At 45.9% G+C, this 288,358-nt stretch overlaps 1 protein-coding gene, 1 long non-coding RNA gene and 2 pseudogenes across 2 annotated transcripts; all 4 read right to left on the minus strand.

The window, feature by feature from the left end:
- Window positions 1-4,262: 4,262 nt before the first annotated feature.
- LOC120850413 lies at window positions 4,263-115,054 on the minus strand (annotated as a pseudogene).
- Window positions 115,055-212,026: 96,972 nt separating this feature from the next.
- Window positions 212,027-220,081, minus strand: LOC115308868 (annotated as a pseudogene).
- Window positions 220,082-240,860: 20,779 nt separating this feature from the next.
- Window positions 240,861-241,439, minus strand: LOC115308869. Its single transcript, XM_029966972.3, has one exon. The coding sequence runs from the start codon at window positions 241,437-241,439 to the stop codon at window positions 240,903-240,905; it is 537 nt and encodes a 178-aa protein (XP_029822832.2). The 3' UTR covers window positions 240,861-240,902.
- A 1,704-nt stretch (window positions 241,440-243,143) lies between these two features.
- On the minus strand, window positions 243,144-243,840 carry LOC120850402. Its single transcript, XR_005718137.1, has 3 exons — window positions 243,758-243,840; window positions 243,303-243,368; window positions 243,144-243,167 (listed from the first exon to the last, which is right to left on the minus strand). It is a non-coding gene; the product is annotated as an uncharacterized LOC120850402 (long non-coding RNA).
- Between the last annotated feature and the right edge of the window lie 44,518 nt (window positions 243,841-288,358).

Below are 288,358 nucleotides of genomic sequence, written 5' to 3' on the forward strand. Positions count from 1 at the left end.
TCGGCATCTATACATTCGCTGAGCTGCCTCCGAGAGTTATGGTGAATGTCTTTCCAAGTGTTGTGCGGGAAAGTAGACGCACGGGCTTTTTTTAGAATGTACTTATTTTTTGTGTTATCCGCTAAAAAAAAAAAGATTTTTTTTTTCAGCACGATTGTATTGTTATTGTTTATGATAGGCAAAAGGAGTCACTTTGCAGCACGAACTATTTTGTGTGATTGTTTCCAAGAAACGCCAATTTCTGGCGTCGTTCTAACGTCTTTTTTATCCGTAAACGCTACCAGAACATCGTTATAAAATTACTATTTTGATAAAGACATTTTAAAATATTTTCTTGTGTCATACAAATAAAACACGTGCTTACTCTTAAAGCTTGTTACTGTTTTATTTAACACAGTGATTCCGCTTATCAAACATAATATACAGATCAAATTTCAATTCTGTTACGCAGCACAGAATAACTTTGGTTAAACAATATCAGCGAAAGTGCGAGAACTGCATCACTGCAGTGCAGCATGTCAGCTGACAGTCCAAACACGAAGGAGCAGAAATTCTACGATACAATAAAAGAGATAACCTAAAGTCGGGGTCACGCTGCTTATACGTCATACAAAATACATTCTGCAGACATGTTCCGGAACGAGTCACCGCGACATCCGTGCGTTGTATGCCACGTGACAAAGCAACCTCTTGATTTGGTTGCCTCGTGGCGTACGAGGCTCGCATGTCGCGGCGACTCGTTCCGGAACATGTCTGCAGAATGTATTTTGTATGATGTATAAGCAGCGTGACCCCGACTTAAGGGGGACTATACCCCTGCATTTTAAGCGGGCCACCGTCCCTCCAAATTTAAGGGGGAAAATATCTAAAAAATGTCCCTCTTACGAAGAGACTCTGACGTCAAATTTAAGGGAGACGCCGTATCGCCTACTTTAAGAGGGCTGGTGTCTCACTTAATTAAGAGGGAGAATCTCCATGTAATATTAAGAGGTCTGTCGCCCCCCTTAAAGTTAAGTGGGAAAAAATCGAAGAAATGTCCCTCTTACTAAGTGGGACAGGGCTTAGAGTGTAGCGTTCGCACCTGATCCCACTACCCCTTTCTAGTATGCGCCGCCTTTTTCACCGCCTGGTGCCAGGTATGTCGAGGGGTCATTTCTTTCTGTACTTCATAAACTGCACATTTCTTTTCTGATCTAAAATACTGAACAAAAACTACTTTCATAAATATTTGAAACGTTTCGCGACACTTTTATTTTTTATGTCAACTAGAAAAATGCTTTTAGCGGCTGTGATCAGTCGTAAGGCGGGAGCTGGCCAGGACCAACAACGTCACAAAGTTGTCGCATCGCGTGCCGCGCGCGTTCGGCACCACGGGGCCTCCCAGTAAATGGAAGATGCTTCCGCGTCGTCTGGTTAAAATGTAACACACTAAGGTTAAGTTACTTTCTCCGTGCCCGCTGGGTTGCCCGAACTACAAGAGATGTGAAAACCGCAAAAAAGGTGGACTCTTAAATGGGATTGTGGGTCCCTTCAACTCACGCCCCCATTATTCGCTAAGACGTCATTCGCTCAAACGTCGCTGTTCCCTAAAACGTCCATTTCTCGTGATATGAACCCAGTGTCTGGCACGTTAAACTTCTGTTAGCTCGGTACGTTCCGATTTAGTGGAACATTGCCCTATTCGAAAGACAATTTTGAAAATCTAACTGGTCAGACTGGTATTTGAACTAATCAGACTGGTATAACGGGAAAATAAACGGGTGCAGCTGGTAGCCAGACTGGTCTAACTGGTAACAATATTGATCTAACTGGTAACCCGATTGGCCTGACTGGTCACCATATTGACCTAACTGGTCACCAGATTGGCCGAACTGGTCACCAGATTGGCCGAACTGGTCACTAGATTGGCCGAACTGGTCACCAGTCGCCGAACTGGTCACCAGACTGGCCAAACTGGTCCAACTGGTAACCAGATTGACCAAACTGATCACCAGATTGACCTACCTGATCTAACTGGTTACCAGTTTGACCCCCCTTTCTCACTTTACTTATTGGCTTTCTCACTTTGATTTATTGGCTCTCAGATAATAACGGCATCATCGAGCGTTTACGTTTTACTAAGAGATTCATCCCCTCAGCCGTTCAGAATACTCTCGAAGGTATGACATTGCTGGAAAAAATCAACATGCTGGGAATATGCTTTATTCCTTGGAAGGTCACCGCGAAATTCCGTACGTTCAAAATGACCAGTACAAAAGACGTAAACGCGGAGCTCGAAAGTAGTGACCGAGTTTGTGTGCTGTTGTATTGATGTTTGTATGCGCCATGTATGTTCAGCTGATGCTCGTAGTAGGCATATTGTGTCTACATTTGTGTATAATAAAGAGTTGCGAAGCGCAGTGGTGGCACGAACAAATTAAAATATTTTTTGTCGAACCAGCGTGACAATTCAACCAGTGTGACCAGTTCAACCATCATGACCAGACAACCAGTATGACCAGTTCAACCGCCATGACCAGCCAACCAGTGCGACTAGTTCAAACCACCTTGACCAGTTCAACCATTATGAAACTGGTCAAGCTGGAGCAATAACCAAGTTTCAAACTGGTACCAGTTTGAGCTGGTCTTTTCAAAAGGGTGGTATGCCACACAAATGGCATTTGATGAAAATCATTGTGTGCTTTGAATTTGATTCAAGCCTAAAATGCTCCATTTGCCTATGCCAACATGCAAGAAGTTAGTCTGCCTCGAATGGGTGCCATGTCTCCAGAGTAGATGAGAAAATTTGCCTCTCCAGTACAGCTAGTCTGCGATTGCATGTAACTTGTCAGGTACGATGCTCATGATCAAAGCACGGGCTTATCCAGTAAGCTTTCCCTACATGTGATCTAAGCTGCGACATACTAGACTAGAGTAAGGTACAGCTCAAGAAAGTAGGGCGAGGAAAAGGAAGGCTGGGAGGAAGAACCAGACGAAACGCTGGAGGGGAGAGGGGGAACATCCTCCGCTCTCCAGCGTTTGGTCTGCTTCCTTCTCCTCGGCCTTTTTTCCTCGCCATACATTCTTGGGTTTCAATGGACTATAGCACACTCGGCCAACTCTGCAGGTGTTGGTGGGTAGTTGAAGGAACTTTGCACGCTGCTTGGACAGTCTTTTACGGATACGCGACCCACAGTGGTACACCTATAAACTAAAATATTAACTTTCTTTTCAGATGAAAGCATCAAAGCTCACTTTAAGAAAAAAGGGAGTAGTACTTCCTCCCTTAAGGGACAAACTGGCATGTCCAATATGTTACCACCCTAAAGGAGGAAAAATTTTCCCACAGTGAAGGAGGAAACTTGTTCCCCTCAGAAGGGAGAAACATTGCCACCTCTCTGAGGAATGGAGGGAATTTCCTCCCCCTTGAGAGGAGGAAAATTCCCCCCTCTGTCCTGGGCATGGAGGAAATTTTCTCCCTCTTGGAAGGAGCAAAATTCCCACCTCTGATACGCATGGAGAAAATTTCCTCTCCCTTGAAAGGAGGAACATTCCCACCTCTATCATAGACATGTAGAAAATTTGCTCCTCCTTGAAAGGAGAAAAATTCCCACCTCTACCTTAGGCATGGAGGAAAGTTTCTCCCTCTTGAAAGGAGAAAAATTCCCACCTCTACCATAGACATGGAGAAAATTTGCTCTCTATTAAGAGGAGGAATATTTCCACTGATGAAATTTCCTCCCCTCTAAAAGGTGGAAAATTGCCACTTCTATGTTAGGCACGGATTAAATTTCCCCCCCTCTGAAAAGAGGAAAATTCCCGCCAACATCTTCCCACAAAAGGAGGAAATTTGCTGCCCATATTTGTGAATGGAGAAAAACTTAGTCCTCTCTAAAAAGAAGAAATGTAACACCTATTTTCTTCCGGGCAAACATTTGCTCGCCCTTTTGAGGAAGAAATTTACCACAAACTTTTGCTAGAGGAGACAAGCATGCTCCACTTGCATAGGACGAAAATTGCCACCTAATCCCAATGCTGAAGAAATATTTCTCCCGCTACACAATAGAAAATGTCCTACAACTTTCACCTGCAAGAGAAAAATTGCTACCTCTATGGAGGAGAGAATTTCCCACTAGTTTCTGCTACTAAGTATTTCTGCCCTCTTTCAGAATATGCTTCGAGGGCATATGGGATAGAGGTATCACATGTTGCCACCATATATCATCCTAAATTAAACAGACAATGTTAGTTCAAGTGTGCACTTTCCCTCAGTCAAAGAGATTTTACTTTTTTCTGAAGGTTTCCCTCATTGCCGACAGTGCCGTTACGACCATTGTGGTTGGTTTAGTGGCCTGCGGCCCCACAGGTGCTCTCGGAGAGCATAAAATTCTCTGGCTCCCGGTTGGTGGAAAATATCGGCCACCCAGTGCAGGCAGAATGCGACCAGGATCGCATGCACTGGGTGGTCAGCCTTGATGAGTTGGTCCTCCACTTGGACCATAAAGAGGCCAACATCATCTGGATCTCCATTCCATATTACGGAGGGGTATTTGGAGAATCATGGTGCCTGAAACCAGATAAGCAAACATCTGTTAGTCCAAAAACGTATCCATGTCGACCTGTTTGCATAGTTCAGTTACAATTTCAATTGCTTGCCCACATCTAGCCCTACCGCTTTAATAAGTCCCATATCATCTACCTCGACTACCAAAGTAGGCTCAGCTCTATGTATAAGGAGTATACTGTTTGTCCCTTCTATACTGAGAAACTGAACTTCCCCAAGATCGCTGCTGGCAAACTGCAAGGTGCCATGCATTACGATACTGGGGAGTGTGACAACTAATTTCCCTACAGTCATAGAAATCTGCCTTTGGGGGTGGGATATTTGTTAGAAATTTTTCAATTTAAATGACAAGCTGCAGCTGAACAATGTGGTAGTGAGGACTGCATAGCAAAGCAGCCATCCTATACACATGCATGGTATGCCTGTGAAGGGTCAGCTTGAACACGAAGACACAAACGGAGAAAGGACAGGACAGAACATACAGCTGAGCTGAATACCGACTACGCTTTAGTAAACTTCTTTGCATGTTTTTGACGTAGCATTCTTTTTCTGAGTATCAGATTGAATGGTGGAATTGGAATTGCAATACGTGGGTCCACAGATCCGTCCATAGATCCACAGTACAAAAAAAAAACAGGTAGCTGTTAGACTAGCATTGCACAAGTTTCCATTGCCACGTCCTTGACGAATGAGGACGTCTGTTCACTTAGAGTTCTTGGCAGAGTCACCAAGAAGGCCAGGGTGGTCATCGCTGCAATGAAAACAAAGCAGAAAAGAACATTATAAAAAGCAATGGAATGATGAATACTTTGTTATTGAGTCAACGTGAGAAGTGCTCTCACAATGTTTATCCTCCGTGCTGCAGGTATCCACCCTTTCCAGATGTCCCAGGTGGCCTTCTCCACCCTCTTTGCAGCCACGTCTAATACAGTGGCCATCTGTAACTGCGCCACCGCAGTCACAGTCTAGATTGGCGCGTCACCACCAAACCTTTCGAATTCCCGAAAGATCTGAAATACATAAAACAAAGAGAATAGTGCCAAAAATCTGCGTAGAGAAGCAAGCACACATCCCTGTAGTCTCAGCTAGGTCAAAACGCCTCACATTGGTCATAAGTACATTATGAGGTGTGATCAAAAAATTCTGAGACTGATTTTCTGGCTTAAAAGGAGAGGACAGCACAGTGATGTGCATGCAGCAGTCGAAGGCAGGAGCTTTCTGTGCCGTTATGCCAAAGGGTGTCGCTCTGAACATTTGGAACCAAGCTACATGCGTTTGTTTGACCACATGCACGAGCATATTGGCGATCTCTTCATAGACTGCAAACCAAAGCGAAAGCGAACATCAATTTTATGTCTAACTTGGCACATCTAAAACAGAGACCTCTGAAAGCATTTGGCAGTGACTATTTTGACGTCCACCTTCCAAATCTCAAAAATCATTTCGACATCTGTGACGTCACTTTTGTAAAATGTAAAAATAGTGGCTCTATTATTTCAACGTCCCCTTTCAATGTAGCAGCCGTAGCAAAAGTTTTGTGGCTTCTTTCTGTTTAGTCTCTGATGGCATCGTTGGTGTTGTGCTGGCGTTTTCACGGATAGATTCGGTCCTTGTTGGCAGTGGACATGTCTTGGTCAGCTTGTGTGTGTGTGAGACTGGCTCGACAGTTTACCCTTTCGGGTGTGACACGCCCGTTGTCACGTCTTCAGGAAGTGGCGTCACTGATGTCAAAGTAATATAAAAAAATTTGAAAGTGGATGTTGAAATAGTCACTGCCAAGTAAATTAGAAGGCTTATGTCGAAAAGCAGTGAGGTGTGCAAGGTGTTTTGAGTGGAACTCGTGCCTCAAGAATTTCAGAATTTTACTGAAGTCAAGGCGAGGTCGGATAAGGTCGCCCTACCACCACTCGTCTACCACCGATGCTCTGCCGTTCCTGGAGCACGAGTGCCACTTCAAACACTTTGCACATTCACTGCTTTTTGACACAAGCCTGATAAACCATTTGAAAGGTCTCCGTTTTATATTTGCCAAGTTTGATAAAGAAGAGATGCTCGCTCTCGCTCTGGTTTGCAGTCTATGGTGAAATCGCCATTGTGCCCATGCACGTGGTTACAAATACTCGTGAAGCACAGCTCCAAATACTCACAGAGCGACGCCCATTGGTGTAACGAGACACGAAAGTCCCCGCCTTCGACTGCTGCATGCGCATTACTCTGCTGCCGTCTCTTCTTACGCTACAAATTCAGTCGCGGAACGTTTTGATCACACCTCATGCAAACAATAATTTGCACATAATGCAGGTCGGTGCGAGCTGGGTCCTGCAATATCTCACGCTCATACAAAAAGAATGCCGAAAGAAATCTACAACAGAAATGTTGCAGCTTCGCAATAGCCAACCCTGATGACTTTTTTGATTGCCTGATCACAATACATGAGTGCAGAGGGTACCATTACGATGAAAGCACGTCGGTTCATCACCACCACAAAAAAGTGAAGATGCAGTTACCTTGAGGGAAGCAAATGATGATCGTTTTCTTGGACTCCTCTGGTGTGCCCCTGATAAATTGTGTCCCTAAGGACCAAACAGTCACCTGGAAATAGTACTTGGACCTCTTGACGAGGTTACAGGAAATCATCCTCACTGTAAAGAGCAGACCAAAGAGTGTGTCTGCTCCAAGGCAATGCCTCAAATATTTCAGTGGAGAAGGTCGACACATGACGCAGATTTTGGCAATTAAATTCTGCCTCAGCCTTCATATTCACCTGAACTGGCACCCAGTGCCTTTCATATCAATTTGAGTGTTCACTGCGGGACAGGCATTTACAGGACTGTGACAAGATGCTTGTCGAGCTGACAGAGTTGATCTTCAACACCAAAAACAATATAAAAGCAAACAAAGTAAGCTGCCTAAATGGGTCAAGACACTAATAAAATTTGTTTTTAACCACACGGTTCCAAGATATTTATCAGAACCAAAAATATGAATGTGAAGCGAAATGCCTGCACTGACCTGTGTTATTGTGACATGACATGTTCCTCAAAGGTGTTGGAAGTAATGAATCAGAACGATGTTGATAATAGTCTAAGTCAAATGGGTTGTTTTTCTACTCCTCATGCAATGCTCCCCGAGACCTCGCATGCTTATTTTTAAACTTATGTTCGATCATTTCTACTTTAAGTGCAATCCTATCAGTCAAAGTTTTTTTCCATTCACTTCGCAACACTGTAACAGTCGTTGAAGAAAAAGATTTCCGGCTTCTGCCCCCCGACATCCCCCACGAACATGTCAAGTCACTCTGCACAGCATGGGCACTTTGAATTCGATTAGACTGCGTGGTGAGACGATTTGTGGGTGCTGTCTTGGCATCCCATTCATTCATGTGGCATAAAAAAAAATATTTTCTTTCAGCTGTGTGCAGGACGTCCTTTAAGTAGGGGTGTGTGAATACCGAATAGTAGTTATCGAATCGAATACCGAATCAAATTAAGAAAAAAAAGCCGAATATCGATTACTGATTTTATTTGTAGGAATTTTTCAAAGTGTGCTGTGAATGAGATGATTATATGTGCAGAGTATGCGCCTGGTGCAGAATATGCATCTAGTACAGAACAAAAGCTCAAATGTATAAAAATCCGGGTGAAAAAAAGCAGCTGTTGATGGATATTGGACTCTAAAGATCCAATCTTATGGCACAAACATGATCTCTCTACCCAAAGCGTCACAATAACCCACAGTTACAGCCACGCGTACCTTCTTCTCTCGTTAAAAGCACGACCTAACACCCCGACATGTCCTTTTTTTATATTTTTATATTTCAGAAAAAGGGCATATTGCGATATTTGGTCTCAATTTTAAGGGAGAAAAAGGGCACCCAGGATTTCATTTTATTTAATAAACAAATCGCTGTTAAATCTGAGTAAACAGGCTTAAACAATCTAATCTGAAGTAAGAAGAAAAAAAATCTGGCTAGGTGGCGCAAGCCACCGTCTAACTGCCTCTACGCATCCATTCCTCCGTCCATCTATCCTGTTTTGGAGAGCCTAGATTTAAAAGAGGGAGCAAGCGAAACTGAAACCACGGAGACGGCTCCTCCGTAGACTGGTCGTAAGTGCGCAGTGCGCATGTGCTGTGTAGCCACGTGGAAAGAAGGCGAGCAAACTAAAGAGTGAGAGCGAAACACATGTACGACGAAACCGTCCGATCCGACGTCCGACCACGCAATACGACAGTCGGAGGCAAGGGCTTTCAACGCTCTCCGGTGCTACGAAAACCCTCACCCCAAGGTCATTCCGGCAGTCCGCACGTCGGATGGGACGGTTTTGTCGTACATGTGTTTCGCGCTTGACGACGCCTGCCGGAACGGCGCCTTTCGCCTTTTCGTCACCCTCTCGCAGTTCGTAATACAAACGCGGCTATCGAACGGTTGGAAACCCTCTCAAATCCAGGCACACTATTTTTCTGTTCAGTTTCGTTCTCAATCAGAATTTGCGGCTTGCGGTTCCGAAAGAACGACGACGACAACTCGCCTGTTTCATCGGCGCGGTTAACATGGTTTTCTTTTTGTGATTCTGCAGTCGCCAATTACTGTCTGTGTGGCAAGTGTTTCACATCGGCGCTTCAATTTGAAACGAAGAGCTTTACTCGTGAAATGAATTAGGCATTACGCGGAATTCCGGCCCCCCAACATTTCCTCTCTGGAAGCGGCGCAAGCGGGATGTTTCGGTTGTGATTCAAGGTTAGATTGCTTCACGATCATGAGTGAATCTGCGTGCTATAAAGTTTGTGGCGTTCGTTGCTTCTCTTTTTTCTTACCTGTGCGTTAGATTTTTGTGGAATTTTAGAACCAAGAGGTGTTTCTCGCATGGTCTGTCGAACATCACGGCTCTAACATCGGGAGAAAAAACAAATCTGTTGTCAGCTCCGCGCCGACCGCGCGTCTTTGGTCGAATATATCGAATATTCCAGTGACCGAATACTAGGAACTAGATTCGCGAATCGAATTATTTGGGGACTTTCTATTCGATGGAATTCGTATATTCAAGTATTCGCACACCCCTACTTTTAAGAGTCAAAATGAGCACATCCACAACCAGCATATCTGCTAGATCGTCAATCCGCGGCGATATGCACACCCTTGTGAGGTGGATACGCATAGGGAGAACTAACCTCACCCCCAATGCTCATAATCGTAGCTATCTTTGTTCATGGCAATAGTACAAGCTCTATGACCAATCCTCGTACATGTCAGGGATTATGATGACACTGAAAGGCACGGCAAGCTGGAAAAGACCACTTACTTCTTCTGTTCTCTCCAGGGCGTGGTAGCAACGAAGAATGTCCTGAACAGACGGATGCTCTGCCGCAACCCACCGCCGCCGTGAAGCAAAAGTGCGAGACATACTGTCTTCAATCCTCTCCATATCTGGGATGTATTTTTTGCAGCTCCCGTTTCGTCGATTTTATATGTCCCTCAATGCTGAAATCGTCCTCTCCAGCACCAAGCAGCAGCTTGTCAGGCTGGTCCAGAACAAATGAAAGGCATAAAATGATTAGACACTATGTTGCAGTAGTTCTTTGAATTAGGCTCAGAAGTTAACATACTCGTGCACCTTTGCTAATATTTGACCACCACCTACGGCATCTTGACCCCGACACTTTGACCTCGATGTACTAGATCATCGCTCCTAGAAATCATTGAAGGCTCTCGTGGTTCTTTCGTAGAGATGAACTCTAGGCTGCGCTTCTTAACTGTTAGTTGTACTGGCAATTTTTGTTTCCTTAAAAAGTTTTGTTGGTAGTTGAGTTGGCAGCTTTTTGTATTGTCCTTCGTTCCGTAACAAGGCTTCGGGGAAAACCCAGGGGAACTGATGAGGGGATAAGGTTAAAGCGGGTTTTGAAAGCTGAGTATTTTGAGGAGGGGGAATTCGCAGCGGGCATTTTGACACTGGTGTTTCGCCATTGGGTTATTTCATGCACTACCCGTGGCGAGCATGACATCAAGCTCTTCTGCCATGGGCAACACCAAAGGATGTTGGCTTTTCACGAGAGTCGTGGTAGCGTCGACTTTTGTTAGGCTGGTGAAGGTTTCCTTGGGAGAACGCGAGAAAAATGATTGTGTCGCTGTGACACCGTCAGCAGGGCCAGTGGGAATGCTTCACTACTAGACTGGACGAGTGCGTCGGGTAGGTCTATAGGGACCGTTAAATCACCCCCCCCCCCCCCCCCCCCGCGAGAAGGGCTTCATTTGAGCGGACAACTTCTGTTCGTCTACTTCTCATCCATGGCGGACTCAAGTTACCTCACAGAATCACGACGATAACAGCATTTCTTTTGTGGTGGTTTCCGTGGGACAACCTAAGAGTCCAGCGGTTGTGTCCCCGTCGACCATTATGGGTAGGCCCAGTAACTGTCGGGCCCTCCAGGAATAAGCTTCGTTGGCATCGATGACTGTCCTTCATTCACAATTCGCAATTAACATGCGAATTGTGAATGTAACAGCATTTTTTGCGGTCTTTGTGCGGTGGCATGAATGATGCGGCCACCACTACCGATACCCTTTACTGCACGAGAAGCTGAGGGGACTCAACTGCCATGCTGCCTCAGCAGATTCAAAGACTGCCCGTGCAATTCTGTTGATTTTAAAAATGAACTACTCCTACTAAAAAGGATGCCCTCTATATTTGTTACCATTCGCGAAAAACCGCATATTTCGAATATATTTATGAGGAACTTAATATCAATATTTTTCACAAATTTTGTTGAAATATAATTGGCCGCACTTGAGTATACTAGAAATGTACTTTTACTGCATTGTTGACGAAATATTGTCATATTTCTCATGAACTCCAAAACGTTGGGCTGGCACTTTGAATGTGCTTAATTGTATTCTTCACGCAATTTTGGCATACTTCTCGCGAACTCTAAAATGTAGGGCTGGCACTTCGAATGTACTTTTAGCTTCCTTCAAGTTGCTTAGGAATTCGTAAAAAGAATGTATTAAAAGTGTATTTAAAAGTACCAGCAAACTTATTATAAACAGAAACATCTTTAAAAAAGTTTCAGCAAAATTTAAGTTTTGAAGCTTATTCAAAACATGTCTCAAGCAGTGGAACAAAACAATGCGATTACAGCAATAATGGAAGGTTTGTAAGTGGCGGCACTTAGTTTTACAACCTTTTTATTTTAATTTTTGACCTAATATGGTTAATATACCGATAAAGTTGCACTAAATGCTGCATTCGGTGCAATTTTATCGGTATTGGAACCATATTAGGTAAAACATTAAAAATAGGAAGCTTTTAAAACCAACTGCCGGCACTAACAAACCTTCCATAATTGCAGTAATCGAAGGATTTTGTTCCACTGCTTGCGATTAGTTTCGCATAAGCTTCAAAATTTAATTTTTGCTTAAACTTAATTTTTTAAAGATATTACTGTTTTTAATAAATTTACTTTTAAAGTATCCTTGGCACAGGGAGAGACGTATATGTGCCACTTTACAGATGCAGTTCTACGAAATGCAAGGAAGAATGACAAAAGAAAAAAAACTTTATTCAAGAACACATATATGAAAGAGAAAATCTATACGAAATGTCAGGTTGCAGAATAAGCATTGATCTTTATACAGGGCGTAAAAATAGTGGAAAAGGAAATTCATAAAAAAAAAGGTGTGATTTTATTTTTTCTTCGAGAAAATAAAACATAAACGTAGGCTAGCTACACTGTGACCCTTCAAGGGGCACTGACAGAGTATTGATGTTAGCCAAGGTTTCTATTTGTACACGAAAGCCTACCCCGAAGACGATTCGCAGCTCGAAATTCGTTTTCTTTCCGCCCGAAATCCGACGATCAAGCGATCGAGAACTGGACGGTTTGAGTCGCGCTCACTCTTGTTGATAATGATAATAGTAATGATAAACGAAATTAAATGCTCACTTGATGTTTAGGTGAGGCTAGGATTTATCGAGGACTCCACTGCACGGCGCTTGCACACTAGAAGCTGGCAACAGGGCGAACGTCCGTTGAGAAACTTCGGGCAGGTATAATGTACTCACCATGAAGGCAGGAAGCCTGAACATGTAATCCGAGATCACGGGTCACAAGAGATCACCCCAATCACAAGTGAAGCTGTCTTAAACACTCAACGTCGCGCGCACAAACATTGTATAAACCTCCGTCAACTTCAAAGTCAGCACAGAATCCATACACTTCGTGCGGGCACCGGCGAGGGGGTGCCCAACCACTTCGAAGGGGTGCCCAACCACTGCGGCACCACTGGGAAGCAGGAGGCCGACCAACTGGCCAAGCTTGAACACGACGACGCTGAATTCTGGTTGTCCAGCGTGGGGCTCTTCGAGGACACCAAGCTTCTGGTGGCCCGGGGAAGCCCAAGCCAAGCACCCCGACGCGAGGTACGCGGCGGAAGACCGCCTCGCTAGGCAACGGCAGGCCGTCATCCACCGCCTCCTAACAAGCAGTGCCTCGTCCCCAGTGATGCTGCAGTGGCACGGGCCGAGCGCTGACCCGGAGTGCGGGACCTGTGGAGAGTGGGCGGGCACCAGCCGCCTGCCCGAATTCGCGGATCATACCAACCGAGGAGGCACTACACCGACGATCGCGGAGAGTTAATGGCGGCGCTCGGCATGACTCACAGGCCACGCCAGCGGCAAACAAGCGGCATCAATGGCGGCCTTTCCTGCACAAGAGAACAGATCATGCGTCCGCATGAGACGGCGCAAGCAAAAGAAAAGGCCCTCGAGGCTCTACTCCCCTTCTTCGGTAACAGTGGACTGCCACTATCCATGTGAGAGCCCTGAAATCGCAAAATTCCGAACAAAGAATCCAGGCCTTCCGCGCGTGGCTACATAAATAAGCAGGAGGCGCAAAATGGCGCGGCCGTCGTCCCCAGCCGTTGGATGGATGGATGGAAAGATGGATATTGGCTGTTCCCTTTATACCGGAGGGTAGCTTGCGCAACCTAGCCTTGAATTATTCAATTCTAAACTTTCTTTCCTTTTTCTTTTTTTTTCTCCCCACGGTTAATATTCTTCTCCATTTTCCTCCCTGCAACTATCACCGGACAGGTAGAGGAATTTCCAGGAAAACTTTAAAAAATCGGGCAAAAAAAAAAAAAAAATTGAACACCGCCCCCCGCCTCCTTTCCCGGGCGAGGGAGTCGCCGATTTTCCTCTGGTCAACCTCGTTCGTCTTCAAGGACGAGGAGTGTCGCCTACAGCGTGTCGCCACCCGCTTTTAAAAGAGCACCCGGGTTCGACTTCGATCCGCAGTGTGGGCTTGCTTTTTTATTTTTTTTCTCGATCATTTTGTTTTGTCGAGGGATTTAGCGATATTTACGACATTTCTTTTTTACGATTAACTAAAAAAAACACGAATGTTGTCCACGAAACTTCGCTGAACGAAATGGGCCGGAATGTTTGGCTCATACGCAAGCGGACGCGAATTCGATCCCCAATGTATTTTCGTCTTTTTTTTTTTACTTTTTGTTTTGTCGAGGCATTTGGCGACATTTACGACATTTCGTCGACGAACGAAAGTTGTCGACGAAACGCGCTAGAAATCCACCTCCCACACGAAGCCATCCTCCAATCAGAGCATGGCGAAGTAACGTCATGGCCCCGACCTGCGCGGAAGAGCAAACGGCTCCCCCCCCCCCCCCCCTCCCCCCGTATTAATTATGCTATGGTGCCGTAACTCGCCTGCAAGGTTGTTCTTTTTTATTTTTATCACACCTCAAGCGTGACGGTATTCGCGTAAAAGCCAACCCATAAATAGATTCTGTGCGAAAATAAACTCGTACAATGGTTTTCTTGTGTTAAAGTTAGCATTCAAGACGCCGATTTCCTGCCATAACTCACAACCGATGAAACACTCGATCATACATGCGTTGCACCAAATATCCCCGCGGTTGAATCAACTAGCACGCCCAGTCACCTTGCCAGTTCAAAACACAGATTACGACACCTCCATGGCTGCGCGTTCACAGTGCGGTCGTTATAAAAACCGAGCTCTTTCAAAAAAAGCTGGCGGCACAAACAAAACGCGCCGACCAAGTAGCTTCAGCACACTGAGCGCGGCCATCGACGATACGCCCATCTGCACGGCTAGACTTCTAGTTGAACGTCGAGCTGGTCAAATTGATGGGCTAATGCCTGTTCACTTTTTAATGGGCGGTAGCTTCCGCCATCTATCCGAGAAACTATAAACCACAATTATTATTTGTTCCTTCGCCCGTCTAACCCTATTTCTTTTCCGCCCAAGGTTAACCTTTGTGTATGCTTAAAAGCATCGAGTGCACTCTTAGTAGAGGCTCCGCGCTCTTCAAATATATTCTTGAGGAACTTTCGCCGCATACTTAAAGTACCCAATAAATGCGTTTCTGATTACTGCTAACAACGTACTTTAAATACTCTAAAACTATGTACACATATTTTGAGTGCAATTAATATACACTAATACCGAACATACTTCGAGCATATTCCCAAAATATATTCCGATTAAGAAGGGGCTGATATTATTATTGTACTTTTATGGAATTTTGATTACTCTCGCTTGCTTATAGTGCACAAAAAATATACGAAGTATATTTTAATATGCTGTTTTTCGCTAAGGGGAACTCAGCTGGAAAGAGATATTAATATCTTCGCTCTATTCCCGCATGCAGTACGTCAAGGCTTTGACTCTTTGGAACCATTCTTTTCTTGGAGTCTACTAACCACTCGGAAGTCCGACAAACTCCGAATACACCGGGTCAAATCCCCTCACTTGAAAAAATCGAACACTTCAGGAGGATGGCATGGGAAGATTGCAGGGGCTATGCAATTAAAAATTCACCCTTTTAAGTGCTGGAGTCTTCTGTTGCCATTGGTTTATGGTCGTTGTCCTACTAGACCTCGTTCTGAAGTCCCTTCAATGATGACCGCAGAAACCAGCCACCTCCACCATGTCGTTTTATACGGCGTACAATAAAAAGACTTATCTTTCGAGCATAAACAAAAGAGTTTTTATTCGTTGTGTTTATTGAGCCCTCATTCCAGCCACGCGATGATTCGCGCATCATATACCTCATAGGACACCCGGCTGTGCCTCTTGAAGGATGCCATTGTTTCAGTGTAGATAAACTTTTAAATCGACAGCATATTTAGCGAGTTCATGCAAGAATTGAGTACCTGGAGAAATTCACTGCTGGGCTATGAGGCTGCGCGGTTTCATACGCGTTAGGGCTGTCCGAAGGTTTGTTTGTGCAAACGCATTCGATAAAAGTTCGTGCACACTTTTTTACGCAGGCTGCTATGAACGCTGAAACAAAAATGTATAAATCCTTTGACGAGAAATGAAAGCACTTAATATATTACGTCGATGTCGCAATGTGTGTAAGTGAATATCCTGCAGATAATTTTAATGATTTTCGTCCTCTCAACAGTAGCCACCAAGATGATTTTTTTTTTTTTTATTTTGACAGAAAGAGCTTTATTCTTTGTATGGTCAGATCTTTTTGTCTGAATTAAACGAAAAAATGCTCAGAACAAAAGTCGTTCGAGTTTTTCTTTGAGTTTAAATCTTATGATTCGTGATTTTCTAATTGTTCTGTGCTTTACTTGGATAGTTAATAAAGGGGCCTCGAAAAGAAAATGCATCCACCTCGTCCTAACATCATTATACTCATTATTGCCTAAAAATGTTCGTTTATAAATTTTTTCGGCGAAATATTCAGTGTGGGTGTTAGAAACCACGTTTAAAATTACTGTTTTTAATATTCTGAAACAACAATATCACACTACGTGGGAACCAGTGGCAAACAAATGTCATTATAAGAAATATATAAAATGGAACCTTTATTAAACTTTATTTAATCTTCAAACAACAAATTGAACATGCTAAAACAAGTAATAGTTTTATTTGCACTCTAACATTATTGACATGATACTGCATCACGTGATTGCGATTCAGTTTCAGTTTCAAATACATCCTGGTATCCTGCCCCTTGGTAACCCTAGCAACGGTGACTCTGTTGGCTGCTCGGTTGCCGGTCGTCTCTCGGCTCGTCATACTCTGGTAGTGGAAGGTTTAGGTTGTGGGTCGTGTTTATTCTCGTTCGCGTGTGCTGTGTGCAGACTTGCGCACGTTACTAAAAAAAAGTAAGGAATTACATTTAGAATCACACGAGGCTAAATTGTTTGTAATTGCAGTTACAATTAATCTTCCTTAAAAGTAAGTGACCGTTGCCAGGAAACGTAATCCGTTACTTTCGCGGCGTTATTTCCTACCTTGCTGTTCTAGGGTGAACCATAGAAGAGAAGTGTGTTATGGAATTCTTTATGCTTGCCAACAGCTGGCTGTCGAAAGACTTGTCTACCTTTTTCTTCCTCGTTTCTAAGTGAAGATTTCGTCCGAATATATGACGCACTGCATAGCGTGCGTCTTGAGAGATGGACAGGCCTTTGCCCTAGTGAAAGAGCAACGCTTCATTCCTAGATCAGAAGTTGGACGCTGCTCGAATCACAAAGCTATAAAAAACGTAATACAAATAATTAAACATCGAATTAAATCAATGTATGCGTATATATTATATAAACATATTTTAGTTGCCAAATTTATTTAACTGGCAAATATCGCCATGCAGTGATACATGAAAATAACAAGAGACTGCAATTACAAAACAAATAAACTATATATTATATATTTATTTTAATCGTTCATTAGCTCTGGGCACATGTCGCGCATTGGTTGCGACGACACTAAATAAGAGGATGGAGCCTTTTTGATATATAACCAGCAAAAACATCAGGGGAATAATAAAAAAAAATATTGTTTGTTAAAAATATATATGTAGGCACACCTACGCCTTGCTTTCCGTTTCTTGATGCCGTCCAAAACGTATGTAGCACGGGTCGGCCGTACCACAGCTCAGTCTCCTACAGCTAATTGGTAGGTGAGGCAACGGGAGCATCCCTCCACAGCAACAGAAGTAACTCTAGTTTTGTGGACTACGAGCGATATAAGAGTCTCACCTCATACTTCCGCGTTTGGGAGGTGTAAGCCAGTCTCATCATTTTGAGGCCGAGGAGCTACGGAGAGTCTCACACCGTGGTACTACCATCGTTGAAAGTAGCCTAATATTACTAACAACGTGCCCAGATATTGTAAAAAAAAAAATACACTTAACGCGCGAAGAGGGTCACAGGAATGTGTGCAACCTGAGGCATTTGGAAGATTGGGTGAAAACCAGCACAAACTAAAATAAACATTCGTATCCTTCAAAGATGACAAGTGTTCTACTATGGTGGGAGCAGCATGCCAGTTAATGTCACATCCTTCTCAGTCAATTTCTGTGTTTAACATTATTAAGCGGACAGCGGAGCGTCCCCTCCTGTTGTGACATTATGCAAACTGTCGTAGTCACTATAACTGAGGATAGCATTGTTGTATCGAGCTTCTTGAAGGTGTGCAGTCAACGATCATTGCGTGTCCTCTCCGCTTCTCCGAGAGCAAAGGCGTGAGGGCACAAAATGAGAATGCGTGCTTCGATCCGCTACCCCAACTCGCGTGCGCTTTTACTCTTTTTTTCTTTTTTTTTTTTTAACTATTTGACCTCGGGTTTTGCTTAATTTTGTTATGGAACGAGAAGTTGTTGTTTTTTTTTTGTTTTTTTGTTTCGTTGGGCGAACAAGCTGACGAGTTTAAAATTGCAAATACCCAAAGCACACAAAAAAAATTTGGTACGAGGTGAATGGAAAGAAATGTTATCAGCATCTGACGCCTTGCGCGTGTGCAGGTGACAGCGATCATCATTCTTCTAAAACTTACCCTTACAAAGAAAACAGTTTTTTTTTAACATTTTTTTTTGTTGTTGGTTTTCAATATTCCCGCTTTTTTCCGTGAATAAAAACGAAAATGTAACGGATTGGAATCATTACCTTAAGTAAATAAGTAAGGGAATTACTTTACAGTTACTTTGTGAAATACGTAAATATTTCCTTACCAAATTACTAATGCATGTAAGGGACTACAAGTACTATAATTAATTGTAACATATTACGTACAAGTCTGGTTGTGTGTGCGTCTTAGCGCACGCCATGCCAACAGTGTGTTATGAGACACTGTATCGAGCCGGACAGTAGCGCACACGACCTACAATCTACGAAGTGACAAATGCGATAACACTTAAAAAATGCTTTTTCTTAGTTTCATCGCATTTGTCACTTCGTTTACCTCTTTCGCGATACATACAGTAAATATATAGTTGTGAGGATGCAAAATAAGGGGAACAAGGGTGACGAAGGACAAACACACATCTCCAAACACAGCTAAGTGACTCGTGTGAGACGGAAAAAAATCCGCCTGGTCCTGGTATCGAATCAAAGAACCTCTCCATTTCCAGTGGAGCGCTCTACCAACTCAGCTAACAAGCAGTCAGAGGTCAGCAAAGCAAACGGATTTTATCAGCTGCCACCTGTCTAACACCAACAAGGGTGAACGACTTGTATTTTTAAGTTTCTGACTGATAATGAAAGCGAGATGGACAAGAATGACGAAAATAATCCCTGAAGGAACCCAGGCAGCACACAGCATTGGGCCAACATTGGATTTGAGGTGGCAAAGAATGGCCCAACAATGGCCTAACTGAGCCATATGTTTCCCAATATTGGAAACACATTGGACAATAGTGGACTATCAAAGCCAATGGTTTTCCAACATTGGTGATACGTTGGCTTAGGCTAGTCAACATTGGACTTTCAAAGCCAATAGCTTTCCAATATTGGATATATGCTGGCATAAGTTGTCCAATATTGGACTGTCGGAGCCACTAGCTTTCTGATATTGGCTATACGCCGGCATAAGCTGTCCAATATTGGACTGTCTAAGCCAATAGCTTTCCTATATTGGATATACGCCGGCATAACCTGTACAATATTGGACTGTCAGAGCCAATGGTTTTCCGATATTGAATATACGCTGGCTTAAGCTGGGTAATATTAATCTGTCAAAGCCAAGAGTTTTCCAATATTGGTGATGTCCTGGTATAGGCTGGTCAATATTGTACTGCCATAGCCAATGGCTTATCGATATTTGTGTCGCCTAGGCTGTAAACCCGCGACCCTCTTTTTTGCATTGCAGAGGTAGGAAATTGGAAAAGAGTCATTCATGAGCTCGCTCGGGCGAGAATTTTATTTAGCCAACTTCATGGGGCGTGCGTCGCCGGGGCTTTATAACCGCTATCACAAATACGTCCTTAGCTGCCTATAGGACTATTGCAGTTTTTTGCCGGCTGCTCTCTCTTCGCATTGCCTTACCTCGGCGGTGACAACTTAATTCCGTTTTTTAGATTTAAGTATTTTTGTCTTTTCTCATGTATTTTGTATGTATACGTAGCGTTAACGTCTTCTCTTTGTCCGTGCCCCTGCCATGTTTGTATTTCTTTGTGCGTGCTCCATTTTTATATTTAATGTTTCTGTGCATATTTAGTCATTGTCGACGCAGGTGTCAACAAACATAAAGCCACCGCTTAGGTCGCAGCCGAAGTGACTTCTACTTTTAGTTTTACGAGAGTCTATCGCGCTATAAAGTCATATATTAAACTCGAGTGAAGTCTCAAGAGGGTTGCTTCGACTGCCAGTGCACATGTCATCAGTGTAGGCAGAGCAACGACGTAGCAATCGCGACGCCAGAGCATACTGCGCCTCGATCTGGCCGGCCGCGCTCGCTCTGCGGAAATATGAGCGTGGGACTCTCGAGCCCCGTTAACTTACAGAAGTTGGAAGACGCTACTTTGTCGTCGCGAATCCTTTGCCCTTCGAACGGTCGCGAAGCAGTTGCGCCCGGCGTACCCTACGCAGCATATTTCAGAAACCGTTCGCGCAGCATCGCAACCTTCTTACTGCGAGCGGCGGTGATTCATCGTGTGTTGAAAGTCGGACGATGTGCTGTTCGAGGCGTCTTTTATGTGCAACTCTTTCGTAAAAAAACGTGACGACGCAAAACATACTGTCGTCACACTTCCCCCGTTTAGAACAACTTTCGGACTGGACAGTTTCTTTAGAAGTTCGAAAGCTGACCTTCAAAGAGCTGTCCTGTTAAATCGGCAATGACAGCAAGGTAGACGCTATGCGTGTTTAAGGCCAATCCTGTCTCCGGTTAGGGTCACATGACTACTGTCTCAAAGCAGAGCACGGAACCTGCCTAATGCACAAGGTCACGCATAACTTCTACTGCACTATCAACCTTGGGTAGAAGTGACAAATTCTCTCGCTCCGTTCTTTGTTGAGATGCCCCTGAAGATAAGCCTTTGTAAGCGCACCCCACCCCCGTTCTTGCCTGCTTGCTTTGTACTCCTCTCTTTTTTCTCTCTCTCCCTAAGCTGAAGGCGCGGTTGCTGTGCGTACTCGCCGGACTTGAATCCGCTCTCTGTGCGCGGGTAACGGCAGAAGTGTGATCATGTGGTTTGACGGATGACACGTTACCCGTTGACAAACTCGGAATGCCTGCGTCGCAAGGACCGGACCTAGTTTCGCGCGTAATGCGGCCTGCGGGATGCAGGCCCGCTGTGGATTTCGCTTCTGTGGTAAATATTATCTCGTTCGAAAAGTCCTACCCGTGTCGATTTCTTCAAAGAGGCCCGAGACATTCTTGTGAACAGTTTAGTGTCCGGTTCGGCAAATGGCAGCGTGTGCTACATTGTGTTGAATCTTCACGGATCACTTCCTTGTAGTTTTTTTGTATGAGTGGTTGTTCTGCAGTGCCCGTGTTGACATATAAGTCGGATTACATCTTTCAAGTCCAGTATTTTCAACGTAAGTGTGCTGCAACCTACTTGATGATCATTGTCCGTTCTTGTATGGGTAGTCTTTCGGAGAACCTCTAGAATTGGGCATTGCCTATCTCCTGGCAGCTGGGAGAATAATTTTCCCGCAATCTTACCGACAGTCGCCTGCCATTATCTGTCTGAAATAATGTCACAACCGCAGGTAGAATACTGACTTTTTTATTCAACCTGCGTTTCGCAAAAACACGTTTCGTTGCCACCTTTCTGGTCGACATTTACGTTTCATCGACATTCGTTACGCGAATTGCTCGCTGTAGGGGCATTTCGTCGTGCGTGTATTCCTGAAGCGCGTGCTCACCGAACCAGCCCACCCTTTGGTGGGCTGGTTCGGTGAAGCGGTTCATTGCATTGCAACTGAAGCGGTTCATTGCAACAAAAAAAGAAGAAAAGAAAACATATTTTGAGTTTTTTTATGAAACATCGCGTGTAGATGAAACGATCTGTCTATGAAATGTAGTTCTATGAACTGATTGCACCGCCAATGAGAGGCGACTAGTGGTAGAATTTTGGCGAAACAATTCTGTCAGCTGCCGGGAGACTGGACACTACCCAAGAATTACCCCGGTTGTTGCTTGCCTTGCAGTCTTTTTAATTGTATCACAGCTGAGTAGTATCTCCTCACATATTACGAATTGCTGAGATTGTGCTTGTCTACAGAATAAGCTGTGTGTAATAAACTGTTAGGAGATTTCAAAACAATCCCTTGTGTCTGTTTACCTTCCTTTTTGCAAACAACTTGGCGAGGGCACTTGCAAAGAGCTGGGCGAGTGCAACGATGGCCAAAAATCAGCATGACGGCCAACATTGGATCGGGTCGCGCTTCCAGTGTTGTCCAATATTACGCCGGTCTTCGCCAATGTGGGAGCACCTCGGATGGTATAGCGATGGCCCAACATTGGCACAAATGATGGGGCCGACAACGGCTGGAACGATGGCTGAACATTGGCCCAACATTGGCACCGATCACTGGGACAACATTGGAAAGGGTCCCAGGCAGCACACAGTATTGGGCCAACATTGAATTTGATGTGGCAAAGAATGGCCCAACAATGGCCCAACTGAGCGATATGTTTTCCAATATTGGAAACACATTGGACAATAATGACTATCAAAGCCAATGGTTTTCCAATATTGGTGATACGTTGGCATGGGCTGTTCAACATTGGACTGTCAAAGCCAATAGCTTTCCAATATTGGATATATGCCGGCATAAGTTGTCCAATATTGGACTGTCGGAGCCACTGGCATTCTGATATGGGCTGTACGCCGGCATAAGATGTCCAATATTAGACTGTCAAAGCCAATAGCTTTCCTATATTGGATATACGCCGGCATAACCTGTACAATATTGGACTGTCAGAGCCAATGGTTTTCCGAGATTGAATATACGTTGGCTTAAGCTGGTTAATATTAAACTGTCAAACCTAAGAGTTTTCCAATATAGGTGATGTCTTGGTATAGGCTGGTCAATATCGTACTGCCATAGCCAATGGCTTATCGATATTTGTGTCGCCTAGGATATAGACCCGCGACCCTCCTTTTGTATTGCAGAGGTAGGAAATTGGAAAAGAGTCATTCATGAGCTCGAACGGGCGATAATTTTATTTAGCCAACAATTCATGGGGTGTACGTCGCCGGCGCTTTATAAACGCGATCACAAATACGTCCTTAGCTGCCTATAGGACTATTGCAGTTTTTTTGCCGGCTGCTCTCCAATCGCATTGCCTCACCTCGGCATTGACAACTTAATTCCGTTTTTTTTTTTTTTTAATTTACGTATTTTTGTCCTTCCCAGTATATTTGGTATGTATACGTAGCGTTAACGTCTTCTCTTTGTCCGTGCCCCTGCCATGTTTGTATTTCTTTGTGCGTGCTCTATTTTTTTTTATATTTAATGTTTCCGTGCATATTTAGTCATTGTCGACGCAGGTGTCAACAAACAAAAAGCCGCCGCTTACGCCGCAACCGAAGTGACTCTCAGTTTTACGAGAGTATATCGTGCTATAAAGTCATATATTAAACTCGAGTGAAGTCTCGAGAGGGTTGCTTCGACTGCCAGTGCACATGTCCTCAGTGTAGGCAGAGCAACGATGTAGCAATCGCGACGCGAGAGCACACTGCGTCTCGATCTGGCCGGCCGCCCTCGCTCTGCGGATATGTCACCGTGGGACTTCGAGCCCCGTCAGCTTACTGAAGCTGCTAGACGCTACTTTGTTGTCGCGAATCATTTGCCCTTCGAACAATCGCGAAGCCGTTGCGCTCGGAGTGCCCTACCCAGCATCTTTCAGAAACCGTTCGCGCAGCATCGCAACCTTCTGTCGGCGAGTGTCGGCGATTCATCCTGTGTTGGAATGCGGACGATGTGCTGTTTGGGGTGTCTTTTATGTGTAACTCTTTCGTAAAAAAATTTGCAGTTTAAAAACGCGAACCTTATCAGAGTACAAACAGTTTTAAATTTATTGATAAAAATATATATTTATGTATTTATAGATATATTTGTGTTCATCGTGCGCAAAAAATAGTCGCGCTTAGTTCTTCATTCTAAATTATAATGGGGGTCATACGACGTAAAACATACTGTCTTCAAACCACTTTTGGGCTGGAGAGCTTCTTTAGAAGTTCAAAAGCTGACCTTCAAAGAGCTGTCCTGTTAAATCGGTATTGACAGCAGGGTAGACGTTATGCGTGTTTAAGGCCAATCGTGTCTCCGGTTAGGGTCACGTGACTACAGTCTCGAAGCTGGTGATAAGGCAGAGCACGGAACCTGCCTAAAGCCCAAGGTCACGCATAACATCTACTGCACTATCAACCTTGGGTAGAAGTGACAAATTCTCTCGATGCGTTCATTGTTGAGATGCCCTTGAAATTTAGCCTTTGTAGGCGCACCCCACCCCCGTTCTGGCCTGCTTGTACTCCTTCTCTCTTTTTTTCTCTCTCCCTAAGTTGAAGGCGCGGTAGACGTTGCGTACTCGCCGGACCAATGAATCGTACACGTTTTATTGCTTGAATCCGCTCTCTGTGCGCGGGTAACAGCAGCAGCGTGATCACGTGGTTTGACGGGTGACGCATTAGCCGTTGACAAACTCGGAATGCCTGCGTCGCGAAGACCGGACCTAGTTTCGGGTGTGATGCGGCCTGCGGGGTGCGGGCCCGCTGTGGGTTTCGCTTCTGTGGTAAATGGTATCTCGTTCGGAAAGTCTTACCCGTGTCGATTTCTTCAAAGAAGCCCAAGGCATTCTTGTGAATCGTTTAGTGTTCGGTTCGGCAAATGGCAGCGTGTGCTACATCGTGTCGAATCTTCACGGATCACTGCCTTCTGGTTTTTGTGTTTGAGTGGTTTTTCTGCAGTGCCCGTGTTGACATATATGTCGGATTACATCTTTCAAGTCCGGTATTTTCAAAGTAAGTGCGCTGCAACCTACTTGGTGATCATTGCCCATTTTTGTATGGGTAATCTTCTGTATAACCTCTAGAATTGGGCAGGGCCTATCTCCTGACAGCCGGGAGAATAATTTTCCCGCAATCTTACCGACAGTCGCCTGCCATTATCTGTCTGAAATAATGTCACAAATGCAGGTAGAATACCGATTCTTATTCTCCCTGCGTTTTGCAAAAACAAGTTACGTGGCCACCTTTTCGTCGACATTTACGTTTCATAGGCATGCTTTACGCGAACTGCGCTCTGTAGGGGCATTTCGTCGCGCGTGTATTCCTGAGGCGAAACACTTCCTCGACATGCGTTACGCGAATTGCCCGCTGTAGGGGCATTTCAACGCACGTGTATTCCTGAGGCGCGTGCTCATCGAACCAGCCCACCCTTTCACGCCGCTTCATGCTAAGTCTGAAGCGATTCATCGCAAAAAATAAAAGAAAAAAAAAATAAGAAAGAGGGGAAAAAAGTATTTTGAGTTTTTTGATGAAACATCGCGTGTTGATGAAACGATCTGTCTATGAAATGTCGTTCGATGAACTGATATCACCGCCTATGAGGGGCGACTAGCGGTAGTATTTTGGGGAAAAAATTCTTCAAGCTGCCGGGAGACTGGACACTACCCAAGAATTACCCCGGTTGTTGTTTGCTTTGCATTATTCTTAGTTTTATCACAGTTGAATAGTACCTCTTCACCTATTACAAATTGCTGAGTTTGTACTTGTCTATAGAATAAGCTGTGTGTAATAAACTTTTAGGAGATCTTAAAACAATTCCTTGTGTCAAAAAGGAAGGTTTTAAAACTTTCCTTTTTGCAAACAACTTGGCGAATGCACTTGCAAAGAGCTGGGCGAGTGCAACGATGGCCAAAAATCAGCATGACGGCCAACATTGCGTTGGGTCGCGCTTTCAGTGTTGTCCAATATTACGCCGGTCTTTGCCAATGTGGGACCACCTTGGCTGGAACCATGGTTTAGCAATGGCCCAACATTGACACCAATGATGGGGCCGACATTGGCTGGAACGATGGCTGAATAGTGGCCCAACATTGGCACCAATCACTGGGCCAACGTTGGAAAGGGTGGCGCTTCCAATATTGTCCAATATTGAGGCCAGTCTTTGCCAATGTTAGGCCAATGTCGGACCGACATTGGTGTGCCGACTGGGGTAGCGCTTCCAATATTGTCCAATATTGTGGCCGGTCTTTGCCAATGTTAGGCCAATGTCGGACCGCCATTGGTGTGCTGCCTGGGAAAGGAACAACGGGAACAGAGGACAAACTAAAATTTCTAAACGTACTTAGGTGACTGGTGTACGACCGAAAAAATCCGCCTGGAGCTGGTATCGAACCGGGACCAGGCGGATTTTTATCGGTCGCGCACCAGTCACCTAGTTGTGTGTGGATAGTTGTGTTTGTCCCTTGTCCCCTTTGTTCCTCTTCTCCAGGGTTTATTTTCGTCATTCTTGTCGAGCTCGCTTGCAGCTTTACATTTATTTGCATTGCCAATCAGTGCCAAAGAAGGCGCTCCTTCTTTTAATGGGTTTCACTTAGCACGCCGGTGGAAAACCGTGAAGCTTGACGCACGTGCTGGTGTGAAACGGTGAAGCTTCACTACTTGACAATGGGGCGAAACAATGAAGCTTCACATTGAAAACTAGGTTATCGTGAAGACATTATATTCTTCGAATGTTCAAAATTCTCTGATACAGCAAAAAATAAATGCTTGCTCTAAATTAAATCAAATAGGTAACACTAATCAGCAATATTTCATTTTACATGTTCGTGCACCTATAGTAAAGACTGGTTACCACTAGCCCTTTACATTGCTAATAATATAGGACATACTTTTGTTCTCATTGTGTGCTATTGCAGATAACGCAAAAGCAGCTTGAACAGCAGCAACCTTCGCAATTCGCAAGCAGAAAGTGGTATCTCTTTTTTTTTTGAACTAAAGCCACAATATTTGGCTCGCAATACCCAGAAGATGTATTGTTCCACAAATACTGTTCAAGTTTTCTACGACTGCGCTGACTGGTCCTTAATCTGGGAACCTGCCAGTGCATGCCTTAAGCAAACGCTGCTATTTTAATGCTGTCATGTTTGTCCCATGCTGCGTTAATAGAAATAATAATCTGTCTGTTTTTGTCATATTATAACTAGAACAAAAAAAAGAATTAGCCTCTCCTTGTTCTTGTGAAATTATAGTTTTTTCAATCAAGATGAAGTGAATTTTCTCTATAGCACAGAACCGGTCGCTGCGTTCAGCCAAAAACATTTGCATTTGTCAGGAGCCAATATGGTTTAGCAATGAACACAATTATTTTTTCCGGCTTTATATGCATGCATCAGTGCCTGAAACCAATGGTTCATATTGTCACGAATGGCAAGTGATGAGGCGATGATAACTGAAGAAACCAAACACTTAATAGGGCGAACTTTTGCCCAAAACAAAAAGGGAACAGAAGAAAACAGCAGAGCGTCGCGGGTGTCGATCTCGGCGAAACCGCAGGATCGAGCGCTGGGGCGAGACTGACTGCAGATCGCCACGCGGAGCCCTTTATGTACACGTGTGGGCTTCTGGAATAATCAGCGTAGAAGGTTAGGCGTGTAGAGCATTCTAACCTCGGACGAACAACATGGTTCTCGAATTTACCAGAACATTACGTTAGAGTCAACAAAAATTTACCAGAACATTACGTTAGAGTCAACTCGGCCAGGGATCGAACCCTGGCCTTTTGCGTGGGACGCACGCGCGATAACCGTTAGGCCACGAGCGCGCTGCCGGGTTCGTCAGCTGCGCTGGCGGCATTATTCTCCCCTTTAAAAAAGTGCATCGTCCCGATGCAGCACAAAACAAAAACCCAGATCTACAGCATAAGATTAGCAGAGTCGCGAGCCAAAGTCCACAGTTCACAGAACTTTCAGTCTTTGACGAGAGTACAAAGTTCTATCGTTCGTAATTCGGCTTGAGCCGGACGACGTGCACCACCTGGGGTCGTGGCTGGTGTCTTGCAGATGGGCGCGTTCCGTCGGGTAGAACTTCGTAGTTCAGATCGTCGAGGCGTCGAATGATTTTGTAGGGTCCGAAATAGCGTTTGAGAAGCTTCTCGCTTAGACCGCGCTCCCGTATCGGTGTCCACACCCACACCTGGTCTCCGGGTTGAAAGTGGACGTCCCGGCGACGAAGATTATACCGGCGTGCGTTGACTCGCTGTTGATCGTGGATTCGAAGGCGAGCTCGTTGCCGAGCCTCTTCTGCTCTCTGACTGACCGCATGGGCATCGTCGCATCCGTCATCCACTGGCTCATGTGGCAGCATCGCGTCAGCATGACCGCCACTTTTCTGCCATGCACCAGCTCGAATGGTGTAAACCCGGTTGTTTCTTGAGCTGCGGTGTTGTAGGCGAACGGGACGTATGGCAACACCTCGTCCCACGTCTTGTGCTCTATGTCGACGTACATGGAGATCATGTCGGCGATTGTCTTCTTGAGCCACTCCGTCAGTCCGTTGGTCTGCGTATGGTACGCGGTGGGGCGATGATGGCTGGTGTGGCTCAGCCAAAGGATCTCTTGCGTGAGCTGAGCCAAGAACGATGATCCTCGGTCGGTTATCAAGGCTTCGGGGGCGCCATGTCGAAGGAGAATAAATTCGACGAAACACTTGGCGACTTCCACCGCTCTTCCCAACGGAAGAGCTTTCGTCTCGGCGTATCGTGTAAGATAATCGGTCGCGACGATGATCTAACGGTTTGCTTGCGTCGATGTTGTTAACGGCCCAAATAAATCCATTCCGACCTGCTGGAAGGGAGTAGTCGGGGCAGATATCGGCTGCAGGAGTCCTGTTGGCTTCGTCGGAGGCTTCTTACGACGTTGGCACTCATGACACGACCGTGTATACAAATGGACGGTTTTCGGGAGTCTCGACCAATAGTACTTCTCACAAACCCGAGCGAGCGTCCTGCTGTAGCCAAGGTGTCCAGCCGTCGGGGCGTCGTGGCATGCTTCAAAGATGTCTTCTCGCAGGCTGGCAGGAAGAACCAGCAGCCAGGCAGGGTTGCAGGTTCCGATGTTCTTCTTGAAGAGCACGCCTCGTCCCAGAACGAAGCTAGACAAGTCTCGGGCCAAGAATCGCTAAACGGAATTTCCTTGTCTTTCGAGGTGGTCGATCACAGCACGAAGTTCAGGGTCGTCTCGTAAAAGTGCTCCCATGTCGAAATCTGTAAATCCTTCGAGAAAACGGGCGTCATCGTCGTCGTGAGTGCTGTCGGGAGGAGCTTCGAGTGGGGCCCTAGAAAAGCAATCGGCGTAATAATGCTTGCGGTCAGACTTGTGCACATGGTCACATCGAATTCTTGCAGTCGAACGCTCCAGCGAGCAAGGCGTAATGACGGGTCCTTGAGGTTGGCGAGCCAATAGAGAGCGTGGTGGTCCATGACTACGCCGAACGGGATCCCGTACAGGTACGGGCGGAACTTTGTTAAGGCCCAGACGACATCGAAACATTCCTTGTCGGTTGTTGAGTAATTTTTTTCTGTTTTGGACAGTGCCCGACTTGCGTAAGCAATCACCCTCTCTGCTCCGTCTTGTCGCTCGACGAGCACCGCGCCTAGCCCGATGTTGCTGGCGTCTGTGTGAACTTCCGTTTCTGCTGATGGATCGAAGTGTCTGAGGATCGGGGGCGACTGTAGTCTTTCCTTCAGTACGTTGAACGCTTGTTCTTGCTCCGCTCCCACTGAAAGTTCATGTTGTCCTTCGTCAGATGCGTGAGCGGTGTAGAAATCTTGGCAAAATCGGGAACGAAACGTCTGTAGTAAGCGCACTGCCCAAGACATCTTCGTACGGCTTTCTGTCTGATGCCATAGGAAATTCGGCGACAGCGGATGTCTTTGCAGGGTCAGGACTTACACCTTGAGCACTCACGGCATGACCCAGGAATTTGAGCTCGGAGTAAGCGACACGACATTTCGACGGCTTCAGTGGCAGTCCGGCATTATGGATAGCCTGTAACACGGCTCGCAAACGTCTCAGGTGCCCGTCGAAGTTGCTTGCGAATACCACGACGTCGTCGAGCTACACGAGACAACGTTGTCATTGCAAGCCGGAAAGAACGGTGTCCATTGCGCACTGGAACGTCGGCGGTGCTGTGCACGGTCCGAACGGCATGACTTTGAATTCGTACAGGTCGTCCGGCGTGACAAAGGCAGTCTTTTCAAGATCTTGTCCGTCGACCTGAATCTGCCAGTACCCACCCTTCTGGTCCATAGACAAAAAGTATCGGACGTGGCGCAGCCGGTCCAGAGTGTCATCGATCCGTGGCGGCGGTTAGACGTCCTTTTTTCTTACGGCGTTCAGTCGGCAATAGTCCACGCAGAACCGAAGAGTTCCGTCTTTCTTTTTCACCAGGACTTCCGGTGAAGCCCACGAACTGCTTGAGGGATGGAGGATGTCGTCGTCGAGCATTTCTTGGACCTGCGTCTGGATGACTTCTCTCTCTTTCACAGAAACGCGGTACGGCGACCGATGAACAGAAAGCGCGTTGTCTTCAATGACAATTCAGTGTTTCGGAACGGTGGTTTGGCGCACATTTGACGACTTTCAGAAGCACACATTGAACTCAGCGGGAAGGTCACTGAGTTGTCGTCGTTGTGGGGGAGGCAGGTTTGGGTCGATGTCAAACTGCGAAGGCGGCGTTGTCTTGGCCGGCTACGAAGAGAGGTCTTCTGATATTCCGGCGATTGCGGCTGAGTCCGGGAGTTCCTCGGCGTGACCCACGGCGGTGCCTTTCGTCGGGTGCTGGGCCTCCTGACGGAAGTTCGTTACGAGTGCGACAGTGTGTCCGTTTTCGAGCTCGGCGATGCCTCTTGCGATGCCGATCCTTCTTCCTAGAAGCAACCGGAGGCTTCCTTCGAACAGAACATCGCCGCACAAAGTCTCATCGACCCCGAAGGGTACGAAAACACTAAACCGCGGCGGAAAGTTCACGTTGTTTGCGAGGACTCGTACCGTGGATGACGTTGTTTTGGGTTCCACCGGTGTTGGAGCACGTTTTCATAGCGTCAGGCGGTTTGCTCCGAGGTCGATGACGGCGCCATACTCGCAGAGAAAGTCCTTTCCGAGGATAAAGTCCCTCGAACAGTCTCGCAAAATGACGAACTTGACAGGGCACGTCTCACCGTGGATTTCGACTTGAGCAGTGCACCCCCCGACAGGCGTAATGAGGTGTCCTCCAGCAGTTCGTATCTGCGGCCCCTCCCACGGCGTCGTCACTTTTCGAAGGCGGCGACAGAGCCATTCAAGACTGAGTAGTCTGCTCCTGTGTCCATGAGCGCCGATGCGTCGTGGCCATCGATAATAACGTTCAGGTTATTGGACACCGATACAAACGCGTCGTTGTGATGCGGGGCGTCGGGATAGTGGGAGCGCGCCGTCATTCTTCGAGGCTCTTTGCTTCGGTCGTCTTCGGCAACGCCACCTCCAGGCGTTGCCGCCCTTAGTTTTCTCGTCAAGATAGGGGCGACAGGCTGTCCCGGCGAGAGCGGTGGAAGGGCGAAAGCGCACGTCGAGGCTAAGGCGAACGGGAACCTCGCTGTGGAGTGGGCACCGGAGACAGGGGTCGTCGGAGGTACTCCTTGATGTCCCTTGGTCGCTCCCCAAGGCGGGGTCGCGGGTCGCCCGGCGCAAAGCCTCGCAGGCCCATTTGTCGGTACGGGCACCTCCGGTAGATGTGATCGGCCTCGCCGCAGTGATAACACAGCGGTCGTCGATCGGCCATGCGCTACAGATCCGCCTTCCTTGGCGCCGGTTGGTCAGTGCGGACGAACTGGGGTTGCCCTTCCCGACGTCGGAAAGTCTGTGGCTCAGTTAGGACACGTCGAGGTGGCGTCAAAAATTGGTGGGCAGCTGGCACTGCTCTCCGAGCTACCGCGGCGTAGGTCAAACAGTGCTCCTTGGGTGCTGCTGCGCTGGCAGGAGCCTCAGGTTGGAATGCCCGCTGGACCTCCTTGCGGACAACTTCGGCTATTGACACCGAAGCCGGCTGGTGGGTAGCTGGCAGGAGCTTCTTGATTTTACGCCGGACGACGTCCCGGATGATCTCGCGTATGTCCGGGGTATTGCTGCGAGAGGGCAGCGAAGCCAGGAAGTCTCTGATAGTGGAAGGCGCGTGCTTGAAGGGCATGTTCGATATTTGTTGCCTCGGTGATGAAGTCTTGGACGGTGATAGACGGGTTCCGCACGAGGCCTTCGAAGATGGTTGCTTTCACTCCTCGCATTAGGAACCGCAGCTCCTTCTCTTCAGGATTGTTTGGGTCGGCGCGGTTATTGAGGCGAACGTCCCCGACAAAACTTGTGACGCTCTCGTTTGGCCCTTGGCTTCTTACTTGAAGAGGTTGTTCGGCCCGCTGACGTCCCTGCTGGCTGGCAAACGTGCGTCGAAGTTCCGCCTGGAAGTCTTGCCACGACAAAATTGACGCTTCGTGGTTCTTGAACTAGGTGCGTGCAGTGCCTTCCAGAGTGAAGTAAACATTTCGCCGGCTCTGCTCAGGACCCCGTCCGTTGAACCGTGCGATGCGTTCCTTACTGGCCCAACCAGTCGTCCATATCTTCAGAAAGATTGCCACTGAAATTCGTTGGCATCCTTGGTGGGGCCTGCACGTAGACAATGGACGTCGGTGGCGTTCCGGCTGGCTGCGACGTGGTGTTCATCGTCGGCTTCGATAGCTTTTTTGTCCTGTCCGGCAGTGGTCCAAGTTCCGGGGGGAGGCCGAGGTTGCGGCTACTTGATCGGGTCTCAGTCCTCTCTTCTTTGGGTCCTCGGATGCTTGGGGTCGGACTTGCCCATACAAAAATGGTCTATGGTTGTCTATGGAAAATTATATGGCTGGCTATCACCCCTTATGGCCCTCTATCGTCGACCATAGAAATTCATAAAGCCAGTTATAGAAAAATCTATGGCCCTGTGTCTAAAGACTGGGAACCAATACATTTTCTTTACCCGCTTATAGATAGTTCTATGGCCACAAGCCTAAAGACTGGGAACCAATAAATTGTCTTTAACCGTCTATAGAAAATTTTATGGCCCAGAGTCTAAAGATAGGGAACCAATAAAATTGCTTTAGACGCCTATAGGAAATTATATGGCCCCATTTCTAAAGACAGCGAACCAAGAAATGTTTTTTACCCGCTTATAAAAAATTCTTCGGCCCCGAGTTTAAATACTGGAAACCAATTATTTGTCTTTACTCGTCTATAGAAAAATTTATGGCCCCGAGTCTAAGGGCCAAGAACCAATAAATTTTCTTTCCACGCCTATAGAAAATCACTACCGGCGCTTACGTTTTAGTAAAAACACTCCACGTTAGAAAATTAAGTCAATACTAAATTTTTGTAATGCAGGTGACAAACCATGACCCAAGATATGTTCTCTGCTGTTGCAATGAGTCGTGAAAACCAGTAATACTGTTTGTATGAAAAATCCATTAATATATTTGTGCCACAATTAAAATTAATTATTACCCCCCAAAAGTAAAAATAAATTACAATGGCGCCGAACACTGCAACCAAGCAATAGCTTGATTGCGATCTTCAGCACCAGTGTACTGTATGTCATCACTGCATTGTCAACGTGATTCATCAAACTTATTAAAAAGATAATGAATAAATTTTAGTTAATTAGCCTAATGATCTACATTTGCTTTTTTCAGGGTGTTGAATTAAGAGATGGGGGCTATTCCAAGAGACAATTCAAATAATGTATTAAGTACGAGCTATATTTGCTCCGCCTCTCCGTGTTTTTGAGACAAATGATGGGTCACCGGAAAAGTCGGATTCAAAAATTAGACTGCCATATATACAGCTTGTGCGAACATAGCATTCGTTCGCACTAAATGAATAAATGGCAGTCGGGTGTTGCTGCGTTGTTGCTGTTGTGTGGGGTAGTGTTCTGGTTGTGTTGCGTGTATTCTGTGTGTTCAGAGATGTATGTATATCTACCATGTAGCGTTCACAAGTTTGGGGAACTTGAAGTAAAATTGTTTAGAGTTTGCTGGCTAAAGAGAGCCATAGGATGAGCCATAGAAAAGTCTTTAGCCAATCAATAGACAAGGTAAAGAGCGCTATGGCTGGACAGCGATAGGGCCATAGACAAAGCTAAAGAGCCCCATAAAGGCGACCATAAAAAATGCTAAAGACAGCCACAGAAAATTTTTTAGCTAATTGGGCCAAATAGCTAAAGCCGACCATACAAAGAATTTTCTATAGCCGACCATAGGACATTTTTGTATGGGTGCACTGTGGGCCCTCGTGGGGGTGCGCTGAAGGACATCCGTACAGCGCACCTCCACCAAAATGTCACGAATGAAAATTGATGAGGCAATGATGACTGAAGAAACTAAACTTTTGATGGGGCGTACTTGTGCCCAAAACAAAAAGGGAACAGAAGAAAACAACAGAGCGTCGCGGGCGTCGATGTCGGCGAAGCCGCAGGATCGAGCGCTGGGGCGAGACAGACTTTGATCGCCTTACGAAGCCGTTTATGTACACGCGTGGGCTTCTGGAATGTTCGGCGTAGAAGGTTCGACGCGTAGAACATTCTAACCTCAAATTAGCCAACACGGTTCTCTAATTTCCCAGAACATTACATTATATACAACCAAATATGCGCACCCACGGCCAGAAACCTAACCCTGGCTTCCTGCGTGGAACACACGCGCGATAACTGTTAGGCTACGAGCGCGCTGCCTACTTGGTCAGCTGCGCTTGCGGCTATACAGTGTTGGAGCCGAAGTTGACGGAGCGCGCCGGTTAGACTATCACGACGATGACTTCGCGTTTGTCGCGCGCTCCGCGAACTTCCGGCTCCAACTCTGTATTTGACGAGAGTTTAGGGCCGCTGAAGTGAAATTTTAATCGAGCGGAAAACGTGTGTCACGTTCTTCATGTGCTTCCATTTCGATATGACGCAAAATGTGCGCGAAATAGTAGCAGGTAAGGAAGCAAAATTTAGGTGTTGGGTCTGGAACACCGCCAGACTCAGCCGTGTTGGAGGAATCTCTCACGAGCCAATACGTCAAAGGTATTGCGCGTCGAACTGTATGTGTAAGTTATCCATTTGAGATAAACCTTCATTTCGCAATACTATTGTGCGTTAGAAATGTGCATCGTGTTGATCAGCTACAACTATACCTTATCTCACTAGTTGCGCAAAAAACTTGCGAGCCAGGGCTAGAAATAAGCGTAAGTTGTTTGTACGACAAACGCGACGTGTAGACCCATAAATGAGACTCCCGCTAAGCAGAGAACTCCCCCTTACCCTTCTCTTCAAGTGCTTGGGGTACACTATCGATCCTGCACATATGTTAACACTGCACGCACCCAAAATCACCCTTTTCCCGAAAAATACGGTGGCCTTCAGAGTATAAGGTTGCTACAAGGAAACGAGCGACATGCCACTGGAACGAAGGTGAGGTGTTCCGGGCTTTGAAAACGCTCCTAATCGAAAAGCAAAACACCTTTTTTTTTTGGCAATGCACATTAATTTTTTTGTGTTTTTTTTTGTTACCTATGTATTTTATACGCGCAACTAACGTGCACTAAAAAAATGAAAGATCTTTAAAATCCCCTGTAGTGGCGAATTAGAGAGCAGCTCTTTAGGAGGAGGACGGGAAGGTACGAAGAGTAGGGCATGCCCTCCTCTTCACCCGTACCCTCCTCTCCTGCTCCTATTCCATTTACCTGGAAATTTTCACTAAACTTTTCCAGCGGAGAATTTCTTTCCCTAATTTTTTTCGGTAAATTTTACGGGGAATTTTTTTACGTTAAATTTAGCGGGAATTTTTATCGCTAAACTTAGCGGCGAAACCTTCCCGCTAAACCTAGCGGGAAAAAAGTTTCCGATAGATTTAGCGGAGAAATTTTCCTGTTAAATTTAGTAGGGAAAATTTTCCGCTAAATTAAGCGCGGACGCCGAAACGGTCAGCCGCCCGTTTGCGGCAACGGCGGTGTCGGCGTCGCCACTCAAGCCGGAAACGGGAGCCTAAAAGCTGCGCTCTAAAATAGTACACGTACAACGACAACGTGCCCACTGAGACTGGAGTCAAGTCAAGAACCACCAACTACAAAGAGGAAAAAAAGGGATCAGACCGCATACATACACAGAACGTATCCACCAAGAGAAACGAATCGTGCGCTTGTTCTGCTAGTCTCTCGTTGTGCTCCTGTCACACGCCCCAAGAAAGGAAGACAATCAGCTCCTGCACCCCCCACCCCTCCCCCCCCCCAAAAAAAAAATAAATAAATAAATAAAAAAATACAAAAGAAAGACAGGCTAGTAACTTGTATCAGCTCCGAAGGGTCGCTCCCTGTTTTTCGATGATCGTTTCTAAAGCTTGGGTTTTTATCTCAAGTGACGTATATAACCGCCTTTTTGAAATCGTTATTTGCGGCGAAAAATTGAGAGTCAGGTTAGCATTTTATTTTGGTCAGCACGACACGTTGAATGAAGACCTCGAGCGGAAACCTAAATATGTGTTGCTCGCGAAAATGTGTCCTAGGTTCGCAGTGAGAATTAGAAATCGTACTGAAGGCGGGAGACCGTTGGTTGGTTCGTGCGTTAGATTCATTTATTCAGTCTAATTATTTTTGCCAATATATTTTATCTGTTACCACATGTGACACGCTCGAATCTATTGATAACCTTAGTTGGAATGAACGTACGAAGTGTGCGGGATTTATGTAATATACGAGTATTTAGGCTTGCGCGGCCATCGATCATCTTATATTTTATGCATAAATTTCACGCTGGAATCCAGTAGCGGGTGTCTGGTGTTCGTACTAATATATGGCGCTACCTCCTTTCGCGACGCCTCGCGACCACCATGTTTTTTTTTTGTTTTTTTTTTAAATGAACATAATTCTTTTGAAATGTACCTTCGGTTAAGAAATAAATGCGGACAATTAAAGCAAAACTTAATATAAAAAACGCTTCTGCATAACAACGGCGCTTTTGCTGCCAACGGATTTCGTCTGCATGTCGTCTGCTTTCTTTCGCTGGTCGGCTGCACCTGCAGACGCTGCTTCTGACGCCATCTATCAATACGAACGCCAAACACACCCTTCTACTGAAATCCTGTCGTCTGCGTCGCTGCCCGCCGTAGACCCTGGCAAGTTTATTGGCCTTATTTTTTACGGAAAGAGAGGTACGCTTTGTAATTTTGCAAGAAAAAACCGACCTGTGAAATACATCTTTGGCGAAACGTTTAGATAGCCACGTGCAGGCGTCGATTTTTAAGGTCCATTTTAGATCGAGCCTGATGACTTGAACCACCATATATATATATATATATATATATATATATATATATATTCAATAAACGTCATGCTTTCTACCTTTAGCTTTCAGTCCCCACCACTAGCGTAACATTCACCTGGAGTTTCACGTTTGTTGTGATATAATTTGGGTTAAATTTTTTCGATCAGACCCTGTAGTTCACCGGCGGCTAGGTGAAAGGTTTCAGACGAAAAGTTTCCACTAATTTTAGTTAGAAGCATGAAATATATCCTCTGCAGCCGTACTAAATACGTAAAGGGACACGGGTGTTTTGCTAACTTTCTTTTTACTTTTTCTACTTCCACATGCTGACATCGTCCAACCAAATATTTTATGCTTCCTCAGAGTTGCCCCTATAAAATTATGTTTCAAAGACGAAGTAAATAAAAATTGCTGCCCACCGACGCCTCGGTATATATGTAGTAACTTCATTGTTCGGTGGCTAACTTATGAACATTTCAATTATTCAGCGTTTTGACGTTTGACATTTTTATAATTCAAAGTTCGGAACACCACAAGTCAGTACTAATCACAGCGAAACATCATTTTCAGGACGCACCTCATTAAACTGACCGATAACCCACCACACTTTTTGGGCAATATAACAATTTCTCAAAAAACAGGGAGCTACCGCCCTCACCTACAAATAAACAAACTACGGAGCTCACGACCCAATCCTCCCCGTGTCAAATTGTGGCGACCTCGGACCGTACAAAGGTCAGAAGACATCCGTGGCAAGAGTAGGAGGGAAAGAAAAGCTACTTTGTTCACGTTTCATCCTCGATTTCTGCGATTTTAACGCCGAAGTACGTTTGTGTGAAAGATAACGAAAGATTTGTGAGAAAGATCTTTGTAGAAGCACACCTTCTTTTATCCTCTTTATTACCTGTTCCTTTTTTGTTCGTTTTATTAACTGTTTTTTTCGTCTACCATGCTGCCCCATGAGCGTATAAACCACCACCTCCTAAAAGAAAAAAAAAGAAAGAAATACGTGCATATAGACAGAACGCATCCATCGAGAGAAATGAATAATGCGCCTGTTCTGTTAGTCTCTCACTGTGTTTCTATCAAGAGCCTGTCACAGGTTAACAAAAGCTTCAAAAAGAATTTCAGGCACCGGATTGTTGGGCATGCACTTTCGGATTTTCGGAAGTTACAGTTTTGCTTTTTAGGTTTTAGGCAGACATTATTAAACTTTCGAACTTCTTCTTGTTCTTCAAGTTTATAAAGTTTTCAGTTATGCTTTCGTTGCCTAGAGAGTAATTCACAGAAAACATTAGCCCGTAATATTTAAGTTGGGAGCAATGTACACAATAACCGAGGTAGCACACCATGTCGGCCGACGCTGGGATAACGTCGGCCAGTACCGGGAGCTGTACGGCAGCTCCCGGTCAAGGACGCCGGTAAGAAACCGGCACCGTCCGATATCGGGGACTTCTTGTCTAAACTGGCCAGTACCAGCCGGAAAGTTCCCGATAACGGTCAACCTCAATTTCTTGCTGTAGTCACCGGCCAGTCTAGCCATGGAGCTTCCGGTGACTGGCCGATATCGTTTGCTTGCTGCAGTCACTGGCCACTCTAGCCATGAATTTTCCGGTGACTGGACGACATCATTTTCTTGCTGTAGTCCCCGGCCAGACTAGCCATGGAGTTTCCGCTGACTGGCCGACATCGTGTTCTTTCTGTAATCACGGGTCAGTTCAGCCACGGAGTTCCCGGTTACTGGTCAACATCCTTTTCTCGCTGCTTTCACAGGCCATTTGAGCAATGCAAGTTTTGATATGTAACCGACATAGCTTTTTCACTGATATAGAAACTATATGATGTTAGTTACATATATACCGTTAGGTTGGACATGTCTTTAATATGCTAAAGGTGACACCTAATATTATGCTTAGACTAATAGTCACGCCGCGTTATCCTTAAACCAGATAACAAAGGCTTATTTCAGTTTTCTTAAATAGGACGGGAGCAAACATGGCTGTGGAATTAAAATTTAATTTGGTTAACACTTAATAATTTTTTAGAGCGCAGCTCTTAGGCGCCCGTTTCCGGCTTGAGCGGCATCGCCGTCGCAGTCGCCGTCGGTGAAACCGCGCGTTGCATTATGGGAAACTTCCCATAATGCAACACGCGGGTCTCACTCGTGACCCCCGCAGTGCATTATGGGACGGTTCCCATATTGGCGGCCTGTGTGACGTCCCAAGGGTCCCGTGCGTTGCATTACGGGATGCGTCCCATGATGCAACGCGCGGTCGGCGACGGCGACGCCAACGTCGCCGTCGGCGTAACCGCGCGTTGCATTATAGGAAAAGTCCCACGATGCAACGCACGCGTCACTCGTCACCTGCGCGTTGCATCGTGGCGGCGAAACTTGCTTTCGATGAGTGGGGCATTTTTACTGCGGCACTGCGCTTCCGTAAAATTTCCACGTGTTCTCATCGGCAAGTCTCACGGCTTACACAGCCGTTTTAAAGAGGTTCTTCGGCGAATGACTACAAACGAGTAGAAAGCGTGTTGTCAGTATGTTGCCGCCAGCCTCCGCAACGCTCCAAAAACGCGATTTTTCAACATGCAAGATGGCCGACCGGTGGCTTCAGTCTCGCGCTGCAGCTGCAGCGACCAAGCGGGGATGCGCGATGGAGCCCTTTCCCCAGGCAGATGCCGAGCACCCCGCGCTAGCGGTCATTGAGCGGTTGGCCTCAGTGAGTGATGGGTCACGTGATCCACCCCAGTGGCACGCGCTGCCACCGCTTTCGTAGCGTCTGCCCTCGCTTTTTAACAGTTTTGGCTCCCATTGGTATCTTGCTGAAAGCATAAAGTTCTGATCGCAACTTCATGCTTTGACAAAAATTTAATTGTTACTACTTGACTAACGGTGACCCCGATGTTGAAACGGTATTTATTTTTTCTTACTGTTATCCGATGAACACAACTACAAGTACATTCGCACGAGCCGTAGGATGCAATAGACCCTTTGCAAAACTCCCCAAAGCCCGCGCGGGCCGCGCGACAAATAATGTGAGTCCTCGGTACGCCCTTCCTCCCGCTACCATGTGGCATACGCGAAGAGGCACTGGTTAGCACGGAAACAGATCAGCCTAGTTGGGCGAGCGACGAGCCAACGGCTGTCCCTTTCTCATCCGTCTCCTTTGTACCGGCTCCGTCGTCTGCTGCACCAACGCTTTGTTGAACCTGGTCGAAACCTGCCACGGTTGCGGGGCAAACTAAATGGATTCGGTGACACTTCAATACGTGAAAGTAAGTTACTACGAATAACGTATTTAAATGATTTCACCTGTCGCGATGCCTTTATGCTGCCACAGATACGGTACGCTGCCGACGATGTTCGACTCTGCGGATGGGCGGAATAGCGCATGGCTGCAACGGCTGCTGGTAGTATATAGCTGCCTGGACGCGCGCGCAGTCGCGGAGGCACAACGAGAAAGGGCGTGTGCGTGATCTGTACCGAGGGTTCCCGAAATTCCCTGCCGTCCTGGCGCTGTACGTTTTGCAAAGGGTCTATGAAGCAATACCAAACACGTATGCCGTAAAGCGACTGTCATCTCTGAAGGCGAGTTCCATCTGCGGAGTATTTGGCGTATTGTCTTCTAGCACACGACATACCTAGCTTTTCATTCGAACGGGCGCACACAACGTCTTCGACGTAACGCCATATCTTGGGCCTCTTCGCTGGCAAGGCGAATGATTCGGAAAAGACTTTACCGAGAACGGCTGCCTCGTCGCCACTCGAGCTGGAGCTAAACTGGTATCTTCGTCGCTGTCGCTGATTTTGCTTCTACGGCGTTTTATTAGACCTCCTGAAATTAACTGCAACGATATCATCGCCGTAGTATGCTCGGGCGAGTCGGTCATGACAAGGGAAACGAAAGCAAGCACAGCAAGAGAGCCCACCCAGCAATCGAAAGAAAAAAAGCAGCAAACCCCTTCATTCCCCAGTGGCAACGTTGATAAGGAAACTGAAATGTTGCGAGTGACTACAGATCGTACTCCTCCGAAAAAGGCTGCGCGGAGAACTACTCCGGGTCCCAGCGGTCTGTCCGAGGAAGACACAGTTTGGGCGGCACATTCGTTTCTTAGATCTTACTGCGTGATCAAAATCGAGCACGCTATTTTCAACCACAAACGGTGTGCGGCGCTCGGCCCGCCACGCGGCGGCCAGTCGGCGACTAGCGGGGGGGGGGGGGGGGGGGGGGGGGGGAGCGGGTCCGGTTCTTACAGTCTTAAGGGCAACCGTCTTAAAGGGATACGAAAACAAAAATTGAAATATTCAAATTTCTTTTGGAAATGAGTCAAGCATGACGGATAATAACCGTAAATGATAATCGCACATTTGTATTTTGAGCGACTGGCTATATTTTTCATTCCAAACGGTGCACTCGAGCAAGCGCTCAAAGAGAAGCGAACGGGGAGCGCGATGCGTCATGGGATATCCGGCGCAAACAAAAACAGACAGAAAAGATTCGCCGCATTCGTGACGTAGCAAGGCAAGCGTGGTTATGAGCTTTGCCCTTGGTGGCGTTGTCAGCATTGTGATGGTGTCAATTACGTCAGCGCGTTACAACCGAGCCGTTCGAAGTACCCGTGGGGTGACGAGCGTGTGGCTGGCCCAAGAAGCACGTAGCTTCCACAGCACTGTCAGGTTAGGGCTGAACGGGGTGGAGAAAGCAACTTTTGTTCGAGTTTTCAGCGACGTGCTAATCTTCTAGGGGGAGAATGGCTGTGTCCGGTTGCACAAACGAGGGTCCGAGAAAGAGGGGAGTCCTTCTTACCGTCTTCTTGGACCGATAGGTATAGTGTGCGCAATTTGTGAGTTGAGCTAGGAGGAAAGCTAAGAAGGAAAATATTGAAATTCCAAAGGGCGGCGCTGCTCCGAAGGAATCTACTACCTCACGATTACGTAGCAAGTTCCCAACGTTGCTAGATTACCTCCAAAATAGGTTCCGCATGCATCCACCAGGTGCACATTGAAAGTTCGTTTATTTAGCTTTAAAATTAGTTTTATTGTGCCTTTCAAAGGAAGACTGGTGTTTTTCAGATTGGGGTGCAACATGCAACACATTCAAGCTAGAAAATGAGCGCTGTAATTTCGTTTCCCTGCCCCTTTAATGGCAACAACTACCGTCGGCCTGAGCGGCAAACGGTAGTTGTTGCCCGGAGCGGTTGGCCAGAACTGTGCTGGAGCATCATGGTAATAAACCCTGCTTGACCCTGAGCAACGAGTCGTCTGCTTGATTACCTGCGGCGAACGGCGGAAGTCGAACGCCACAAGGGTTACTACATTTAACTCTTACGCGCTTATTAAAACAAGATCTGCTTCACGCTACCACTGCTAGGGGATTTTATTCAGCTTCTGCTTGGCCAAAAGAGCATGTCAAGCCCTCTTTCTTCGTTGAAACGTCGTGTATTCTTTCCTGTCCAAGTTTTTTTTTTTTTTTTTTTTTTTTTTTTTTTTTTTTTTTTTTAGGGTTGCACGGTAGCACAACCATATATTTGCGACTTCGTGTTTAGGCTACAACAGACCTCATCCAGCATCGGGTGGTTCCCGTTTCGACCCCCATTCCCAATTCAATCTTCCCGTTTGTACCTTCCCATTTCGACCCGGCTCAAAACGACCTTCTCGTTTCATCCTTTCCCATTTCGTCCTAACCCGAAACAATCTTCCCGATTCGGCCATCGTTTGTTATCAGTTGGGTGTCGGCCAGGGGGTATAGGTGGGTGAGCAAGCACCGCAAACTAGGGGAACTAGAGCGTCCCCTTCGTGATGGTACGATTTTCCTGCTCGACTTTCTCAACAAGGCGAAGGCGTTTTCTGGAATATGATGTTTTCCTGTGTGCGCGAGTGTTGCGTGTTTGAAATGGTAAAATAAAATAAAGTCGCAACCATGGGCCTGTCACCCTGTCTGATTTATCGCTCTCCAAAATATCAAGATCACTAATGCGAAGTTTTAGGATAACGCACGCAATCACTTTGCTAATTTTAGCTTACCGAATGTGCTTGTATACTTGAGACTTCATTACTGCACGTAGCGCGACACTGTTAGCGCGAAAAAGCGATCGGCGGTATTGCTGCTTATCTCATAGAATCAAAAGGCTCCCATAAAAACTACTACTGTCTTTGAAAGTGCTCATCTGAGCCAATACCCCAAGCCCGAAAATTTGGTGCCTGCTAATACCATTTCGAAGTAAAATTTCTAAAAAAGCGACAAGGTCTTTGCATGCAGTAACGTTGTTGCAACGTCTTCGCAGTAAGGTGTCGCAGAGTGTACATAGGCCGTTTCGCGGTTGCACGTTGTGGGGATCATCTTAAAGTAACAACAAAACAAAAACACTAAGTGGTTGAAGTAAGAATAGTATTTTATTTCGAAGCTTGCCTGAAAGAGGTACATCTTTTTATAATACATTATGGGCATGCAAATATATTTCAGAACATATATTCTTAAAGACATACTTCAATAAAATTTGAAACATGCCCGTCGTGTTCACAAATATGCTGAATATGATCCACAATATCCGTTAAATGGCAATCGCTCGCTTGTATCTTGAGCCTGATGGCTATTTTTCGCTATAAACGGCCCATACTGGCAAATGCACGGAGAGCAGCCAGCGGAGAGCACTTCACATCCGCCGGATCCGTGACGTGGTTTCTCATGGGACCTTACGTCAGGACGCACCGGACGCCCTCCGAGCAATCCCAGCCAATCCCGCTGTGTGGTCGTAGCCCGTGATACGCTTTCCGCGCGTCGCTGCGCACCCTCTCCAAGGTCACGGGACATTTGCATTGCCTTGGATAGGGCGTGATGGCGCGTAGCATCCGCTGAAAGCAGCCAAAGCACATCTGCGATCGGGCCACCGGAAGTAACTCCAAAGATGCCTCTGTGTAATTTTTTGAGTGACGGGTTAATCTTTTATAATCTTGTAGAGGGATGTAGAGGGACAATAGTGACTTCTGGGACACACACAAGTGAGTCTGGTCGAGAGGGGAGTTCCTCCTTTAGCCGTTCTCTCGTCGTGGCCGGAGGCAACACAGTTATCGTCACTACCTGTCGATGTTTCTAGACGGACATTACAAACGAGGCGTTAGCTTCATCCAACAGGTTCTCTTTGCCAATCGCTTAAATCATTTCAAAATCCTTTTCATGTTTTTTTCAACGAGAGATTGGTGTATCTGATGTGATAATGCCCCCTAGTATACGAATAGGCCTAGAAATAAGCGTCGATACTTCATTGTGGTATCCCTTAAGCAGAAAAGGTGCGCACACCAGAGTTAGAACGATTAGACTTTTCGAGAAGAGGTTGCGATGCGCAGGGTCTTTCTTATACAAATGGATTGAAAAAGGGCAAGTTCAAACGCAAAGGGTCTTTCGGGTATCGGTTGAAACGGGACGGGTTGAAATGAGAAGCTCGTTTCGAGAATGGGCCGAAGCGGGACGGGTTCAAACGGGAAGGTCGATTTGGGAATGGGTCGAAATGGGACGGGTTCAAACGGGAATGGGTTGTTTCGGGCTACACCCCCAGCATCCAGCCAGTGTTGATAGACTTTGCTAAAAAGCCGATCCAGCATCCAATCCAAAGCCGGATAAGGTAAGCAAACTAAGGGTGTCGCGAACCCGCCGAGGGTCAAGCTCAACCAGGTTTAACTTTTTCGAACTTTTTGTGGAGAATGGTTCTCGTTTCGACCCTTTCCCATTTCAACCTTCCCGTTTGTACCTTCCCGTTTCGACTCGGTCCAAAACGACCTTCTCGTTTCATCCTTTCCCATTTCGCCCTGTCCCGAAACAACCTTCCCACTTCGGCCATCGTTTGTTATCAGTTAGGTCGGTTGGTTTGTATTGTTCATTAAGAGTTCATTAGGTTCAAGTGTCCAATGTCTGTTTTCCTTGCTGACCTCACCTCTCCCTCTCCCGAAACAGCAATGGAGACCTGGCACCGTAAGATAAAACACGGCGTCAGGGAGGGCTCACCCAAACATTAACAGCTTCGTTGTTTTGATCAAACGGGATGAGGCTTTGGCAAGCGTATCTTTGGAGCAGCTTGCAAAGGGTGGTGCCGTGCGGGCCAGGGGGCTCAAGTGGGTCAGCAAGGACCATAAACGATCAGAACTGGAGTGTCGCCTTTCTGATGGCACGATTTCCCTGTTGGACTTTCCCTGAGAAAGCCCAACAGGGAAATCGTGCCATTTTCTTTATAAAGCTAATTTTATAGTGTGCTTTTTCCTCCATTGTAAAATCTTCGCTCATGCATTGCATCCGTAAGGTTGTTTTGGAGCTAAATAAATGAAATGAAAATGAAATGAAATATGCCTGTCGCCCTCCTTGATTTGTCGCTCCCCAGAATATCAATATCACTATTATGAGGTTTTAGAATAGTCGCAAGCACTTTGGGTACCCTAAAAATAGCGTCACCATGGCGACGCTATTTTAGCTTACCCAATGTGCTTGTGTATGCAAGACGTCATTATTGAACGTAGCGCGAACAAGCGATCGGCAATGTTGCTATTAAATCTCATAGAATTAAGAGGCGGGCATAAAGACTATTACTGTCTTTGGAAGTGCTCATCTGAACCAGTACCCTAAGCCAGTGGTTCTCAACCATCGATGTTTCGCGGACCCCTTGTGGATCGGCAAAGATGATGGAGGACCCCGTTCAGGTTAAGAGAAGGTAGAGGGTAAATATAATAATAATTGAATAAATGGATTTAAGTAAGGGCTAGTGTAGAGTAGACCTTTCTTATTGACATGCACACGAGGAAACTCGCCCAAAGATTGAAACATTTCTTCTCGACCTGGGAAAAGAAAAACTTTTATTGCCGGGCTTGACTGATGAACGCGGACCCCTAGAACGCCTTGGCGGGCCCCGAAGGGTCCGCGAACCCCCTTTGACAACCACTGCCCTAAGCCAAAAAAATTTGGTGCTTGCTTAAGGAAAAATTTAAAAAAAAGCGGCAAGGTCGTCTTTCCAGTAACGGCGTCGCAGAGAGTACATAGACAGTTTCCAGGTTGCGCGTTATGGGGATCGTCTTGAGGTAAAACAAGCAAAAGCACTTTAAGTGCTTGAAGTAAGAATAATACATTGCTTCCAAGCTTGCTTGAAATAGGTGCATATTTTGAGAATACATTGGCATGCAATGATATTTCAGAACATACTTTCTCAAGCAAAAAAGGTGCGCAGACCAGGGTTAGAACGATTAGACTTTTCGCGAAGAGGTTGCGATGCCCAGGGTCTTATGCAAATCGGTTGAACAGGGACGGGTTCAGACGCAAAAGGTCTTTCGAGTATCGGTTAAAACGGGACGAGTTCAAATGATAAGGGCGTTTCGGAAATGGGACGAAACGGGACGGGTTCAAACGGGAAGGTCGATTCGGGAATGGGTCAAAACGGGACGGGTTCAAACGGGAAGGTCGATTCGGGAATGGGTCGAAATAGGACGCGTTCAAACCGGAATGGGTTGTTTCGGGCTACACCCTTAGAGGTAAGTTCGACGATTTTTGTATTGAGGTTCGATTCGTGTTCGCATGCGCGACAGTCTGGCCAGTTGGCTTCGGATCGGATGGCGATGGCTAAGGAATGAATTATGGGCAGCGCTGATTGGTTATTACAGTTAATACAGTAAAACAATTAATTTATTAGCTTTTTCAGTGACTAGAATTGGATTCTTTTAATTGAAATTGATCATAACATAAAAAAAAAACTTTTTCATAAATAAAAAAAAAATTCTCCAAACCTAGATATGCTTGTATCAAGGTCTGACCACACTGCCCACAAAGTCGAACCGGTCGAATGTGGTGAAAAGTTTGAAGGTTCCTCGAACCCCGAAAGTTCGACGTATAAATCTGGTTTGACAAAAGTTCGCGACACCCCTAAAGCAAACGAAATTGGCGAGCGAGACAACGTACGCGTCGGCGTGGGTAGCAGCATGGTTCAGGTACTTGCGGTGGCTCCAGGGTTAAAAAATTGTATGCGACCGTGCTGGCGAGTGAAAGCGCTGCACGTAAATCTATGCGGGTCAAAAATAGCTCGAAGTTACCCACCCGTACATTGATTTTGATGTTTGTGTTTTGTCGGTTTGGTCGTGCATAGGCCTACTGAACCAACTTCCGCTCAACAACGCCAGTAAGCAGCATGCTGGTGGTTGTCTTGACCAGCGCCTCCTCTACTCGACGGCCCTTCGCCGTATCCCGACGACCGTTTCGTCGGCTTGTCCCGCGAGAGGGAGTAGCCGTCAAGAGAAAGTACGAACAGCAAGAAAGGAATGCGGCCGCGGATGATTTCATCGCGGTGAGCGACGGAACGTTTTAACCGTTTACGTTCGCGCACGCCTTTGCATCGGCTTTTGCCAGTTCGTGGTGTAGATGCCCTTTGCCTTTCGTTGCATCGCGCCGTTTCTACGGTTCGAGCGCACCTTCGGAGCTCCAGGCCGAGTACGGAGGAGTGTCGCGCCACGAGGCCGGCGAGACGGCGATCCGTCGGCGGCGGCCTCCGTGTGCAAGCTCGCCGAGACGCCGCTGCCGGGGCATCGGTTTGAGCCGTCCGCGAGACGCTTGTCTGTTATTTTAATTATCCTTGCATCAGGCTTTAGCTTATGACGGAAACCTTGCGTTGTTTACTATACTTCGCAAAGTCATAACAATTTTTCTACAGGCGACTCCTCGAGCCGCTCGTCAAATTTTGCGGCGCGCAATACAACTTTTTTTTTTTTTGCGACACGACATTTTTTTGCATTATAACTTAGCGGCATATCGAAACTTTCTGCTCCTAGCGCAGTCGCACCAATGCCGAAAAATTCCGCACGTACTGGCTAAACGTCATCATCGAAAGCTCGGCTCGTTTTCCCAAGTTCACATCAAACGAAACTAAGTACCTTCGATGAAAATACGGTCTATGTCCATGCAGTTAGTGGCATCCTACACATCGGTAAGCGCATCCGCGCGTTGTGAAGTCCACCACCAGCATGGCACAGGGCGCCGTCCCTACCTAGCGTGTCGTCATATGCATGGAATGCTTACCAGGGTGTCGAACCGGAACCGAACCGAACCGAAAACCGGAACAGAACCGTTATTTTTAGCCGAACCGGAACTGAACCGAACCGAAATCTTCGCCGCCATCTTGGAACTGAACCGGAACCGAACCGAAAAAAAATATAACGGTAACCGGTTCAAAACGGTTCAAGACAATATTTCTTTTTTTTTTCTTTTTTGTTAGTATCACAAAATCAACATATGGGAATAAAAAATTGGCGGCTGTATCTCTATTTATGGATCAAATTGTCATATACAGATTTGAAAAGTATGGTAAGTTGTGGGTTTTCATGGCACTTTGATTAACCATGTGTCACGTGGTCACGTGACGTCATGGTGTCAATACATGTTGTCACGTGACCTCGTGACGTCACGTGACTCATTGCGTCAACTCGATTTGAGGACGTCACTAGATGTATTAACATTGTTGGCAGCATGACTTAACATGACATCACGATTTCGCACCGAGAGTCACGTGACACCCTGGCGTAAGCGATTTTCATAACCCCTAGTCGAGTGCTCAAGTTTATGACAATGAGAACCGCCAAACATTCGGGTAACGGCTCATGTTCAATCAAATATGATAGTAGCCCAACTGTAACAATATATGAAGCTCAGCCAAAGCTTTTGCTTTTCAAACCCTAGCCGCCTAGAGCATGACTGTGATGAACACTGGCGGTATCAGATCACGTGGCCGCTTGTTTAAATTGCGAGTTGAGGAAATATCGACAGCTGTCTCTTTCCCTTCTTTTTTCTGCATCTGCTATTAGGGGAAAACTAATGGATGTTTCCGCAAGCTATCAACGTTAGGGGTTACTTCTTCACACTATTTATTGAAAGTACAAGAAAAAATGTTGCGACCCATTTTACATTATTGAGGCACCCAAATATTTTTTTCGTTTTTAGTGAACTACATTCGAAAGATGTGCCTGAGAATAGAAGTACTGAAATTACTAAATGCGACTTATTAATATGACGTTTTGAAAACATACTGTGTTGTAAAGGTTCCTCTTCCCTGCATCTTTGGCGCAGACCAAAAAGCGTGACTCCGGAAACTACTTTGCTTGAAAAACGCTCTTACAAAAAAGCACGTTTTTGTCGTGCCAGACGCTCGCGCCGTTCCTAGTGAAAAGCGTCTGACGACTCGCAACTAAAGGGTCGTGGGTTCGAATCCCGCCTAAAATTATTAATTGTTTTCTTTAAGGCAAAATAATTAGTTTTAAAAAGTCCCCGCGTGATGTCACGTTTCCCGTCAGTATTGTGGGTTGCTTGAAATTCTTGCGCGAGGGTATGTAGCTCTGACGTCATGAACCCATCGACCAATCAGGATTTTCCAGTCACGCCACCGACATCGGCTTTTCTGCGACATGAGCTCCTTAACGCCATCGAGTTAAAATCATCAGTTAGCAAAGGTGATGCTCATTTGCAAATTAAATTGACCGGCATCTTGTCGAGAACAAACCTTAACAGCCAGGCAATGCCAGCTTATTCTGCATAAGAAAATGTTCACTTGGGCAAGCGCTATTTTGAGCCAGATTCGATCTGAGTGCGAAGGTGCGTATAGATTAGAGTGAAAAATTGCGATTACTTCTTGCTCCATGATTAGTGGCATGCATGCAGTGCTGAGTGTAAACAATGTTTGGTTAGAACAACAAGCATTTGGATTGCTGCTCGGTGTTTGTATAAAAAAATAGACTGAAAGGAATTATCCTAAAGCTTTGGTTACATTCTGAAAATTTCATTGCTTTTAGCTCAGTTGGGTCGTCATCATATACATATATATTGTGAAGTGTATTTCGTTAACCTTATTTCATAATTAGCATGAGCACCGAGGTGCTCATTTCATAATTTTATGTGATGTAATTAATTCTTTAGTTCAAGGATACAATAACAATTCTAGCTTTTAATACTGCGACACAAAGTTGTACCAATCACGGGTATTTTAGGCGACCTACCACACTTTGCGACAACATTTTATACCGTGTAAATAGATCAGCTTGTACATTCGAATTTTACTTAAACACGAAGAAAGCACAATAAAATGCAGTATAGTTCTAAATTTGAAGCTGATCTATTTACAGGTATGTACCAACCAGCTGAACTCTTTGCTCTTGTGACTCAAACATTTTGATTCAGGTAAAATATATGTTACTGGTAAACAAAAGGATGTGGAGTTGTATGAACACGACGTTATGTATGTTAATGCAGATTTTTTCCGGCTCGCGTCGAAATCAAATAGCTGAATTTAATATTTAGTACCTAAAAACAAAAGTAAATTGCACGGACGATCGAAGAAACTATATAGTTAATCGTTTCGCGGCGTAAATAGTGTATATTGCCAGAACAACGCGAAAAATATATTCTCAATTTAGCGGTTCAAACCGGTTCGAACCGGTTTGAACCGGTTTGAACCGTTATTTTTTGCTCCCCGGAACTGAACCGGAACCGAACCGAAAGCCGTGAACTCGAACCGGAACCGAACCGATAAAAATTTCGGTTCGACACTCTGATGCTTACTCCGTTCGCCCTTAAGCTGAGACTAGAATTTCCGCCTTTAGCGCGAGCTCGCTGGCTTCTGCAGTGCTTTGGTTGCGCGTGCCTGCGCGTTCGCACTTGTGTTAGCAAGGGCAGAAAACTCGAGTTGAAGGTGGAGCTTGTAGTCTCAGCTTAAGGGTGAACGGAGTATAGTCGAAATGCCATTGCCGTTGCTTGAAAAACTGGATGCAAATAGGCTACTTGCGCGAAACCTCGGTGTCACAAAACCGTTGCAAGTAAAAAGCTACAAAGCATGGTGTAAACAGCAGACCTTTAAGAGAAACAAAACCTTTCTCCTTTGCCGCTACTTCTATTACGTGGCGTATACCGGAATGCGACGTCGTCGTGTTTCATTGTTGCCGTGCATGGGAACCTAGCCATGGAGTTACTATGATGTACGCTAAAGGTTGCGAAAACGTGGCAGTGTGAAGTAACTTGAATGAACATCATATCTCACCACGCCTTTCATTCTGGTGACGAGGACTACAATTCATCGAAGAGAATGACGAAATCACGGTGGCGCCCGTCCCTCTGTTGTCATTTGACGTGAGTATAAAACAACGGCGTGTGGCCAAGCAAAATGTCTGGGGCAGACATATTGTCTCATGTGCAAGCGGGCCAAGCACCAGACCCTGACTGGCCTTCGTTCTGGGCATCAAGTTTGCAGAAATGCAGTAAGTATTATTTTGTGCTGTTTCTTTTCATCCAAACTCCAGATAATGTGCTAGCACATGTTTTTGATCTGCTCTCTGTTAGCATGCTTGACCACGTTAGCTTGCGTGCAGTTGCTCAATTTAGCTAGCTCCATAATCTTCGTAGTGACACATGCACATTTACAGTAGTGGCCGAGTCCTTCAATATGCTACTGGTCACAAAAATTTCTCGTAATGCTGTGGCAAAGCATTACATGCTGCCAAGAACGGCCGTGGTGCTGTCCTACTCTGGAGAGCTTCGACGAGCAGCTTAGAGGCTTGTTTTTATGTGCAGCCAGTTTGCTTCGGCGCCGAGCTGTGCAGCTTTTGTTTGTACATTGAAATATTGTAGAAATGTCCAGATTTTGGTGTTTGGTGAGATTGAGACCTTGGCAGGCTTGTACTGACATTCCTTTAGCAGACACATCGCCTGCCAACGCGAGAAAACAGGGAGGGTTTGCCTGCCCCAAAGTGTCCTTTCCTGCGGGAAACAATTCGCCGTCGCGTCGTCTGCTACCAGAACTGAAGAAAGCTGGATTGTCTGCAACGCGCTCTATGCTGCGAGTGAAACGCTAGAAAACAAAGTTGCATTGGGGACTTCTGTATTTAACAAAGGACGCAATTGACGGCCCGTGCTTTACTTGGAAGTTCCAATTAATTCTAAAGCGTCATATGCCTAGGCGCGAGGTATTATGTGAACACAGAGCAGCCGCTTGCGGCCCTAATTTCAGTTTTCTATCCCAAGGCAAGTGTTCTTTACGGGATTCTCTCCCATTGTTAGACGGTTGATAGCTAAAAAAAAAAGGCCGTCCCGAAAGCCCAGGAAATGGCAGTTCCAACAAGGGTCCAGCCGCCGTGCTAGGCCTAATAGCCAGGGTCGTATATTTCAGATTTTAATATGGTGCTTACCGCAGCCAAGCGTCTCGCGTGCATCGCCGACGAATCGTAATTGTTTTTATTTGCTTTGATTGTCAAAAAAATTCACACAACTTTGTGGGAGCATTCATGATTGACCATAAAATCCAATACTGCGAAGTTACGGAAATTGGGGCCGTGACTCCCTTTCAGAAAGGTTTTTTGATTAACACACATGTTTTTTTATTAAATATATAAATATTACGTACAAATTATAACGTCCCTTAAGTTTTAGAAAAATTTGAAACACTCTCACAGTGTCTGGCGACCGTTCCAAAGGTACCCAAACCCATCCGAAACACCTGAAGGTTCGGGCGTTCTCCTGAAACTTCCCGAAACCCATGTTTCTGAAAAACGTTTCTCCCCATTATCAGTGCGTAATGTTCATCAGCAAAATTGGTAACGCTTTCTTATGCCTTGCTTATCTTGCAGCCTTCGACGCTCAGCTGCTAAGGTCGTGAGAGACCTGCACATCCAGAATGGGCACCTACAGCAGCAGAACAGGGAACTGCAAGTCTGTTGGGTAGATGCTCAGGCGCGTGGTGTCTTTCAAGCACCAGGGAGAGCAGGCCAGGCCCAGGGAACAGACGACAACCCCAAGAACTGGCCAGGCTTGAACCACCCGAGCTGCTCCTGATGCCTCTCAGCAACATGAAACAGTTTTGTGTTGCAGAAGCGCAGCTGAAGAACTTCACCAACAGGACACTGCCGGTATTTATGTGTCCTATTTTTCACAATATTGAGAGGTATAGGGCTGTGATTCTTTGTGGTTTAACTTGGGTTATCTGAAGATTTATGCATATGGGTTGAAATATGGGCTGAAGCATTTTACTGTAATAATTCAAATGGACGCCCAACCAAACTGTGTGTTTTAAGCACAGTCGGTGGCAAACAAATAAAAGATGAGTAAGATACCCCACCTTTATCACGGGCCTTCTGTTATTTATAACAGCAGAGTTCACGCACAGCCAATGCACGATGGAAGGGACATCCTTAAACTGAACCCTGCGATAGAATTGTGTAAAGGAGATGCAACGCAAGTTGCACGATTGGGAAGTCAGCTTTAGCAGCCTCCGAATATTTTCTGCAATTGTTAAACTGCGTTTCACAGAGTCTACTGAAGGGAGAAGTGCTGGACGGTGGCCACCAAAAATTAAGTATTTGTGCGTCGTTACATTTTTGAACAGTTTTTTCCGCCCGAAGGTCGTGTAGACGAGAGGTTTTCTTGTGCATCCTCATTGAACGCCATTTACGAATTTTTCAACAGCCGCTTCTTGAAATTTTTTTTGTAAGACTTTTCACAACGGGGGAAGTGAAATAGCCCAAGACAGTTGCCTTTGGGTGCTTACAATATGTCGACCTGCCAATGATCGTAAATCATGCTGATTTGCTACGACACCTCAGCCCATTTTATCCTTAGAAGTTAAATTCCGCACCTGCAACAACTCTCGCCGAGAGTATCTGTGCGGAGCACGCACAAACTCGCCTGCGTGCTTTTTGTGTTTAACACTTGCTTGGTAGAAGGATCGAGAAGCTGTAGTATATATTGGCCTTCTTTTTGTTTTATTACTGTTGTCACTTAAGGCTACAGTCAAGAGATCTATATCTTTAAGGCGATAACTTAATTTGTGCTTTCGGCATCTGCTACAGAAGTAAAGGTACATGCTTGAAAATAACTTTTAGCCTGGTCTAAAGTCGCTTTCGAGCGTTCCCACCATATCCGTATGCCCAGACAAATTTTTGAAGAGTTGCCGGATAAATTTTTATTAATTCTACCTTTACTTTACATAAGTAGTGCATTTTCAAATGAGATGTTAACCTGACCTAACCGAAGGTCACCCTATGAGAGCAAATACATTTTTCAATGCAAAAAGGGTAGCTCTCATTGCATCCGGCACTTCATTCAGGGGGTGTGAGTACATGCATAGCTGCGTCTCCAGGCATAGCATGCGATAGTCACACAAGCGATTATTACATGTGGCGGGCTTGAGGTGAGTAAGTTGGTTCATTGGCCTACGGGGCCACCACTGAGTGAGCACTAAACAAATATATGCAAAGAAAATTACTCACACTGTGCTGCTGTTGCCATTTTGTCCCACTATTAAAACGGTTTTGGTCAATTCCTGCTTTTTATGCCTTTTTCTATTTCAGTCTTCGTAAAGTCGCAAAATAGGCGATAAATTTGCAGGGTGACTAGCCGGCAGACTAAGCTTTAACAAATTCAAGATGCGCAGGGTCTTGAATGCACTGTTTTGAGAACCACATACATTATTAAAATTACTGAGTGGATGCTGATGAGCAAAGATTATCCTTCAAAACGTTTGCACATATTGAGCGATGCAACGAATGTGACTGACTAATTAGATTGAGCGGGGTATGAGGGAAATATTTTAATCATTCTGGTCCCGTCTAAGACAGGTCGGGTTGCTACATATTTAAATGTTTTTATTCTCTCTCTAGTAAATATTGTAACATGTCGATGCATGCGTAATGTGGCTTGCTGCAATTACCTGGGTATTCACACCCTCATACTTATGACATGTTCACACCATTGTATCTGCATGTCAATAACTTTGCTGAGATGTTAAGAACACAATTTGTCTTTCTAGGAGGAGCAGCTCGTGTCTTTAGGAGACAGCAAAAACCTGCAAAAGGTGGTGCGAGAGATGGTGAAACGCCTGCTCTCAAAGCAAGTCTAGGAGCAGTTCTCCCTCCTGGGCTACCGAGTAAAGTCAAGGTTCAAGGACGCCATGATGTGCAAGGTGGTCATTGGTAATGCATATTCAATACTAGCTATTAAATTGATGGTATACCTATTGGAGCTCAATAGAAAAGCAAAATCTTTGAAATATGTTGACAATTAAAGAAAAGCTGGAACAGTTCTTGAAAAAAAACGAGTTAGAGGTGACTTCTGGCGTATTTGTGTCTTGTGAATCTCAATATCGCTTTCGTTTTCCCCAAAGGTGTAACTTTACGCGAGAAAACACGAATAGCCTCAGACTAGTCGTGACGTCGTACTAGGATATTTGGGGTGCCAAGCAGGTGTCGCTCGTGTGGGCAGCGAGTGCAATTGCAAGCTTGCCAATATACCGAACTCACCAGTTAATTTGAGAACGCCACCGCTGCCCCCATGCATCGTGGGAGCTGTAGTCTTTCTGCACGCACGACAACTCCGCTGGAGGTCTGCGCGAGCAGAGTACGAGGCGGCATGACGTGTCTGTTGATCTGGCATGTGCCTCCTATGAACTACAGTTATGGCGGCGTCACGCATTCGTGGAACGCTTGGTGAGATCGGTCTATTGTATATTTCCACACTGACGCCAGTCGTGACGTCTATTTCTGAGCTTTTTAAAAATAGCAAGAGTTCACGTGCATAGGTTTGACAGGCGCTGAAGATGCGCAAGAGCAGGGATTCTGAAAACGCCCAGTATGACGTCCACCCCGGGAAGGAGGGGCTTCACCCAATACCACCTCAGCTGTACTTTGGAAATTAATTTCTCCAGCCTCCGTGCACCAGACTGAAAAATAAACTCGATATTCGTGATCCTGGAGGCCTAACGAAGACGATTTTTGTGTTCTTCCTCAAATACAGAACCGCTTCTGTTTCCCTTTAAGTCTTGCAGTATGCGAAATATAAGTCGTCAGTTCCTGTCGTTTTTTTTTTTTTTTCTACTTGCATTTTTTATTATTAATAACTCCTGTGTTAGCATTCTTGATACCTTCATACTCAAAAGCAGCGTTTTGAAGTAACTGTGACAAAAAAGATTTTTTTCGTCTTGTCTTGTTATCCTGTTAGCTGCAGGTTGAAAATCTAATGAAGACCATTTAGAGGCCTTGGTCTGTAGAGTGTCAGTTGGGGAAGTTTTGCTCTCTTTTGAGCCAGTCATTCCTGCGCCCCGTCCCCTCTCGCCCCCCCCCCCCCCCCCCCCCCGTCTCGCCCCCCATTTCAGATTAATAGGATGTTGCATGAACTAGCCATATGCTTCAATAGAATCTGCACCTTAGCGTGGTAGCCAAACCCAGAATATCCACCTCTGTGGTGCTCTCTTCCTGTCACCTTCGAATTGCAGGCTTGGTGAGGGAACTATATTTACACAAAGGAAAGCCTCACAAACTGCAGTGTGTGAACAGCACATTGTGTGTAGCTAGTATGCAAGATATTGGCTTCCCTTATCCCTCAACTAATCTGTGTGATTTGACGATTCACTTTACAGGTACCATACAAAGTCGTGCTCATGCAGCGTGGACGCGGTGCAGAAGTGGCTGACGGGCAGGGAGGTACATGTCGTCTCAACAAGTACACAATAATTGCCATGAGCACACTGTATACATGGAGAAAGTCAATTGTCCACACAGCATTGTTTCTTAAAATTGCACTAATACTAAACCGGCTTGTTTCGGGTTAAGTCCGAAAACGTATTAAGAACGGTCAGCACCTATAAAAGTTATGAAAACCAATAAGATAGTTCGAACTGAGAATTCTAGCATGTCCCCATTTAAGGGAATTTGATCTACTGATAAGCTAGATCTTCAAAATTGTAATGCAGTAGGATGTCCTACTTGGGTTTTAAAGCCTGACACAGCTTGCATTCTAGTGGTTCTATGCTGGGTACACTGAATCACAAATACGCTGGCGCTGATCCGCAATTACGCTGGCACTGACCAGCAATTACGCTGGCACTGATCTGTTATTACGCTGGGACTAATCCGCAATTGGACTGGCTCTGACCCGGAAATACGCTGGCACACGGATCGTTTCCTATCGTACCACCGGTTCCATGCCGTGGGCCGTGTCGGGAGCTCACTGGGAACATCCCGTATTCCCGACATCTCGGTTTCCCATTAAGTTTCCGGTACCGGCCGGATTCTGGCATTGGGCCCGGCCGATGTCACCCCTTGGGGCGTTTCCGGTACTGGCCGGTATTAGCATACCGACAGGCCAATACCGCCCCATATCCAACCCGAAGTGGTGTACTACTTGGGAAGCTTAATAAATAATACAAAAGGAACATTTTCTTTTTTTACCAAAGCTAACAAATCTTAATAAACATATATTTATATTTGTTACGCATGATCCAATAACCTTCATATAGAAGAAGAACAAAAAATCGGTTAGCTTTTCTCCAGATACGCTCAATGGCCTCTGGGCTTTGCTCCGCATCCCCCAGTTTCGCGGGGAGCTTTCCCCTGGTGAACTTTTCTCAGGTGAGCTTTTCTCCGGGATTCGGTGACCGGACAGGTCTTAATTATTGGTTGATTAAAATATTATTTTACATTCACAGCCGTATCATAAACGGTACGACATTTTCTCCTCACTTCTTCTAAGAACAGTGTCGCTCTATTCGTAACACACGCAGACGGAAACGGTTGAGACACCGCTCAAATATCTTGGCTAAACCAGCTGAAAAAAGGAAGGAAGATGACAGGAGAAAAGAATGACGAACAGACCGCTGGACTACCAACTGTTTTTTATTAAATCTTCCTCTTCTTCTATTAAGTTATCTCCAATCATCATTTTTCTTTTTCTTTCCCATTGCTCTTAGTTTTGCTCTTATTATTTCTCTTATTTTTTCTCCTGATTTTTACAATTACCCACGAAGGGTGCCGTGTAGAAAGAGTTTTCTTTGGCTTGCAAGGTAATTGAAGGGATGTTCATGCACTTGTCTTTTTCGTCGATAGCAAGGGCCTCTAAAACCTCCCTTGCAACCCGGTTTCTATGGTGTCCCGTTATGTGAAGATGGTCGAGCTCTGCTGTACACAGGCATGTCCGACAATGGGCAGCTAAATGTCCTGGTCCCGCAAGATTCCTAAGGTTTGCTGCATGTTAACGTGCTCGGTTGTTAATACATCCACCGGTCTGTCCGATATAGCAGCGGCCACATGTTAGCGGTATGTTATATATGACTTCCCTTTCATATGGAGCGTATTGTGTTCGGGGCCTGGTGTTACACTTTTCCTTGGTGTTGATTGGTGCTTGATTGATTTTGCGGCACATTGAATAGGCCAGGCCTTTTTAGGTGACGAGCAGATGACTTGCACGTTTTGCCGGTTCGCTATCTTTTTTAACTTATGGGTAACCCCGTGAATATATGGAATCACTACAAAGGGTGGTCTGGGTTATTTTGTTTGTTGACTCATAGCATTATTCGTCTTGATGGTGCGGCATATTTTTTCACAGATGGAGGCCATCATGGGTTTCGGGTATCCCGCGTTATTAAGTCGAGACATTTGGGTGTCAACACTTCGTTGCACTTGATGTGGACATGATTTCTTTAGACTTGCTGTAAGAGCTGAGATGACCACCGCTTGTTTTACGTTCTTAGAATGTTCCGATTTATAAGGAAGAAATGCCTTACCCGATCGTGCTTGATATTTCCAACATACATGTTCTGCTTTGAATGTCAAAGCTAAATCCAGAAACCGAATGGAATCGTCCACAGGGGTCTCATAGGTGAAGGTTAGACCTAAACAGCTTTGTTGGAATAGTGTCATGGTGGTATTGAGGCATCCGTCTTCTTTTCCGTTAATTTTTGTGGTGAATAAAAAAAGAAAATCGTCCACATATCTAAAGATACCCGCTATGCGTATATCTTTTAGTACCTTCTGGATGGCTCGTCCACACATGCCAAGAAAAATATCACATAAAAGAGGAGCCACTGGTGAACCGATACACACTCCACTCTTTTGCACGTACTGGTGTTCTTGATGACCTACTACAGTCGCTGACAGGTAACATTGTAGGATTTCCAAGAAATGACCTACGCTCATCCCTGCAATATTTTGGAAATTAAGGGGCCTCTTTCTTCGATGGTGGTTTGAATGACTTGTAGGAGGCTTGTGTGGGGAATAGAATAGTACACGTCTTGTACATCTATGGAGAACCCGGAGGCTATGAGGTGTCCCTGTTCTTGAAGGAAGGATATTACGTGTTCTGAATTTTGTATTTGGAAAGGGTCATCAACTTGTACATTAGACAGTTGTTGGGTCAGGAATTTGGACACGCAGGCCTGCCAGGTGGTTCGTTCCGAGACAATGTCCCGAAAGGGAATTCCCTCCTTATGAGTCTTGGCTGAAAAAAACACTGATGGTAAATCTTTTTTTGCCGCTTTGATCTTGGTCATGAGACCCGCCTGTTGAGTGTCACCGAGCAGTCTGAGGATGGCTTGTTTTGCTGCTTTGGTACCGTGATTATCAACTTGAATGAAGTTCTTGGCTATGGCCTGGTGAGCTTTTTTCCTTGTATATGTCGGCTGGTAGAACGACGAAGCCACCTTGCTTGTCTGAAACGCATATGTTAAGTGGTTTGCTCCTTAGCTCTTGTATAACGTAACCAAAGTTTCCCTTGACCTGGGCCTGGTGGTTTAGGCTAGCAAGAACCTGAAGACCATCTTCAATGATCTGTGGACCTCTGTCTTGTGGGGCTTTGGCGGCTATTTGGCGTATAGTGAGTACCTTATCAACAGCCTCAAGCTTCGGCGCTTCATGAAGAACACCAGTACGTGCAAAAAAGTGGAGTGTGTATCGGCTCACCAGTGACTCCTATTTTATGTGATATTTTACTTGCCATGTGTGGACGAGCCATCCAGAAGGTACTAAAAGATACACGCATAGCGGGTATCTTTAGATATGTGGAAGATTTTCTTATTTTATCTATCACAAAAATTAACGGAAAAGAAGACGGATGCTTCAACACCACCATGACACTATTCCAACAAAGCTGTTTAAGTCTAACCTTCACCTATGAGACCCCTGTGGACGATTCCAATCGGTTTCTGGATTTAGCTTTGACATTCAAAACAGGACATGTATGTTGGAAATAACAAGCACGATCGGGTAAGGCATTTCTTCCTTATGAATCGGAACATTCTAAGAACGTAAAACAAGCTGTGACCATCTCAGCTTTTACAGCAAGCCTAAAGAAATCATGTCCACATCAAGTAAAACAAAGTTTTGACACCCAAATGTCTCGACTTCATAACGCGGGATACCCGAAACCCATAATGGCCTCCACCTGTGAAATAATATGCCGCGCCATCAAGACGAATAATGCTACGAGTCAACAAACAAAAAAACCCAGACCACCCTTTGTAGTGATACCATATGTTCACGGGGTTACCCATAAGTTAAAAAAGATAGCGAACCGGCAAAATGTGCAAGTCATCTGCTCAGCACCTAACAAGGCCTATTCAATGTGCCGCAAAATCAATCATGCACCAATCAACACCAAGGAAAAGTTCAACACCAGGCACCGAACACAATACGCTCCTTGTGAAAAGCAAGTTATATATAACATACTGCTAACATGCTAACAACACGCTGCGACATCGGACTGACCGGTCGATGTATTAACGACCGAGCACCAGAACATGCAGCAAACCTTAGGAACCTTGCGGGACCAGGACATTTAGCTGCCCATTGTCGGACATGCTTGTCTACAGCAGAGCTCGACCATCTTCACATAATTGGACATCATAGAAACCGCATCCATAATAACCCTGAGACGAAGGAAAAATAAAAGAAAAACGGACAGTACAACGAAGTCTCTATAATGCCATTCACCAGCTCGCCTGTGTTTTTTACCTTTCTTCAATAAAAACCGCGTTGCAAGGGAGGTTTTAGAGGCCCTTGCTATCGACGTAGAAGACGACAAGTGCGTGACCATCCCTTCAATTACCTTGCAAGCCAAAGAAAACTCATTCTACACGGCACCCTTCGAGGGTAATTGATAAAAATCAGGAGAAAAAATAAGAGAAAAAATAAGAGCAAAAATAAGAGCAATGGGAAAGAAAAAGGAAAAGGATGATTGGAGATAAATTAATAGAAGAAGAGGAAGATTTAATAAAAAAACAGTTGGTAGTCCAGCGGTCGGTTCGCCATTCTTTTCTCCTGTCATCGTCCTTCCTTTGTTCAGCTGATTTTACCCAAGATGTTGCAGTACCAACTAGCTCAGCTTTTCCCCTTAGTGTGCTCAAATATTATCTTCTTTTGGCCGGTACTGCGCAGCGATTACACACAATGTTTCTAACTTAAACATGCTGCTCCGCATATGTATTCACAAGACTCAATTCGCCGTTGTTCCAACATCGTTGAAATGGCAAGGAAAGCGCGTAGTCGTCAAATGGTTGAAGTGCTGCTTTGATGTAAAATTTTTCTATGCAAAAAAAAAAAAGAACAAAAAAAACGTTAATTATTTTTTTTCCAATTCACTACAGGACTCGGTTCACTTCAAGGGGTACTCCACCGATTTTTTAAGCTACCTTAACTAACTATATTTTCTTACTCCCCGGCCTTTACTCCCTCCGGTATGCTATTTAGAATCGCGAAATTCATAATAGGTATTGTGAAATCGGCAAATGAAAATGATGCAAAAACCAACATTCAAATATACGTGCACTTCTCAGTGCCGTGACGTCAGTGGCAGGCAGGCTTGCCAGTCGAGGAAGCCGCAAAAAAATAGAATATGCCAATGATTTGTTCCGTGCTGGAGCGCGGGTACTGCAGCGAGTTTCCCAAGCATTCATTTGACACCATGGAACTGCTTCGAATCAGTTTAAAACAAAATCTACAGTTCAAAGAGTGAACCCCTGACTTCCACTGACGTCACTTTTTCATTGTTGCCAGTAGAGACTTCGAGCTTGAAAAACACGGTAAGGACCAAAACTGTAAATTCAATAACTTTGCAAAAAAAGAATATTTTGACCCAATATTTGGGATACTATTTTCACGATGTTTGTTGGTTAGTTTAGCAAAATTTCAAGCAAATCGGAGACAATGAAAAAACCAGTAGAGTACCCTTTTCAAAACTATTTTTTTCGTGGCGCGTCCACAGCGCTTTTACACCGGTACTTTCGCGTCAGAGGACATCACATAATGTGCGAAAGCAAACGGTGCGTTTGATGCTGCATAGCCTTTTTTGTGTTTGTGTGTGGACATCAAAAAAAGTATTTGTCTTCCCTTCGCACTGTACGTCTCAGCACGACAGTTTCTGTTTAACTATAATGTCTTTACTTTCTTAAAAAAAAGGAAAAACATACAGTTATTTAAATTACCGAATTACAAAAAAAAAATGTCGAAATCGCATAATTGCTTTCAGTGCTTGCATCGACTTTTGCTCGCGTAGTGAGTAAGTTCTGTTCAAAACATGCCCGAAACGTAAAGCTGGTATATGTATTTTCTGAGGTATTACTTTTTTAGCGGTCTAACCTTCAGGAAGTTCTATTTTCATGGGATATGCACTCGTAATTTTGAGCTACAGGGCATTTTAAAGCGGATATAAAGAAGGTGCTAAAACAGCATGTTCCCCTGAGCGTTGCTAAACCAGATTGGCCGCACCTTCTGGCAGCAATATGCCTTTCGCGGTGCCATCCACTACCGGGCGTAAGGGACGGAGCTTGTGAACTCCCTCGGGAGCTGAAACAAATATGGCGTCAACCAAAAATAGGAACGAATATAAGGAAACAAATAAAATATCTTGTGATCGCAATGCCTTTCAGACTATTTTTGTTCGCCTTTCATAATACATTTATTTCTTTGGTGCTTGAGCTTTTCGCTGTTTCGTGGAAAGCCATGATCGGGATATTACCGCTTTTCTTTTTTTGGTAGTTTTCACGTGCCTTATATCCCCATCACGGCATTTTTCGAAACTACTGGATGTCCTCGTCCCCTCCTCGTCGAGGACGTCGCCTTCTCTTTGGCCTAGCCAGCGTGCCTCATGCTGCCGAAAAGCTAAAAATCGCCGTCCTACGGATAGAGGAACGAACAAATAAACAGCGTCCGGATTACAATCCCTCAAATACGGTGGTCGCGCATGCGAAGAAGCTTGCTGGATAAAAAAGTATTCCAGGAGCTATGACACATATAGCGGAATCGAAAAAAAAAAAGAAAATAGGCTCGAAGCCCGCCCGAGCAGATTCCTGAATCATTCTTCTAGAAAGTGTCATCGCATCCTGCTTTCTTCTTTTTTTTTTTTTGGGGGGGGGGGGGGGGGGGGGGTGGGTGTATTAGCTTTTTCTATTCGGCTCACTCGAAGAATGCGGCGAAGGGGTCTAGGGCTGAGTCAAGCGCATCGAATCCAGTCCGATCCGATCCGTTTGAACAGGATGGTTTGAGATTTTCAAGCCGAAAAGAGAGCTCCATGGAAACTCTAAGTGGATGAGTGGGGCGTCTGTACGATGGGGGAAGGTGAAGAAGGAAGAAGGGGAGGGAGGCTAAGACGACCTTGAAGCTTTGCTCCCCTCCCCCTCTCCGTTTTGTGCCACCGTCCAGACCGTGTACTTACCGACAGACTCCACTAACCCCCCCCCCTTTTCCCCGACAGGTCACGTGGGGTGCGCTGTAATCACTCGACGGGAGGTGTCGCCACCTGTCAATTCGAATTCATGTAACCGCAGTGGTTAGAGTGAATTTAAAACGCCAACTCAATTCGATACGCTACGGTCGCATCCATGTAAACGTAGCCTCGGAAAATTCATCGAAAGCCCTGTCGTCACACGACAACTGGTCATAGGTGAACTTGTCAAGGAGGCCAACTTGTCACAGGGCATCATTTTCTCTTTTCTTTCGATTCGGGGAAAAGGTCTACAGGCTTAACATTAACAAACTAGCATGTTGGTGAATATATTTAAACAACCGGAAACAATAAACACGAAAACAGGAAGAAAACTGACTCATAAAACTCTTTCAGCTATCAGACATTACGGCTGCGTTCCAACGACGGCCTTCCAGCAAGTTAAGGGGAAGGAGTAGAGAAGGGAAAGAGGGGGGAGGGTTGAAGAAGGAGGAGGGGAAAAAACTGGCTATTCGGCGGCCTTCCCTCAAGGCCTCTGGTCCCTTCTGCCCAGTTCGGGACTGGGGAATGATATCTCCCTGTCGGAGAGGGTTAGAGAAGTCGAAACAACGTTAGTCACCGAGCTCTTAATGGCGTACGACTTGGCGACTTCCCTGCCAAATCTCTGCCAGTGGCCACCCCATGCGCGCGCACCTTTGTATCTGGGCGCACAACTGCCGCACGTCTTAAAGTGTGTGACTACTGGAGCCATGGAGTCGTCGGGGAGTTCGTTCACCTCCCGCGAGCGTTCCCTCAGGCGGTCATATAGGCAGTACACACCTGCCGGTCTGCCCTATCTATCCCCCCCCCCCCACACACACACACGAAAGAGGTATGGATACACTACCTCCTTCCTACAGTTGACAAACCGCTGACCGTGCTTTTTGTTTCATTGGGTCGTGGTAGGTGGGGTATAGACCTTTTGCGAAATCCCCCCAGTGCCTCGGCCTACGCGCGAGGAATTGTGGGAGACACTGTCTCTCGCCTGGCCGCTCTTCCTTGAGATCGCATTGCCTTGTCGCTTGCCTCCTCTTAATACTCTGTGTTTCTATTTCATTCCCTATATTTATCTATTCCAGTGTATTTTTTATTGCTTGTAAGTGTTTCTATATTCTTCTACGCCCGATATTTCTTGTATATATATAGTATTTGTGTCTTTATTTTACCTTCTTCGACGGGATTGCCGAAAGGACAACACGCCGCTTCGCGCTTCGTTCCCCGGGTGAGTACTACAGTTGCTACCGATTTCTATCTTGCTGTTAGCTGTTCATATTGGGTCAATTTGACCCGCGTGCAGTCGAGAGGAGCCGTTTATGAATACCCGCGCTCATGTCATAAAGGTAGGCAGAGCTCTAAATCAACAATCGCGACGCGAGAGCCGAGTGCGCTGTGATTGGGCCGCTCGCACTCGCTCCGTTGACTCCCATTGTAGCGTATGTCTTCGAGTGCCGCTTACTTGACCAACATACAGCACGCCGCTTTGTCGCCGCGAATCATTTGTCCGAATGTCTGCGAAGCTGATTCATATCTAACGCTGTGGCGCCTGATAACTGCGCGTTGCTGCGCGAGCCCTTCGCAAGCGCCGGTGGCCCAACGTCGCGGCTTGTATGCTCTTATGGTATGCCTTATTAATCTATCTGCTACGTGGTTGTCAGTTGCAAACACCCTTTTTCAAGTGTTGGATATGCTGAACGGTGTTACAGTTTCGCATGCGTCAGTTTTCGTCCCGTTATCGTGTTTAGTCTTTCCGGTATTTATAAACAGGCTATTTTCATTTCTCTCTCATTTTTTTTCTTTCTGTGTGCACGTGTGGGTCCATAGCGCGGCATATAGTTCCCACATAAAAATTCAAAAAAAAAAAAAAAAACGAACGAGAAGAAATAATATAACGCATTTAGACTCTGTTATGTAAATGCTCGATTGGATTTTATGAACCACCTCCTTCTCCTGAGAGCTCTAGCGTAATCTGCCATTCTTGCGGAGAAATCCCTTTCGTAGGAATACACTATTGCTTCACCGAAAGTCAAAAGATGCAGAGGTTCGACAAAGCGCGCTCTAACACATCGTTTGCCCAAAAAGGCGCAGTCGTCATATGGGTTCCCCAATAGAGGGGGCGAACTGTCGTGTTAGTCGTTCATGACAACGTCCATTGGGACGCTATCGCTTTGAAACATCTTTTCATTTGTGTAAACCACAACCTGCATACGCGCAACAAAAAGGGGCCTTCCCCTCGCTTCTGCCCCTATCTCCAGATCTCACCTCTCCTGAAGCGGTCACCTCGGCGGAGGCGTCGGGCGATCCGAGAGTATGTTTAGCCCTGTGGTAAACTGCTCCTAGGTCCCGCACAGGGACGGCCCCAGGAATACTGGTATGACAGAGAGGCCAGGCGCCCCCCTCCCCTTTGTTTTCACCTTCCATTTTTTTTTTGTGGTTGCACCTCAAATTAGTTTTTTTTATATATTTTTGTGTATACGTTTCTCAAGAATGGCTTTCTATCTCAGCGATCGTCAAACAAGACGCAACTAAGTCAAAAACCGGATCCACTCTCGTGGGCACGTAAGCAACAATACGTTTCTCAATCCAATGTCCTTTCAAGCGTTTCGCCTGTGTGCTCTGCGAACAAACGCAGACAAGTTAGACGCCGTTTCCCCATAACTTGGCAAATGGAGAATGCTAAAGCTCCCGTGAGCCACTGAGAGTGTTGGAGCGAGCCTCAGCGAGGCACGTGACAAAGTACGGTGGTGGGTGCTGCCTTAGCCTCCTCTATACTGGCAAACTATGGGAGATCACTTTCGGCGGCCGCCGAAAGTGAAAAGGTGGAGTGGCAGACAACGGATGAGAGGCGCGTGTTTGTGGTTTCTACAAGGTTCTGCAACCAAAAAAACAAAAACAAAAAACAGCGTTTTTTTTTTTTAATTGGGAAGTCACTCCGAGGAGGTACTGATAATCGGCGAGCCACGAACATAAAGGAGTCGCTAACATCCGGGAGGAGCACGAACGGTAAATTGTCACGCAAACATATTCTCACAAGCTGCAAATATCAAATATTTATTTGGCATATCAAGTAAAATATACTAACGACATGTGATTATTATAGATCCCAATATACCATTTCCCGGTTCTTCAAGACCATTTTCCTAGTCCTGAACGGTCGCACTACTGGCCGTGGCTGTACGCCTACGCCTCTGCCCTCACCTACGGAGCTGAGTGGGCGAGGGCAAAAAGCCGTGCCCTCGCTCAGGGAGCTACGTTGTGTCGTCTGCTACTGTACCGCCAAAAGGAGAGCGATCGCTCTGTGTTCCACAGGCGCGTGTAGCCGCCTCGGTGGCTCCGAGGCGAGAGCGCTGGTCTACGGATCCCCATGTGGCTGGTTGGAATCCCTGCCGAGGTGCCCGCAATCTGACGGAGGCTTATTGCGGAGAAGGCGCCATGTAACCGAGCTTTCGGTTGGATGTCAAAAGATCCCCAGGTGGTCAAAATTAATGCTCAGTTCTCCGCTGGGGCGTGCCAGATGCCCGTCGTTGGTTTGGCACGTAAAAAACCCCAAAATTTGACTTTCCACAGATGCGTGTGGCGGTATAACCCTGTGCGTCTGTCCTGCAGCAAGATAACAAGATAGGCTCTGTGACCCCTCCTAAGCTAGCAAGAACAAACAGAAGTATATTCGTTTGGACTGAAAGGTTTATGAAATAGTGGCCAGTCAGAGGAAAAGCATGTCACAGAACTTAGTTTGTGAAATTATATTATTTCTTCGTGCAAGAAATTACCTGCTCACCACTGGGACGACGAAATCATCACAATTTATTGCGTCAGGTGTGTTCGCGCTCATGAAGAAAAATCTGAACACATCCTTCTCCCAACGGCTTTTGTCGAATAACAATACATTTTTTAAACATGCATGCACAAATAACTCATTTGCTGCTACACTTGTATATACACTTGTATTAACCGAAGTCAAACTGAATTTGTGATTAGATATTCACGTCTATACAAACTGCATTGAAATTTATTTAGGGCTTCATTGAACGATAACTTCAACAATAGTTAACGGAACACGATGGCTCGATCTCACCTGAAACCTCAACGGGCGAAGCTTCCACGGACGGTCGCTTACGAGTATTCTCAGAGTGCGACTTCAGAAGCTTTCTTTTGCCGTAGAAAGCTTGCCTTCGACTAAAGCACTGCACGGGCCCGGCCCAGCCCAAAGGCCCGAGCCGGGCCCGGCGAGCGGGCCGGGCTCGGGCCGAGTAACACGCATTTTCTCGAGCCCCGTTCTGGCTTGGGCTTGAATAAAACATTTTTCGGGCAGACCCGGGCCGGCCAGGGCAGTCGTGTGCTGGAAATTCTAAATTGTTGATAACAAAAAGGGTGTTCATTGATCTTTTAGGCCCAATGAAAAACAAGCGAAATGCAAAGTCACTACGGGGACGTTCAAAATGTTTAATAAAAATACGTCGTGCACTTGGAAAGCTTTCGAGTCGATGAAAGATAAAGTATATACTCTACCAGCACGGTGGGAGAGCGCATGCATTATGCTTAGACAGCTTTTAGATTCAAGCCTGCAAACGTATTGGGGCTCATGTTTATAATCTGTCGGGTTGGGGTCGGGCTCAGGCTCACATTTAAAGGGACCATGAAACAATTTCGAAATCGAATTTCATTCACCGGACGTCCTAAAAAGTGTAAAAAAAACACAAAAAACGCAAAAATAGAGAGCCAAAAAAATTCTTCGCTATAGAACTTTTAGAAGAAAACCGGACTCGTTTGGAACTTCTTTCCTTCGTAAGCTCTCTGCCTTTTCACAGCGATGCATCCGCGGAACCGCAGCTCGTCAGCCGAACCCACGGAACCTATTGGGTAAGAGCCTACCTCACCAGCACAGAGATCATAAACAATAAATAGCCGGCAAGTGTTTCCTAAAAGTTTTGTTCAAGAATATTCAGATCCACATTTTGTAGCATAATTAGAGATGTGACGAAAATTGCCGGATTTGATAATGCTCAAAGCGAAGCGCAATCTATCGTGTGGTAAACGAAGCAAGAGAAAGACCCTACTGCGCCTGCGCAGTCAATCCCCGAGCGTCTTCTGCTGAACGGGTTTGCTCCTGGTCGCGCTTTCTTAGCGGAGCGGACTTCCGTTTCCTGGCTGCTGGAGTAGTGTTTATACGTTGTTTGTGATCGATCGATCGATGGCTATGCCGAAAGGCTGCAGTGTACCGAAGTGCCCGAATTACAGTTTCTGCAGTCCGGTGGTTAAAAAGAAACAGTTGCAGCTTCACCGCTTGCCACTCGATGAACCACGTTGTAACAGAATTCGACTGTTTTTTGCTATCATTGGAGTTTTCGCGAGGGAACGCATGCGGCTGTCGGTCGCCCCTTGCATCGCAGGTTGAGCGGGAGAGCTGGGGCCATCGGCTTGTGCTGTTTCGCGGCCCTCGCTAATTAGGAACCGCGGGAGAGGTCCCCTGTCGAGGAGGGTGCGGCGGAATGTTTTGTCGCCAACTCGGGCAGTTTCTTCTTTTTTGTTGTTGTTGTTGTTTTAACAAGGAAAGAGATGGGAAAGCTAGGAGCTCGGCTTGGTCCCGAACCAAGTCGAGGCAGTGTATGCCGAGACTCGAGCGGTGGGTGGACGCGACGTGAATGTTGAGAGCCACAGCGGGTGCGGCGGAAGGCGGAACGCGGGAGGATCTCGGAGCGGCGTTGAAGGCCCCGAAGTGTGCGTGCTCGTGGAGGAGTGTGGTGCCGAGGAGCATCGCACGGAGCATCCAAGCACACACAGACTTTCCCGTTTCAACCAGCGTCGCAACGGGCCCGCGTCACCCACACCCGCAACATATCTAGTTGAAATTCACTCAGCTGCGATGTATCCATGGCTATCGCGGCGATGAGAGGCGCCAATTCAGAAAATACGTCGGTGACAGATCAGCGCCACCAGCGCAGTAAAACCTACCGGCACGCCCTTAACTCGCCGCCGCCATTCTCCAACTGCCGAGAGAAGTTTCGGTTCCCGTGCCAGAGTACGTCACGACCGTCACAATTACGCCGCAGCTTGTTTTGCGGTCAGTCGGAGATAAAGAAAAAGTCGATATTTGATTAATGGTTTGTGTAGAAGTTAATAAACTGAAACGGAAACGGATGCCTTTTGGGCATTCAGTGAACATTGAAGGTTTTATGTAAAAGTTACCTGGCAATAGTGAAAACGTCATTTCATGGTCCCTTTAAAATTTTCGACGTGTTCGGGTGCATGTCCAAAAGTTCTGTCGAGCTCGGACCGGGCCCGGACAGTGTCTCTACCGGGCCGGGTGGGGCCGGGCCTAGAAATTCCGGTCCGTGCAGTGCCCTACTTTCGACCTACGACGCCAGAGGCGAACGCAACACTTTGGAGCGACACAACTTCGAAAGCACCAAACGCGAAGCGCAGCTGCGTTGAACTGACCCGTCACCCACTCTCGCTTTCGCCCGCGCGAAAGAAACTCGCTTATGAATACTAGACAAATGTGTGCACCAAGCTATACGGCGAAACTGCTTGATCTCCCGTCCTTCCGGACTGAGACCTCCATATAGCGGGAGGAGAACAAAATACAAAACACACCAAAAACAGTTAAACACTTGCTTCTCGAAATATCGCTGTAGTTCCAAAGCGGCTTAACTTACACTAATTATGTTTATATGAATCGATTCGGTATAAGTATTAGATGCATTAGTGCGAACACAAATTTTATATATATATATATATACATATTAGTGGAGTATGTAATACGGTGTCCAACCCAAAAGTGTCAAAACAACTATTTTCAATGGATTTCACGATCTAGAATATATATATATACTTGATGTTTTTTTTATCCGTAGACATTTGTTTGGCAAAACCGTGAAAGCTACACTAATGCGGTTTGTGCAGGTGGGTGATACGGCCAGGCGGACATTATGTGGGTGGCTAATCTTTGCGATAAGTCGGCTAATTAATCAAAATTTGTTATTTAACTTTTTAATTCGTGGAAATAGACATATGGTTCCAATTAGAAACTTGCTGAGCGTCATCCAAAACCCCTAAATCAGTCATATTTAGAAACACTTTCAGCGTGTGAGAAGCGCAGTAGTGCGCTGAAGTTACCACTCGTTGAGCAGGTACAAGGCTCTGGCTAGATAAGAGACGGAAAAACTGCGCGGGCGCCTAACCGAAACCGCTAATCTTCTACCTGCTCCGCGAGTGGTAACTTTAGTGCACTACTCCGCTTCTCACGCGCTGAAAGTTTTTTCTGAAAATGACTGATTTAGGGGTTTTGGATGACGCTCAGCATGTTTATAATTGGAACCATATATCAATTTCCACCGATTAAAAAGTTAATTACCGAATTTTAATTAATTAGCTGAGTTGCCCCAAAGATTAGCCACCCACAAAATGTCCGCCTGGGCGTATAACCCACCTGCACAAACCGCATTAGTGTAGCTTTCACTTTTTTTTTAAACAAATGTTTAAGAATAAAAAAAAAAAAACTCTATATACACTAAGTACTGAGAGATATGATCTGCACCAATGCATCAGTTAAGTATTATTCTCTTTATCGTATAATTTTCAAGCAATGGTGGATACATCTCAGGCATAACATTTCTTGAATTCGTCAAAAATATTTATGTATTCTTTGTGGCGTTAGAAGGTACTATGCCCTCTTAAGCTTGCTTTGCCGAGTTGAGTGTTGGAGAACGTGTTCGTAAAACCTCGTCATCTGCTGTTGGCTTTAGGCGAAGCATTCACCCGTGTGTCCATTCAGCAGACGCCTTGTTTCATGGTCACAAATACCATGACAGGCGGAGGTTATCGTGAAGAACGAGACGGAGTTGTGTTCGGATCACGTGCGTGATTCGACTCTTTTGCAGTGCCTTTTTGGTTGAAGGAGCGTGTGAAAAGACTGCGAAACAAATATCTGACGAATATTGGTCATTTTTTTCCAGTGCCTAATACTTTCAGTCTTTTAGAAAACGCTCATTCTTTTGCCCATCCTGCGGCCGGTTTTCTTTGCTCCTGGAACATATGTCTGATGTAACCAACTGACGTGCACCTAAAATTAGATCATTAAAACAAAACAAAAATACAAGGAGATCTACCTGATTTGATACGTTGTTTTTAAAAACAAACAATTTACTGCCGGAAGATTTTAGCATAAACAAAGGACACATTTCCTTTTCCCACGATGATTTTATCCCGAACTGCGGCAGGAGGAGGAACGGTTCTTTAAAGTATAAAGAAAGTAACGGGGCCAAACAGCGTTTTGTTTCTCAGATAATCAAATAAAGTTTTTGTTGTTGTCGTCAAATACGGGAGCTAGGCTTTCGATAATGCAATCTACGCAAGTAAAATTTGAGACCTGTCAAGCTTTTCAAGATAAAACTAAGTCTCGCATCGATCCTGTCGCTCTGCATTGGTATTTCCTAACTTTCCCGAGCGAGGGAAAAAACAATTATAAAGGTATATGTGAAAAAAAAAATAAATAAAAGATTGAAAATGTGTGAACCAATTGCACGGTTCTAAACGAGTTGGTAAATGCTAAGCATGACAACAACAACAAAAACACGAGGTTGCGGGTAAAACGACACATACACTGAACGTTCCTAGGCAGAGCTCCAACCGAAACCGCCTGGTTCTTATAAAACCCAAAATGTAATTCCGAACACTTCCGTTAGGTAAGAAGAGGTTGGTAAGTATGTAGACAGTACAATAATCTTTCCTCTTTTTTTTTGCGAATATGGTGCGTAAATAACCTGAGAAAAAAAAAAAAAAAAAACAGCACTGGAGCGAATCTGTTTGCGGAAGACTGAGTTGGAACCTCGCATCATAAAATCTATATTTACAGACCGCTTAAGAAACAGGGCATCAAAAGTTCTGGTCATATTATTATCGCTCTGCAGCGAACGAGATTCTGGCATAGCCCGATAAGGACGAAAGCAGAACGAATCGCAATGCAAGGAAAAAGAACACAACAAGTGACGACCAGGGTTGCTTCAGCTCACAGAAATTATAGACCTTTCCAAATATCCCCTTCTTCGTGCTGCCATCGTTAACTGCTGGACTGTGAAACGCCTTCTGAGCATGCGTTGTACCTCTGTTGTGCTTTATTTCAGACGCAGCGCATTCGTCGAAAAGCTCAGTGACCCAGCATTTTTTACCTTCGTAATAAGCGATGAAAAGCTATATTTGCAACTTCCATTGGCCGCTCGCCCTCTACTGGACGAACGAAGAACCAGAGGAGCGGGAACGCCGGAGCAGACGGTGGCATGGACTGAAGGCCCTCATCCTGCTGTTACCTTATGGCTTCGGTCGGCGTGTTCATGCATCGTGCAATTTTAACGCAAGAAAGCGAGTGCGAGTAATTGTTGTGTTCGGCGCTTCGGATCAGCGTTGTGCGAAAAGACCGGGATGTATCATTTCTTTGAGGACTTTTCGTACATCGAATACGTTGCGGATTTAGGGTCCTGTTGTCGCCAGCTCAATATGTGCTCAACGTGACGGCAAAAGCTCCGGCTAGTAGTGCAAGGCTTTTGTGTACACTTTACGAAAAATATATTCTCTCTTTGAAATAGGAGATAACTGCTTGCACACCGGTGTGTCGAGCGACAGACATCGGGGATGGGTTCGCCTTTAACGCGTTGAAGGGCCTTGACAAGGAACATGACCGTTTGCTCTATGCTCTTTTAGAAGTTCAACTACGCTTAGTTTCTTTTGGGTAATTACAAAGGCAAATAAACAGATGTGCGCCGTGTTTTCAAGCGCGTCTGTGTTAGCCAGATATTTCGTACGTGTGCTTAGGACTGGCTTTATGGGCGAGGCGGATTGTTACGCTGCGAATTGCACGGTACGCAGGTGTAGTGCACCGGATATTCAAATATTTCTTTTTGACAGACCTACTATAATAAAAACTCTAAACCACGGCGATGTCTTCAAGCAGTTTTAGTATAGCGTTACGGACCGCAGGTATACCGTGGGCACGGCAACGCTTCTGACGCTCGCTGAAAATTATGCTTCAAAGGTGCAGCCTGAGCCTAAGGTTCCGATGCCTCATCGTAGGTATAGCCTACGGTCACGCTATGCTAAGACTGCCCATTTCTAACCATGGCGCAAGTTTATCACGCGTGGTGTAGTACTAAAAGCGCGACGGTGTGCAGTGAGTTGTAAGCCTATGAACACATATGAACGCTGCTCCTCCGGAGCTTGGCGGTAACCCGCGGCTCGTACTTAGAGCTGGTGGCGAGGTATAACGCGAATACCAAAATATGGTCATCCCCCTCGAAAATCTTTTTCTACACACAATGACCAGGTTAACGCTCAAAGAGCTCTGGCCCTTTTCAAAACTTCGTGACTCATGTTGTGTTTACGCAAATTCTAGAAATCCACGAGCACTCTTTTAACGCACCCACATCACCAACACCTAGGACATGCTCCAGTCCTGACCGCTTCAAATTTGTAGCCAGGGGTAAATTTCGGAACACTGACTACCGTCAGCCAGTAAGCGCAAAATTAATCCAGAAAATCTATCCCCGTCTCTTTTGCCATCTTGGAACTACCGCCCCACCATCTATAGGGCGTTGGAGTTGCGAATAGCCCTACTCATCGCGGCTCGACAACTTGGTTTAGCGGGAAAACCTGAATTACTTGATCTACCAAACACATTTTACGGCTGGATAAAGCGGGAATTGTTTCGCGTTCAATGTAATGTGTGAACCTAAAATGTATATTTAGGCACCCATTCAATTTATAATATGGTCGCGAAAAGGGCGCCGTGCTGAGGCAGGTCTATTGGATTCCAAGCTCAACCACTAACACATATACCCGTAGTTGACTATAAAACCTCAGTAAAAAAACCCGAAAGTTCAAATCTTTCAACGTTCCGTTATGATATATCTGGTCGCATCTTGTATTAGATTTATGTTATTCTATCGGAATCTACACGTTTTAAACGCTGAAAACATTGTTTCTTCCTTCAACAACCCAAAATTTCGCATGAACTACCTAGCGGAGCGCCTGATTAATGCCCGAAACTTTACTTTTATTATTCTTGTGACACCCAGTATTGGACACAAAAATTGCTCGTGACGTCATTGTTCCTGTTAGCTCTACAATTAAAGCACACACTTCGAAGCAGACCACTGCAAAGAAATTTCATGAATATCGTATGACAAAAATAACACAACCGACTCGAACGCGACATGCTGTGCATAACCTCATCATTCTTCAATACTCGAGTAATAGTACATCGTACAAAAAAAAAATGAATCTAACACATTGAACGGAAAAAGGTACTTACAAACAGTGAGAGTCAATATTGCATGTATCGTAATTAGAGTGTCTCAAATTTTAAGGTAATATTCACATATCATTCATGTCTTGTTTATATAGGACAGATCTGTTTCCCCCAAAATCGTCCATAATGTGAGTCGCGTCATGATTAAAAAACCAGAATCCATCTATTCATCCAGTTGGTTTCCAAAAGCTTTGCATTCGTAGACGGGTATTCATCGAACGAGGTACGTATTAACGATTCGTCACTATATTTAGTTCGCAGGTTTTGGTACTCGCAGACTTCGTGCATCAAGCGGAAGTAAACTTTCCAAAGCATCACGAACGTTTAATCTGCGCCCAAAAGGGGAACCTCATTATCATCAGTCACTCACATTTGGCCTCGCTGTAGTTTCACCAGGAAACAACAAATCTGCACAAATGAACCTGGGATGAAAATCTGATCCTCCATCAGAATTGCCTTCTTTTATGTTCATTTTTTGTTTCTTACCTTGCATATGTTGTGTGCTTGGGTGGAGTAAATAAAAGCGCCTGCAGCACACACAGGGCTTGATTTTATACACGAGCCTACCGTGTCGTTCGAGTTTGCGTTCTCTGATGATACCACGGTACTTTGCAGCCGAATGACTAAGTTGTTTACTGGGTCTCCAGGAGATTGGTGCTGGAGAATATTGGAAAAAAGTAATGAGGCTATCTCTTTGATTTGTTTTTACTACTTTTAACGTGCAACGAAAACTTGCGCTACAGAGTACAGGAACGGCGGGTTTGATAACAGCACCTGCTGGTTTCTCTTTTGATGAGCATCCCAGCCGTGTGCGGTCGTGCATCAATACTGCGTGATGCAGTTTAAACTCCGGTGAGATATTAACATTCACTGAATTCCTTAAAATTGGCTGCACACATTAGTAGACGCATCTGAATGTAATCCAAATTACATGTCTCCATAATTGTTTTCTCACGCTGTTATCTGATTTTTAAATTTTTGTCTGAGAGGCTGAGGGACTTTTCTGGTAACACTAAAATAGTGGCGGAAAATGCTGCAATATATGGGCACAGCTAGTTTTATATTGGTTTCAAGGAGTTTTATGGTGTGAAAATAATGCGGGAAAAAGTCAAACCAGCGAAACAAAAAACAACAACAAAGGCGTAAGGTACTTTTTTTAAAGTGCCCACTCGACATGCATGTTATACAACATGTGGCGTCACTCAATACCACTTTGAAGGAAATGTTATTAGGTTAGCTCAGTTACAGAACTGCCTATTGACGCTGCTTCCCACAAGCGAAGGAAGACAAAAGAAGACGAAAAAGAGAACAGGTAAAGTCTACGTTTGAGGCGCTGCCTGTTGTTGTAGTTGTTGCTGTTGTTGTTTTTGCCGTTGTTGTTTTTGTATTCCTTCGCGTTTTCTCCATTTTTTACCCCATTCTCAGTTTTACCATCATGGCCAACTTACAATAGCGCACCTGCATTGAGTTTTTTTTTTTTTTTTTTTTTTTTGTGGGAGGTTTGTGACAAAATTTTAAGTCCGCGGCTCGCATGTGGAATTTGACATGTCTTTCAACTTTTGTTAAAGTCGCAGTGTGCAAAAATTTCTTGTTGCCAAAACTAACGCAGCATCTGCACGTTATGCATTTCCCAAGAGTAACAGTGAAAGTATTTAACAGAATATTTGCACCATTCATCTGGAGATCATCCCATGAACCAATGAGAAGATCTAACTTGTTTCGAGGAAATAATGACGAGGGACTAGGCATGAGAAACCTCTTTGTGAGACAGGTAATTTCCAGGTGGAAATTTATTAGACAGGAGCAACATCATTTTCTGGAGCTGTGTAAAAAAATCTATCATTAGCTTGTACATGAAACATCCTGGATATAACGCAATAACTATTTGTAAACGCGTTTCGAGACTTCTACAAAGACGTCGCGGACGCCTTAGAATTTTTGGAAAACTAGGCTTGACCAATCCTTTTTAGACACTTCGCTGAAAAAAAGCTACTTAAGCATCTTCTACGCCAATGATAAGATTATCATCGCGTTCCGCCAATGCTAGCTTTGCGCCTGTTGCACAAGTGGTTACTTTGGTGAGGCCCCGAGTTTCGCACGAGCTTCAAGTCGTTCTAATATTGACTTGTATAGTGGTTTTCGATTGCGCTCAGCAAGTTTCTAATGAAAACTTTGTTTATTTTTAGTAATATAGAGGTAATGAAGAAAGGTTGGTTAATTATCTGACTTCATGCGAAGCCTCCACATGTATGATCTCCCCCTGACCATATAACTCACCTGCCCAAACTGTATTAGTGCATCTTTTACAAATTTGTTTTGTAACGAATCTGTTCGAATTAATATGGAACACCCGGTTTATTTTCATTATTAACACCGAATCTCTTTTATCAGCCGTCTTCCACTTTGTTCTTTGACGTTTGGCTGTTGCGGCCGGCTGTAACAGCCCCCTGTAACGATAGAAAGAAAGCGTAACGCCACATATAAAAACTTTAGTTACCCGTCAGCTGTTGATCTCACCACCTTCAGATTTTGGGACAAGTTCTTTGCCGACTGAGCTATCATGGATCTTTTTTATATCTTCATTCAAGGTATCCAGAGTCGGGGACCCTAGCATTTAAATGAGGCCCTTTTCTTCTTCCCTAGAAGGCCTATCGCACATTATGTGCTTACCAGTCTCTGCTACTATGATCAAGCTTGTATTTATATGAAGGTGACCGTAAATTAATTTCCTTGAATGAATGCCAGATGAGTCTTAAAGCCAGCAAATACTTAAGAGGTCGCGGAACCTTTCTTTTTTTGCTCGTTTCAGAAAACAGATGGCGCGCTAAACAGGCCCTCCTGCGCGCCATTTAGATGATAAAAAGGGAGACAAAATATAGTTTGAACGCGCTACCTCTACATGGCGCCAGCATCGGAGAAAGGATGTAGGGAGGTCAAGAAAATAGACACCGAAACGCGGTCACGTTCTGTCGGTAAGAGGAACTTTATCCATTCTCTGGTACGATTGCTGTTGCTTTTTTGTGGTGCATTAGCCCGGTCAGTGGCGCTCGTAGCTGCTCGGGGGCAGGTAGGATGCCTGGATCTCTGCCTAGTGCTGTCTTTTCTTTGTGTGTAGCGCCCCTTAGCAGATACAAAGATAATGGAGATGTAAAATGTTGCTACTCAAGACGAAGTCGGGTGTGCATGAGGACGCTACTTGAGGGCTTTGTTGTTTACCGATTGATCGTAGACGACGTGTGTGAATTTTAAATGTTATTGGTTTGAGGGTAGGCTTTGCCGCTTTTGAGTTGCAGGATAACCGCCGCATGATCTTTCTGAACAGTGAAATCAAAATGTCGCTCCATCTTTGTGACGTTTTTTTTTTTCTATAGTTTCGATCTTTACTTCAAATAACGTACAGTAGCGCCGTTTTTAAATCGAACTTTGCCTCGAGCAATTGAGAGTCCATTTGGCACCTTAATATCGTCACTATCTAACGATCATTCAAGATTTCGGACAGCGACATAAATATCTGTTGGTCCCCAAAGTGTGTCTAAGAGGCGGAGTAGGAATTTAATTGAAAATCTTTTCAAAGGCGCGCGAACGTCGGTTGGTAAAATACCCACGTTAGACTCCCTTTTAGTCTAATAATTTTTGCCAATGACTTTTATTTGTTTCAACAAATGACATGGTCGACATGTCAGCGGTAGCCGGGTGCTGACGTTTCGCTAATTGGAAGTGCAACATTACTCTGTGAAGGAATAAGATATCGTATATTTTACTGGATCAACCTTGATTACATAAATTACCTCTTTCGCATCCGTTGTATCCGGTCGTTCTATCCAGGGCGGTTTCTTGTTCTCGGGCAGACGCTATGGACGAAGTTCAGTACTCACAATCGCGCTCGCGGAGCGTCACGTGTTGAGGGTGCACATTAAACATCACAGGATATGCATTACAAATTACAGCAACGCGTAATCCGCAAGGAAGGCCGGAGGTCTGAGCGCCCTTGAATAGAGATGCCGCGAATTTTTTGCGAACCTGAGATTCAAAGATCAAATCAAGGCGTTCGAAAGGTTCGCAAGATTTCAAAACGTCGACTTTTATACGCAATAAATTCGACGCTTTTTGAACATCCGAATTTTCAGTGCTGAGAAATTTGATTGTTTTCCAACTTTCTATTTTTCGTGCTATGAAATTCGAAATTTTCGAACTTATCACGCTATAATATTTGACGATTTTCAAACTTTCAAACGTCTAAGTTTTTAAAAGCTCGACGAACTGTGAACTTCTGAAAAAAGTTCGACGAAGTTCGTACCAAGTTTACTCCCATGGGCTCAAGCGGTTCAAGGCATCATATATAAATATAGATGTCATTGTGTAAAGTGGAGTTGATATTCTACTAGTGTGTTACTTAGCCCTCAAACCTTTTTCTATCGACTTCCGCACATAGCCTCTCGCGCGTGCAGCTTCCCGAGGTAACCTGTGGGCCAACAGATCACTGATGTGCAAGCTTGCAATTCAACCGGGGCGCGTCGCTAGGAGCGTCCTTGATATAATTTGTTGTTTGAAAACGCCAGTCCCCCGATTTTCTGAAATATAGAAAATCGCCGCTTGCTCCATTATAATTAGTAACCTGCTCCATTTTAGAGCGGCCAATATCTCCATCCATCAAAGAAGTTCCAGGAAGCGGCAATATAGTTAGCCCGATGACATGTCGTGACCTCCCAGTCCCACGGGCCATCCCCCCGATAATGAACGCCCAGAGCAACTAAAAATTTTAGGGAAGCCTGGATGCCTGTATGTGCATGCGTAGTCCTCTATATTTAGTTGCGTTATGCCAGAACTGCATCTAGGCGACATTTGATCTGGTTGCTACTAGTTCGCAGATAAGTAGAAAGTACGTTCACCTAACCGCCTCAGGATTTTTTGATGAACCGTTCAACCAGTTCAACGCTTGTTTTGTAAGTTATGTCAAATAACGTGTAATATTGGTAGTACCGTCAGTATCACAGCACAGAAGGAAGAAGTATATTTAGGCACAAGAGAAATAGGCAATGTTTTTAGCAAAATTCGCAGCACATACCGCGTTTTTTTTTTTAGAATTAATGAAAACTTTGTGCTAGCGTTTGATAGTGAACCAATGAACGATGCGGCTGAATAAAACTTTTTACTTAATTAAACTTTGAGGGTTACACTAACTGAGGGATAATATAAAGGTTGCTGCGTCTTGCTCCGTGTTGTCAAATGGTAAGTGTGCCTCCTCTCCGTATCCGTACCCAAAGTTCTGCCTGGGAACAGCTGGGGTCGGGGGCCACCGACGCGTTTTTGACTTGTTTTCTGACTTCAAGCTCCTGATCGCTAACACTGGGCCATCCTACTGCACAACCGCCCCTGGTTGGAATCTTGTCGGAATGTGTCCCCAAATTGGCCCTCCGAATCTCAAGTGGCGTTTTGCATATCTTCATCGTACTGCGAGTCAGGTCTGAAACAGCAGCTTTTTTAATCGCGTCCTGTTTGACTGCGTATACCCCATCGAGGTTTCTTCTGAGGCTTGCGGCGTGCAGCAGAATAATGCCCGCATGTATATGAATTGAAGCAGAGGGGTTCACCTTTTTCGTTCAATTTACGTAGGGCATTGTTTCTGCCATGGAGTTGACGCACTGTTCACAGGCTTCGTGTCACGAGATATGGTTGTTAAGAGTTTGGTGATCTTTGGCTGCTTCTGGTCTGAAAGTGTCAACCCATTCATCCAGTTTCTTCATACAACGCAGGAGGTGTTCGGGGCTGTCGTACTCGCGGACATTCAGCGATCGCACCCTTGCCCTCGGCGTGTAATCCTGTCACGATGTATTCCATGCAAGCCTCGTCGCCCAAGTTGCATCGTCGTGCCTGGCTGGCTTGTCATCAAAGTAGATATCCATGCTTTCGTCTCTTTGTTTGTGACGCCACTTCATCTCTCGAAAAAGATGCTGGAGTTCTTCACTCGATGGAAACGCTCTATTCAGTTTGATTTTCCACTCCTCCCACGATAGCTGTGAGGTCGTGAGTCCATGGTACCACGTTTTCGCCACTTCTTGTATCTGCCTACAGGTGGAAACCTGTAGGCAGCCGCCAAGTTATTCATTCTGCTGGTTCTGATGGGCTGTGTCTTGGTCGAGGGGTTGTACACTAGCGCAAGCCGGACGCTCGCCATGGCCAGCCGACCGTCCGTTGAACTTGTAACGTCCGTCTCGGCTTGTCGTTGTTGCGTTTGCCAGAGTTGTGGACCACGGTTCGTCGCCTCACGCACCACCATCTGGATGGTCGCTTGCATCAATGCATGGAAGTCGAATAAGCCACCACTGGCGTTCCGGGGCTGTCCATTCGCGTTCGAAATTCCTGCGTTTCCTCCATCAGGCTGTGTTCCGTTATTCACCTCCGGCAGCGGAGTCAAGACGACTGGTACGCCCGGCAGGCTCATTGCAGTCACTTGGCTCACTTATTTGCTTTTGTTGGTTTTGTAACCGCCAACGAAGCTGCTCGTTGAAGTGGCCTCGCTGCTTGCCTGCTGCACGTCCTTAGTTCCCTTCCGTTTCATGATGATGACCTTGGTGGCCGATTGACCATTTGTCCAGCTTGGAGTTTTATCCCACTTCTGAAACGTTAGCGTTCGGTGGTGAATCATTTAACGATGAGGTTGGATCAATCTGTTTAATTAAACTTTGGGGGCAACACTAAATGAAGGGATAACATAAAGGTTGCTTTCGCGTCGTCAGATGGAGCGTGTGCCTCCTCTCGTCTATGGGGGAGGGCGGTCGGCTCCGAAGCTCTTGCGGTTGGCTCGAAAAGTATAGAATTTCTCGACCTTGATTCCTAAATAAATTCAAAATCTTTGAAGTTTTCGAACGATCTGTCTCAAAAATTTGAAATCAGAAACAATGAATTTTTTTCAGTATTCAATTTCGAACCTCGAGGGGTTCTGAAAGTGTAAAATTTTCAAATTCGAACTTCTCAAAGTCGACTTCGGGGAGGTTCGCGGCATCCCTATCTTTACTTTTGCTGACCTGCAGCGTCATCCTCGACGTTGATGACTGCTCCCATAGCTTTCTTTATCGCGCGTTGGGGCATTGGATGCGTCCTCGTCGTCACGTTCGTCGCTTTCAAGGCGAGTTCAGGCCCTTGCGTTCGACTGCGGTGCGTTCGGCTGCGGAAGCGCGACTGCGGAACGATGCGGAGTACCCTTGCAGAAAGCTCGTACACACAGTTGCGTCGAAGCGACGTCCACCGCAGTCACGAATCAATAGGAGCTTGCTATCGGCTCTTGCGGTGCACCAATCAAATCCACGACTCACAACGAATCTATTCAAGCACCTATGATCACAACAAACATGGCGGCGTTCAGCGGTAGCGTCGGTATGACCGTGCCTTCTCCGTGTTCGCGGGGTTCTCGAGAATGGAAGATACACAAAACAAAAGGTATTTGTTCCTAGACTGCGTGCGGGGCTACATCGCATAGGCGGGCAGTGAGGCGAACTGGCCCCTGGTTGTGCGGGCTACCACTGCAATGATCCTGCTTCAGCGACGACGCCACCCCGGCCGCGAGGAGGTTCGATCACTCGTGCGCTCCCGCGAAACTTTCGGGGAGTATCACTATTTAATGCGCGACATGCGCTTGGACAACGGCTGGGACTTATTTCAGTACCTCCGAATGACGAAACAGAGGTGAGTATGTAGAAGAAGGTTTGGTAAGAGAGGTTTGTCCAAGTTCTTTATGTAGACGTTTGCGGTGCATGGAGGTGTCGAATTTGCCTCGCAAATTTACTGCCGCCACGGTGTCACGGAAATTTGTAGGGTTTGGCACTATCCTTGTGGCTACCACTAGAATTAGAGCTGGATTACTATCTGCCTCGTAGGAGGTGACAGGAATTATTTGCTGGTCGCATACCATTACTGAGTATTTTGTTTTGGCTTTTCTCAACCACGCGCTTTTCTGTTTCAGGTTGCCGGCAATTACTCGGCAGTTTGACTGTGGTCGCTGGAAATTAGTCAGTGACGGCGTTACGTTTCAGAACACTTCAGAAATGCTCATGTATAAGACAAAAGAGGACGTTCGTCTCACGCACGAGCGTATCTGACATGAAATAATTTATGCAATAGAAGTGCATGTCATTAATGTGGTTTCAAAATGTTGTATCTGGGATGACTGTACATGGTTTTGATCCTTAGAAGTATTAAGTGTTAGGCAGACCTATTGAGAACATTTCAACACTATAACTGGGAATGCACTCCCTCAGGTGTTATTTGTGTTTCAATTTTACTTAGCACACTTTCACCAGTTCGGAGAACCAAAATGTTAGTTTAGCGTGCCTGCAAACCTCGATTTTCTTCCGCCTAGTTCTGCTCGAGGAATTATTGCATTACTTTCTACAGACTGCATAATTCACTCACCGTGTAAGAGTAATGCAAGATTACAAATTGCGAAGTTAGCTACGTTGTACATTGTGTGCCTGCACCATTGTACGAATAGCACAAACAAGCAGTCTGTATTTTATATCTTTAAAAAAATGTAAGGTTATTGGTCATCTAATTAATGTGGTGTAGAGCGGGAAACCCCCCCCCCCCCCCCCCCCGGTTTCCCGCTCTTTTTCCTACACACACACACGCGAGCGCGCGCTCACACCGCACAAGAAAAGCAAATAGCACAATAAAACGTTCTCGATGACCGAAGCCATGAAGGCTGGAGGCTTCGAATGCTTCGAAGTACTAGGTGTCTAGAAATGGTGAGGAGGCTTTTCGTTTTTTTTTTTTTTTTTTTATTTGTTAATCTTGCAAAGGACTTACAGGTTTTCTGACATGCAGCAGTGCTAGTATACCTCCTGCCACAAGATTCGTCCGGATGAGTGGGGCGCTTGTCGCAGTGCACACTTTTCTTCGTGGGAGCTCGACGGAAGGGTAAGTTTTCAGAGAAGCGGTAAGTGGTTTCCTATTCGCAAATCCAAACGAGTCGACGCTATCTAGTGGTTGATACATGACGCGTTGAAACGGGGAGCTCGCGGCGATTGAAATGCGCAGCGAAAGCTGGCGCGGCCTAGGGAACGAAACTTTAAACAGAGGAGCGAGTATAAAAGAGCACGTGGTTGGAGTTGCGAATATCGTATCTCGCGAATTCATTGCTTTTTCAAATTGTAGACATTTCGCAAAGATTTGTACAGCTATAATGCATGACATTCGTAGAAACCCAAGTCCTAGTAGTTACCCTTTCCCTCTGAAGGTCTGCCGGCCTCTACGCCTCGGTAAAATACGCCGCGGTAAAAAATGTTCCCTTACCAACGTTACTAAAACACGCAGTTAGGGAACTCGCCGTCGAAACCTGGGCCGCTGGCGTCCACCGAGACCGAGCTAAATACGACAAAAGCGCCACTCTTTATCATTTGTCCTTACTGTGGTCACCCTGAGCTTTTAGAAAGCCTCTTTTTGCGTATAAACGAACGGTAAAGACTCGTTTGTATGAAATTTATTGGAGTTTAGTACAAAATGAAGGGCACGTGATGTTTTTTAAAACTTGAGTTTGCTAGGTTACGCGGCACGATTAATATTGTTTTTATACAGCCATGCCTCACAGGTGCTTTCAGGTAGCGCGTCCCGATCTAGGTGCATTTTAACTTCGGTAGTAAGACGCGGCGCGTCCACTAGGGAGACGGGGGTGGCACCCCTGTAACCTCTTCCGCTGTATTTGTTTCGGCGCCTAAATGGCCGATTAAAGCCAAAAGAGACGTCACGTGCAGTTCCTCGAGTGGCCGCTGCGAGAGAAATGGCGGCGTTTGGTGCGCCATTAGCTCGGTTCTCGAGGACACATCGGGGCCACCTTTTCAGAGCACTTTTTATGGCAGTTTCCCAACTGAGTGGTTTAGTAACGTTGTCCCGTACTGACCATTTGCATGATTGCGGATTGGCTGCTGATAACTTCGAAACTACATTTGGCTTGTGTTTCATTTCATTTTAGTTTTATTTCCGCAATCTTAATATCTTGTGAGCCAAATTGATGCATTTGAGCCAAATTGATGTACTATAGCGAAAGTATTGACAACATCACGCGAGCCTGCCTTTTTTTCACGAGGAGCGCTTGATTACGGACTTGCAAAAGGACTAGAGCTGATGTGACGGCCAGTCCATGTGGGCCGCACGGGGGGCAGCCCGTCGACGCAAGCGAAATGCCGTTAACATCTCCCTGGGTGACAGCGTGGTTTGGGCGAAAGGAGAGAGATGATTTCGCAAAAAAGAAAAAAAGATCGCAGATCAATACATCGCTTCTTTTGACAGCGTTCGGCGGCGTCCGTCTTTCGACTTCGTTTTTCTGTTAGTGTTTTTTTTTAGTCAACCCGCGCCATTCGCCTCGAGATTTAGTTTCAAAAGCAGGGACACGTGCTTTTGTTTATCCATGGTTTGCTATGGGCCATTCTCTCGTGAACGCAGAGGAGATGACCACAACCGTCTCCGCTTTCAACATCAACCACAAGCAACGCTAGAGGCGCGAGATCTTGGCTTGAGACGGTGCTTCTAGCTAGACGCTAAATTAGCGCCTTTTAGAGCTTCGACCACGCGTCTGTAGCCTTCACTGTGCTCAAAGTGAGTGCAAATTGAGGCATAGTTGCGCCTTTTGCCACCGTGCGCGTGACGGTTCGATCTCGAGGCGAACACTGCGTTTTCATCTTCGGTTGGAGCGCAGCGGAACTACGGGCCATCCCAGCCAATCCAGCGTTGAGAGCACGTGGCGAGGCCTTGAGCTCCGCGTGTCGCTCCTCCCAACCGGAAGGTCACGTGATACACTCCCGGCGCCGGGTTAGCTGGGATGGCACGCAGCGTTCGATACGCTCTGACTGAACGTGAAAGAAGAGACTACCACGCGGGGAGATGATAACGGCGCTTAGCTTGCGTTTACGGGCTGACCCCGTGCGTTTTACATGAGCTGGCCCTGACGTCACCTGCAGTTCTTTTGCAAGTCACCAGAAAAGCGCTCTTCAGAAAGAGCGCACGCTAGCGTGATGTTGTTACATCCTTTTCCGATAGTACCTTTGCCGTGACAAGAGAAACAAACATAGTCCAATCAGTTAGCTGGAAAAATGGCGACGCTTGTGTTCGTTCTCTGTGTTAATACCGGACTGACAGTTCGTCAGCAGAGGTAAAAGCGATACCATATGACGTTCTGTTGTTTTTGAAAGACCGCCCCATGTTAGTTTTATAGTTTTGTACGTGAAGGGCATTTTTCTACACATACAGGGAGTCAACTTTCCGTGGGGAGAGGGGGCCGGTCAGGATGGTGACGACCGATGATGATGTTCGCCCGACGCAAGTCCCCCGGGAAGTCTAATAAGAAAAACAAAAATACTAAAATTTGTTCGATCGCGCTGGACACATTACGACGTTGGTTGGTTCACGCTGGCCAGTATGGCCAGGTTTATTTCAAAACAAAACGACAACAAGTGAACAGTAATTTACATGACAAAACTCCCAACATGAATCCCATACTTTAGTCCCCCAGTCTCAAGAGCCGAATCTGCCTGATCTCAAAAGCCGAATCCCCGAGAATCGTCTCGGCAGCCCTTTTCTAGACTCGTAGGGGCCTCCTTTTTCTCCAAAGAGGGAAAGGAGGCCCCTACGAGTCTAGGGGCCTCCTAGACTCGTAGGGGGCCCCTAGACACTTCAAATTTGCCCATTGTCACATGGTACACTCTTACCCAATGATCAGAGAGCTGTCAACGTGACCCCCTCCGACACCTCAATGGTCAAAGCCAAATTCTTTGTAGAGTCACTACATGCTTTCTTCGCCGTCTGACTGGCGCCACCAGGTTAAGTTATTGCGGTGATTAAAAGCGAAGTTTCTACACTAAGCGGCGAAATACGCAGGACACAAGCACACTCGCTTAAAAGCCACAAATGCGGACAGAAGCCCAAGACAGGGGTGTTCTGGCGCCACAAATTGAAACCCAATCTGTTTGTTAACAACCGGGGTCCGACCCTTCGCCACCGAGCCCCGCGGCTGCTCGAAGCCCCCCGCGGGTGTGGGCGGAAGACGCTCAAAAATGTGGAAACAAACATAGGGAGATAAAAAAAAAAAACTATGCCGACGCAACTGTAGAAAAATAGACTTCTCTAAAACAAATCTTTCTTATTTCTAACAAAAGCCTTCGTTACTTAACACAGGGGCAGGGCATGGCTGATTTATCGTCAACATCTTCAGAGGCAAAAAATTCGAAAATCTTTGATGAAAATTTTTTTTAAAGTCCTTGCGAAAGAAGACAAGCACGTGAAGGCCATCTGCCAGTCATGCCAAAAGACTATTTGAGGGTCATGGTCGGCAACTTCCAACTTTAGGGCACACTTGAAGGTATCCTAATTTTCGTTTAGATCTTGAGCTTTTCATTTTGGGTCGCTGTTTTTACCATATCATTATTATAATTCTGTTTATTTGGCGTAGCGTATTCATCCTCTCGTTCTTGTCGAGTACGATGAGCACGTGCGGCGTGATCCGAACCAAAAAAAAAAAAAAAAAAGACAATGCACCGCTGGCCCCGAATCAGCCCTCAAACAAACGAGATTACTGCTTACGACTGTCCCAATTGCTCCCGTGGTCAGGCACACCAAGTTCGACAGTTTATTGACGGATCTGATTGTGAAAGGGTTGCTTCCTTTGACCCTCGTCGAGCAACCGGAGTTTTTGGCCTTCGTTAAAGTTGTGTTTTTATTGCCTTCAGTTTGGCTTTTGTATTTTTTTGTTATTGTGGACTGATTATGGCCATCGTATTTTAGTCTTGTTTGGCATGTTTCAGTTCTTGTAGACTGATTATATCATCAGATTTTAGTTTGACATATTTTTATGCTTTTTTTTAGGTACTTGCCCAGCAACCATAAATGTAATGTCGAGAAAAACCCTGGGTCGCAGAGTCGACTCTGACTACGATGCCCATCTCGAGAGAGTTAGGGCGGAACTTAAAATGCCGCTGTACGTGTGCCTTACGGCCGATATGTGGTCAACGTCGACTAAGAGCTACCTAGGTGTGACAGCCCATTGGCTATTCATTATTTATCTTGTCATATTTTTTCTTAAATATGCGGCCACCTGACCCGTCTTCTGTACAAATAATTTATGTACCGCATTATTATAGCAGCCTCGACCGGATTTGGTTGCAGATATCGGAAGCGACACTAGAACGACAATCCGCCGCACTTGCCTGGAGGAGATTTACTGGCACCCTCTCCTACGACAGAGTGGCCGAGTTGCTCTCGGACGTTTGCACAGACTACTGGCCGCCTACAGAAAAGATTACTGGCACGGTCACGGATGACGCAACAAATTTTGTGAAGGCATTCAAGGAATTTGGCGTAACCTCCTTCGACGATGCGTGTGCAGCAGGTATGGGCAAGCTCTATGAGTTGAGAGTTTAGACCTTTTACAGACAAACTATATTGTGCCTGGATTTTTTTTTTACAAATTCCGAGAATTTCGAGCACGTCACGTTTGAGGATATTGAGCCCCCAGGCCCGCTTTTGTCAACGCACCTGCGGTGCGCCTGTAACACGCTCAGTTTAATCGCAACGGCGGCCGACAAGAAAGCTATCAGCGCGAACCGTGCTTTGGACCGCATCCATTCCAGCGTCATGAGCAAGTGCTCAAAATACTGGGGCGCCTCGGGTCGGCCCAAATCAGCGGAAGTCGTTACATCTATTCTTGGCAAGCAACTACCAGCCCCTTGCATCACTCGCTGGAACTCTCTGTACCACGCCTTGGACGTCCTCACCCAGAACAACAAGAAACTACAAGACCTCTCGAACGAGCTCCAGCTATCCTCATTGAAGTCCTCGGAGATTGAGTTTATTCAGGAATATTGTACCATTCTCAAGCCAATTGCTACAGGTAGATAGTGAGTAATATTAAACAACCTAATTAGCTCGAAATTTATGATATGAATAATAGCCTTCCACGAAGTGAAATAAAGTAGTGACGCAGGCGAGTTGGTTTATGACCTAATAAAATAAAAGCAGTGCGCAAAAACGAAAGGACTGAAAAAAGAAGCACACAGGACGAGTGCGTCCTGTCTGCTTCTATCTTCGTCCCTGTCATATTTGCGCGCTGCTTTAATCTCATATGCCACAAAGTAGTATACATAACGTGGACAATAATTACTTTATAACGTGCGTGCCTTCGCCTCTTTTATTTTATGTCACGCATACTGGTTCTTTGTACTCACAGTTCACTAACTAATTTCAGCGCTTGATCGCTTGCAAGGAAGCAGCAACAGCGGTTACTACGGCGAGTTGCTTCCGGTGTTGTTCACGGTCCGAGCGAAACTGGAAGAAGTTCGGGAAAATTTACAAAGTCCGCACACTGAAAACATCGAACAGGTTGCCCTGGACAGTTTGGAGAGACGTTTCCAGAGATGGTTATGCCTGGGTGACAAGCCAGCCATTATCGCTTCTTGCAGTCGCCCGTATTTCAAGACCCGTTGGATGCCACGCGATGGTACGCATGACATCAGCGATCTCCTTGTGCAAGCTGCGCAGGATCTGTCGACAGGGTCTACTGCGAACTGTGCGCCGCAACCAGATGAATGCGACGCATGCTTTAAAGGGGCGATGCAAAATTTTTTGTACTTTGCGCAAATACCGCTTGGAACGGATCCCTGACATTAATGACCTATGAAACACGCGTTCGTTTTTCACCCCACGCATTAGAAGTCCCAGAAAAAAATTAAAGAAAAACGACCAGCGTTCGCCCCCTCAACTCGCCGTCAGAACAATTGGCCACGTGATCTGGAGCCGATTATATGCTGCCAATGTAGATCATAGCCACGCGCTGGGGTTGGCAAAGCACAGGGCACGCGCTGAGTTCGAGATATTGTTATGGCTCGGCAATTGTCGTCGTTGCAGCCATTGGACACGGGCCACTACCCGAATGCTTCTCGAGCTAGTAATCATCACGAGCCCAAATCGAGTGCCCACGCAATGCTCGGGTCCAATCTATGATCATCATTCAAATATCGTCATACGGGTGTACTGTGATACCCACGTTACGTCATGAAATTTTGCAAAGGAGAGACTGAATGAAAATGATCGCTTTTGTCCTTGAAACTACACCGCAACAAAGGAGTTTCTTGGCCAGCGGCGTTGCGTGCGAGTATCCTTGACTCCCACTAGTGCCAGTAAGCTCGTGTATAGTGAAAACATTCCAACTGAATATCGTTGCACAGCACCTTTAAAGGAGCGATGTAACAATTTTTGTACTTTGCGCAAATACCGCTTAAAACGGATCCCTAACGTTAATGACCTATTAAACACGCGTTCGTTTTTCACCCTACGCAAAGAAGTTCGAGAAAAAAATTAAAGAAAAATGAGCAGCGGTCACCCCCTCAACTCGCAGCCAGAACAAGCGGCCACGCGATCTGGAGACGATTATATGCCGCCAATGTTGATCATAGCCACGCGCTGGGGTTGGCATAGCACAGGACACGCGCTGAGTTCCAGACATTGTTATGGCTCGGCTATTGTCGTCGTTGCAGCGATTGGACGCGGGCGACTACCCGAATGCTTCTCGAGCTAGTAATTATCACGAGCCCAAATCGAGTGCACACGCAGGGCTCGGGTCCAATCTTTGAACCGCATTCAAATATCGTCACTTGGGTGTTCTGCGATCCCCACCCAGGCAGCACACAGTATTGGGCCAACATTGGATTTGATGTGGCAAAGAACGGCCCAACAATGGCCCAACTGAGCCATATGTTTCCCAATATTGGAAACACATTGGACAATAAGGACTATCGAAGCCGATGGTTTTCCAATATTGGTGATACGTTGGCATAGGCTGTTCAACATTGGACTGTCAAAGCCAATAGCTTTTCAATATTGGATATATGCCGGCATAAGTTGTCCAATATTGGACTGTCGGAGCCACTGGCTTTCTGATATTGGCTATACGCCGGCATAAGCTGTCCAATATTGGACTGTCAAAGCCAATAGCTTTCCTATATTGGATATACGCCGGCAAAACCTGTACAATATTGGACTGTCAGAGCCAATGGTTTTCCGATATTGAATATACGTTGGCTTAAGCTGGGTAATATTAATCTGTCAAAGCCAAGAGTTTTCCAATATTGGTGATGTCTTGGTATAGGCTGGTCAATATTGTACTGCCGTAGCCAATAGCTTATCGATATTTTTGTCGCCTAGGATACCCGCGACCCTCTTTTTGTATTCCAGAGGTAGGAAATCGGAAAAGAGCCATTCATGAGCTCGAACGGGCGAGAATTTTATTTAGCCAAAAATTCATGGGGCGTACGTCGCCGGCGCTTTATAACCGCGATCACAAATAGGTCCTTAGCTGCCTATAGGACTATTGCAGTTTTTTTTGCCGGCTGCTCTCCATTCGCATTGCCTCACCTCGGCGTTGACAACTTAATTCCGTTTTTTTAGATTTAAGTATTTTTGTCTTTCCCAATGTATTTTGAATGTATACGTAGCTTTAACGTCTTCTCTTTGTCCGTGCCCCTGCCATGTTTGTATTTCTTACTGCGTGCTCTATTTTTTATATGTAAGGCTTCTGTGCATATTTAGTCGTTGTCGACGCAGGTGTCAACAAACATAAAGCCGCCGCTTACGCCGCAACCGAAGTTACTCTCAGTTTTACGAGAGTATATCGCGCTATAAAGTCATATATTAAGCTCGAGTGAAGTCTCGAGAGGGTTGCTTCGACGGCCAGTGCACATGTCATCAGTGTAGGCAGAGCAACCGCGTAGCAATCGCGACGCGAGAGCACACTGCGCCTCGATCTGGCCGGCCGCAATCGCTCTGCGGAAATGTGAGCGTGGGACTCTCGAGCCCCGTTAGCTTACTGAAGCTGCTAGACGCTACTTTGTTGTCGCGAATCATTTGCCATTCGAACAATCGCGAAGCCGTTGCGCTGGGAGTACCCTAGCCAGCGTCTTTCAGAAACCGTTCGCGCAGCATCGCAACCTTCTGTCGGCGAGCGTCGGCGATTCATCCTGTGTTGCAATTCGGACGATGTGCTGTTCGGGGTGTCTTTTATGTGTAACTCTTTCGTAAAAAAATTCGGAGTTTCAAAACGCGAACCTAACAGTGTACAAACAGTTTTAAATTTATTGATAAAAAATATAGTTATGTATTTATAGATAAATTTGTGTACATCGTGCACAAAAAATAGTCGCGCTTAGTTTTTTATTCTAAATTATAATGTGGGTCATACGACGTAAAACATACTGTCTTCAAACCTGCCCCGTTAGAACCACTTTTGGGCTGGAGAGTTTCTTTAGAAGTTCAAAAGCTGACCTTCAAAGAGCTGTCCTGTTAAATCGGTATTGACAGCAGGGTAGACGTTATGCGTGTTTAAGGCCAATCGTGTCTCCGGTTAGGGTCACGTGACTACAGTCTCGAAGCTGGTGATAAGGCAGAGCACGGAACCTGCCTAAAGCCCAAGGTCACGCATAACATCTACTGCACTATCAACCTTGGGTAGAAGTGACAAATTCTCTCGCTGCGTTCATTATTGAGATGCCCCTGAAGATTAGCCTTTGTAAGCGCACCCCACCCCCGTTCTGGCCTGCTTGCTTCGTACTCCTTCTCTCTTTTTTTCTCTCACCCTAAGCTGAAGGCGCGGTAGACGTTGCGTACTCGCCGGACCAATGAATCGTACACGTTTTATCGCTTGAATCCGCTCTCTGTGCGCGGCTAACGGCAGAAGCGTGATCACGTGGTTTGACGGGTGACGCATTAGCCGTTGACAAACTCGGAATGCCTGCGCCGCGAAGACCGGGCAGCCGGGAGAATAATTTTCCCCCAATCTTACCGACAGTTGCCTGCCATTATCGGTCTGAAATAATGTCACAACAACAGGTAGGGGATACGGTCTATTTGTCACATGCACCCTCGTCACAGGATGAGTGGCCACAGGACGATTCGTCACACAGGAACATTCGTCATAGGATGACTCGTCACGCGGCCGACCAGTCCCAGAATAGTTCGTCCCCCCAAAAATGTATTGCTCAATTTGGTTCGGGCGGACAAAGTGGCTCACCTCATATCTTAGTATGTGTTTGGCTTCTGAAAGGTGAAGAATTTGTAACAAACGTTTTAGCTTCTGGTTCGGTCCCGAACATTGAATGTTGGTTCGGCCTCAGAAAGTGGGTCACCTCTTATCTTAGCATGTCTTTCGCTTTTCAACGTCAAATAATTTGTGACAGACGTTTTAGCTTCTGGGTCCGTCCCGAACGGTGAATGCGGAGGCCATATAAGCGCGACAATTTTTGAACTCGGACTACATTCAAAAGGATGGAGGTGATCGCAACAGAGAGAGGTGGAGCCATGCAGCTGCACGAGGGGTACCTGTACACATGCACCAGAAAGAATTCCGATACTTGTTGATTTTGTCGAATAGGGGTATGCAAGGCAAAAGTAAAAACTGATTTGGCTGCCAGTCGAATTATTGCTCGTTCAAGCCAGCAACTGAGATCAACCTGCTGAAGACTCGTAATATAATGAAAGTAAAAGCGGAGGAGTATTGTAAGATTAGTTTTCCTAACCATTGGTTTATGTGACAGTGGGAAGTCGTGAAACTCCGCATCAGTGAATGTGGGCAGTTGTTGAAATTTGTGATTTACTATCGTCCCCCGCCCGATCAATGTGACCAGTTGCCCGCATGACGAGTCATCCTGTGACGAATGTTCCTACGTGACGAATCGTCCTCTGACCAATCGTCCTGTGACGAGTGAGCATGTGACGAATCGTCCTCATCCCTGCAGGTAGAATACCGATTTTTTATTCTCCCTGCGTTTCGCGAAAACACGTTTCGTGGCCACCTTTTCGTCGACATTTACGTTTCATCGACATGCTTTACGCGAATTGCGCTCTGTTGGGGCATTTCGTCGCGCGTGTATTCCTGAGGCGCAACGTTTCCTCGACATGCGTTACGCGAATTGCACGCTGTAGGGGCATTTCAACGCACGTGTATTCCTGAGGCGCGTGCTCATTGAACCAGCCCACCCTTTCACGCCGCTTCAGGCTAAGTCTGAAGCGGTTCATTGCAAAGAAAAAAAAAAAGAGAGGGGAAAAAACGTATTTTGAGTTTTTTTATGAAACATCCCATGTTGATGAAACGATCTGTCTATGAAATGTCGTTTGATGAACTGATTGCAGCGCCTATGAGGGGCGACTAGCGGTAGTATTTTGGGGAAAAAAATCTTCCAGCTGCCGGGAGACTGGACACTACCCAAGAATTACCCCAGTTCTTGTTTGCTTTGGAATATTCTTAGTTTTATCACAGTTGAATAGTACCTCTTCACCTATTACAAATTGCTGAGTTTGTGCTTGTCTACAGAATAAGCTGCGTGTAATAAACTTTTAGGAAATTTTAAAACAATCCCTTGTGTCTGTTTACCTTCCCTTTTGCAAACAACTTGGCGAATGCACTTGCAAAGAGCTGGGCGAGTGCAACGATGGCCAAAAATCAGCATGACGGCCAACATTGCATCGGGTCGCGCTTCCAGTGTTGTCCAATATTACGCCGGTCTTTGCCAATGTGGGACCACCTTGGCTGGAACCATGGTTTAGCAATGGCCCAACATTGGCACCAATGACGGGGCCGACATTGGCTGGAACGATGGCGGAACAGTGGCCCAACATTGGCACCAATCACTGGGCCAACGTTGGAAAGGGTAGCGCTTCCAATATTGTCCGATATTCAGGCCGGTCTTTCCCGATGTTAGGCCAATGTCGGACCTACATTGGTGTCCTGCCTGGGCACGTTACGTCATCAAATTTTGCAAAGGAGAGATTGAACGAAAATAATTCATTTTGTCCTTGAAATTTCACCGCAACAAAGGAGTTTCTTGGCTAGTGGCGTTGCGTGCGGATATCCTTGAGTCCCACTAGTCCCAGTAAGCTCGTGCATAGTGAAAACATTCCAACTGAATATCGTTGCACAGTTCCTTTAAGTTCCTCTGCCCCCGTAGAGCGCCCATTTTCCCTTGGCAGCCTTATTCTGTGCCCCAACAGGCGTCGTCTTAGCGACAGGTTGTTCAAAAAGCTTCTGCTGCTGAAGCCGTACTAGTCGAAACTTCAAAAATTATCAGGCACCAAAATTGCACTCTACTCAAAATGTCTCCTCTTTGATGTTGCACTTGCCTCTATTATGTAAATAAATGTTATTGCCAAAGTTACAATTCTTGTTTTTATGCACGTTGTTGTAACATATAGTCTCTATCCTTTATTCGGCCATGAAGCTTTTTTTCTTTTTCTCCTCCGGCTTCATTTTAAAGGCACCGTGCAGAGCAGGAAGAAAACTACGCTCTGCACCGAATGCAGTGTTTCTCAATCAAGCACAAGCGTTTAGTGACTTTGTGCTTACGGTGCTAGTCCAGGGCAAGAATAGTGACGAAATCGACGTTCACAGGCAGACGGGCCAAACAAGTGCCTGTGACAACTTGCGATGCTTTCGAGCCTAATTTCCATCCATATTTTTGCCCCCAACATTCTAAATGCGCGGGTCGTCCAGCTTTTCGTAACTGGTGCGAGTTGTAACAATAAAAAAATTCTCTAGCTAGTGCTGCGCGTCTTGGTCGTCGCGGTTCTTCGTTGGTTTATACCAAAATGTAATCGACAAAAAAAGCTGCTTTAAGCTCTGTACTTTTTTCATCTATTACGTCAAGGTTGATTACATTTTTTTTGTGCTTATATTTCTATTACTTTAGTAGAGCCTCGCACACTAACTCCCGAATGTGCGATGCAAAATTAAAATGAGATACCCAGAAACCCGTCGCAGGTGCCCCGAAGTAGCTGACGCTAATTTTGAGGAATGTATTTGGAAAGTATTTGGCGGACACCAAATATATGGTTGTATTTGTATCTTGTACTAAAATGCTTTTTTGGAAATAAAATTAGATTTGTATTTAAATACATTTTTGCCGAAGTCTTTTGTATTTGTATTTCGATACATATTTGCATGTATTTTGCCCATCCTCAGGTCACTTTAGTTAATTTGTTAGGAAGTGTTTCTAGTTTATTCGAGAAGCTTCTCGATTATTCTAAACTGTTCTGGTTCACTATGTTCAACGGCCGAACATCCTAGTTCGAATGCTCGCGAAAGCCCACCGCCAACAAAACGCTGCGCGCAGTCAGTCTTTCGCCAGCGTTTGATCCTGCCACTTCGCCGTTATCGACGCCTGTTATTACACTTTTTCTTTTGGCACAAGTTCGCCTTATTAAACGTTCAGTTTCTTCGTCACTCAACATCTCGTCAATTCACCGGTGTCAATATGAATATATCAAAATATCAAGAATTAGGCACCCAACCAAGCTATACATTTCGGGTAGTGAGCATTTCGAGGCCTATTAGGTGTCTTCTTTAGAGGCCGCTACGGCTATGGCCGCTGAGAAGCAGTATTTCTGTATTTTTTGGTACAGTTGCTGTTGTTTTTTTAAGTATTGGTCAAAAGGCAGTGTCTACTGAAACGTGCGGATGTTTAAGTACCAAATGAGATATTCATCTTCCCTGACATACCCTGAACGTGCCATGGCCTATGGTTCTAACAAAAGCCTATGTTGGGAGTTGGCTTCAGCACAAATAAAAGAAACGATTTGACCCAAGCACTAATGTATACCCAAATGTACGTCAGCTTGCCACCACATTTCTCTTGGCCACACCATTAAATGGGGAACACATTTGTTGCTCATTTTACAAGTACTCATATCAAATTTTCTACACATTACTACTTTGTAATATTATGTTCTAGCCACATTTTAGTGTATCCTCTTTCAAATGATGATGACCCAGGTAGCACCGAGTTCTGGGCCCAAACTTGGCTTTTGTCTGGGAGTTTAGGGCATTGAAAAGCCCGAAGAAGCCAAAGTAGAGCCAAACCGGACCTCCCCTGTCAACAGTCTCGGTATTTCGGCCCTAATTCGCAAAACAAGAACCAAACTTTCGCTTCACTGCCTGGTAATTCGGCTGTCATCTGGCACCTTTGGGCCTAAATCGCCTAACAAATGCAAGAGTTAGGCTTACTACCCGGTAGTTCGGCCGATATTTGGCATTTTTGGGCCAAAATCGCCTAACTAATGCCAAAGTTAGTCTTCACTTTGCGATAGTTCGGCTGTCATCTGGCACCTTTGGGCCACAATCGCCACAGATGTGCCAGAGTTAGGCTTTCTACCTTGTAGTTTGGTGGACATCTCGCACTTTGGACCCAAGTCGCCAAACGAGTGCCAAAGTTAGGTTTCTCTTCCCGATAGTTCGGCTGTCATCTGGCAGCTACGGGCCAAAGTAGCCAAACAAGTGCCAAAGTTAGGCTTCGCTTCCCAATAGTTCGGCTGTCATCTCACAGCTACGGGCCAAAGTCGTCAAACAAGTGCCAAAGTTAGGCGTCGCTTCCCGATAGTTCGGCTGTCATCTGGCAGCTACGGGCCAAAGTCGCCAAACGAGTGCCAAAGTTAGGCTTCGCTTCCCGATAGTTCGGCTTTCATCTGGCAGCTACGGGCCAAAGTAGCCAAACAAGTGCCAAAGTTAGGCTTCGCTTCCCGATAGTTCGGCTGTCATCTCACAGCTACGGGCCAAAGTAGCGAAACAAGTGCCAAAGTTAGCCTTCGCTTCCCGATAGTTCGGCTGTCATCTCACAGCTACGGGCCAAAGTCGCCAAACAAGTGCCAAAGTTAGGCTTCGCTTCCCGATAGTTCGGCTTTCATCTGGCAGCTACGGGCAAAAGTAGCCGAACAAGTGCCAAAGTTAGCCTTCGCTTCCCGATAGTTCGGCTGTCATCTCACAGCTACGGGCCAAAGTCGCCAAACAAGTGCCAAAGTTAGGCTTCGCTTCCCGATAGTTCGGCTTTCATCTGGCAGCTACGGGCCAAAGTAGCCAAACAAGTGCCAAAGTTAGGCTTCGCTTCCCGATAGTTCGGCTTTCATCTGGCAGCTACGGGCCAAAGTAGCCAAACAAGTGCCAAAGTTAGCCTTCGCTTCCCGATAGTTCGGCTGTCATCTCACAGCTACGGGCCAAAGTCGCCAAACAAGTGCCAAAGTTAGGCTTCGCTTCCCGATAGTTCGGCTTTCATCCGGCAGCTACGGGCCAAAGTAGCCAAACAAGTGCCAAAGTTAGGCTTCGCTTCCCGATAGTTCGGCTTTCATCTGGCAGCTACGGGCCAAAGTAGCCAAACAAGTGCCAAAGTTAGCCTTCGCTTCCCGATAGTTCGGCTGTCATCTCACAGCTACGGGCCAAAGTCGCCAAACAAGTGCCAAAGTTAGGCTTCCCCTATTGAAAATAATTCTAAAGGGCCCATCAGCCTTGAAGGATTATGGGACCGCACAGGCCTTCAAAACCCTTCAGATATACCCCTCAGAAAAAAACCCTCCAGCCCCACAGCCCTTCAACCCCAACCCCTTAGCCCATCAACCCTTTAGGCGCCCAAATGACTGTGAACCATTGACAAAAATTCAGTTCAAACGTTATTGAAAATTTATTGCGGACATTGAGTTTTACATGCGTATTAACACTCAAAAAGACAATAAAAACCAACGCTTGTTCAAACCCGGGCGCAAGCAGCTGTCGACGAAAGAGATCATATAAAATAGGAACAACTAACTTCTTTATCACAACGAAAAATATTTTTCAAAGGACTCACAATGCCGTTGGGTAAATTCCTGGTGTACGGTAGTTCAGCTAATAAAACGGAGCAGGTGCACCTCACGTACACATACACAGTCCCAGTGAGCACGTTTAGCGAAAACCACGAACTCGCAAGCAGATCCCGTCACCGTTGAGAAATTCCGAGCACAGTCACGGTTTCGTCCACGATGTCGTCGGGGCGGCGTCTTCGGCGTATTTTTCGCTCGCTGGATTCTTCTGAGGCCGGTCGGACGAAGAGCCGCAAAGAACAAGGCGGGACAGCGGCCGTCATCCGCCGTCTCAGGACCCACAGTGCCATGATCCCGGTGCGTAGGCACTACATGCGGTTGAACGCTGATCCCGGCTGCCAGGCTTGCTGCGAGTAGGCCGATACCGGCCACCATCTCCTTGAATGCGCTGAACACGATGGTGCTCGAGCGGTGCTGAAGGCGGCCAACGCCGAACGGGGGTTTACCTGCGGAACCAAGGAAGAAACGGCACGGATTAAAACAGACCAAGGGGCGAGCCCTCAAAGCAGCGCTTACCTTTCTGGATGTAGGAAACGGTGCGTTCCAGATCTCCATGGCGGTGAGAAACAAACCGCCCACGAGCGGAAAGAAAATGGCTATAGCGGCCTCCTGACTTCTTCGGCTTCCTCACACCACTCTCTCCCGCCGACCATTGGAGAAGCGTGCTGTCCGGAACTGGCGGTATTGCACCCTCTCCCCATTGCCGGGGGGAGAGAAGCGCAGTGTGTGTGAGTAGGCATTGTAAAAAGGGGGGGGGGGGATTTGAGTTGCCTGTTCGTGTTTTTGGCGACGGCGAAAAAGAGGGGACTTCCGACTTTGGTGAAAAGCAAAATAGTTTTGTTTATTTCCTTTTTTTCTTTTTGGGGACAGTCCCCCGCGGGGAAACCGGTTCCCGGCACGAGTCGCTGCCGCTTCGCCCTCGGAACCTCCCCAGCGCAGCGTCCCTGAATTTGGGCAACGCGCTGCTCTCGGCTTGCCCTTTTTATTATTATTAGTGCAACAAGTAAAGCTTGTTCTCCTCAAAACGCCGCTCGGCCAACAACACTCGGCCCGCGCCTTGTCAATTCTCCACATGGGGCGATCGAACCCGTAGCCCCCTTGGCGACCGAACACCCGGCCACTGACAGACGGGTCGAGGAGCCCAGTTGTGTTTGATAGAAGAGCAGTAATAAAAAACTGACCGTACAGACATACGATCGACATTCTCCATATAATTATTTGTTTTCCCTTTGTGAACAATACGTAGCTATGTTCTAATTCTGCGACATGTATTTTCTCCACCTAGGCCGTGTCCCCACAGAGATCTCAAGAAGCCTGAAGGTTTTCCCGACCCCATTAGAAAAGTTCTTGACAGGGTTTCAGACATTTCAAGGCATTGTAAAGGGGACTTCAGACATTTCAGGAGAGCCTCTGACGGGGCGACGAACCCACCAGGAAATATAGGTTCACCTTTCAAACATCACAAGAATTCCTGAAGTCCCTTTCACACCCTTTAAAGAATTCCTGAAGTCCCTCAGCGATTTTCAATAGGGTCGCTTCCCGATAGTTCGGCTTTCATCTGGCAGCTACGAGCCAAAGTAGCCAAACAAGTGCCAAAGTTAGCCTTCGCTTCCCGATAGTTCGGCTTTCATCTGGCAGCTACGGGCCAAAGTCGCCAAACAAGTGCCAAAGTTAGGCTTCGCTTCCCGATAGTTCGGCTTTCATCTGGCAGCTACGGGCCAAAGTAGCCAAACAAGTGCCAAAGTTAGGCTTCGCTTCCCGATAGTTCGGCTTTCATCTGGCAGCTACGGGCCAAAGTAGCCAAACAAGTGCCAAAGTTAGCCTTCGCTTCCCGATAGTTCGGCTGTCATCTCACAGCTACGGGCCAAAGTCGCCAAACAAGTGCCAAAGTTAGGCTTCGCTTCCCGATAGTTCGGCTTTCATCTGGCAGCTACGGGCCAAAGTAGCCAAACAAGTGCCAAAGTTAGGCTTCGCTTCCCGATTGTTCGGCTGTCATCTCACAGATACGGGCCAAAGTCGCCAAACAAGTGCCAAAGTTAGGCTTCGCTTCCCGATAGTTCGGCTTTCATCTGGCAGCTACGGGCCAAAGTAGCCAAACAAGTGCCAAAGTTAGGCTTCGCTTCCCGATAGTTCGGCTGTCATCTGGCAGCTACGGGCCAAAGTCGCCAAACAAGTGCCAAAGTTAGGCTTCGCTTCCCGATAGTTCGGCTTTCATCTGGCAGCTACGGGCCAAAGTAGCCAAACAAGTGCCAAAGTTAGGCTTCGCTTCCCGATAGTTCGGCTTTCACCTGGCAGCTACGGGCCAAAGTAGCCAAACAAGTGCCAAAGTTAGCCTTCGCTTCCCGATAGTTCGGCTGTCATCTCACAGCTACGGGCCAAAGTCGCCAAGCAAGCGCCAAAGTTAGGCTTCGCTTCCGGATAGTTCGGCTGTCATCTGGCAGCTACCGGCCAAAGTCGCCAAACAAGTGCCAAAGTTAGGCTTCGCTTCCCGATAGTTCGGCTGTCATCTGGCAGCTACGGGCCAAAGTAGCCAAACAAGTGCCAAAGTTAGGCTTCGCTTCCCGATAGTTCGGCTTTCATCTGGCAGCTACGGGCCAAAGTAGCCAAACAAGTGCAAAAGTTAGCCTTCGCTTCCCGATAGTTCGGCTGTCATCTCACAGCTACGGGCCAAAGTCGCCAAACAAGTGCCTAAGTTAGGCTTCGCTTCCCGATAGTTTGGCTTTCATCTGGCAGCTACGGGCCAAAGTAGCCAAACAAGTGCCAAAGTTAGGCTTCGCTTCCCGATAGTTCGGCTTTCATCTGGCACCTACGGGCCAAAGTCGCCAAACAAGTGCCAAAGTTAGCCTTCGCTTCCCGATAGTTCGGCTGTCATCTCACAGCTACGGGCCAAAGTCGCCAAACAAGTGCCAAAGTTAGGCTTCGCTTCCGGATAGTTCGGCTGTCATCTGGCAGCTTCCGGCCAAAGTCGCCAAACAAGTGCCAAAGTTAGGCTTCGCTTTCCGATAGTTCGGCTTTCATCTGGCAGCTACGGGCCAAAGTAGCCAAACAAGTGCCAAAGTTAGGCTTCGCTTCCCGATAGTTCGGCTTTCATCTGGCAGCTACCGGCCAAAGTAGCCAAACAAGTGCCAAAGTTAGGCTTCGCTTCCCGATAGTTCGGCTTTCATCTGGCAGCTACGGGCCAAAGTAGCCAAACAAGTGCCAAAGTTAGGCTTCGCTTCCGGATAGTTCGGCTGTCATCTGGCAGCTACCGGCCAAAATCGCCAAACAAGTGCCAAAGTTAGGCTTCGCTTCCCGATAGTTCGGCTTTCATCTGGCAGCTACGGGCCAAAGTAGCCAAACAAGTGCCAAAGTTAGCCTTCGCTTCCCGATAGTTCGGCTGTCATCTCACAGCTACGGGCCAAAGTCGCCAAACAAGTGCCAAAGTTAGGCTTCGCTTCCCGATAGTTCGGCTTTTATCTGGCAGCTACCGGCCAAAGTCGCCAAACAAGTGCCAAAGTTAGGCTTCGCTTCCCGATAGTTTGGCTGTCATCTGGCAGCTACGGGCCGAAGTTGCCAAAGAAACTAGGCTTGGAGTTCGGCTGATGAGGTATTTGTTGTACGCGGGTGGTCTTCATCTTAATAAAATAGAAATCAAGTTCTATTCGGCTGGCCACTTTATCTTATTTTGGGTGTCTCTTAATTGGTTCGACTGGTTCGACATTATTTGCGCGTTCAGACTGGTTCGACATTATAGGCGCGTTCACACCGGCCATGCGATCTAGTCACGCGGTAACTTTTATCGCAAAAGCGACCATCGCGGGAAAAGCGACGGGATTTAAGCAGTCGCTTTCTGACCCGACTTTTTGCGATGCGATCTAGTCGCGAAGAGGCTGAGCCAGTCAACGGGGTTCAGAGCGAGAGTTTTTGAGAAGCGACTCGCCAACGAAGGCGTTGGACTCACTCATCGCGCATGTCAAATTAACCATCTAATTACTTTTTTTTTTTGCGATGCGATTTAGTCGCACCGGGCGACTGCTTACATCAGTCTCGCGCATTACTGCGCGAGGCTGATGTGCGCACGTCTCCTCAACAGATATCATTATTAGGCGCCGCATTGCAAAAGCAATCGTGGCTCTGTGTGTGTCTTGCATTGTGATTGAGCACCGTCAAATCCTAGCGATAACAAAGAGCGGAAACAACCGGTGCTCCGTGGCGCGGCTCCCGCATTACACTTGGGGAGTGAAAATGAAATCCCGGAACTTGTACTATTTTAGCGTGTTGATACTTTTTAAACATTTAGAAATTGGAGACACAAAAGAGACGATACAAACAGGACAATCATTCAACTTCAAAGACATTTATTTTAGGCTTTAAGCTCAAAGCCCGCCTGCTGCTTTGGAGTACCGGAAAGGGAAATCTTAGGGAAAGAAGAGGAAGTGGAGGAAGTGTACGCGACCCCCCTGTCCTGCGGGGCCACGTACATCGGGAGAATGGGGCGATGCCTCAACGACCGACTCCGAGAACACCAAATGGACGCCGAAAGAGCGGCTTCGGATTCTCAGTACCCGATCGTCATTCACGGGAGAAAATGTCCGGGATGTGCTCCTAATTTCGGCGGCAGGGCAGCCATGGGAGGCCGCTGCGAGCGAGTCGGGAGAGAAATAATCGAGGCCTATCGGATGGCGACAAGAGCGCAAAACATAAGCAGCCCTTCCATTTCTCTCTCAAGAAAGGAAACTATCTTTCTGAGGCCCACAATGGAAGCCGAACGCTGAAGGCAAGGCGACAAGGTCACCGGCAGAAGCGGTCTTAGTTTTCATGCGTTGTTGATGCCCCTTCGATCTCGCCTTTTGCAAATCCTCCCCACCTGCTTTTGTGTCTTCGTGTGGCTGTCAGCGAGCGCCACAGCCGCTTTAAGCAAATCAAAAGGGTGGAGCGAAATGCGTGACCCGGCGTGACCTGTCTAAGTAGAACGAGTAGGACAAAAATGTTTGGACGAAAATTTGTCACGTGACTCTCTCTGTCACGCTGATAGGATCACTGCGGCTGCTGTTTTCGCCGTTTGCCTAGTTATAGAAACAGGCGGGCCACGTAGGTCCGGTTTTCGAAATGCGCTCTTCAGTGTCTGTTCCTTTCGTGCGTTGCAGACGCTGCCGTGTTTTTTCGTCGTAAACGGCCGGAATACGTCCTTGCCAATATTTCGGTGTCAGCCATTTTGTTTCACCGAAGTTCGTGGAATTCTTGTGATGTGTTTGTTGGACACGCTTCGACAAAAACTGCTCTTCGCCGATGACGAGGCGTCAGTTGAATGTGCGCAACATTCTTTCTTAAGTGTGTTTGTGGGGTGCCTGAGTTGGATTATGCGTCTATCAAGGATTACATGATATCGCTATTTTATTAGTAAGTACACTGCAAGCATACTTCTGATAGTAGTCCTGCTTTCCTCTCAATCTTCGTGGTTTTTTTGTGTGATGGGTTTTGCTTGGCACGAGGACAGTGTTAACTCTATTTTATAATTTGCTTTTCGTTTACAAAGAAGTGTGGCCTTTGTAAATATGCCGAGAATACACTGTGTGTAATGATAGTGGTTTAATAAACTTCTTGGAGCGATCGGAAAAATTTTGTTTGTCCGTATATGTGATTGGATATGTTACAAATGATATGCAACATACATATACTTGCACGACGTTTGGCCAATACGGAGCAGGCGTATCGTAGAGTATTCGCACAGTATTGCGAGAATGCTAGGCCGGAGAAAAACGCCTGTACGGCATTACCTGCCGGATATCAAACGGTGGTGCAATACTGGACATTTGAGCTATATTGGAACCGACATTCGGCCGGTACTGGCATGGTCCTGCAAAGTATTGCCGTGCTGCTTGGGAACGGAGATGATGACATCTGACAATCGTGTTTCCAACCTTATTTAATTTTATTCTCTTCTGGAGCACGTGAAAGAGCACTTCTGTGACACATCAGAGATATTCCAAAGTTGGGCAGTCCTCTCGGCTTTCTTTGCCACTTTTGGCACTTATTTGGCACTTCTGTGGGTTGCCATAGAACAGCCAAACTTCTCCATGCCCCGAATCGCCAAATTAAGATTTACTGCGGCAGTTATGCTTCAAGTATGGCACTTACTTTGGCAGAACTGTGGCGGACCAGAGAAAAACCAAACTTGGCACGTCTGAAATACCCCAATTAGGCGCTGCTTTGGCAGTTATGGCTCAAGTCTGGCACTTACTTTGGCACAACTGTGGCGGACCAGAGAAAAGCCAAACTCGGCGTGGCCAAAATACCCAAATTAGGCGTTGCATTGGTAGTTATGACTGAAGTCTGGCATTTACTTTGGCACAACTGTGGCAGACCAGAGAAATGCCAAAATTGGTGTGGCCGAAATACCCGAATTGGGCGTTGCTTTGGCAGTTAGGGTTCAAGTCTGGCACTTACTTTAGCAGAACTGTGGGGGACCAGAGAAAGGCCAATCTTGGCATGTCCAAAATATCCAAATTAGGCGTTGCTTTGGTAGTTACCCAGGCAGCACAAGGTGTTGGGCCAATATTGAAAAAGCATTGTCAAAAAAAGGTCCAATGATGGTCCACTTTAGCCAATCTGCTCCCAATATTTTCTATGCCATTATATAGAATCTTCAGTGATGGCCCAGCTTCTCCAATGACCAACCAATATTGGAAGCACATTGGCATAAAATGGGAACCTCGGCATGTCAGTTCCATTCGCTTGCAAGTATTAGACGAACACTGGGAAAACATGGACAATGTTGGCCAGACACTTTCATTGGCTTGCGAATATTGGATGAACACTGGCATAAATTGGGCAATGTTGGCCTGTCTTTTCCATTGGCTTGCGAATATTGGATGAACACTGGCATAAATTGGGCAATGTTGGCCTGTCATTTCCATTGGCTTGCGAATATTGGATGAACACTGGTATAAAATGGGCAATCTTGGCCTGCGAGTTTCATTTGCTTGCGAATATTGGAAAAGTAATGCGTAAACCAGACAATGTTGGCCTTTGAGTACGTTGGCTCGCTAACATTGGATGAACACTGGAATAAAATGGTCAAGGTTGGCTTGTCCGTGCCGTTGGCATTCCAATATTTGATGGGGACTGGCATAAAATGGGCACTGTTGACTTGGCAATGTTAGATAAACACGAGCTTATAATAGTCACTGTTGTCCTGTTGGTACCATTGGCTCATCGTCATTTCAAGGACACAGTGGCCTATAATGGTCAGTGTGTGTTAGTCTGACAATACCATTGGCTTAGTAGTGGAAGCATGTTGGAATAGGCTGGTTTAGGCTTGTTCAATTCACCTCAACAAGTTGAAATTGCTCTAGCGCTTGTAAAGTTTATGTTATTTTTCCAAAGCGCGATTCAGGTGCTTTTCTGCCAAGTTAACGAGACAATGACAAGGTACAGAACTTATTGGCGAAGTTTTGCTCCTTCACTGTGCATATTAAGGAGTCGCCAGCGATATGGGCTCATCTGGACCGCCAACTCGAAAAAAAGAAAAAAGAAACGATGTCCGGGTTATAGAGTCAACATAATAGATTCTTATGTTGACTCTATGATCTCGACAGCAAAGCTTCGTACCCTAACTACGGGCTTGTGGACTACACCTCGTGTCAGGTGAAAAACTTCTTTGCTATTGACTCGAACGAGACACTATTCCGAAATGTGGTTATACAATGACGGCTCTATGACTTTATGGCACTACTGGTGCCACAATAAAAGCCCGAATGCCTCCTACATGGCGCAAAGGCGCTGATAGCAGACGACAATATTGGTCTTGATTTAGAGTCTAGCCGGATGTTGGATGTTGGTCTAGCCCCTTTTTTCCGCATTTGATTTATTATTCTTGTTAGTGAGCGCGTTGGTAATGATATAAGTTTAGAAAGAGCTATTTACGTAAAGACAGGGTACGGACAGCAAAAGGCATCCCGTCCCCCGTCTTTACGTTTCTAACTCTTTCTAAACTGATAGATTTATTATTGTCCCTTTTTAATTTTGACATTACGCTCCGAGCTGATTTTGGAGCTTCGTTTCTGTCAGCCCCTTTTCTTCCTCTTGCTGTTGGGTTATCATGTCGAAGCAATCTCTACTACATTGGTTTTTTGGAAACCCGGATGGAAAATACCAGCAGAAACAAACGAAAGAATTCGAGAGAGAGAAGTGTGCATGGGAGGGTTTCGCCGACGGCCTCGGAACGGCTTGGGAAAGGGCGAGAGAGGGTGATAAAAAAAGAGTCCCCCCCCCCCCCCTTCCCCCCGCCCGCCCGGTTTCCCCACGTCGTCACTAATCGGTCTAAATCTCTGCTTTGTGAGTGAAGAAGGCTCGGCGTCCTTGAGGGAGGAGGACAGTCCGCATTCCTAAGCCTGACAGTGCCGTGGAAGCTACGCGCCGGCCGGACGAGTCATCACTTGCACCGCTCTCTGCGCGTGGTTACGGGAGAGAGCGTGATCACGTGATTAAAAATAGACCTAGGAGTAGTCCACCGAGCTTCTTAGCTTCCTCTACACTCTCAGCTTAGGGGTGATGGAGTCCAGACCGCGAAACACACGCACACACGCACACCCACGCACACAGAAAGTGGGATCGCGTGCACCAAGGCCACACGATAAGGTAGCGACTGGAAGGCGGTGGGGACGGTCTCCTCAATTTCCAACACCCGCATCCGTGAACTACAAGTTGGCAAATGCGCTTCGCAATTTATGCGTGATTTTTTTGTTTATTGTGGCAGAAATAGTTCTTTTCTCGAAGGAACAACAATGGAAAGATTATTATCCGGATATCAGGACACGGTGGTGTCCGTTTCTAAGTTGTCTGCGTCCATTTGATTGCTTGGCAGACTGTTCTTATCAGGCGAAGCGGCTGGGCATTTGCGCCATCCACGATCTTCAACATGCGCATTGCCAGGACCATGGATATTCTTTCGACAGCGCCTACACATCGGTGATCTTCCTTTCTTGTGAGCATACATGTGACCACTAGCTTCGACGGACCGAAGCCACGACGGACCGCCTTCTCTCCCATGTGAGTGACAAGGTGAGGTCCTCCTGACCATGGGGAGCGGTATTCTTGCTACGCAATGTACAGTCGGGAGCAAAAGTTTGCGGGGCACGGGAGCGCGTGCCGAAATGCATCGCCGCGCCGTGCAACGGCGCGCCACCGTATCAAAAAGCGCTTTGCGCATTCGCGCCCTTCGCGCTATCAGTCATGTCTCTTTCGCTCGTTTCTGTCAGACTCACTCCTGATAACCGGAATCGGCGCCAGGGGCGCGAGTTGCCGTTTCGCTGGCTGTCATGCCCCGAGTCCTCTTCAGCTGCCTCAGCAGGCGCTCTGGGTGACAAGGCGCCTGGCTACCCTCCCCCGCCCCCCCCCCCCCCCCCCCCCCGCTACACACACACACACACACGAGCTCCGTGACAAAGCGCGGTGACTGAGACGGCTGAAGCAGACGCGCAGCAAACAGCCAGCGAAGCGCTAACTCACGCCCCTGGCGCCCACTCCTGTTATCAGGAGCGCGTCGAAAAGAAACGAGCGAAAGAGACATGATTGCGAGCACGAAAGGCGCGCATGCGCAAACTGTCTCTCCTTAATGCGGCGGCGCGCCGTCGTACGGCGCGGCGATGCACTTCGGCACGCGCTCCCGTGCCCCGCAAACGTTTGCTCCCGACTGTACGTTTTGTCACTATCCGATGAGTTTGAACCGTGTCGAACTCTGTGCCAGGAGTCTCCGACGAGTTCAACGTGTAATTCACAGCGATCGGCCCGAAAGGCCCTGTAGAGCGCTATTTGTAAGTGCTTTTTATTCTAATAGACCGTGAGAGACATTTTGATTGGTTATTTCTGTGTTCGAAGTCAATTTTATTTCACTTTTCTTGTTAAAATATGGCTGTCGTCTGGGTGGTAGATGTGTAATGTAGTAAAAAGTCCTCCCGGTATCTTCAAAGCCGAATACCACAGAGCGTTGAATAGTCCTTATTTGCAGTGTTGTACACGTTCCTCCAAAAAAGGAACGAAAGCTCGTTCCCCGTTCCTTCTGATGTTTGAAACGCGTTCCCGTTACAAGTTCCATATGTGAAAAAGGAACTCGTTCCCGTTACAGTTAAATAAATAGAACGTATCGTTACATATACGTTACATTTGTATTTTGACGGTTATCATATACAATTAGGTCAAACAAAGTGGGTTTTGTTGTTTTTTATCTATCCCATCAAATGGCAACATACAAATTTGAATGCAGTGATGGAAATGCACCAAGAGAAGAAGACAAGCGGACGGAGTGTTTCATTTGTTGATATATTCACCTTTAAAAATCTCAGCTTTTAACGATATTTTGTGGTGGGCGATTCAGACGAGCCAAATGTACTGTTACCCCACATTGCACGAGCGTTTCACAACAACCTCACGGGTTTCAATCTAACGAAGTCACTTGTTCGAACATAACAACAGTTTCTTCTCGATGTTGCTGTCCGCAAGACGAGCAAGTGAAGAAGGTAGGGCTGTTGGAAAGTCAGTCTTGAAAAGTACAAGTCCTTCTTCGTGAAGGTTGGATTCGTTGTTCAGTTAGAAGATAGGGAACAAGGGGAGAAGAAGTAAAAATTAATTTTTGTGTATATTTTATGTCACCAATAATCGGGATACAAGGGTGCGTTCGATATCGGGTAACCTGCTCTTTTGTTGTAACTGTAGGTCTATTTGTGGATGTTCAGTGATGGTGCGGTCGGTCTTAGATTTCTGGGTGTACGAGGATTCGTGGAAGCAAAGAAAGCAGAGTTTGAAACGCCTTTCTTTCTATGTCTTTTCCTTCGAGTAAAAGTTTGGCTTTCTGTACCGCAGTCTCGGACACTGAAAAAAGAATCGATGTCCACTAGCTCTCCTGCACCCGACTGTCACCGAGCGAGTGTCACACAAAATTAACCACATGGTATGTAACCAAAAAGTTAACGAAATCCTGCTCTTCGTATAGATGGATATTGTTTTTATGCTTTTAGAGTTTCCCTTTCAGAAATAAAATACAAAATACTCCACTGGACGAAAAAAAGGAACGCCGTTCCTTTTTCCGTTTCAATAAAACTGTAACGGGTTCCCGTTCCAGTTCCACCAATGCAAAATGGAACGGCGGCGTTCCTTCGTTCCTCCTGAAAGGAACGCGTTCCAGGAACGCCGTTCCTTGGAACGCCGTTCCGTACAACACTGCTTATTTGACAAGGTTCGGCTTGTTGGGTGCGAGTGGAGTGTCAGTTATGTCACCGCGCTCGGCGAGTGTAATTGTCTTTAAACGACAAGCTATTTTATGTGCGTGATTTATTTTAAATTCTTGATTGATTCAAGCATCCAGTTCTGTTCAACTGTCAGGTTCTTACGCATAACGGGGTATTTATCGAACTGTTAATTTAGTAGTGCGTTTGACACTGGTGAGTTGAAGAGGGAGGCCAGCAGTTGAATTTATATATTGTAAATATTATGGAGGCAATATGGGTACATTCATAACTACATACTTCCGTGCCGCAAAAACCGTAAATCTTAAAGTCGTTTTTTTTTCTTTTTCAAATCAACGTAGAAATATCGGTGTGAACTTAAATAGCGAGATTGTAATTCTTAAGACTTCTTAAAGCTAGATGAAAGGTTAAGGCACGCCATGATGAAGCAAGAGTAGAGCTGAGCAATTTATGAAATAACCTTTAAACTACTTGATTAATTTTTTTTTTAAATCACTATGAATATATTAATCTAGATCGATCGAGCTCAGAGTAAGGACAAGTCGGACGAACAAAATAATAGTAAACGCCTGAGCCGTCTTGCTAGGAACAGCGTCTCAGCTGAGACGGGGGAAAAGAAAGCACTGCCAAAGCCAGCGTACAAGCTGAGCGGGACTAAACCTCGACTCAAGACGCTAGCGCGTTCCAGCCTTTACAGTGCTTTCTTTCACCGAGTCCCAGCTGAGACATTGATTCCAGCAAGCCGGCCCCGGAGTCTTACCTGCGCATCTGTTTATTTTAGAAGGCAGTACTCAGTTTTTTACATACAAAATAACGAAAAATAATTCACTGGAAAAGAAAGTTTATAATGTGGAAAACTAAAGATAAAAAAGTCGGTAAGCCTTTCGAGATTTTAAACTTGAAGAGTAACTGAACCGATTAATTGATTAGTTAATTAAAGGGCGGCGAATTATAATGAAGCTATGTTTTATTTTGATATTCATTATTAACAAGCGTAAGGGAGAACTGAGAGCCTCTGGAACTCTTCACCTGAATCCAAACCCAGGCTTCTGTCTCGTTCAGAATCCTGTGGCCAGGCCCCTGCGTGGAATCCCTTTGCCCAGCCCTTCGCCCAGCCCTCTGCCCTGTCCACTACCGAGTCTGCCTAGACCTCCCTGATTGCACAATGTTTTAAATATTTTTATTCGGCTTAAATAAATTATAAACTGTCAAACGTTATAAACAATTCATGACATGCTTCAATGATTTCTAAAGTGTCCAAATACGGTAGAATTGCTGCATTTATTAGATTTTTGTATCAGAAAGAAAACAGTGCTCGAGGAAAAAGGGCAAGATACTTGCTTGGTTTCCTGCACTGTTCTTGTGACGCTGGTTAGACCACTGGCTGAAAAATGGCATCCAATAATTGCATAGAGAATGGATGCAAAAAATAGCCAGTGTATTAAACTGGATGCCAATATTGGAATAGCCAATATTTAAGCCAATGTTGGAAGAGCCAGTGTGTAGGGCGCTGTGTGCCAATGTTGGTTCAGCCAACGGTGAAACCTCTATGCCAATATTGGATAAAATATCGCAAACCACGTTGGTCCAACGTGGGCTGGAACGTTGGCAAACCAGTGGTCCAACATTGGCCCCAATGTTGGACCACCATTGGATTGGGTGGCGCTTTCGAAAATTCCAACGTCAGACTAATATTGGAACCATGTTTTGCCAACATTGGGCCAACGGGGGTCCAACAATGGTGTGCTGCCTGGGTATCTCAAGTCTGGAACTTACGTTGGCACAACTGTGTCGGACCAGAGAAAATCCAAACTTGGTGTGGCCGAAATGCCCAAATTAGTCGTTGCCCTGGAAGTTATGGCTCAAGTCTGGCACTTATTTGGGTACAACTGTGATCAACCAGAGAAAGGCCATACTTGGTGTGGCTGAAATACCCGAATTAGGCGGTGCTTTGGCAGTTATGGCTCAAGTTTGGCACATATTTTGGCACAGCTCTGGCGGACCAGAGAAAGGCCAAACTTGGCATGTCCGAAAAGCCTAAATTAGGCGTTGCTTTCGCAGTTATGGCGCAAGTCTGGCACTCACTTTGGCACAACTGTGTTGGACCAGAGAAAAGCCAAACTTGGTGTGGCCGAAATACCCGAATTAGGCGTTGCTCTGGCAGTTATGGTTCAACTGTAGCACTTACTTTGGCAGAAATGTGGCATTCCAGAAAAGGGCCAAACTTGGCATGTCCGAAATACCCAAATTCGGCATTTCTTTGGCAGTTATGGCTCAAGCATGGCACCAACTTTGGCGCTCCTCTGGCGTACCAGAGAACAGCCAAACTTTGGCGTGCCCTAGGATCACCCAACTAAGGCTATAGTTAGGCACCGTACTTTGGCACTGATGATTGCCATGGTGCAAAAACCTAAAGCCGCCAAAGTTGGGCCCTTATGTTTGCCAGACTTTTGCCCAAGTTGGGCGTTCGTCTGTCGTGCTACCTGGGGAAGATGCAGTCAGGAACATTCATGTACACCTGTGTCCTGCTTGCCCCCTTGTTAATGTGCCTGACGGCAGTACTCTATCACAGAGCCATGGGTGCAAGAGTGCAGCTCTACACAGTTTTTTTTTGAGCTAGTGATGGTACACAGCAGGTGCTTCCCGAAGCCACATGCGCATTCCTCTGCCCGCATCGCATACAACTTGCGACATGTAGTATATTGCTTATAATCTGACCATTCTCTCTTCAGTTGCAACCAAACATTTTGCATTTTTATAGGCTACAGTTGCTTGGTAACATTTCAGGTACCTTGCTCACGGACCAGTCCAGGTCGACTGTGCAGTTACCTTTCGGGTAGGGCGGTCTCCCGCAAGTGGGATTATCCAGGAGACCTGCGAGGCCCTATGTATAGTTTCGGAATCCCTCTACCACCCTGTAAGTGCCCCATTTTCACCCCTTTTAAGGTAGGAAAACTTTAATGCCAGAAGACATTCTTATTTTCTAAATCATTCTGTGGTTTTGAGTTAACGAACAAAATATATGACACCGTATAACCTTTTTAACCAGCACTTTCACCACCTGCCTTGCCTTCGATGTCAAAAGCTCTGCTGGAAACCACAGATAATTTTTTTCAATAAACTTTTATTTAATTTACAATATGAAACTCCCTCTAAAATCAAAATTGCTCAGGGTCAAAGACTAAAGACGTCCGCCATCTTCAGTCGCCACGATCTGACATTATATGTAGATGCACAGCGAAAGAAAAAAAAAGTAAAATGCAGGTGCACAGCAAAACGCGTACAATGTAGGGGCACACTGCCACTCGACCACTCAGCTATGGCGGGCAAGCGCTATCATCCACTCTGTCACTCCAGCGTGCTATGCAGCCAAAGCCACAATGTTTTAATTCAATTAGGAGGATAAACGTCGTATGTGTCTTCCTCATAATAGCAGAATCTGTTAGTTTAGATCTACACGCTGCAGCGTTACGGTGCAGAGTGGCGTTCACCCTCCTGGGTGGTGCAAGAACGCCTCAGCTCTGCCTGTACTGCTCGTTGTTAGTGCGCCAGAGTATAGAGCAGTTACCGTTCCAACTACTCACTCATGTGACGGGATATATCCACTTTTTCAAGTGGTCTAGGAAGTGGCAGTTAGATTCCGCTGGCCACCACATAATTGCCTACAGTGTGTCGGCTTCCTTCTGACACAATATCAATAGGGATGCTGTAAATTGCAAATTCATTTTGTTGGAGCTGCATTGGGTTAACACTTTTATCGCATTTGTGCAGTATTGATTGACTCAGTATAAGCACAAGGTTCGTCATGTACGAACAGGCTCTTTCAAGAAATCTGCACAGCAGAATATTGTTTCCCACAGTTTTTAAAACAACTGTGCCGTTTCATAATTTCCCTTGGGCCCCCATCTTCAAGGCATCTCGGCCGCAGCATGGCCAGCCACCGTTATTCAGCTGTGATTAAATGCTTGCGTCAATGTGAACTGAGAGAACTGAATGGACTCTTCACCTTAGCGTACAAGCCCGGACCAGAGGTTAGTGATAACCCGTCATGTGACAAATAGATTACACGAAAGTCACCGCCAATGGGGTCCCTCTATAAAAGTTGGCTGCTTGCATGGCGGCATTAAACTCTTATGGAACAAATTATAATTATGCTCTTGGCATATTTCCTTTCCGTTTCTATATGCCGTGCATAGTTCGGTGCCAGCACCGAAATATCTGTTTCATTTGTCTCCCATAACATCCATGGTGCGCCAGCCTAGTTGTGTAGTAAACATTCCCAAGGAACGATTTGTGCACTCAAGGTTTAGACGAGTGTGGTTGTGGTTGTGGTTGTTAAAAACCTCCCTCATTGAATTCAATAAGAATAGAAAAATAGGGAAAACGATAAGTTGCTGCCCTATTCCGGAGCTTTACCGGCCTTGGACGCTATCGCCACTCTCGTTGCCAGCAGTAGCTGTCGGCTCAGGTCCTCGCTGCGTAACGCGGCCTCCCATTGTACCGCCTCCGGGTTCGTGAATGGCGATAGGCATGGGATCTTCTGACAGGCCCACACGACGTGATACTCATCGATCCTTCGCATCCGCAGAGCGTGCATGCGGGAGACGGGTGGGACGAGGGGTGCCACGCGTTCGTTGAGTCTGTCTGGCGTTGGCAGTGAATCCGTCTGGAGTCTTCCTATAAGGTGTTCTTCTCTCGAGAGATTCTTATGCGGCAGAAAGAACCGCTGCCTGGCGAGCCGCGTGGCATTTAGTCGTTCGGAGTATGATATGCCTCTACGTCAGCGTCATCGCCGGGGGTAGGGGTGGCCCAGTTGGCAAGTAAACTTCGGACCGTGGTGTGAGCCGCCTCATTCCCCCTCTGTCCCCCGTGACTTGGCGGCCACACGACATGTACCGACTGCAGTGAGTGCTTTCAAACCAGTCTTGCTGCTACGGGTCCGACGGAGCCCACCTCAAAGTTTTGACACGTTGCCTGCGAGTCTGTAAGCACGGTGGCCTTCGGGTTCCAAGCGATGCGCAGCGCTATGGCCACCATCTCAACGTGGGTTACCGAATGATATTCATCACCGACGCTGCACTCATCGTCTTCTTTTTTGCCAAAGGACATCATGGACATCATGGCGATTTCGTCGTGTTCCCGGGCCGCGCCCACGTACACGGTTCCGCTCCTGCGATTCCACGTGCGCCCCAGGGCCTCGGATCTTGCTCTTCTGTCGGCGGCGCTCTCCGGATGCATGTTTTTCGGTACTCTGCTGATCTTGAGCTTTGCTCTGACTTTTTGAGGAAGGTCCTCGAATGGAGGGGCTCGGTTCCCCTCAGCTTCCAGGTTCAGCTTCCCAAGCAGCCACCTGCTGTTGGCCGTCAAGTCCGTCCACTTGATTTGCGCGGTAGTCTGTGTGTCTCTCAGTTCCTCCAAAATGTTGTGTTCACCCACCTCCACGATCGGCTTGGAAGGTGTACCCTCTGGCAATTCCAGTTCCCACTTAAAGGCCTCCTTCGTCATGACGTTCAGCTTTCCCTGTTCAGTCATCGTGAGCTGAAGGTAGGCCGTCCCGTACGTAATACGGGAGATCGCGAACGCCTGCACCAGCCGGACCGCTTCTTTCTCCTTAAGTTCGTGCCCCTTGTTACATATCCTTCACAACACACCAGGCACTCGTTCGTTTGAGGCGGCCAGCTTCCGAATCCTCACCATTGTTATCTCTGTCTTGGGTATATTCTGCCCTAGGATCCGGACCATGCTAGGCTTCGGTATTGGTTGGTCGTCGAGTTTGACTTTGATGCTCCTAATGACTCTTTCCCAGGGATTGCGGAACATAAGCAGCTCCGATTTCTCCGGAGCGCGTTCGAGCAGGAGGCTCAAACGCGCTCCATACACCACCATAACGTCCAATGGCCTCTGCAGCCATTCCTCGACTTCAGTGTCGCTGCCCATCTTGCAGCAGATGGAAACGTCGTCGGCGTAGATGGCTTGTTCGATGCCTGGTTTCTCGTTTAGCTTTGCCGGGAGGTCCCGCATGGCCAGGTTGAACAGAAGTGGGTACAGCACGGCGCCTTGAGGCGCTTCCCTCGGGCGCAAGGTGATTGGCTGGGAAGTGATGATGCCGAGAGTTAGAGTGGCATGTCTCCCCGTCACAAAGCTTCTCACGCGGTCGTAAAATCTCTTGCCGCACTGCACACCATTCAGACCCTCGAGGACGCTGGCGTGCGTGACGTTGTCAAAGGCCCCCCGGGCCCAACGCGAGCATGCAACGCGCCTGGCCCTTTGGGGGTTCTCTAGTAGGTCCTTATTATCCACTGGAGGACGTCCTGCGTAAACGTGTGTGGCCAGAAGCTGAACAGAGTGCTGGCGAGGAGGGAGTGCTTCTCGGTATACTTGGTGAGTCGGGTGTTGATCACCGTCTAAAAGGCGGTTCTCGCTTGAAAATATTTGAATTTCTCTAGATTTCACTTTCCTCTGGCGTTTACACACAACACAGCAACGCACAGATGCTGAACAGAAATGTAATGCGAAGCGATCAGAGCTGTGCACTCTCAGAAAAAAAAAGCATATCCTTACTCCTCTTGTCCCATATATAATATCCCAAAACTTCAGTTCGACGTACTTCGCGCTGACGTCGAACCGACGTTGACCTGTTGACGTCGGACCGTGTTCTGTCAATGCTGCAAAACATCAGTGGTTTTTTTTTTTGTAGCCTTTGATACGTTCTTTAGCCCTTTAATGAGGTATATTTCACCGTTGTCAAGCACCTCGTAAAAGTTGAGGCCGTCTGTTCAACGTCAGCGCGCTGTAGGTCGAATTCAAGTATTGGGATGTCGTATATAGAACACGGGGGAACAGTATACCCTTTTTATTTCTGAGAGTATGGCACAGCTTGGTTTGGGAGGTGGCACTCACAGCGCACTGCCTTGTCTCACCGATTTTGCAGGAGGAGTAAGATTTCGTCGGTCTTGTTCCTTGAAACTGGCAGCTTGGCAGGGACTAACGAAGAAGGTGGGTTTAGGGGAGAATCCGTAATAGAATACTATTTATTTCACTTTACATATTACATACACATTCAGCCGTATTCACTAGTCGTGACTATCTAGCGCTGTTTTAAAGTTAGCATTGCAACTAAGTAGTCGCGAAGTACGAGAAAAAATCAGCGACTAAGAATCCACTAGTTCTGCGGTATTCACGAGCAAAAAGCGATCGGGTGACTATCTAGTCCGAACTTAAAACCGGAACTGACACAAAAAGCTAGGTCACGCGCACGCGTACTTAAACGCCGCTGCGTAAATGGGTAGTTTATCGTATAAAAACTAATATTTAGATGTTTATCAGGAAGAAAACGTTACAATGAGAGACTAATTGCCCGAGACAGAGTTTTGCAAAGAAAAATTAAAAGAAAGGTAGGGAAGAAATACGGAAGTCGCAGTGCCAGTGACATAAACAAAAATGGAAGCGCCCGTAAATGCGTTTTTTCTCGCCGTCCAGCGCCGTGCTGAAATCGCTTTAAAGGTATCTCTGGCTGTCGAACATGGCTATATTTTCTACAATATTTGCTCCTCCGACTCTTGCTATATGTGTCCCCCAGTGTTCCGAGACAGTAAGTGCTCCGTTAGCGCTGGCGGTCAGCGGTGATACGAGTCGGCCATGGCGCTGAGCCGCTAGTCACCCGCTAAACACCGGCTAAACTAGTCCTACCCCATGACTAAGATTTGTTAGTCAACTTCTTAGTCGCGCGAGGCGACTAAGCCCTAAATACGACCGGTGAATACCAAGAGCTCACGTAGTGGCGACCATCGCTCGCCACTTGATCTTTTTATTTGACGACGTCGCTTTTCGGTGGTCAAACAGGCGCTACTCGCGCCTTGTGCGCCTGGTGAATACGGGTAATTATGTACACAGTAGGGAACAGTTGTCTTTTCAATCAAATTCCGAAGAAGTCAAAGGTCTCAACCCGTCGCCTGTCATGTTCTTTTGAGCCCTACGTCCTCCTGACCCCTGGGAAAGGGCCGGCAAATAATTTTGAAATCTGTCGAAGCCACGTGCTGTTTCTCGTCCCACAGTTGAGTGGAGTAAGACGCGCACATTTGTCAAGTCCCCAACGGTCCGGAGGTGACAGCCACATAGCCTCAACAATGGTCTCGGTCCCCGCGAGCGGGGCTGGGCAGAGATGCTCAAAAAAGTATTCCAGAATAATGATACTGAAATGTGGTGTGTTCTTTCTGGGCATGCAGCCGCTCATGAGACAGATACTGAGACCAATCAAATTGAACAATATTTCGATATTTGATGTGCTGGGGACCAAAGGAAATCGATTTACAAAGTTATTTTAGAGCGCAGCTCTTAGGCGCCCATTCCCGCATTTCGTGATGTGGCCAATGCAATCGGTGTCAGCATAACCGCAGGAGGAGGAAGAAGAAAAAAAAAATAATATTCTATATTATCCACAGGAGGAGGGGAGGGTACGGAAGAAGAGGGGATGGTCGAGGAGGAGGGGAGAGAAAAGGAGGAGATGATGAGAGTCTGGAGGGGGAGGTGAGTCTACAGAGGAGGAGGCGGGCATAGAGGAATACGGAGGTGGTATAGAAAACACGTGATTACCTATATTAAGTAATTGGTGTATACTTATGCACTATTTAGAGGCAGAGCAAAAATACCTGTTCAAACTGTGTACACACAGTATATAAAAAATCGCAGCACCTCAAGAACTCCCTCTTTTATGTATACGTTTTTTTTTCATGCCCCAGTCCCGAGTTAGGTTACATTGTAGCAGAGCTGACAGGTGCCACAACCACAGATGTAGTAGAAAACACCCGAGTTAGAGTCTACCCGAGTGAATGTACTTCCAGACTAAACAACCCAGGCTCCACTGCGCCGAGCGCGGTGCCGGTGAGCTCGCCAGCTTAGGCTACCGCGTGGCCTCGGGAGCCCCGAGAAGTAAGAGAATATATGCCTTTTGTCTAAGCTCTGAGCCTGACGTTTCTTTTCTTCTCCGGCGCTTTCGAACACACCGCCGACAAACTGGTGACCCGGACGTCCGACTACAATGTACCAGAGCGCGGGCAACTCCTCCGACGACGCAAGCTTGACCACCACCGTCCAGCTCCGCCTTCCAGTCTTCTGGGCGAAAAATCCACGGGCCTTGTTTTCCTAAGTGGAAGCACAGTTCCACTTGCGGCACATCACCACCCAGTTATCACGCTACTATCATGTCGGGTCGGCCTTCCCCCCAAAGCTAGCTGATGAGCTAGTTCCGAGACAAAATCGGGGGTCGTGTGAAGCACCTGACAACATTGTACAATCTCTGACGGCCCACCACGTCGGTGATCAAGTCGGCGTCAGAGATGGCTGCTCCATTGAACACTAAACTGCCGAACGTGAAACTAATTCACTTCCCGAAAGCTGACGTAAAAGTGCTCAGGGACATAAAAGCAAACGAGTGGGTACCTGTTTCTGTTTTGCGGGGAATCCAGTCCTCTCACTTGTGGCAGTGGACGCGGTCCGACACTTCGTAACCACAGCTGTTTTAGCAAGAACAGTAGACGCGCAAAAATATATATCTTTGAAAGTAATCCTCGTCTATGGCGGCGAAAAGCAGATCGAGGTCGCAAACTTGCGGTGCCACTGAGAATAAACGAACAGTGATTGCTACAGGCGAAATAGGAAAATAATGTTCCTCCTCGGAGTTCCGGGAGAGCTCCATGACCGACTGAGGTCAGCGTCCGGCCGAAAGAATGCACGCGACAAGCGCCGAATGTGCGCACGGAATCTTGATTCGTTAAACTCGTTTCTATTGTACCACTTTAAACCTGTGCTCTTTCTTATCACTATTTATACCTGGTCGTCAGCCGCCCAGCCTCCCTACGAAGGGCAGGCACTGAAATTCACTGATCCGAAAAATCTGTCTTTAAATTGTCGACTTGTTCTTCAAACTTACCTATATTCTTTTGTGTGAATTCTTACTTCTCACGAAATCCTGCCACAGTGCTTTTCCTTCACTGATTTTTATACTTTTCGGCCCTCTTTCTTGCCCTTGTTTAAAAAAACGGCAACGTCTTTTTTTTCATCTATTCCCGTTACGGCAATTTCGTCTATTTAGCGCTCTGTAAAATCGGAAATACAAAAATATTGCAAATAACTTTTGAAGGGTATGATAGGAAAGGTAATAAGCCTTGATCTGTGAAAAGTACAAGACAAATTTAGGGTACCTTCATTTTAAACTGATTTTCCAATTATTGCAAAATCGGTAACCTGGGTACATTTAAGTGTATTTTTTTTAGAAATGTTATCGGTTTTAATTGCAATAAAAATGTATGCGAATATTCAACAGACGTGTCCAAATCTTGTCAAAAAAATTGAATTTCCAGTCTTTTATGGTCCGGATTCATAAAACTCTGATTTGCTTCGTATTCGATAATAAATGTTTACCTCATTTTATTTTATGTACAGGCTCTGCACAAAAAATATTAAACCGAAGGCGACAACAGTTTTCTTTTATAAATATCCATAGGCACGGTTCCGTATATCGAAAGCGACGTCGTGATTTTTGTTCCTCAAGAAAATTTTATTTTCCGCAAAAATGTTCGAATGTTTTTTTGGTTGCACAAAAAACAAAACACAAAGTATACCTTTTGAAAAAAAAAAGAGAAAAATATCGACCGGACATGGTTGTTTGATTTTACCTGAAAACGCACAGTAAATCTCAGTCAATTGGAACTCTTTCTCTTTTTTTTAAGTATATTTAATTGCTACGCGTTGGTGCGGCCCTCCACGGCGGCGGATCTATTGGCGCTTACAGGCTTGGCATGTTGAGGTTCTGCCACGCGCCACCTCCCATATCATCTTACTGCCAAGGTTATGGGCTGATCCTTTCGCAAGCTCGCTCCGTTTGCTTCCTTGAAGACACGTACACGGGGAACCTACACACCGGCTCTTGAAACAGGCAGCGCGAAGAATGTTACAGGGTGGCGTCTCACGATCGCTCCGGCCCATGGGCATTCTGGGTCGGTTGCACAAAAATGTATTAGAAATTTTCCTTTCAAAACCACCGTCCATTTCTGTGCTGTCAATTTGACTTTTCCTGACCACCCCATAGAATTTTTACGCGCTTTAATTATAATGAAATTGTTAAGAGCATGTATGTGCACTTCTTACTGATGGCCATAGTGTTAGCGTCAACTTGGCCATATATCTCGCTTTATAACTTCAAAGCCCCACAAATATTGCATTATGTTTCGAAGGCTCTGTTAGTAGATATCATAAGCGTTAATTTTTTAGAGTTCAAAGAATATCAATGCTTTCCTTTTTCTAAATAATTTTCAAAATAATGCATATTTAGTTAAATGCCCCTGTGTGAGCAATTCATGCAAATTTCTCATGGTAACCAGGACAACAATATTTATTGCACAGATGCACAATATACAGGGCAATACACTGGAAAGGTTTGAAGATCTTAGCATATACATACGGAGAAAAAAAATCTTTATACCAGAGCGTTATTTTTCAATGTGCAGTGTTTTGTGATTGTGTTTCTCAAAATAACGGCCATAATACTCGGTGATTAATACTCTTTGGTAACTTTTCTTATGCCTAATTTATTAGTATTTATTTCTAGAAACGTATCTACAAAAATATTTCGGTGAAGCCGCCCAAAATGCCAGCATCTCGATGATACGCCAAACGCGCACGTGACTGAAAGTGTGCTTACCAATTTATTTTGCAAAGACAAATTCTTTTCTTTTTCCAAAGCAAGCATTGGTTTTATTTGTCTGGGCATAAAGTCAGCTAAGAATTTTTTTATCAAAATCGAAATGGTCACCGGACACGGTTCTTTTGAACTTATCTGAAAACGCCCTCTGACTTTGGCAAACCATTCCAAGCTCCCGGTTGTCTTCGACCTGTCGTATGATGGATTCCCGGTCGGCTGGGGGGGGGGGGGGAGGGGGGGGGGGAGGGGGGGGGGGCCTCGGAAGGGCCGCGACGCCACGGGGATCCCGTCGCGTAGCTCGATGGCATGCTGGGCGTGTGGGTGTGGGCAGGTGCCCGCTTTTTCCTCCACCGTCGTAAAAGCAACGTGGTGTTTTGTAAGGATTTCAAAGAGCCTTTCGCGTTGTTCCGGCGAAGCGTCTTGGGTAACACTGTCCACAGCTGTGTGGAATTGTTGCTTTAATGCTGCTTCAGTATCATTTCCTGCTGACTCCAATTTCAGAGAAATGGCGAGGCATTTGGCTTGGGGCAGTTTCTCATCAAAGTTTGGCCAGGTGCCCGTCCCTTTCGCGCCGAAGGGCAAAGGGACCTGCGCCGACCCGCATAAAGCGTTCTTGTGGCGACGCGTCTAGGCGTCTCCTCCGCGTTTTGCGCAGTGTAGTCAAACTCTCCTTTATAAACAGGGTTACAAAGAAATCCGTAAAAAGCTCAAAGCACCACGTCGCCCGCTATGTTACCTCGATCTGTAAGGTTAGAGAAATGTCAGAGTGTTGATATGTGTTTGTAAACCAGGTTTTTGTTTTGCAATCTCGAAAACATATTTTACGTTTACCAAATTGCTGTCGAGTTCCAACAGCTGGAGAGTCACAATATTTTATTAAAGCATTTGTTTAATTTTACTATTCACAAGTGTGGTCTAATTTTTCGGCCTCGGTTTTTAATCGCTAGTTCAAAAGAGATACGTCGATTCCGAGCAAAACGCGCTGACTTAGTGAATGCACAAATTGAATTCCATCATCGGTGTCCATGTAGGGTCCGAAGCCAAGCCACCTTTTTAGAAATAACTGCTGCTCCTGAAGAAAGCCTAAATCGGAATGTATTGGTATGAAAATGTAAAGGGCCACAAGGAGGGATGGGAAACCACGCATCTTTGTGCAAGCTTAAGAGGGAAAGGTAAGTTGCAGATAAGCCACAACGTGTACAAAGAGGACGGTGGGGGAACAAGCACTCACAGGCCACTGCATCCAGGAAACAGAAACAATCTTCCCTTCACGGGAGGCAATGGCGTATTTCGCTCGAGCGCCCAATCACGCGTTTGTATCCCCAAAACTTTGGAACCAGAGGTCTCTCGGCTCTACGCATGCGCAGACGATATTTTCTAAAACGCTGTACGGCATGTGCTCACATGGAATGTTCCAAGTAGCGTTTCTGATCGATACAATACGTTGAGTTTGCTACCGTGTTAATTATATTTTTTTCTTATCTCAATTGGTTCGTCGTCGATGTGAGTCTACGTTCAAATTCGAGACTGCAGTCGGTGTGAGCACCGTAAAAACTTAATGCGCTGAAAAACGTATACACAAGGAAAGAGTAGGGTACCTTGTCTCAGGACCTCATTAAGAAACGAATGAACAAAAAAGGTCATCGTTTATTTTAAAATATTTTCACTTGTTGGATATCTTGAACCGGGAGACGTCGTGACATGTTTATACAATGTCTAAACTCATACTATAATCTAGACAATATGCTTCCAAATCTATTGGGAGCCTTTGCAGACGGAGCGATGCTGCCGCAAAAGGGTGGACGCTCCCCTTTGTGATTATTTTGACGGAGCTCATAGCCCTACGAAAGCCAAGTGAGAGAAAAAGGTAGAGATTGGGGTGATGGATCCTACGAGCATCGATATGGACTAACTATAACTAGACACAGTAACGAAATTCGCCTTTTTCTTGAAACACACAGCAGCTTTCCATTTACGTCACGGCTAGAAAAATTCAATTAGGTGTTCCGGACTTCGAAAGGATTCGCCATTGTCGAGGCGGTTGCTATGCGTCGCGCGCACGCACGCACGGGGAGGCTGGCCTTGGGTAACCTGGGGTATCTGGCAGTCGGCCAAGCAAGCCAGCGCTCGCGCAGGGGGAGAGGCAGCAAGCGGACTACGGAAGAATCCATTACAAGTACCGAATTACTTGTAATCTATTACTTTTTCAAATACTTTTTCAACTGGCGCATAACATTTTCGCGGAAGTAATTTTTAACGCAATCCGTTAGAAAATGTTTGTAGCAAATTACTTTTGTTACGTGTGTGGTCACGGACACGCTGACTTCCGGTGGCTCCGGGAGAACATTTCTCCGCTCGACTCGATCGCCTCCGGATATGCTTGGGTTGTAATTCAATTATGGTAATTAAATTACTGTAACTTAGTTACTTTAAGGTAATTTGTAATTCTAATTAGTTACCTTCGGCTAAAAAAATTGTAATTGTGATTTAATTACTTTCTGCCGTCAAAAATTGCAAAATTTCAGGCACAATTAGAATTACTTTTTAAGACTTTGCGGCGCCGACGGAACCTCTCTGAAAGCTTTAGCGCTCGCACAAGCGGCCTAGCTCTCTCTGATACACTCGCACACAGACACGTATTCACACACACGTAAAACACAACTAGCGTCGCATGGTTTGTTGTTTTGTTGCTTGCACTACGGGCTGAGAGACAATCCTCAATAGAGCCTACCCAACGAGGCCGTCTAGCGCCGTGTGCGGTGCGAGCAGAAAACAATAGCGTAAACATGCCAAAATATTGAAAGAAAAATATGTAGCTTCAGATTTCAGACGAGGTTTGAATTTTAATTGTCTATAAAGTTTTTTTTTACTTTCTTTTTTGCATTTTTTTACATCCCTCTTCTAGTACTGTCACATACTTCTCTCTTTGTGTTATTTTCAAGTTTATTTCCTCTTGGTTTTACGTCAAATATTATTACCATAAGAAATTTGGAAACTGACCTCGCAGCTGTGAATATTTCATCAATGATTCGCGAGCACCGATTCGGTTCTTATATATTTCTGAGCCATTATAGGTTCAACTCGATGTAATTAAATTGCAATAACTTGATGTTTGTATCTGAATGCGGTCGTATTAGCGCGCGTGGATTTTAGTTCTATATATTGACACTTGTGAAATATTCATATGCGACTAATTGTCGCATTTTCATTTGCCTAGTTAACAAAAGTCTGTCAATCCGATTCTTTACAAGGGAGCTGTTAAGGGCTAGTTTCCCCAGTATCGTCTCCGTGGGAGAACAAATGACAACACGAAACTCCGGACAGCTACCGCCATCTATGAGCGACGGCGGCAACCACAAAACCGGCTTGTCGGTTGTCTGGTTGCCGCTGTCGATCATATATGGCGCCAACCTTTCCAGCCTTCCTACTTTGGCTTGCCGACTAGCGGCCGGATATTAATTCATTCCCCCAATAGTACAGATTCGCAGGCCTTCCTTCTTCATCCAAGTGGAAGGGCTGAGAGTTTGCTTGTAAGCAGCGAGAACTATTGTTGCGCCAATACGCGAGACCACGGGCGTGTGCTGATCCGCTCTTTTCTACAGATCTGGCGTTTCTTAGGATATGAACTAATTTATCAAAAAAATTTATAAATGTAAGAACGCAGTGCTTAATTGCACAGAATTGTCGAGTTATATCATGAATGTAACCAACTTCAGAAAAGGATAGTAAAATACGTGACTTTTATGTAGCGGTGCTAAATCCTCCTAAAACATTCGGGTAACCCGACTAAAAAAAAACATTTGAAATTCAAACGTAGATTCGATAAGCGCCAGAAAACAAGGACAACAGAAGGAATAGACGAAACAATGCGCTACTTTCAACTGAATTCTTATTCGGAAAAACAAACATATATATACACAATCAAGTAACCATTTGCCTGTAATCAAACTTCTCGCGAGATTAATTGAAATTCCTTATCTGATAAAAGGAGTGATGAAGTGCTGATACATGCATCGCCCTTCACCCCAATTTTCAAAGCCCCGAAAATTTCTCTTTTTCTTCTTGTCTTATATCGTCCCAAAATGTGTGTTTCATCGAGTGCAGGAGAACATGGGCACCGATCACAATGAACGTCCAAGTTTCCCGAGGGTGACCGCCTAACAGAACGGTCATGCTCCCTGGACCTCTCGTTCACGCACCTCCCCGTCTGCCCTATATACGTTCTCCCGCATGACGTTGGTATCTCGAAAACCACCGCTGTTTCGCAATCTACATATTTGTTGGCATGCTTTTTTGTTTATGCTTCCGCCTTGCGTGACTTGTTATTCACCCTTGGACATAATCTGGATAACTTCGACGGGGCTGTAAACACTACAGGAACGCCGAAACGTCCGGCTATCTTTTGAGATTGTGGGACAATCTGTGAATGTACGGCAAAACCACCACTTTCTGTTTATTCTGCGTGATGCGTTCCGATTCACTTTCTCTTTTTTTCAACTTTGAGACGAGGCTTTCGGCAATTTCCACAAGATGTCCTTCTGAATACCCCGCGTTTTGTAGGCGGCAGACTTGGGCGAGGAAGCTTGAACCAACAACGTGTTCACATGATTTTTCTAGCGCTGCGAGCATCAATGAAGTTGCCATTCCTCTCTTTACCAGCTTCGAAAGTGCAGAATCGAAGGGAAGCACAGCTCTTTTTGATCTTCGCTCATAATTCCAGCAGACATGATTTTCCTCAAACTTCAAATTTAAATCCAAAAACTGGAGGTGCCGATTTTTCATTTCTTCATGCGTGAAAGTCAACCCATTGACATTATTCGAGAACATTTCTAACACGCGTTTTATGGACTCTTCATTTACACTCATAAGCCGATTCACTAAAACCAAGAATCGTCCACATACCTGAAGATTCTAAAGCCCCCAGTTTCCACTAACTCCCTGCTGATCCCTCTGTCACATTCCGCCAAAAATATGTCACACAAGAGCGGGGAAACCCGGGACCAAATATATATCCCTCGTTTTTGTACAAAGAACTCATTGCTAAATGAAACCACCGTAGACTCAAGGTACAAGGCAAGCAATTCACAGAAAGACTCAACACTTGTTCCACATGAACTCCTAAACGCGGTTCCTCCCGAACTCTCAATGCACTATTTTACAGTGGGAAATAGTAGTTCGTGCGGAATGGAGTAGAAGAGATCTTCTACGTCGATGGACAAGGCAGGAATATAGCCGAACCCTCTTTCCCTCAGATGTTCTATGACCTCCTGTGAGTTCCGGACAAAGAAGGAATCCCTGAGCACAAGGCCTGACAAATGTAGGCTGTGAAAACCAGTCCCCTCCTTCTGCCATGATACACTCTCTGTCACTATGGTCCTGAGCGGGCACTCGACTTTGTGGGTCCTAGCTGTAAAAAACACATCTAAATTCAGCTTTTTTGAAACCCTTCACTCCCCTGGCCAAGTAGGATAGTTTCAGCCGTTCACACATCTCCACTGCCTTTTTCTTGATCTTTTCAAGAGAGACATCCACTTGCCTGAAGTTCTTTGTGATGGCTTTCGATGACTTCTCATCGTAGAGTCCCTGAGGGAGTACCACGAACCCCCCCCCCCCCCCTTCTTTGTCACCCGTGAGAAGTTTCAGGTTGTTCTCCTGAAGATACGACACGACGCGGCTGATCCTCGGTTCACTTCTCTGCACTGTCGTCCGGAGCCGGAGTGCGTCCACCGCTTCGGAGAGACACCTTTTTTTTTTCTTCTCGCACAACGTGATCTGCAAGACTCCTAACAAGGGCAATCTCCTCGATGGGATTCAGTCTTGGTTGCGTGCCAATGTTCAATTTGAGACAATGTTCAAATACCTTCTTCACCTCAGGTGGAACTGTGGCATCCCCCAGCAGCATGAGCTCGCATGGGGCAGGAGCGCACTGTTTCTTCTTTTTGGGGAGCGTGATCCTAAACCTTTCCCCCAGGAAATTCCCCGTCTGGAAGGCCAACCGGAGGGGTTCCTCGTACATCCTTTCGGACGCTCTTTTGCTGGAACTCGTGCGAAAACACCACACCTTCAAGGAGTCTCTGAGTCTGCTTACTTGCTTCCACATATCTGTTCTTAGAATCCTGCACACCCTCTTGTCATGCCTGGGCGAAGGGGGAAACTTCCAAAGAGCGCGTTCACTTCCTGCGGACAGCATTTAACGCGCAAGGCGTACGTGTACTGATGAGCACGATAGTTACAAACTGCGATGCAGTTTACCAAGAAAACCCTTAAAACGGGAGCGTTGTTAGTCGACACAATAGAGCCCGATGTAGAGGAAATAAATTGTAGAAGAATCTGGAGTTGGGCAAGTTGGTACATCTTAGATTTGAAAAGCGCCAGAAAACAAGGACAACAGAAGAAATAGACGAAACTATGCACTACTTTCAACTGAATTTTTATTCGAAAAAACAAGCACAATCAAGCAACCATTTGCTTGTAATCAAACTTCTCGTGAGATGAATTGAAATTCATTATCTGATAAAAGGAGTGAGGAAGTGCTGAAACATGCATCGCCCTTAACCCTGATTTTAAAAGCCTTGAAGTTTTCTCTTTCTGGTCTTGTTTTATATCGTCCCAAAATCTGCGTTTCATCGAGTGCAGGAGAACATAGGCACCGATCACAATGAACGGCCAAGTTTCCCCAGGGTGACCGCCTAACAGAAAAGTCATGCTTCCTGGCCCTCTCGTTGACGCACCTTCCCGTCTGCCCTATAGACGTTCTCCCGCATGACGTTGGTATCTTGTGAACTACCGCTGTTTCGCATTCTACATATTTCTTGGCATGCTTTTTCGTGCATGCTTCCGCCTTGCGTGACTTGTTATTCACCCATGGATATATTGTGGATAACTTCGACGGGCTGTAAACACTACAGGAACGCCGAAATGTCCGGCTATCTTTTTGAGAGTTTGGGACAATCTGGGAATGTACGGCGAAACCGCCACTTTCTGTTTATACTGCGTGATGCCCTCCGATTCACTTTTTTTTTTTTTTTTCAAGTTTGACACGAGGCTTTCGGCGATTTCCACAACATGTCCTTCTGAATACCCCGCGTTTTGTAGGCGGCAGACTTGGGTGAGAAAGCTTGAACCAACAACGTGTTCACGTGATTTTTCTAGCGCTGCGAGCATCAATGAAGTTGCCACTCCTCTCTTTACCAGCTTCGAGTGTGCAGAATCGAAGGGAAGCACACCTCTTTTTGATCTTGGCTCAAAATTCCAGCAGACGTGATTTTCCTCAAACTTAAAATTTAAATCCAAAAACTAGAGGTGCCCATTTTTCATTTCTTCATGCTTGAAACTCAACCCATTGGCATTATTCGAGAACACTTCTAACATGCGTTTTATGGACTCTTCATTCGCACTCATGGGCCGATTCACTAAAACCAAGAAATCGTCCAGATACCTGAAGATTCTAAAGCCCCATGGTTCCACTAACTCCCTGCTGATCCCTCTGTCACACTCCGCCCAAAATATGTCACACAAGACCGCGGGGTATTCAGAAGGACATCTTGCGGAAATCGCCGAAAGCCTCGTGTCAAAGTTGGAAAAAAAGAGAAAGTGAATCGGAAGGCATCACGCAGAATAAACAGAAAGTGGCGGTTTTGCAGTGCATTCACAGATTGTCCCACAATCTCAAAAAGATAGCCGGACGTTTCGGCGTTCCTATAGTGTTTACAGCCCCGTCGAAGTTATCAAGATTATGCCCAAGGGTGAATAACAAGTCACGCAAGGCGAAAGCATGCACAAAAAGGCATCCCTACTGAAAAAAACCATTTGGCGCCTATATGAAAATAAACGGGTCCATACAGGTAACAGCTTAACCATACCGGTCACCAGTTTGTTAAAGGGGTCGCCCGTATGGCTCAAAGGGGTCCCCCGTATGAGCCATAACGGTCACCTATTTGGACAAACAGGTCACTCCTTTGGCAAACGGGTCGCTCGTCTGGGCAAATGGGCGACTCGTTTGGGCAAAGTTGTCGCACGTTTGCTCAAACCGGTAACCATGTTGCAAACTGCACCGGTTTAATCAAACGGCTCTCCGGAGCCCGTTTGATATTGAACGTACAGATCGGCGGCGTGGGCACGCCTAGCGTTTCAGCAGTGGCAGCCAATGTTTCCGGAAGGCTGAGTGCGCCGGTTCATCGATTTCAGATCGTCCGCGCAATGCAAGTAATTATATTTATATTGCAATTGCGCTGATGTTCGCTTATACTGCAACTAAAACTAACACCTTTTTTTTGTTGTTGTTTTACGTAAACGCGGCGTTGGTGAGCCAATATTTTTTACATAACTTTAGAACTTTGTCCATCTTTGTTGCCTCAATTTACTTATTCAGCTCGAATCTCTCTCGCAGAAGACGCGACCTCGTGAAAGAATGTACGTCTAGACTCCGTTTCACTTTAATTCAAGACGCAGCGAAGGTAGCACGCGTACACGTGGCTGCATGAACATCGAGCATTGCGAGAGCACGCCCGCCGTTGCAGTAGTCAAACTACGAGCTCGCGCTAAGTACTTTCTTCGCTCGGGCGCAAGCCGAGCTTCTGGCCGCCCCGCCGCCATTTCCAAGGTTCAAACGTGCTAAAATGCCCGCGCGCGCGCGATTTTTTTTTTTTTTTTTTTTTTTTTTGAGTTTACAAAAATTCATCTCTCTGGAATGCCTGGGAAGAGGGGCTGTCCCTGCGGTCCTCGCCCCCTCACTCCTCTCTTGTCACCCGTCACGTGACCCGCACCCCCGCGCGAGCTACACGCTGATAAGCATCGAGGTCCGGAAGGGTGCGCCTAGCAGCCGCTTTTTTTTTTTGTCTGCTTGTTGTCAGTTCCAGCTCGAACTTCGCGCGTCCACCTGCTTCGATCTGTCGCCTAACCCTGCGGTCTTATTAGAATGTCTCTCGACAACGTATTGGACGTGCACCAAAGCTATCAGTGTTCGAAAAGTCCTACGTCTATATCGGCAACAAGCGATTCTTCAAAGAAGTCGGGAACTCTTGCGGTTTGGTTGGGTTCGGCAACTGGCAGCTTGTGCGCCACGTCGTGTTGAAACTTCCAAGAAGCCGTTCCCTCTCATTTGTGTTTGTGTGGTTGTCCTGCTTTGACCGTGTCGACAAATATCACGGATTACATCTTTCAAGTCCGCTATTTTTATGGTAAGTGCACTGCAACCTACTTCTTGGCAACGATTGACCGTTCTTCTACTCGTACTCTTCCAGATTATCTATATAATTATGCAGTCACTATTCTCGCGGCAGCCGGGCGAATAATTTCCCGAAAGTCTACTTTCATAGTGTATAATTACCTCGGTTTCTGTTTGGTTTGCTATCTTCTCAGTTGTATAAAAGCTTAGAGTGCCTCTCACATTTGACAGATCGCTTGCACGTTTGTACTTGTCTACAGAAGACGTAATAAACTTTGAGGAGAATTGAAAAGAATCTTTTGTGCCTGTTTTCCTGTTCATTTGCAAGCACCTACGTGAGCACATTTGTTCTACGTGTTTCCTCCATGTTATAAATAGGTTTACGAGTTTCGGAACGTCTTAAACAAGTTTCAGATAACCAACCTACCAGACGATCCCCGTTTAGGGCTAGCGCATAATTTCCCGATTCGAATGGCACGTTCAAACGTGTGGTCACGTGCAAGGTCGAACGGGCACCTGTATCAAATGGGTACCGTTTCGAGCGGGTACCGATTCAAACGGCTACCCGTATCCCATAATCACGTTTGATTCAAACGGGTCGACAAGTTTGCACCCGTTTGATATGCCAGTTTGCCACCCGTTTGAATTTCAAATGGTTTTTTTCAGTAGGGCTACGCGAGCGCATTTGTTCTACGTGTTTTCTCCATGTTATAAATACGTATATGAGTCTCGGGACGTCTTAAATAAGTTTAAAATAACCAACCTCCCAGACGATACCCATTTAGGGCTAGCGAATCCGAATAACACGTTCAAACGTGTGGTCACGTGCCAGGTCGAACGGGCACCCGTATCAAACGGGCACCTGTATCAAAAGGCCATCCGTATCAAATGGGTACCCCCGTACGAAAATGTAAGATATGGCCCTGATATATTTTATATACGTTCAGATATGATAATATAAGCAGTCAAATAGGGCTGTATTTCGCCAGATATGGGAGCTAATACGGCCGTATTTCGACATATAGGTGGGCAAATACTGCCAGATCCGGCCGTATAAGTGCGTAAATACGTCCATATATCACCATATACGCGTGCAAATATAGCGCCCCTGATAATGATATATGGGCCCGTTTCAGTGGTGCAAGCAACAAGTTATATGTACTCGCTAAGACACAAGTTGATTGATCCATTCGCGACTCCAGCAAAACGGACGCCGCCAAGCGGGAAAACCGGGAACCAGCCGGTCCAGGTCGCTCCGCGCCCCTCCCCGTCTCTGGTGGCTTTCGCGGAGACGTGTTGTCGGCGCGGTGGTGAACAATGTAATTTGACGAAGGTCCGAATATTTCTTACTTTCGCCTGAGTGATCATTAGTGTGGTGAAACCTCAGTAGATTGTTTTCTTCTATTACGTGTTTGAAAGCCCGTTTACTCCACAGCACACGGTCGCGTGCTTTCGATTTCTTGAATGGGGAGGAATCACGGAAAAACTTTTTGATTTCTTGTCTGTCTCGAATCACATTCAAAGTGACGACTGCTTGGTAACTGATACTGGAGGGAACATCAATGTTCCAGTCAAGTGAATGGGGAGGTGCGATAGCTGCTTTTCTTGAGTTTCGTAGTGTTCGGTTAGCTTCAAGTTTGAGCCACCCACGCCAGTCGGTGCGTTGGCTATTCATCTTGGCTGCTTTTCGCCGAAAAAGCCTCTGGACCACACTGAAGGAGTTGGGCTGATTTCACAATTTCTTGATTCAGGAAAACTTGCTCGCGGCAAATGATGAATGAGGGAAATTATCTGTTTTCAAAAGGCGGGAGACAAGTCTCGCAACGTTAGACGCTGTCACGGCATTTTGACCTATCGCGCCTCCAATATTTATATTACGAGGACGTCGAAGCAAGCAGCAATATACGTCTACATTGGTCAGGTTGACCGGCCATAAAAAAAATGCTAAATTTCTCCGTTCAGGATTCGAAGCAAAGTTCAATGCAGAGAGGTTCTGCGTGGATCTTCAATGAAGACTCTCTTCAGTTTGTCTGCGTGCTGCCGGCTATAGAACCATTTGGCTAAGTTTAAGTAGTATGTCTTCGTCTGTCAAATATACTTTTATTCAGCAGCTCACCTAATAGCTAGTCAACTAAGCTCATATTTCAACCCGAAGGATATACTAATATCGGTTTAGTGGGCCCCTCCCCCCCCCCCCCCCCCCCCCCATAGTACGTAATATAATGCATAACCCGCTCGGGCAAAATGACTTCTCGATTGCTACTAAAACCTGAATTGAAATACGAGTATCAGCTGCTTAGTGGGGCGCCGGCGGGTTAACATGGTCCTTGGCTCAAGAAGCGGTTGCTTAATTTTCGTAATTTTTCTGCAGCCTGTGTTGTTGGCCGAGCAGACGACTGGAGTTGTTTTGTAATGCGGATACGCACAAAAGCTCGATTTCGCGGACAGGTAAGTCGCATGGTCGAGGCATGCGAGTTAGCTGAAAAGTTACTCTCTGTGGAACAATTCTATAGTCATCGCCGCTTTCCTTAGATGATCAAAACTGATTAGTATATTACCGTCTCTCCGGAGCCCATAGTTTCGGTTTTGAACGAAATCTCCGAAACGAAAGTTTGACACGAAAAGAACAAAAATACACCGGCAAAACAAAACTATGCTTTGCAAGTTTATCTGCACCGGCTACACTTAACCGTCTCAGCTCAAATACCTATAAAATTGGGCATTAAACAAAAGAAATTCTGTTAAATTGAACGCGCCACCTGTTCAGGCGGCCCGGCCGAGCCCCCGCGACCTGGACTCAGCCGCCATGTTTGTTTGGTGGTGGCGCCCCCTATAGGTCGCTGGAGTCGCGAATATTGCATGAGTCTCATGTAATTGGTTAACTATTGTCAACATCCTGAAAGTGAAGTTATTCCAAGGTATTTGGACCAATTAATCAATTGCGCAATTTGAAGATTGAAAGATAAATGAAATTTGGTTGTATGTTTGATGTGTAACAATATGACGAAGTGCGATCGGAGCGTGAGTTAATCAAATAATGGATTTTAGTCGCAGCTCTTAGGCACCCGTTTCCGAGTTAAGCGGTGTTGGCGTCGCCATCGGTGTAACCGTCCCGCTAAATTTAGCGAGAAATTGAATTGGTATGTATGTCACGTGACGTCAATTTTCCCGCAAAATCTGGCAGGGAAACTATTTGTTTGTTTTTTTCATGTTTCCCCGCTAAATTGAGCGGGTAAACACGAACCGTTAGCTTGCTCAAGATGCAAGACGCTACTTCGCCGTCCCGAATCCTTTTCCCTTCGAACGGAAGCCGTTGCGCCCGGAGTACAATACGCAGCTCTTTCAAAACCGTTCGCGCAGCATCGCATCCGTTCGTTTGCGAGCGACGGCGATTCATCGTGTGTTGAAAGTCGGAAGATGTGCTGTCCGTGGTGTCTTTTATGTATAACTCGTTCGTAAAAAAATCTGAAACAGTGTACACGTGATTTTAAATTTATTGGTAGAAATATATATATATATATATAAAGTAATAAAGTCGCACTTCGAAACGTTGTTGGAGTTTAAAAGCATTTAGTGAGTCGAAGTTTCGGCCTGAGACAGGCCTTCTTCAAGTCTGGTTGCCAGAGTCGGTTACAGGGTTGTTTTCGGTATCCCCACCCGGGCCACGTCACCTGTCAGATCACGTGTAAAAATGCCCAAGTAAAAGAGCCCAAGTGAAAAAAACGCTGCTGTACTCCCCCCACTCCACGCACGGCCGCAGCAGACGCCGCCAGCCATCGGAGCAAACCAAAGGCCACGTCAGACTTCGTGACCCCAGGAACGTCACGTGCGGAAGGCGCAGTAACGTTCACATAGTTGGATCGGCCCAGATGGCCAGCAACGCACGCCGCGGAAAGACGCAAAGTCAACCAAAGCAAAAAAAAAAAAAGGGGGGGGGGGGGGGGGGGAACGTAACAAGCGCACACAGTAAATAACGCCAAACGCATAGAAAAAAACCCTACATAGAGAAAGAAAAGGTGAAATAAGCACACAGAGTAAATCAATGCCAACGCGCATAAACAAAACCTCTGCAATAAAAAAAAAAAAAGGCGTACGCATTAAGTTAGGCAAACGCTTCGCCGAAGAACAAAAACAAATATACTGCAAAAAAAAAAAAAAGAAAGCGTAAATATAACAGTGTTAACCACAGTCCCAGAACTTTCAACAAGCAGCAACAGGTGGAAGAAGCCTGTTGAAGGTCATGACCCGTTGACTCATCGACAGGTTATACAGAAAGGTACACGGAAAAATTAAAGGGTTGAACGAATGGGATTGAATTAGCTACAGTCACTCCGCTACAGGGGGATCAAGGTAGATTGCATGCATAGATGACATTATACCTGGATCTTCATTAATACCGGCCCGGATTGAATTGAATTTGTAAATAAGATACGATTCTCTCTGCTCGCGATCACGGTTGCTTTTGAAATTGGATTGTAAAAATGTAACGTCCAGTTTGTCGAACGTGTGTTTGGGTAAAGCCATATGTTTTGAAAGGGGGAGTTTGGGAAATGAATTTACATGCGCCCTGTGGTTGTTAAACCTCAATCGGAAAGGTGTGCTGGTTTGGCCCACGTACTGCTTTCCTCAGGTGCCACATGTGAGGAGGTATATTACATTACTTGTGCTGCAGTTTAAGTTTCCGTGGATTATGTAGGTGAAATTGGAATTCGTACTCTCTACCGTGGTTTTAGGTGTCACGTGTTGACAGACGTCGCAATTTGCTCTTCCACAAGGGCGACTGCCAGTGCTTTTAGTGTAGGTTGTCTTAGACCTAACTATGGCGTCCCTAAGATTGCGTGAGCGTCTGTAGACCACTCGGGGAACGGAGGGGATAATCCTTGCGAGGCGTTCACTTTGTTGTAAAATGTTAAAATGTTTTCTTAATATGGGTGCGACGTTCGGAGTCTTATTGTTGAAAGTTAGTACGAGGTTCGCCCGACGCTTCTCTGTCTGAGGGCTCCGCTCACTCAACAAGAGGCCACGATCAAGGACCTGTGCCTTATTGATTGCATCGTCTATGATTTTTTCCGCGTACTTCTGTTCTTTCAGGACTTGGCGTAATTGATCGGTGCTTGTTTTAAAACCGTCGTCGTTTGAACATATACGTTTAAACCTATGAGCCTGATTATAAGGTATGCTATTTTTGCAGTGCCGTGGGTGGCAGCTGTCGTAGTGCAAGTATTTCTGACGATCCGTAGGTTTTCGGTACAGTTGAGTGGCCAATTTAGAGTCATTAATTAGCACTCTTGTGTCTAGAAAGGTAATTTCAGATTTTGAGTAACTATGTGTAAAAGAAATGGAGGGGTGCGCATAATTAAAATCTCTAATGAACTCGAGAAGCTCTTCTTCCGAATGCGACCAGATAAGAAATATATCGTCAATGTATCTTTTATAGAAAAGTGGTTTGAGTGAACGCGTTGCCAAAAATTTATTTATTTATTTATTTATTTATCTCTTTATTTGTCGACATCATGCACAAAAAAAATAGTCGCGTTTTTTTTTTTCATTTAAAATTATATTGTGGTTTATACAGCGTAAAACATAGTATCTTGAAACTTGCATCGTTTTGAGTTCAAAAGCTAGACTTCACAGAGCTGTATGTTCACTCGGTATTGACAGCAGGGTAGACGCTACGCGTGTTTTAGGCAAATCGTGTCTCCGGTTAGGGTCACGTGGCTGCAGTCTAGAATCTGGTGACAAAGCAGGACATCGCACCTGCCTAGCGCCCAAGGCCACACATAGCACTCACAGCACTGTCAACCTTCGTTACTAGTGACACATCTCCTGGTTGTGGCCCCAAAAGATAAGCCTTTTGTTCGAAAAACCCCGTTTTGGCCGCTCCTTCGATCCTTTTCTCTCTCCCTAAGCTGAAAGCGGTGTAAATGGTGAGTGGTCACGTGGTTTGACGGATGACGCGTCAGCCGTTGCCGATCTCGGAATGCGTTTAGCCGGACCTAGTTTGGCGTGTGAATTGTCCCTCTGTGGCAGATGCGTATGTCTGCTTCTGCAAGCGATTTCTTCAAAGAAGCCCAAGAATTTTTTGTGATGCGTTTAGTGTTCGGTTCTACAAACGACAGCTTGTGTTACATCGTGTTGAATCTTCATGGGCACCTTCTCGTTTCTGTGTTCGAGTGGTGGTTTTGCCGTGACCGTGTCGAGGTCTCCCTCGTACAACACCTTTCAAGTCGCATCTCGTCAACGTAAGTGCGCTGCAACCTACTTCGTGACAATTGATCGTTTTTCCTAAATGTATTCTTCCGGATTACCTCTAGATTTAGGCCGTGTCTATCTCCTGGCAGCCTGGAGAATCATTGTGCAGAATGTTTCGGCATTGGTGCGATTGCGCTACAAGCAGAAAGTTTCGACATGCCGCCGACAAAGTTTTGACGTGTCGCCAAAAAACAACAGCAGCACAGACTCTTAATTACGCGTTCCAAAATTTGACGAGCGGCTTTACGAGTCGCTTGTAGAAAGATTGGTACGATTTTGCGAAATACTGGTAAACAATGCTAGGTCATCCGCGGACGTATCCCTCTCCGCCCGCTTGTACTTTCTCTAACTCGACGGACGCTCTGTCTCGCGGTTCATGCTGACGAAACGATCGTCGGGATACCGGGTAATTGCTACAGCCGAGCGCGGCACAGTGTACCATTGCTTGCGCTGTGGAGGTTCGAAGAGTCAACTACCAGCACGGTAAATACCGTTTTTTTTTTGTTTTTTTTTTTTGCAGATTTGTTTTAAAAGAAGCCGTGAACGCTACACTTATGCGGTTTGTGCGAGAGTGATACGCCCAGGGGGACGTTATGTAGTTTGCTAATTTTTACGATAAGTCGGCTAATTAAATAAAATTCATTAATTAACTTTTAATTAGTGAAAATAGACATATGGTTTCAATTAGAAACTTGCTGAGCGTCGTCCAAAACCCCTAAACCAGTAATTTTTAGAAACACTGAGCGCGTGTGAAGCGCAGTAGTGCGCTGAAGTTACCACTTGTGGACCAGGTACAAGGCTGGGGCTAGATAAGAGACAGAAAAATTGCGCGGGCGCCTTACCGAAACCGCTTGCCTTGTACCTGCTCCACGAGTGGTGGCTTTAGTGCGCTTCTCACGCGCTGAAAGACTTTCTGAAAATGACTGATTTAGGGATTTTGGACGACGCCCCGCTAGCTGCTTATTGGAACCGTATGTCTATTTTTACTAATTGAAAAGTTCATTAGTGAATTTTAATTAATTAGCCGAGTAATCGCAAAGCTTAGCGCCCACGTAATGTCCCCCTGGGCGTATAACTCAGTCGCAGAAACCGCAAAAGTGTGGCTTTCATGACTTTTTTTAAGAACAAATCTGCAAGAATAAAAAAAAAAGTACCCTGATATGGGAGGCAGATATACCGATATTTGGCAGACCCAGATATGGATGTATAAAAAATTGGGCAGATCTGGTTATATAAGGCTTATATAAACTGATCTGCTTGTTATGGCCAGATCTGCCCAATTTTTTATATATCTATATTTGTTTTTTTTATATATAAGTCCAGATCTGCCATTTTCGTAAGGGCCGTTTCAAACGGGTAACCGTATCCCATAATCACGTTTGATTCAAACGGATCGACAGGTTTGATTCAAACGGGTCGACCAGTTTGAATTTCAAATGGTTTTTTTCAGTAGGGATGCCAACAAATATGTAGAATGCGAAACAGCGGTGGTTTACGAGATACCAACGTCATGTGGGAGAACGTATATATGGCAGACGGGGAGGTGCGTGAACGAGAGGGCCAGGGAGCATGATCTTTCTGTTAGGCGGTCACCCTCGGGAAACTTGGCCGTTCATTGTGATCGGTGCCCATGTTCTCCTGCACTCGATGAAACTCAGATTTTTGGACGATACAAAACAAGAACAGAAAGAGAAATCTTCGAGGCTTTTAAAATCAAGGTGAAGGGCGATGCATGTACCAGCACTTCCTCACTCTTTTTATCATATAAGGAATTTCAATATATCTCACGAGAAGCTTGATTACAAGCAAATGGTTGCTTGATTGTGTATATATATGTTTGTTTTTCCGAATAAACTTTCAGTTGAAAGTAGCGCATCATTTCGCCTATTCCTTCTGTTGTGCTTGTTTTCTGGCGCTTTTCATTTCATTTCATTTCATTACTTTAAGGGCCTCTACGTGAGGCATTACATAAGGGGGGTACATCAAATTCACAAAAATGGGGGAAACATTGAATGAGAACAATGACAAAGCATCATTACACAGAGATTACTCAAACAACCTAACAAGCTCCTGCGTAAAATGTTTATGGTCACATATCGTGACCAGGCTTGAGGGCATGCTATTCCATTCAGAAATGCATAGAGAGGGAGGTGAGTATTTGTAGGCGTTAGTTCTAGAAAAAATGGGTTCGACTTTACATGAATGATCTAGGCGAGATGAAGTATGATGCGCCGGGAAAATAAATGTTTTTGGTGACCATGGGTTGTAGTATAGTCTGTGCATAAAAGAGAGCCGTTCGTTTTTTCTACGAGTTTCGAGTGTATGGAGAGATATGGACTGTTTTAAACAGGAAATGCTTTTTCGAGAATAATCGCGAGCAATGAAACGAGTGGCGCGATTTTGGACAGCTTCGAGTTGGTTAATGAGATACAATTGATGAGGATTCCATATGATGGACGCGTATTCCAGTTTCGTCCGAACTAACGTAGTGTATGCTAAACGTTTGACATACGGGTCTGCGAGATAAAGATGTCGTCTTAAAAATTCTAATGTTCTATTTGCTTTAGAGCAGATATAGTCAACGTGGCACTTCCATGACAAGTCTGCAGAAAGGAACACTCCTAGGTATTTAATCTAAGATGCACCAACTTGCCCAACTCCAGATTCTTCTGAAATTCAAACGGTTGGCAAACTGGTCGACCCGTTTGAATCAAATGAATGGCAAACCTGTCGATCCGTTTGAATGACACGTGATTATGGGATATGGGTACCCGTTTGAAACTGTACCCGTTTGATACGGGTATTATTTCAGACGACCCGTTTGAATAAAATGGATGGCGAACCTGTCGATCCGTTTGGATCACACGTGATTATGGGATACGGGTACCCGTTTCGATACGGGTGCCCGTTCAACCAGGCACGTGACCACTTATTTGAACGCGCCATTCGGATAGGCAAATTATTCGCTAGCCCTAAATGGGTATCGTCTGGAAGGTTGTTTATCTTAAACCTATTTAAGACGTCTCGAATCTCATAGGCCTATTTCTTACATAGAGGAAACACGCGGAAAAAATCGTGCTCGCGCAGGTGTTTGCAAATGAGCAGGAAAACAGACGTAAAAGATCGCTTTCAATTCAACTAGAAGTTTATTAAAACTTATTCCGTAGACAAGTACAAACGTGACAGCGATCTGTGAAATGTGAAGTGGCACTCTAAGCTTTTATACAGCCGAGGTACTTTCAGACTGTATGGCAGACTTTGGGCGAAATTATTCTCCCAGCTTCCGCGAGATTAGAGCTGCATAATTCTATTAATAATCTGGAAGAGTACGCGTAGAAGAACGGTCAAGCGTTGTGAAGAAGTAGGTTGCAGCGCGCATACCATAATAATAGCTGACTTGAACGGTGTAATCCAAAATATATGTCTACGCGGTCAAAGCACGACAACCACACAAACACAAGAACGAAGGAAGGCTCCTTGAAGTTTCAACTCGATGCGGCGCACAAGCTGTCATTTGCCGGACCCAACCAAACCGCAAGAATTCCTGACTTCTTTCAAGAATCGCAGTGGCCGATATACGCGTACGACTTTTCGAACGCCGTTAGCTTTGGTGCACATCCAATACGTTGTCGAGAGACATATGGTACCACATACCTACGGGTACGGGCCACTAGCCTTTTGAGGTGTCCAAACACTCAAGTGTTAAATAAAGAAATATCAATATCAAATATCATGCTAATAAGACCGCAGTGTTAGACGACAGATCGAATCAGGTAGGACGAGCGAAGTTGAACTGCAGCTGAAAACAAGCAGAAAAAAAAGCGGCTGCCAGGCGCGCTTTTCCGGATGTCAATGCTTATCAGCGTTTAGCTTGTGCGCTGCTGCGGGTCACGTGACAGAGCTGACCAGAGAGGAGGGGGGGGGGGGGTTGAGGTCAAGGCGCAGGACACCGTGACCACGGTGTAAGATAAAAGGGAGTTTTCGTAGATCGTTTTCGCCGTCCCGCAAGGCCCTCCGCAACCCGCTACGATAGCGGGAACTCCACAGTTAAGGCTATCGGCGCGCAGGCGCAGTAGCAACTTCTTCGTTGCGGAACGCTTAGCGGAGGGGGCAGCGCGGTCTACGAAAACTCCCTAATAGGGAGTTGTAGTAGATCGTTTTTCTCCTCCGCTACGGTATCCCCAAAGAAAACGCCGCAGCTGCGCATGCGCGCCGCCAGCCTTCTCTGCATAGTTCAAGGTCTTGTGGCGGATTACGGAGCGCTATCTGGGTGCTTAGCGGGCTGCGGGAACGGTCTACTACAATTCCCTATCACTCTTCAGGTGAGGACAGCGCGCTCCTCGCGACGTACCCGATAAAGTTTGCTCTTCACTCTCTGTCACTGTGGTTTGAAGCGGCGCCGGCAGGTGACTCGTCGACCCGTGGGCACACACGAGAGGGCTCGTGCCGCCTGATTTACCACACGCGCAGAGCTCCAGCGAGGTGGTCGCACGAGCAGAAAGACCACGGTGTACCGGAGTGTCATGGCAACGAGATAATTTTTTTTTGCTCTCACACAGCTTCGCCGTTTGGCCGCCGGCGACACTGTCAGCCGCGGGCACGGTGGCAGCGGATGATGCAGCCTTTCGGATGCCCGTCGAACGAACTCTATCTGATTCCTCGCGCCGCGCGTTCAGCCCCGCCGTGTCCTCACCTAAAGAGTGTATCTTACACCGTGACCGTGACACACCCCACCCTACTACAAAATAAAAAAAAAAACGCGTCATTATTTTTTTTTTTTTATTGCAGTCAATGCTAGGGGAGAGGGTGCACCAACCGTTGTACCGCTGTACACGCGCTTTCCTCTTCTCTTCGAATTGCCACACAAAGTTGACTACGTCGCGTTTGCACCCTCGGAAAGCAGGCTAAATTTTCAGCATTCTTGAACGCCCGAGGGAAAAAAACACCCAGCGCGAGCTCGTGATTTGACTACTGCAACAGCGGGTCTGCTCTCGCAATTCTCGACATTTGTGCAGCCACGTGTTCGCGCGTTACCTTCGCTGAGTCTTAAATTGAGGCGAAACGGTGTCAAGAAGTATATTCTTTCACGCGCTCAGGTCCTCTGCGAGAGTGATTCGAACTGAATAATTAAATTGAGCCAACAAAGAACGCGAAAGTTTTAAAATTCTGCCAAAAAATATCGGCTCGGCAGCGTCGCATGTTTACGTAAAAAAAATGTTTCTTGTTGTTGAAGTATAAGCGAACATCAGCGCAATCAAAATATAAGTATAAATACTTGCATTACGCGGACGATTGTAAATCGATGAACCGGCTCTCCCGGCTTTCCCGAAACAGGCTGCCACTGCTGAAACTCGCGTGCCCATGCCCCCGATCTATACGTTCAGTATTAAACGGGCTCCGGACAGCCGTTTAATTAAACCGGTACAGCTTGCCGGTCACCGGTCACCCGTCTGTGGAACATGGTCACCGATTTGAGCAAACGTACGACAACTTCTCCCAAACCTACGACAACTTCTCCCAAACGAGTGACCCGTTTACCCAGACAACTGACCCGTTTGCCAAAGAAGTGACCTGTTTGCCCGAATAGTGGACCGTTATGCCTCATACGGGGGTCCCCTATCAGTCATACGGGCGACCCTTTGACATACTAGTGGCCGGTATGGCTAAACTGTTAACGGTATAAACCCTTTTACACTCAGGTAGGCGCCAAATGTTTTTTTTTTTTTTTTCAGTAGAGAAGGAATGAGCAAATACGTGGCATTCGATACAACTCGTTTAAAGTTATATGGCGTCGGGTCGTTCTCAGAAATAGGTAATTGTAAAATAATTGCCGTATTTTTAGAAGTAATTTGTAATTTTAATTAATTACTCTGCACGTAATAGTAATTGTGACTGTACTTAAACTACTTTTGAAGCAAAGTAATTGTAATTGTAATCACATTGTGGAAGTAATTTATCCATGAATGCCTCCGGAAGCGTCGGGTTACGTTACCCGGCTCAAGTGCAGCGTCGTCAGCAGCCCTTGCCCCACGGTTACATCGGCTCCGGCAATATTGATTGCATAACGTTGGATAATATCCAAGCAATCTCACCATCTACAGCGCACACTACTCTCTCGTCCGGCTGCCGTGTTGCCTCGCGATTGTACCACTTCATGCCACCGCGGGGTAACCCTCGCCATGAGGGTAGAAAAGAATGCGGCGCAGGACGACGAAGGGAGACGACACGAATCGAGACGACATTGGAATAGCGGCCTGTACAGACGCCCGACACCAGGTCTTCATCATTATTCTGAATTCGGCCATATATTAACTAATAAAACGTTAGTGTTCTTACCAAAGGTTCCAGACCAGTTTAACTCGCTGCCTCGTGTACACCGGGCGGAGGTTAGAGTCGTCCCCGCAACCATACAAGGTCGCCGGCACCCCATTATGTCGCAACTTCGTGCCGTAAACAACTCGGCCATTTCGACGTACTTTCCCTGACGCTCAATCTTGGACTGCGGCGCACTTTTTGCTGGGGTTTCATCTGCGCGGTCATTCAGCACGCAATTCGCTTCCTGATGCGTTTAGGGCTGCTCGTGGACGTCAAGGGGCGACGTCTTCGAGACGGGACGACAAAATTCACCGTCCAAGACATCGCCTCGTCTGTGCAGTCTATCAGCCCCAGATTCGCGTTTACAGCTGAGGAATCCCCGTACCCGCGGCTGCTCGGTAAGTGTCCACAACTGACGCGCGTTAGCCAGGACGAGTGCCCTATCCAACACTACGTAGACGCTGCATTGGTGACCCGGACGTGATAAGCAACATGCGTCGTCACACTACACTGGTGACCCGGACGAACAAGAAAGAAGCCCTCTTCAGCAAGCAGGGACATCATCACACTGGCCCCCTCATCCCCGCACCGAATGGAAACTCCCGACCAGCTCATCTCCCTTGTCTCCCGGAGGCTTCTTCCACTGCCTGGCCCGCCGACTCCCGGACGACGGCTGAACCGAACAGCATCACCGACACGGTTCCTGTCACACATGACACACGACAAGGCGGTGGTGGTTCCACTCGACACAAATGCGAAGCTCGATGAGCGCTCCGCGACGACGGTCTCCGCCTCCGCCACTGTCCCCGCCACTCCAGCCACCATCTTGTCTGCGGGGCGCGTCACCCCGTTTCCTGCCAGACTTTCGACATCACGGCCCACGGCCCGCGACTCCACCATCGCGCCTACCGTCTCCGTCACCATCACCGCCGGTGGGCTCCACCTACCTGCTTTCACCACGCAAGGTAAAGAAAGCTAGCTACCCGTATCCTTATTGCCTGCAACGCTGCGCCCCTCAGCGTGCAGTTTGCCGCGAGGCACCCACAGCGACGGAACTCAGCGTGTGCCACTTAACCAAGCAAATTACTGCGCGCAACCAAACGCAACTTTCTGCGAGCACCCCAGTGTGGCAGCACCACGCAACGCACCGCGTGCCCCTCAATCAATCAAGCAAATCTCTGCGTGCGACCCAAAGCGTCAAGACCACACAACTCACAGCGTGCCACTCAATCAAGAAAATCACCGCGGGCAACTCAACACAACTCAATGTGTTCAACCCAATGCAGCAACACCGCGCAATGCACCGCATGCCACGCAACCATGCAACTCACGGCGTGCAACCCTACGTGGTAACACCACGCAACTCACCGCTCGGCACTCAACCATCCAAGCCAATTACCATGCAACAAAATGCGGCAACACGACGCAACTCACTACGAGTCACTTTCTGCACTCAGCTCACCGCGGACACCTCAACACAAATACGTCCACACGGTATTCTCAGTGCAAGTCAGATCACCGCAAGCGCCCCAGCTCCGATCACCCAACGCCACGTCCCGCCGCCTGCTGCTCCACGTGAGTACCACGCGGCTGACTGATGCAGGGCCTCGGCATGGGCACGCTACTGCGGGCCACTCTCTGCGCCCCTTCTGATGGGCCTGGTTCACACGGCAAATCACGCACGCATCTCACCAAGACTGCAACACGTGACGCACGGGCTACACCCTCAACTTTTCACGTCTGCCCACACAAGGTTCTAAATCACCGACCGACGCCACTCACGGTCGGCGCTTCCGGAAAAAACTAAGTGATCGCCGCTTATCATCGATACCGTTATTTTTCGCATCAACTCTTTTCGCCGTCGTCCCCGAACGATCATATCCCGAACGTCCAGCAACCAGAGATGTATACACGCTCCGGCCCTCACATGCAACAGCGTCTGGGCATCGCATCTCCCCCGACAGCTGCTGCACGCCTCCCTCGCTTCCTCGCGGCGAGGCGAAAGCCTAGGCTCGGATACATTTTTCAGAGGAGAAGGGAGGCGGAGGGGAGGATTAGGATGAAGGTAGACGAGGAGGAACGACGGCTCATAAGGCAACGCGTCGGTCACTCGTGACCCGCGCTTTACGTATTGGTGAGCGCCAAATCTCACCGCCTTAATTAGTGCCCCAAATTAGCACTTCCCACCGCACTGGCAGTTTTGGTGGCAACATTACGATTAAAAAAAAAAGGAAAAAACTTGTCATGCTTATTTGCGCTAAGTGTCGCGCGGTGTACATTCACTGCGCGACAGTTAGCGAGAGTTTTTCGCATTTTGCTTCGATAGGGTACTGGTGGGCATGAAATTTCCTGCTTAGGTCAGTGCGCCGGATGGGCAATTTCTATCAGCCTAACAGTTTTGATAACCCTCAAAACAGAGGAAAAAAGAAAACGGAAGAAATCTGTCGACTATTTTTTTGCGCCACCACTGTCGCGTAATATACATCAGCTTCTTGTTCAAAACTTATATACAATATACATTTATATATATATATATGAATTGGTGCAGATGAATGAACCGTACTTAATCCAATGATTTAAAGAATCCAAGTTTTCAGGAACCCGCCGAAAGCCAAAAAACGGCGGAGCCAGGATTTGAACTCTGGGCCTCCCATTGTCCGGTCGGGTGTGCTAACCACTACACTACTACACCTTGGCTTTCTGGCGTTTCCTACCTGTCTTATTAATGCGCAAGAAACGAAATGTATCCAATTGGAGGTGTTCTGGAAACACACTCCGCCGCGTGGAACGCGGTACGACGCTTAGTGTCACGTGGTACGTGCTCGTTTGTGCTCCAGAGATCCTCCCACTGTTTGTCTCGCCCCGTGTACATGTAGTAGTATTCTTTGTTTTATGAGCTTTAGAGACACGGTATCATCATCATCTGCGAGAATCAAGAGCCACGTTATTGAATATACAACACGGGCACTTCACACCATCGTACGTGGTCTCCGAGGAGGATATAAATGAATTTGTGCAGATGAATGAACCGTACTTAATCCAATGAATTAAAGAATCCAAGTTTTCAGGAACCCGCCGAAAGCCAAAAAACGGCGGAGCCAAGATTTGAACTCTGGGCCTCCCAATGTCCGGTCGGGTGTGCTATATATATATATATATATATATATATAATCAGTCTGGTAAACATATATAATCAAACAAATATAATAAAACTAAAAAAAACAAAAGCATTTCTTTTTCATCGATTCGGGTTGGAACTTTTTCCGCAGCAGTAAGGTGCTTCGCTTCCTCTTGAAAGCGGCTTTCAAAAAGCAAGAGGCGAAGGCGTCTCTCTTCTATTGAAAACAGGAAATTTCTCTTTAAAAAAATAAAAATAAAAGTCATGGACGCTTTCCTATTCTGTCCTATTCAGACTCGTGTCTACTATACTCCATTCACCCCATAAGGTATAAATGCGGTCGAGCTACGTGCTCGCCGTACCAGTCCAGCATAGACGTTTCACTAAAGTATGTCTTCTGCTTTACTGAAATTTTTCATCTTTGGCCAATATTATCATCTTCATTTTTGTCATTATCACCATGATCACCATCATAAGGGCCTCAGATTTTAAGGCTCTAGGCAGCGTGTGACCGAAATTATACTTGAATTTTTATCCTTATTTTATTAGGGCAGTTTTATACCCACTTCCCGAAATTGCCAATAGCGTACATAAACAAGCTGTGAATGAGATGGTTGTCTTCGCAGCAGGAGTCTCACGCTCCAAAAAAATGTCTACGAACGAAGAAAATTATTCGATATATTTTACGAGCGAAAATTCACTGACTACCATATCACACGGAATGGTGAGAAACGAACAAAACAAAAATGAAGCAAGTATTAATTTTGTAAAAAGAATTATTTTTCAATAACCATTTTCGAAATACATTAAAAAAACAGAAAAAGCTTTAAAAACAATATATAACGAACCTCATTGTACGCACAAGTTTCCAGTTAATCTACCTAAGATACAGTCGTCATGAAGCTCTGTAGTACTTACATATTTTACAATGACTAAATTGTGTGGCGAAAGAACAAATTTAAATTTAGGTACAATGCTACTCTATAAATAAGCACCATAACAGTTTTCTTACAAGGCATATGGGGATACTGTTATCTAAATACAACATATACTATTTTCACGTCTAAGTGAACTTTTTCACTCTCGCTATTAGGCTTGAAGGCATATAAACTTCAACTGAACGGAGCATCACAGCACTCACTTCAGTAGCTTCAGTGTCTTCTTACCTCACAAAGTATGTTTTCATTTTTCAGTGACGCCATTATTTGCATAAATTAGATTCAGTCTTTTAGAACCAAATACGCGGTATATAGGTACGTCAATACAATGTACCATTTACATATTTAATATTTTTATAAACTCTAACAAAAACTGCATGGTCAACGAGGGACTCATGATTGTTTTTGAACATATCATAACGGGTGTAGAAAGATACATATTATCCTCTTCAGATACCTTCTCTGGCAAAGCTTGAAGCATGTCTACCCAGCTTGTCCCCGAGTACCGCGTCAGTTGTACCTGAAGAACAGAAAATAATACTAAAACAGGCTGAGCTGCATTTAGTAAGAAAGATTGCGTAGAGTAACTTATAGTAATTTAGGTAAAAGCAGCAGGAGTACACAAACCCAAATAACGTTACCTGTTGCCCTGTACTGATATCTACGGGCTCTACGATGAGATCTTTGTTTGGTTGGAATTCACTCCGATTTGGATCTAACAAGAGAACAGAGATGCACAGCATTAGTCCTTGTTTCGATTGTAAAAAGTTAGGCTGAGGTTCGAAGCGAATATTCAGAATATGATACGCAACTTTTTTTCTCGAGAATTATTTCATTTCCACTTCAAGATGTCCTGGAGGTTGTATGCAGGAGAGGCAACGATGTCAGGAAACATTCATCGTAAATATGCAAAAAGAAAAAAAAAAGGAAAGTAATATTTGCTCTGACGGAATACAAAACATAAATACTTACGTTCAAACAATGAGTACCATGATGTCGACGAGTAGATATGGTACCATTTAGTTAAAGGGACTCATGCCCCTAAAACACTGTAAATGCATCAGTTCGAAAATACGGCGCGTCAAATCGAATAGGTGATGCGGAGTATGCAACCTTAGCTTGGACGGTATCATCTAACGACACAGCCAACGAATGGAGAGAGCATACGTATGCAAGCTCTGTGTCGTTCCCATACCAGTTCAGAAAGGAAAAGCAGATGTAGGGGAAGGCAAAAGTGAAGCAGCTGACGAATGGAGACATCATACACATGCAAGAACCGTGTTATTCTCATACAACTTCAGAATGGATAAGTAGATATAAAGGAAGACAATCGCAGCTTAAACGACATCTTACGAAGCAGCTAATGAATGGATAGAACCAGTGTTGTGCCCGTTACCGAAAAAAAGTAACGAAATAGCATTACTCGTTAGCTTGGTAAAAATTAACGCGTCATTGAGCTATGTTACTTTTTTACAACCGTAACAATATACCGCTACCGTTATTTTCCAAACATAACGAACCTTAATTTTGCGTTACTTTTGTGTTCGAGTACATATGTTTGGCAGAGATGTTTGATAAATTGATAAGTCTCCTTAAAAAGCTTCGATAAAGATCGACATTTACAGAGTGGTTTCATAGTGTTTAATATTCGCTCCATAAAAAGTGTTTCGGATATTCACGTGCCATTGACTTTAAGGAGCCACTGCTTTTCAAAGTTCTCGTCCGACATCTTCCCTCGTTTTTTGGCGAAAACGTCTGTGGCGACGCTGAACAACCGTTCTACAGAAGCACTAGACGGGACCGCCGTAATCATTTTAATGAAAAGGGTGGTGCACTCACGGGAAACTCTCCTTGATCTTTTCGAGGGGGAAGTCACTCGCAAGGGGGAAGTCACTCGCAAGGGGGAAGTCATTCGCAACGGACAGGAACCTTGTTAGCTCTTCTTCGTGGGGCAGCGGAGCTTGGGCTGTGGCACCGCTCCCGAAAGAGAAGAAACCCTCTTCGTCCCTTCTGCGTTGTTCTTGGGAACCGAATACTTCTCCCATGTCGTTGTCTCCAGGAACGCTGCAGCACATGAGCTCGTCCTTCATGTACCCGAGGACCTCGTTCCGCTTTGTTTCATCGTAAAGCCATCGAGAAACGTATTGACTTTCATGTGCTTTTTCAAGTTAGAACTGCATGTCTTTGATACGCGAAGCAGCTTAATTTTCGGCATGCAGAGTAGGCATTGAAACTGTAAATTATATGGTTCCCTCTCCTTTAGTTGATACATTTCATTCAGTCCTGGCCATGGCGACACAGTTTCGTTATTCCTGTCCATCTCACTAGCAGAATGAGTCGGAGGTGGTAGTCAATCGGGTCTTATAAACTACAGCATGCGAACAAGGACTGCTGGAACAAGCCAGCCAACCAACACCCCTCATCTTGACGCCGGTTTTAGTAACAGTCCGGTTCATGTTATTACCAGAGACTGATTTACATTCCTATGTGGAACAGGACACCTGTTACCAGCACACTGGTTATAATCACTTGCTGCCTCTTACCAGGAATAGTTCGTCGTTTTTCTGCGAAAAAAAGAAGTTTCGTGTTTGTAAGCTATATTTCCAGGTTTAATACTTTTTTTTTTAATTTTTTTATTGTCACCTTAAAGGGCAACTCCGCTCAATTCCGAAAAATTTAGGCTTCCATGTGATTCACATTCACAAAGCACTACTACACAACTCTACGTCTTCCGATCCGCGAAATGTGGAATATTATTTGTGTAATCGTAATTCAGACATCAGCAGATACCGAAACCGAAAGTTCGGTTGCGTCAGGCAACATCGGTCTCGGGTCGTCAGAGGCATGGCCACGCCCCGTCGAACCACGTGGTCTTGTGACATTTGGGAGGGAGCGAGAAACAAGACACGCGACGCGGGCAGGTTTTTTTTTTATTTTTTTATTGGACGCGTGCAGGTCGCTTCGCGTGGCGTGGACGGTGATGGCCCTGGGGAGAGGGGGAAGGGGAGAAGACGAAAGAGAAGGGGAGCGGAGAAACCGACCGATAAGCGCGCAGGGCAGCGCAAACTAGCGCATCCGTGTTACGGTGATCACGTAGACGCCCGGTCAGCCAACACCGGGAGGAGAAACTTATGACGTGATCGTTCAATTTCGCTCTGAGAAGTAAAAACAAGCAAAACGTGAGAATGACCTACACATGCCTCTGACGTAGTGGTTTAACGTTGGCCGCTCCAACTCCATGGCTTTGACTGCGCTGATGATTGCGCCTCGCGCCGCACGCTAGAGTTGGCAGATTTCGGCGACTTGGCTCGCTTGAAGGTTTGCTGGCCAGTTTATTAAATATATAAACGGAATTAGATCGTACTATTTGACGTGGGGTCTTCCTATATGATACTGAAGAGGGCTACATAGTTTTCTAACTATCGAAAATGAAGCGGAGTTGCCCTTTAAGGAAGTAAAGACTAATCAAGCGAGAGATTCTTCTGTGTACAAAAGTGGGTCAGGAACTTTCAGGCAGCGAGGGAGTGAGCGAAGGTAAAAAATTCCACAAAGGGTGTTTCTTTTTTTGTAACTAGAGAACGAGCAAATCGCTTCGCTACTAGCTGTCCACTCTTGTAAACGGATGTGCGTCTCCCCCCCCCCCCCCCCCCCCCCCCCCCCCCGCCTCCACTGTCCGCTTTGTGCAGCGGAGCAGAGGGGAAAGAGGAGGGAGGATAGGGGGCTGTAAAGCGCGATCCAAACCAACGCTTCTTTTTGCGCCTGTAGGTCGTGCGGCTGCGGATGTGACGTATTTTCGTGACGTCGCGCCGCTTCTTCGCTCCTTCCGGGCGCGCACAAGAAAGTTGGATAATTTCAACTTCTTCTCAACGCGCACAAAAACGCGCGGTTTTAGTAGGGCGCTCCTGTGTCCCGGCCAATCGGTGGAGGGCAAGCTAGTTCCGGCTCCGCGTTTCTCGCCGTCTGGCTGCCCTCTCCTCCCCCCCTTTTATTCTCTTCCAACATGACAACGCGATCTCTCTCTCTTTCTCTCGCCGTCTGGCCGGTCAGTCTGTCGCAGTTGCACCTTGCTTGTGCGCTCGTGCCTGCGTGCGCGCGTGCGCGCTCGCCCGAAGTTTCGCCCGTCCAAACCAAAGCGCACGGTTCTGACTCAGAAAGCGCGCCCGGAAACAGCAAAAACGCCACGAAATGCGTCACATCCGGAGCCGCACGACATACAGGCGCAAAAAGAAGCGTTGGTTTGGATCGCGCTTAACGCAGTCGTTCGTTCAAGCCTCGTGGGTAATGACACAATGAAAAAATAAGGAGTAAGCCGAAGGTTTTCTTTCGCCTTCAAGAAACGAGATAGTGTTGCCTTTTAAGGGATGTCTCTTCTAGTCAATAAGGTTTTTTGTTTTTGTTTTTTGAAAAGTTTACTGTGACAGATGCTGGTTCCGTGCAGCGATAAGCTTGCTCAGTATTTTGAGATGGATAGGTGAATAGATCGACTGATAAGTAGAAACCCCACCGTTTTAGGAAATCCAAGGTTCAGAAGTCTCAGCAGCAGGATACGGCAATGCCTGCGTGTTGCGTGCTCGCGCGCAAGTAGTTGCCTCTTGAGCAGAGAAGCTGGATCCTGCATTGAGGTTAGTAAATTAAATTTAGTTCCCGTAACGTCTCCAGTTTTATGCACAAGATTGCTATTCTAAACGTTAGATCAGCCGTCGTGACGCTTTCCCAAATACCTAATGTATTTCACCAGTTTTGGTCAAATGTAACGAGTAACGTAATTTGATAGCCGATACGTAAAAAAAAAAAAAATACTTTACTCGTCGGTCATTCAGAATACTAGCGAGCACACTCTTAGAAAAAAGGGTCAGTATAGTCCTCCCTAAAGGGAGGAACGCTCTTGACACATATGTTCCTTCAGAAAGGGAGAAACTTTCGTCCCTTAAGCAGGGGAGGAAAAGTTCCTCCGTCGACTGCATCTCATTATGGCGGCCACGAATCGAGCAAATCGAGCTCGGTAAGGCTTAACGAGAACACTAAGTCTATTGCACGAAGCGAGAGGAGCAGGAAATAAAAACGTAACACGAGCTTTCCGCGAACTGTATTTATTTCCGAAGTTTCTTTACCCCTGCAGGTAAAGAAACTTACGTTTCGAAAGCATGCAGTCACTCAGTCTTCTCATCGTCAGCACTGCGATGTTCAACGGAGACAATCGGCACTCAGTTCGCGCACTTTATGTCCTACCTTTGCTATTCCTCGAGCCGCAATTCCTTCGTCAACCGTTGCGTCAACCGCACATCACGGAGGAGTGAAAATCATTCGCCCGCAAAACCAAAAGCCGCTCTCAAAAAAAAAGCAAATCCGAAGCAACCCCTTGGCTTATCTCAGCAGGGTAACACGAAATTATGGCGTAGCCGCGTAGCGTAAAAGGATGTTAAATCGCTTGCCACCAGATGGCAGGGTCAAGCAGAGTAATCGCACGTAGCTAGGCTAGGTGGCGCTAGGTACCGCCCAATTCATGTTTTACAAAAAATATTTTTATTTCTTTACGCCACAATTGCGTTTCCTTTTCTTCGGAATCTCTAACACATGTAGACACGTTGTGCACACTACAAACCCTACAAACATCAGGTCAACATATATTGAGCGCATACACAGGCATCGCCATGGCACATACAAACATCAATACAACAGCACACTACCCCGATCACTACTACCGAGCGCTGCGTTTCCGTCTTTTATAGTGGTCGTTTTGAACGTACGGAATTTTTCGGTGACTCCCTAAGCAAACAAAAATATTCCGAACATGTTCATTTTTTTCCAGCAATGTTATACATCTGAGGCTATTTTTAATGGCTCAGGGGATGAATCTCTTATTAAAAAGAAGACGCTCGATCATGCCATAATTATTTGAAAGCCAATAAATCGAGCCGCTCCAATGTGGTTCCAAGCCATGAGTTTGTTTTCCCTCATGGCCCTTCGTAGCCAGTATTTATATTGTAGTGTTCGTTTTTCTATTTGTGCTGTTCGCGCAAAGCTGCAATTGCCGTCTTGAATTAATCTCTTTAGAGCAGATATCCACTCAGCTGGAAGTGATGCTTTACGGGCACAGAAATCGCTTTTCGATCAACTTGAATGCAGTCAAAGCCGCGACTTGCGACAACTGTTAAGTGTACGGAGCTGCGCCGTTGCGAGCTCGAAAACTTCTAGCGCTCATCCCAGCGCGCCACTTGGAGGGCAGTTTCTACAGGAACCGTAATATATTTAAACAGTAAAATAAAGGATAGCGTTTTTTGTTTTTTTTTCGATTTTGCCGGTCTTTTTTTTTATGCTAAACTTCCATTATAAATATACGTACTTTCCGTCATACTTTCGTAGTGTTGTCTTTTCCCCAGAGCGCAATCGCTCTCGGGGACCGACAGTTACATTGGCCACTGTACGATAGGAGCTTACCGTTCAGACCAGCGTTCCAACATGACTATCCACACGTCGATCGACTGCACCTAATCCCTCAAGTGGTTTTAAACTCTTTAATGTAAAGCGGAATGTCATCCTGCGACACCCCGGCCCCTCCGATAAAGGGGTATTCACACGAGGGAGAAATCCCGGGGATTTCTCCCCGGCACGCGCTTCCCACGACGAAAACGTCAGGCTTTGCGATGTGCAAAAGCCTCGCGTTTTTATCTCGTGATGCGCGCGTGCCGGGGAGAAATCCCCGGGATTTCTCCCTCGTGTGAATACCCCTTAACGGCCCGACCAGCGGCATCAATGCCCGACAGTTTACGTCATCTCATCTTGTTGTTACAGCACTGATACGCGAACACACGGTCACATCGGCGATAATTCCAGTCTTCTGTTCACAACCCGCAACACTGCCATCACGATGTCGCTGACACGAAGAAATACAGAACCACGTTGACGATGTTGCTGACACGCAGAAGAATCACGTTGAACGCCGGTTGGCACTCGGCACGGGACAACGGAACCGAACTCAGCACGGAAGGCACCCAGGCAGCCGGCAGGAAAACCTGCCTTCCTTGGACGCAGTTACCGCGATTTCCATAACGTCGAAAACGTCGACACAGTTCCTCGTGGTTTCGCTGCTGTAGTTCCGCGTGCGTCCCGCAAATTGGAGACGGCCGTCTTACACAGTGTATGTAGCGCTGCTGGCACTGCTCCGGAACTTCGCTGTTTCTAGCGGCTTCGTTAGCTCGTTTGATAAAATTAGTGGTAAAAACGTCAAGGCAACCGAAATGTTCTGCACGTTTGCACTAGAAGACGGAATTACAGGCGGCCTTCGCTGCCGCTGAAGCTGAATCCACTCAACGTTAATTTATTAAACAACGTGCGCGATGTGCTCGAAAAACGAAACCGAAAGAAGATGGGTCGGGAGGGCGAAAGCTTTCTCCGGTCTGCCTGGAGGAGGAAAACGTCTCGGAGAATAATAAGGACTTTAATTTTCCTTTCAATTTTTGTAAAAAAAATTTACAAAAAAAAAAAAAAAAAAAAAAAAAAACCTTTTTTGGGGATCGAACCGTTGACCACTTGATCAGTAGCGCGATGTTCTACCCCTGCGCCAACTGAACAAGGAGGCACTCCCACTCCTCCTTTGATCTGAACTGCCGTTCCTCCCTTCTCTGGGCAACTTGTCCGCAACAAGGAGGAACAGTCGCTTTTGCGACCTTTCTCCTCCCTTTTTTCTTAGAGTGCACGGTACTCCGTTAGCGAAAAATGTAACGCGTTATTAGTAACGTCATTAGTAGTTACGTGTTGCCTCCACACTGCCATAAGCAAGCGATCCCGAATTCGATCCCCAGACCGGGCTTACTTTTGTTTTTGTTTTATTGAACATTTTATTTTGCCGACGCATTTGGCTATATTTACATTTATTTCTTTACAATTAACACAGAAAAAACGACTGTTGTCGCCGAAATTTCTCTGAAGAAAAGGGTACCGGACTTCGTTTCCGGAGGTGCATCGGCTGCAGCGGGGCTTGGTTTGCCGGCTCGACGCCGCAAAGCGGCGTGTACGACGGGGTCAAATGGGTCAATAGTTTTATAATTAGCAGCCGCATACTGTCACCGCGAAGCGGCGTGGATGCAGGTGGGGAGTGTGTTAACGAGCTCCCCAGTGATACAGCCTATTCTAAAACTCTTCGCCGCAATCCTCGCTATTTTGCCGTTCGTAACGCTCGGTAAAGTAGCGTCCGGTATTCGAAAACTCACTATTTTCTCGACACACGTTTGCTTCTCAAGCTAGATATTCTTTTTAAACTAGTTGTGCTTGTGTCATTTGTCCTTATGTTGGGATCTGTGCATAGCATAGTGAAAATTTACCACTCATTCTGTGTATGGTCCGAGAAAGTGTAGCTTAGTCAACAGAGCACTTATTCAATTCCCTAATGCTACTTTCAATCCGTTGCTTTAAAAAATGTCTTATTGGTCTAGCAATAGACTGACGTCGTCCAACTATAAATTGATTACATTGATCATGCTTAATTACATTTGAGAAGTTAGGCTTCCTTGGAATTCGGCTCATGCAGAGCAAATATTCCTTTGGAGCCAAAATGGTTCAAGAGGATAGCCATCTTTTGTTTTGAAGTTATGGAAGTGGACTGGGGGGGGGGGGGGTGATACTGTTAGGGCAAACTTTGGTCCCCTGACCTTCCTAAATTGAACTGGGTTTGCATTTGTCTATTGCAAGTTTTGATAAAGCAGTTGCTCCTTTTCGCTTCATCTTTTTTTTATTATTTTTATTACGCAACTGGGATGTGATCAAGCAGAGGGCCGCTGTTGTTCCCAAATGAAGTAGCAGCAGTGTGTTCCCAGCTTGCGTTACTTCGATTCATTTCAAGACATGCTACGAAATGAATGTCCTTGTTCATACACCGTTGGAAGCGGGACTGACTTCAAAATGCAGTTCGGCACTGTGTCATTGAAGTTTTATGAGCTAGTTTCTTCAAAGTTTGAACTTTCAGCGTGCCAGCTGGGTAGTGTGTAGTTGTGTTTTTATAGCGCAAGCAATATCTTAATCCTGGCGGCAGGATGTTTCGTCTAGCACTTGACATGGTTGGACAACGGTGTGCGTGCTTCCTTTCTCTTAAACGGCTACTGGAGCGAAATAACAGCATGTGCGGATTGTCCATGCATTTAATTTTTTGTTTGTTTCAGACTACATGTGCTCCCAGTACAAGGGGGTGGCCCTCCGTTCACTGACCACCAGCTTGTCTTCTCTACTGTGCTGTCAAGAGAAATTTAAAGGGTAAATATTGCAGCTGCAGTCTCTTCTATTCTGTCCCAGCTACACTTAAGTCCTGCGAATTTCTCTGGACGCTTGGTCTTCTTGTTTTCATGGTACCGTAAACTTTTGTTATATTCCATTGCAACTATAGAATAGCAGAAGCCCCTCGCATCATTCACTCTGCTCGCCATGATTGGTGGTGTCCCTCTCGGCTCTCCTCCTCTCTAATGTTTGTTTATTAAACAGAGTGAAGGGTTTTGTGGGAGAGGCCTCTTCTATTCTAGAGTTGAAACGTGGTATAGCGCAACCAGGGTTAATTCAATCATTTCGAAGAGTCCTAGCGGGCACCCATGCACTTTTATGGGAAGGACTCGGCATCATATTTTGAACCGAGAAAATGACCTGAGAACGGGAAAGCATGGTCCTTCTGCCAGAAAATTAACCGGACCAAACTTTGTTTTCAAGATCAGATCGGAAAAAGTCGACTGCCGTATTATAACGGCGAATAGCAGAAATCCCGTGCTAGACTCGCCACGTTGGGTAGCTAATGCTATGACCCCCATCTTAATTTCTCTAATGCTGGTTATGGCTGCTTTCACCTCTGATATTTTCACTGTTCTTTGGCCGAAAGTGAATGGCAGGTCACGATAGGCTTCCAAAAGAAAGCGGTCGCATATGCGGAAGGCTTTTAACAAGTTCGGAGCGCAGTGGCACCTCGTCGCAACCGAGGAAAAACGCTACTGTATTGTTGGTGCAAAATATTAAGCATCACGACTAGCAGCAACTTAATCGAGGATATACCGCACCGTAAGGCGTTTATTACAGCTCTACTCCGCACCAAAACTTACAGGGGCACTTAGGTATCCCTACGTGGATTGAACGCAAAAGCATTGTCATTCCTAACGACACTTTTTTTTGTTCTCTATTGTTAGGAATTGAAATGCTTTCGCATTCAATCCACGCAGGGATTCCTAACTGCCCTTGTAATATTTTTTTAACGTTACATCATATGACATCACACATCGTGGTACGTAATGTCGTCACGTCATGTGTGACGTCATAGATCGGAGGACATATTTTTCTGACCATCTTTCGGGCAAATCAACGCAAACGCCGTATTTTGCCATAATGGACAAGCTTTTTGTCGAGGAAAATGTAGTGCCGCATTCCGAATCGGCTGAGATATCACAGTGGCTAGCATGTGGGCTGCTTCAAGTAGGGATGCATGTGAACAGTGCGCAAGACATATGCCTCTTGCCCCCGCTCCTAACTTCATTGCTGGTTGCGATAAATTAGCCAAGTGACGTGCGGCCCATGTTTGCCCTCCACATCAAAAATCACAACTGAAATACGAGGGGGCACTACTAATCACGAAATCAGTTTCACGCTATTCGTAGGTGAAATATCCATTTGGGTGCACTGAAGATTTGTGCGGGCATTTTTCTTCGTTGATTCATTGGCGCGTTTTGCCGTTGCTCGCAGTCCTGCAACTCGTTAGCTCTAACCGGCAGAATCGACAGCTTGGCACACTCGTCGGCTGGATCCTCCCTGTGTAGTTTAGCGTTGTCCTTTTGCTACTTGTGCTGCTTGAAGTAGGAATGCATGCAAACAGTGCTCAAAAGACATGCCTCTTGCCCACGTTTCTAACTTCATTGCTGGTCGCGGTGAAATAGCCAAGAGATGTGCAGCCATGTTTGCCCTAAGAAGTTTGTGAGACACTTTGGATGATGTCGTAATATTCCGTTGTAAGTCACGCAAAAGTTGCAAGTATTATATTTCGTGAATACAGATTTCTTTTTGAAAAACAGCGCGAATACCACACGGACAAGAAGGAGGAACACACAGGACGAGGCGCTGTTCCTCCTTCTTGTCCGTGTGGTATTCGCGCTGTTTTTCAAAATGAATTCATACCAACTCGCCCAACTTTCCATTCTAGTAAACAGATTTCTTCTTGGGTTTTCTCATACATAATTTTTTATCGTAAGTTTGTATTTTTTTTATTTGGCCTCTAATGTCTCAATTCTCCCAATGATTCAAACTTGGGGTATTGCATCGATTGTAAAAGCTGCTGTTGGCACCCATTCCGACCTGTCCGTTGTGATTAAAATACTTTTTCAAACACAAAAAAAACGGCCACAAAAAGTGGACTTAAACACTGGCGCCAGCGTTTACGTCCGCTTATTGTCCCTGTGATTTTTGCGGTGCTGGTCTACGATCATCAACCAGAGTGCCCAAATTGCCATAATAATTCTTCTAGATGCTTATAAGTCATAGCTACTCTATGATCAAATTTGGTAAACTTCATAATCAACAACATCTGCTCGCTTTTTTTTTTTTTTTTGCTAGACCTTGTCAAAATCCAAATAGAAGATTGCAATGCGGCGGCAAAAACAGTGATAGATTGATTCTCACAGACTCGGGGGCAAAATATACTCTTGCACCATGGTTCCCCTGACAATGTTATTAGTGCCACTCATTAAACTAACAAGATAGTGTGTGAATTAAGCGTGTGAGTGCGCAAAAATTGTAAGAATTTTAAGTGAGTGACTTTCCAGAATTAAGGGCGTGTTTGCACCTACAGTGCTGCGCTAACTCATTATTGTTAAGGCAGCTTGTCACCGATACTTCCATGGCTTGTATCGTGTGTTCTGAGTTGCCTACTTTCATACAAAGCACCGAAGTCCCGGTTTGTAATACTGATTAAGCGCTGGGGTAGTGCTGCGCTGTGAACAGGATACCTTGCTCGGACATTAAAATTTTTGCTTACAGGTTACCGGTGCTCCCGTGGACACGAAGGCAGTACAAGGTCCCCTATGGACACGAAGGCGGGGTACCATTCACTCGAATTTCGGATTTTTATTAAACTAGTCATCACTCCTTCCCACGGTTTTATGCAGTCATTTTCTGAACCCTGCATGCCTATATAGGCATAGTAATAATTGGCACTTGAACTCACTTTCCCCTTCCCTCAAAACAGTGGTTACATCCGGACTACACGTCACGCAACCTATTGCCGTGTTCCCTCTTGGAGCTTTCTATCTAGGAACCCATGTTAGGAACCCATGTATAATCTCAAAGGAATTTCATTTGAAAGTCTAGATGCACTGCTTTGAGTCTCTGTTGAAAATCAAATGTTTTTACCGCATTGCACTTGAGGTTTCAATGTGCCATATTTTTAAGTGTATTCCGACTCGTAGGAATATACCTAATGAGATGGCACATTAAAACCTCAATTGCAACATGGTACACAGAAACTTTGGATTTTCAACAGAGACTCAAAGCAGTGGATCTGTACTTTCAAATGTAATTCCTTTGAAATATATTAGAAATTGTTATGAGGTGGCACGGCTAAACCTTAATTGAAACGTGGTGCCCAATAGTTTTGTGAACTCATTAGAGGCTCATTACAAAAATCAATTGTTTTTCAACACAGACTCGAAACGGTGTGAATAGACTTTCAAATTATATTCATATGAAATATACTAGAAACTTTATGCCGTAGCACGTCGAAACATCAATTGCATCGCGATGGCCAATAGTTTTCGTAAACTCCTTACGGATTCGTTACAAAACTCATTGGCATTTCTAATGAGACTCGAGAAGATAGGATAAGTAGACTCCATACACATTCAAATGAAATTCATTAAAGCTTTTTGTAAGGACGATCTCATATGTAATCCGTGACAGATGCATAATTCGGTTCGGGCAGCACAGAACAGTCCACAAACAGAATGGCGAGGATGAAGGCTGTCGTTTACATTCAACGGAAGTTTCGCGGTCGCCGATGAACAGCTCTCTGGCTTGATAGGTGCGTAATCCGATTCGGGCAGCACAAAACAACGCAAACACAATGTTAAGGTTGAAGGCGGTCGATCGCATTAAACGGAAGTCTCACGGCCGCCGATGAGCAGCTCTTTGTCGAAACGCGTCCAGCAAACACAGCACAATAATTGCATGAACTCCGACGAAATAAACGACCATTACCGAAACGCTGGCAAGGATATATTCTGGCCGTTTACTACAAAAAATCACGGCCGCAACTGCAACGCACGGAAAGCAGGAAAACACTGACGGGCGCTTTTTGAAAACCGGACCTGCGTGGTCCCTTCAACTTACCATAACTTGGCATACGGCAAAGACTACGGCCCCAGTGAGCCCATCAGCGCGTTAGAGCGAGTCACGTGACAAACTTTCGTTCAAGCGTTTTTATCCTACTGAGAGCGGTCATGTGTTTCGCGCCACTCCTCTGATTTGCTAGAAGTGGCCTTCGCACAAGCTCACAGCCACACGAAGACAAAAGAACGTCTGGAGGCTTATCAGAAGACGAGGTTAAAGGAGCTGTGCAATAATTTCAGGGCTTGGCTTAAATAATTCTGGAACTTGATGCCTGACATTTCTGAAGTGAACTAAAGGAAACAGATTTTGCCTGGATACCCTAGTTTTTATTTTAATAAATGAAAAAAAATCCAGGTTTTTGCCACCTCTGAGCTCGTACACCGTCTTCCGGGTCACGTGCGCAGTGATGTCGATGGGGTAAGCGCGGGGTTCCGGTAAAGTTCTCTCTCTAGAGCCGCGAGAGCAGCGAGAACTCATCCGCTTGCGACCGCGTGACCACTTGCTGGCGGCCGTAGCGCGAACAATACTGACCAAGGAGAAAAGGCTCATCCGGGTCCGGCCATACCCTTCCGGCTCTGTCCCCCTCTTTCTCCGGCTTGTCGCGGCTGTTCGCGGTAGCAAAGAGAGCTCGCGGTTTTGTGGACATACGATACATGGCGCCACTAAAACTCGGTCTAATAAAAGTTTTGTCGATGATTACCAGGTTTTTGACACATTTATATTTATGTTGGAACGACAAGATTTATAGAAATGTTGCGTTTTATCGAGCAGGTATTCGAACAACTTTCTATCTTTCTAAAAGACCCCCATTGAAGGTCACGCCGCGTGTTTCTCATGGCCGCCGCTCGCGGCTGCAGGTCGGGGAATATTCTAATTTTTGCCTCGTGATTACGTGGTGAAATCACAACATTTCGAAGGAAGGATGTTTGTTTTCTGTCCTTTGCGACAAGAAGAACGATGTCAAAAGTAAAAGATGCCAATTGTTTCAACGTTAAAATCTTTGCACAGCTCCTCTAAAGGGGGTTCGACAAAGCAGCTAATCTCCTTCCGCTATTTTGTATTGCCACCTGCACTGCCCAGGGAAGGTTGCTAAATGAGGCCCGTCAGGAATTGCTTTGCGTAGTACAACCTTGAATGCATCAAACTGCCACCCATGTAGAGGCGCATGCGCTGGTGCGGACCGCGAGATCGCAAAATAAATTTAAAAAAAATTGAAAGCCGTCGAAGCACGGGACAAAGCTAAGACGCTGAGAGCATGGAACAATAAAAAACGCAGCTTCACGTGTACAAAAAAAAAAAAAGCGTCTGGACGCTAGATATTTTGGTGTCACCACGCAGAAACAAGAGTCGCGAACCCTATCGGGGGTTTCATAAATCCGGCACTTTCGATTGTCTTGCGACATTGTTTCTTCAGAAGTGCACACAAAAACAAAATCTCAGTGAAGGTGCTAAAAGTAATGCGAAACCCAGCGAAACCCAGGCGCCACACTTCGTTTAAAGCTTCAGCGCAGGAGGTCTTCTCGAGCTAAAAGTAAGCAGATTCCGTGTTGCTTAGTTTTGCTTCGTTTTGTTTTTTAACTTCAGATTTTAGGCAGTTAAGAAATTAAAATATCTCGCCGAAATAGCCGATTCACGCAGGACACTCTTGACACTCAACCAAAAACAGCGGCCCGTACGGTATGTCAGGATGGTGTCGGCGCGACCCATCCCATTTTTCACAAATATTGGCTAGACCAAAATGGTATCGGCACAATCTTTCCAATATAATTCCATTACGGCGCAATACTGTGTGCTGCCTCGGGTGTATATTTACACGTCTTCGTTCATTTTTTGCAAGGGGAGATGATTCTTTTAAAATCAAAGCTGAACTGATAAAACTGACGCACGCGCGACACGTAATTTTTGGCTCGTGTTGGACGGAGATTTTAATCGGAGTTGCAAAAACTATCCTCTAGCACGTCCTAATCATACCCCACTTCGTGTGGCGATTAATTATACTCGATGTTTGTACCGCCGTACATTAGCAACAGTTTCACCAAAGCAATAAACATGAACGGCTATGAAACCATGTGGGTATTCAACTGCATCACCATTATGCCCCTTTCACACTGTGTGAACGAAGGGCGTAAAATTTGCACATACACCCTTTTTACACGATTTTGGACACTATCGCTACAAGTGGGGCGTAAAAAAGGCGTGTAAGGGGTATAAGACGTCAGCACACCCCCTTTTTTACCCACCGATATTAAAAAGCCTGCGAAGAGGGTGTCAAACAGGTGTTTTTCTTAACTTACACCCTTCTTACACACTTTTTACGTGATTATAGGTGTTACAATGTTTAGTGTGCAGCGTGCATTGGCTTCCACCCCGTGACTTCGCCTCCCTCTCGCCTTTGTCCTTCCCTGCTGACCTCCTGTCTACGCGGCGCGCTTCCCTTTCCACTGTTTTCTCCCCAAACGTAGTCCACTTTTTCTATCATGCGGTACTAATGTTAACAAATGAATATTGAGCGTTACGTTTCCGAAGGCTCTACGTCCAAGAAATTGTATTTTTGGGTCAGATACTTTACTAAGACTCGTTTTTTGACTCGTCATTGTTTTTTCAGAAAATTATTGGAGGCGTAGTTTGTCTGAAAGTAATACGGCGAGCATTTCTTGTTTATCTTCCCCGGTTTGAAAAGAGCGACAGACGGATTTTAATCAATTGCTTCCTTAAAAATAATGATTGTTGTCTTGAGAAGCAACAAGTAGAATTCTTCCAAACGAATTACATTTTATCCGGGCAGCTAGCTTAACAAGCTTGATGATGATGATTTCCGGCCCTACACTCTTAGAAAAAAGGGTACCAAAAGGAGGAAACAGACCGCCTTTACCACCCTCCTCCCGGCATGGGTGGGCGCGCTTTGATTGTTACCGCCTCAGACGGAGCAGACATTAGTGCCCTCTATCGAGAATGTGTGGCTACAAGGTAAAGTTCGCCGCCAGAAAGCTGCAACGATGGAAATGTTACCTCCCTGGGGGTGCACCTGTTCGGGCGCTGCGATTGGCTGTGGAAAGGCGCAAACGGGAGCGCTAGTTGGTTTCCTCGTATGACACGTCATTATTCGCGCATCCGTGGGCGAGCGCCCGCCCGGTGTTGAGCTCGTTCCCCGCCGGGCATAACGGTCTTTCAAACGTACGAAGGAGGTGTCCCAGCGCAGGAACGTTTTTATTGTTTTGTTCAGCTCAGTCTCTTACGAAGTCACCGTGAGCGCTGCATTGACTTTAGTCGAAAATCCAAGTCGTCTGCACCGTGTGCATATAGGAAAATGTTCTGCCCGGGCGAACTTGGCTTCGGTTATGACGGCCCCGGGAAAGCGACCCCAGTCTTCCGAAGACAAAGGGGGTGGCTGACATGTTTGCACGTTTGAAGGCGTCGAGCGTTCGATGAAATTAGTGTGTGGCGCGAACGCAGACATGGCTTACTCCACCGAACTTCATGAACAGTGAGAACTAGAACGAATGTCGCTTGCACTAGCGCATATTTAGAATATTGACATACGCTAACCAGTGGCGTAGCCAGGAGCGTTTCCCGGCGTATGTGTGTGCGGGTGGAGGAGGGGGTAGAGCGGCGGCCGGGCGACAAGACGCCTTACAAATCCGGGGTCGCCTACGTTTAGAGCCAAAGGGGAAGGAATTTTTCTCTTTTTGGTGCCGTTGGTGTGTCGCGTCCGACGTTAAATTAAGGATCTGATAAACTATTCGAAAATTAAGATTTTTTTTTTTTTTTTACTTTTTGCGCAGAGCAGGAGCCGATCAGACATTCATTGGCTGCACTGGCCAACCGCTGGGATGAATTCTGAACGTTGTTGATTTTTGCAAAAGTCAGTGTTACACGCTGATTTTTAATATCAAGTTTTTTTGTGTACTTTTTTTTAATTTATCGAGGTTCAATAAATATTGCCGTAAAACGTGACGTTACCTTGAAATACCGGTTATAAATGTCTGAGCTAAGTATTCGTGCCCTTCACAAATATTAATATTAGTATATTACGGAATAAGGTCAAGAAGTTGCTACCGGCAGCGAGACTAGCCACTATATTATTGTCTTGGCATTTTCTTTGCGAGTGATCAGGCATTTTTAAAATACTGATCATTAAGTAGGCGAGTTAGATGGCTCAAGTTTGCATTATTTAAAGTTGATTGAATATGTTTCTTTCGTCCAGCGTCAACGTTGTAGGTTGATTTCGTCCAGGGTACTGGTTGCCAGCTACCTTGGACTCATCTCGTGACAGTTCTTAACACTGTGTACTGCAGGTAAGCGTAGTCAGATATTTTATTTAGACTTTCAGGTTCGCACTTGGGCACTTGAAATGAGGCTCTTGATTTTTTTCCTTTCTGTTGTGTGTGGTGTTTGTTCATTTTCCAGAGAAATCGGGGGTATACTTCGAGTAAATAAATTGGAGTAAGTCGAACAAGGCGCTTGAGTGTGTCTTTTTAGTTCTGTACTTTTTCTGTGTTTTCGTCCTTGCCTGCTGTTCTTATCATGTCTAAATAAAATACACATTGAATTTAAATCTGGCAAATCACTTCGGCAAAAATATTTACATATTTGCCGAAGTTCGGCCTTTAGAGTTGGCGGTCATGGAAGGCGGCTGTGGTGGTGAGTAGCTACTTTGGTGTAGCGTCTGTGGAGTATGTTTTCCCTCTGTCCTTGTCTTAGAGCGCAATAATGTTTTCTCACGCACAATATCAACTCGCCCAACAACCAGCATTTGTCAATACTAACCTGCTACAGTAGTTGTACGACTTTGACTAAGATTTGTTACTCACCTAAGTAAATCGGGGTGACAAATTTAAAAATGACCGCTGTATACCAAGTTCTTACAGATCTACGATTACCGCCCATATGTGATAATTTTAGTCAATGACGGTTAGTGAACAGTTGAACTGGTCATGTCTGGTAAGTATTGTTGATGCTTTTCAATGCTGGAACCAGTGGTCCATCGAATGCTCCCAAATGAGTCTTAGAATAATCCAATATTCCTTGAGGGTTTCGTTAAATTTGAGATGCAAGGTTTCCATTTCATATCACATGATTTCCACATTTTTTTTCGTTCCAGGCAGGCAGTGGAATCTACCCGGTGGCTCTCACTGAAGCCTAATTAATCCTGAGGTGCCCAGCGATGTGGCAGTGGAGGGAGACCTCGAAGACCCGTCGCCTACTAAGACAGTCCTGGTTGTATTCTGCCTCTAGTTCATCTTAAATTTTGAGTACCATCACCAGTTGAGGCGCAGATTTATTTCACTGCAGTACTTAATTGCTCTGCAACAAAAAAAAATCTGGAGTCACGCGCTCCGCATTACTTTCAAACCTAAAATAAATGCCAGAAAGTATTTTCTTTATTTAACGCCCTTTTATGCAGGTTCAGGAATTTCTTTTATGACGTATGTTTAATTTTTTTTTTGTCTCACATAGGGCAGGATGGTTGATTCTGAGGGTTACAGAAGGGCAATGATTAGCCCTATAGTACATTTTTGTAACTTCCAAAATCACTGTTTTTTGCTATGTGCAGCATTGGCATACTTAATTTATTTCAGTCTACTTCATACTCCGTTCCTGAAAGCATTTGAGGGTTCTGGTTCCATGGTCACAGTGATTAGTGCTTGCAATGCATACAAGATGGTTTCTGATGCTTTGCAGGGTTTAAATACAAGATGGTCAAAACTGATTTTTGCAATTCATTTGAAATGAGTTAGCTCCATTTGGCCCTCACGGTATTTTGTTGTGGATCATCTGCAGCAGGAGATACGAGCCCTCTCTTCTTTCCACGTTAGAAGAGCGAATTCCAGAGTCTGCTTTCCTCCACTCCAGCATTCATTCTACTGCTGTGGATAGGACTTGCATAGTGTACTGCTCTCCTTGAGTTGCAACAAACAAGTCATTGCTAGTCATGTCTAGGTTTGTATTGCTTTTCGTAATATGTGTGATACTGAATTTATGTTTTATAAGAATGCGCTTATTTTTATTCTGGGCTCTACCAGACAAAGCCATTTAAGTTCACCTGAATGAGGCTTCGCTATTCCAGGCAGTGTTTTAAGCATTCACTGTTCTTTGCCGGGTAGACAGTGATTGTTTATGCACCTTTATGATAATATATTGACTGTCGCGAACTAGAGTCATGAAAGTGTGGTTCCAATTGCCTTTATTGCACTTAGTGGTTTCATCTTAGAACTTTTATAAGATGTCTAGTCATGTCATTGATTTTTATGCCATTTCGTTTTCGACAGCTGAAATAAAACATTATAATTTACTCTCAGAACTAGTGCCGTCTTCATCTATTACAGGGCCCACCTTTTAAGCATGTACTATCAAACCCTCAAAGGGCCATAGTACGTTCCTTTAGGGGGTACAAGTGATTCCATCAAGTGTACACATAACGTCTAACAAGGTGGTGATTTCGGCCAGTTGGTTGTTGTTATACATGATGAGCAAAACAGCTCAGAAAGCGCGGACTACATAGAACGAACACGACGAGACAGTGCTTTTTTCTTCGTAGGCTGTGTTTTCTTACCTGATTTTCCTATCGTGTACATTTAACCCCAAATTAGATCATAGTTCCCTTCATAAAGGGGTAAAGGTTGCAACTAGGGGTGTGTTCTATCGTCCCCCAAAATGAGGCAACTGTTCCTTCTATAAGGAGCTAAAACCAGAACCCTATAGCAGGCACTGTCTCCTCCAAAAGGAGGAATAAAAGCAGCCCCCTCAAATATGTCGTCTTACCTCTCAAGGGGATTGAAGTTTGCCCCTGAAGGAGGTAAAAGCTGCCTTTGAAAGGATACACTTTTAACCCCAAAGGAAACCAAGGTTCCCTCCAAAAGGAGACATTGTTTCACCCTAACCCAGGGGGTACGTTTGTACCCTCGTTGCAGGGGGTAACGTAACCTCCAAAAGGAGTGGCCTTGTGTGAGAGTCGGTTACCCCCTTAAAGGGGGCCCTACAAGGACTTTTTTACTGTTTTTTAATTTGCGTCGAACCTGAGCGCACTGAACGTAGTAACTTAGTGAAACCTTTTCTCGAAATTCGCCTTATTTTAAAAGTTATAGGAAAATTAAAATTACAAAAACCAGCAAAAATTAACCCCTCTCATGACGTCCTTGGTTGCTTGAGTGACTGTGAACTAGAAGAGGGGGTAGTGAGCTCATTCAGCGCTCACGGCTGTCGCACTCTGTGTCGACGGCGCGCGAGGGCGCCACTAAAGCATGTTTTGGATAGACTGTACGCAGCGGGCAGCCAGATCGGCTCTCATTGCATTTGCTGCGCGATTAAACACTAATTCGGCATGACACTTCATTGGCTACAAGCGACAGCAAACAAGGGGCAAGGATCAGTTCAGAACGGGAGCCACTTCGCGCAGCTATACCGCCTAAAGTCCAAACCGCAAGTCAAGGCTGCTCGCCGAAGGCCTTGGCAATCCTCGGAACCGGTCGGATCCTCCAGTCCATACGACCGGAGCGCCGCCGCGTACATCCGGGTCCTTTCTACACTCGCTCGTTGGGGCCTGATCCCACTACACCTTTCTAGCATGCACCGCCTTTCCCACCGATTGTTGGCGGGTATGTCGACGGGTTATTTCTTGTTTGTGTACTTTATAAACTGCATTTGTTTCTTTTCTGATCTAAAATAGTAAACAAAAACTATTTGTATAAATAATTGAAACGGTTATCGCCACTTCCATTTTGTATTTCGACTAAAAAGAAGCTTTTAGCATCTCTGACCATTAGCAAGCCGAGGACAAAAGACGCCAGTTATCGCGCGCTTTCGGCACTGTGGGCCGCACCCCGTAGGTGGAGGAAGTTTCCGCCTTATCCGGTTAAAATATGATGTACCGACATTTAGTTACTCTCTCCGTGCCCGCTGGCTTGCGCGAAACACGAGGGACGTGGAAACTGCAAAAAAAGGTAGGCGATTAAATATGATTGCAGGGCCCGTTTAAAAAGGGTACCACGGTACATTTGTTTTTAGAGTATAGCCAGTGCAAACCACATGGCAAAAACAACCTCGAGCCCGTTTTTTTTCTTTTTTTGCTTCATTGCAATTTTTTTCTTGACGAATGGAGGCAATGTCGGAGCCATATAGTTTCCAGCCATGAATGTCGAAGGAAGTTCATGGCTATACCAAAGACGCGTGCGTCATTGTCTATGCGGATACAGGTAAAGGATGTGGCAAAAGCTTCTCCCACGCCTCCAATTTCTTTACAAAAGTAATTCAAGTAAAATTGGCGGTGCTTATTTTTGGGGCGCGGCGCGTTTGCTTGCATCCTAGTCCCTGCCGAACGACGTAGCTCGAGCCCCTCTCCAATACATGCTCAAGGTTCGTGGCCACACAATTGGTGACTTGAATATTTGGCGCAGTGGCTACTAGATGGCGCAACCTTTATGATATAATCTATTACCACTAGCCACGCTTTCTCCGCATTGTGCAAAGAATCCTTTACCGAGGTTCCCGTTGCGTTGACGTCTTTGCAGATGGATCCGTGCTGCTCAATCGCAAGAAAGACAAGAAAGGCTGGACACAATAAAACAAAAAAAAAAGAAACACCATACGTTTGTTCCAAGAGGCCCAGTAATGGAGTGATTGTGCACTCGCGAGCACTGGGCCTTGTAACGTCCTTCTCTTTCTCCTTTTGCACTAGCCCATAGGCCACGTGACGCATATTGACTAGAGCTCTTCCTGGTTGGCCCGCGGAGCGATTTGATGCAGTGGCTGCTACGAGGTTGTGTTCATTTGGCGCATTATTAACTTGGAAACAGCATTGCACTCGCTGCGATACTCTATCGCGACGATGCAAATGAAAGTGCGGCTGCGCTGCGTGTTCCCACTAGATATGGCGTTCGATTAAGAAGGTGCATTTCTTGTCTTCTATAGTGATACTGAAGTCACCCGCGCGTTTTTCTTCACGAAGAGCAAGTGTATATTGTATCACTCCTTATTTGCGGAAGGCACATAATGAATATATATCAACGCCGTAAACCATTGTCTGAAAAAAAAAAAAAAAACGACTTGCGCTAGGATTTTTTGGGTGCCGTCCGCGTGTGCTAGACTTCATAACTACCTTGCTCCTCTTCATTTGTGACTTCGTAAACGAACATTATTGGTTTCCACTTTCGTGCTTCTGCCTCTCCTGCGGCGGGAGAATGCAAACGTCTGAAACCAGCGGCCTGAGTCTCCACCTCATAGTTGAGCCGCAAATACTATATAGCGGTAATTTGATATTTGTGACTCGATTATTGAAGCGGAATACAAACCACCACGTATAAAAGCAGTATATATTTTCCAACCCGTTATAATCCGCGGTATCCTACTGTTGGCCATCGATCAAGTTATCGCCGTGTTCTGCATTTCTAGAGTAAACCTGCTATGTTTTATATTGCGGCACGCGGAGCTTTATCAGATGGGTTAAATGAAGCATGACTCATGGGGTGTAGTACGCACATAACCAAACACCGGACTTTAAAGAGTCTCCTTGGTTTGTTATCACTTTATACCAGGCATTTGAGGCCAATTCACATATGCAGTTCAGCGCTAAGTCAACACTAGAAACAGTGGTGACGCAGCGCTCACAAAGTAGCACTGTATCAGCACTTTGTCACTAATATCGCGGCCAGGTCTGTACTCTATCAGCACAGTAAGGCCTACTTTCAGTGCCGACTAATAGCGCTGAGGTAGTAGAGTTTTGTATGTGTGAACAGGTCCTGAAGGTAAGTGCTGTAAATGCGATATGCTTATGCGATGTGTTCAATAAATATAAGGTTTCTAAATTATAGAGGACGTTCAGTTTGTCATTGATGTTTCATGTTCTTCATTTATAAATTTGGCTATCGATTGAAAAAAATAACCTCTGCCTGCTGCTCGGTGTTTTTGCGAAGTATTAAAGTACAGAAAGTATCAGCATTTACAAGGCGCCAAAATGAGACCGCATATTTCGCGAGGCCCAAGCATTCCCAGAATGCAACTAGAACCTTACTATCACTTGCGTCCACTCTGTCAGTTCCGTGCCGCCTTTAGGCGCATCGCGGAACTGGCTCCGACAAGATCTTTGCGCTAGGAACTGTGAACCAGAGCAGCGACGAGCTGCCTTGAAGCGAAGAGTCTCATCATCAGGCTGAAGACATCCCGTTTTCGAAGGAATCGGAAAGGGCGAGTCCGGCCTGTTTTGAACACGACCGTCGTTACCCGCAGGATTCAGAGTTATCACTTTGCCTGTCTCTAGTAAGCGATGGAGCGACGAGTGCTCTCAAGGTACTCGCGATGTCGTTGTACAAGCGCCAACTGCGTCATTCGTTCCATGTCCTCGCGGAGAAGGCGCTCTTCTTCACGCTGATGTTCTTCCTCTAGGCGTGCTTGTTCGCGGCGGCGGCATCGCTTCTCCTCCAGCATTTCTTGCTCCAGCAACATTCGGTCTTCTTGTCAGATCCTTTCGTCGTTAAATACAGCTTCTTCTCGCGGTAATCTCTCTTCGCGACAAACGCAATCCTCCTGCCTCCTGAACTCGTCCAGCCGCAAGCGTTCCGCTTGAGCCGTATTATCTGGATGCCTTCTCTCGTAGCATTCCAGGCGCTCGCAAGAGACGCTGGAAATCAGGTCCACGACCGGGTGCTGAAAGCAGGCTTCCCCTGCCATGTCAGAGCTTGATCGGAGTGCAAATATTTTGCGGGGCATATTTCAATGCCCTGAAGGTTTGGTTCAACATGCATCCAGGGCAGGATCCAAGTAAGTGCATTCCCGGTTCACATTGATTGCTGCTCGTCCATCAGCATTAACCCATCTTGATATGTCGGCTGGGGCGCACGAAGTGGTTTCCTGGATATCCTTTTTGCCACAGAGCTCGAGATGCTGTAGCAGGGGGAGCTTACGATTCGGCGATATGGTTAGGCCAACAGGAACCGCAACACGGACAACCTGATTCCTCTACTCTTGCTGACGACCTCGTTGGTTTAACGCCATGCATCAATTCTTTAAAGTCGTCCTTTAACTGCTCATCTAGAGACCGCTCTTCTCGATTCTTGTAACGATTTGACGTTGTTGGAGCTCGAAAATCAGTGTCTTCAAGACGTGCCGTTTGTTTATTCATACCACCGACATTTGCATTAGCTGCGTTTCTTTATTCGGAAAGTGATGCTTCCGTTCTGCGTTGCTGAAAGTCATATTTTTCCTCAGTGTCGGACCCTTTAGTAGACTGCCGAGTCGTCTGTTTGCGAAGCAGTCCGCACAGCTGTGTGATTCTCTTGGTCTGCTTCGTAAATAGCGTAGGGCCCATCGAGAAGGCATTTGACTTGCTCTCTGGACCTTTTAAGGCACCTTAGGAGATAACATGCCTCCTGCGGTTTTGGACGCTCCGGCTTTCGCGAATGCTGTTTAGTGTCAAACTTCGCCAACTTTCGTGATGGTTGTTTTGTGTCTTTTTTTGTTTTTTTTTGTTTATAAAAAATAGACGCGTGTACACGTCTATTTTTTGGGCGGGAGAACGCTTTCTCCAAACCAAGTCTTAGAGGATCCTCGGCGATCGAGGCGTCATTTTCATTGCGGAAAACTGTGCCCTTCTCAAAATTAGTGTTTGTTGGTTCTTTGTCGTTTATGTTGAAGTTGACTTGTTTCTTTTGTTTTTTGTTCTTTTTTTGCCAGAAGTATTTGTAAAGCAAGAATTGGATGTATCTTAACTTGTTTAATTTCATTTCATTTCATTTATTTACTCTCACGGCCCAAGCATTACAGAAAGGAGTGGTGAAGCAAAAAAAAAATACAACATGAACATAAACACAGCAGGGGGATTACAAAAAATGGTTGCAAACGGCACTTTTGAAACGGTCGGTGTCAGTGATTGAAGCGATGGAGGCGGGGAGGTGGTTCCAGTCTGTGCAGGTTTTGGGAATGAACGAGTGGAAGTGCAAATTGGTGCGGCTGCTTGGGACGCCAACCTTGAACTGATGGTCGCTGCGGGAAGAAATGTACGATGGTGGCAGAAAGAGAGAGTCACTGAGTAGAGAATTGAAATGATAAACCTTATGAAAGAGACAAAGACGAGATAGTTTACGACGCAATGAAAGATCGGGTAAGTTAAGATTAGATTTCATAGAAGTGACGCTGGCAGTTCCAAAGTAATTTGAGAAGATGAAACGCGCGGAACGGTTTTGAATGGCTTCTATTTGAAGAATAATGGAGTTAATATGAGAGTCCCAGATTGATGATGCATATTCAAGCTTTGACCTCACTAAAGTTTTATAAAGTATGAGTTTCAAGCTAGTTGGGGCTAAAGAAAAATTACGCCGTAGATAACCGAGTGCGCGATTAGCATTACTAGTGATGTAATCGACGTGATCTTGCCATGAGAGGTTAGCAGAAATGATAATGCCAAGATATTTGTAGGACGAAATTTGCGTTAGGCGAACACCCTTAAGTAGTCACACGGTAGGATGTGATTTGAATGACGTGCAATTCTCATTGACTTACATTTGGCAGGGTTAAGTTTCATTAGCCAGGTGTCACACCAAAATTAAATGTTATCGAGGTCAGACTGAAGAACATGATGATCAGCAGGTTCCAGAATTTTGCGATAAACAACAGAGTCGTCAGCAAAACGTTTTATTGATGAAGAAATGCAGATAGGTAAGTCGTTAATATAAATAAGAAAAAGCAAGGACCCTAGCACTGACCCCTGCGGGACACCGGACGTTACAGTACAGTGAGGGGAGTTATGGTCATTGGCGGTTACATATTGCGTGCGATTAGACAAGAAGCATTCTATCCATTTAAAAATATTAGGGTCCATGTTAAGTTTACTTAATTTAAAGAGGAGCAGACTATGACAGACACTATCGAATGCTTTAGAAAAGTCGATGAACATGCAGTCAACAGTGATTAAGTGATCTGCAGCAGAGAATAAGTCGTTAGTAAAGGCGAGTAGTTGAGTTTCACATGAGTAATTGTTTCTGAAGCCGTGTTGATGCATACTAAAAAAAGAATTAGTTTCGAGGAAGGACACCATATGACAGTATATGACATGTTCCATGAGTTTGCACGGTATACTGGTTAATGAAATGGGTCTATAATTATTGGGACAATGAGTGTTACCTGATTTGTGCAGAGGAACCACCTTTCCCACCTTCCAGTCGCTCGGGAGCGTACAGGATTCTAATGATTGTGCAAAAATCTTCGACAATATTATAGATGAATACACTTCGGTGTTCTTCAAAAATTTGGGGTTAATGCCATCATCAGCTGGAGAAGAGGAAAGCTTCATATTTTGAATTAATTTCATTACGCCTGCCCAGTCAATAATTATTGGATCCATCAGAATAAAATCATAAACCGGAACATCGGGAAACATACATGGCGTGCTGTTAACAAACGACGATGAGAATGCAGAGTCCAAAACAACGCAGCTGTTTTCCATAGGAACGACCGATTCGCTATCCGTAGCAAGTTCAATTGGTTTCCTTTCACTTCTCACAACGTTCCAAAACGTATGCAGATTAGTTTCCAGTAGCGATGGAAGGGTTTGAATAAAAAAATTATGTTTGGCGAGAGACAGTGCACGTGCGTACTCATCCTGTGCACAATGACAAGCTGCCCATCTCTTTGGGATCATTGATATCTTGGCTCGTCGAAAAATGCGCTTTTTTTGTTTGATAACCGTTTTAATGTTGGTGTATACCAAGGGGGGGGGGGGGACTGTGTATTTCTAATTTTACGAAGGGGTATGTAACGGCTAGTAAGCTCGGTTACTTTGGATTTAAACATACACTAATTATCTTCCAACGACTGCTCAGAAAATTTTTGAAGAAAACCTGATAAACATATCTCGAGTTCATTATTAATCCCGATGTAGTCAACCCTACTATAGTCTCTAAATACCTTTGAAGCTGCACATTTGCGAGGCGAACTGTTCGGAATATTAAAGTGAATGACGGAATGATCGCTTACACCTGGAAAAACTGAAAGTGATTGTACAGATCTGGATGGGTAGTGAATACTAGGTCAAGGACAGTGGCACTTGTCGGGGTTGTACGGGTTGGACATTTCACGAGCTGAGTCAAGCTAAAATCCGAGCATGTAGTAAGAAAGGAATTGCACTCAAGAGAGCCGAACCTTGCTACGGGAATAGGTGTGTCCCAGGAAACGCCAGGGAAATTAAAATCACCAAGAACAAAAATGGGCAATGACGGATACCTTACGTGTAATGTATTCAAAGCATCATATAGATGAGAAGAAAATCCAGAAGGTGAATTAGAGGGGCGATAACAAGCGCAAAAAATTACGTCCTTGTGGTTCAGACGAATGCGCACAGAAGTTAATTCTAGAGGCGAGGCAAGCGACACACCAAAAGAAACCAACTCGTCGCAAACCGCTATCAAAACGCCACCCCCAGACCGAGTTCTCCTGTCACATCTGTAGAACCGATACTTTTTTTGGCAATTTAAAATCTCACTATTGTCTACTTTTGCGGATAGCGAAGTTTCCGTCAAGACCACTACATCAGCAAGACATATATGAGTCAATTAAAGAAGACAAGTCGTCGCGCTTGTTGATAACGCTCCTGACGTTACAAAGCAAAAAAGAAAAATCACGTACTAAGGTGGCACTGGACATAGTAGGCGAGGGAAGATTACGCTCACGACCCCTCGCCGACCGCTAAAGTGATGTGGGTGCACTGGGCGCACCCTCAGACCTTTATGATTGTTGCACCAAATTACGGGAGGGTCTAGGTCGAGAGAGCTCTGAGATCTGGGTCTAGCTCTTGGTCATAAAAATAACACTTATCATTTACATACAACTTGTTATAAGTAAGTTTAAAGGTGGAACTCTGAGTCTTTCCAAATTCGATTAGGTTCCTTTGAGCCAAGCGTGTCGCAGGACAAAAATCTTCGCTAATGCTGATGCAGTTTAACTTTAGCTTGGCTCTGAGCTGCATCACCTGGTCCTTCGTTTTAAAAGACGAACATTTGACAATCACTGGTCTACATTTGTTTGCAAAGTACTGTCCCAATCTATGAGCACGCTCGACGTCAAATGACAGCATGTTGGCAGTCAACTCAGCTGAACCCCTGTCGAAGCAGAGCGCTAACGCGTTTTTAACATTTTCTTCCGCCTGTGACCACGTTTCAGACACACTGTCAGGAATTCCGTAGAAAAGTAGATTGTTTCGCCTGGACTGATTCTCCATTTCATTCAGTCGTGAGTGCAAGGCGGCATTAACACTCCTCTGATCTCTGTTTTCCCGTCGCAGTGCATCCAGTTCACTCTCCATTGTTCCCACTTTATTCTCAACAGACGTAAGTCTTTCCCCGATATTTGTAATTTTGTCGTCGATTGTTTTTTCGCCCTGTTTTACTTCATCAATGGAACTTTTTAACTCTGTTTGACCCGTCTAAAACCTTTGCGACCGAGAATTCAGTTCGTTCAACAGGTGAAGCATCTGCGTGAACTGGGCCAACTGCTCTGCACTCATAGGACCAGGATTTGGTTCAACGTCGCCAGAACAAAGAAGTGACCTGACTTGCCCCTTTATCAAACTCAACGTAAGAAGAACCTGTTCTGCCTCCATAAGGGTCTAGAGTCTCACTTGATTCAAATATGATTTCTTCGTCAAGTGACTATTTTCCTAAATATTAGTTTTTTTTTAAATTTTCTAAATGTCTTCAGTTGCCCGCGGTTCGTTGAAGTTTTTTGATGTCTGTACTTCTGACGCAGCTGCTTGCGTACTTGAGAGTCCCACACTGTCCCATGCTTTATTGAAACCTTGAAATTCTTTGTCCAGGCCTCCTTTGCTTGTCTTTAGTGCCATGTCCTCTTCTTCCTGGTCACCACTTAAAACCTTGTTTTCTTTTTTATGTGAACGTTTTACATGTGTATTTCTGACTGAATACAATTCCGTCTGAATTAAAACATCGCATGAAAACTTCAATTCTTTCGTCACTTTCGTGGACTTAACCGCTGCGCTGATTTTAATTACTTCGGAAGACGTAATGTAGCCCTCATTGCCAGCACCCTCCGGCTTGACTCCTAGTTCGACTGCAATAGCCTTACCTAAACTTAGATCATCTTCCTTAGCAAAAAGTAAGTTATCGGTCGTTGACTGCCGACTTGGCTTTTCGTCGGCTGTGAGGTTCTCGATATAGAAAGGCTCCCTGGAATTAAAAAATGCTGAGTCACTACTGACTGCTAAATATACGTCGCTCAAACCTTTACCTGTTGATATCATTAATGAGGGGCGTCTTATGGACGCCGCATATCTGTGGCATTCTCCTGTAGATCTTCTAACGGCTCCGAAAGTTCACGATTTATCAAGTCAGGCATCCCTGGAAAAAAAATAAGTCATAGCATACTGAGCGTCGACGATATCTATTTTGCTGGAACTGCGCAGTTTCTTTGGTGTCCTCGATGAAAGTTTGGAGCGAGGCCTGCTGGTGGGTTGACGCCTTGGTTCGGTCCATGTCGCTTCATCGGCGGCCGTACGAGCGCCGGTGGTAGAACGCCGCACTTTAGAAACTAGCGATCGGGAAGATTTTTTTTAGAGCGGCGCTTTCTGTGTTTCAGCGATTTCGATTCCTTTTCTTTTGTTATGTGCAGCATGTTTTGAGAAAGATGGGCTACGTCTGACACGCAATGCAGCCGAACTGGCGGTTTTCTGTGACCGCGTTGAGTGGGACGCCGTCTGCTTGTCACGCATCGGGGAGACCTTGCGCAGTCGATCACTTAGCTTAGCCTTCTCAGCATAGGTTTGATCGACGCATTTTGTTCATCCCCGATGTAAGCTGTCTAAATTCTATGTTGTTGCGCTTCGTCTACTTCTTCTTTTCTGCTCCGAACGTATTTTGCAGAACAAATTATCAAGACCAACGAAGAGAGGCCATGAAAAGGAGAACCGCGGCCATAATCACAAATTGGTTTAGGCTGTGGAAACACTAGGAGAATCAAAATGCATATCGCTTTATATTTAAACAAAAAAAAAAGTGACAGCCGTTTACAACTCCCTGTAACGCCGATTTGTAACGCCGAATCTTGAGGAGAAGTGAAGGGTACTGAGCGGAGGGTAAACCACTACTCCTTCTCCTCCTCCTCCCCTCATTCTTTAATATGCTCCGGGGGGGTCACGTGACTTCGGGGAGGGGGGTCACGTGACCTCGGGAAGGCGTGACCTGGGGGTCACGTGACCTTGAGGTGACCTTGGGAGGGGTCACGTGACCTTGGGGCAGACATGTACAAATTACTCGAAAAAGGTAGTTAAGTTAAGTTACTGAGTATTGACGCCAAAAGTAGTTGGAGTAGAGTAGAAATTACGCATTTGTAATAGTAATTGAGTAAACTACTAACCACTGCAAAAAAGTAGCGAGTTACTTTGAAGTTACTTTCGAAGTTACTTTTTTATTTTTTTTTTTTTTTTGACAGAAAAGAAACAGCAGTTTTGAACAGTGAAAAACCCTGCGAGCCTGAAATAAATACAGGCATTTTATGACTTCGAAAATAGTTCCCTTTCCTCCTAATGACGCACACTCTAAGAAAAAAGGGAGGAGAAAGGTAGCAACAGCGACTGTTCCTCCTTATTGCGGACAAGTTGCCCAGAAAACGGAGGAACGGCAGTTCAGATGAAAGGAGGAGGGCGTGTTCCTCCTTGTTCAGTTGGCGCAGGGGTAAAACACCGCGCTACTGACCAATTGGTCAAAGGTTCGATCCCGAAAGGAGCGGGTTTTGTTTTTGTTTTTCGTAATTTTTTTTTTTTTTTTTTTTTTATTTATCAAAACACACATAAACAAACACAAACCGATGAAAGGAAAATTAAAGTCCTTATTATTCACCGAGACGTTTTCCTCCTCCGGGCAGACCGGAGAAAGCTTTCGCCCTCCCGACTCATCTTCTTTCGGTTTCGTTTTTCGAGCACACCGCGCACGTTGTTTAATAAATTAATGTTGAGTTCATTGAGCTTCAGCGGCAGCGAAGGCTGCCTGTAATTCCGTCTTCTAGTCCAAACGTGCAGAACATTTCGGTTGCATTGACGTTTTTACCACTAATTTTATCAAACGAGCTAACGAAGCCGCTAGAAACAGCGAAGTTCCGGAGCAGTGCCAGCAGCGCTGCATACACTGGGTAAGACGGCCGTCTCCAATTTGCGGGACACACGCGGAACTACAGCAGCGAAACCACGAGGAACTGTGTCGACGTTTTCGACGTTATGGAAATCGCGGGAACTGCGTCCAAGGCAGGCAGGTTTTTCTGCCGGCTGCCTGGGTGCCTTCCGTGCTGAGTGCCAACCGGCGTTCTACGTGATTAAGTATTTCTGCGTGTCAGCAACATCGTCAACGTGGTTCTGTATTTCTACGTGTACCAGCGACATCGTGATGGCAGTGTTGTGTGTTGTGATCGGAAGACGAATTATCGCCGATGTGACCGTGTGTTCGCGTATCAGTGGTGTAACAACAAGATGAGATGACGTAAACTGTCGGGCATTGATGCCGCTGATCGGGCCGTTATCGGAGGGGGCGGGGTGTCGCAGGATGACATTCCGCTTTACATTAAAGAGTTTCAAACCACTTGAGGGATTAGGTGCAGTCGATCGACGTGTGGATAGTCATGTTGGAACGCTGGTCTGAACGGTAAGCCCCTATCGTACAGTGGCCAATGTGACTCTCGGTCCCCGAGAGCGATTGCGCTCTGGGGAAAAGACTGAACACTACGAAAGTATGACGGAAAGTACGTATATTTACAATGAAAGTTTAGCATAAAAAAAACACAAAAAAACAGGTAAAAACGAAAAAAACAAAAAAAAAAAACGTTATCCTTTATTTTACTGTTTAAATATATTGCGGTTCCTGTAGAAACTGCCCTCTAAGTGGCGCGCTGGGATGAGCGCTAGAAGTTTTCGAGCTCGCAACGGCATAGCTCCGTACTTAACAGTTGTAGCAAGTCGCGGCTTTGACTGCATTTAAGTTGATAGAAAAGCGATTTCTCTGCCCGTGAAGCATGACTTCCAGCTGAGTGAATATCTGCTCTACAAAGATTAATTAAAGACGGCAATTGCAGCCGTGCGCGAACAGCACATATAGAAAAACAAACACTACAATATAAATACTGGCTACGAAGGGCCATGCGGGAAAACAAACTCATGGCTTGGAACCACATCGGAGCGGCTCGATTTATTGGCTTTCAAATAATTATGTCATGATCGAGCGTTTTCTTTTTAATAAGAGATTCATCCCCTGAGCCATTAAATATAGCCTCAGATGTATGGCATTGCTGGAAAAAAATGAACATGTTCGGAATATTTTTATTGCTTAGGGAGTCACCGAAAAATTCCGTACGTTCAAAACGACCAGTATAAAAGACGGAAACGCAGGGCTCGGGGTTAGCGATCGGGGTAGTGTGCTGTTGTATTGATGTTAGTATGTGCGATGCCTGTGTATGCTTTCAATATATGTTCACCTGTGTGCGCAACGTGTCTACGTGCGTTAGAGATTCCCGAAGAAAAGGAAACGCAATTGTGGCGTACGGAAATATAAATATTTTTTTGTAAAACATGAATTGGGCGGTACCTAGCGCTACCTAGCCTAGCTACGTGCGATTACTCTGCTTGACCCTGCCATCTGGTGGCAAGCGATGTAACATTCTTTTACGCTACGCGGCTATGCCATAATTTCGTGTTACTGTGCTGAAATAAGCCAAGGGGTTGCTTCGGATTTGCTTATTATTGAGAGCTGCTTTTGGTTTTGCGGGCGAATGATTTTCACTCCTCCGTAATGTGCGGTTGACGCAACGGTTGACGAAGGAATTGTGGCTCGAGGAATAGCAAAGGTAAGACATAAAGTGCGCGAACTGGGTGCCGGCTGTCTCCGTTGAACATCGCAGTGCTGACGATGAGAAGACTAAGTGACTGCATGTTTTCGAAACGTAAGTTGCTTTACCTGCAGGGGTAAAGAAACTTCGGAAATAAATATACAGTTCGCGGAAAGCTCGTGTTACGTTTTTATTTCCTGCTCCTCTCGCTTCGTGCAATAGACTTAGTGTTCTCGTTAAGCCTCATCGAGCTCGATTTGCTCGATTCGTGTCCGCCATAATGAGATGCAGTCGACGGAGGAACTTTTTCTCCCCTGCTTAAGGGAGGAAAGATTCTCCTTTTCTGAAGGAACATATGTGTCAAGCGCGTTCCTCCCTTTAGGGAGGACTATACTGACCCTTTTTTCTAAGAGTGCACTCAGTCAAGCTGAAGAGACGTTCCACTGTGGCGCTGAATGGAACTGCAGCGTTGAATTTCAGAAACAGGCTGTGCAGGGTCGGGCAAGCGAGTGTCGGCATCTTTCGTGTCCATGACGAAACATGGGAGGCTTGCCTCGGCTAGAGGGTATTTTATAACAAACTCTCCTAATTCTTCCTTTTTTTATTTGGCAAGTTGTGATTGTTATGACTGGCCCCTCTTTACTCTCACGACGTTCGGTAAGTTCGCAGAGCGAGTGCACCTGACCGTCAAGGAATCAAGTCTTGCGCCACGACGATGGGACCATTAGAACGGCTGCGTGTCACGTTGCAATGTTAATTCTACGCCACTGAAAAAAAATTGCTTTTCGCCGCGGTCGTTGGGTCCAACAATAAGATGTCCCAAGGGTGACAAGTACAACGTTTTCAACAAAGTGGAGGTCTTCCTAGCGTGGAAGGTCGGAAGGACGCGAAGGATTATGTGAACAAGCGGGAAGCGGGAACGTGCTCCCATGAACGGATTATCCGTGTCTGCGTTTGTGCGCGGGGGAGTCCGGCTTGGGAAGGGAGTATGCGCTGACGACGAGGCGACCATGAAACAGGCGCCCAGCTGCGAGGTAACTCCAGTGGCCCCTACAGTGGAGCCTACCTCTTGAGTCCGAATTAACTAAAGGCACACAGCATGAAAACAGCGACAACCCTAGGAGTGTCCCCGTCTTTCATGGTTACAGCTGGAGACGCGGCTTTTGCGTGCATTACCGGATTAGGTCAATACCCGACCAAGGCTTGTTAAGCACCTCTGCCTGCCTTCGTGCGCGCCGGTGTTGCTTTGGCTGCTCGTTGCCACCTTGGCCCAAGGACGCCTGTGATGCAGTTTCTACGGCTGCCGAGTATAAGACCGAGGAACGGAAAGGGGGGGGGGGGGGGGGGCTCGTTCGGGAATGCCACTTAATCTGCCATGGCAGATTAAGTGGCATTTCCGAACGAGCCCCCTATCCTATTTTTTTTTGTAGTTAGTACTTTGAGTAGAAGTTACCTGAAAAATGTAGTTAAATTGAACTACTAATTACCCAAATAAAGTTGTAATTGAAAGTTACCAAGTTACTCGGAAAAGTAGTTAAACTACAGTACTTTGAGTAGAGTAGTTGAACTACGTCCAAGTCTGCCTTGGGGTGACCTTGGGTGGGGTCACGTGACCTCGGGTGTCACGTGACCTTGGGGGTTACGTGACCTGGGGTGACCTTGGGGGTCACGTAACCTTAGGGGTCACGTGGGGGTCACCTTGGGGGTCACGTGACCTTGAGGTGACCTTGGGAGGGGGTACGTGATCTCGGGGGGTCACGCGACCTGGAGGGGTCACGCGACCTGGAGGGGTCACGTGACTTGGAGGGGTCACCTTGGGGGTCACGTGACCTTGAGGAGACCTTGGAAGGGGTCACGTGACCTCGGGGGGTCACGCGACCTGTAGGGGTCACGTGTCAGTTCCATGTCACGTGACCTTGGGGTTACCTTGGGAGGGGTCACGTGACCTCGGGCGTCACGTGACCTTGGGGTGACCTTGGGGGTCACGTGATTTACAGGGTATCACGTGGGGTCACCTTGGGGTTCACGTGACCTTGAGGTGACCTTGGGAGTGGTCACGTGACCTCGGGGGGTCACGTGACCTTGGGGGTCTCGTGACCTTGGGACGACCTTGGTTAAGCCGACGGCGACGCCGCTCAAGCCGGAAACGGGCGCCTAAGAGCTGCGCTCTAAAATGTCGTTAGGTTAGACAGCGGCAGTTTAGTCTGCTGGATCATGGCAGTATTGTTAACCACTGGAGATGAAGGATTTTGCCTTTGTAGTGCGACTAGCCTGGGGTTATTTACGTGCCGCACGCAGTAGTAGTACACAGCAGCACGCCGCTGCGAGGCTTATCCTGATCGAAACGGGCAAGGGTGGTGTAGGGGGAGAGTGTTTGAACCACGAGTAGGTCGTGGTTTGAACCCAGAATTCCTGGTTCTTCAGCACGAGGTTTCGGTCTCCGTCCTCGGAACTGTGGTGCGGGAAAACACTCGAAAGTAGTTGTGTTGTACGTATGTTGAGACAACCCAGAGCCAGTCTGTTTCAACACGCGACTTATCTCTCAGCTGTAGATGATAAACTTAGCCAGTACGGCACAACCGCTAGCATTGGGTCTTTAATGTGCACCACGCAGTAGTGATACAGGGCCGCAGGCCAGTACAACGCTCATCCACACTGAAGCGGGTAGGGGTGTGGAATAAACCCAGGATGTCTTGGTTAGGCAGCTTTCGCTTCACGCGCTCCGAGCTACGGTAAATACCCCCCCGCCCCCCGCCTTCCCTGCAGTGGAATTTAAACGGCATCAGAATGGCATTTGCGCAGTCACACATTAAACACCAGCGCTTCGTCAGCATTCGTGCAGGCCTCCCGCCCAGTGAATGCGTCGAAGGACGCTCGGTCACCCAACGTTCGGAGCATGCATGACACCACCATACCTTCAGTTCGCAGAAAAAAAGTGGCAGTGCATGCGAAAGTTCGTATCGCCTCATGCTGCGCACGATTGAAGCTGCGGCATAGTTGTTGCACGGGTAAAAAGAATTTGCGCCAAAAAAATGAGGGAGAGGAAGAGGTGAGAGCACGCGGTGACGTAAGAAGGCCGAGCTCTGGTACGAATGATACCTGGGTCAAATGCCGTTGAGAAGAATACAGGAAACTCCGGGGTAAAATGGGAGACGGAAGTAGAAAGCGATCCTGGCGGTATGGAGTGGACAACTCGCCACTTTCCCCGGAAATGAATCAAGTGGGTCTGACTCACTAGAGAAATTGATAGTTTATGAAATATTCCTATTCTTTGGTGGAGCATAGGGAGCATAATCTCCTCATATTGGACCTCTTGGTATTTTGATATCGAAATTCAGTGTGGTGTATAGACCAGTCAATATTTGTATAGCGTTTTTTTACAATCTAAATAAATATTAACCTTTTCTGAGCTCGTTGATTTATTGTTTTATTTCTACCGAAACATGTCTTCTTAAATGCCTTTCGCCTCAAGTGACCATAATTGGCAATAGGCATCAATCTTTTAGAGACCGACTTGAAATGACTCCAAGTGACTAGAAGTGATTATTATTGATAATTATGTGATTTGTTTGTTTGCTTACTCTTATGAATGGCCTCAAGTAGTTTGTGTTGGCTTGTAACATCTTCTTTGACCAGATTGACCTTAAATGTCTGCCGATGGCTTTTAGTGAGATAATTGAAAATTATCTATTTCGGGGTTGGTGAATGCATATGGTTTCAACTGGCTATTACTGGCTATCAGCCTCCACTTTTATATACATTTGGTTGATATGGCTACAAATACTAATGAGTAATGAAAACTGAGCTATTTCTGTTTATAACTGGAAAGGACTTCAGGTGGCTATTGTTGGCGATTAGAATATATTTCGGACCAGATTGGCTTAATGGCTACTAATGGCTCTTAGTCAGTACAATAGCAATTATCTGCTCTCTGAGTGTTTATGAATGAGAATGGCTTCAAGTGGCTATTATTGCCTATAAGCACCTATTTTCGATTAGATTGACTGCAAATGGCTACAAACCACTATTAGTAGATAGCTATTGCTTGAGCTATTGATATATTTAGGAAATGGAATGGCTTCAAGTGGATAATGTTGGCTATTTGGATTCAATTTTGACCACATTGAATAGAAATGGCTGCTGATGGATATTGATGAGATCATTAAACAATTATGTGCTATTTCGGCACTTAAAAATGAGTATGGCTTCAAGCAACTAGTATTGGCTTATGCATCAAATTTTAGATAAATTCGACTGAAATGACTACAAAAGCTATTAGTGACTTGTGTTGATATTATGGGTGTTTTAGTGTTAATCAACTGGAACGACTTTAATTGTCTATTGTTGGCTATTAGCGTCTATTTCTGATTAGATTGGCTTCAAGCGGCTAGCAATGTCTATTAGTGAGTATAATGGTAAAGTATGCGCTATTTCTGTGTTTATGGATGAAAATGGCCACAAGTGGCTATAACTGGCTATAAGCATATATTTTTATTGCAATGACAAGATTTGACTACAAATGGCTATTTTTGACTAGTGTTGATAGTTATGAGCGATTTTTTTCTGTTTACCCAGTGAAATGGCTTTAACTGGCTATTGTTGGCTATTAGAATATATTTCTGACCAGATTGGCTTCAAATGGCTAGCAATGGCTATTAGTAAGTACAATTAACAATTATGGGCTATTTCAGTGTTTATGTATGAAAATAGCCACAAGCGGTTATTCTGACTATAAGCATGTATTTTTATTGCAATGGCTTGATTTGGCTACAAATGGCTATTAGTGACTAGTGTTGATAGTTATGAGCGATTTTTGTGTTTACCAACCGGAATGGCTTTAAGTGAATATTGGCATTTATCGTCTATTACTGACCAGATTGGCTGCAAATGGCTAGCAATGGCTGTTAGTGAGTATAATTGACAATTATGTGCTATTTCAGTGTCTTTGGATGAAACTGGCTACAAGTGACTATTACTGGCTATAATCATTTAGATTGGCTTAAAATTGCTACAAATGGCTAGTAGTGACTAGTGTTGATATTTACAAGCAGGTTTTATGTTTACTAACTGGAATGGCTTTGAGTGGCTACTGTTGGCTATTAGCATCTATTTCTGGCCAGATCCACCTCAAATGGCTTGCAATGGCTATTAGTGAGTATAATTGACAATTATGTGCTATTTCAGCGTTTTGGGATGAAACTGGCTACAAGTGGCTATTACTGACTATAAGCAATTAGATTGCAGATGCGTTTAACAAATATTTTACGAACTTAGTCTCAGTGGTGTCTGGAACTGATAGCAGTGGAGTAAAACGATTTCTAGGAACGCCTAATTCAAATACGGCATTTTTTGCGCCGACAACTTCTGAGGAAATCTGCTATACTTTTATGACACTCAAAAATAGCAAGGCGCGTGACATTGATGATTTAGAAATTAAACCTATAAAGTTTGTATTAGACATCTTAGCGCCTGTGCTTTGATATATTTTCAACACTTGTTTACCCACGGGGACTTTTCCGGAAAGCATGCAGCGCGCTAGAGTGAGTGTCTTGTTTAAATCTGGCGACAAAAATGACTTTTCGAATTATCGTCCGGTTTCAGTACTGCCTGTTATTTCGAAGGGTTTAGAAAAGATTATATGCAAAAGAGTCTCTTCCTTCTGCGACAAGCACTCAATACTTACGGAGCGACAATTCGGTTTCCGTCGAGGCATGTCGACTGAATTAGCTTTACTGACACAATAAGAATTCATACTAAACGGATTTGAGAACAATAAATTGACATTAGGTATTTTTATTGATTTCTCAAAAGCATTTGACAGAGTTAATCACGTAATACTATCCACTAAACTAGATCATTACGGTTTCCGAGGAATCCCTGGCGACCTTCTAAAATCATACTTAACCCATAGAAAACAATGTGTTTTAATTAACGAAAAACGCTCTCCTCTTCTAAGTGTCCATTCGGGAGTCCCACAAGGAAGTGTATTGGGACCAGTGTTGTTTAATATTTACATCAACGATATAATAAATTCCATTGAGTGCACAAATTGCTTAATTTACGCAGATGATACCAGTCTTTTTTTCCAGTCAAATAACATTAATGATCTCGTTAGTTTGGCAAATGTTACTCTGAACAAACTGCTTGAGTGGACAAGGGTAAACGTCTTAGAAATTAATGTTTCAAAAACAAAAGCCGTACTCTTTGCGCCTGTGCAAAAATTAATAACTCGCGATATTAATATACAGCTTGGATCAGAAATGATAAAAGTTACAAATGAAGCCAAAACACTGGGAATAACTTTCAATCAACATTTAAGCTGGAATGCACACGTGGACCGTGTTGCTGGGACCTTGGCAAAGGCTTGCGGTATACTTTGTAGATTCAGACAAATACTAACAACTAAAGTCAAGCTAATGCTCTACAACTCTCTTTTTGCATCCCATATAAACTACTGCAACCTTGTCTGGGGAGTGATGTCGCAAGCTAACAAAACTAAGTTGCATTTATTACAAAAAAAAAAGCTATTCGTCATATAGTAAATGCCCCATACCATGCCCACACAAAAGAAATATTTGCTTCACTCAATGTGCTTCCCTTCCAGCACTTATACAATTTTAATCTAATAATGAAATATAAATTTAGCATTAAAAATAACAATTCCACTTTTATCAAGTTGTGTAACCTTAAAAGGCCTCATGATGCATCGTATAATATTAGAAAAAAGGATTCCTGGCTGGTACCCTTTTGCCGTACTAACCATGGGTTAGACAGGCTGCAACACCGCATGCCTAGTTGTCTAAACGCTTTAGAGAAAAGGAACCTTGATATGCACACCATTTGTAAAAAAACATTGAAAGAACACTTTTTCACACAGTGAATAATTGTGCAAAATTTTTGTTGTATTTGCTTTATATTTTTCCTGTATAGTATGAACTGTCGGAATACATGTTTTAGTGTGCACGATGTCAGTATTAGTTTATATTTGATGTAAATTGATTACATGTGTATTTTTCATGGTTTGAATTTCTGTGTATATGTCTTGTCAATTTTAAACTGTCGGTTTGGTTGTTTCTTATGCCAAGGTAGGGGCAGGAACCCCGTCAAGCTACTGTATTGTAGCTTTTTGTTCCTGCCCTGCCATTTTTTGTTCGACAAGGAATGTCAAATAATGAATTTGAATTAGAATTTGAGATTGGCTTAAAATTGCTACAAATGGCTAGTAGTGACGTGTTGATATTTATAAGCAGGTTTTATGTTTACTAACCGGAGTGGCTATTATTGGCTATTGTTGGCTATTAGCATCTATTTCTAACCAGATCTGCCTCAAATGGCTTGCAATGGCTACTAATGAGTATAATTGACAATTATGTGGTATTTCACTCTTTAAGGACGAAACTGGCTTCAAATGGCTATTATTGACTATAAGCATTTATTCTTTATTCAATTGGCTTGAAATAGCTACAAATGGCTATTACTGGCTAGTCTTGATAGTTATGAGCAATTTTAGTGTTTACTAACCGGACTGGCTTTTAGTAGCTGTTGTTGGCTATTATAATTCATTTTCAACCCGAATGGCTTCAATGGGCTAGCAATGGCTATAGCAAGTATAATTGTGGATATTCATGAATAGCCATTCATAGCCATTCATTGGATACTCACGAATAGCCATTCATAGCCATTTGAAGCCGGTCTGGTAAAAAGAGATTGTAACAGCCAAAACTAGCCACATCCAGCCATTTCAGTTTGTAGAAAAAGAAATAGCTGCTAATTATGAATACTAATCAGTTTAAGCCATTTGTAGCCAATTCAAGCCACCGAGGTCAGGAACAGATGATTATAGCCAATTGTAGTCAATCCAAGCCAACCAAGTCAAGAATAGATGCCTATAGCCAATAATATCCAGTTGAAGTCATTCGAATCTATACAGACTCCAATTGCATAAATTGTAAATGATAGCTGCTATTAACCATGTATAACCACTTCAAGCCAATCTTGTAAAAATAGATGCTAATAGCCAATATTAGCCATTTGAAGTCATTTTCAATCATAATCACCGAAACAGCAAGAATTGTCAACTATATTCATGAATAGTCATTCATAGCCATTTGAAGCCAGCCTGGTAAAAAATAGGTGGTAATAGCCAAAACTAGCCACGCGAAGCCATATCAGTCTGTAAACAAAGAAATGCCTGCTAATTAGAAATACTAGTCACTTTAAGCCATTTCTAGCCAATTTAAGCCGCCTAGGTCAGGAACAGATTATTATAGCCAATAATAGCCAATCCAAGCCAACCAAGTCAAGAATAGAATAGAATAGAATAGAATAGTTTTATTTTCCAATACACACATTTTCAAAAAGTACAATGACGAGCCGGTGTAAGCCTCAGGGGCTTGTGTACCTGGCTCAGCGCAGTAGGTGACAAATTCAGTATGTGTAACATTAGTATAAAATGCTCACTCAGCATCGAAGTACTTATTCAAGGAAAAAAAAACATTTTAAGCAGGGACCAAGAAAAAATGAGCGAAAGACGGCATCACACTGCAGAACAATACGCACTGTCCTGAAAAAAAAAAAAAAAAAAACAATCAAAGGGAAAAGAGGAAACCACCATCTAGCACTCGTTCACTGGTCTAAATTCCGCAGTGCTTTTTTAAGTTTTTGTCTTGATGTGGCGACAAACAGGGACTCTGGCATGCTGTTGAATACATGGGGCACATAATAAATACGCGTACGTTCCCCATATTTAGTTCGAATTCGCGGCATGTTAAATCGAAGTGATTGTCTCATTGGTCGGCCTGGAGTGTACGGAGTTATAAAATTTGAGTTCCAAAAGTGTTGCAGTATCACTGTCTCCTTAAATAACCCCAAAAAAGACGGCAATTTTAATTCTTTAAATATACAGGGGCTAGCGACCTCGGCCCGGTCAAACGCAATACTTCTTAAAATACCCTTCAGTAAAGAATCAACTCTATCTCGCCAAAATAGAGAACACCTAGCAATGAGGGTTATACCGTATCGAATGTAACTATAAGCCAAAGCATGTGTGATTATCTTTCGTACCGTAAAAGGCATGAACATTTTAACGTTGTAAAGACAGCACGAAACACTTCTTAACCGTTTACCCAAGTGCATCATATGCGTAGACCACGATAAATCGCTATCAAAATGGATCCCTAAGTACTTTACTGAATTGACATGCTGAAGAGGAATGCAATCACATGACCTGCAACTAGAAGTGTGAAGAGCGACAGTAGTCGATAGTTCGACCTTTTTTTGTGGGTTTTTAAAACAAACTAGCTTCGTCTTTGAGGAATTCACTCGGATTAAGTTTGACTGAAACCAGTCCATTGCGAGAACAAGGTCTTTTTGTAATTTTTCAATAGCAACACCATAATTCGCATGGCTTGAAACCAGAAGCGTATCGTCCGCATATTGGAACACTCTACACTCGGAAATGGCGGAGGGAAAATCATTCACGTATAAATTAAATAATAAAGGCGACAAAACTGAGCCTTGTGGCACCCCGGCCGTAAGGCACACTCTACTGCTCTTGAGCTCTCTAAAAGTCACAACCTGGGACCGTCCTGAACAGTACCCTTTTAGAATTGAAAGAAAAGGGCCCCTGAAACCGAGTCTGTACAGTTTGTAAAAAAGAATGTCGTGATTTATGCTGTCAAAGGCTTGAGATACATCCAAAAAGACTGCACAAGATAGCATATTATTATCAAAACCTGCGTGTAAGCAGTCGCTGAGATTTTCCAAAAGTGCCCGCGTTCCTCGTTCCGCAACAAAACCGTACTGGTGAACAGACAATAAAACAAACCGTTCTACGAAACTAGTCATTATTTTTGAAAGATGTTTCTCTAGAATTTGCGAAAAGCATGATAATATTGATATTGGACGATAACTTTTAACATCATCCAGTTTCCCTCCTTTGTACAGTGGCTTAACAATGGCGGTTTTCATTGCTGTCGGCCAATCTCCAGTGTCAATGATACTGTTCAAGATTGCGAGGAGTGCAGGTTTAAGCTTTCCAAAGTTCCTTCGGAGATCGCGCATCCGGATCTCATCAAAACCTGGGGACTTCCTTTCCTTGAAAGAAAATAAATAATCGCGTAGCTCCCCTTCCGATATTGGAGGAAGAAAAGCTGAGACTTCATTATATTTGTGCAAGGTAATGTTAGTAGCGTCATCACGTGGCTGGAGTGCCCCGGATGTGCGAGAAAATGAGGCGTTGAATTCGTCAATTGTTTTCTGTGTAGCAGGCGCAAAAGATTTGTTTATCATATCGTCAATAGAACGTTTTTTAGTCCTACCTAGAACCCGATTTGCGCACTCCCATGTTTTTGCGGTATCGAAACGATGCCTTTGAAATTCTCCCTTGAAATGTCTGCGTTTAGAAGAACGGAGCAGGGCGGCCGCCTTGTTCCTGGCTATTTTGAACTCATCCTTTAAACTTAAATTACCTGGCGAACGTTTACAGCGTCTCCAGAGAAAATCTTTATACTTTATAGCACCTAAGACGTCTGACGTTATCCATTCATGATCCTCCTTGCGCCTTTTAATGATTACTTTTTTTTTGCACGAAGACGAAAATTGCGAGAATAGGCCTACTATTGTATCGTATAGACTTGGTGCTTCCACCGAAATTAAAAGACCATCCCAGTCGTAGTCATTCACTTTTTTATCGAACTGCGCTTGATCAATAATAGTTATTTCTCTTTTCGTAGTGCTCGAGCCCCTCCCCTTGATGTTAGGTTTTACCTGACAGGCTATGTAATAATGATCTGCCAATTTTTCTGATATTACAGCCGCTTTCACGGTGCTGTCAAAAATCCGGAGGTTAAGATGGTCAATACAGGAAAAAACAAAGTTGCCACCTAAAAATTCCTCCCGCGTCGGTGCCTGTATAACGCTGTCTATACCGTGGGTCGCCAATAAGTTTAGATAATCACACACTACATGACGCGAGGAATCCATTATATTTATATTAAAGTCGCCTAACAAACACAACTGCCCCGTTGGGCTGAATTCCGATAAAGTTTTAGATAGCTCTTCTAAAAACAAATTCGCGTTGCTGGACGGGGGTCGATAGATGGCAATGAAAATGAGAGAAAAATCTTGGCAGCTAATCTCCAGACCTATGTGTTCCGCATTCGCCATCGTTAACACAATATTAGTAGTGAACCAACTACTCCTTAAGTACACGCATATTCCCCCTCCCCTTCCAGACCTTCTTGTGTAGGCAAAACGATTATAACCGGGAATAGAAAACTGAGTTATCATATCCTCAGTAGCATTTATTTCCGTAAGAATAAAAGCATCGATGACAGTGTCCAAATCTTGAACAATAATCATGAAGTGGTCCCAGTATTTTCTGATACTTCTAATATTAACATGAAAAAAACTAAACGAAAACTTCGACGGCTCTTCGAAATTATTTTTAAGTAACGAACAGCTCGGAAATTGAAAAAAATCCATGGCTTGTGCTTAAACCACTGCGTCCAAATCTGCAACACGATTAATGCGCAGCACTAGCGAGTTCTCGCTCTTCTTCACAAAAATCTTCCCGTTCTTCACCCACGTGAACTTATACTGGTTTTGCTTTGCTCGTTCCCTGACCATCCAGAACAGCTCTCTGTTCTGTCTCGTGAGATTGTCGTTAAAAAAGAGCCTTGGCGCGTCTGCTGTTCGCGCGAGGTCACGCAGTTTGCCACGGGCCTGGAGCCAACAATCCTTTAGTTCACGTGAGCTGAACTTAACCAGAACTATTGGGATTGACCCCTGCTTAGCAGGAAGACGGTGGGCTGCTTGGATATCCGAGTCTTTGAAATTAGATATTCCAAGTTTGATTGCCAAATCGCTTAAAATTCGTTTCAAATTTTCTTCCGCAGTTTTTGGCAGCCCGTGAACTTCCAAGTTCACCAGGCGACCGTATTGCTCAGAATTGTTGATTTGCTCCTGCAGTGCCTGAATCGTCTCTGCTTGTCCTTTTACAGTCGCACTTAATTCCCCGTGTTGTTTTTCGAGCTCAGATATCTTAGTTTCGTTTTCTGTTGCGGTCTCTAGCACAGAGTTATAGTTTGCCGTCAGCCCGTCCACCTTGTTATCCATCTCTTGCAAGCTGACTTCTAATCTCTCCACTGTAGGTTTCAGCGTCAAGAGCTCATCCACCTTTGCCGGAAGTGAGAGAAGAGAGTCTATGCTTGTTTTCATTGCCAAGAGCAGATCAAGTTTCTGGCCAAATGCTTGCATCTGATCCTCCACGGCTGATGGGTTGGCTGGCGACGCGCTCAGCGAGGAATTTGCTCCGCTCTGAGGACCGCTCCTGTTATCTTGTATACGACAGGTCTTACATCGCCACTTATCGCGCTTTACCTGTCCCATGCCGGTATAGGAAGTTTCGGTAATACCGGCGCAAGCCTGGCCCAAGTGATAGCCATTCCTACAAACTGAGCACGACATAAACTTTTGATCGTCGGCGATACCTCCCAGACATGCTGCGCACTCCGCTCTACCAGACATACTGAACAACAATTGCAGGTACAACACTTCAGTCGGTGGCAGAAAATAACAAGCTAAAACATGGTTACGAATGCACTCTTACCTGATGAAAAAAGTACAAGAGCGTGAGATGAGCTTGTTTCAAGCGCTTCGCCACCGACTGCACGGACTGCTGGTTGAAGCCGGCTTTTAAGTCCTCTTGGGTGGCACCCCGAGCATGCGCTGTCGAAGACCCTTGTGCGGCGATGTTCAGTGGGCGTGAAAGAAGCCAGCCGATGCCCGTGCGCTGACGCCGTCCTACGTTGTCACGTTCGAAGCCAGGTCACCCCGGAGTGATGCAGCACCAAAACGAAGTGGCTGATGAAAAAAGTACAAGAGCGTGAGATGAGCTTGTTTCAAGCGCTTCGCCACCGACTGCACGGACTGCTGGTTGAAGCCGGCTTTTAAGTCCTCTTGGGTGGCACCCCGAGCATGCGCTGTCGAAGACCCTTGTGCGGCGATGTTCAGTGGGCGTGAAAGAAGCCAGCCGATGCCCGTGCGCTGACGCCGTCCTACGTTGTCACGTTCGAAGCCAGGTCACCCCGGAGTGATGCAGCACCAAAACGAAGTGGCTGATGAAAAAAGTACAAGAGCGTGAGATGAGCTTGTTTCAAGCGCTTCGCCACCGACTGCCTATAGCCAATAATATCCAGTTGAAGTCATTCCAGTCTATACAGACTCAAACTACATAAATTGCGGATAATAGCTGCTGATAGCCATGTATAGCCATTGGAAGCCAATCTAACAAAAATACATGCTGATAGCCAATAATAGCCATTTGAAGTCATTTTTCAATCATAATCACGAAAATAGCATAGAAGTGTCAACTATAATCGCTAACAGCCATTCATAGCAATTTAAAGCAGTCTGGTAAAAGTACATGGTAGTAGCCAAAACTAGCCGCATGAAGCCATTTCAGTTTGTAGACAAAGAAATCGCTGCTAACTATAAATACTTGTCACTTTAAGCCATTTGCAGCCAATTCAAGCCACCCAAGTCAGGAACAGATGATTATAGCCAATAAGAAGCCAAACCAATCCAACCAAGTCAAGAATGGATGCCTGTAGCCAATATTATCCATTTGGTCATTCAAATCTGTACACACTCCAATTGCATAAATTGCCAATAATAGTCGCTGATAGACATGTATAGCCATTTCAAGCCGATTTGACCAAGAACTGCCCATAGCCAATAATAGTAGACACTTGAATCCATTCATATTCAAAACATCATGAATACTATGTCACTAATTGTCACTAATGTTCATTCTGAAGCGATTTAAGGTGATATTTTTAAGATGATATGATATTGCAAACACTAGCCACTTGAAGCCATTTTCCTTCATAAATATAGAATAGCAGAATATTGCGACCGATAACCACTAATAGCCATTTTTTGGCAATTCGAGACAACCAGGTCAATAACAAGCGCCTATAGCCAATAATAGGCATTCGAAGCCAACTCAGCCTGCATAAAATCAAATAAGTCGAAATAGTGACTGATCATCATTGATAGTCACTAGAAGTCATTTGGGCCCCAAATCCACCATAGAATTTATAAACATGGTAATATAGCCAATAATAGCCATATGAAGCCAAATCAGTCTGCACACAATCAGGTAAGTCGAAATAGTGGCTAATAGCCATTGATAGTGTCTAGAAGTCATTTGGACCCCGAATCTGCTATATAAATAAAAAAATATGATTGTATAACCAATAGTAGCCATTGGAAGCCAACTGAGCCTGCATAAAATTATATAAGTCGAATTAGTGACTGATAGTGATTGATAGTTACTAGAAGTCATTTGGACCCCAAGCCCACCTTATAATTTATAAACATAATCATATAGCCAGTAATAGCCATATTAGGCCACCTCAGTCTGCACACAATCAGGTAAGTCGAAATAGTGACTAATAGTCACTATTTCGGCTTACCTGCACACAACAAATAAGCCGAAATAGTGACTGATAGTGATTGATAGTCACGGAAATCATTTGAACCCCAAATCTGCCATATAATTTATAAACATGATCACATAGCCAATAATAGCCATATGAAGCCAACTCAGTCTGCACGCAATCAAATAACTCAAAATAGTGGCCAAAAATCATTAAAAGTAACTAGAAGTCATTTGAACTATATATTTGTCATGTAAAATTTTGATAAAAAAGCCAAAATTAGCCATTTGGAAGCTAACTCATCCGCGCACAATCATATAACTCAAAATAGTTACAAATACTCGTTGATTGTCATTAAAAGTGATTTGGAACCGAAATCCGCCATATAATTAGAAAATAAAATCTAATATAAAATAATAGTCATTCAAACCCAATCTGAGACATAACATTACATATATCACGAAATGGTGACTAATGGTCATTAAGGTCTATCACAGGTGGAACTACATAATAAACAGCTTGTTACAGGTTTATATGTACAGAAGTATACACACAAAATGACGGAGCAAACGCGGCCCGCAGCCGAGATCGGCCTGTCAGCATTCCAACTGTCCCGTGCCCGCTGCACGCTGTCCCACGAGGCGGCCGCCCGGTACGTGGCGCAAGCTGCTGCCACAACACCCTTCCCCCACAAGTCCGTGGTTATGGCGAATAATGCTGCGGCGCCTTTCGGACTCTCGTAGATTTTCGGAGTGCTGGAGACTGTTGAGCTACTGGAACCTCTGGGCGACAGTTGCCTGCTGGGCTGACAGACAGCCCTGGTTTTTCTGTGATGCCGGACCGGAAGTCGCTCGCCAGCTCCACCTGCCCATCTGGAGCTGCCCCATCTGTCTCCTCTAGTTGCTGCCCGATGGACTGCGGCAGATGCTCTCCCGATTCGTCATCCATTAGTCCAGCCTCCGTGACCCGATGCCGCAGGTGGTCACCATGACGGTTCCAAACTGAGCCATCTGTCAGCTGAACCTCGGCCGATGATGCGCTGGTGGTCGCCTTAGCAATCGCAGGTACCCAACGAGGTCCCGGCCTGAAATTCCTGGCCCAAACAGCATCTCCCCGCCGGGGTACCGGCTCTGCTCGTGCTTACCGGTCACTGTATAGTTTTTGCTGCAACTGTCGGAACTGCACTTTGCCCCGAAGATCCGGCCGCAATAAGTCCAGTGCTGTCTTCAAGCGCCGACCCATGAGCAGCTCTGCTGGGGTGCGTCCGGTAAGACCATGTGGTGTTGTCCGGTACGTGAACAGCACTCTTGCGATCTGACACTCGAAATCCCCAGGTGCGGACTTCTTGAGTTTTTCTTTCACAGTCTGTACCACCCTTTTTGCGGCGCCGTTCGAGGCTGGATGGTATGGAGGGATAAGTATTGGCCTGACCCCGTTACGGTCCAGAAACAACTTATACTGTGCGCTTGTGAATGCGGGACCATTATCACTCACTATCACATCTGGCAACCCATGACTTGCGAAGATGGACCTCAGGCATTTCACGGTAGCCCCTGCCGACGGTGACGGCACGCGGACTACTTCCACCCACTTGGAGAACGCGTCCACCAACACCAAGAAGTAAACACCTTGAAAAGGTCCCCCGAAATCCACATGGAGACGTGACCACGGACGCTCCGGGAAGGGCCACGGTATCTGCTGCACTGCCCGTGGAGCCTTCTGATGCACTTGGCAAACCGCACATCTGCCCACTCTGGCCATGATGTCATCATTGATGCCCGGCCACCAAACGTGACTTCGTCCCACCAGCTTCATCTTCTCCACCCCCGGGTGACTCTCGTGTAACAGATCCAACACTGCCACTCGCAGCGAAGCAGGAACCACCACACGGTTCCCCTGTAGCACGCAGCCGTCCATCACCGAGAATTCCTCCATGCGGTTTACAAATGGTCGCCACTCAGCTCCGGATGGTGGAAGGCGGCCAGTCCACAACGCCGTACGTAGCGACGCAAGCACTGGGTCTCGGCCAGTCGCCGCCTCCACTACTGCGGCCGACAGAACCTTTGGGTATGTCCCCTCGAGCATGAATACATCTAGGACTCTTGACTCCTCCAACATTTTGGCTGGTAGTGGCAGTCGACTCAGGGCATCTGCATTACCCAAACTGGCACCTGGCCTGTAAGACAGCTTGTAATTGTAGCCACTCAGTGTCAACGCCCACCGAAGTATCCGCGGTGAACTCTGGAGCGGAATGCGGCAGTCCGGTCCAATCAGACCTAACAATGGCTTGTGGTCTGTAAATACTTCAAATAACCTTCCCCAGACGTATTGGTGGAGTTTCATCACCCCGAACATCACTGCCAGAGCCTCCTTGTCAAACTGGCTATAGTTCTTCTCTGCTGCTGTTAACCTCCTTGAAGCAAACGCCACAGGTCGCTCTGAACCATTTGGCATTCAATGTGTCAACACTGCTCCAACGCCGTACGGCGACGCATCGCAACATAGTAGCAACGGCAACTTGGGATCGTAATAAATGAATGAGCCCATCAGCAGACGTCAGCAACTTCTTACTGGTTCCAAATGCTGCCACTTGCTCACGACCCCACTTCCAAGATGTTCCTTTCTTGAGTAACTGGTGCAGCGGATGCAGCACAAATGACAAGTTCGGCAAAACACTTCGGTAGAAGTTAAGAAGACCCAAGTAACTTTGTAGTTCACGTACATCCGTTGGCTGGGGTGCTTGGACAATGGCCTCGACCTTCTGGGGTGCCGGATGCAGGCCATCCTTGTCGATGACGTAGCCCAGGTACTCGACGCTCGACGCCCCGAAGGTGCACTTTTGCCGCTTCAGCTTTAATCCTGTAGTGCTTAGACGCCGCAATACCTCTTCTAGGTTCCGGCGATGTTCTTCCTCCGTCACGCCCGTCACTAGAATGTCATCAAAATAGACGACCACCTTGTGACAACCTTGCAACAGGTTTTCCATCTCCCGTTGAAACACTGCAGGCGCCGAAGCCACACCAAACGGAAGCCGGTTATGCTAGAAAAGTCCTTGCTGGGTGTTAATAGTTACATACTTCTTTGATGCTTCATCCAACTCTACTTGTTGGTAGGCGTCCCGGAGATCTAATTTTGAGAACTTCATGCCTCCCGCCAACTTGGTCCAGATTTCTTCCACCCGCGGCACTGGGTACGTTTCAATGTCTGCCGCCTGGTTCACGGTAATCTTGAAGTCCCCACACAGCCGGATCTTTCCATCCTTCTTCAGAACTGGAACCAGCGGTGCTGCCCACTCTGATGTGCGCACCGGACTCAGGATGTCTTCACGCTGCAACCGCTGGAGCTCTTGCGCCACCAAATCCTGAAGTGCGAACGGCACCGCTCTTGGCCTAAAAAACCTTGGTCTGGCGTTTTCCGGCACTCTTATCTTTGTTTTGACATCACGAAGGGTACCTAGTCCCTCCGCAAACAGTTCTGGGAATTTGCCGACCCAGTCCTCCGCACTGTCGACGCGCTGGACGTCCAGCAGACTGTCGAGTGGCATGCCAAAAGCTCTCGCCCAATTCCTCCCAAGAAGAGCCCGGGACCCTCCTCTGACCACGAACAAAGGCAACTCAGCGTGCCTTCCTGCGAACTCGGCAGCCACCATGGCCTTCCCGGCAACCGCCGCCTGTTGTCCGAAATATCCTCGCAACTTGACGTCGGACGGTTGAAGAGTTACTGTCGGGAAACACCGTTTGAACTCCACCTCATCCATGACCGAGTAGACGGCCCCCGTGTCAACTTCCATAAGCACCGTCTGACCCTCAACCGTTACCATAGCACATATCGGCGGTACTCGTGGCTCCAGAACGTTCACGACTTCGGTTTGCGGAACTGCAGCAGCATCCTCCGCCGACCCGTGCTCCAGTAACCACAAGCTGTCGACGTCTGTCCCTCCAGCTTCGTCGTCGAACGCTGTCTCCACCGCCATCACGGTTCGTCGGGCGTTGTTTCCCGCCCGGTCGCCGCCATGCTGTCTGCCAGAGACCGTTGTGTCCTCCGAATTCGTTGATTTCTGCTTGGACGGGCACTTCCTAGCCGCATGTCCTTTCTTCTGGCAAGAAAAGCACTCTAACCTTCGGAATCTGCACCCTGACTCATGGTGCCGACCACCACAACGATGACAGTCGTCGGCCGCCTTCCTGGCTCTCGATACTCGACGCAGAGCCGTCCCTGCCGCCTGGCCAGTCATCAGTTCCGCTCCCTTGGCCGCTGCCTCCATGCTCGAAACAATCTGTACGGCCCGGTCCAGTGTCAATTCGGGCTCCTCCAAAAGGCGTTTTCTCATGAGGTCGTTCCGAATGCCGTGGACGAGTCTGTCTCTTAGATTGTTGTCCAGCTCCCGACCGAACTCACATGGATCCGCCAGCTTACGTAGCTCGACGACGAAATCCTTAATTGCTTCACCTTCGTTTTGCGTTCGGCAATAGAAGTGGTAGCGTTGGACAATCACGGACGGTCTTGGTGCATAATAATCCGGGAGCAGCTGTAAACTTTCGCTGAGTGGAACTTCACTTGGGCGTCTGGGTGCCGCCAACCTCCGGAGCAGGGAATAGGTCGGTCTTCCGCACGAACTCAGGAATACTGCACGGTGTTTGTCCGCCGTAACGCTGTGAGCGATGAAGTGTTGCTGCAAAACTTCAACGTACTCTTGCCACGCGTCCCCACCCTCTCCAGTAAATGCTTCCAACTTCGGCATGGCGCCGGCCCGGTACAGAACAAAACTGTTCACTCACGTTTTTCCTCGTCGCCAGTTGTTACAGGTTTATATGTACAGAAGTATACACACAAAATGACGGAGCAAACGCGGCCCGCAGCCGAGATCGGCCTGCCAGCATTCCAACTGTCCCGTGCCCGCTGCACGCTGTCCCACGAGGTGGCCGCCCGGTACGTGGCGCTAGCTGCTGCCACAACACAGCTGCTTGATCTATATGCCCCGAAATAGCTTAGGATATTGGCCCAGAGCCATTAATAGCCCTTGGAAGGCAATCTAGTTTATACTTGTCCAAATATTTCAGAAGTACAATACAATAGTCATTGCAGTCATTAGAGGTTAACCAGGCCCCCAAAACGACAGGTAGTACTGAACCGGACTCCACTTCTACTTCCTTATAAATACTGACTCTTCGTTAAAAGGCAGTGTAGCATTTACTGCCTGTAATTACTACCTCGTGTAGCATTTCCAGCCTCATTGCAAGTGAATCTCATATAATTTAAGATAATGACCCATGGAGCAATTGCATATCTTGAATGGCTCTGCTTTATTTCTATCTGCAAAGAGCCAGTCACTAGAGCTAGTAACAGCCATTGCCGTTAGAGCGGTCCATAAACATTCAACTTACTAGAAAGTGAATAATTGCCCCTAGGTCATTTGTACCAGGTGTAATACATAAATCCATATAATCTAAATGCTTACTGCTAATATGAAGCGCACCTCACTATTAGAAATACCGTGTATCAGCTCTTGCTCAATTGAAATCGGCATACCGCTTTGCAATATATTCACAACTCCAGATAGCGTGAAGATAATACATAGTGTAGTGAATGACTGTTATCCCATTAATTTCGAGCTCATAGTTTATCATCCCACACCGAGAGATGGCAGCACTTCTGTGTCTCCCGACAACCCCATGTATTTTGGCTCCAGTTTCCAGTATTGGTTTTCAATGGTATTTGCCTGTGTGTTCATTTCACCTTTGACCTGTCATGCACTACTCTCATCACCCTCTGTTATTGCCGATACTCACAGCTCTCTCGGATATTTGGGACGTGGCCTCAAACATGCCACACCCTCCGTAAAACGACTAGAAGATACTACTCTCATAAGATCCAAGTTAGAATATGCGTCATCTCTATCGTCTACGTGGCTGTCATGCCTCCAAATAGTCAAACATCCGTTCAAAGAAGAGCAGTACGTTTTATTTAAAATAACTACGTAACATATAGCAGCATATGAAGATTACGCCAATCAGCCAACCTTTATTTCCGTTCCCTTAGCCGCCGAGTCTCGCGCGTCTCGCTTTTAGCGAATTTTCTAACACAATACCCACCTCAGAATTCACTGGCAAATCCAAGGGGGGGGGGGGGGGGGGGGGCGAAGGCGTAGCACCCCCTTTCCCTTCGGAGGTGCTGCGCGATGGAATCAAAATGCTTTTAATCCGAGTACAGAAAATTCGAACTTTCAGAGTTCAGAACATTAACACTTTACAGTCGAACATTTGAGACATTTGTCCAAACCATGTATTTGTGTCGTTTCCTCCGACTTGCCCGTTAAGATGATAAGCAGGGGCCCAATCGTCAAAGCGCACCTGCACTTTGAAATTATAAAGCACGAGGGACAGACACGTACACGACGTAGACAACGCAAAGAAAATTGATGTGTTCATGTTTATTTATACAGCCGGAATTTAGTCTGCCGCAGTGGGTGTCTGGTGTCTCAGCTGTAGATGGGCGATTTAGCCAATGCGGTACAATCGCTAACCTGGGGTCTTTAACGAGCACCACGCAGAAGTGATACACGACCGCACGCCGGTACGATGGTGATCCAAATCGAAACGGGCAGTGGTAAGGATTGAGCCCAGGATTCCTGGGTTCTGCAGCGAGAGCTCTCGCTCCACGTGCTCCGAGCTGGTGTGCGCTAGCTCCGTAGGCCACCGAGTCCCCACGAAATAGACACACGGTGAAAGAAATACATTTAGGTGATGACTCTGGCCGCTCTTCCCGCGGTGAGCGAGCTACCAGATCGTGTTCGCAGCTAGCCTCGAACCACGCCTCGAACCAGGTGTAGTTAGTTCCGCGCAGCCGCGGAAAGGGCTAATGTAAGAGCATCCTGGTTATGAGCTCTCCTCGATGTCCACGGTGTCGGCGGCATAGCGTGCTCGCCTTTTTCGTGGTGTGATGTTGGTGTGCGGCCAGCGGCTGGCCTCGTATTGTGCTTTGATGCTGTGTCGACCACAGGTCGCACCATCGTGCACGAAGGTGAGCCTTAACCCGACGAAAAAGAAGACGAGGAAGAAGAAGGAAAATAGCCTAGATTTACAGACTGAAATGGTGACGGCGTGGCGGCGGTAAGGTGAGCGAGGAAATGGCGGGACCACCGCGGGAGAAACAACCGGAGCGCTCGGTTTGGGAGGTACACGATATTTGGGCGCCGTCTATGCCCGTGCGAGTAAAGCGCTCGGTGCGCCGAACATAATGTGGTCGCCGCGCCGGAGAGAGAGTCATCCCCTTAATAGGGAATTGTAGTAGACCGTTTTAGAGCGCAGCTCTTAGGGGCCCGTTCCCGGCTTGAGCGGCGTCGCCGTCGCCGTCGCCGTCGGCGTCGCCGTCGGCGTAACCAGGGTCATCCCAAGGTCACGTGACCCCCAAGGTCACGTGACCCCCAAGACCCCTCTGAGGTCACGTGACCCCCCGAGGTCACGTGAACCCCCTCCCCGAAGTCACGTGACACCCCCCCCCCCCGAGGTCACGTGACCGCCCCCCCGGAGCATATTAAAGAATGAGGGGAAGAGGAGGGGTCTACCCTCCCCTCAGTACCCTTCACTCCTCCTCCTCAAGAGCTGCGCTCCAATTCGGCGTTACAGGGATTTGTAAACGGCTTTCACTTTTTTCTCCTCCGCTACGGTAGCCTCGAAGAAAACGCCGCAGCTGCGCATGCGCACCGCCAGCCTTATCTGCATAGATGAAGGTCTTGTGGCGGATTACGGAGCGCTATCCGGGTCCTTGGCGGGCTGCGGAAACGGTCTACTACAATTCTCCAATCTTTCTTCCACCGTGAGTAGACAAGACAGCACTATACTTGCTACTGGAGTTTTAATAAAAAACTAAGAAAAAAAATAAGAAAGAAACGACGAAAATTATACGGAAGACAAAAAGGACGGAAATAAAAGAGAGAAATTGAGGGGGACCCTATGTGCGCAACTGTAACTATGTTCAATAACTACCAACTCGCCCAACTGTCTACTCTACTATAAAGAACAAATCGCGAAAAATGATTTTTTTTTCAAATTTCACGATTTTGAGGTCTATATTGTCCACAGTAAGGCCTCAGAAAATATAAATGCTCAATTCGATCTCTAAATAAGAAAATAATACAATTTGCAAGCGTTGACGGACACGACTTGAAGTATAAGCTGGTTTCCCGCGCTCCAAGTGGCGTACCCATCAAGGTCGCGGCGTCATCAATGAACAGCGCTAGAAAGGCGCTGATTGGGCAAAGCGCGCGCTCCACCGAGGCAGAGCTCTGTGATTGGCCAAGATGCGCGCCTCCTCTCCTGGCTTCCCCGGCGCGGCGTCCCAGTCGCTCCGCAGGCTCCCGAATCGTTGCTTTCGCTCGCTTTGTCGTTTGAGTCGCACGTTACATCCGCATTTTCCACTTTCTATATCGCTATTTTCAGTGTTTTCTAGTGTTTCGTATGTTCCCTAGTTGTCTTTTTCGTATCATTCGTGTAACTATTTTGATACCTTCTCTTTGTTTAGCTTTCCTTTTTCGCGTATATTTGCCTTCCTGCGTCGTTGTTCTTTGTTCCGTTCAGTGCGCTTCGAGTTTCAAAGGCTGGGGACGCCGGTTTGAAAGTCAACACGTGGAGACTAAACAGAAAGAGGGGACGTGCGTGGAACAAGAAGACTTCCGCATCGACAAAAACCATCGACTTCCTGACGCTGGATGCCGCTCTACCGCTCGTGGATGCGACTGAATGAAGTTCGTGTTCAATATCTTCGCCAATGCATAGAAAAAAAAACAAAAAAACTAAAAATCGCCTCAGGGCTTTCCAAATATTGCAGATGGGGCTGCTTTTCCTACCCGTGTCTCTCCTTTAGTATGAAATTCAAACCAAAGGCATTCTACTCATGTAAAGCTTCAAGATGGTTACGTATGCAGAGGCCTACCAACTTTTTTTAGTGTGTGTGTGTGTGGGGGGGGGGGGGGTTGCAAGACCCTTTTCCCAGGGCCCGGTGGGGAGTGCCCTTGGCCATAGCCTCCTCTATAGGCTCCTTGCATTGACGTCACATCGCACACATTTGCACACCAAGTAAAAGGAGGAGAGGGAAGCTGCTTTTGTAAGAATTTTGAGTGACGGGTTAATCTTCTATAATCTTCTGGGAGGAGAATAGCGACGCCTGTGCAAATCCGGAAGGCACAAAGGAGGGTCCTGATAAGAGGGGAGCTCCTTCTCCCCCTCTTCTCTGGAGGGTATCGGAAATGACGTCATGTGCAAGGAGCCTATAGGCTCCTTGCATTGACGTCACATCGCACACATTTGCACACCAAGTAAAAGGAGGAGAGGGAAGCTGCTTTTGTAAGAATTTTGAGTGACGGGTTAATCTTCTATAATCTTCTGGGAGGAGAATAGCGACGCCTGTGCAAATCCGGAAGGCACAAAGGAGGGTCCTGATAAGAGGGGAGCTCCTTCTCCCCCTCTTCTCTGGAGGGTATCGGAAATGACGTCATGTGCAAGGAGCCTATACGGAGAAAGCCTGGCACATCGACGACGGAGCCATAGAGCGCGCGGCCGCAGGAAAAAGGAGAGGAGGAGCGCGCCCAACGGTGACCAATATGGTAGCGCAGAGCAGAAAGGGCAGACCTGGACAGCGAGCGCTTGGGTCATGAGCGGCCGCTCCCCGAACCACGCTTGGTTTTGTGTTTTCGTCACCGTCGTTTTTGTACTCCGGGAGAAACGGGCGCGGCGATTCGAAAGGGCGCAGGGAGAAACGGGAAAGGGTGGACGTTGAGTTTCTCCTCTCCACGATAGCGACAGGAAAAGAGAGAGAGAAAAAAAAGATTGTTTCTGCGTTTGGCCGCTCGCTCTTTTGCGGCGCTAGCCGTGAAGGTTCTCTCCGCTCCCGTTTCTCCGCCCCTCCTTTCCCATTTACGGCGGCCGTCTTTTCACGCGACGCGCCAGGCTTTCTCCGTATAGAGGAGGCTATGCCTTGGCATTCCTTCTGCGTCGCCGGCCAGTGTTTGCTCTGCCCAGTGGCGACTGTTTAAGGGGGGGGGGGGGGGCAAAACATATGCTTAGCCCCTCTACTCTGAAACGGGGGGGAGAGGTAGAGGGGCACGCGCCCCCCTTGCCCCTCCCCTCCCCCCTGTTGGTACGCTTATGTACTTATGCATACCCAAATTTCGAAGTTTATTTTCCCAGCTTTGTTTTTTTCACCATAATCTCCGGACTGGTAGGCTTTTTGATTCACTTGCGCTCAACCGATTTTCATAAACGTGGTACTATTTTCTTTCGAATGAACTCCCTAATGAAAAATACACCAGGAAATCCTGGTGTGACATCAAAGAATCTTGATGTGACACCAGAATATCTGGTGTACCCACCAGCGATGCTGATGTATCGAGCACACCAGCCTGGCGTGCCCACCAGAAATGCTGGTGTACCCGCACATCAGCCTGATGGGTACACCAAGAGACTCTGGTGTCACATCACAAGGACTCATGCGCCGACCAGGCAGCCTCGTGTGCACACCACGCAGTTTGATGTGATACCAGAGTTGTGTTTTTGTTCACTTCTCCCCCCGGTCCGCGCGCGTGTTTTCTATTAGTTAGTGTGCCGCTCCGTCCCCCGACGGGGTGCCTTGTTTCCTCCCGTCTTGGTGGTCGCGGGAGACCCCGCGGCGGGCTCCCTTGTGCTCAAGAAGTGTCCCCCTCGTCCCGAGCACTTTCCCGGGCGGCCTTGAGCAGCTTGGGGCGCTCGCCGGCTTGCCTCTTCGAGGGTTTCTCTTTCCCTTTCCGCCGGTATTCTTGTTCAAGTTTGAGAAAGTAAAGAAGTCTTCTTTGTGAGTCGAAGCCGAAAAGATGTGTTGGTGCGCTTTCCTTACTTCCGACGAGCTTGGTTTGGTAGCAAAGAAACAAAGGAAGCTAGTAATTATTACGATTTTTGGGGCCGAAATGCCTACTACGAGCGAGGAGGGCGTCGACCGCCTGAAGCGAAAGAGGATTACCCTGCGAGCCGTCACAACAAAGATCATCAACGAGACTGGCGTCTGCTGGCCACGGATCCAACCGACATCGGTGAGCTCGAAGAAACATTTGATATTCTTCTACTTAAGGAGGCTTCCCTGAAAGAGCTGGACAAGGAAATCGAGCTATCTGTCGAATATGATGCCTTAGAAGAGGAAATTTCTGGTGCGGAGGGGTATGCGGAACGGATCAGCGTAACTAAGACACGAGTCAACCGCAAGCTGAAAGGCAAAGAATTTCGGAACGACAGGGCGTCCGGTTCTTCGACGCACGGCAGTGGCTCCGGACAAACTCCAGTTGATCACGGCCAACTCCCTACAACAGTAAAGCTTCAGAAGCTTTACTGTTGTGCTTTTTTGCTTTTTTGAATAAAGTAATTATGGCAGCAGCGTTGTTGTCAAACTTATCATTGTACGCTTTTTTGTGAGTAAAGCAACACCCAGTCAACAGGTGGTCTGGTATCATATTATAACAAAACCTGATGTCCCGCCAGAACATCAGATCTCTGGTGTAATATCAGAACACCAGATTTCTGGTGTCATACCCACACATCAGATTTCTGGTGACACAACAGAACACCAGGTTTCTGGTGTCACACCAGAAAACGTCCCAAATCACATCTGTGAAAAAGTCTGGTGTAACATCAAGTCACACCAGCCCTCGAGCTGGTGTATTTTTCACTAGGGCTAGACTGAAAGCTAAAGCTATCTTTATTATAATGCCTTTGGTATATAAAACTGGCATTACATGATTAGATATTCTAATAGCCTCCAATATATGTCTACTGTTCACGTTAGTTTTCTTACATGATTATGTTGAGTTGAAGAAATAAAAAGAGCTTTAGCTTGTATGGCATTTCTTTAGAAAGCAATTGATGCCTTTTTTCATTATAAATTTAATAAGAAGGTTCTGTGAAACCCATCCTAAAATTTGCTAATATTTGTTTATCTTGTTGACAACTTTTGACAAAGAAGAGATATCTGAAATCTGTTTGCAGTTATAAAATCAACATGGCAAGCTGCATGCCTGTGCGAAATTCACTGAGATATATAACTATTATAAAAATATAAATAACAATTTAAAAAAAAATATATGTATTAAAGATATTTAAAACATAACTCAACATTATTTCAACGCGGCTTTGAAAGATAAAGTTTGAGACGATCATCCACCTAGCTAGAAAGCTTACATTTCATGTAGGGTGGGGGAGGTATACGAGTTCTTTGTCTGACAAGGACACAATAGGTGCACTGACACAGACGTCACCACAAGGCTTGATTGTCTGCGCCTCGTAAAGTTCCCTTGACCTTTTACCACGGTACTGTCGAAGGACTTTTGTCATTTTGAACATCGGCGTGCAGTGGCAGTCACGGATGTGTATTGCGAAATGTCCAGCCGGTGAGGAGTTGAGAGATGTTGCATGTTCCCGCAGTCTTGTATTCACACACAGGCCAGATTGTCCCCCTTAAACTTTCCCGCAGGTGAAGGTTATTTTGCATACCGTACGGCATGGAATATATACGCGTTGTATATATACCATTTACAACGTGTATGGTATATATACACATATATATATAATTTAAAAAAAATTGTTAAGCCATGCACACTTGTTAAAATAAAACAAAAAAACAAACAAAAAAAAACGTGAAAGTACATATATGTGATTTGTGCAGGTGAGTTTTACGGCTAGAGGACATTATGTGGGTGGCTAATCTATGTGATAAGTTGGCTAATTAATTAAATACATTAATTACCTTTTTAATTAGTGAAAATATACATATGGTTTCAAAAAGAAACTTACTGAGCGTCATCAAAAACCACTAAATCAACTCTTTTTAGAACGACTTGAAGCTAGTGGGAAACTCGAGGAACTCGAGGACGCGCCAAAGTTACCGCTCTTGAAGCAGGAGCAAAGCTAGCAGTGGCTAAACGGGAGAGAGAGAGAGATTAAACTTTATTATGCTAATGGTGTCGTCCATATTCCAGCCCTGGTCCGCGCCTATGCGCTCGGGGCAGTTTCCGTCCCATCCATCCCATTGCGAATGTGGTGGGCGAGGGGGGGGGGGGGCACCCCAGACCCTGAAGTTCTGGAGGGGGAGCAGTCCATTCCTCCCAGCCGCTTGGTGTAGGTTCGAGAGAGATTGCAGTCGGATTTGATTGGATGCAATGCATTAGAAGAGCTTATGCTGATTGGATGGGTACCCTCCGCAGTGAGGGCAGGAGGGGTTGCCTGGCGTTTTGTGGATGTAGTGGATGTAGTTTTGGGTGAAAATAAGAATTCGTCTGTGCTCTACGAAGGAGGGTTGCTTCTTCTCGAATGTGAGTTCGTGAGAGCGATGGGAGGAGAGTGAAGGCCTTGTGTCTTTCCTTTAGAATTTTTGCATGGCTTTGTGAATGATATTTTTTTTCTTATTTGGGTCGTATTTCTGATCACAGGGCCAGGCGAGAGGGATACTCGGATTTGGTTCGCGGGTATGCTGATGAGTTGGTATGTTCGCTCATGATACCTGGGCCGGCTTGCTAGAAGAAGTGTCTCAGTTGAGACTGCTCAAAGAGAGCGCTGCCAAGGCTCGGGCGCGCGAGCGTCTGAGACTCGGCTTAAGCTCGAGCGCTAGCCTTGACAGCGCTTTCTTTGAGCAGTCTCAACTGAGACTCTGGTTCGAGTAAGCCGGCCCTGGTGTCCTGGGACCCATTGAAGTCCAATTCGGAGTAGTGGGTGCTTGTGTATGTGATGTCGAAGCCTGTTCTGTATTGATGTGGGATGTCTATTCTTCAGAAAAGCCCTGCATGCGTCCTGGCTCTCTGTTCTCATGATAATTTTATCGTTGTTTTGGGTGAATTCGGTAATGGCAGCAGATGTGCCTAGTAGTGCGGCGTGTCTTGGGAATGGGACATTTTGATATCTTCGCCTTAAGTTTTCCTCGATGTTCCATACAGCTATGAGGCCCTGTCGTCAGTGGTAGCTCGCATCTGTAGAATATGTTTTGGCGCTAGTATCTGCTTCGACCATTTTTAGATGCTGGAGTCTGCTGTTTCTTCTACCTGCATTGCGTCTTTTATGCATGTTCTTGGGGATTGGGTCTACATGGATTCTAGGTATTTGTTCCCATGAGGGAGTTTCCAGTGAGATAATAGGAAGGTTTATTGTTTCATAGGTTAGTTTTCTTAGTATTCTTCTGCCTCGAGAGATGTTTCCAGTTTTTGTTTTTGTCCTGGTTTGTGGATATTGACTCTGTCGTCTAGTGAACTGAAGAGACTCACGTCTTTTATTCTGTAGGTGACTCTAAAGCGGGGTACGCCCAACACTAGCTTAGAAGCTTTGCACAGAGTTGTTTCGAGTTTTGTCTGTTGTGTCTTGGTGAGGCTGATATGTGGTAAGGGATACAAGACTCTAGAGTATATTTGTGTTTCTATGACTTTCTTTAATTCATTATTTTTCATACCCCCCTTACCTGCAGTGATCCTGCGTATCATGCCAAGAATTTTTTATATTTTTGCCATGAGTTTATTTAAGCTGATGTTATGTTTACCGTCTTCTTGCAGATAGTATCCTAGGACTTTTATGTGTTTGTGTCTTGTTGGTGGTTAGTTTTTGTATTGTTAAGCTTATCATTTCTCTATATTCTGAGGTTCTGTTTTGCGGGGGATCGAATTATTAATACATACTCCGATTTCTCCGCAGAGCATGTAAGTCCAATGGAGGCCACGTACCTTCGCAGTCTACACTCCTTTGCATTGCTTCTTTTTCTCCTGCAGTTTTTTTTGGTCATCCAGAGGATGATGTCGGCGTATATGCTATGTTCGAGGTCATCCATGACGTTAAATTGTTTCGGAAGGTTTTTCATTGCTAAGTTGAAGATGGATGGTGATAGCATGGATCCCTTAAGTGCCCTACTGTCTATCGGGTGGCTGTCTGAGGTGTAGTCGTCCCGTCTTATTTTAAGTGTTCGGTCAGAGAGATAATTTGACGTAGTTCTACATCCTGTGTCCAGAGTTTATTTCTTTTAGGTTTTGTAATATAGCCGTGTGTGATATTTCGTCGAAAGCCTTAGTCATGTCGATCCCCGCGACTGCTCTAAGTTTTACCGTACTCGAGTGATCGAGTATTTGTTGTTTGATCCTGATTGCCGTGTCTTGCATGCTTAAATATTTTCTGAATCCTGTCAGTGTCTCTGGTAGTGATTCTTGACTTTCCATATGCCATTCTAGACTCGCTAGAACCATTTTTCAGTTAGCTTTCCACACAGGATGTCAAGAAAATTGGTCGCTAGTTGTCGCTGTAGTGTGGTTGTTTCCCTCGTTATGGGACTGGTATCATGATTGCCTCCTTCCACTTGGTTGGTAAGTTACCTTTGTTCCATACTCTGTTAATTTATTTAAATAAAACTGTTATATATTTGTCTGGGGGGTTTCGTAGCATTCCGTAATTACGCCTTCCTCTCCCGGGGCAGTATTTTGTTTAAATTCACTAAGTGCGCTTCTTAACTCCCCCTCACTGAATGGGCAATTGATTCCTTCCACGTCCTCGATAATATATTCTGCTTCTGTGCCAGGGAAAGTTATTGTGTCCTAGTTAGGGTGAAATTTAGACAGTAATTTTTTATATTTATTTAGGCCATGTTTGGGAATGGCGGCATAGTTTATTTGTAGTGTGTTTTGTTTTAGGTTGCCCTAATAAAGTTCGAAGGATTTGCCATACTCTCGGGGTGTTTAGTATGCCGTTTAGTTGATGAGAAGTTTGGAGCCAATTTTCTCGTGCGAAATAATTTGCGTAACTATATGCCTTCTCTGTGATTCTTTGGGTGGCTTTCTTGAGACCGTTTTTTGGATTTATTCTTTTTCCAAATTTTAACAATCCTGTTTCGCTTGTCCCATAAGCTAAGAAGATATGAGTCTGCATACGGCACTTGTTCATTGTTTTCTATTCATTTGGTGTTATTTTTGTAGCTGCCCTGTTTGTATCTAGTCCCTGCGCCCACGTCAGCTCAGGATTATTTTCTACGGTTTCTTTAACTTATTTTCTTATGTCGTTCCACTTGGTAACTTTGCGCTTTGTTCCCGTTGGTTCTTTCTTACTTTTCGTGCATGTTTTTTTATAGTAATGCTGATAATATAGTTATCATTACCTAAGATTTCTAGCCGGGTTTCCCACTGTACCAAATGTCTTTGTACCAAATTACGTACGGGCTGGTGTCCCTTTGCACGCTACTGCCTTTCTTGGTGGGCATCGTGGTGTCATTCATGAGAGTTAATAGTCTGTTAGATCATGTTTTCGTGTTTTCTGCTATTGGGTGAAGAATAGCTGTAATTGTTCTTGCATATTCTGTTGCATATTCTTGTTGCACTTTGTGTATGATCGTGTCCCTTTTGGGAATTCCTTTTTAAAGAGTTCATTTCTCTGTTGTAGTTCCCTTTGAAAGGAGTCTAGCTTTTTAAGCATTTCCATTTTGGAAATACTTAGAACGCTAGACTCCTTTCAGCATGTGTTGTGTTTGTTTCAGTCACGGGTTTGTCCAGGTTGATGCCTGCCTTCGTTGCTCTAACGATGTTGATTTCTGACGGCGTTCTTCAGTTGCGGATAGCATGGCCGCATATTGTTTCTTTGGGGTCCTCTGCGGGGGTTAATGAAAGCTGGGTAATGGTTCTGTTTGCGGCTGGTCAAAGATGATTCACTCACCCTCCGTCTTCGTCTGACCGGGAGGGGTCCCGTGGCCTTTCGTTCGTTCCGGTGTTTCGCTTTTCTTTGTCTCGGTGGTCATTGTTTTGTTCTCTTGGGTTTTCGCTCCTCTTCCTGATCTTCCGGACTGTCCTGGCATTGCGAAGCTGTTGCGTGTCGGAAGCCTGGGCCATTGCGAGCTTGAGGTGCTCCTGTCGTGGCTATACTGTGGTTTTCTCCGAGTGTCCTGCTTACTTCTTGCGTTTGTTACTTCTACTTGTGGAGGCGTAATTGTTTTAGAAAAAAACCCGAGATCGAGGGGAAAAAGAACAACAAAACACAAAGTCTTAACTTTGTGTTGTGTTGTCCTTTTTTCCCACCAGTCTCGGGGTTTTGCCTAAAATGTTGAACCTTCACCTGCTTGTTTGCGCCCTAACTTTTTGTAGGTATAATTGGCTGGTGCCAGCTTCAGGTACGCATTTCTTTTCTGCGGTTTCTGTCTGCCTCTTGGCGTAAGAGACATTGTGGGTAATCCGCCGGGTGTTCTCCGCGGGAGTTTTGGCATTGGATTTTACAGTTGTGCACTGATATCTTGTTCGGATCAGGTGGAGGTTTAGTTACGCATTGTAAGCATCTCTGGTAGTGCAGTATGTCTGGGCAGACATCTGCTCCGTGACCTATTGTGGCACAGTTGTTGCAGAAGATGCTCCTTGGGGTGTAGAGATAGAGCCTCATGAGTAATCTGCTGTAGAGAGGAAATCTAGGCAGGTGGGTTCCTTCCATGATGATTAGTACGGAGTGGGATGAGCCTACCCTCCGAGCTTGTATGACCTTGGTTCCTTGGATCTCAAGTTCGTGTTGAATTTCTTCGTCTGGAACGAACATTCCGATGCCGTGTATAACACCTTTGACTGTGTTATTTCCTCTGGTTTTGTACGCGAGGATGGGGTGTTGCTTGTAGAGGACTAGTATTTGACGTAGGTGGGGGGATTTTTCTGCTGCGCTCGTGCGGTACGTGTCTATCACAACGAGGTTCGGGATGGCTCTCACCTTCACCTAGGTGTCCCTTTTTCCTGCCGTGGTGAGTGCCGCCGTTTGTACAATGCTTCGTCCTATAGCATTAGGTGGTAATTTACTGAGGTCTGTGCCGTCTGTGAGTTCTATTATCACTGATATGTGGTCTTCGAGTCGTTGGTTTGGCGCACCTACGACCTTCCAGTCTGTTTTGTGGCGATTTCTTCCTTGTCGATGCCTGTTGGAGGTGTCACGACGTAAGTAGCCAACATGCCGCAGAACGGTAGCCGACTCCTTGTTCTTACGTTGGGTTTTAGACTTCTCTCCGCTCGGCCATGGGAGATTGAGTAAAGGTCCGGTGTCCTTTGGAACCGGGCTTGAAGGTTCCTTTACTCAGTTCTCGCGCCTGGTGTCCTTGTGCTAATTTCTCTTCGTATGGCCTTTGCTCGCGGTGATTACATAAAAAGTTTGGGTAAAATCAGGGGACCTAGCTGTTCAGCCGTGCTGCCTGATGAACGCTTCCTGAACCCGATGCTAATATTATCACCCTTGTTCCACCTCTGCTAGCTTAGCGTCTATATCAGGAGTTGTGATTTGGCGCGCCCCCGACTTCCCCACGAGCTTCAAGTCGTTCTAAAACGACTAAAGTTAGTGGTTTTTAGTGATGGTCAGTAAGTTTCTACTTGAAACCATATGTCTATTTTCATTAATCAAAAAGTTGATTAGCGAATTTTAAATAATTATTAGACTTATCGCAAAGATTAACCACCCACACAATGTCCCCCTGGCAGTATAACTCACCTGCACAAACTGCATAAGTGTGACTTCCACGGCATTTTTTACACAAATCTTTAAATCTTAAAAAAAATACCCGATATCAATATCTATCTATCTATCTATCTATATATATATATTTATATATGTATATATATCTACAGGGTGTTTCACGAAAAGTGGACGAATTCGATAGTGCGAAAACTACGCGTCGCAACAAAAAGAAAGGCTTTTGTCTTTTTGGTCCTGGGCCAGGGGCCCATTTAGGAAAATTATTAAAGTTCGGGATAATTAAGTTGTTAATCATTTTCGCTTAATTATTTTTAATACATAGTTTAAAGGCATGAGCTTACTTGGAAACTGGCTGAGCATCATTGAAAAACACTAATTAAGAAAATTGGCGTGCGACAGAAGGCACGCGCTTTGTTTTACAGCTTTCTGAAGAACAGAAAAACTTCGACGGGTGTTTAAGTTTCAGTTTGGAATTGGAGCGCTTCTTAGCACCGACGGTACCGCGCTCCGTGGAGAAATAGGGCAACCAACAAAGCTTCGCTGACCTCGCGCAACGCATCAGGGGCAGGTTGCACTATTTCTCCACGGGGCGGGGTGTCGTCGGTGCCGACAATTGCTCCGATCGCAAACCGAAACTGAAAACCCGTCGAAGTTGTGCGGTTTCTCAAGAAGCTGTAAAATGCAGCGCATCCCCTCTATCGCACTCGATATTTTTTTATTTAGTGTTTTTCAAAGATGCTCAGCAGGTTTCCAAATTAAACCGTACATTCAAACTCAATATTACAGAATAATTAGGCGAAACAAATTAACTTAATTATCCCAAACTTTAATACTTTTTTCTAGATACGCACCTGGCCTAGGACCAAAATGGCAGAAGCCTTTTTTTGTGCGATGCGAAGTTTTCGCATTATCGAAGTTGTCCACAATTCGTGAAACACGTATAGGCTGTACATACATTTACTATATTATATCTTGTCTCCAGTTTTGAAACTAAAAACAAAGTTCTTCTGGCCACGCACCTACGCATACCAGGACGCTCAGAAGAACATCTTGAGAAATACATCGGACCTTACATTCTTCTTCGTCGCCTTTCGCCTACAAATTACGAAGTTTCTCCACTATGCACCCGTCGCGATCATCGCTCCAAAAGCGCCAGCCGTCGCCTCGTTGTGGCAGTCATCCGCAGCAGCAGACCAATCAACAGCCCATGGCTCGATCCGTCGCCCGGCCCCCGCCCAGACAACATGACGAGCCGAATAAGACGAAGCCGACCGACCATCCCCGGCCCAAATCCTCAACCCCTGACGTTCCGACAGTTGACGTGAGTCCCCCTGCAGCCCGGACCGTGCCGTCGTGCAGCTGTGGCAGATGCATGGATCTGCGAGGCTGCGGATTTTTCCATCCTAGAGACCGAACCCCAACGACGTTTCCACCTTCATCGCCACTCCTGCTGTCGGCAGCTGTCCTTTGTCCTGCTATATGTGTCATTGTGAGTGTGTTCTGTCTGTTTATTCACCGGCCGGGTCGGCCGTTTTCGCCGGAGGGAGTACTGTCAGGAAGACGAAGACGACGGCGGGGCAGTAGCACGCACGGTTGTTTGTTGGGGCATCACGTTCTCTTTTTTTTATCACTGTAAGCCCTTTATGGAACAGTCTTAAAAAAGCTAGTATTATTTACTAGGTAAGAGCTAGTAACCGCTTGTCACATATGTTACTAGGTACTTAGTAACCTTAGGTAGTAACGGTCAAACTAGTAACGGTTATTCGGTCAAGAAGCTAGTAACTGTTTGTAGACTCAAGGTAGAACCCATATACTTTACTACCTCTACCTAGTAACTAGCGCTACCTACCGACGGAAGACCGGAAACGCAACTAGTCACGTGATTTCCGGTGAAACAAAAGGTGTCGAGTTTTGCCACTTACCACCAGGTGGTTGGCCCAACAAAAATTTAAATTGGAATTCAAAAAGAGTGGTTGTTTGGGCGAGTTGGTTTGACATCTTTTACAATCTTGCGCGCAGCAACGACATGAAAAAAAGAAGAGAACAGGACAAAAACAAGACGCAATTTTTAACTGAACTTTATTGAGTACGTGTTCCGGTATTTATAGTCTCTCAACCATCGTCTCAACGACAACAAACAAAACGACAAATGCAAAGGAAAACTACCATCACTGAGTATAATTGAAAAAGAACACTATCTCGTTCTCAGAAAAACAATTCCTTCTCCGATTACGGAATCGACGTTAGCAACAGACGTGACTCCTGAATAATCAATGTGCTCGGCTTCCACGATTTCACGTGTTACCGCTGACCGCTCATTTCCCAATATTTACGCGTAAAAATTGGGAAATGCCAGTCAGCGGTAACACGCGAAATCGTGGAAGCCGAGCACATTGATTATTTAGGAGTCACGTCTGTTGCTATGACGTCGATTGCGTTATCGGAGAAGGAATTGTTTTTCTGAGAACGAGATAGTGTTATTTTTCAATTATACTCTGTGATGGTCGTTCTCCTTTGCTTTTTTCGTTTTGTTTGTTGTCATTGTGACGACGGTTGAGAGACTATAAATACCGGAACCTGTATTCAATAAAATTCAGTTGAAATTGTCCTGTTCTCTTCTTTTGTCCCCGTCCTTGCTGCGCACAAGATTGCATAAGATGAAACTGGAAATGAGTAATCCAGGTGGCGCTGGTCACAAATGTTTACAAAAAAGGAAGCCGTTATTCATCATTTATTTCAATCCTTTAGCACACAATCGACACAATTCATTCAAAACAAACACACGCTTACTTAATCACTCTAATCGCAAACTTACGGGCGGGGCAGTGGGGATCGAACCCAGGAGGTTCCCAGCGCAAGCTTTCTAGCTGAGACGTGTTAGCCCACTCGGCCACTTCCTCCTTTTTTTTTTTTTTTTATTGCCGAGTTTTGACAGGTTAAAAACGCAAAAACAATTCGAAACACACAAACGAGGTGAGACAATGCTAAAATGCAAGCCTGCTTTTGGCCAGCACGATGGAGTTAAAATTTGCTCATTGTAATTAACCTTTCAATACACGGAAGCCACTCAGGCACACTCTGCTGGGCCTTATAGGTTTCAACGAATGAGATAAGGCCTTCCCGGAAATAATCCCGAGCTTCACGCGCATCCTGTTCAGCATGTCGCACAACCATCCGACACCTCCAGATGCTGTGCAGGCCCAGTAGCATAATGCAATCTACCGGGACGTCTCCATCGGTCTCTACGGGCAGGTACCTGATCCCATGCTCGTCTAGCGGGAAGTGTTTCTTCAAGGTGCGCTGGAGGACATCCCACAGAAAGACGCCATCCCAGCACTCCAGGAAGACATGTTCGATCGTCTCCGGTTTCTGACAAAGACAACAGTGTACACCCCAGGAAACAAACAGTCCCTTCTCCTCCATCCTTGTTTTGACCGGTAGGGCACCGGTGTCTAGTTTAAAGAAAAAGGTCTTCACACCGGGCGACACTAACATTCTCTTCACGCGTTTTAAGACGTCCGGTCCTGGGCCTGCACAGAACAGAGCTCTATACAAAGGAACAGGAAAAAGAGCATCACAAACATCCTTATACAATCGTTCGCGGGTTACTGTACTCAAATATTCAATTGAAAAACGAGTTAACAAAAACCGGCATGATGCAACCACTTCCTTGAGGTAACCATGAATACCACCTGACATATAAGTTGAAGAAACTACCAACTCGGGCATAACCCGACCAAATCTCGGTTGGCACACCGTGCGCAGAAAGGGATCGCTAAGGTCGCAAAAAAACAAAAAAACGGTTGACTACTTGACGCACAAACAGATGTGACAGACCTAGTCCCCCTTCGCGGACTCGCCGAAAAAGATTCATTCTGTTCGTACGCTCCCAAGAAGAGCTCCAAATAAACACTGCTAATGCTCTATGTAGCTTCTGCACATTCGCTCGAGAACAGTGCAAGACTTGAAGCACGTAACACAACTTGCTCACAAGAAACAAATTGCAAACGGTGGTATGTGCGAAAATTGAAAAATCGCTACCCCTCTATTTCTCTGCTTTATCTCTAACCTCCACCGCTTGATTACGCCAATAATGCTCGCTATCCCGATAACGCTCAAGGGGCACGCCCAAATACTTTGTTGGTGTAATTTCCCACTTAATGTCAGCAAACACTCTTGGAGTCAAATTCCAGTCACCATGCCGAAAACCCAGGCACTTATCCCCAGTTCACAGCACTTCCGCTAACGCAGCAAAACCGTTTGTCTATGTTTACGACTTGGACTATGCTCTGGTGATCCGTACAGAACACAGCAATATTGTCAGCATAAGCTAAGACACGTATCTCAGTTGAAAAAAAAATTAAACCCTCGAACACTGTAGTTTCTGACGATACTTAAACATAGTGATTCAATGTAGATGCAAAAAAGCAGCGGTGACAAAGGGCACCCCTGGCGAACGGAACGTTGCACATGGATACGCCTTCCAACGGAATATTTACTATAAGGCTCGTCCTACATCCGCTATAGGCCCCCCATACGCACCCCTTCCCAAATAACTGAGCCAACAATAACATGGTCTAAAACTGACAGCAAAACGTCATGTGGTACACGATCGAACGCCTTCTCTCGGTCTAGTTGTAGCATTGCTACGCCACTGTCCATGACGTCACAACACTCCAACACACTCCGCGCGGTATGAATATTTGTAAATATCGTTCTCCCTTTTATCCCGCATGTTTGGTGAGGGCCAACTATATCTGTTATTACTATCTGTAGCCTTTTGGCCAATATCTTCATCAGTATTTTGTAATTCACAATTTTTAAACTTATGGGACGGTAAGATGTAACACGCCGAAGTTTTACGGTGTCCTCTGTTTTCGGGATCAAAATAGTGTGAGACGACAAAAAAGATGAAGAAAGAACACCAAGGTCAAAAGCCTCATTAAAAACATTAGCTAAAACTACAAAAAATTCATGATTCAAGGCTTTATATAATGCGGCGCTGAGCCCGTCAGGTCCAGGAGATTTTCCTGGGTTCACAGCTTCAATCGCGGGCACCACATCCTCGACTGTGATCCGGGCTTCTAAAAACTCATTTTTCTCATTATTTATTCGCGGCATGAAATGTAAGAAATCATTTTTTAAACCATCGAGATCAACCGCGCTAGATGCGAATAATTTACTATAATAATCGAAAAACGCACGCTCGATTTCCGCTTTCTCGCTTGTAATCGTCCCGTCACGTTCAATCTCGGTTATCACATTTCGCCGGGCGTAGCTTTTCTCGATACTCAGTGCACGCTTAGTGGGAGCCTCCCCCAAAGTCAACCGTGCGGCTCGCGCCCTCACGAGTGCCCCACGATAACGGTTTTTATCTAGAAGCTCTATTTTTTCCTTCAAAGAATAAATGTCATCTTTAAATACTCCGGGATTTCTGCATTCCTCTTTGACCAACGTCTGCAAGTTCTAGCGCAATAACGTTTCGTTCTTTCTTTCTTCGTGTTTAATTATACCAGCTCTTTCTAACGCCCTCATTTTTAATTGCTGTTTAAAAATTTCCCAGTTAGCTCCACATTCAAATTTGTTTCCTGTACTTAACTTTTTTACAGCTTGCTTGAAAAACTCCATTAAAGCGACACCCTCCAATAGCTTACTGTTGAATTTCCATAATTCTCATTTAAAGATTTTCCTATTTTCAGTTTTGCCACCGATACAAAACTTAACCAGACAATGGTCACTGAAGGAGACAGGACTCACAAAATAATCGCGACATAACGGAATTAATTCCAGTGAGACGTACACTCTGTCTAGGCGGGCGTGGCTAGTGCCTTGAAAGTGGGTAAACTGAACACACCGACCGTTACTAACACATTCCCCAACGTCTTCTAGGTCAAAATCATTTATTATGGCCCTCAAAACCTCTGTGCTCGCGTCATTATGAGAAGAGGAGCTGGTTTTATGGTGTGCTGAACACACATAATTAAAATCGCCAACCAAAATAACGAGTCGCTGGGTGTCACAGTACTGCCGAATATTCTCAAAAAATACACGCCTCTCGTCAACTCTGGTAGGTGCGTATATGGAAATAACGCGCCATTCCAAACCAGATAAAGAAAAATCACAAACCACAAGCCTTCCCAACTTACACGTCGTTACAGTTTGAATAACTGCTCCTAAACACTGGCGAACGAAAAGAACACACCCCGCCGACGTCCCAATCGCGTGACTAACGCAAACGCCATAACGTGTTGTAAAAGGGCGCACCATACGCTCCGTACCGTCCTCACTCTCGACTTTTGTCTCCTGAACAGCGACTATGTCTAGGTCCTGCTCCGTTACAAGGAGATACAGCTGGCTTTGTCGCTTTCTGGCTGCGAGCCCTCGGATATTAAGGGTAGCAATTCGGAGTGTCCTTTCTAAAGAAACCATAGTCTAGTGTATAGGCACAGACGGAGCGCACGGCGCTTACCACTCTAGTTCTACGGCCGGTCCAGTGTGTTCCCATCCTGGATGGGAACAGTGTGTTCCCATCCAGTGTGCTCAAGGAGCCTGCTTATCGCCGCGTGGAAGCGACGACGGCCGTGGCAAGCTGGCGACTAGCATCTTCTTCTCAGAAGAACCGCTCACTTTCCACTGCTTTTCCAGCTGACTTAGCCGTCGCTCCTGCGATGCCGCGAGAAGATCGTCACAGCGGCGCTTTGACGTCGCCTCTTCGACTTCCATCCCAGAGGAGCTGCTGTTGTCTCCGTGCGCTGAAGCGCCCTCTCCAGCGGCGTCCGCATCCTTGGCGACTGCCTCCGGCGACGTCGGTTGTTGAGTCCCAGTGTCTGGAGTCGACGTTCCCTCCTCTGGCTCCCCACCACTCGCCTCGGCGGCCGGCTCGGGTTGAGTCACATCAAGCGCCGCCGCGCGTTCCGCCTCGTCCTCGTCCATAAGGAGCTCGTTCTGGTCCCCGTCCGTACCACGCCCGACTGCGCCCGCGTACGAGCGGTGCAGTCTGCCTCTACGTGTCCGTATGCGCGGCTGGAGTGGCTGGAGCGGGACGGACGGACGGACGGACGCGTGCGTGGACGGCGTGACTGCATGGTGCCTGACACCTGTCAACGCGTTTTGTGTTGAGCACATGTGAGCACAGCGAGCAGAATGTGAGCACAACGTGGATATTGTATGCGCCTAACAGGTTTCTTCAGAACGTAAGACGTTTGCTCATTTCTTTGTTATTGATTCGTCGCGAGAAAAACACAGCGTGTGCAGACAAGGGCAAGAGAAAAAAAGCGAACTGTATCGTGTCCGTTTGTTTTACCCGTTATTTGCATGCTCAGAGGTCCAACAGACGCTGCGAAATAAACCTCAGACAGCAGCCGGCTTTTCCCGTGTGTGTTATTTTTGTTACATGGGCTGCGCTATCGTACTCAGAGCTACGAATATTTGTGTTTATATCTTACATTTTTTTTTTCTCAGATGCCCTCTGGTTGCTACTACGGTAGCTACTACTGTATCGGATATTGCAAAAACAACGATAAAACGCACGAGAAACCCTGCACAAAGCTTTTCCGAATCCCACGTGACGCAAGGTAGGTTGGCGTGAGCTCCTTCTTGTCAACAGTTCCTTGGAACCATTTGCATACTTGAGGATATAAAAAATCCCAATCATTTATTTTTCTTCACAATACAATTAATTACTAGAATGCGCTTTTAAATCAAGTGCTAAAGTTGACTGGATGCCTTAACTGTAATGTGGGGATTTGGGCTAAGCGATCTCAGGTCAGTTATACTAATTTTAGTACTGAATTACCACTTTGTCTTTGAAGATAACGACTGACAAATCAATCTTATGAGACAAAATCGTTAAGGAAAAGAAGCAGCCCTTGATTTGTCTTATACATAGCTTGAATGTATCGTTTTTAATATGGCTCTAAACTGGGGTTATAAAGGTGCTGTCTCATGGTGGGGTGAATTTTTGTGTTTTTTCAATGTGGCTCTAAATTTGAGTTATAAAAGCGCTGCTTCATGGTGGGGTGAATATTGCTCTCTAGTGATACTCTCTTTTCCTAAAGAAATGTGAATGTGCACCTGCTGTTAATTAGCTACAAAATGACCTGTTGTTGGGCGAGTTGGTGAACTTTAGAAATCATGTTTTTTGTGCGAAAGGACAAACACAAAGGAGGACAACAAGCGAAAGCGCGCTTGTGCTTTTTGTACTCCCTTGTGTTCGTCCTCTCGCGCAAAAACCATGATTTCTTAGTTCAGCTACTTTTGCACTAATCTGGAGCAGGAACCCAAATTTCTCTGTGTGCGTTGAGACATCCAAAGCAAACCTGCCAAATAAAAATATGTCCCCATCGCTTGCAAGCGGAGCCAAAATGTCGCAGAGAGTGTTGCAGATTGGCATCTGACATTTTGTTCCAAACTGTACATTTAACACATTGAAAAACAATATATATTCTAGGTAAAAAGCTTGGCTCGACTATGCCAAGAGGTACGATCTTCTTGGAAAGTCTGCTTCGCAACTCTATGCCACCTAGCGCCGTCTGCAGTGATCACTTCACTGCAAAAGATTTTCTGGACACAGAGCAAACAACCCTAGTGCGATCAGCTGTGCCTACTGTTCGTCCTCCCATAAACTGGGCATCTGCAATAGGTTATTGTAATAGTGTGTTTCCCTCATATCCACAAAGGTATAAGTACCTTCTCTATGTAGGCTAATAAGCCCATTCTTCCAGGTCCCACTCAGGCAACCAGCTCATCCTGCCCTTCACTCCAGTGCTGCTCCGTCGCAGCGAGCCGTGCTGTGCTTGGTAAGAGGTTATCTCGTCATGGTGCACTTCTGTGTCTAATAATGAAACCTTTCCAGACCAGGCGGAGCCCGACAGTCTGCAGAATTCACCACTCCCATGCCGCTCCGCAGTAATGCACTCTGCTGCACTCGGTAATATTGTGTTATTTTAAAGCACCAGCCTGTACCTAATATGCGCACTTTTCCAGACCCAAGTCAGGCAACCAGCTCGTCTGGTTTTTTCGCTGGCCACTGTGGTCCAGGTCAACACTGTAAGTGTCCCATTTTGCTTTCGCCACTTTTTGAAACATATTTGTGTGAACCTCTATAGCCAGTGGATAATACCATCTGTCCCAGAAGGATCAGTTTAAAGAATTCTAGGTCTCTTTATAAGCTATGGTCTTTGCTTCGTGTGTGTGGCATACCAATCTAACCATTTGTATTACTAATGACTGGGGAGGTGTGGGAAACTGGAACACACATATCAAGCGGAGGTTTCAAGAGAATTCTTCATGGCTGTTTTGCGTTTTTCATGCTATTTCAGCCTTTCGAACTTGCAAGGTTATCAAGGATTTTACGTGAAGAGATTTAGTACAGAACATTTTACATGACTAGTAAAGGAATAGCGTAATTGGTGGTCAGAAGTTTCACTGGCTTTGACAGTGCTTAAATGGTAAAGCACAAGAAGAAAATTCAGGCTTCACTCCACACCTTACCTGGTATGCTACTGGTTAGTGGTGCCTGTACTGGTTAAATCGTATCGCGCTTATTGCAACTGTTTTCAATCTCACTGACTTGTTGCCACTTTTATAGCTGGTCCAAACTATCCTGCACCTGATTGCCGCAAGCTCACGAAAAGGCCCGAGGACGTTATCAAGCGACTCCAGGCGAGAATTTCCAGCTGCAGTAAGACGATCGACAGATTGCGGAATCAGCAGCTGAAGACGCCTCAGACAGCTTCCCAAGCTCTGGAAATAATTCGACCTCATGTTTCTGAAGAGGTATTTCACCTCATTACATCGCATATAAAGAATATGTCGAAGGGCAAGGGGAAGCGATTTCCACTGTGGCTGAAGAATTTTGCGCTCCATCTGAATTTTTATGGACTTCGGGCATACCGATTTATGTCTTCAGTGTTCACGCTACCATCTCGGCGTTCACTACGAAGGTGGCTCGCCAATGTCAAAATGACGCCAGGTACTATTCCAGGCATCATGTCATCGATTGCGTCACAAACAAAGTCATGGAATGAACGCGACCGCATTTGTTCCTTAGTGTTTGACGAGATGATATTGAAAAAGACCTTGTCATACGATGTGGCGCAGGATGTCGTCCTCGGATTTGCAGATGATGGTGTTGAGCGAACTTCCAGTATTGCTGACAGAGCCCAGGTTTTCCTCCTCTCTGGAGTTTCTAGTAGCTGGCTGCAACCTGTAGCATATACTATTGGGCATACGTCAACACCATCCTCTGTAACTCGTAACCTGCTTATGTCATTTATTGAGCAGCTGAAGGACATTGGCATTACTATCAAAGCAGTGGTTTGTGACCAGGGTGCCTCCAACGTAAGTTTGGCGCATCAACTTGGAGTGTCTGTTGAGCAGCCTTTCTTCAAAGTAAGAAATGAAAGTGTCTAACTTATTTTTGATGTCCCGCACCTGATAAAGACCAACCGTAACAACCTGCAAGCCCACAAGCTTCACATCGGGAGTGAAACTGTAGGCTGGAACTACATTGTGCAACTTTACCACTCCACGCACGAGATGCGAATACGATTAGCCCCGAAACTGACAGACCGGCATATTTACCAGAAACCTTTCAAACATGAAGGTAAAACGTGCGACTCAGATCCTCAGTTTATCAGTATGCGTTGCACTTTTAGCTGTTGTGTATGCCAGACAGCTCCCTGAGGAGGCCATGTCCACGGCATACTTTTCTGACCGCATGGACAAACTTTTTGACTGCCTTAACAGCTCGAGACCAAAAAAATCTGAACAAAAGTTACGCTATGCGATTAGAAAGGGCGACACTGAAATCGTTGATTTCCTTTGCAACCAACTTCCATGGGTGGCAGCCTGGAAGTTTGAGGGTAGACGGCAGCCACAAACAGTAACTGGGTGGCAGGTTACTATCAGGGCCGTTCTCATGCTCTGGGAGGATATTTCTGAGAAATATAACTTCAGCCTTCTATTGACACGGCGACTGCTGCAAGATGCCCTCGGAAATATTTTCGGGCAGATGAAGCAACAACACGGCTGCAACACCAATCCTAATGTGTATCAGTTTACTTGTGGATTGAAGAACATTGGGATTAGGAAGCCCCTAAAACTCTAGGAAAAGAGAAACGTTGAAGATGACAACACTAACCTCCTTCAGGAGATGTCCCCGTTTTCACTAGAGACAACCTCAATCGCTGTTGCCGTGGAATGTGCCCCCGTGGACGCCTTCCCTCCATTGGACGATATTTAGGAACTTGCATCAAGTAAAGACTCTAACATAATAGACGACTCTGCCACCTACTATGTTGCAGGATTTCTAATCAAGCTGTTCCTGGAAAAAAGTTCACAGAATTGCTTCTGTTCTGGGTCACTGAGGGAAGGGTCTGACAACTTGAACTGGCCCCACCAGTATTTTACAATGCTTAAAGCCTTTCATATTCCAAGAAAGATGTTCGGCAACTTAACTGTGCCTTTGGAGGCTACTTTCACTTACGTTCAGAGCCTGGAATCTCACTTTATGTGTGTTATAGAAAGCGTAGCACACTTGCGCAATGTTTGTGATGTTTTGTATCACAATCTGTAGCGTATTGGTTTTTTGCATTTATGCTCCGAGGAGTGTCAGCAGAGGTTTTTGAAGATGTTTTGCAGGGTGCGGTTGTGCTGGCATGTGCGCTTTATTAATCGAAACTTGGAAAAAGTTCGGTTTCATTCTTCTGTTGCTGGCGCTCAACTCTCGAGAAGTTCAAAGCTTAGTATGGTATGGTGCTTCAGGCGCTTATGAATGAATGATTTTTAATTGGGTTGTGCAGTTTGCATGCCGATTATATTTCTGGCTTTTTTGCAACTTTATAATGCAGGACATAGTTTTTTTTTTATATACGGGATGGGGACGTTCTGTAGCAAAGTGATCTTTGATAGGTGCGTGCGTGGAGTATATGCCGAACATATCCGATATATTAACGTTTTAATCAATGTGCCTTTTATATTGACCAAATTTTGTGTGATTACTTTGGTAAAAGATTTTTTGTATATTTTTATTACCTAACACTGTTAGGTGGTTTGACCTTAGCTGCCTGTTCTTGCTGTAATTTCCCACAGGCCCTGTACTACCATTGCTATATTTTCTGCTGTACACCCATTGTGCTGAATATGGATGGGAATGTTGAATTATCCCAGGCAGCACAAGATATTGTGCCGACATTGGTCTCAGCATGGTTAAGGTGGCCCCATATGGGCCCAGCTTGACCAGTCTAGAGCCAGCATTCATGATGCCGGCACTAAACTGGCTACATGACGGCAACATTGGCCGTTTCTGCCAGTGTCCAACAAATATTGCGGCATCCCGGCTACATGACGGCAACATTGGCCGTTTCTGCCAGCTTACAAAAGATATTGCTGCATCCCGGCTACATGTCGGCAACATTGGCCGTTTCTGCCAGCTTCCAAAAGATATTGCTGCATCCTGGCTATATGACGGCAACATTGGCCGTTTCTGCCAGCTTCAAAAAGATATTGCTGCATCCCGGCTACATGACGGCCACATGACGGCAACATTTTCCGTTTCTGCCAGCTTCCAAAATATATTGCTGAAAATATATGAAGTTCTATATCGGGCTCTGTTTTGCAACCACCGAATGACGGCACTGCACCAGCCAAGTCGCGGCAACATCGCCGGGATTCTTCCATATGTACTAGGAAGATTTAGACACATAAGCATTTTTGCCTATAAAACCTTAACCATCAGACTTTAAAACCTGAATTGATTGATGTTTCTTTCATCTTCGAGCGCTGCTCTTAGGCGTCCGTTTCTGGCTTGAGCGGCGTTGCCGTCGGCGTAACAGTAAAGCGTCGGCGTAACACATTTTCGTGACGCGCCACAAAAAAGCAATACGCCGACGTGTTACGTAACGCGTCACGAAAAAGTGTTACGCGACGCCAACGCGTTACGTGACGCGTCACGAAAAAGTCTTACGCGACGCGGACGCGTCACGAAAAAGCGTTACGTGGACACGTTACGCGACGCCGAGGCGTCACGAAAAAGCGTTACGCCTACGCGTTACGCGACGCCGAGGTGCCACGAAAAAGCGTTACGCCTACGCGTTACGCGACGCCGAGGCGTCATGAAAAAGCGTTACGTCTGCGCGTTACGCGACGCCAAGGCGTCACGAAAAAGCGTTACGCTGACGCCGAGGCCTCGTGGAACGCATCGTCATAACGTTTTTTTGGGACGCCTCGGCCTCGGCGTCGCGTAACGCTTTTTCGTAACACCTTGGCGTCGCGTAAGGCGTCCGCATAACGCTTTTTCGTGACGCGTCGGCGTGATGCTTCTTCGTGACGCCTCGGCGTCGCGTAACACGTTTTTGTGACGCGTCGGCGTAACGCTTGTTTGTGACACCTCAGCGTCGTGTAGCGCGTCGGCATAACGCTTTTTCGTGATACGTCGGCGTAGCGCTTTTTCGTGACACGTCAGCGTCACGTAACGCTTTTTCGTCACGCCTTTGCGTCGCGTAACGAAAAAGCGTTACGCCGACGGCGACCGTAACGGTAGCCGTAACGCGTCGGCGTGACGCGTCGCCGTCGGAGTAACCGCGCGGTGCATTATGGGAAACGTGCCATAATGCACCGCGGTGCCGCGCGTGTTGGATTATGGGACGTCTCCCACAACGCACCAAGCGAGAGGGAGGAGGAGGAGAAGGGGGAGGAGGGAGGAGGAGGAGGGACAAGGATGAAAAAGAAGCAGGAGGAAGAGGGCTCGCCCCTGACAGCTCCCCCCGCTTCCTATCTCAAAATAACCCGCTGTTACTGAGCCCCGCAACTCGACCAAAGCTTAAAAAAAAAAAAAAATAGAAATACAAATAATTTTTAAGCAAAACATAAAAACTCAAAACAAATATCCAATAATTAATTAAGATATTGCATATCCTCACATATAAAAAAATCAAGTTAAATTAAGATGTCGAACACCCTGTTCCTTTATTTTTTTTTCTTTTTTGCACATAAGTTGACGTAGATTTCAGTCAGCAAACAAAGGAGGAGAAGAAGCTGGAACATTACGTCTGCTCGCCAAAATATTGACTTCAAACTGCGTAGAGAACAAGATAACTCCAGTAATGGCTGGCCACGGTAGCGACACCGGCCACCTAAATATAAACTGCAGTAGAGTTGGGTCGAAACCGAAACTATATGCCGCAGTCGTATCCTTGTCCGATCCAAAGCCACAGCCAATCCAAAGTCTAACCCAAAGCCACAAACAGCTTCTGGAGTCTGGATTCTTTTCCGTCCCGTCCGTGCAGACAAAGGCCTGTTTGAACGTTCAACCACTTCAACGTGCGTGGGTCAAATGATTGTTTAGGTAAGTTTTCTCGATTTCATATTCATAATGCATGCCCGAAGAGTATCATCTACATGTGCTGGATGACCTTCCGAGCACCGTAGCTTACGTTGCCACCGTAATTCGGATGATATTTAACTTTTTTCGACGCTTGAGCGGTCTCCGCGATTTCGTGTCGCGTCGCAGTTCTGAGGGATGCTGGCTGCCTTCGGGAAACGATCGGTATCGCTTGTGGAGGCTGTTCGTTCAAGCCTTGCGTAAGTCCTAGCCGCTATCTTGAGAATCCCGTGAATATTCTGCGATACCGGAGCACTGCAGAGCCGCTGATCAGATTGTTTCGAAAGTTCGCGTTGCTATCGGCGAGCCCTTCGGACACGCTGTAAGTGCCAGGCGCGCTAAACTGAGTTGTGTTGTCAAACTCTTGAATACGGATCTTAGAACGAACGCCTTGAATGTGTTCGGGACGGCGACACGCGTGAAGAATTGGATGGTTTTTACTTTGACGTGTCGTCTCGTCCTTTCTCACGCTTGCGACAGCGTATCTCGGTCAGCGCGCGCTGGCTTTTTGAGCTGCGTCCAGCGGGATGGCGCGGTTGGGGTGCTGGCGTTTAGCGGGTTTCAGCGGGTTGTTAGAACACGCTCCAAGCTGGGCGTCGTCGTAGCGCTCGCGTACGGCGTGTGCCCCGCGCCGGCCTGCTCTGCGTGTCGTCGGTGTTCAGGCGCGCGGGCCTAGAGTTGCTCAAAAGTGTTGACAGGACCCTGTTAAGCTCGTCACTTCCGTTGTTTTCTCCCTTACGGGCCCTGCATATATGTCTAGTCTAGCCTTGCGAGCCACCCAGAGTACTACTACTGTAGCTAATGAAGATTATCATTGTTTGCCTTAATGGCGTTTTAGTTTACCCCGGTCATATTCGTGACTTCTAGAACCCGGGGGTCCACACATACTTTACATGGCTGAGGAAGGAGGTTATATGTAAGCTGTGATAGAGTGCAGACGAGCTGGTAATTATTCGACATCTTGTAAACCCTGAGATGTTCGTTCATTTTTTTAGCATTCCCCATATCAGGGTTTACAGGATATAGGTTATACGATTTGATTAAAATGCTCAAGAAAGTTGCAGTGTAAAAATCGCACACCTGGCAGGTGTTCTCGCTTGTGTAGTGAACAGCTCGCAATGAAAACTCGCACGGCTGTCCCTTTTCGCACTCCGAAAACGGAAGCTTTGCCATGGTCAGCACATTAACATTCTGTGGTGCTTAGCTGGTGGGGGCAGTAATGTAGGAAGGGGGAGGGGGGCGGCAAGCAAACAATTTTCAAGATGCAATTGCTTCTCCCCCCCCCCCCCCCCACGCACACACACACACAGATGTTCAAACCTTCCGCTGCTGCCGCACCCAAAACAGCCATGACATCTATCGTCTACTTACCAACGTGCACATCATTCTATTAAAAAAAAAAATCTGCAGTAACAAATGGCTGGGGACCAGTGGCGTACTAACTTGTTTTTGAGTGAGGGGGCAAACGACCCCCCCCCCCCCCCCCCCCCCCCCGAGCCGGGGTGGCGGTGCCCTTGGTATCCCTTCGGCGCCGCCGGCCAGTGTTTGCCCTGCCCAATGGCGGCTGTTTAAGGGGGGGGGGGGGGCGGCTGCAAAACACATTCCTTGCCCCCCCGGTTGGTACGCCCATGCCAGGGACTTTTCAAGCATTCCCTCATCTAGTAGTGTTGAAAATGTTCAGAAGACATGTATAGTCTCGTGCTGAGGTCATGGGGCAGTGGCATAGGAGAGGGGGGTTCTTTGTTTTAATAATATTGTTTACTGGAAATGACTGATTTTCCTGCAGCCCCCCCCCCCCTTTTCCTATGCCACTGCCCCCATCACCTAAGCACAAGATAATACACGTCAGAAATTGCACGCTGCTCTAGTTTCTTTTTTTTCTTTCGTCAATAAAAATATTTAACCCTACAAAAAAATTTATCGCCAGAACTTCTTTTCTATCCTTTTTTTTGGGGGGACGGGGGGGGGGGGGTGGGGTGATGTGTTTGGGATTCTCTAAGTTTTGGAGTGGTTACAAGATACCCACCCCTTTCCCCTAACCCCTCCCTCCCCCTGCGACAAATACATACACATACATTGATCGCCTGTGTCCGATCCCCGTGGCGTGAGTACCGCTTAATCTGAAGTGCACCACCCAATGCTAATTAATTTTGTTTTAATAGAAGCAAAAACATTTGCTTGAAATTATTATAATTCTGAAACCAGAACCACCAATATTTTTATAAACTCGTCGAGGCTCAAAGCCAGTGTCATTCACAACACAAAGTTGAGAACTTCTAAACCACTCTGTTCATAGCGCGACAAAATCGCACCGCACGCGAAGTGCAGATAAATAAAATCCAACACACTCGACGGCTTCGTGCCAATGCCTTCGTACCCTAATCTCCTAGTACCCCCGTACAGCGTCCGCGCCTCCGCACGCAATCCGCACTCACACTAGAGTCTACTCACACACTTTGAGTGCGGATAAGAATACAAAATTATTCACACTCTGAGTGCGGATTAGAATCCACCACTATCCACACTCGGTGTGCGAATAGGGACAGCCACAAGCCAACTCCCACACCTGCCAGGCACTCTCACTTGTACAGTGGAGACACATTCAAATCAAGGAGATCCAGCTTTGAATGTGAAGGCTTCCTACTTCAACTTTTAAATACTTGAGGTTCTGTTAAAGTTGAAGGGAGTCTCTTAAAGCATTTTTGGAACCATGTCCAAAACCCAGTGCTGGGCACAATTTTAGTCTAAAAGGCTGGTCCACACTGTTGCTACCCGCTAGGACTGAGTCTGACAAAACCGGTCTTCAAGCCTCTTGTGACAGCTTATGATCGTGCTGCGCAGCAGCAATGTTATTCGTAAGCAACTTAACACCCTGTTTTGTTCAACTTGGTCATAGTCGGTTGCAACAGTGTGAACCAGCTTTAACACCTTAGGTGAATGTAATCAACAGTAGCTTCAGGATAAACTTGCGCATTGTACTACCCCAAAGTATTTTGACAACATCTCCGGTGTTGATTCTTGATTTCTATCCCAGCACTACAGAACACGTCAAAAGGCTTGTTGATTGCTATGCATGTGCCTATCAAGCGAGCTGTGCTATTTCTAGGTGGTGTTTAATTTGTTTTGAAGTTCCCGGGATCTTTTAAGGCACCAGTAGGTTTCTAAGCTCCACATGCACACTGTTCTTAATACAATTACTTCATGCAGAAGTTAATTTTTCTTATTTGGTTGAGTTTAATGGTGGTGTCGTCATGGTCTTTGCACTGTCGACGACAAGAGAAGCGTCATGTTGCACTTGTTTTTTGGTGATCCGTGAAGCAAGTTCTGTTGTTTTTTTTGTTTCAGAATGTCAGTCTGAGTCTTATTCATGATGTTGCAGGAAGTCTGTATGATGACGAAAAAACTGCAGGTGACTAGAAGCTGCCGATGAGCTGCCAGTCCGGATGGCAGCTATTAACGCGGCAAGGGCCTGCAGGCGCATCAGCCCTCCCCCGTTCCTCTACTGCCATTGGAGACAGGATGCTTTGTAAAAGGTGAAACAGGGCCCTTGCACTGCTTCCACAGTGCCCTGCTGGATTTATCTCACATTTTGATTTTCAAAACAAACAACATTACAAACTGTAAAATACCGAACAAACGCCCACTCTAAATTGGAGATAATCATAGAGAGCTGGGGGTTGAGCACTTGGTAGGTACGATAGTTGGTAAGTGTTCATGGTCCCTTGCTTGGTCTGCGCACGGAATTACGAATAGCTGCATTTGCGGAGCTAGTTACTTATGCAAACACAAAAAAACAAAGCATGACCTTTTTTTTTTCTTTTTTTTACAAAGAAACATTCTGAAAAGTGTTTGATTAGCATTGGCTGTTACTAATGCCTTCAATTTACTCTTCTGAGTTAGAACAAAAGAGCAACCCATCTTATCTTGTACACCACTTTCTGTGGCAATAAAAAGAAAGCTAGGGGGGGGGGGTGGGCAGGCAGGTGCGAATGGCTCTGTGATAGTGCACCACGTAGTTCTGAACTTCTCTTAGTCTCGGTTTGAGTTTTGGCATGTCAACCACGCAGTTGCTAGAGTGCATCTTTTTTGTACGAGGATTGCAGTTGAGGGAGTTGAATTGGGATTGCCGAGCATGGCAGGCCCATTCACATCTCTTTACTTTCGGATTACCCTTCACTGCCCGAAGGCAATATTACAGGGGGGGGGGGGGGTGAGGGGAGGGGAGGTATGTAGTCAGTCGTGAAGGTAGAAATACGCCCGTGCACATGTACCAAAAAAAAATGCAGGCACACAGGTAAACACATTCAAAAACAAAAGCGAGCCCAGAATAAGATAAAAGCCACATTGGTTGCTCACATTCTATAGTCGGTGACACGTCAATAAGGAAGTGGAAGCTGCTCCCACCTTTTTCCATTATAGCAGACTGAACCCTGGAAAGGAGGGCGCCTCGCCCTCCTTTCCAGCGTTTGCTCTGCGAAAGGGGAAAGAGGTGGGCGGAGCTTTCACTTAATTCTTGACCTGTCACCGACTATAGGTACCTGCCAATGTTCCATGTTTTTTGGACGTAAGCCAACACTTTGACCAGTAGGATGAATTTGGCTGTTGTATATTGGGTGTATCAAGGAGCGGCCAGGCTATTTAAATCGACTGCAAAATTCGGTTTCTTAACCTATCGCACTACGACTTTGTGCAGCGTTGCTTAAGGATGGTGCTTTTTTTTTTGTAAAATTTGCAAAGAGCGAACTTATCTGAGGAAAAAGTAAAGAAAGAAAAAGGCTTAGCTCCTATGGAAATGCGACGAAGCCAAAACTCTTCAAACAATATGGCGCCGTTTCACTAGAGAGACAAAAGATGGCGCAAGGGGTCATGACGCCAACTGCGCCAACGTACGAGCATACGGCGCCGAAAGCTGGCGTCTTTAGCAGGCAGTCTTTTCGACTCAAAAGTGGCACGAGCTTTTTTGATGTCAGTTGCCAATGCGTTATTTTATTATCCTTACTGATGAAACATATTGAATGGACACATAATCGATTAGAAAAGTGGTTTGTCGGGATATTTTGACTGTTTTTTTCGGAGTACCGATGTCATCTGCTTTGCAGTTTCTTGTTATTACCGCGCCTGTTTTTGTTTCTGCGACTGTCGCCGCCTGCGGAATGCACTCTACTTTTGAGTTGAAAAAATTGTCTGCTAGAGACGCCAGCTTTCGGTGCCGTATGCTCGTTCGTTGGCGCAGTTGGCATTGTGGCCGCTTGCGCCATCTCTTGTCTCCCGTGCGAAATGGTGCCGTATTGTTTGAAAACCTTTGCCTTCGCCGCATTTCCATAGGAGCTAAGCCTTTTTCTTTCTTTACTTTTTCCTCAAGTAAGTTTTCTCTTTGCAAATTTTACAAAAAAGTGCACCATCTGTGGGCAGCGGTTCACAAGCCATAGCGCAATAGGTTAAGAAACCGAATTTTCCGGTCAATTTAAAGAGCCTGGCCACTCCTTGATACACCCAGTAGTTACCACATATGTGTGCAGGTCAATCATGCAGTTGTTAATGACCATTGGTACCCAACTCAACCTCGTGCAGGGTGTTTATGAACTGGAAAAATGGTAATGTTGAGGAAGTTGTCGATTGCAAAAGCCTGAATATTTCCACCCTAATCACCATCGATCAGGGATATTCAGCCTTCCTTTGTCTGAATGTCAGCAAAAGACACGTGTGGTGTGACACATAAACCTTCCTACTCAGGAACTCAGCCAGCTGCTTGGAAACTATAGTCTTGGGAGAATCCAGATATACCATTTAATATCGAAATGTATGAAAAACACAAACTTCTGTACTCTAAATGAAGTGCTGCTGCTTATGGCAGTGCTGCTTATGGCAGTGCTGCTTATGGCAGTGCTGCTTATGGCAGTGCTGCTTATAGCAGTGCTGCTTATGGCAGATTTGTGGAATGGTTTCATAGTGTGACAGGTTGTCTCTAGAGCTACCCATTTGCTCCTGAATGGACTTTCCATGGGATTTTTTTACAGGCTGTGAACATCATGGCTATTCAGGTAGTTTTTGCTGCGGGGAAGAGAATATCCCTCAGCTTGACAGTCCACAGAAGCTTTAGCAGCCAGGATTTTGGATGTTGCGAGAGCAATGAAGTTTGCCTTTAGCTCATATTTTTTGCCAGAAGTTGTACAACCAACCTCCAGGCTTGTCTCATCCGACAGCAGGACATGCCGGCTACTGTGGCGTCATTTAATGCTGTCGCTTAGAGACCACCTTTAATGAGTGGGTGGTATAGAATGCTAGAACGCAGAGGTGCATTCCAGACACCATGCTGTAGCATCTGCTGCTGTGATGTTCTGATTGGTTCTCATTGCAGTCATTACAATTTTCAAATTGTTTCTTTTCTTCAGTGGGAGCTCATGAAGGTGGCACTGTGCACAGAGGGACAGAGTGGCTGACAGTGAGCTGCCCAAGACAACCTGCTGGCTCTCGTGACCATCTCCAAAAGCCTCTGGATGGGCTAATTGACAGGCGTGCCTGGACATTTATAAACGGTAAACACAATCTAGACTACCTTTGAATTACGCCTTGGTCTAACTGCTGTTGCCAGGATACCGTGTTTGGCTGCTAGAATTGAACTGGATATGCTGAGCGGCACAAGTTGCCAAGTAGGGACACGCTGGGACGCTTATCCACAAACTGCGCTTCCCAGTCCATGAGCCACCAAAGACCCAGCCAAAGAGATCCCAAGTCAAGTCAAAGTTTTCTGTTAATCTTGCTAGTAGCAGCGTCGTAGTCGTTAATTAAAATGTCGGCGTTGCCCCGCTCATTGCGGCACACCGAGCAAAGCAGAGCGAAAGAACGGTGATAAAGACTACCAAAGGTGACGTCATTAGCAGGGTCCGACAACCCTTGCTTGCCAATAGGCTGACTTGGGGATGCCAACGATGATGTCACGAAGCTTTGGACAGGTTACAAGTGGAAGAAAGGCTCAGTGCATGCCCTGCTATAATTGCTGCACATATTCAAAATAAATGCAAGTTTACTTTGACTTTTGCCTAAGTTTAGTGCGATTACTGAATTAACGAGCCAAAATGCTATGTAAGTCTGCTCCCAACTCAGATTTCTTACAAGGTGCTTCAAGCTCCCTTTAATGCTAGTTTGACTTATTTGCACAAGCCTGTGCCTGTGCACAAACAAGAGCCTATGCATTGCTGTACTATTTTACATTTGATGCACTGCCGATGAAAAGGTTCAGATACAATTAAGCCCAAGCAGCTAAACCATTAATTTGAATGTGTCATACAGTAGACTTTCATTATTTCAAACTCCAGGAAGCCACGAAGTTTGCATGAATTATCAAAAGCTCAAATTATCAGAAGTTCATCTAAATATGTTGCAAGATAAATTGTGATTTTCTATATGGATGGCTACACATACAAAACAGATATTTCATGATTTCCTCTGCACAGGCGCATTAATCATAAGCTGGTATGCCATTCATGAAACATTGGTAAAATTTATGACACAAGTTTATTCAACCCTCAAAACTGTTGTTTATCAGGGACTGTTTAGACAGCACATGACACATCAAAACAAAATTAAGTTTGTTCAACCAGAAAAAAAGTTGTCTATTAGGGACTGTTAAGCAGGGACCCATGAGTAATGGAAACGGGCATTGTGCTGCAGTTTCTATAGCAACTTGCGTGAACACTGCGATATAAAGCCATGCCGCCACATCACAGCATCCTTGCAAATTGATATGGAAACTGCCGAGCGGCGCCCGTTTTTGCCGCTCATGTGTCCTCTGCTTCAGAGACGTATATAAAGATAGTTTAACCATTCATTTGGATGTATAGAAGGCAAATGACGAGGCGCCTTTCGCTTAAGGTAGGCTGGGCATGTTCCAGAGCATTTTCACAAATTCGTATGTGGCTAACCAGCAGCCGCGCATAATATCCTGGCAGTGGTTGTGAGAAACAAAATTAATGAGCTCGTTGGAGTAACTCTCGGTGACTGGGGTGCACTGATGTTTTGACCGTGGTCATGCAAAATCACGGTGGAAGATAAAGAAAATATAAAAATCGTGCCCAACCAGCTGAACGATTGACGTAATCCGTACACCAGGCGTCGGAGCGGTCAGACTCCATTTGAGCAAAACAGAAATCAAGCGGAACATTAGTTTCCTACGTCTACTTGCATAACCATAATCGAAACAGTCCGTGCACCATATTTTCAACCATGGAGAGTTACTAAATTTAACTCCAATGGACTTATCAAAACCGTTTCTCGCTACCATAGCTAGGGGATTATTTTCAGCTTCTGGTTGGCCAAGAGAGATTGTCGAACCCTCTATCTGCGTCTGATGCAGGCCTTGGCTCTGCTTGCTCCTTTCATATACCAAGATCTATATGTACGGCTCTGCTCTGCTTTAGCCCTGTAGAGTGTGCTTTTTACTGAGCACCAGTGCACCACAGGAAAACAAAGCCTGTGAAAGCAAGCTTCACAGGTGCTGCTTCTCCGCAGTGCACCGGTGCTCGGAAAGAAGTGAGCTCAACGGGGCCGCGAGAACAAAAGTATGAATTACACGAAAACTTCGTTCAAATTAAGCGGCTAATGAATACATTGAAAACGTAGCGGGACAGCCCAAGTTTTGAAATTTGTTTGACTTAACCAGAGTTATTAAATCTCCGAGTTTGAATTATCGCGAGCCTACTGTATACTCTAAAGGAGATATGGCTCACTTGATTGTGCTTAATATCACTGAATGGTTATGCAAATTTTAATTTGCTAGTTTTATTTCTCAAGCACTTGTTGTGTTGGGTATTCAAATCAGTGCAAATTTTTACTTTGGTCCAATTTATGGGAGGTTTGTTTTATATATCATGTGCAGTAGAAAGGTGGGGAGCTGGGCTAGGTAGTAAACACGTTGCTTGCTGATGTTAACCATGTATGTCATATACAGCTTGTTGTTATTGTGTATTGATTTCGAATCCTCTTCTGCTCTTTATTTCAGGCTGCTCTTATATGCACCATGAAGATATCCAAGAGGTCTCCAATTGAAGGAGAACTATAAGCACAAGCATGGAGGGGCATCTAGATGGCGAGCGCAAGGACAACTGTAATGTAAAATTTCTCCCAACTTAAAGCGAGGCATGCCTTCTTCCAATAAAGGCATTGTGGCAAAACTTCTTAATTGGTTCGTTTGTTCAGCTGTCATCTCTACGAACAGCTGATCTCACACAAACAAAATCCTGGATATGAGTAGTAGAGATTGTGTGCTATTTTCTTGTTGAACTCTTGTTGTTTTGTGTAAGGATAAAAAATTATACAACTTAGTATATTGCATGACAGAGTCTATGAACTCTCCATACCAATCCATACCTCAAAAGTCTCATGTGACTTCGGCTTGCTTGAACATGGAAGCTGTTTGCACTAAATAACGGAGCACTAGACCTTTCCGTCTTCTTGAAGCCCATAGCTACGAGCCATCCGCAACAATCCTGCACCTCCTATACGTCAGGTGACACCCCTGGCAATGGTATAGCCCTTCCAGGGGAGTCGCCTGATGTATGAGGTGCGGGTGGTACGGATGGCTCGTAACTTTGGCCTTATCTAAGGCCGAAAGGTATAGTGCTTCATTATTTAGTGCCGACAGCTTTCACAATTCCTACGGATAGCCCTCCGTAGTGAGCTACAGACATTCTGTCATTTTACGAAATTATATGCCTTGTTTTTACAGACTGTCCAGTTTCTAGATTACGGGAAATCTTGCCGGCAATATAAAACCAGCAACTTTTACCAATAAAATGGGAAAACGGATAACTGTCTGTTAAGCGGAATATAGACGTTCCGTCATTTTACAAAATTATATGCCTTGTTTTTAACAGACTGTTCGGTTTCTAGATTACGGGAAACCATGCTGGCACTATGGAACCCGCAACTTTTACCCATAAAATTGAGTGAAATTTTTTTGCAGTGCTCCCATACCCCTTGTCCAAGTTGAAGATGGTCGGACATCTCCGATTTTCTCTAAAATGGAGCATCCGTTTCCATTGAAAATAAAGAGTTTCACATTTGATGTCGTAGTACGTCATTCGCATTCTTACGTATTTCAAGAAATTTAAATCCGAAAATGGTTCAACGATAACGGCCACAAAACATTTTGAAAGACGGCTGTAAAACGGTTTCGAAAGGCGGCCGAAAAACGGTTGACGACATCGGTCACGAAACGGTTGGCGATATCGGTCTCAAAACTTTCCCCGTGATCGGTTCAAGTTATTGGACCGATCTGGAGCCGGGGTGCAAATCATTATTGGACCGTTATTTCCTAAAACTTTCACCGATATTTGTCCGTTATTGGTCCAATATTTTTGTGCTGCCTGGGATCCCTGGGTCTGTATGAGGTCATTTTTGTTAGCCTACGAGAGGTGTTAGGCTACTCCAAATAGTGTACTGTATATTGACTTTGAATCTGCCTCTTTGAATTCTGCGCAGTTTAGGCTGTACTCTAATAGCGTAAACGACCTAATCTTCGCGTGGACCTAATGTTCGCAAATATCGCTATTTGATCAAGTTCACAAGAAATTGGTAACGGTAATAACTTGCCCTATGGACATGAATACATGCAATGTCACTCACGGTGGTGAAAGTTTGTGTCCGCGAAATATTCCCGAAACTTGCACATCGCTAAATGTCGAGCTCACAACAATAAAGTCGCTTACAGTACTTGTTAATGATAGCTATGGCCACATGTCCACATTACTGAAACTGCTCAGCATTGTGACAACCAATGATTAATTCAATCAAACCGTTTAGCATCACTGGAATGTTCTGGTTTCGAGTGTTGGTAAATGTGGGACTCCTGTAAAGTTTCATCTTGATATAAATGTGTGTGCCCTCATGAAGAATACTTCGCGATTCTGAATTGTTCAAGTCTGTTTATGATTGACCTCAAAATAAATCATTCTGAAGCACTTTTTGTTGTTGCCTGAAAATACTTCGTAAACACGTAAACAAACGGAAGCAGTATGACAAGAATAGATATCTTAATATTTCACAGCAGTAAAGACAATAATTTTTGCTCTTTTGTGGTGTGAAGCCTCTAATCAGAAGCATTTGTGCCATCAAGTAAAGGAAGCCGCGCGACAGCAAGCTCGGCAAAAAAAGCGCCGGAAACGAAACCGAAACTGAAACCACCGGAACCGGAAATAAGAGTAAGCTTTTCCCATCGACCGTTTGACACGCTAGTTGTTATACGGGTCGGTGGGGCCTGCGGCAGTGTCCGCTCTTTACCTTGTGTAGATTACAAGGTATATGTATAGATGGTAGCGAAGCTTCCATAGAAACCCATAGGCGCAAAAGATGGCGGCTCATGGGGCTCAGCGCCATCTGTAAGTTGCGCGGCATTGTCATTAGTCATGTTCGCCCGTGACGTACAGGAAGTGACGCTTTATTAAAAAGAAACAACGAAACACGATATGATGCATTTTCCTCAAGATTGTGACGTCACAATTGTTTTCGGCGCGAAATTCAAATGATTTTCGGCGGTGGCGCGAAATTTAAAGTTTTTCAGATGTTCTACATGCCTGCTACCGTCCTTCAAACCTTGCTTCACGCCTAATAGCCTTGTTTGTATCAGTCACTCCCATGTAATCCCTCTTCCAAAAGAACCAGTTTTTTATCAGTTCTGGGAACCACCAATAAGTTAGTATCTTCTTCAACTAAGCAGTGTGTTACAGCACGCCTATGAAGGCGTACTTATTGTAACAACGGCTTGTTCGCCAAAAAGACAAAACGGCACAAGCTTGGTTTACACAGTTTATTATATACAAACTTACAACACCACCACTGAACACTTGAAGATAAATATGGCATTAAAAACGAAGTGAAATAAGGTCTGCACAACTCTATGCACGCACTTAATACTCTCAACGGGAGGCACGTTTGCGCATTTATCTTGCACTGTTCACGTTGAGAGCTTGTAACTAGATTCAACTATATCAATTACAGGTGGAGAAGCGGGGCTATGCATGTGTTTTTGCATTTGAATGTCCACATGAATTAATGCTTCAATAGACTGAAAATTGAGATGTTTCGTTATAGCACATGCGCTCGTCACACACATATTGTGCTCCGCAGTTTGGCTATTTATGTGAGGATTAGTACGCAGGAAACTGCCACAAAATGACAGGAAAGAAAGCATTAGAAAAAGGATAGTAATTCGCTTTGTGGCAAATTGTTGGCACCATACTGACTCACTGAGTTACCTTTCATCGCAGTTTGATATACTTTTGTATACCTCACACAACCAAGCATTAATCCAGGTTTATGTCTCAAGTCGTCACACTGCACAAGAAAACATCGAGGTCAACGCTTCTTCTCACGCACTCCTCAATAATGCACAAGGTGTGTAGGGTGTCTACCAACCTGGAAAACTTAAAATATTTAAGAAAGGCGGATTATGTTTAAAGAACAGGGTAATATAAAGGGAACCGTAAAAAAGTTCCTAATCAGTAAAAATGATAAGCGAAAGTGGAACGGCAGCGTGCAACGAAGCCCGATGATTGCACAAGGATTTCACGGTGGTGCCGCTGCACTGAATAACGTTGCCCGACACGTCACTAGGCAGCGCAGGCCACTAGGCACTCCCTGAACCGAAGTAACAGTCAACATTTTATCGAATTACAGAGGAAAACCTTGGGAAAATTGGGAAATTTGGAATAAGTGATTTGGTAGACACCCTGTCCCATCATTCAGTGAGCAACGTCATCTAGCACTATACAGCGAGGGTCGATTGAATCTAACATATTTTACTTAGAACGAAAAAATTAGTCTTGCATGCGTGACACTGAAATTTTGATTTTGATTCATTGAAAATTCAAGTTTATCTAGCTGAACCTATACGTTTATTGCACTGTCTGAGCATGCGAAACAAACTTTTACACTTTATTTAAAGTATGATAGATTCATTTGGTCATCGCAGTAGACAGTTTGGGCAAAGCGTGTGATAATTTAGAGGTATGTACTCGCACAATCCGGTATGCCAGCGTGATCGTTGAATGCAACACGTACGACAAACTAAAGGGACTTCCTGTGGGCATAACGCAAGTGTTGTCTCATCTGCACAGCCTCTGGACTCGTTGCTGGGTTTTGCGTCTCACAGCTGCATCAAGGAGCTCAGTATTTTTTTTTACGGGCGAACCAATGAAGCCTCACCCTTGTAAACAAAGCAAATAAATCACCATAGACATCCTCACTGCAGAGTGTCAGCAGCTTTTCGACCTTCTCATGAAGAGTGATGCAAAACGTCTTTCCAACGCCTTCTTTCAAAACAAGACTGTCAACTGACGACACAAAAACCTTCTCACAAGATTGAACGAAAGAAACAAAGCAAGGTGAGGGGACCGAGAGGCTTCCAAAGTCTCCTTCAGCCGTTCCTTTCACACTCAAATACAACAACACTTGGCTGTCATCAGAAAAAGTGGCATTCTTGATTTGTAATTTACATTGCTGAGCCACGTTTTGACATGTGTGATATTTGACAAACCTTATTACAAGCCATCCAGCAAAGTAAACCATGTTGTTAAGTGATAATAAAGTGGGAAAACTACAGGATGTGAGGTCAGCTGCACATTGTGGAAGTGAGCTTCCTAGACTAAGTGAAGCTGAGGGAGCTGAGAAACCAACTGGAAGAGCGGCTAAAAGAGTTGCCATGTCCTCTTCGCAGTTGCTCTTGTCAGACAGTTTAAACAAGTTGCTAACTAGGAGATGTCTGAAGGCTGCCTGAAACTGCCGGCAAGAGGAATTGGTGTTCTCACCAGACTTTGACCTTATTACGGAGAATGTGTTTTCGAGTGCATCTTGGTTGAGATGGCGAGTCAGAAGGTATCTGAAACCATACTCAGATGTCAGGTGCTCACAAATCAGCATAATAGACCGAATGGTCAAGGAGAAACCGCGAATGCAAGCAGGCTGCCGTGGGCACCGAAGAACGGTAAGGCTCTCGAACATATGAAGGCATTCTTTCAGAAACTCCTTGTGAACAGAGCCTTCGTGCATTGCAGACACATATGCACTCTTCCTGCGTTTCTGTGAGCCGCTCAAGCTATCAAAAAGACGAACCATTTTTTCAATAAACCGGGCCGTGTGGATAGCTTCAACTGGCAGTTGCTGGAAAGTTACCATGGCAAACATTGCAGCAGCACAGTGATTACTGAGTATTTGCGCTGCTAGTTTCACTGACATTTTGGAGGCAAAAGTGAAATTAAAATGCTTCTTACTGAGCCTTGGCATGGATCGGATTTCAAGCTGTTTGTCTTTTTCGTAAGCCTCCCTGAGGAAAGAGCTTCTCAGTGTGGTCCCCAACTACAAATGGAAAAAAAAGTGGCTTCACATTCACATTTACGTAGGGCTTCTCAGCGGTAACAAGGCCATTAAAAAGAGCAATATTTTGATTGCCTTGGTCACATACGACAGCTACTGGCTCCAGGCCGGCTTTCACAAGCAAACTGTGGCACTGTAAAAGAAGGTCACGCAAAATGTTGGCAGGTGTTCCCCCATGAGCAAACAAATAGCCAAGTGGCTGCTTCCATGGCGTGCGAATGCCTTTAGCCATAAACACAAGAGCTTTGTTTGCAAGGTTATAGCCTCTTCCAGTGTTACTTTCTTCGAGCCCTTCAAACCTGTCCACAGAGGGGTTGTACGAGAGCTCTTTCGTGACATGCATCTCGTCAAAGGCAATAATGCATGGCTTGTCTTCTGGTGAAAAAGAAGCTGCACGTCTTTTGACTAGTTCGAAAACTTCTGGGTAAAAACCAACCCTCAGAGTAACACGCTGAAGCCAAAGCTGTAGCCACCTAACAGATGGGAGCCTCAACAATTGCCCACAGTACCGGTAACTCTTAGGGCTGTGAAAGTACAAGCCCAAGGCAAAGGCTTTGTTCTGGCTGCACCGCCGCCTACCGAACCTGCTCGCATTGGTCATCTTCAGCTGAGCTTCCACAAGGGCAGCGACGGCTGGAGAGACAAGGCTACGTACACTTTCAACTATCTCAGTGACAGTCAGCATATGAGGCCGTCGCCGCAGTCGTTGCTGGAGTCTCTTGTTATGTTTCCGAAGCTGTCGAAGTCGGGCCCTCAACACGTTCATCTTCCCTTGCCCTCGGTGCGGGTGGCACAGGACATTACAAGGGGAAAGCAAAAGCAATTATGAAACATTTCGAGAAATAATGAAATAAACAATGTGCCTCACTGTAGAAAATGTGGAAGTACAAGTAAACTTTGTGCATCATGACGGACACCTATGTTGGTGAGGAACCGCAGAAGTCGAAGACACCGACGCATCATAATCGGTAGGGGAAGGTTCAGGTGCCCACACATCGTTTCCTCCAGACGGCGGGCCATGTCCATCCATCGCGCCTTGTATCGCGTATGTGTGATCCACTACAAGAAACAAAACAAAGGAAACAAAGTGACAAAGTGGTTGCAAAAACCTGAACCAGCTATGACTGGTCAAGTACTACGCAACAAAGTAATCTTCAAAGACTGCCCTAAACAACGCACACTATGAAAACTTACCATGAACTCTGGTTGGAGGGCTAGTCTTCGTGCCAGAGGTCAGAGCCGTGAGACTGCTCCCCACATCTGCAAAGCAAGGACGAGGCAATTAAAAAATCTGTCAGAAACATCAGTCATTGTATTGTTTCAGGAAATTCCTGCGGCATGTGACAAGCTGTAGCCCGTTGCAACCTAAGAACGAAGGGCGAGGGTAGGACGGGCCGGAGAGGAAGAAGCAGACGGAACGCTGGAGAAGAGAGAGGAAAACCTCCTTCTCTCTTTAGCGTTCCGTCTGCTTCCTCCTCCCCGGCCCGTCTTACCCTCGCCCTTCGTTCTCAGGTTGCAGCGGACTATAGATTAAAAACATGGTCATACATGTTTTACATGTTTCCCAAAGATGGCTACTACACGACAGGCCGAAATATATGAGAAACAAGGCCTGCAACACTTCCCCGCCAATATGCAATTGCTTTTACCTTCTTCTGTAGTGTGGTGCGTGTGACACCGTGATGATGTGGGCCCATCGGTGCTACTGCTGCTGGCCAGTGTGGGCTCGCCCTCGCTAGTCGATTGGCCAGGGCTGCTGCTCTGGACGGCATCTCCGGCACCTATGCAAAGTTAAGCACACACGTCATGTACACTAAAAAAGTTCCCTGTATCTGCATGTAAAATACTTTCTGAATAAGCTCATCTTTTCAAAGTTGGTCAAAAGACCAACTTTTCAGAGAGCTGCGTGTAGTGAAGATATCTGATCACTATGCTTTCAGACTTAGCATAAAGTATAAACAGCAATGTCGCGAGTTAAACAGTTTTTTCTTGTCATTATCATCACTTCGAAAAAAAGCTGCAACATATTGCACCCGTCACTCCGATGTTTGGGCAGTAGAAACGTGACGAACAGATTATGGCCTCCAAATGATTAAAATAACCTTGCCAACATTACTGAACACTCTTAAGGGCTCTAATTTTGATGTCGAATCTTCCAATCTGTGTGCGCTTAAGGATTATTTTCTTTCTAATTAAACAATCCTTACTGCTGTTGATTAGCTAGAAGATTTTTGCTTTTGTTTCGTTAATATTTTGTTGTTAAGTATTTTGTATTATATAAATTATTGTGTATGACTTCCCCAGTGCTGTGTACCTGTGGGGGGCTGAGGACCAGTCAAGCTGCTTGCACAGCTTTTTTCCTCAGCTCCACCATACTTGTATGGTAAAATAAAGTCATCATTATTCTCAGTAATAATGAAAACAATATTTCGTGCTCACCCTCAGTGGTCAAATATGCTGGTATTGCATCAAGACGCAGCCTTCCTCAGTAAAGAAATGCAGAGGGTTTGAAGTACCTGGAGCATACCGCCAGTTCCCGCAGCTGCTGTGGTGTCTTGTTCTGTAGGCTTGTGTTCCTGCAGAACTCAACCCAGACCGTCCGCCTGAATGTGAAGCAGTGTATTACTTTACATACCCTTGGCTAAAGTGGACATTTAAGAAAGAAAAGATTACACAATAATGTTAGCGATAAACTAGTCACATCATTGCACTTGGTCTCCCGTCTGGGTCCAGCGAACGCCATGAGCGCGGAGCACACCTCTGTGCCCGTGAGGTTAGATAGGTCCACAACGCAGACGATTACATTACTAGATTCCCGAGCACGACACCCAAGTAGACCTGATAGTCGCCAGCACGTTAGAGGGACGACACCAAACACGTTTCATGCAGAAAGGACGTTCTAGTGTTATTCACACCATAATATAAAAGTTCGTTAAAACTGAAATGTTCAGTCATTGTTTCTTGTTAGGTTTTTGGGGTCACGCAGCCGTTTAGCAGAGGTCAAGCAAAGCCGCCACTAATATCTAAGATTAGTTTCGTCTCGCGAAGCTTGGAACGGAGACTGGGCCCAAAAAAGCTCGATCAACGGGTGCTTATTACTAAATGAGCATGCATGAGGGCCCATAGAAGAGGTCAAGAGCTTACCAGACATCACCGGACAACTGACATCAGGGCATCACACATTGTTGCAGCGGACAGAGCTGCTACAAGCTTCACCTTACAGCGTCTACAGGAAAACGATGGAGTGTGATGCCAGCGGTGCAGTCATCACTTGGGCATCGCGCTACCGCGCAGCGCCTCTTTACATGGGGCAGGCGCATCGTCCCGACGACAGAGCCTTGAACGCGCCCGTCCGGCGCTCGACGACAAAAGCAACAGAACGGCGCAATAAGATCCAACTAGTAGAGACCGTTCGTGGGAAAACTTAAGACCACGAAGTTGTTTTAAACTATTGCAAAAAGTGAAAGTTCGACGGGAACTACAGAAATGTAGGCACACTGGCGAACGCAAACAATGCAAACACGAGGCGTATCAGGACTGCGAACTTCTGCCGACGGCGAAAAATAGCGACGTTGTAGATGTCGCAACAAGTATGCACAACATAATACATATTGAACATAACCTGAAAAATCCACCACTCTAAACATGTTTAAACTAAGTTATTATTAATAAATAATACTTTGATTTAAAGTCAACTATATCAGACACTGAAAGTGTGTCTTTAATATTTTATCAGCTTAGTGTTTGGCCGCGCAAAACATAGTCGCGCTGTGGTAGCGCGGCCTCCAGGGTGATGACGCTAACGATTGGTTTTGGGCCGCTTTTTTGCTCCACTTTCGCGACCTATATGAATTGACCTTGTAGATTACTCTATGGCACGGAGCCCATTCTGCGTCCGCTCCTATCGGCAGCCAGAAACAAAATGTCGGCCACTTCCTCCCTGCTAACTTCCTTGACTGCCCTTAAGTCTTTTATACTGACCATTTGAGCGCGCAAGCTTGTCGTGTATCAGCACGTCAGTTCTTCACAGTCACTGGGTCATTTGGGCGACGAGGCAAACCGCATGAAAGCGACGGGAACAAGCGGCAAAGGCGATGAGCGACGTTTCCTAGAAATTAAAAAACGCGAGCGACGCGACAGGTGGCCGTGAGAAATCGCCGTCGCCTCGCCGCTGTCTCCGCCTCTAGTCTCGTCGCTCGCTAAATCGATTACATGCTGTTCAGCCTTTATAACGAATGCGGTCGCCGTCGGCGAGAGAGTGCTTTCTTGGCGTCTTCCGCGGCGAACGAAGGCTCTAATTGACGCAGAGTACGACGGCCGCTGCTCTCCTTTCGCGTGCTCCGCTACAAAAATACACGCAAAATTAATACCGCGTGAAGCCTGCATCTTAATCTTTGTAGTACACTGACGGATGCTCGTGTTTTTGGGGAAGATATAAGCAAACTCAGAGAGACTCGTAGAATGCCAGAACAGTTTATTTTTCATTAGTCCCAAAGCTACATACACTATTTACGACGCACATAAACGGTTGTGACAGCGCACTGTAATGACCGAAGACAGCTCAATCAATATCATTCATCCACCGAGCACACGCAAACCGTGAAGAAGTTCTCAGTGTTTAGTAGGAGGAGGTGGAAAAAAGATTCTTGGACGACAAAACCCAATCCAGTTACAGCGGCACTGGCTCGTGAGAACTATCCTCGTAGTAGTCCAGGTTCATGCACACACTCGCCAGGTCGAGCGCACGAGCGTTAACTATGCACTCCAACACGGGAACACGAGAACTGCACACTACACAAGGCAAAAACGGCAGGTTCACATCGGAGAAACTAGCGTCATGCGACCTCCGACTGGCTCCAACTTGCTTGCCGTACAATGTTGCCAAGCGTTTCTTGTAAAAGAAAAACACGTTTTAAAAAAATACAAAAAAGACAAAAATATAAAAAAAAACAGAATGAACTTTTCCTCTTTTCGAAAACGTTTTTAGTATGTGCTACGTGGCTATTTTCATCCCAGTTAAACCGAAATGAAAATATAAACGCTCAGAAACAAATGCAAACGAGAAGGAATATAAGTAAGCCGCATGGCCTTTGCATCAACAATGGCTGCTGCGCTCGCTGCAGCGCTAGCTTACAAGTCGTGCTGGTACGGAGGCTGCGATCGTTATAAAGTCAGCTCCAACCCTTAAACATGTCCCTTCATACAATATTTGACGCTACGATTGCGTGTGGATACCTACCCCTGCAATTCAAAGCAGCAAGTACGTGGCTAACACTGGCAATCGGGTATGAAGCAAGTGCCGCCATTTTCTTCGCGCCCTTGCGGTAGTAAATCGCTAGTAAAAAGGTAGTAATAGTCAGAAAAAGGTAGTAATGGCTGCATTTGGTCATTTTTACTGCCTATCGCGCGTTTGAGGTAGTAAATTGTTAGTGAAAGGTAGTAACGTTAAGAAAGAGGTAGTATCTGCTGCAGTTACTAACTTTTTACTAGCTTTTTTTGAGACTGAACTCTTTGGAATCCATCTGTGTGGGCTTCCGCTTCCAGTTATGGGATTATCTTCGAAGGTGCTCGGGTCTTTGCCGCCGGGACAAGGCCGCCGGGACAAGGCCGCCAGGCAGCTCGTGTTTTTGTCGAGGCCACACGTGGGGAGTTTTTATTTTTATGCTTTGCTTGGGGGTAGCTTGGTCCAAGTAGGAAGTGACTTTCCCCGACCTCGACCACGGAGCCCTGGCAGGGGATTAGTGCTTTATACTTTGGGCATTTTTACAGGTGAAAATACATTTGTGTTCTTTGCTCTATGTTCTATGAAGGTTGGCCTGCAACGGCATGCGATGGCCGCGGCATTGTCGCTGTAAGTGGAGTGTTGTGAAATACATTGGGCGGGGGGGGGGGGGGGGGGGAGGAACCATAGGCCTAAAAAAACGGTTTCGGCGGGAGGCGGGCAGTCCACGGAAGACTTTCTTTGATTTACTTTTCTTTTAATCTCACTCACTCAGTAGGGCGGACCCCCCGGACCGGCAGTAAGGTCGGCTAGTCTCGTTAGTCGAAGATTTTGGAAAATTTTTTGGGCTGCTTTTTCGGCGTTAGCCCGTAGCGGCGTGCGTGCCTACGAGCGTCGGTCTTACTTTTTCGGGGCGTGTGTGTGTGCGTGTGCGTGTGCGTGCGTGCGTGCGTGTGTGCGTGTGTGCGTGTGTGTGTGTGTGTGTGTGTGTGTGTGTGTGTGTGTGTGTGTGTGTGTGTGTCTGTGTGTGTGTGTGTGTGTTCCGGTGCTGCACCGCAAATAAGCCACTCTTGCCAGTTTGAAGCAGGGTCAGTGACTTATCTGTGGCTTATTTGCGGTGCCCCCAAATGCTACCTTCAATGATAAATCAGTGCCGGCAAATTCAGAGCTGTTTGTTAAAAGTAAAGAAGACGTGGTAGTGTCAAACGGAAGTGTGTAAGACTTTGGACAATGAAGAAATGACCGCCACTTTAAACAGAAGCAGGAGTGTGCCGCGGTCTTCATTTGAAATGTAGTTTCTAGTAAAAGATGACAAGGTAGGGTTCCCTTTCAGTGTAGTATTTAATAAAATGGGTCTTGGCAGAAAGTACTCGCGGTCTTCATTCAAAACTGTTTGGGACATATCGCTTCGAAGGAAAGCATTGTCCTCGGAAACTCTGAGGAGTATTTGGAGAGTCTTTCTCCATTGCATCGGAGCGCTGGCACGGTAGTGTCTTTGGATATAAAGGATTTCTACTACTGTTTAGGCAGCCGCGATTTGTTTGAAAAAGTGAGGAAGCCCTTTGGAGCTTAATCTGCTTTATTTTCAAGCTAAGGCAGGTATTACGGTTGAGGGGCTACTGAAACTTCGGACGAGTTATTTGAAAGCAGCGGTAGTAAAGTTGAATGGTGAGGTTTTGATCCAACGGAAGGGTGTATGCATTGGTTCAGTAATGGCTCCATTATTGTCGGAGTTTCATCTGAACACCTTTGAAAGAAAGATAACGGATTTGTTCACTCTTTGGGGGTTAGGAACTTGTTGGCAAGGAGGTTTGTAGATGATCTTTTGATTTCCGCCTCGAACGAACATTTTGCAATGAAGGTCCAAAGCTTTATTATGAAAGTTGCGCCAGAGTTGAAATTCGTATCGACGGCGCTGAACAACGGGAAGTTACAGTTTTGGGATCTGCAGTTAATAACTGAGGATGGGCGTTCTTGGTCCTCTGGAAAGCAAGTTTCAAAACGCGTGCTGCCTGCACGGAGTGCTCATTCTAAACTCCTAAAAACAAGGGGGGGGGGGGGGAATAGTAAAATCATTATTCGGCAATAAACTGAAGAAGTCATGTTTCTATTGTGCCGGAAATGCCCTTGGGCTTCAAATCGAACATATAACTCTGCTGGTTAAAGCTTGGGGTTCATTGGTTCGAGCATGCGGGGTCAACTGGTGGGCCTTTCGAAGAGAAATGGACAGGCCCAAAATAAGAAAAATCTTGCTGCGGTTCCAAACCTTCATGGTTTCTCACATAATTTGAACGCTTTAGGTACAAAATTCAACGTGGGCGTGGTTTTTGGGACAGACTTCAAGTTGAGTAAACTCACGCTGTTGCATTTGAGCCTGAGACTTGCTGTGCAAAGAAGCACAGGGATCCTTCAATAAATTGTGTCACGGAAGTGGTTTATAAGTTGCCCTTGGACTGCGAGTTCTGTTGTGTAGGGCGGACGGAGGAGGTCAGCGTATAAACGACCGTCTTACAGAAGACAAGTGGAATGTTAGAAAAAAACTCGAAAAATTCTGAACTAGCAAAACACATTGGCTCCTGTCATTCATGTTCTCCTCTATCGGAAGGGACCTCCATCCTGTGTAACCAGAAAATGCGTTTCGACAACTAAATAAGAAGACTTTGTATCAACAACCACAGTAATTGGATAAGGCGATCGTCTCTGGTTCTAAGTAATAGGATGAAGAAGATCTTGTTATTGTGATTAAGTGTGGCTGGGTGGGAAGGGGAGGGGGTTTGAGGAGTTTCCTCTAAGAGTTCATTTTGAGGTTTACGTTGTAAGAGGCTTTCGTGGGTCGCTTGAGAGGTGGTCTGGGGCTCGGTTCTCAGTTCGTTGGGTGTGTGTGTTTCCGCACCAGGTGCGTGGGGGTTTGGGAGAGGCTTAGCCGGTCTGACTCTTCGTCATGTTGAATCGTGGTCTGTTCATTAAAGGAGTTGTGCAACAATTTCAGTGCTTTACTTAAAAAAATTGGGAATTGGTGTTTCGGTCTTTCAGAAGTAAAGAAAAACAAAAACCTTCTTGCCCGCATGTCCTTGTTTTATTTTAAAAATGTATAAATATTCCGGTTTTTCGGCACCTCTCATCTCCTTCACCAATTCCGAGTCACGTACGCTGTGACATCTATCGAGGACGCGCAGGGTTCCAGTGAAACTTTATTTCTAGAGCCATCAGTGAGCAGCGAGAACTCAACCGGTCGCGACCACCTGACCACGTGCTTGCGCAGCGCGATCAACATGGCGAAAGCAGGAAAGTCTCATCCGGGTCCGGCCATCCCCGTCCGGCTCTGCCCCGTCCCCCTCCGGCTTTTGGCAGCTGTTCGCGATACCATGAATTGCCACCAGCTAGCTTAATCTTTAAGGATTGTTGCAGACGGGGCTGACGGTTGTGCTAACCTCGGATATTTGGCGCCAATAAAACTTCTTATAATAAAAGTTTTGTCAAAGATACTAGGGGCCCTACGTTGCGCTTTTTGGATTCCCACGGCAACTAAGGAGCCGAAAGTGACGTCAACAACGCAGCAAACGCAGATTGGATGTTGATTGGTGAGAGTCGCTGATGACTAATATCCGCAGAAGAAAACAAAAAAAAAGAGCTTCGTTTTCTTGTGCTGAAATCCGTCATTAGCGACCCTCACCAATCAACATTCCAGCTGCGTTTCTTGCGTTGTAGACGTCACTTCCTTTTGCCTAGTCGTCGTGGGAGTCCTAAAAGCGCAACATAGGGCCCCAGGTTTTTGACGCATTTATACTTATGTTGAAACGACAAGATTTATTGGAAGAATTACCTTTTGTCAAGCAGAAATTTTCACAACTTGCTATCTTTTCGCAAGTCCCCCATTGACGGCATGCCGCGTGGTTCTTGAGCGCCGCTCGCGGCTGCAGGTCGGGAAAGGATCTAATTTTTGCCTCGCGATTACGCGGCGCAATTTGTAACATTTCGAGGAAGGATATGTGTTTTATGTCCTTTGTGACGAGATAATTGATCTGAAAAGTACATGTAAATTCTTTCAACGTGAAAACCGTTGCAATGCTCATCTAAGGTCCCTCTTTCCCTTTTTTCCATCTCAAGGTGTATTTATTGGTGCTTCTGTGTCAATGAACTCAGCTGGGTTTCAGAACTTGTGTTGCCTTGTCGGTTTTTTTTTTAATTTTTTTATTTCCCCACTTTTCAGGGTTTTCAACTTTACTGCTCTGGGCCCGTTTGCTCCAAGCGCTAACCGCGGCTAAAGTTAGCCGCAGTACCTAGGAGAGGGATTTTGAAATCACGTGACTGGGCTCGTATGGGATGCGGGGAAACATGGCGGTGCCCCGGTGAGGGAGCGCCGCTCGCTTTGTAACTATTATGTCGTTGTAGCTGCAATATCGGGCGCGTTAGTCAGCAACAAATGGTGCAAGATGCTTTCACTTTGCCTTACCTTACTTAAGTCGCAAGGCCCGAGCAATGACCTCGCCACATTTTTTAGATAGTCTTTCCATTCTAGCCATTTCTAAGCCTAAATGAACGCAATACTTGTCGGCATGGCAACGTCTTTGGAAAGCGGATTGCCTTGACTCAATCGGCCGGGTAATGATAGCACGACCAACTCTATACTTACGACCACTCCATCTGAGCGCTCCCTATGGAAGAGCCTGCTTCAGGCTGAGGGCCGATTTTCAGCGCTGCCTAGTGAGAGGCGTTCTCAGTAGGCGGCACAAAAACTTGGCCTCCCTACCATATGATCTCTATGCTCGTATACCTAGTCCGGTTCTTCTGTTATCCGTGGGTGCGTGCCGGCTGATCGTGGTTTCTGGTTCCAAGCGCGTTCACGCTGTAAAATGTTTCTCTCTATGTAAAAGATACTCAAGCAATGCAAATCGTTAATTTGTTCACTTCTTTTTTTTTTTTTTTTAGTTTGCGTAGTCAACACCAGATGGTATTGGCCGCGACCGCGCGCCGCCGACACCATAGAGGCCAAAACAACCTGGTGCAGCGCGAAAAATAAGAAAACATATACAGAGTTCGAGGCCTTACCAAGAGGCGCCGCTGAAACACGGCCCTCCGAAAGGTGCGAGCTGACGTGTTTCCAGATGGAGGGGGGGTAAGTATAGAGTTGGCCGTGACTTATATTCCCTAGTAAAAAAATCATATATATGAGAAATTTCTTGTGTCCAATAAACACATATGAATCATAAAGATATAAGATATATATATATGAACATATAAGAACATATAAGAACCGTATAAGAATTATATGAGAACTATATAAGAATTATATAAGATATATAAGAACCCCATAAGAAACTTATAAGAAACTTCCCACTAGTTTCTTATATGGTGCTTGTATCTTCTCATATATCTTATATAGTTCTTATATAAATATTATATGGTTCTTATAAGGTTCTTATATGTTCTTATATATCTTGTATGATTCATATGTGTTAATTGGACACAGAAATTTCTCATACAAATTAGAATTTTCAATAGTGTTATAGCACACAAAAGCAGACAGCGTCCGAATATACCTTTTTCTATATTTCCCCAGCACCGAGGTGCATGCTACGTGTGTAATTACACCGTTGCACGTGCTGGCGTCTGCAGTGGTAATTTTTGTAAAGCAAAAAGTCTAAAACAAGATTTGCCTAGCACGCACGTTCGTCAAAGCCTTATTATGATTATTTACTTTGAATCTTTTATAAGAGGAAGGCCAGCGCGCGCGAACCGTAGAATTACACTTTCAGCGTTCTCCTCGATTCTTGGGTAATTTAGAAAAAAGATCTATGGGACGCTGTCTGCTTTTCTGAGTTATCAATGCCCGGCCGACTGAGTCAGGGCAATCCGCTTTCCAAAGACGTTGCCATGCCAAAAATTATGGCGTTCATTTAGGCTTAGGTATGGCCAGAATAAAAAAAAAAAACTATCTAAAAAATGCGGCGAGGTCATTGCTCACGCTTGGCGATTTAAGTGAGGTAAGACAAAGCGAAAGCGTCCTGCATTATTCGTTGCTGACTTAAGGTACGTTTATACTCCAACGTAACGTCGACGGGCGCGGCGTAGCGCAGCGCGCACAGATTCTGATTGGACGCAGATATCGAGTTCCTGGTTGCCGGCCAATGAAAGGCGCGCGTTCTGCGCTGCGCTGCGTTCACTGCGCTCAACCTCGGAGTATAAACGGCCCTTAACGCGCCCAATATTGCAGCTACAGCGACATATTAGTTCCAAAGCTAGCGGCGCTCACTCACCGGTGCACTGCCATGTTTCCCCGCATCTCATACGAGCCCAGTCACGTGATTTCAAAATCCCTCTCCTAGGTACTGCGGCTAACTTTAGCCGCGGTTAGCGCTTGGAGCAAGCCGGCGCTGTTGTTCTTCGTGGCCCCGGCGCCCGAAGCTTCGTCAGCGTATTGTGGGAGGAACGCGGGTTACGGTTGGTTCAGTGTTTTGTGCGTCATCATGCGCGGCTTTTTATCGCATCTTAATAAATTTCTTCTTTCAGAGAACAGCTCTTAAGCGCCGTTCACACACATGCAACCGAGTAAAACCAAGAGAGTCCAGACCTGCTTTGAAGCCTCTTGCGAAGTCGTAGGACCGGCTCCGCTGCAGCGCATCCGGTCCTAGACGTCTCAAGAGGCTTAAAAACCGGTCTGGCCTCTCTCGATCTTACTCGGTTGCATACGTGTGAACGGCGCTTTAGTCGCCCGTATGCGGCTTGAGCGGCGTCGGCGTAACCGCGTGGTGAAATATGGGACGTTTGCCAAGATGAACTCACACGCGACGTCACACATGACGTCACGAGGGTCATCGCGTTGCATTATGGGTAAATTTTCCCACTAAATTTAGCGAAAACGTTTCCCCGCTAAACAGAGGGAAAAAAATTCCCTGCTTGTCATCCCCTCTCCCTACAGACTTTACACCGGGCAGGAACCTATCGCTTGTCAGCGGCCCGAACCTAGAATATTTTATTATTTTTAAGTAATATCTCGTTTATTCGTGACGAGCTTCTTTCATTGGGTTTATAAATATAAATTTGACCTTCCCCCTCCCCCCCAACCCCACATACACACACACACACACACACTCTGTGACTATTTTCATCATGGTCCTTGGAGGGCTTCGGGCGACCTGATGGAATTAAACGTCGCCATCCCCGAACAGAAGAAAAAATGGCAAAAATAAGAAATTTGAGCACGACAGAATGAAACCCTTCTGCGTGCGCCAGGGTGTTTTGTCTTTGAGGGTCATTACTTTCCTTTGAGCACCATGTCCAGTCTAGTTGTCTTCGAGCTACCATTATACTTTTGAGTGGGAATGCCTATCGATTACGAACTTAAAAAAAAGAAAAAAACCTTTTGCTGCTTACACAAGAACTCATACAGAGATGCAAAAAGAGAGGAGCTAGCGTTATTGATAAACATGCCAAGGTTACTGGCTGTCACCCCGATCTCTTCAGGACATGAAATAGGGACATAGAAAAAATGTTTTGCTTAGACGAAGGTGATCAATTCTATGGCCGCACGGAATTGCAACAAGCAATTGAACTTGATCCCCGAAATTCGTGATCAGTGTTTGCTTCTGTATGGGTGTCTGACCCGACCAAGTCTTGCTTGCCCGCTTCGACCTTATCGGATACATCGCATGGAGCATAGCGAAAATCATAAGCCTTTTTATATTGTCCTCAACTTATTTAGTGTTTGTTTTTCTGGTTATATATTAAAACAACCGACTGTCACAGTCGCCCCCGCCTGGAGGTTAGAGGCGCGATTCCCCATGGACGGTTCGCCCGCCGGCCATCTACAACGACTGAGAACAATATTTTTGTTGAGGCCGGTCAGCCCGCGCGGTTGGCGCGTGTGCTCAAGTTGAGGAAGAACGGAATTGAGCTCAGGCGGACACATGGAGTTTGTACAATAAACAATATATTTGCTTGAAAAAAGACAAATAGAAATATAAACTTCAAGGTTCGGCATATAGGCAAACAATGTACAACAACAAGAAAACTCCAAAGGTCCCCACGGAACTTCAATCAACATTAAAACCAAAAGAAACAATAAAGTATATGGTCGGCGCGCTGCATCAATACACAGGGCCGAAACACAGACGACAATTAAACAAAGCAACCAAGCCGCGGACGGAGAGAAAGTGAAAATAAAACGTCCGGAAGAGTAATGTTCGAAGTGTACGGACGGGTCTCACTCAAATTCGGTGACGAAGGGTATCGTCGGGCTCTCGGCGGTGGTGACTCGTGAGCTTCCAGGAAGACGGCGTTGTGACGATGAAGAGAAGACTCAGAAGATATCGCGTTTCCGGGCCGCCATTCCCGCCCACTTTACCCCGCAACCACGAGCGTCTTACACCTTTGAAGACCCAAAAAGCTCTGCTCCGTAACTATCCGCTCCCCACGAAAGCCGTCTCAAGGGGTGTCCAAACAGGACACTACAAAACTCACGACTCCGGCAAATCGTGCCGCGCTCTGCCGCGATCCGCTTCCGGCCGTCGGAGGGAAATTTCCCTCCGTCAATTCTTCCCGGGGGGGGGGGGGGGGGGGGGGGGAACTTCCCTCCGTCAAATCTCCCCCTCGCTTCCTCCACGGCGGCCTTGCTCTGCTTATCACGTGGGTCCGGAGAGCCACTCACACGCTCTGTTGGCTGTCGGTCCATCGCTCAAGGCCTCCGCTCGCAATACGGAACCGCATCGGACGCCATCACGACGAAAGTGAATCTCGACAAAGAAAGCAGATCCGAGGCGGGCGAAACGCACCCTTTGACGCAGGAATGTCCCAAATCCTCCCAAAGCCGGACCTCCTTGGCCTTCGAGCCGAGGCGACGGCGGTACGCGAGGGCGTTGGCGAGGTGAGCCAGACGCAGGTGGCGTGTGACGTCAATCTGAAGAGGAGAGCAGTCGTGATCGTAAAAATTTTCACGACTCCTGCAAACATTTTCACGACTCCGACACATCGTAAAAATAGAAGCGTCCGCTTCAATTTTCCCGATTTGTCGGAGTCGCGGGTTTTGCAGTGTCCTGTTTGGACACCCCTTCAACCGTCCCCCTCCACGGCGACGTATTTCCCGCCTTTGTCGGCGCCGAAGGCACCCCCGAGTACCGGGTTTCGTCTTGCCGATTTCCGGTCGCCGCAACCCGAGCCGCCTCACCGGAAAGGCAAATCGGCAAAGAGGCACGGCGAGCAGCACGAAAACACAAAGAAAAAAACATCGCGGGAGAGTCGGCCGGCGCCAGAGTATGTGACACTGAGTCAGGCTAAAAGTGTTCTCAAGACATAATTTCATAAAATGTTCGAACTTATTTCGTAGGCCTTATTGTACTACACATTCCCGTGCAGAGCTTCTTGGCACATGCTTCGTCAGATAATAGCTGACCCACAAATTCCGTGGGGCAATCTCAAAATTGAAGTTTATTATGGGGATCCGAAAGAGATGTTATCTAATTGAATTCGACGCCGATGATCAGAGGCTCTGTCGCACATGTGTAGGGTTCCGTCTTTATGGTAAATACTAAAAAAGAAAAAAATAACCCCCAAACTGGAATTATCAAAATAAAAATAACAGAAAAAAAAAACTGAATTGGAGCTGCCCTTAAACACCTGAATATTCAGAATCACCGAAAAGGAATCCTGTACTACAGCTTTTTTTTTTTTTTTTTTGAATGGGAACATAGATTTCCCGATACTGTCGGCGAGACTGCTTCTTCCTCCGGACTCCTTAATTTCCTTTCTTTCTTTCACCGGGATGGGATTCACGCGCATGCTACACTGGAGGTAAGGGAATCCTATGCCTTTTCTTGAGCCTAAGTCCTGGTAAACTCCCATTTGTTCGCGGGTCAGCCTGGTCAACCTCCAGAGCACCGTCTAGCTAGATAAAGCGTTCATTACCTCTAGCGCTTTCTCCACGCGGTGGTGCTGCCTAGCTCATAGGCTTGGTAGGGTTTTGTGCTTTCAGGGTTTATTTTTTTTTTTTTTTTTTTTAGAATTCGTCGATGCTTTTTCGGGGTTTAATTCTTTTCGCAGATTCGGTTTCGTTGGTGACAGCGTTTGGTGTGATAACGAAGAAACGGGGTTTATCGGAGATTATGTTGAAGAAAATATAGCATATGATTCTCCAACCACCCGGGACCATTCGCGTGACTCGAATAGTCGAAAGAAATCCCTGTACCGACAAGGAAATAAACGAGATGTTGGGATCCAGAGCAAAAACCAGCCTTGAAGACAGTTCATTGGAGGCAGTGTATTGTGCCAGAATAAAACTGTAGATAAAAATTTTCGTCCCGAGAGGTTGGGTTTTTCTTAATCAAGGATCGATTCTTATAGTGCCGACTTGGGGGGGTAATTTTTGTGGTTTATCGGGATGTACCGAAAACTCTATACCATAGTCTTAGGTCGTGCGAGTGGGCACAAAGTTAAATGAAGGTTCCGTTATCCTTTGTTTCGAAGTGGGAGATATCGCAATGGGGTCTTGAATTGCGACACTTCATGTCGGTGAGGAGGAAATATCTCTCTCTGGTATTTATATGCGTGTTTAAACAAATGTCCGAAACGCAATGAGGTGTCCAACACGTGTCCCCTATCTGCCCCCCCCCCCCCCCTCCCGCCGCCCTCCTTTTTTATTAATCCTGGGGCCCCCCTCCGGGGATTCTCTGGATCCGGCCCTGCCTCAGATAATCATTACTTATCACCACCCCACCGTATTTGCCCTTGTTTAGATCACCCTCCCCCCCTCCCCCCCCCATGTAAATTATGTTCAATCCAATCATCCACTGTTTTCCACCAGACTTCGACACTACTCCTGCGCCGGTTGCATTATGTGACCTGCTGTTTGCATATGGAGAGAAGAGACATGGTTTCGATTTCGATTTTCCCAGCTAACAAAGTAGTTTCAGCACTGCATAACAATAGAGGCAAAGCTCCCGTGCATTGCACTCGTTCATCTTTCTTAGAGCCCCCGTTAAAACGCGAACCTCCAGAAGCCGTAACGACCTGTCTAGATTCATGCCGGGGGTACACTACCTATACATCATACAAGAGACAGCCTGCAAATAGATTCGAAAGCAAGTCACCAGGAGATCCCAGCTTTGATCGAATGCCGCATGGCAACGGGTTCAACGTTGCACGCAGAATTCCTACAACGAATATTGCGGTGACTGATGTTCACAGACTGTCTGTTGTATGATGTATAAGCAGTGTGACCACGGCTTTAAAGAGACTTATAGGAGTACGGCCGGCCGCGTCACGTACCATTCTGACGACCCGGCTGCAACTCCAGAGTGCACCATGAGCCTATCGGCTCGCAGATAATTTAAAAAGACTATGACATTGAGGAGACAATGTAACAAGATGCCCGGCACAGTATGCTTCTTCCATTGGCGCTGGCTGTTCTGTTTACAAGCGCAGAAACAATGGCACCTCAAGAACGCAAAAAACAAACGTGCCGCACGATTGTACACGTGCTTGCGGGTAACACCTACAGTATCATAAATTGAAAGAAAGTAATATTTTGAAAAATGCAAGCACTTTATTTGGTTGAGACAATAGGTCGTGAAGTGATGCTAGCTAATCAATACCTAGGCTTACCGCCGAATTCAAAAACCTCACTCAAACTACACTCAAACTGACGGGCCCCTCCACTTCCTCGAGGAAAGCGCGAGCGCCGGCGCTGGCCAATCGCAAGGACGGATCCGTCGTCGCGATTGGCCAGCGCCGGCCCTCGCGCCTTCCCCGAGGAAGTGGAGGGGCCCTTCAGTTTGATTGTAGATTGAATGAAGTTTCTGAATTCGGCGGTTAGTGCCCATGGAGTTTCCAAGACACTTTTGCACGGAACATCGCCGCTCGGATCACTTCGATTTTCTAAGAAGTCTAATACTGCGGATAGCAAGGACCTTTAGTGTCTTCCTTTACTTATTTGATACGTACAACATGCAAAGCTGCCGGTGACCGAGGAAGCGATTTAGCGGATCGCAAATCTGTGTGGTACAAGCTATATGTAAATTACGGCCTTTATGAGAACCTAAGAGCATCTCGGTTTTTGTTCAATTATTATTTCTCTAGCGCTCTCATCGGCTAATGGCGCAGTCGGCTGCGGAGTGATAATATAAAATTATGATCAGCATCATTATCATCATCATCAAATGCTCGGTAGCTGTCACGCCCTGCATTTTTTTAAGCTCGCTGTGACTTGCGAATATGTTAAAGGGTGATTGAAAGGGAACGTCGGGAAAAGTGTTGTCTTTAATAAAACAATAAAAATATAGCCTTATTGCTTTTCGAAATATTGTACGCACGAAATTCATTTTACAGCGGAGCTGTTAAGGGCTAGTATTCCAGGATCGTGTCCCCCGCAAAGAAATGAAGACACCGCACACTGGACGCCTACCGCCATCTACGAGCGACGGCGGCAAGCCACGTATCTGGTTTCCGCCGTCGCTCATAGATTTCGACAGCCTTTCCAGTCCAGCTTGCTGACTTGCGGCCGGCCATTACTTTCCATTGTACAGCTCCGCTGGTCTTCCTTATTCACCAGAGTGGAAAGGCTGAAAGATATTTTTTTTTAGTACTCCGCCGCACAAGTAATTCAATTTTAAGAAAAAAAGCCCACCTGATCAGATTCCATACTCAAAACATACGGCGTTTTCGATAGCCACAGCTGAAGCTCTGACGTAACATCAGCCAAAAAAGAGAGCCACCTCGGCTTTTTACCGCTGTTTCAGTGAAATAAGTTAGTTTTAAGAAAGACGAGATTTGCGGTATTGATAGAAGCTCAATTCTTCGACGATGATATTCTTCCGCTCCATGAACCATGTTGATCAAAACTGAGAATAAGTCAACGCCCGCGACTCTGACGTTACCATGCCTGAAGTGACGTCACGACGCGACCAGCCATGCTTTCTTGCGAAATTTGGCGTGAAGTATAGACTTGAGGTGAATAATTGATTTAGCGAATATTGGGACGCCTTTTAATATAATAAATATCACATATCACTGTATTTGGGCACTCTCTGCGTGACCTGCGTAAAAGCTAAGTAAGTTCCGGATATCACAGGACAACTGCTTTAATGTGGAATGATTAGAGGTGTTAGAGAGGCGGGATCGTTGTTCATCATCTGAATACGCTGGCAGCTTGGCCGTCCTTTCGCAGCTTGGTCGTCTTCTCCCTAACATTTCTCCCGGGGGTAAAGGGCCGCTCGACCGTCAATGGTGCCTTCGGTCGTGGGGTGCGTGGAAATGTTTTATGAAGGGAACATGGACAATGTCACGTGACTTCGTGCGGCGATCTTTAGGGGGTGTGAGTGGTTCCACTTCATAGATCGTGGAATGGTGGCGGCGAAGAATGCGAACGAGCCAGCGTATTTCTAGAGAAACTTCGTCCCTAAAGTTGTAGGATTCTTCGGCATGAGTCTGCTTATACAGAGCTGTTGTTGCTACTGGGATCGTAGAGTCTGAAAACACGCAAGTTATCGAGCACCCTCCGCGCGGCAGATGACCCCTGAAGGATACGACGTGTGGGCTTCATGTACCGAGGGCAAAATGGTATCAAGAGTGGTAAGAGGTTCATTGGCGTATACCAGGTATTACGGGGGTCATTAACTGACACGCAGCTTTGCAAGCGAGGTTCACATATGTGACAATAGTGTCCAAGCTTGTATGGTTTTCCGCGCTGTACGTCGACATCATGTCTGAAAGTGTGCGATTGAGGCGTTCCGCTAGCCCATTGATTTGGAAATGATTGGCGCTGGTCAATTTATGAATTGTGTTAGCTAGACGCAAAAGCTCATCGAGGAGCTTAATTACAAAGGAGTGCCCCGATCACTTATATTGATGTGGGGTGCACCGTGCCGGAAAGCAATGTTGTGCAAAAAGTTTGTAGACAAAGAAAATGAGCCGAGAGAATATATTCCGATTCTTTGGAAAGGTCGATGAAGCGGTGTTATGGAATGCATACGGCCGGTTGACTAGGCAGCTTGGATCATCTGCAGCCGACATTAGTCATCAACACGTACACCTGCGAATGTACTTGATGGTTCGATGCATGTCGTTTCAGAGCTAGTTTGAACGTACGCGAAAGTTTGTCTTTGCGAAACCAAGATGTCTTGCGGTAGGGTCATCATGGTGTTCTTGGATGATGTCTTTTTAGAAGGTCCGAGGAAGAACGAGCAGCCAGTGTCGTCCATGTGGCTCGCAGTTCCGTCTATTGGACAGGAGATCGAACTGTAGGGAGCGCTTTATCGATATTTTGTCCCCACAGCCCGGTGTTTAATAACACAGCATATAATGAAATAAAAGCTCGCCTAGCAGAGTTTGAGCACGAGCACTTCGCTCTGACCAGTACTTCGGTCGTACGAGGAGCGGCCTTCGATTCGTCATCTTCAATATCTCTGATAAAAAACAAACCACAAAATTCGGTTTGTTGTCCACACCGCTCACGCGTACCGATAAAGGTGTGACTAATCGATCTCCTCCCAAATTAAGGACACCATCACGAAGAGGTAAACGACGAGCGCGCTGTTGAGTGCACCGCGTGAGAGATTCAAGAGGCCTCATTAAGCATTTGATTAGTGACCGCTTATTCTGATCGGAAGTTTGAGCCGCTGCGATGTCAACGGTGTCTAACAACAGTAAAGTTGACATTTAAGCTAGTTGGTAGTCTAAGATATTGAGGTATTTAGCGCACAAGGTAGAGAGAAGGAGGACAGGACAGAAAAGAGCGCTACTGACAACTACGTTTACTGACAAGAAAGGAAGAGAAAGAAAAAAAGTGAAAGCTGTTTACCACTCCCTGTAACGCCGAATTGGAGCGCAGCTCTTGAGGAGGAGGAGGAGGGAAGGGCACTGAGGGCCACGGTTTCTCGGGAGGGGGGGGGGGCGGTCATTTGACATAGGGGAAAGGGTCACGTGACCCCCCAAGAGCACGCGTGTCTTTGTTGGGGTCACGTAACCTCGGGGGAGGGGGGTTCAAGTGCCCCCCCCCCCCAAGGTCACGTGAGCTCGGGACGGGGTCACGTGACCTGGGGGGTGTCACGTGACCTCGGGGGAGGGGTTCACGTGACTTCCCAGGTCACGTGGCCAAAATTTCCCCGCTAGATTTAGCGGGGAAATTTTTCCACTAGATTTAGCGGGGAAACGTTTCCACTGGATTTAGCGGGGAAATTTTTTCCGCTAGATTTAGCGGGAAAAATTTTCCGCTAGATAGCGGGTAAAATTTTCCGCTAAATTTGGCTGGGAAAATTTTCCGCTAAATTTAGCGGGGAAATTTTTCCGATAGATTGAGCGGGAAAGTTTTTCTACTAGATTTAGCGGTGAAATTTTTTCCGCGCGGGGAAATTTTTCGCAAGATTGGGGGGGGGGGGAATTTTTCCGCTAGATTTAGCGGGGAAATTTTTTCCGCTAGACTTAGCGGGGAATTTTCCCGCTAGATATAGCGGGGAACTTTACCCATAATGCACCGCCCGGTTACGCCAACGGCGACGGCGACGGCGCTCAAGCCGGGAACGGGCGCCTAAGAGCTGCGCTCTAAAATCCCAAATAATCCGCCGCGGACTCGTGCATCTGCCACAGCCCCGTGAATGATAGCGGCTAGTTCATCCAGGCTCGTGTGGGCCCTTCATTGTTTGTTCAAGGAATTCCCTTTCCTTGTTTGATAGCGTTACGGATTCAACGCTAATACAGTTCCTGTCCTCACGAAGGATGTAGAAGGCCTCCAATACCTCGCGGGTCAATTTGTCTTTGTTCTTCCCCCAAGATGTTGGTCTCACGGAATAAAGGTCTGCGCGTGCATACCCTGCAATGGAGATGAAGATACACGCCCACTGTGGCTTTCAAGGAGTAACCATGCTCCCGGGGTCGGTCATTGAGGCAATGTGTCTAACAAAGCAATGCAAGTGTTCTGGTCGCTTGGAGCGTAATGCGAAATCTAACTGGGCAGTAGATAACGGAACAGCGCATCGGCATCGCGATAGCGCTTTTCTGACTTGAAAACAACGTTAAATTCGTAGTCTTGAATTTTCAACGACCAACGTCCAAGGCATCCAGATGGATTTTTAAGGCTGGCAAGCCAGCGAGGGGCATTAGTGCTAATTAGTACTAGGCGTTCATGCGTTGTAATACTGCACTCTCAGAAAAAAAGGAGCCAAATGAGCAAATAGGGTTCTTTTCACTAAAAAGGCACCGATTTCAAGGGAAGATCCCTATGAAGCGTGCTTTCTCAACCAAAAGCACCCCATGCAAAATAAAAAAAGCAATGCAGAGCTAGTTTCCGGCCTGGAGAGAGCGAAAAGGGTGCTTGTTGCAGCCAGGAAAGAGATAAAGCGATCTCTCGAAAACAAAGGTCACTTAAGTCTTCTACCGGATAGAGGGGCACAATGACCAGGCTCGACAGGCTTTGCACGCGAGAAATTGGGTGTGCCATTCTGTGGAAACAAAGCTGCCCGTTTGAGCTGTCAAGTCCTTGAAAGCTTAGAGAGGTGCAATGCCGTAGTTATTTACCAATTCGCGTGCAATTTGAGGCCGAGATAATCTTCGCCTCCGACCACAGATGAAACAGGCTTCGATGCCTTTGACTCCCGGACCACCTGCTTCAGCGGTCTGAACATTGGCGTTCGTTTGCAAACGTAACTGCTCGCCGTGTTTTATTTAGCAAGAAATGTTAGTACGGTATAAAGCTAATTTTTGGTACTCATTTGTATAAACCAAACGGGTCATTGATTTAATGTTTATTTGAAGAAATCCGTACCTGCGGAAATCGCATCTGTACTTTATTCCCCCCCCCCCCCCCCCCCCCCGAAAAAAAAAAAAAAAACTGCATACACGTTTGTAAAGGCGCAAAACTTCAATGAATGAGCAACACACGCACACAAAAAATGCGTGTCGTGTTGAGTGAGTGATACGGTGGTTAAGCGGCGTCGTGTTTTTTAGTAACAAGAGACATTTTTTAACTTGCTTTCGTGTTTAAACAATATACGTATATTTGCGCGTATGAATGAAAAATCAATAGAACAGAGGAACGTTTTTTTGTTGTTTTTTCGTTTAGTATAGAATCCAGTTGTCCGAGCTTGTGGTCATGACACCGCCCGTCTCTGATTGTTTCGCAGCACGCGTCAAGGCGCAAAAATAGAGTTGGCACCCATCCGCGAGTGGCATCAAAAATCCTGCTGTGCGGAAAGTTAGTGTCGTTTGCTGCAGTGATCTTTATCTTCAGAAATAAATCAGCCTGTAAATGGTGGTTTGTCGATTTCAAGGAACAGTTATGTCTAGAAGGATACCCCGAAATAATTCCATAGGCATATTCTATAAGTGCGTTTTCAGTGAAGCAAAACTAAACTTTGATATGTTGTGCGTTCAAATTTATAAATAATAACGCAGTGTAAAAAAATGAGTGCTCCGTCCACCGGTGAGCCCCGCTCGCTACTTTGAGGTCGCCCACCAAACGTTAGGAGAATGGGGGGATCCGGCCAACTCGTCGAAAGCCAACTCGTCGACGGCCAACACGTCGACGGCCCATTCGTCGAATAGGGCAATTTGTATTAAGACAATTCGTCGAAGGGCAACTTGTCGAAAGGGAGAATTTGTCGAAAGGCGATTCGTCGAATGCGTTGAATGACAGTCCAAGGAAAAAGTTCGTGGTTCCTTTTTATCGTTTGACCTAAATTTTTATTTGTTCTTGGACTAGAATCAGCGTTTTTGTTAAGTCACAATATTGAAAGAAAAAATTACAAGAAGGCAAAGACAGGAGAGAACCTTTAGACAAGTTGAAAAATGTGTCATCTCAGGATCGTCCTTTGTTACCTTTTTTTATTACTTATTTTGTAATGAGCCACCGCATACTGTCGCCGCTAATGGCGCGAACGGGTGGGCCAGGTGGGTCGACAATTTTGTAATGAGCCGCCGCGAACTGTCGCCGCGAAGCCGCGTCAACTTATGGGCCGGGTTGGCTGGGTAGGTCAACACGCGTCCCAGTGATACACGAGCGACGTAGTGACCCTGCCCCACTGCACCATGAAAGTGTCGAAAGCGGCAAGTTGTTACCTTCCACAAGAAAAAGCACACTGGAGGTGAGATTTTTAAGGAGAGCGCCAATTGTACACATTTTTTTAACGAAAAAGTCACTCTATTGAAAATTCCATCAAGCTACGTAATTTGGGACACTGACTGCCAGTCAGCAGCCTTGGTGGAACGTGGTGGACCATCAGACGTCATCTGATGGTCCATCAGATGACGTCTGACTGCCACTGCCAAGGGAATTTCATCACCAAGGGCAGCATTTATATAAGAGTAAAGCTATACGCACTCATAAATATCGCCAAATGCCTCGATAAAACAAAATGTTCGAGAAAAAGAAAAAAAAAAAAAAAGCAGGACCACCGCGGATGAACCCGCGACCGCTTGCGTACAAATCGGAAACACTAAGAGCTATGCTACGCCACCGATACAGAAACTCAATTTGACTATTCGTTTTATACGAGATGCTTCGGCTGCAAATGCAGTTAAGCCGTCAGCATGTTATGAAAGCACTCGTACATCACTCGCCGTACTTCAGTTCTACTCACCTGCCATGTAGAGTACTTTCGCGTCGTAGAATGATCCTTTTGTTCGCGCGTCATCGGCCCAGTTGACCTGGTTCACCTTGTCGTCTTTAACTACATCGCTAAAGTCCCTTACATCGTCGGAACTCACAACAGGCTGGGTCTTGTCGAGTAGAAATTCTACTAAAACATAAGACATTCTAGAGCCCGGGCAGGATCGACAGGTTGGAGCAAGCGGGCAAACAAAACGAGTCGAGAGCGATCGTTCATGAAAGCTCGGCGAAGCCTCCATGGGCGAAGCGAAGTGCGAAGTGTCGCGTTCGACGCTTCGGCAGCTTCGGCGGCTTCGGCAGGCTTCTGATCAAGGTTGTCGGTCGGTTGCGTGTCACATCTCTAACGTCAGCGGTTTTATGGGCTCACGTCCCGAAATCGTTTTCTCGTGCATAGATTACTTTTCGTATTGATAGATTTGACGAAATAGTGGTATCCGAACGAACTTTACGTCCTTTGACCGTACTTCTGTCTGCACGTCAAAGCTTTCTGACGTACAGTCAGAGACAATCGATGTACAGTCAGGATCACCACCAGGACATCCTGATGGCATTTCGCGGCGGCCGACTGCCACCAGGAAACCATCAGAAAGCCGACAAGCGGGGTCTGACTGGAGTTTGACTGTCGGTCAGAGTAACTTGTTGTCCAATCAGACATGCTTGACGTACAGTCAGGCACAGTCAGCGGTCCACTAGAAAACACTGACTGCCAAACAGCGTTACATTGATGGATTTTTCCTTCGGGCACAGATAGAAGACAGAACACGAATTATTATAGGGCAATATTTGTTTTGAAATATAAAGAAAAAAAATTATATATTTGGCTTTAAAAAAGCGGCGACCAGTTGGCCTCTTCGACGAGTTTTCCGTCGACAAGTTGCCCTATGACGAATGGGCCTATTCAACGAATGGGCCGCCCACGAGTTGGCCGTCGACGAGTTGGCTTTCGACGAGTGGCCTAGGCCTAAGAATGGGATGGCATGAGGAAAAAAAAAATAAAAAAACAGAAACGTGGTCGCTGCTTGTCTCACAGTTTTCGCGAGCAAATGGCATGGTAGGATGCAGAACAAAATGGCCTCGGACGAAATGGCCTCGGACGAAATGGCCCTGGACGAAATGGCCCCAGACAAAATGGTCCCAAGTGCAATACCGGAGAGAATAGTCCCAAGTGATTTTTAGACACTCATCTTTTAAGGAGGTGCTACTCTGAAGTTCTATTAAGCGTACATTCAATGCTCTTATAATGCAACTTTTGTAGAGACTATAAAAAAAAAGAAGCTCGATTTAGACGCGACAATGTTGAAGAAACACACACACAGGGCAGGCACCTGTTTCGTGTGCGTTTTTCTTCGACTTTATACGGTTTATTTTGCACTCGTTTTCATTATGCCAATCAACCTACTACCCCAAAAGTCTATCTTACTGCTTGATACAACTCTTTCCCATCTCCCGCATGAAGCTTTAAATCGATAGGGTACAGCTACATTTTGTGAACTTAATGTTTTACTTTCAAGGAGTTCCCTCGTTAGTTCAACAGAGCTACAAGAAGACGTTTTGAGTGAAGTCATACGTAGCGCACTTTTACAACTAGTTTCTTTGTGGAATGAAATGTTTATTTCACAAAAAAAAAGTATTGCATTATGCGAATATTTACCTTTTATATGTTGGGATTGTACCAATTAAGCTAACAAAAATAAGGAGCAAGAAAGAATATGACAAAATTTATTTTTGTCCGAGTTTACTATTCGAACAATGTTCGTGGCCATTTTTCCGGTTCTCGGGCTGGTTCTGTTTTCGATTCCCATTTCTAGTGGAAAAGGGGTAAGCGCCGACTGCACGCCCAAGCATTTGCGTGACGTGGCGCTTAACTGAGGTAATATTTGTTCAGAAATCGCAATTGGCGGTTCGGATGTCGCTCCCATTGAAATAAAAATTATTTGTCAACGACGTCTATTCCCTCTGTCTGATTGTTTTATTACCTATCACTTCTCTTTCCAGTTCCAAAATAGGCTCGATTATCATTCAATCCTGTTTTCCAGGCCTGTATTTTGGTAAATTCCTATAAAAAACACGTCACTGACCGGACACTGAATCATCGAACCTAGGTGCGTTGTCGTATTGCCGGCACAAAAGTTGCTCAGCCACCAAATAGGCCAACACGTGTTGTTCAACACAATTTGTTGATTGTTTCCGTTGCCGGAAGGTGTCACACCGAATCGAGAATTTCGCTTTTGTTTATTTTGTGTTTCTTTTGGGCAAGAGAGTGAACTGCCAACAATTTTACCGGCGGTTGACGGACACGCTTGGTGATGTGATCGCCGTGTTTCCTGGCAGACAGGGACGGAAAAGCGATGACATGTGCATATTATCTTCGCCAGCGAACCATGGTTGGGACATTTCAATGGCAGCCCAGAATATGAGCCATAATCTATTCAGAAGCGACGTTTCGGGGGCTAATCTGCTCACCACCGGGCTGACAGTTCGGTGGAGTCGTCATGCTCGTTTGACCAGTGAACCTTCTGTCTTGCACCACGTGATCACAACCGCAAAGAAAGGTGTCAGGTGACAAAAACCAGGCGACTAATTGGTTCGGCGAGCACGTAGCTCCCACCACTCTGTCATCTTAGCGGTGAACAGAGGTGGGTCGCTGAAGGTCACTATAGTCAGTTACAGGTTAAGAAGGTAGCGGCAAATGCCCCTCAAAGGGAATCAGGTATTCCTCCGCCACCTTTGCATCCAATAGCGTCCCACCGTTTCCGTGACGTCACGGACAACACGCGAGGAGGGCCTTGCCTTTCTGTACATATTTGCTTTATCTTTCGACTTTGACTTAGCATTGTGGAAGCCACGAGAGGGAGATTAGAGTTCTCCCCCACCGACGGAAACAAATACGACTTTCGGGGATTAGCTTCCCCCCCGATGGATACAAAGGCTGCTTTCAGGGGCTCGGTTCCCTCTCCGAAGAATACAAAGGTCGCTTTATTAAAAAGTGGGATCGGAGACAAGTGGGAATCCATTGAAGCGGAACAAGGAGCGTTTCCAGTGAACTCTTCTTTCGACCGCGGAGAGATTTGAAACGGGCGCATCACACTTGTAAGAGGAGCTTCTCCTACCTTCTTGACTTGTAACCAGGATCTAGCTCCGTTGCTCGAGGGAGTGCCAGCGCTCGCTCGTCCGAGTGGTGGATCGGAACAATTAGGGTGCCTACATGTTTCCGCTCCGCTTTAGGGTGGCGCCAACTTCTTGTTACCCTTTCCCAGATCCTCTCCCACCGCCATTTCGACCCACTTCTTATTTGGCTAAACGTACACAACGTTGAGCTTTCGTAGTTTCGACACACCGGCAACACTGTAAGGCCACTTCCGTTTCCGTTCATAAGAGGAGTCGACGAGCCGGAGGCTCAGCGGGATGGCGGTCGTCGTGGCTGTCGCTCTTTTTATTCGGGTGTTTCATACTTTGAAGTTGCGAGCAGGAAGTATGCGTTGCGTTTATCGAAACGTGAGTCCCCTCGACAAAATGGAACGCAACAGACCGGCATCGCACGCCGAAACCTCGCCGTCGGAACGAGAGCGGTGGGCGCTCCCTAGCCCTAGCGAGGATTAGCGGAGTAGCGCGAGCGCATGACTGGCGAGTGTGACAAAATGGTCGACGAAACAGCGGAGGCTGCCATGGTAACGAGGTAGGCAACACTGGTTTGTCGGCAACAGGTATCACAAACGTTGTCGCCACCCTAAACAGCGGAGCGGCGGAAACATGTAGGCACCCTAGGAACAATGCTTGACCTTCTCTCCCTTTGGGTTTGAAGCTCTAGAAGGAAGTACCTCCCTCCCTTTCCTCTTAGCCATCACTTGCAATATGTCAGCGGACGAGAGCACATGAACGATTGGAGACGTCTGCAGGTAGCCTTTTGAAAACGAACTGCAATCGGCCTGTTCATCATTTCAAGGTAAAACTTCTTCTTAAGCAGGCAATATTTGTAATTTCTCTTAAAAATTGCTATAAGTACAGTAGCGCTCAATATGGCCAAAAATTGTTTGATGCATAGGCAGAGTAAGTAGGACAGGGGGTGGCCTCTTATTAATTAAGCTACTTGTCGTTTGAAATTTGTTTTTATGCTATTTTTTGCTTGGAGTTGTCCAAACAAGCACGTTGCAAAAAAACAAAACATTGTTTTGATACTCTCGTTCGTTGAAGTGCACAAGAGAAAAACGTTTTAGTAGCGAACACTGATCTCATTACTACAATACTGACTTTATATAATATGACAAAATACTGAGTTCAAGCTTTCCGCCAGAAAGATCTCAAGAACAGAACTTCGAATTTACAGCGGGAATGAAATGATCAATCATATCTCTTCGTAAATGTAAAAAATTATGCTACCGGGCTTTAATTAGCTAATGTATCCGTATTTATGCCCGAAATAACGCGAGCGAATATGTGCTGTAAACGTTTCCGTTTTTGTCCGGACATGAAACTCCGAGAGCCAATCACTGCATTTTACGGCACCGCTCAACCAATGACGATGCCGAACATTTGGTTAGACCCAACGATGCAGTCTGCGCTGTGACATTAGGAATGCAAAACGTCACGCTTGCATCGCTTAATGTGACAGCGCAGACTGCATTCCTTGGTCGAAGCGTATGTTCCGCGTCGTCATTTGCTGAGCGGACTTCGCAGGTTGCGACGATTGGCTCTCGGAGTGTTGTTCGGAAATTAACAGGCGCGCACTTTTTGCGAATTTTGTGTTTGCACAAATGTGAATGTAGGTTTGATAAAAATAACTTTTACTTGGTCTTCTATCCAGTGCCGCAACTATTATGTGAATAGCTTACACGCGTAAACGGCGCATAAACGTAACAAATTGTTTTTCTTTTAAGAATTCGTTGATGCTGACAAATGTGAAGACGCTGTGTGCGTCTGCCGTCATGTCTTGCTCACGAAAGAAGAGATAACTACAGTGCCCCTGAACGTCGACCTGATACAAGACCGCATGATGCGGACGTTTCAATATTGCTAAGAATTTGTCCTCAGCGAGGCTGGAGTCCGCACAGTCCTTGAGGAATTTCTGGCAATGACGATTCCCGGAATGGTAATTCAACGTTGTCTTCTTTATATTTAGTCTTAAAGTTTTGAAATTTTTACAGGCCATCAGGACTTCAAAAGTTTCTTACTACCCGTTTTATCGCCTGTGAATGAGATAAGGCCTTTTGATACGTGCTAAATAATATAATTTTACCTCGTAATAAGGCTAGGCAATGAATTAATTAACATTACGATTAATTACCTATTGTTTTACTCTCAATCAAGTGAGTTTAATCGGCATATTGGTTGAATTACCAATATGCCGTTGAATTATTATATATTATAGTTGAATACGAAAACTCTTATAAACAAAAAAGTAAGAATACTCATTTATTCTTTTTGAGTGGTTATAACAAGATTGTTTCTGATGGCTACTTAAGTATTTTATGATTATTATCTAGAGTGGTTTTGAAGTTTAAATGGTAACGTACATATATTTTATTTTAAAGGGTTGCCATGTTTTTCTTGTGTATGAGGCACAATGGCAAGTTGCTATTTGAACTTGTTATTGTACAAATATGTACAGATATTTTATTTTAAATGTTTGCCATGCCTTACTTCTGTACGAGGCACAGTGACAAGTTGCTATGTAGTACCCATTATAAGACGTAGGAAAAACTTGTCAAATAAAAAATCGGTTGTTCTAGGCCTGTTCGGAGATAAAATCTCACGCCTGGAGATCAGCGGGACCTCTAAATTGATTAACTAATCAATATAAAATAAAACATAAATCTAAATTATTTTATTCGACGCGCAGCCCTACTCCACTCTAGTGACAGTAAGTGGTCATTTAGTTAATATATATATATGTGTATGTGTGTGTGTTTCTGTGTGTGTGTAAGCAATCCGTGTGTGCAAATCTATAGCGCATAAATGTACTTTTGTAAACCAGCAACACTCTCCATTCGTTGTTTATTTTTTAGTTACTACAAGACGTTAAACTGCCGTTCGGCAAAGACATCCGGAGGACATGAGAGCCAAGATGGAGGCATTTACAGCTTCTACACTGGTGTTGCTCAAAGGAAAAAAAAAACAAAAAAACGTCAGTCTGAACCTCGAAGAGCTGCTTGAAGGTATACTGTAGTCGGCGGTTTTGTAATCTATCACAAGCTTCAGACTTCGACGGCGCAGGGCTTTACCTTCGTCCACCATAAATATGCTGGGTTAACTTACTACCTCATTACGAACTGATGACTGCTTATCGGCGCCATTTGTTTAAAACAGGGTTAACTTTTACTCGGAAACAACTTTCTGTGGCGTTTCTGAAGTGAAGAGTGCGTGCGCACAGCCTTGATTGGCGCTCAGGATGCGCGGGCGTTTTTAACTCCGACTACATTGCCAAAAAAAGTTGCCCAAGTCACCCCCGAGTATAGTGCAGTGTCACAGATGGTAATGCAAGCTTGTCAGGGTTATATTTCCAATATACAAGCCAGTAATATAAAAGAAATCCTTGCTTTATTTTCTGAAAATAATTTAAAGGAAATATAAGTGACTAAAGTCAATGACAGGTCAAGAAAAATCTGAAAGAAAGCCGACAGACGCTTGGAATAGAGAGAAGGTTTCTCCTCTCCCCTACAAGCTTCTGTCCGCTTCCTCCTCACCAGCTCGTAGATTTTTTTTTAACCTGTTACTGACTATATGGCAAGAAGGATGTAATATGGGTAGGACTAACGTTTCTTGAAAAATACTTAAAATTCCTGTGCATCTACTTTCCCGCAGAACGCTCGAGAAGCCAATCACACCAATTCACGAAGAGAGCTCGGCGAATAAAAAGGCCAAAGCATGTTTAGACATATGAATGAAGCGAGAGATGTCACTGAGTATGACGTTAAACGTGCTGGCTTCATGCTCAGTGTCACGTTAAAGACTTCATTTTTAAGTCGCAACATATTTTCAGCTGGTCGCGCCCTCTAGATCGCACCGATTGACCCACTAAACCCTGGAAGCACGCCAGAGGAATGCCGAACTTGGGCAAAGGTCTGCCAAACACAAGGGTCCAACTTTGGCACAGTTAGGTTTTTGCACCATGGCACTCATCAGTGCCAAAGTACGGTGCCTAATTATAGCTTAGTTGGGCGATCCTAGGGCAAGCCAAAGTTTGGTTCTTCTCTGGTACGCCGGAGGAGTGCCAAAGTTGGTGCCAGACTTGAGCCATAACTGCCATAGTAACTCGTAATCTGGGAATTCGGGGCATGCCAAGGTTTGGCGTTTCTCTGGTCCGCCAGAGGAGCGCCAAAGTTGGTGCCATAATTCAGCCATAACTGCCAGAGCAACGCCTAATTTGGGTATTTGGGACGTGCCAAGGTTTGGCGTTTCTCTGGTCCGCCAGAGGAGCGCCAAAGTTGGTGCCATAATTCAGCCATAACTGCCAGAGCAACGCTTAATTTGGGTATTTGGGACGTGCCAAGGTTTGGCGTTTCTCTGGTCCGTCAGAGGAGCCCCAAAGTTGGTGCCAGACTTGGGCCATAACTGCCATAGTGAATCCTAATCTGGAAATTATGGGCATGCCAAGATTTGGCGTTTCTCTGGTCCGCCAGAGGAGCGCCAAAGTTGGTGCCATACTTCAGCCATAACTGACAGAGCAACGCCTAATTTCAGTATTTGGGACGTGCCAAGGTTTGGCGTTTCTCTGGTCCGCCAGAGGAGCGCCAGGGTTGGTGCCATAATTCAGCCATAACTGCCAGAGCAACGCCTAATTTGGGTATTTCGGACACGCCAAGATTTGGCGTTCCTCTGGTACGCCACAGGTGTGCCGAAGTTTGCCATACTTGAGCCATAACTACCAAAGCAACGCCTAATTTCGGTATTTCGGCCTCGCCGAGTTTGGCTTTTTTCTGGTCCGCCACAGTTGTGCCAAAGTAGGTGCCAGACGTGAGCCATAACTGCCGCAGTAAATCTTAATTTGTCGATTCGGGGCATGCCGAAGTTTGGCTCTTCTCTGCCTACCCACTGAAGTGCCAAATAAGTGCCAAAAGTGGCAAACAAAGCCCAGAGGCCAGCCCAAACTTCGAATATCTATGGTGTGCCACAGAAGTACTCTTTCACGCGTCCCAGATGAGGAATAAATTATATAAACTTTGGAAACACGATGGTAAGATGTCATCACCTCCGTTCCCAAGCAGCACGGCAATACTTTGCAGTATCGTGCCAGTGCCGGCCGAAAGTCGGTTCCAATATCGCTCAAGTGTCCAGTTTTGCACAACAGTTTGATAACCGGCAGGTATTGCCGTACAGCTGTTTCGCCCCGGCCTAGCGTTCGCGCAATATTGTGCGAAAACTCTATTATGCGTCTGCTCCGTATTGGCCGAACGTCGTGCAAGTATGTGTACGTTGCATGTCATTTGTTGCATATCCAATCACTTATACGGACAAACAGATTTGTTCGATCCCTCCCAGAAGTTTATTAAACAACTATCATTACACACAGTGTATTCTCAACATATTTACAAAGGTCACCCTTCTCTCTAAAACAAAAAGCAAATTATAAAATACAATTAACACTGTCCTCATGCCAAGCAAAACTCATCATACAAAAACCGCGGAGATTGAAAGGAAAGCAGGACGACTATCAGAATCATGCTTGCAGTGCACTTACTAATAAAAGAGCGATATCATGTAATCCTTAATAGATGCATAATCCAACGCAGGCATCCCACAAACACTCTCGAGGAAGAAGGTTGCGCACATTCAACTGACGTCTCGTCGTCGGCGGAGAGCAGTTTTTGTCGAAGCGTGTCCAACAAACACATCACAAGTATTCCACAAATTCCGGTGAAAAAAATAGATGTTACCGAAAAATTGGCATGGACGTATTCCGACCGTTTACGACGAAAAAACACGGCCGCGTCTGCAGCGCACGAAAGCAACAGAACACTGAAGAGCGCAGTTCGAAAACCGGACCTATGTGGCCCGCTTATTTCTATAACTAGGCAAACGGCGAAAACGACAGCCCCAGAGATCCCATCAGCGTGACAGAGAAAGTCACGTGACAAATTTTCGTCCAAATATTTTTGTCCTACGCGTCCTAAGTAGAGAGGTCACGCTGGGTCACGCGTTTCGCTCTGCCCTTTCGATTTGCTTAAAGGGGCGGTGCAATGATTTTAACACTGAACGAATGTGCAGTTTGTATTGTTTATATTGTTTACTTCGGCATAAGTAAGAGAAAAAGTGCCGCCATACCCCAAAATAGATCTATTTCGCTGCGTATTCGTAAAATAAAAAACACCTTTTTTCTCAACCTGCGGCCACATGGTGGCCGCAAATGGAACCTGTGTTCTGACGTCATTCGGAGTGGTTTTTGTAAGTGATGGTGTTAGGCAATTGTAAGCTTGATTTAGGGTTAAGTTTAAGAAATCTTGTTGTTTAGGCATGCAGAAACGCTTTAAAAGCCTAATATTGCCGCTAAAAGGGTATGAATTATTTGTGGCGCCATCTACCGCAAGTCAACAAAACCTGCCGTCGCCGACATCCGTCGACGCCCGAGACGCCTAAGGCAGCTACACGAGCAACTCGGACGTTTTGTCTTTCCCTCGCTCGACGGAGTGCGTTAGTCGTGGTCCGTAGTATCGTGGTATCGTTATTGTTCCTGGTGTCTCGACCTCGACTTCGACTTCGTCTGCCCGCCGCGTCGCAAGCATCTTGCGCTCGACGTCGCTCAGGCCGTCCGCCCATGCCGCCATGTTGGTCGGGAATCGGCGGGAGAGCGGCGAGGCCTGGCGAGCCGGCGAGCGCTGGGGAAACGGGAGCCAGAAGAACCCAACCGGAAACCAACGCCACTCCGAATGACGTCACAGGCGAAGCTGGTGCCGCTTCAATGTTGAGTTGAGGGGTGCCAGAGATACCAATTTCTTTTATTTTTTTTTAATGAAAACTAGGACAAGCAACAAAAAAAAATAGTTTTCGGTCCTTCATTTTATATGTGGCCGGGATCAATTCCCGCAATTAATTAGCCAAAGTCCGCAAATTGTTGCACCGCCTCTTTAAAGGACCCATGAAACGAATTTTGGGCTGGAGTAAATCAATTTATATTGGGATGTTACTAATAGCACAACGTTCAGTGGGCCAAAAGAACAAAGGTAGAAAGTCAGAAGCCTGACTGTCGCTACAAAAATTTGCAAAACATAGCGGACTATTTCGTACCTCCTTCTCTTCGTAAACTCCCCGCCTTTTCACTGTGATACATCCGCGGACCCCGCAGCGCGTCATCGGGCTACTAGCCACCATAACCGGGCCCCCGCAGCGCGTCACCAGGGCCCAAGCGCACGTCACACGACACCGGACCTCACTTAATTCCTTTACCCCTAAGCTGACATTGCGGTGTAGCTACGCGCTTGCCGGACCAATCAGCTGCCTCCCTTTCATCACCTGACCTCATTCTCTGCGGGTCGGCATGCGCGAGAGGGCTTGATCACGTGGAAAATGTGTGGCTGGCCCAACGAGCACGTAGCTTCCACAGCACTGTCAGCTTCGGGGTGGACGGGGTGGGGAAAGCAACTAGTCGGAATTTTGAGCCACGGGCTAATCTTCTAGGGGGACAATGGCTGTGTCCGGGCTACACAAGCGAGATTCCGAGCAAGAGGGGACTCCCTTCTTTCCGACTTCTTGAACTGTTTGGTACAATGCGCGATTTATGAGTTGAGGAGGGAAGCTAAACAGAAAAAAGTTGAAAAAGCGTTTCATGACTCGCTGACAGCCACACGAAGACACAAAAGCAGGTAAGGAGGATTTGCAAAGGGCGAGGTCGAAGGGGAATCAACAACGCATGAGAGGAAAGGCCGCTTCTGCCGGTGACCTTGTCGCCTTTCCTAGTCTGGCAGTGTTCGGCTTGCATTGTGAGCCTCAAGAAAGATAATCTCCTTTCTTGAGAGCGAAATGGAAGGGGTGCTTATGTCTTGCGGGCTTGTCGCCATCCGCTCCCGACTCGCTCGCAGTGGCCTCCCATGGCTGTCGTGCCGGCGAAATTAGGAGCGCAGCCGGGACATTTTCTCCCGTGAATGACGATCGGGTGCTGAGAATCCGAAGCAGCTCTTTCGGCGTCCATTTGATGTTCTCGAAGTCGGTCGTTGAGGCATCGCCCCGTTTGCGCGATGTACCTGGCCCTGCAGGACAGGGGGATCGCGTACGCTTCCTCCGCTTCCTCTCCTTCCCCCAAGATTCTTCTTTCCCGTACTTGAACGGAGCGGGCGGGCTTTGAGTTTGAAGCCGAAAATAAATGTTTGTTAAAGTTGAAAGATTGTCCTGTCTGTATCGCCCCTTTTGTGTCTCCACTTTCTAAATGTTTAAAAAGTACCAACACGCTAGAATAGTACAAGTTCCGGGATTTTTTTCTCATTCCCCAAGTGTGATGCGGAAGCCGCGACACGGAGCCCCGGTCGTTTCCGCTTTTTGTTATCGCTAGGATTTGACAGTGCTCAATCACAATGGAAGACACACAAAGAGCAACGCTCGCTTTTCCAGTGCGCCGCCTAATAATGATATCTCTTGTCGAGACGTGCACACATGCGTCTTGCGCAGTGTTAGCTCAATGGCTGCACTTTCTGTAAAGGCGGATTTACACCGGGGATGTAAGCAGTCGCGAAATCCAACTAAATCGCATCGCAAAAAAAAAAAAAAGTAATTAGGTGGACAATTTGGCGTGCGCGATGAGGGAGTCCAACGCCTTCGTTCGCAAGTCGCTTCCCAAAAACTCTCGCTCCGAACGCCGTTGGTTGGCTCGGTCTCTCCGCGACTAGAGTGCAATGCAAAAAGTCGGGTCAGCAAGCGACTGCTCAAATCCTGCCACTTTTTGCCGCGATGGTCGCTTTTGCGATGAAAGTTATGGCGCGACTAGATCGGATCGCCGGTGTGAACGCGCCTTAATCTCGAACCAGTCTCACGGCGCGTCCCGGTATTGGCTTCTGTACCTACGCGCGAGTTCAACATCTGGCACAATTTGCGTTTGCAAAGCCTGCTCCAGCCGCGTCAAAACATTCAGCCAACCTTTGGACTGCTGAAATCAAGAGACACCCAAAATAAGATAAAGTTGCCAGCCGAAAAAAACTTGATTTTTATTTAATTAAGATGAAGACCACCCGCGTACATCAAATACCTCATCAGCCGAACTCCAAGGCAGTAAGCCTAGTTCTGGCACTTGTTTGGCAACTTTGGCCCGTGGCTGCCAGTTGACAGCCGAACTATCGGGAAGCGAAGCCTAACCTGGGCACTCGTTTGGCGACTTGGGCCCAAAGATGCCAGGTGTCAACCGAACTACAAGGTAGTAAGCCTAACTCTGGCACATTTCTGGCGGTTTTGGCCCGAATGTGCCAGGTGACAGCCGAACTGTCAAAAAGTGAAGCCTAACTTTGGCATTAGTTTGGCGATTTTGGCCCAAAAATGCCAAAGATCTGCCGAACTACCGGGCAGTAAGCCTAAATCTGGCATTTTTTAGGCGATTTAGGCCTGAAGATGCCAGATGACATCCAAACTACCCGACAGCGAAGCCTAAGTTCGGCACTTGTTTGGAGAATTAGGGCCAAGATCAGACTTGTACACGTTACTGAAAAATACCAAGGAATTACATTTACAATTACTCAAGGCTAAATTGTAATTTATTACAATTACAATTACCCTCCCATAAAAGTAACTGACCGTTACCCCAAAAAGTAATCCGTTACTTTCGTGGCGTTACTTTTAACATTATTGTCCTCAAGTAAGAAACAAAGGGAAGAGGGTTATTCAACTTCTTATTGTTGCAACGTGTTCCATTTAATGACCTTGAGTGTTTTGAGCAACAGCTGGCCCTCGAAAGTCTCGTCAGACATTTTGCGTTATTTCTTACTCAGTATGTCGACTGCTACGCTGAACACCATTTGAGCTGAGGCACTAGGTGGGAGTGCCATATTGTTTCTCACGAATGCATGCTTCATGCTCTGCATTGAGCTTTTTCAGCGAAGCAAGGGAAGTACTATTTACCTCGAATGTAGAGCAAAGCTTCGTCTTTGCAGCCGTTGCCTGCTATTCGAGAGATTTAGTAGATCCTTCCGATACCTCCAATACCCGCGATAACGATATGATGCATACGCAAAGACGGCGGCGAAGTATCGGATATCGATATCGGAGTCATGGGACCGATCTACTAAAATTCTCCATTGTCTAAATCGCGAAGCTGTGGAAGTCATCAATAGGAAAACATAGTTGTAACAGTAAGGCGATAATTAAATAATCAATAATGTTTGGCTCAATATTCTTCTTCCTTTGGTTCTGAACAGTTCGAGCCACACTTGAGACGTTGGTGAATAAAATAAATTTTCCAGTATATAAATATAAGTAACAAAAGAAAAAGAAGGACACACATAACAACAACTAATTAGAACGTCGGTCAAAACAAGGAATTGTAAACGCACGTTTGCCGTGTGTACCTTTCTTGGTGCCGTTCAAAAACACACGGAGCACGAACCCAGTGTAGTTTACTCCGGTGCTCTCCAGATAGACGTGCGCTGATGCCACGGGCAGCAAAGGGTAGAAGTAAGCCGCGCTATGGCCCCACTCACGAATTTCGCCCTTTCCTCAAGCCCAGAATATCAAGTCTACGTCAGCCAGCATTATGTTTTATTTGTAAAAATACCTGCTTGAGATAAGATGGGTCCTGCTGGGGCAAAACAGGAAGAAGAAGGGAAGGCTATTAGCATTTTCTAAGTGCTCGCAAAAAGCTGACCCACAAAAAGGGTAGGGTAGACGGAGCGTTGCCTACTGTTGTGACATTTTTAAAATGGTCCTAGAAGGACATTGTTAATTCTTTTCAGTGCATTTACCGCCTCGAGCTTCTCGAAGAGGCGCACAATGACTTTGGCGTCCTCCTCCCCCCGTCTGCGATCGCAAAGAAAAAGCGGATTAAAAGAAAGCGGAAGTAACTTGCCCCCTCCGCCCTCCCCCCCCCCTCCCCCCTTTTTTTTTTTTTTGTAGAAATGTTCATTTAGATTTTTTGACATTGTTGTTAGGGTCTAAAAAAAATGGTGTTGCAAAAAAAAAAGGCTTTGCGTAATTGAAGTGCAAAGCCTCCATTTGCGCTGGTCAATTCGCGTTACAGTGTCACTGCGCTCAACTTTACAAAAAAAAAATAAAAAATAAAAAAAAAAAACTTTATTTAGAAGGGGAGGGGGGGTTGGTTCTGTCAGAAAAATGTAACGGATTACAAGGAATCCGTTACGTCAAAAATGTAAGGAAATTACTTGAAAATTACTCTAGAAAATATGTAATTATTCCGTTACTAAATTACTGATAAATGTAAGGGATTACAAGTAATTTCGTTACTTGTAACGGATTACGTACAAGCCTGGCCAAGATACCCAGACTGTTGCCAAGGGAGGTCAGGTTTAGCACTACTTTGGCTTCTTCGGGCTTTTTAATGCCCTAAACTGCCAGACGCAAGCCAAGTTTTGGCCCAGAACTCGGTGCTGCCTGGGAATGTTTTAAAGGAAATCACATCTGCGGGTATGTTTTAGAGCGTAAGGCTAAACGAGAAATAAAATGCTTAGTGAAACCTATACAATTATAATTGATCTAAAAGTGTCGTGAATGAGGCACTCGTAGCATAATTATACAGAGGAAAATGCATGTGTTTATATTCTTGCTTTCTTGTTGTAGGAAGTCCGGACACTGATGCCACTAATCCATCTCCAGGAAAATAAATTTGACATCTTTTTGGACGGTGTCCTGACAGTGAGCGGCATCAGAACGACAGTAGAAGCTGTGTGCATGTTGCTGGCAGTGATAACCGTATCGTCTTAAAACTGTTTCAAATTTTGTTAGTTTTTTACTGCGAACAAAAGAATCAAATTTTGCGACCCCAATAAAGTATATGAATTGACATGATCTTTACTTTTCTGCCTGTCACTTAGTTAATTACGAACAGGAATGAAGTGTCTTGACGCTGGCCAGACTGATGTTTGTCAACCTGTCGAAAAGGCCCAGTGCTAGTGATTAATGAACAATCTAAAGACATTTTGGTTGGTAGAACAAAAATTCACCTTGTGGAGCAAGAAATACAAAATACGATTTACTAAAAACTAACTAGGAATGCGAGAAAAACGTTTTGTCATAAAAGAGGGTTAGAAGTACAAAATATGGTTTACTAAATTAATGCTAACATAATGTAAGAAGTCGGGATTTATTGAAAGAACCAACAAGGGTTCCGGATAAAACATGAAATAGGGTTCATAAAGAAAAAACAAAGAAGGATCCGTAAAGAACCTCAAAATAAGGTTCATTAAGAGCACGAAGAAGGGTTCTGGAAACAATCCGAATAGGGTTCATTAAGATGAACCAACAAAGGATACGAAAAGAACCCTGAAATAGTGTTCATTAAGAGCACCAAAAAGGGTTTTGGAAAGAACCTGAAATAGGGTTCATTAAGAGCACCCGAAAGGGTTCTGGAAAGAACCCGAAATGGGGTTCATCAAGAGCACCAAAAATTGGTTCGGGAAAGAACCCGAAATAGGGTTGATTAGGAAGAACCAAAAAAGGATCCTAGAAGAACCCCGAAATAGGGTTCGTTAGATAGAACCCAGAAGCGTTTTGAAAAGAACCAAAAATAGGGTTCATTAAGAAGAACCAATAAACGATCCGAAGAGAACCCCGAAATAGGGTTCATTAGAAAGAACCCTTTTTGTGGGTTCTTTTCTGCACCTTTAAGGGTGCCGCCCATTGGACAAGCGAAAGAACCCTAAAAGGTGCTAGTTGGCACGTTTTTTTTTAGAGTGTGTAATTGTTTTTTTTTTCAGTTAGTGTTCGACACCGTATATAATGAAGCGTGGGCGACTATTTACATTTTGTGCCAGGATAGCCCCGGTGCCATGTCCACTGGCATCCATGCGGATTTCTGTGTCAGCGTCCGGCACGAAGTGACCAAGTATTGGGATCGAAATGAAACACGTTTAAGAGATTGGAATGCCTTGGCCTGGGAGGGTCATCATTGGGAGGTAGGTCTTCTTATTTTGAAGCAGTTCTTTTAGCAGTTCGGCCAGATCGAAGAGACGACGGATGAATTTTCGGAAGTATGAGCAGAGTAAAAACAAATCCCAGATGTTCCTTGTGTAATGGGATTCGGGAAGTCATAGAAAGCTTAGCCTTCGTTTGTGTCTGAGCGAATACCCTCCGAGCTGACTAGTTGACCCAGAACCTGAACTTCCACAGCACCGAACATACACTTTTTTAGCTCAGCTGGAAATTAGCGGAACGAGCCGTCCGTGACCTGCTGGGGCCAGTGCAGATGATCGTCAAAGGTTGAGGAGAAAACAACAACATCGTCGATGTAGCAGAGGCTGATGTTTAATGTAAGACCATAGAACATTGCCCAGCATTCGCTCGAACGTCGCGGGAGCGTTGCACAGGCCAAAAAGCATCACATAAAATTGGACGAAACTGTCCCGCGTGACAAACACAGTTTTCGGTTTATCCCCGTTGGTAACTGGGATTTGCCAGTAGCCGCAACGGAGGTCAACAGATGAAAAAAGAGGTCCCTTGAAGTGTGTCTAGCAGGACAACTATGCGAGGGAGCGGATTGAACTTTTTAGTTACTCTGTTTAGACGCCGGTAATCAAGAGAAAAATTTTCTAGAATGGACAGTTGGGCTAGTTGGTTTATGTTTATGATGAAAAACAGGAAGAAAAACACAAGGACACAGAAAGTTGATAGTCAGCGACATGTCCCGTGGGTATTTCTCTCCCCTGTGTCTTATGCTTTTCGCGCTGTTTTTTATCAACAACGCAAAAATATTACGAGCCGTCATTTTTCTCTCAAAATAACTACGGGGGAGGACCAAGGGCTGGATGAGGGCTGTATAACATAGTTCTTCAGCGTATCAGTGATAGGGTCCTGAATCACTTTGTGTTCCGCAGGTGAAATCTGATACCGGAGAGGAGGCTTTTTAGGGGACTTGCGTTTACGGTTTCGAGCACCCCATATGTCTGTCGAAGTCTGAATCGGTTGAAGTCAAGTTTGTCGCTATAAGCTTCTAAAAGATTGAAATAGCTTGCCGTTGGTTAGTTTCTAAACCGCTGTCGATCATCTGCGTTGTATGGGCAGTGGAGCTCCCGGTTCGGGGAATCGGCGCTGAGGGGACATGGCACGTCTCAATCCAAATTGCGAGGCTGTCATGGTCGCACGTCCGGATGATTGCAATAAGGTCTCCTTGAGTAATATGAGTGGCTGCGCAGGAGCATTTGCAATGTATAAATTAATTTGTCTTGCTATTACGGTGACAGCAGAGTAATGGCACAAGCAAGCCCTCTTGAACCAATACGGTAAGCAGTGGCCAGACAAGACCATAAAGTCCTTAGAAGTATAAGTCGAGCTCGAGTGTTACTGTGACAGTCATTATTAAAAGGATATATAGACCGGCTGTAGTGTGAAAGACAATATGATTACAATCGGGTAATTTGTCTGTATCAGATGTGTTCAAATGCAACTGTTGTTCTCCGCAGTCAGTGACGGCATCCGTTGACAGAACATCCCACACCAGTATCACAGCCGCCACAGAGTTCAAGGAGACTCAATGGCCACAACGTAGCGATTGGAACCCAGGGTCACCGAGGGTATTGAACAGCCGAGAGGGCGAATCAATTTTCATTTCTCATAAGTAAAAAAAAATGTCCGTGTGCGGGCGTCAATACTTTTTGTAAACGCCATCGGAAACTGTCAGAAATGCATGATTTGCAGGCACCGGTGTCTATGAGGGCGACAAGTTTTGTCCATCAATTTCAACAGCAAGAATAGTTGGGTCATCTCCAGGAGGATTTATATCGCTGTTTGGTGGTGCGGCCTGACCTCCTGTACAAACGCAAACGCAGGCTGCGGGCTTCAGTTTAACGTTGGATTTGCGACGGCGGCGAAGTTGAGGGGCGACACGGAACGTTGACGCCGAGGATAAGGAGACGGTGATCAGCCTTTGGCGGCTGCCATGTTGTGAAAATGGAGATGGGGTCTGGTGTTCAAAAGGACGGCTGTCGTCATCGGGGAAGTGACGTGGATCAGGTTGAGGGAAACGGCAATACTCACCAGAATTTAGGCGACAGTGGCCATAGCGCGCAATGTGTCCAGGTAAACTTGAATTAAAACAGATGGGTGTCTGGCGTTCCGTTCTCCAAATCTCACTACTTCGGTGCGGCGCGTAGGTTCATGGCGATGAGGGGTGGGGGGGCTGATTGAAGCGGGAGCATGGGAAGTGTTGCGCATCATGTGGCATGGTACAGAAGCGCTACAGTGCGGCAGCTGGTGAAGCATATGCCGGAGTCGATGGAGTCGATAGTGTGAGTGATGCAAACACAGCAAGATGTCTGTTCTGGACAACTTTTCTGACACTTTGTGCCTTAGGGTGGTTTTGGATCATGACGGAAGGTGGTCTTAATTGATCAAGTAAAACATATAAAATAGCGCAACAGAAACAAGGACAAGAAGTAAACAGGACAGGCGCTAGCTTTCAACTGGTGAAGCATATGCCGGAGTCGGCATTCCGGAGTCGCCTGTAAACAGGACAGGCGACTCCGGCATATGCCGGAGTCGCCTGTCCTGTTTACTTCTTGTCCTTGTTTCTGTTGCGCTATTTTATATGTTTTACTAAGATGAACCAACTAGCCCAACAACGTACCTTACTAAACTTAATTGATCAAGATGGGAACGCAGCTTTTTGTGAATGATGCTGTAAATCAGTACCGACAAGTCAATACTGACGACAGATGCCTTCGAGATTCAAGCAGTATTCAATTCTTCGTATTTTTTGGCACTCACCGATTAGCTGTTGGACTGTCGTCGGTGACTTGAATGCGTCAGCAGCAAAGAAGTCTTGAGACACCCCTTTGAGTAGATGCCGGATGTAATCTTCTTCGGTCATGCCGGCATACATTCTAGAGCAGAGACGAAGGGTAAATGTATCTGGTGAAATACTTGGTGGTGGCTTGAAATGGGCGAGCCAGCACGTCGTTCGATTGCTGTTTGCGACGTTATAGTTTTCCGAACGCCTTTGAAAATGTGACCGTAAAGGCGCCCCATGAACTGATTTTCTCTTCAGGGTTGTCAAACCGTTCAATACAGTGCCTTTTAAAAAGAACACTACATTGGCCAACTCAAGGGTGTCGTCCCGTCAGTTGGGAGGACTTGTGTAGTCACATCTTTTTATTCAATCGCCAACGTCGGTTTTGGGACAGCCAGAGAAAAGAGGAGTGTCCCGTTTTCGTTTCTTGACGATAGAGTGAGACCGGGAGCTGGTAGGCTTTTGGAAGTGCTCGCTCCTTGGGACACGGTGTTATGGTGTGCCCGCTACAACTCCAAAATGGAGTACAGCCAACAGGTTGGTAAACGTACTGCTCTCCAACACCTGCAAGGTTGTTAGAAAGATGATTTAATGAGGAATGATTAGAGGTGTTAGAACGACGAGATGGTTGTTCACCAGCTGAAGCCGTGTGCCGCATGGCCCTCCCTTTTCAGCCTCTGTCGTCTTCGGCCTAACAGAATATAGGTTGAAACAAATAGATTAAATAAATAAAACGTTCACCGCGCCACTGAGCTTGGAAGACTGATATGTGGGTAAAACTGTGGCGCACATTCAAGACTTGAAAATTGAAACAAACACAACTCCCATTAAAAAAAATATCATTCATAGTGTAAGTTGTTCATATTAACGAGACAAAAACGTATGTGTTTACGAAATTCGTATTCTGAAACTTTGTGTATTCGCGACTCCAGCGAAACGGATGATACCCTGGGGGAAAACACTAATTTGGCCGATACAGGTCCTTTCCCAATTTCTGCTCGTCTCTTGTGGATTCCGTGATTACGTCTCTTGTGGATTCCGTGGTTAGGTGTAACATACAACGGCTACGCCGCTTAGAGACCGACCAACGAAACCATTTTCCGCATGGCAGGAAAATGCCCCTCGCGCACTCCTCTTTCCACCTTTTCCCAAAAATCAAGTGACGGCAGATACTTCTTTTGTGTCGGCTTTTTCTCTAGGGATAATCCTCAAGAAGCGCGAAATGAGCGGCTTGCTGCGAGCGCCACAACAACCTTGCGACGTCTAGGTATCTTCCCTCGTTGACGCGGGCACGCTCAATCCGCGAGATTGAGGAAGCCAGCGCGACCGAACGCTTTTTTCCATGAGCTGCAGTTCCCAGGCCGCTCGGTCGGTGGAGATCGAGGGGTCGTGGTATGCTGGGTTCGTTCCAGCACCCGCTCTCTGCACTCTAAGAAAGGCGCGCTCTGAAGCCGGAGTTCGAGGGAGTTAGACGGCGTGACAACACCCACAGCGTGCGCTAGCACCCCTTCGGAAGGAATATCCTCTCTCAAATAGAAGGAGCGAGCAAGGGGAAAGAGAATGGGGTGCTACAAGAGTCCCCTGGGGATTCGAAAGGATTATGGGAAGGGGAAGCCTGCCCTCGGGCCAGGCTTCCTTTACTAGCCTTGTGAAAGTTAAATCCGATCCTGGAGTTTATGCTTTTACTTTACTTCTTTCTTAATTTTTTGCTTCGCAGATACATTGAAATTGCTGACGTTCCCTTTTCCTTCGTTTTTTTTTTTCTTTTTTATGTTTTCCTATTTACTTCCAAGTTCGAAAAGTTACCTGACTGTTTCATAGAGGGCGCTGGCGGGCAGGTCGACATAAGGGAATTGTAGTAGACCGTTCCCGCAGCCCGCTAAGCACCCGGATAGCGCTCCGTAATCCGCCACAAGACCTTGAACTATGCAGAGAAGGCTGGCGGCGCGCATGCGCAGCTGCGGCGTTTTCTTCGGGGATAACGTAGCGGAGGAGAAAAACCATCTACTACAATTCCCTATAGAGTTTCTGTATAGGCTCCCTACGGGAGCCAGAGTTGCGCGTTCACGTATGGCATGTGGATACAGCTCCTCACGTGATTGAATTCGGCAAATAGCAGCGCCGCGCGTTCGAGTCGCGCGGCGCGCTCTGAAGCCGGGGAACGTACGCCGGGGCGAGTGCAACGTCTACTTTGCTGCACGACACTTAATACGGCTCCTCACGTGATTGGAGTTCGGCAAATAGCGGCGAGGGCGGCACGCGGCACGTGGGATCGAACGCGCAACTCTGGCTCCCGTAGGGAGCCTATACAGGGACTCTAGATCGACAGACCAACACACCATGGTTTTTACAAGCTTACGGTTGAGCATGTAACCTTCAAAGGAGGTTTAGATCGGTCTTGTTGACGCTTCTGATACAAATGTCTTTGTCGCAGGTCGGACACGGTAAGATAGAGGACACAAACGAATGTGAGACAATCTGGGTGGCTAAAACGATAATAAAAATATCTCGCCATTAATTTGTTTAGCGGTGAGAGACACTGAAAGGTGCATTCCGGTGACAACCAATTTAGTCAGCTGCACGCGCTGGCGACCAAAAAAACTTTTAACTTTTTTTTAGGAAATATATAGCAAAACGATAAAATCGTGGAGAAAGCGTGAACACAGCATTTATTCTAGATTTGAAGTTCCGCGGGCACGACGTTTTCGCGAACTCTCGAAGCTTACCCAATATTAAATTTATGCCGCGTTTTATATATCGTACAAATAAATTGCGAAATAGAAAACCCGAGTGTGAAAACACAATTTAACCGCCTTCTCAAGGCAGGGTACCCGATGGACCTTCTCAGTTCTGTCACGCAGAGGCTCATCGTAAATCGAACTCCCCGCACCTCACGGGCTGCTCCGGGCGGGAGGATCGCCTGCATTCCCTACATGCATAACGTGGCGCACCGCGTCAAGTCTCTCGCATCCCGCTTTGGCACCAAGGTCATTTTCAAATGCAGGTTCAAACTGGGTTCCATGTGCAAACTGGTTAACAACGCCAGTTCCCCCCCAGCATGTGCAAAAAAACACGGCTCTCAATTCGTTCGATGCGCAAAAGAAAAAGTCTACTCGATTCCTTTGACCTGCGGTGCGGAATATATCGGCCAAACAGGCCAATGCATAAATGATCGCCTCCGAGAACACCACATTGAATGCGCGTCACAGCCAGAGGGGTCATTGCATCCTATTATAGTTCACGGTAAGGAGTGCCAGGCATGCACGCCTTTGTTCAACGAGACCAAAGTAGTTGGGGGACACCGGGAGCGCTATGGGAGGGAGATAATTGAAGCTTATAGGATGACTACCACCAAGAATAACATTGCTTCCCCATCCCTCTCGTTGACAAAACCAGAACTGGTGTTTCTGAGGCCGGCGTTTTCTCGGACTCCAATTGCACAACCTTGAACAACTAGACCCCCCCTCGGCCTTCGGCCGTCAATCAGCTTCGTATGCGGAAACGCTATCTTCCCTTCCCTCCCCCCCTTTCTTCCCTCTCAACCTTCTCTCCCTTCTTTTCTCCCTCTTGCTCGTTCC

The sequence above is a fragment of the Ixodes scapularis genome, unplaced genomic scaffold (assembly GCF_016920785.2).
Source record: "Ixodes scapularis isolate PalLabHiFi unplaced genomic scaffold, ASM1692078v2 PGA_scaffold4__175_contigs__length_147842914, whole genome shotgun sequence".
Lineage (NCBI taxonomy): Eukaryota > Metazoa > Arthropoda > Arachnida > Ixodida > Ixodidae > Ixodes > Ixodes scapularis.

What these genes read in the sequence shown, in the direction of transcription:
- LOC115308869 (XM_029966972.3), bottom strand. Translation starts at nt 241,439, where the DNA reads ATGGCAACTCTTTTAGCCGCTCTTCCAGTTGGTTTCTCAGCTCCCTCA.